Source organism: Balaenoptera acutorostrata, chromosome 2 (assembly GCF_949987535.1).
Source record: "Balaenoptera acutorostrata chromosome 2, mBalAcu1.1, whole genome shotgun sequence".
In the NCBI taxonomy this organism is placed as follows: domain Eukaryota; kingdom Metazoa; phylum Chordata; class Mammalia; order Artiodactyla; family Balaenopteridae; genus Balaenoptera; species Balaenoptera acutorostrata.
In genome coordinates this window covers 55,385,983-55,674,340 of record NC_080065.1, presented here as the reverse complement: position 1 = coordinate 55,674,340, position 288,358 = coordinate 55,385,983, and the positions used below count along the sequence as shown (strand labels likewise).

General features: G+C 36.8%; 7 protein-coding genes and 1 pseudogene across 16 annotated transcripts in view; 4 read left to right on the top strand and 4 right to left on the bottom strand.

Moving 5' to 3' along the window:
- The window catches only part of NLN (neurolysin), a 97,525-nt gene extending 8,807 nt beyond the window's left edge, over positions 1-88,718 (bottom strand). Inside the window, exons 1-12 of one of the 2 annotated variants that reach the window (XM_007176017.2) lie at positions 88,510-88,718; positions 47,139-47,398; positions 43,227-43,375; positions 34,725-34,832; positions 31,794-31,896; positions 31,019-31,179; positions 26,072-26,207; positions 23,676-24,042; positions 15,661-15,862; positions 4,182-4,368; positions 3,511-3,639; positions 1,809-1,945 (exon numbers count right to left, since the gene is read on the bottom strand). In XM_007176017.2, the coding sequence (XP_007176079.2) occupies positions 1,809-1,945; positions 3,511-3,639; positions 4,182-4,368; positions 15,661-15,862; positions 23,676-24,042; positions 26,072-26,207; positions 31,019-31,179; positions 31,794-31,896; positions 34,725-34,832; positions 43,227-43,375; positions 47,139-47,398; positions 88,510-88,550 (1,980 nt within the window). In that variant the 5' untranslated portion in view covers positions 88,551-88,718. The remainder of the gene's footprint in view (positions 1-1,808; positions 1,946-3,510; positions 3,640-4,181; positions 4,369-15,660; positions 15,863-23,675; positions 24,043-26,071; positions 26,208-31,018; positions 31,180-31,793; positions 31,897-34,724; positions 34,833-43,226; positions 43,376-47,138; positions 47,399-88,509) is intronic. The other variant, XM_007176019.2, reaches the window with a different exon arrangement.
- A 108-nt stretch (positions 88,719-88,826) lies between these two features.
- Positions 88,827-136,190, top strand: SGTB (small glutamine rich tetratricopeptide repeat co-chaperone beta). Of its 3 annotated transcripts, none has more exons than XM_007176022.3 (11): positions 88,827-89,022; positions 90,167-90,288; positions 100,252-100,355; positions 103,351-103,420; positions 106,976-107,075; positions 127,983-128,087; positions 132,462-132,588; positions 132,703-132,765; positions 133,458-133,495; positions 134,780-134,863; positions 135,955-136,190. In XM_007176022.3, exons 2-11 carry the CDS (start codon positions 90,189-90,191, stop codon positions 136,064-136,066), a joined length of 903 nt encoding a protein of 300 aa, XP_007176084.1. In that variant the 5' UTR covers positions 88,827-89,022; positions 90,167-90,188; the 3' UTR covers positions 136,067-136,190. The 3 variants fall into 3 exon arrangements, with proteins under 3 accessions (XP_007176084.1, XP_007176083.1, XP_057397027.1); XM_007176021.3 differs by having other exon boundaries at positions 132,462-132,600; XM_057541044.1 differs by lacking the exon at positions 127,983-128,087 and having other exon boundaries at positions 132,462-132,600.
- A 3,120-nt stretch (positions 136,191-139,310) lies between these two features.
- TRAPPC13 (trafficking protein particle complex subunit 13) lies at positions 139,311-173,380 on the bottom strand. Of its 4 annotated transcripts, none has more exons than XM_007176025.3 (13): positions 173,240-173,380; positions 163,120-163,188; positions 162,450-162,549; positions 161,218-161,302; positions 154,722-154,849; positions 151,900-151,972; positions 150,831-150,875; positions 147,916-147,933; positions 145,883-146,016; positions 144,414-144,612; positions 143,242-143,342; positions 140,877-141,027; positions 139,311-140,751 (listed from the first exon to the last, which is right to left on the bottom strand). In XM_007176025.3, the coding sequence occupies exons 1-13, from the start codon at positions 173,283-173,285 to the stop codon at positions 140,644-140,646; spliced, it is 1,257 nt and encodes a 418-aa protein (XP_007176087.1). In that variant the 5' UTR covers positions 173,286-173,380; the 3' UTR covers positions 139,311-140,643. The 4 variants fall into 4 exon arrangements, with proteins under 4 accessions (XP_007176087.1, XP_007176088.1, XP_007176089.1 ...); XM_007176026.2 differs by having other exon boundaries at positions 140,877-141,024; XM_007176027.3 differs by lacking the exon at positions 147,916-147,933.
- SHLD3 (shieldin complex subunit 3) lies at positions 168,657-173,375 on the bottom strand. 2 transcript variants are annotated; one of them, XM_057541046.1, is made up of 2 exons: positions 170,996-171,579; positions 168,657-170,282 (listed from the first exon to the last, which is right to left on the bottom strand). In XM_057541046.1, the coding sequence occupies exon 2, from the start codon at positions 170,161-170,163 to the stop codon at positions 169,408-169,410; it is 756 nt and encodes a 251-aa protein (XP_057397029.1). In that variant the 5' UTR covers positions 170,164-170,282; positions 170,996-171,579; the 3' UTR covers positions 168,657-169,407. The 2 variants fall into 2 exon arrangements, with proteins under 2 accessions (XP_057397029.1, XP_057397028.1); XM_057541045.1 differs by lacking the exon at positions 170,996-171,579 and adding an exon at positions 173,240-173,375 and having other exon boundaries at positions 168,683-170,282.
- Positions 173,381-173,959: 579 nt separating the features above from the next.
- On the top strand, positions 173,960-212,983 carry TRIM23 (tripartite motif containing 23). The gene is made up of 11 exons (XM_007176029.2): positions 173,960-174,116; positions 178,690-178,852; positions 184,447-184,568; positions 193,333-193,611; positions 194,181-194,363; positions 197,003-197,218; positions 201,236-201,370; positions 206,035-206,164; positions 206,657-206,767; positions 208,343-208,467; positions 210,634-212,983. Exons 1-11 carry the CDS (start codon positions 174,036-174,038, stop codon positions 210,811-210,813), a joined length of 1,725 nt encoding a protein of 574 aa, XP_007176091.1. The 5' UTR covers positions 173,960-174,035; the 3' UTR covers positions 210,814-212,983.
- LOC114236932 (F-box only protein 27-like) lies at positions 181,130-182,339 on the top strand (annotated as a pseudogene).
- A 1,326-nt stretch (positions 212,984-214,309) lies between the features above and the next one.
- PPWD1 (peptidylprolyl isomerase domain and WD repeat containing 1) lies at positions 214,310-241,941 on the bottom strand. 2 transcript variants are annotated; one of them, XM_007176030.2, is made up of 11 exons: positions 241,745-241,941; positions 238,480-238,582; positions 236,522-236,622; positions 236,259-236,379; positions 227,435-227,882; positions 223,164-223,354; positions 222,127-222,316; positions 218,832-219,013; positions 217,518-217,599; positions 216,017-216,199; positions 214,315-214,982 (listed from the first exon to the last, which is right to left on the bottom strand). In XM_007176030.2, the coding sequence occupies exons 1-11, from the start codon at positions 241,932-241,934 to the stop codon at positions 214,839-214,841; spliced, it is 1,935 nt and encodes a 644-aa protein (XP_007176092.1). In that variant the 5' UTR covers positions 241,935-241,941; the 3' UTR covers positions 214,315-214,838. The 2 variants fall into 2 exon arrangements, with proteins under 2 accessions (XP_007176093.1, XP_007176092.1); XM_007176031.3 differs by lacking the exons at positions 238,480-238,582; positions 241,745-241,941 and adding an exon at positions 237,051-237,179 and having other exon boundaries at positions 214,310-214,982.
- Positions 241,942-242,055: 114 nt separating this feature from the next.
- On the top strand, positions 242,056-281,431 carry CENPK (centromere protein K). 2 transcript variants are annotated; one of them, XM_057541845.1, is made up of 11 exons: positions 242,056-242,141; positions 246,020-246,074; positions 253,198-253,348; positions 255,053-255,109; positions 258,509-258,581; positions 263,345-263,391; positions 272,047-272,129; positions 272,220-272,318; positions 272,657-272,783; positions 276,702-276,755; positions 281,234-281,431. In XM_057541845.1, exons 3-11 carry the CDS (start codon positions 253,232-253,234, stop codon positions 281,246-281,248), a joined length of 672 nt encoding a protein of 223 aa, XP_057397828.1. In that variant the 5' UTR covers positions 242,056-242,141; positions 246,020-246,074; positions 253,198-253,231; the 3' UTR covers positions 281,249-281,431. The 2 variants fall into 2 exon arrangements, with proteins under 2 accessions (XP_057397828.1, XP_007176094.1); XM_007176032.2 differs by lacking the exon at positions 281,234-281,431 and adding an exon at positions 279,386-280,412.
- Positions 281,432-288,358: the final 6,927 nt, after the last annotated feature.

Below are 288,358 nucleotides of genomic sequence, written 5' to 3'. Positions count from 1 at the left end.
TTTTGGACAGGCATAGACAAGGAAGGCATACGTTTTAGGTGGAAGAAGTACAATGAATAAATTTGTGAAGGAGGAAAGACGCAAGGGAACATACAAATTTGGCTGACACACTGGGAGTTCTGGGAAGTGCAGAGGGATTTGTTTGCAAAGCTAAGGGCTGTGACAAAGAGAGGAATACCAAGAAGCAGAAAGTAAAACAAAAGGTAGATGAGGGCCTTTGGGAGTTGGCTATTGGATCATCAGTGGTAGGTAACTCTGGAGGGAGGGTAACTTTCCAGTTCAGTTGGTGGAGGCAAAAGCCAGGGAACAGAGGTTTGCAGAAACTGTTTCTTACACCAAGAGAGTAGGCTGTGAAAGGAAGAACAACTGAGTAGTAGCACTGAGATTATCAGAGTCAGTGGTAAGTTTTTTTCCTGAGATGGCAAACCAGTAAGTCTTAGAATTATAGACATGTCTCCTGAGATAGGAGGAAAGAAGATAAATATTGAAATACAGAAAGAGAAAGAAAGATGAAGGTACTCACTTTCAATAATCTTAATGTTCTTAGTACAGAGGAGAGAGCATCTGCTGAGAGAGAGAGAGAGGGTGGGGACCCCAATAAGGTAAGTAGAGCAGGGCTGTGGAGTCACACTGGGGGTCCAATGCAGGTTCGACAGCGTGACTCTGCAGTGGGGCATTAAGTGGAGCCGCACGATCTTCCCCAGAAGACTGAATCCCAAGGTCACCATCTCTAAACGAGACGGTAGAGGAATCCAGGGCTGGGCACTGGCTGAAGGTCATGCAGGAGTCAGGGTATTTATGAGAACAAGTTAGTGGTTGATCATTCTAAGTGGGGTGGCCAGGGAATGGAAGGAGACTTACAGGGACCTAACAGCCTGGGTAGGGTGGGACTGAAGATGCAGGGATTGGAAAGGTTAGTCTATAGAATGTAAGTGTCCTGGAGGTGGTGTTTTGGGGGCGAAGGGTGGGGGGAAGGGACGGTGGCCTAAATTACATCAGTGTCTTTCAGTGCATATGTGTAAGGTAGTATGCAATCTAGAAACATAAAGTCTGGAGAACAAGTCAGTTGGTTGAAATAAGCACAGAGAACCTGATTCTGATAACTTGTCCTTCTAATTTCTAAATCAAACAGAGGGGGAAAACACACTGGAAAATCCATCAGCCCTAGAAATAATCTGACAGCTGAGTCTTCAGCAAGAGTGGAGACTGAGGGGCTGTAACTCAGGAAGGTCTGGCTGGCAGCCACCTGGCAGTCAGTTCGCTGTACTCAGAAAGGAACGGCTCAGGTTAATGAAGCAGCTTAAATTACTTAAAGGCATTTAGGTTACAAACCATGTAGTAGGCGGCGCATGCCAATCACAGAAAAAAGGGTGTCTTCCACCGCAAATATATAATGAAAGTGTGTAGAGCGTATCAAAACATAGGCAGACCATTTATATCAGGAGGGAGTTTACCTTTCTTCCCAACCTCCCGTAAAACTAAAGCACTGTATGGCACATGCCAAAACCGGCAGCTGTAACTGCTCAAATGCATAAGCAAAGCTTTGAATTTTAATTATGCAACATGTTGGAATGTTAATAAGCAAGAAAATGCAGTAGGGTTTTTCTTTAACTTATAGGATTAATCACTTACACAAAGCAGCTTAATGATGTATGATGATGTGAGAAGATGCCAGACTTTAAAGTTAAAATTTGTTAGCAGATCTCTTCCTCTAAAAATCTAGGTGTGATAAATATTTTTTTTTACTAGGAGTTAAAGGGGAGGGGGCAACTACAGAAGTAACAAAAGGAGGGAAAAAAATACAATACCTCTGGATTCATTATCCCTTCTTCTTTAAAACAGCTGTAAAACATGTCCATGGAAAATACTTCACTCCAAAGATATCCGTAATATTGGCCATCATATCCCCCCGCCAAATGTCCAAAAGTTGCTGGCATATTTGTGCCTTTAAAGAAAGATACATTTCAATCAATGTGACGGCAAATGTTAAATAGCAGGTTCTCAGCTAGCTAAGGTTTCCCTATGGGGAGTCCGGCTGTGGGAGGAGACAGTGATAGGTCCTCACCTCTAGTACTCCCTGAGTTTATGGGTGCCGTTGGCCAAGATGTTTACAAACTTCTCTCCTATGACAGCTCCACCTCAGAGCTGGTTTCGGCCCTAAGCTCTGGAATGCCTAACAATAGTTTCAGAGGCTTTGTCCACACCTATCAGACAACTCACTCCTTTCTTATCCCTTAGACACATATGTGTCTTACAAATACTCTAATAATATTAAGCCTACTCTTTGTCACACCTATTTATATCTGAAACGTATCAGTATGGCACTTATTTGAGGTTCATAATCACTGAAAAAGAATTCTTTACGTGAAGAGCTAAAAAGGTCTTACCAATTCAATCTACCTCTAGGGCTACTTTACAAAAGGATTTTGTCAAAGTGGCCTGAGGCACAAAGTTGCTGTTCAGTCTACTAGAAACAGATCACAAAAGAAAGCGAGCAGCCTGGATGAACTCAACAGGACTATTCTGACCTTTAATATCGCTATAAAATGTGACTGACTCAATTAAACAACAATTTCTTTGATGGAAAAAACTCACCTTTCCAACTACGTATGCACGTACAGCTACATGTTTGCTTAAAATATACAAATATAAACCTAACAGGGGCTTCCCTGGTGGCGCAGTGGTTGAGAATCTGCCTGCTAATGCAGGGGACACGGGTTCGAGCCCTGGTCTGGGAAGATCCCACATGCCGCGGAGCAGCTGGGCCCGTGAGCCACAATTGCTGAGCCTGCGCGTCTGGAGCCTGTGCCCCGCGACGGGAGGGGCCGCGATAGAGAAAGGCCCGCGCACCGCGATGAAGAGCGGTCCCCGCACCGCGATGAAGAGTGGCCCCCGCTTGCCGCAACTGGAGAAAGCCCTCGCACGAACCGAAGACCCAACACAGCCAAAAATAAATAAATAAATAAATAAATAAGAAAATCCTTAAAAAAAAAAAAAAAAAACGTAACATAGCCTATATCTGAGCATCTCCCACCCACTCACATGAATCTCATTAATAATACCAGGTTAGAAACTGCTAGTCAAACTGCCTTAACTGACCTCAGAAGCAGAATCAGACACAAGGTAGAAGCTTGTGCCTTTCTCTCAAACTGCCCCTTCTGGCAACATCTTACCGAAACCCTAGGGAAGTCACGGTGCATACAGGGAGGGCAGAGCCAGGCGGTGCTGCCAAACGCAGTGGCTTTCTCTGCTCTGGGGTGGAGGCCGACTGCTCACGCCTGATCACACTAAAATGCTGCGAAGCTGGTGCCGCCTCCCCTTCAAGCACATTTGGACAGGATAACTCTGAGGACAGAGTATGCTGACCTGAAAGTCATGGCCTGATTTCAGAAATCAGAAACAAATTATATTAGGCAACCTGCCTGACCAACTCTACCTTGTCTGGCAGTGTTAGGAGTATACCCTGTGCTTCACAGGAAGAGTGAACTTTTAGTGATCGTATTTACGTACCTGGAGTAGCTGCAACGCCTAAAATTTCTGTGCAGTATTTGGCATATTCACTTGCAGCATCCAGCGAAGTGTTGGTATGGAGAGACTGATCAACTTTGCTCAAAACAATCTGGCGTAAGGTCAGGAGACCTGATAACATAAGAACGTTGGACATGTTTTGGAGAAGAGAGAACTATGTGTTCTGACCATAGATCATAGATTTCAAAAACTGATTCCTGTAGTACTCATTGCAAAATGGGAGCAAGACATCTCATTCTATTTAAGATTTTAAAGGAGATGTATTTTTTTTTTCTTGGACGTAATTTCAGGGTTCAGTATTCCAATATACGTAGCAGTCTTCCCTTCTCATATTAACGCTCTGGGGGTACTATCATTACAAAAGACAAAATAAGTTCTACAGAAGAAGATGCAGCAGGCCTCTTGCCTTCTGAGAGGGCCCACACTCAGTCCGTGGAGAGTGTCTCTCTCATGGCCGCTCTCACTTTCTGAGACGACCCCATGCTCTGGTGCCGCTCTTGCCTTTTGAGACGGTCCACATTCTGTCTATGGAATGTGTATCTCTCTAAATAAATCCACTTCTTACCTAAAAAAAAAAAAAAAAAAAAAAAGAAAGATGCCACCAATCCTCCATTAAGCAATTCTAGTTTGTTTTCTAAAATTATAAGTCATACCTGTGTTGACCAGTCTAGAAGCCACAAGTTTTTCAAGCAGATCATCTGTAATAGGGCTTCCATCTTTATAATGTTTTGACAGTCTTCGGAGGGAATCAGCATCCCACACCCAATTTTCAAGCATTTGTGATGGCACCTCTACGAAGTCAGTTTCCACATTTGTTCCACTAAATCGTGCAAAGTCGGTCTAAAAAGTAAACATAAAGGTCTTTTTTAAAAAGCACTGAATGAAAACTACATATTTGATGAATTATAATTAAGACTCACCAAAACTTAAGTCAGAATCAGAGTCAACTGCTTCTTTGAATGCTTAGGATCACCTCAAATTTAAATGAAAATAAAACACAGTAGCCAAGCAGCCTGAAAAATAACCCCCAAATACCCTATATTAAACTAATATTTCATTCTTTTGAATCACAGAACACACTTGAAACAATCATTCAGAAATCATAACTGAAAAAAATCAGTCTAAGTTAAAAGAAGCCTTAAGCTTTGAAAGTAAAAGTATTTTAGAAGAATTTCCCATTAGAATTCCCTGGCAGTCCAGTGGTTAAGACTCTGTGCTTTCACTGCTGAGGGCGCGGGTTAGATCCCTGGTTGGGGAACTAAGATCCCACAAGCCATTCAGCGTGGCCAAAAAAAAAAAACCCAAAAGGAATTTCCCATTAAAAATGAAGAGATCCATAATCTAAGACAATCTCTCCCTAGCTCCCCTTTCTATTTACATATTTTTGTTTACTTAATACATGCCTTTCTGGGGCATTCATCAGTCTATTATTTTTTTTTAAAAATTTATTTATTTATTTATTTGGCTGTGTTGGGTCTTTGCTTCTGTGCGAGGGCTTTCTCTAGTTGTGGCAAGCGGGGGCCACTCTTCATCGCGGTGCGCGGGCCTCTCACTGTCGCGGCCTCTCTCGTTGCGGGGCACAGGCTCCAGACGCGCAGGCTCAGTAGTTGTGGCACACGGGCCTAGTTAGTCCGCGGCATGTGGGATCTTCCCAGACCAGGGCTCGAACCCGTGTCCCCTGCATTGGCAGGCAGATTCTCAACCACTGCGCCACCAGGGAAGCCCCATCAGTCTATTATTTAACTACTCAAGTTTTCACCTAAATCAGTTAAAGAGTTAAATTACAACATTACAGACAGATGCCCTTTTCATGTGTGTGGTGTTTTGTGTTCTAAACTTTATATAAGTGTTTCTAAGACAACCGTGTTGTAGAAAGCCAGAGTTGTACCTCTCAGATTGAGTAGAAGATGTTACCTTAAAACAAGAAGCCCCTTCAGTGGGATTTAGCACTATAATAGTTGGCAAGTGAGGTGAGTTAAATGCAGCTATGAGAAAAGAGAAACAACTGATATACTCAGAAGTTAAAGTACCCACTGTAAAAATAAGGGACTTATTCTGAGGGTGTGGGCTAAGTGTTAAAAAAAAAAGTTTTATTTAAAAAAGGAAAGTTTAGTAAATTGTTGAATCAGATGTTAGAAAGCTCTTGAGCAGAAAGATGGGAATTCACTAGACAGGCTGGTGTTTTTCAACCTTCACACCGTCCAGAGAACTCATGTAAAATTGCCATTGGCAGAGGAATATTTAGCATTTACCCAACTGGGTCAGCAGCAGAATGGGGGTTATTCTGTTATCTTTCCCTGAACCTCTGTCCTGTTTCCCTATTTAGACGCTCCACATCCCAGTCTTCTCTCTCTGACTTCATCATCCCTGGGGCTCTAAATGGAAGGAAGGGAAAGGAAGGGGACTTAACCACTGGAGAAGGCAGCAGATTGGTTGCCAAATTAGCAGCAAATAACCATTCTGTTTTTGGCCCAGGGCAGAGGCACAGATGTCAACGCCACCTCACATTCTGCCTTCCTCTCTTTATGAAAAAAAATGTTTTGCTTGACTTCCTATTATAATTGTGCTGATTCTAGATATGAAGAGCTGCAACTACTGAAGGGCCAAGGGAAACTAAATTCACTAGGCACTGGAATTAGGTAACCTCTGTTTGAGGACAGGTAAATAATTTTTTAATCCCAATAAAAAATTCTTACAGGGAAAGAGTCAAGGGCTCCAGAAAAATGAGTATATTGCCACTTTCTTGTATATAATCTTCTAAAAATAACTACATCTAACATTATAGATGAAATAATTTTATACAATAATTATAATAGCCAACATCTATGGAGACTTTACTATGTCAGGCATTTTGCTAGGCTCTTTGCATGGATTATCTGATTCAAATTCCAAAACAATTGTATAAAGCACTGTAATCTCCATTTATGAGATAAGGAAATTGAGCTATACTGAGATTAATGGTAGAACTAGGATTTTAAACCTGGTGGTCGGACTACAGAACCCCAATTTTAACCACAAGCATTATTATACCGCTCTATCTCAGAGAAAAATCAAAGAAAAAAAGGCTAAATTACAATGTGACAAATTGATGAAATCATCTTAGATCTAGTCTTATATCAAACTTGCCTTTAAGTGAATAGTAAAAGCGAGGTTTCAGTGTGCTTCCTTAAAAATCTGATTTCCTCTATATACTAGAAGATATAGTATCTTCTAGTATCAAAGATCAAACATGAGATTGAGGTGTAAACGCCAGCCTTTGTAACCAACTATCCTGGATTTGGGATTCTGTAATACTAACTGCATAGCTTTCTAAATATTATAGTTGTAAAATAAGTAAATAAAGACAAAATCACACCATCAACTATCACTGTACAATATTTTGAGAAAAATATAAATTTTGTATATCCTGCTTGTGTGAACATTTTTTGGTTAGCGTTTGCTGATGAGAGGGAAAATCAACCCCAAATAACAATAAAATGTATGTGCGTATTTGGTGGTGGCGGTGGTATTTCAGAACCTAAAAAACATGAACAAATGAATAACTCATGAGTTAAAATTAAATTAACACAATTCTGTCACGCAGAGTAGAGAAGAGAGGGCTTATTCTATCTGAAGCCACCCTGTAGTTGGGGAGAGAGCACAGCACATGAATGAACAGATCAACAATGTCTTCTAAAGAACAAAAGGAAATGTTTGCTAGGAGTAAAAGCTAAAAATAACTCTACTGCTTACTAATTTCCCGAAAGTCATGCTGTTTCTCTGTGTGCCCTTTGGGCAATACCATTTAAATATTTTCAAATGAGGAGGACAAAGAACTTACAAAATCCAAAAGCTCAACTTCCAGCAAATAACTGAATTTGAAAGTGCTAAGGAATCCACAGTCAGTCACTGTGTACGTCCACAAAGAAACCACGGGCAAGTCTTAGGATCCAGCAGCCTGATGGGGGCCTGACGTGCAAAACAGCCTGGCTGTGGAATTCCATTACTCATTGATGACCAGCCGGCAAATACCACTCCCCAGTTTTCAACTGTAGGTTCCAAAGAACCCAAGAAGTACTTTATACAGTTTTCAGCACGAATAATTCAATGGTGTTGAATATAGTACCTTATGAGCATTATTGCTGCAGGAAATATTCTGACAATAAAAGCCTAGAAAACAAGGTAAACTAGGTTCCTGTTTGGTTAGAAGTTCTCGAGAGGAAGAAAGTTGTCTAAAACTATGAGACTTTTCTATATTATCTTTTTAAACAGACAGTCGGATGCCTAAAATATACTCCGTTATAGATTTTTACAACAAATGACTTGATGCTACAGAGATTAATCTCTCAATTGATACAACACAGTGAGAGCTGGAGCAAAATTATATAAACTAAAGCTCAAAAAGTTATGCGAGCTTTAAAGACCAAATCCTATATGGGTTATTGTTCTAATTAAGAGACTGGTTGCTTTTAGCATTTACAAAAAGGCAGTTGCTGAAGTCAGTAAGTGTACTGTGCTGAGGAAAAAGAACAGGGCTCAGGAGAGCGGACCTTGGTTGTCTGAGATGATCCCCTATTGATTTCTTAGCAGTCATTCCATGTCCCCTGTCTGATCTGCCCCTAAATCCAGGGATGATGAAGTTTAAGTAACAAGGCATTGGAGAAAAAAAGTGCCACTGTCTCCTAGGCTTTGCTATAAACAGAAGGTTAAAGGTCATACTTTTAACTTCACATATACCTAGCAATCACTGGCAATGAAAATAGTAATAAAGAGAACCTGAATAACACTTTGTTAACTTTTACAACAGCCCTATAGTTCCACAGGTCAGTATTACCACCATCATTTAAGACGTGAAGCAACACATTATCTGCAGAAGATTTTTCTTTTTGACCACGCCACGCAGCTTGTGGGATCTTAGTTCCTCAACCAGGATCGAACCCGGGCCCTAGCAGTGAGAGTGCCGAGTCCTAACCACTGGACTGCCAGGGAACTCCCTGCAGAAGTCTTGAATACTGCACCTTAAATTCACATGCTCACCCCCAAACTGGCTATACGTTCCTGACTACTACTTCTTATACTAAACTACTTCTTTTTAGAGGAAAACAAAAATACTATTCAAACTCAAATGCTAAGAATAACCCTATATGTATGTATACCTAATTAAGAACTGTACCTCCAAAATCCAGCACATGCACAGACAGTTGTAGATGGTCAACTAATCTTTGTGAAATAAGTGAAGCTGTGAGGAGAATGCTTCTGTGTGAAGACCCGACCTTGAACAACTCTGAGAGAGTTCTCTTATTCTCATACTTGACCTCTTAGCTTCCCACCCAACATCACCTCTCTACTCTGTCTTCTTTCAATACTTAATCAGTATATCATTTGTATCATTTTACTTAATAATATTCTGGTTTTAATTTTTTAATTGTTACATTTCATATCCTCACACTTAACTCTAAACATTCAAGATACTGTATCTTTTGAACCCCATTCTACCATATCTAGTATAACAGGTCAGACACAGTAGATAATAACTCTGTTTCTAAGGAGTCAATGAAACATTTCTCTTTTAAACAGATTTTTCTAATTATTTAAAAAAATGCAGAAAATACAGTAATGAAATGAAAAAAAAAGTCTCTAAACAGAAATAAACAACGTGTATGCCATCACATTTGGTTTATGACTTCAGCATTTATTCTATGTACAGGTGTCTATGTGCTTGTGTATGTAAAAACAAACACACAAATATTCAAATAAAAAAAATTGGATCCTGAAAGAAATTGCTCCTAACACTGATGTTGGAAACTGTAATAGTGTGCAGGGTTGGGGGCAGGGAGTAGAGGCTACAAGGTTGTTGATAGGTCTTCAGTGTACTTCAGGACTGAGACCTAAAAGGTCAACGTACACAGAGGGAAATGTGGAACTAGATAAACTCATCATTCCACACAAGTTCACATTGAGATTGATTTAGAGGGAATGCGATTTAAGAAACTTGGGAGAAAGAAGTCCATCCAACAGGAATACACACCTGGGAGCCCGAATTCAGACCACATGACATAATGCTGTCTCCACCACAAGGATGGGGGGATGCAAAGAATGGTTACAGGCAATAAAGTAGAGGGGTGAGGAGCACGGTGGTCAGATCTTGGGTGAACATTTAACCTTTCTAAGTCTCAGTTTTTTTCCACTTGGAAATGGGGGCAATAATAGTATAATAATAGAAGTAGACAGGTAAACCCACTTCAGAGAACACTATAAGGATAAAATTAATTAATGAATGTAAGGCGCTGACTATGAAGCCTGGCACATGGTCAGTCCTCAGTGAATCTTGGCTGCTATCATACTTCTTGGCCTGCCCAGTTTGCCTGACCGAACATGATCCTGGCTCGTCTGACCAAGCCTGTCCTCGGCTTCCTCCAAGTACCTACTCCTTGGTGTTAACGCTGAAGATAAATGGACCCACGTTTCCCTTCGACTAATCTTCCACCTTTGCCAATACGCTAAACTGCTCATTCTGTTGAACTCCCTGGTGTTCCAGTGGTTAGGACTCTGTGCTCTCACTGCCGAGGGCCCGGGTTCAATCCTTGGTCAGGGACCTAAGACCCCTCAAGCTGTGTGGCTCAGACAAAAAAAGAAAAAAAAAAAGATACTTTCAAAAATAAATAAATACATAAATAAAGTGCTCATTCTGCTCCAGCTCCAGGAATCAAACTTCTAAGTAGGCAGTAATCATTAAAACAAAACAAAAATACAAACGTGATGTTTTCCAATCACCTTCCACAGATCTTCACCCAAAACCCATGGCGGGTAAGCATTTGTGAACTCTTTAAAATCTGAAGGGACAGTGCTTTTCCTCATGGCAATCTTTTCCCCCGCCTCAATTGGACCTGTATGCTACTTATTGATTTCAAAAGAGTTGAATTATATATAAGCATAGTTACAAGAACACTTCAAACATGTATGGTACTTTATTCTTTCCCAAGTACCTTTTCACACATTATTTAATCTCATCAGCACTCCAGGGAAGCAGATATGAGAATTGTTGTTGTTTCTTATTTTATGAATAAGAAAAAAGAGATGGCCCAAGGAGGTCAGAAAACGTGCCAAAAGTCACGTAGCCAGGCCTACAAATACACGGGTGATTTTTAATCCAGTGCTCTTTTCATAACACTAGGGTGCCTTCCTAACTGATATAGGCTACATTTATTTAAAACAACATCTAATCCACAATATTTAAAGCAGACAAGATGCTCTACTAGTCTTTAGATGAAATAACAGATTATGTGAAATGTGAAGTTTTTCTTTCACTTTAATAAGGCTTTATTGTGATTCTCATGTGTTGCTTTAAAATAACGATCTCTAACAGTCTAAAACTCATTACTGCTCTTAATGCACAACCAACACAGAGACATCACAATGGAGGCTGTTAAGAAGCATTACTCTTCTTTTCTACAGGAAGTTCAAAAGTCCAGCGATTACTGACGCCCAAACCACAAGAAAGCCATGAAACAGGAACAGATACTAAGGATGCCACCTCCTGACTGCTATCTTCAAAATTATCTACCCTGTAGTGTAAACACAAAAATATGAGTGAAACTCATTCTCTTGAATGATGAGATAGTAGACACCTTGAACTAGTCCATCTACATGTTTGAAAACTGGATGTTCCTGCTGACATATTTAAATATTACTATGACAAGCTCTAGCAAGCTCTTCTGGTCATCAAACTTGCAAACTGCCACAGTGGAGAACTCAAACACTTGGCTGCCATATCTTAAAACCAATCTACTGAATATGTATGGCAAACTTATAAATTCACTATATATTTCTCAGATAAGTCAGAAGTATTACTGAACACAGAAACTATTAAACTCCTTTTTCACTGCCATCTACTTTAGGTCGGTACAAAAGGTTTTGAAATCATTATAAAGCTGCAAATATATGGATCTGCGTCTGTTTTTTTTTTGTTTGTTTGTTTTTGTTGTTTTTTTTTTTTTGTGCGTCTGTTACTTTTAAGACAAAAGCAGTGATCACTGGTTTCAAATACGTTACTTTAAAAGATCTTAAAACGTTACAGGACATTTGAAAGGATTAACAGACAAACAAGAGATTGTTCGAAGATAATGTCATTAGGTGATGACCACGCAAGGGACTGTACTAATACACTATTCATCTGTATGACACATTTCGTGTTCAAGAAGGTTAGGCAAATTCTAAGAACTGAATATAATCTACTGTTTCAAGAAAGAGACATCATTCATCATCAGTATATACACTGATTCATGTATATATTCATATGTATAGTTGTCATATATATATGTTCATATATATAGTTGATTTATATATATGTGTATATATGAAACATACATGTATTTCATTCATCAGTATATATATTGATCAACAGTAAATATGTTATCAGCAGAATATCAGTATATATACTATCATCAGTATATCAGTATACATACTGATTCATATATAGTCATGTGTGTAGTTCAGTCATATATATGTTTGGTCATATATATAATTATATATTCATATATAGTTCATTCATATATATATGTATATACATTTCATTCATGAGTCACAGAGCTTTAAAATGAAATAATACCAAGACAGTTATTTTCCAGTACTAAAATGAGTATTACAAAGAATCAAAATTACTGTAAGAAATGAGAATAACAGAGTTGTAGAGAACTGTATCGTGAATACATGATAAGCATACAATATTAAGGTTATAAGAGGGCTGTGTTTGAACACAAGAACATGCATCAAAAGCATGGAAAACCCTATTTGAGGATCAGTATTATTTTAATAAATGTGATTAAGACACCAAATTACTTCCTCAGAAATCATTAGCTGATAATCAACATCCAAATAAAGGAGGAAACTGCTCTAACCCAGTTTTTAACTTGGAATTCAGTATGGTCTGGGCTTCAGGGGGTCGGTGTGCCTTTGAAATTCCAGGTAGAAATCTGACTGTGTAAGTGTATGTGCATTTTTCTGGAAGAGGTATCTATAGCTTAAATCATATTTTCATAGATTCTCAGATCCAAAGAAGTTAAGATCCACTGTTCTAAAAGCAGACTATTGTTTATCTGTGTACAAATACATAACTAAGATCTTAGATAATCTAAGTAACCTAAGTCTGAAATTAAGAAAAATATTTGACTTTTCCAAATTATTCATAAAATCACTTGAGAAAAATGGAACCTAGACTTATCCTAATTAAAGGAAATGTCAGTCATAGAATGAACACTGATGGAAAATAAATATTTCAGGAACCCTATTGCTGTGAAAATAGACTTTAAAATTACCTAAGAAAGAAAATTTAGGTTATTCTGAAAGCTTTATTTTCCTTGGATTAAACAGAGAGTAGAAATGGCTATATCAGTATATTAGGATTTATTTATCTGAATAGATTCATATCGGAGTCCCCTCTGTTTTTTAAAATAAAACATGGAAACACCAGAATGTAAAGATAAAATGTTCAAAGAACTAAATACTTTTTTTTAACAAAAGTGATAGTAGTATTCTGAAAAAGAGTGGGTACATTTTTGGTTATTACAATGATTAGGGGCTGCTCTGGGCGTGGGATGCTGGATGTCCAGGACTGAACTGTACATGTCAAGACAATAAAAAATTGTTCCCTATTCTGCATGTCATTCATATGTCCTGCTGGACATTCATATAAATGAAAAATCTATAATTAAGTGAGCCTAGAAACTAACTCCATTGCACATATTTTTTTTTTAAACATCTTTATTGAAGTAAAATTGCCTTACAATGGTGTGTTAGCTTCTGCTTTATAACCAAGTGAATCAGTTATACATATACAATATGTTCCCATATCTCTTCCCTCTTGCATCTCCCTCCCTCCCACCCTCCCCATCCCACCCCTCTAGGTGGTCACAAAGCACAGAGCTGATCTCCCTGTGCTATGCGGTTGCTTCCCACTAGCTAGCTATTTTACGTTTGGTAGTGTATATATGTCCATAACACGCTCTCACCCTGTCACATCTCACCCCACCCCCTCCCCATATCCTCAAGTCCATTCTCTAGTAGGTCTGTGTCTTTATTCCTGTCTTGCCACTAGGTTCTTCATGGCCTTTTTTTTTTTTTCCTTAGATTCCGTATATATGTGTTAGCATACTGTATTTGTTTTTCTCTTTCTGACTTACTTCACTCTGTATGACAGACTCTAACTCCATCCACCTCATTACAAATACCTCCATTTCGTTTCTTTTTATGGCTGAGTAATATTCCATTGTATATATGTGCCACATCTTCTTTATCCATTCATCTGTCGATGGACATTTAGGTTGCTTCCATGTCCTGGCTATTGTAAATAGAGCTGCAATGAACATTTTGGTACATGACTCTTTTTGAACTATGGTTTTCTCAGGGTATATGCCCAGTAGTGGGATTGCTGGGTCGTATGGTAGTTCTATTTATTGCACATATTTTTACAAAATTTTTTTGCACACTTAAAGTTTCCAAGACTCTAACTTCTAGAATCAATTGTGTAAATCAAAGTAAGATTACTTTCTATTTGGAAGTGTCCCAAGAGATAGTCACCATTTTGGAAAATCATGTCACTATTGAGGCCTGAATGTTTGTGTCCCACCCCTAAATTCGTATGTTGACACCTAACCCCCAATGTGATGGTAGGAGGTGGGGCCTTTGGGAGATGATGAAGTCACGAAGGTGAAGTCCTATGGATGGGGTTAGTGCCTTATAAAAGAGATCCCAGAGAGCTCCTTTCCACTATGTGACACAGTGAGAGGGTGCTATCTCTGAACCAGAAAGCAGGTCCTCAGCAGACATCAAATCTGCCAGCGCCTTGATCTTGGACTTCAGCTCCCAGAACTGTGAGAAATTTCTGTTATTTTTAAGTCACCCAATCTATGGTATTCTGTTATAGCAATCTGAACTAAGACAACTGACTATACCATTCTTGGACTTTAATGGACAAAACAAACCGCTTACGTATCAGTCTGAAGTTTTTGCTGCAAGATTCAGGGTCATTCACGTATAACCTGAATACTTCATTATGTCTTACTACACAGCCATGCCCAGGCATTACAATTTGAAAAACATAAACAAAATGCTTTCTTTTATGCAGTGAGGACATTGCATAGATTAAAAAAAATTATCTGTATAGAAAAAGACCGCTAGGGAAAAACTAGTTAAATCCAAATAAAGTGTTGAGTTTAGTTAGGAGTACTGTACCAATGCTGTTAGCTTCTTAGTTGTGGCAAATGTACTATAAGATGTTAACAGTAGGGGAAACAGGGTGAGGAGTACTGTCTTTGCAACTTTTCTGTAAACCTAAAACTATTCTGATAAAGAGGTTATTTCTAAAAAGTTCATCTTTAGAGATGCATGGATATTTCAAATTTGGAAAACTGCCCCTCCACTTCTGTAAATATCAGTTTTTTAAACTGTTAGGCTGAACAACTGAACTAGATGTTTTCGTATGTCAACAGTGGTTAAATATTGGCATGTTCATATGGTTCATCCTAGAATAGTGTGGGCCTAGTTTACTGGACTATGTTACAAAGTTTAGAATAAATACACTTTTCATTTTTAAAAATAAAGAGAAATTAGTTGCAATCCGCTGCACACACACATTCTCTTTCTTAGTAAATTCTCCCCATGGTTATACCGTGCTATTTGCGATTTTAATTGAAGGCTAGTAAAGGAAGGTGTTACAAAATATTTATTATTAAAAAAGGAGTACAGAGTCTGGATGAATGAAAACCATTGAACTAAACAAAGCATTAATAAGCAGAAGAGACAGATTACAGCACAGTTTATCTCTGAAGCTTACACCAAATTCCTATGAGGAAAAGATTTAAAAGGAAAAAACACAGTATTTGTAACCCTTCCTTAACGACAGTTTTCGTTTTTTTTTTCATAGGGTGGTATTCAGTGAAGCTCTTTCTTTCATTAGTGGATCAATCTCTGAGTAAAAGTATGTTGTGAAACATAGTCAGAAAAATTTTGTGTTTTTGCAGAAGGCCTATGAAATTTTTGAACATGTTCAGATTCTGAGAAAGCATGTTAAGAAACATGTTTCTGACATCGGTGGAAAAAAAATCTGGAAAAGCAATCAGTAGGTCTACCATAAAAAAAAAAAAAAAAATCACTCACCTGTGCACAAATCTGATGCATGACGTGACCAAATTCATGGAAGTAAGTCCTCACCTCATCGTGTCTCAGGAGAGAGGGACGACCTGCTAGTGGCTGTGAGAAGTTCACCACGAGGGCAGCCACAGATATCATGCGGCTCCCATCAGGCAGGAGGCAGCCGGGCTGGAGACCGAAGCAGGCTGCGTGGTTATACTTTCCTTCCCTAAGGAACCAGAATCACAGTGGGTGAGATACAAACACTCTTCTCTGGCAACAACACTGGCATGGCCTCTCTCAGTCATTTAACCATATTTGATAACAGAAGATGCTTTGAAACATTTAATTCACCTTTTACAAAGTAGGTCGATGTTTTGTTGAAATGAAACAACGAAAACTAGACAAACAAAAACTCCACCATCACTTGATATGAGTTATATTTCCAAGGTTTCTTTTGTTGAAATCTTAATATGAATTAAGAATACACACAAGTAGGGTACAGCTGAATGTCCAATTTATTGTAACAAGCTCCTGCTTTTCGTCTTCAAAGATAGAGTCATTAAACACTAAACAGTGCTGAAGCAAAAGTGAAATAATGGAGTTTGACTTACTAGGTAGTTTTTCCTTAAGGTTAAAATTGATTATAAAAAACTGATAAAAACTAAAATCCAGACAGTAATATTGTCCTTTTATTCAATGAGGGAAGAATCAGTACTCATAATTAAATGAGCTCCTTTTATAAACCAGACAGGCCTTTTTTGAAACAGAATGCTTTTAGTTAGTCTTGGAAAAAGCATAAATTATACTATAAAGTCATCTATTCTAGGACAATGTGATACCAGTGATGGTAGCTCTCAAAAGCTATGGGCCATTAGACTTTATTACAGGGATAGGTTTCCTCCCTTTTTCTTTGCTCATAACATGAACGTACATTCAGGTTCAGTGTGAATTTTTTAGTTTGATGTTTTGATTTGTATATCTTTTTCTGTATTATCTTTTCTTGGTGACTCATAACTGTTTTTTCCTGAAGTTATTCAGGTAAAACAAAAACAAAAACAAACTAGTCTTTTTACTGCTTCCTATTAAGATGTAGAAAGCTGAAAAGGGCATTGCTGCTATTCTTACAACAACATGCTGGACAATTTGCAAATCACAACTTTTCTTGAACCCATCAGAAAGTGAAGGTTGAAAGGCAACCAACCTACAATCTATCTAAGACAGATGCCTCCAAGGAGAAAGAGAAAAGAAGCAAGCACTTTTTTGGTTTTTTGTTTGTTTGTTTTTAACCTGGGGCAGACACTGCAGACACCAGTAAGAAAATTTTTAACAAATTGATAAAGGTTGATGGTGGACCAGCAAAAATAGGGAACCACTAGGAGTTATTAGATAAGGGAAATTTTGCATCCATTTGCAGGGTCTTCTCCTTAGACCTCACTGAGTACACACAAAAAGGACAGGGGCAGGATGAGAGCTCTGAGAAAGAATCAGTGCTGATGCAAGCCTGGTGGAAGGGAGCATTGCCTAGATCCATTTCACCTCTCTCCTAGTGGACACGAGCCTTGAACTTCTCATGGAAAGGCAACAAACCCTGTTGCCCTAAGAGCACTGGTAAAAACCCACTGCCACTGGGGGGATGGTAACAGAAAAAAACACTCTATTCCTGAAGGTAGGGCAGGAAAACATCCTGGGCCCAGACCTACAGCTGAGGGTGGGGCAGTATCACTAAATAGGTCTACTCCTCAGACCCAGGGTAAGACTGAACAACAGAAAAGACCCTCCCCTTTCCAGGCTAATAGGCATCCAGTAATAAACAATAGCAGTCTACTGCAGGGAGAGGAACAAGAGCATGAAAAGAGACCTGCTCTAAGGCACAGCACAAATGAACAACCTCAAACTAAGTGGAACAGACACTGAGGAAAACTCTGGCAAATAAGCTCTCATCCTAAACACATAAAGGAATCTGAAGCTTTGGGTTCACTGAGGTTAACCATAGCAATAACAAGGTCCAAACCCAGCTCAACTACTAAATGGAATGAGTCAAACACTCACATTAAAGGCCTAGCAGAAGTACGTATGTGCCCACTGCCAGGTATAAAAACTATTTACCTTAGTCTTTCCTGTCTAATATAAGTGTCTGACTTAAAAAAAAAATTGTAAGGCACATGGAGATGCAAGGAAAAAAGACACAATGTCAAGAGGCAAAGAGAGCAAGAAAAATAGACTCAGATATGACAAAGATGTTGGAGCTATCAGACAGAGTATTTACAATAACTTAAATGTTAAATGTTAAAGATTCTGGAGGAAAATGCACAGTCAGATGGATAATTTTGGCAGAGAGCTGGAAACTATGAGAATAAAATGAAAATGCTAGAACTAAAAAGCACAGTAATGGGGATGAAGAATGCCTTTGATAGTCTCATTGATAGACTTCCCACAGCCAAGGGAAGAATCACTGAACCAAAGGATAGGCCAATAGAAATTACCCTAAAACACAAAGATTTTTAAAAGGGTGCCCAAAACAAAACAAACAAAAAACAAAACAAAGACTCAAGAGCTGCAGGACAATATCAAATGATCTATTATATATGTAAGTAGAATTTCAAAGGAGAATAGAGAACAGGATAGAAGAAATATTTGAAGAATAGCTGAGAATTTTCCAAAATTAGGGAACTCCCTGGTGGTCCTGCGGTTAGGACTCTGCGCTTTCACTGCCGAGGGCCTGGGTTCAATCCCTGGTTGGGGAACTAAAAGCCTGCAAGCCGTGTGGCATGGGCCAAAAAAACCCCCCAAAAACCAAAAGAATAGCTGAGAATTTTCCAAAATTAACAACACTAAACCACGGATCCAACAAGTTCAAAGAACACCAAGGAAGACAAATACAAAGCAAACAACCAAAAAAAGAAAAAAGAAAAAAAATTATCCCATATGCCTAAGTGTATGGAACTGCTGAAAGAGAGGAACAAAGAGAAAATCTTGAAGGCAGTCAGAGGAAAAGAACACAGTACAGAACACAGTAAGAACACAAAAAAGAACACAGTAAGAATTACAGCCAATCTCTTGTCAGAAACTATGCAAGCCAGAAGACAATGGAATGCCATCTTTAAAGTACTGATAGAAAATACCTGTGAACCCAGAATTCTATAAATAGTAAAAAATATACTTCACAAAAGAAATTAAAGGAAAGACTTTCTCAAAAAAAACTGGTATATATTACCAACAAACTTTAACTACAAGAAATTTTAAAGGAAGTTCTTCAGGCAGAAGGGATGTGACACCACTCTAATCTTGTATCTACAAAGCAATTAGTGCTGAAAATATAATAAATGAAGATATATTACAATCTATTTTGAATTGCTGTGAATAATAGTTGACTAATCAATAATACTAACAATGCACTGGGTGTTAAGCATATGTGAAAATAATATGTAGGCCAACGATAGTACAAATGATAAGAAATAATATAACTTGAAGGTAGACTGTGATTAATTAAAGATATTGATATATACTTTAAACCCTCAGGCAATTTTTTTAATTTAAAAATATTAAAAGGAGATGTAAATAATAAGCCAACGGTAGATAAAAAAATAAATCATAAAAAAACCTATCAACCCAAAAGAAGTCAGAAAAGGGGGGAAAGTATAGATGGGACAAAAAGTAAGATGGTTATACTAAATGTAAGTTTCCTAAGCACGCCAATTAAAACATTATTAGAGTGGATAAAAAAGCAAGCACCAAGTACAGTGTCTGTAAGAAACCCACTCTAAATAAAAAGACAAAGGTAAAAAGTTAAAGGATGGAAAAAGATACACTATGCAAATGCTAATCAAATGAAAGCTGAATGGCTATAGTAATAGCAAACAAACAGAACAAGGAATATTACTAAAGATAATAAGGAACATTATATAACGATAAAGGGGACAGTTCTCTAAGTAGATATAACAATTCTAAATATGTATATAACTAAAAGCAGAGCTTCAAAATATACTAAACAATTCAATATCCTGTGACAAATCATAATAGAAATGAATATAAAAAAGATTGTGTATATATATGTATAACCGAATCACTTTGCTGTACAGCAGAAATTAACACATTGTAAATCAACTATACTTCAATTAAAAAAAATACATGAAGCAAAAACCGATAGAACTGAAAGAAGAAATAGACAAATCACTTAGAGACTTCATTCCTTTCTCAGTAGTTAATTGAACAGGCTGAGAGAATATCAGCTCAGATATAGAAAACCTGAACAACATTATTGGTCATCTTCACCTAACTGACATTTATAGAACCCTCAACCTAACAACAGAAAACAAATACTCAAGTGCACATGGAACATTCACCAAGACTAATTACATGTTGGCTGTAAATCAAAACAATTTAAAAGAATTCAAAGGATATAAAGTACATTCTCCAACAATAACAGAACCAAACTAGAAATAACAGAAGGCTAGCTGGAAAATACCCAAATATTTGGAAAGTAAAAATGTACTTCTATAAATATAGTCAACTTCTCTTTGACAAAAGGGCAAAGGCACAGATAAAGACAATGGAGCACAGACACTTTTTTCAACAAATGATGCTGGACCAACTAGAAGTCCACATGCAAAAAAATGAGTCGAGACACAGACCTTACACCATTCACAAAAAATAACTCAAAAATGTATCACAGACCTAAATGCAAAATGCAAAACTACAAAATTCCTAGAACATAGGAGGAAATCTAGATGACCCTGGGTTTGGCAATGACTTTTTAGATGAAACACCAAAGGCACAATCCATGAAAGAAAAAAAATTAATAAGCTGAATTTCATTAAAATGAAAATTTTCTGCTCTGAGAAAGACACTGTCAAGAAATTGATAAGACAAGCCATAGACTGTGAGGAAATATTTACAAAAGAGACATCTGATAAAAGACTGTTATCCAAAATATACAAAGAACTCTTAAAATTCACCAATAAGAAAACAAACAATCTGATTAAAAAATACACCAAAGACCTTAACAGACACCTCCTCAAAGGAGATACAGAGATGGTAGTTAAGTATATGAAAAGTTGTTCCACATCATATGTCATCAGGGAAATGCAAATTAAAACAACAATGAGATAGATACCACTACACACCTATTAGAGTGACCAAAATCCAGAATACTGACAACACCAAATGCTGACAGGGATGTGGAACAATAGAAACTCTCATTCATCGCTGGTGGGAATGCAAAAATGGTACATGCACTCTGGAAGACAGTTTGGTGGTTTCTTACAAAACTAAACATACTCTTACCATACAATCTAGCAATTGCACTCCTCGGTATTTACCCAAAGGGACTGGAAATTTATGTCCACACAAAAACCTGCACATGTTTATAACAGCTTTATTCATAATTGCCAAAACTTGGAAGCAACCAAAATGTCCTTTAGTAGATGAATGGATAAATAAACTGTGGTATATCCAGACAACAGAATATTATTCAGTGCTAAAAAGAAAAGAAATGAGCTATTAAGTCATGGAAAGACATGGAGGAACTTCAAATGCATAATGCTAAATGAAAGAAGACAATCTGAGAAGGCTACATACTGTATAATTCAATCTGTATGACATTTCAGAAAAGGCAAAACTATGGAGAAAGTAAAAAGACCAGTGGTCGCCAGGGGCTGGGGTGGTGGGGGAAGGGATGAAGAGGCTGAGCACAGGGGATTTTTAGGGCAGTGAAACTACTCTGTATGATACTATAATGGTAGATACACATATGTTTTTTCAAATCCCAAGAAAGTATAACATCAACAGTGAACCCGAATATAATTTGGGTGACAATGATGTGTCAAAGTAGGTTATAACAAATGTACCACTCTGGTGGGGGACGTTGATAAATGGGGGAAACTCTGCATGTGCGGGGCAGGGGATATATGGGAAATCTCTGTACTTTAGGGTCAGTTTTGCTGTGAATCTAAAACTGCTCTAAAAGATAAAGTCTGTTTAAAATAAATAAGTAAAAATAAATAAATAACAACAACAACAGAAAAGAACTGTGTCAGGCTGAGCTAGGAGTGAGCAGGGACATGGGAAGGGAAGGCAGACAGAGGAGGGGAGAGAAGGGAAGAGAACCGACGGACATGTACACCAGAAACCGTGCACTGAATTTGATAACATTTTCAGCCGGTCCAGCCTCTGGATGTTCAATGGGCCCATCAGTGTTTCTGGAATGATTTCATGTAGTTAGACTGAATTGTTTAAACAGGTACACAGATCTATAAATATTATTTTTACCGGGGAAAACAAACTAATCTGCAAGGTGTTTATCCTGTTATATTTTATACATCTTGGTCCATTATGAAACACCATAAGGACTTTCAACCAATTTAAAAATCAGTGCCATTGAGGGGTTTTTATCTTTCTTTTTTAAAAATAAACTTGATTTATTTAATATCAAAGGTTTCCTTACTCTGAGAGTATGTCTTTTTTACGTTGTGTTTATAAAATGATGGTGATTTAAAAAGATGCCCTTATACCTGGCAATCTTATGTTGGAACCATTAGAGGTTTTTTTTTTCCTGTTGTTTTGAGAATCTCAGTGTTTGATGAATAAAAATTGATACGTGATTTAAAAAAAGAAGAAACTGGTCTTTCCTAACCTACTACAAATATCCTGTTTTTGAGTCAAGTAGACAAAGAAAACAAGAAGCAAGCACGTCAGGTGACAGAAAGTGAATATTAACTAGGTCACTACCCTCACAAAACATCACTCTCTGGTCCCCATACCTGAGTGCTGGAAGCAATGGCCAGATCTCTGAGAACAAAAGACACCAGTTATATCTTGGCAAAGAAACAGCAGGATGGGGTAGCCAGACTTGCTATCTTTGGCCATGGAAAGAGAATCCGGGGACAGTTATAGGAGGCTCCAATGCTGAAGGAGTTCCCCTGAAAGAATTCTTGGCCTAAAACTGTATCCTGACACTCTTCAATTAAAAATAGACTTATCCAATTTGACATGGGTTTATTTTTAGATCATATCAGAAGTGAAAGTAAGTCCATAAAGCAGTGGGATCAGACAACTCTGCCTCCTGTCTGGTTGACAATAGTTAACCAGCCTCCTTCCTGAAGTCATGAAAAATCAGGAGGTTACGAACTTGTATGTGCTGCTGATCTAGAGAGATGCTATTGATATAATTTACTCTGGCCTAGTTAGTAAAACTGCAACAGGCTGGCTTTGTTTTAGAAAGCAGCCTACAGAGAAAGTAATCCAAATCCTTTCATGTCTGATGAAACACTGTGGAGTCCATAGTTACTACATGCTACAGAGACAATAATAATAATATTTTTAATTCTTACTACTGATTGAATGCCCAGGCTGGGTGATTAGCATATATAGTCTAACGCACAAAACAAACCTGTAAAGCAAACATCATTCCCATATAATAGAGGTGGATATAGAGACTCATAAAGGTTATGTCACTCAAGCATTCCAACTCAAGTTTGACTGACCGCCAAGATTTTGCTATTCCTTTATACTGTGCTGCCTTTCAGCCAGACTGAAGGGAGTGGACATAGACTTAAGAGTACTGGCAGACAGATCACCTGAATAATAAACATTTTGAGGTCCATTTTAAATTAAGAAATGCAGGGAATTCCCTGGCGGTCCAGTGGTTAGCACTCTGTGCTTCCACTGCCAAGGGCCCAGGTTCGATCCTAGATGATGATGATGATGATAGAAGCTCATATTTATTAAGCACTTGCTGTGTGCTGGGTAGTCTTCTAAAAGCTTTGCATGTAATTAACCATTTTAGTCCTTACAACGACCTTACAAAGCAGGTATGATTGGTATTCCCATTTCATAGGACCCTAATATAGGTAAGGAAACTGAGGCAGAGAAAAATTAAGTAACCTGCCTAGTAAGTGATGGAGCCAGACATTCTGGTTTCAGAGCCCACATTTTTAATCCCTTTACTAGGAATCACATATGAGAATTATGAAAGACAAGAATCTTAATCTGGGTAGGAGCTGAATCCCTAAGGTCCCTTCCAACATGGTGATCCTCAGTACCTTGGATAGAGGTCCAAGTAGAACTGTCCTAATACTTCTCCCGTAGCTTTATCCTTCACAGTGTAAAGTGTAACACTTTTATGCCAAACATGAGCATCTGTCACTTGCTCAAATGAAAGTCCCAACAGCTCCTGGTAGATGTTCAGTAAGCCTTCAGTGACCACTTCAATTGGGAAGTATTCCTTGAGGATCTCTTGGTCTACAGAGTACTTGAGTTCTTCTGTCTGAGTCATGTAGTAATATAGATCCCAGGCATTGATTTTCCCATCGTATTCAAGACCTCTCTCTTCACATTCCTTTTTCTTCAAATTCAAAATAAACTCTCGTTCTGCTTCACCCAAGGGTTTTAATTTCTGGCTTAAATCATCTGTGAGGAGAGGGAAAAGTTGGCAATTCATTGCTCTTGGAAGCAAGCATATTCATACATACCACCAGTATTTTAGCATGGTGCTTCCTCCTTTGTCACACTCAATACAGATACATCAGGAGAAAAGAAGGAAGGAAGGGTGGAAGGAAGGGGAGAGGAAGGGAGGGAGGGAGAGAGGAAAGCAGGCTTTATTATGACAGCACTGCTGTTCTCTTCAGGGTAATTTATTTTATGGCTCTTCACCCTTTTTTTTTTTTTGCACAACCCAAATCAGGCCACAACTTCCTTACAGCATCAACAAAGCTGAAGTTTATCTCAGAGAACTCTGCCTTAAGAATGTTATAATTCAGGGAACGAAGCGATAGTGAAACTAAACTCATGTACGTGATTATTCTTCAATGAGGTTAGGCTCCTCAGAGACCTAGGGAAAACAAATCAGAAGTGACCTGTGGTCAGAATTACTGAAAACTGTTCATTGCCTTTGATAGCCATGGGTTTAGTTAATCACTACCCCATTCCTATGAAGAAGGTCTATTTGGACATGGCAATTCTACTTTTTAGATGCATACTGCAATTTAACACTGTGGTCAGTTTTTGACTATTGCAGTGTATTTGGCTAAAGGAGTATGCTTTTATTATGTATTTATTTTCCACAATTTGCTACATATGTAAGATAAAAAGCTTTGCCTCTGTAAGGGGCATCCCCATGGTGTGAGGTGAAGGCAGCGGCTTGAGGAGTGCTGCGAAACAAAAAGAGGAAAATCAGAGAAGATATAGAGAGATGCAATTCTGATTAGAGAGAAAACTGCTTTTAAAAAATTAAGTTAATGAGGTATTATTAAGGAAAACTTTCAGTATACACAGTCACCACTAAAGGAAACATTCTCACCAAACCTATTAACTCCCCAAGCCAATCTCTTGTATAAAATACATCAGAACAGATGGCAATTACTGGTTCACATCTCTGTTGTTTCCGCTCAGCGGAAAATTCATTGAGGAAAGAACCTTGCCTTAGCCCTTTCTATAGTCCAACCGTGTATCATGCACACTAATACAGGGCAGTTATTTCATAAATGTCTCCTGAATGAATAAATGAATTATATAATAATGAACAGCTACTATTTGTGCAACACCTGCTACATGTCGTATATGATGTCAGCATACACATTAATAATTCAAAGTATGGCCATTGAGAACACAGAGGACTAAATTGCAGGCTGCATGCTGATTCTGACACATTATTAATCATCTCCAACTTAACTAAGCTAATAAAATTATACACTAGTTGTTAAAGGTGAATAAAGTCTGAAAGGGGTCAATGAGAAAGTTAAAAAATAAATCATACTCTGGTAAACTCTGATTAGAGAAGATTAAAACAAAAATTAGTATTTTTGCAATGGTTATGTTATTCAACCATTTTCACTAAAATGAAAGAGAAAACCAGAGTGACTGTTGGAATAGTGACACTGAGATTGAGAGGGGTAAGGGTGATAGAGTGCCACTGACTAAATGTCATGGACATAAGCTCTATGGTTTTAAAAAGATTAATGAAAAAGTGATTTTAAATGAATGTGAAGATAGTTATTAGATAACAGTTTTGATGCATATTATTTTATATTCTTTTATGTATCAACAAGTGGCTTCTGGAATATAAAATACTTTTTGTTTCTATATGCTCTATTTTCATTTATGTCCTATTTGTCAGCTTATTTCATACAACAGGCTAATCCTCTCTCTGTAGGTCCCTAGATATCTTCTTAGAAATTAATATAAAAATCCCCGTCAAGATACAAATAGAATAAAGCAAGGACCATAATAGTAATATAAACAATGAGCAACTCTTAGGGCCAAGCACAGTATCTAACATATAGTAGGTGACCAATACATTTCTCTTGCATGAATGAAAAGCAGAATGTTCTCAAGGGCATATTAAGTTCTGAGGCCTTCTGTCAAGTTGGTACTATGCAGCAAAACAGTCACAGAAAAAGAGAAATGGCAATATACAAGGGATTAAGAAAAGAAGACTAACCTAGAAAGGCTGTTACGTGGCTTGTACTCTTCGCAGTATTCATTTCAAGGACAAAGTCAGCATGTGTGCTATAGCCGAGCAGTTTGGCTACTTTGGCCCGCAGTGGGAGTAGCTGATGCAGGATTATGGTGTTTTCCTGGTAATAGACAACAATAATAAAAACCAAAATAAAGGTTAATAATTAACTGGATCCAAAGCACTAAAAAGAAGAGTTTCTACATTGCTTTCAGGTTGGTAAAACTGTCAAATATTTTTAGACCATCTCAACTTCTAGTAAGTTATTCCATTTCAGTGTTGCAGACTTTTTTCTGGATTCATGATCCAATTTTATTTCTGAAATAATTGACTTTTTAAGTCTCAGGAGATAGCTATGAAGGTCTTAACAAAATTTTAGGCACTGCTAAATTTGAGTAAAAACATATTCTTTTTTTTTTTTAACATCTTTATTGGAGTATAATTGCTTTACAATGGTATGTTAGTTTCTGCTTTATAACAAAGTGAATCAGCTATACATATACATATATCCCCATATCTCTTCCCTCTTGCATCTCCCTCCCTCCCACCCTCCCTATCCCACCCCTCTAGGTGGTCACAAAGCACCGAGCTGATCTCCCTGTGCTATGTGGCTGCTTCCCACTAGCTATCTATTTTACATTTGGTAGTGTATATATGTCCATGACACTCTCTCACTTCGTCCCAGCTTACCCTTCCCCCTCCCCATGTCTTCAAGTCCGTTCTCTAGTAGGTCTGCGTCTTTATTCTCGTCCTGCCCCTAAAAACATATTCTTAAGGACTATACTGATTCCACATTTATCTCGTCAATACTGCACCAAATATTGGTACTTAAAATTTTTCTTTTATTGTGGTAAAATATACATAATACAAAATTTACCACTTTAACTTTGCACCCATAAGTATGGCTATTTTAAAAAAAAGGAAGGACTTCCCTGGTGGCACAGTGGTTAAGAATCCGCCTGCCAATGCAGGGGACACGGGTTCGAGCCCTAGTCTGGGAAGATCCCACGTGCCGCAGAGCAACTAAGCCCATGTGCCACAACTACTGAGCCTGTGCTCTAGAGCCCGCGAGCCACAACTACTGAGCCTGCATGCCTAGAGCCCGTGCTCCACAACAAGAGAAGCCACCGCAATGAGAAGCCCGCACACTGCAGCAAAGAGTAGCCCCCACTTGCCACAAGTAGAGAAAAGCCTGCGCACAGCAACGAAGACCCAATGTAGCCAAAAATAAATAAATATTTTAAAAAATAGAAAAAAGGGAAATAATAAACACTGGTGAGGATGTGGAAAATGTGGAACCTTTATATCTGATGAGAGTGTAAAATGGTACAGCAGCTGTAGAAAACAGTATTATGATTTCTCAAAAAATTAAACATAGAATTACCATATGATCCAGAAATTCCACTCCTGGGTATACATCCCAAAGAAATGGAAGCAGAGACTCAGGTATTTGTATACCCGTGTTCACTGCAGCATTATTCATAATAGCCAAATGGCAGAAGCAACCTAAATGTCCATCAATGGATGAATGGATAAAGAAGATGTGATATATACATACAATGGAATATTATGCAGCTTTAAAAGGGAAAGAAATTTTGACCCATGTGAAATTATGGATAAACCTAGAAGACATTATGCTAAGTGAAATAAGTCCGTCACCAAAGCACAACTACTGTATGGATTCTACTTACATGAGGTTCTTAGATGAGTAAAATTTACAGAGACAGAGAGTAGAATGATGTATGCCAGGGGCTGGGGTGGGGGGGGATGGGGAGTTAGTGTTTAATGGGTACAGAGTTTCAGTTGGGAAAGATGAAAAAGCTCTGGAGATGTATGGTGGTGATGGCTGCACAACGATGTGAATATACTTAACGCCACAGAACTCTATGCTTAAAAATGTTTTACGGATTTTGCTCAAATTATTACAAACATTTTATATATTTTATTTGTATTAAAATGCAAATAATGATATTGCTTTATTGTTTTCTTAACAATAAAGGAAAAAATAATCTCCTAGAGAAAGTAAATAAACGTTGAGGTCAAAGAAGATCTACTATTAAATCATCAAATTATTTATAGACATGCTTCTAAGGAAGATCATACTCTGAGGTCAGACTACCAGGGTTCAAAATTTGGCTCCACCATTTACTAGTTGTCTAATTATTGGCAAGTCCCTTAATCTTCCTAAGCCTCAGTTTTCTCATCTGCAAGATGTAGATAATAAAAGTAGCTACAACATAGGGTGATCATGAAGATTAAGTGAGAATATAAGTAAAATGCATAGAAAAATGCCTGGCACAAGAGCAAACACCATATAATTATGTTATTATTATTTTAAAATGAGAATGGAAACATGGATATGAGAAACACAATACAATTCTCCAAGTTCTAAAGTTAACTAGTTTGAGTTTTTCAAACTAGTCTTGGCCCCCTTCTTCAGTTTCCCTAGACCTTCTCCCTAGACTGCCAATTTTTTCCTAATATCTATTCCCCCATTCTTCCTTTTAGTAACAGAATTCTCTGAGTTTTTGCTGGACACACGGTCACCTGACTACCTTTCCCAGCCTTTCTTAAAGCTAGCTGTGGCCATGTGATACACAATGGGACAACGGAATACGAATGAGGTGATAAGTGAAATTTTTGGGTCATCTCTTTATAGATGCTTGTCTCGCTAGCTGTGAACTGAAGATGAGAACAATGACCTTGGAAGCCATATACTAAGGACAGCAGAGCTGTCTTCCAGCTCTGGACCCCTCACCTCTGTACTGTTAGTTGCAAGAGAAATAAACCTTAAAAAAAAAGTGTACTAAAACATACCTAACACAAAATATACCATTTTCGCCCATTTTTAAGTGTACAATTCAATGGCACCAATTATAATTTACACTGTTGTGCAACCATTACCACTGTTTCCAAGACTTTTCTAACACCCTAAACAGAAACTTGGTAACCATTAAGCAATAATTCCCCAGTCTCCTAGCCCCTGGTATCCACTAATCCTTTCTGAAGAAAAATAATTTTTAGCTTATTTGAGTCACTGGGCTTTTGGTTGACTTTGCACATTTGTTTAACCTGTAGCCTAATACCCACAGAGACTAATAGTAGGAATAGGGTGCTGCTATAACCCAAATGAAAAGTGTACAGGAATGGAAGGTGAGGACACAGATGCTGTCAAGTGGAAAGCTGGTAATCCTCATGATATCATGGATAACATTTGTTAAAACTGCTGCTCGCCATAACTAGGAAGGCAGGCCAGTCACCTACTGGGTCTTAGCTCTAGGGTAATTGCTTGGGAAAACTAATAATGTTGGTGTCTGTTTGTTGGTATTTGTTGCTTTTGGAAAGATTACATGAGAGAGAGCTCAAGTGAGGATTGGTCAGTTTGCAAAGATGGAGGGAAAAGAGTTCTGCTAAGAGAGGTTCTGCCTGTGGCCCCTGATGTGGGGCTTCAGGTGACTGGAAAAGGTAATTGCTCTGTTCTCCGGAGACCAGGAGAAAAGACTGCCACTCAGAGTTACTGAACTGTGAAGATTAGTGCGAGGGTGCTGCCTTCCCCCTCAAGCCTACTGTTTCAGAGGGCCCTGAAGCAGACTCCATTAAATTGAAGAACAGCAGGATGGACACCATACAGGAGCCTGTATATAAGGAAAGATAGGTGGATTTGAGGGCTATGACCAAAAGCGGTTTTTGGGTGTTGTTATTTTAACATGAATCTCATTGGAAGCAAACAGATAAGAAAGCTGTTAAGTTTTTGAGGGAATTTTATTACCAAAGATATCATTAAGCCTGGCTTACAAAAGCAACCCTCAGGCTTCAAAACTGGCATCAGCAGGAATCTATACCAGCAGCTGCCCAGGATATGGTCATGGAAGGTAACGGACAAGAAAGAATTCCCTGCAGGCAAAACCAGGGGCCATGGCATACAATTGTTAAAGGAATTCCTGCTAGAAAGGAGACCCAAGTAAGTCCAAAGGGCTATCCCAGGAACTTCACCAGAGCTCGGAATCCTCACAATTCCTGCCAAATTGTTTCTGAAAATTGGTATGGGCTTGCTTTGTTTCCCATTCTTTCCTTTTCCAAATGGGAGTCTTTAGTGTGGTTTTCTGTTCCTATTCTACCACTGGGTACGTGGTGGAGGTGAGCGGGCCAGACAAGTTTTCTAACCTTTCACACGCGGCCAGATCACGAGAAGGTATAACTGGGGAGGACTGTGTACCACTCACAGATCCTGGTCTTTGAGCTAAAGGCAGTAACTGGTTGGGATCTGACATACGGTGAATGGGTTCTATGTGGGGAAAAAAAGGGTGCTCAAGATTACTAGGATAGCCAGAGAGGCAGACTGTGGTGAAGCTGGCTAGTTGACTCTTAGAATTCATTTCTAATTCTTCCTTTTTTTCCTTTTAGTGATAGAATGCCCTCAGCTGAGCAAATGGCTATCAACTGAAGACTATATTTCCCAGTGTCCCCTGCAGCTAGATACAGTTATATGCTGGAATTTGGGTCAGTGGGATGTGAATAGAGTAGATGGATGTCATTTCCAGGTCTTCTTCTTAAAGATGCTTGCTCTGTGTTTTATTTTCCCTCTTCCCAACAGGCTGGAAAATGGTGACAACTGCCTTAGAAGTCACTTGTTGAGGAGACAGAGGTATCCCGCCAGACCTGGACTGTTGACTTGGAAGAAGAACACAACTTTTAGTTTCTTTAATCCATTCTATTTGTATTAGAACAGCTTAGCCTATGGCCATACCAAGCAGGTTGCCAAAGAACAAGGAAAAAGGTGTCTTGTAAGTCTGAGGATTTAGGAGGCATAACCTTCACACAAATAGAAATTCACACAGAGGAATCAGCCTCTGGTTCAACATTGGTAAACAAAGCAAACCCTTTTCTTAAAATCTTCCATAAAAACAAAAGAAAGACAAACATTTATAGTACCTCTTTGCATCTTGTATTAAAAGCCATTTCCATCTTCCTTCTGGTTTCAGGGATACAACATTTCTTCATGACAGGAAAATAGTGTGGATATTTTAAGGTAATTTTATACTTGTCATCATCTGTCTTTTCCAAACTGTCAATGAAATCATCAGGAAGAGCACCTGCAAAAAAATCATTTTCTCGTACTTCAATTTTTCCACTCATTATTGGTTTATTTAGCATTGGCATGGTGCCTTTAAGAAGCTCTAGGAATTTTGTGGAGTAATTGAAATTCAAGTAAAATCATGACAATCCTTATAATATCGCTTTGACGTTATTGTAATGGGGGTGGCAGTTAGAGGACAGGTGGCCTGGGAGATGGTAATTCAAAATATGAACAGGCTTCAGTGAGCTTGTATAGATGGCGTTTTGATGAAGAACAGGCAAAATTAAGCCAAGAAGAATCCATCACAGAATAAGGAAAGACTAGTTTAAGTTACAATGTAGAGGACATTGTGAGGCAAAAAAAAAATTCAAAGCACTGAAGGCTGTTAAACACTAGCATAAGTTACCAAGAAAGATTATGAAATTTCTTCTGGACTGTCTCTAGAAACAGTATACATTCTTATAGCCTAAAATCTAGACATGGTTTGGTTGTGTTTTTTTGTAGAAGGGGTGGTGGGTTCTGTAGAAGGTACATTTTAAAAAGAATTCTTCTAACTTTGATTTGGCAAACTGTGAGGTGACATTATTTGCCTAAATTACAGATTTAATCTAAAAAACAACAAAACTTTACCAAGTTCAGCCTTGGAAAATTCAAGGAAGGTATCATCCTCATTGAGGTTTTTGTTAAAGTCAATACATAGTTCACTCATTCTTTTCTTCATTGCTTTAATTTCCTGAAACAAAGATACAAATGCAGGACCTTAGCAATAAAATGAAATTTTCATTTTTATTGCCATCAGTCAAGTAAGTTTCACTTTTATATGAAGACTGGGTTCTGTACCCAACTCTCAGGAAGTACTTTCTTAGAGATGTGCTTGATACCATAGTTTTCTGCAGTCTTCTACATTGTGTCCATGAGTATTTGTATGTAATATGTACAAAAAAGCAATCCTGGTGATGTGTTAGAAATTAGGCGTAAATTTGTAAGAACTAAATACATTTAGGAGGTATAGTCAAAGCAGACTCTGGCATATAGCACATACATAGTAAGTAGCTTGCTGAGTGAATGAATGTATCTAGTAGCCTGTTAATAATTAACACTTCGAATCTTTCCAAATTCTAAATTTTAATTTAGTAAATCAGTATTGGGTACTGAAGTAAGCCAAGAGATAAGAACTGAGTGATTACTTCTATGGTTTGTTTGGAAAACAAGATTATGTCTTAGTTTTATAGAGCATTTGTAAATAAAGGCGATTTATGGGCCCTAACATTTACATAAAAAGTACTAGGTGGGAAAAAAAAGTATTAGCTGGGAGATCAAAGGAAGCAACAGAAAGAACACCACAAGAAACCACATGAGATAATTTATTAACCTGTCCCACTCTTCTAAAAGTGCTAGATAATAAAACTTACATAAACCGCACACTTTCTCAAAGTGTGCTTCTGACCAGAAGCATCAACATCACCTGGGAACTTGTTAGAAATGCTCTTTTTTAAATAAATTTATTTATTTATTTATTTTTGGCTGCGTTGGATCTTTGTTGCTGCGTGAGGGCTTTCTCTAGTTGCAGCGAGCGGGGGCTACTCTTCATTGCAGGGCGCTGGCTTCTCATTGTGGTGGCTTCTCCTGTTGCGGAGCATGGGCTCTAGGCATGTGGGCTTCAGTAGTTGTGGCACACGGACTCAGTAGTTGTGGCATGTGGGCTCCAGAGCGCAGGCTCAGTAGTTGTGGCGCACGGGCTTAGTTGCTCCGCAGCATGTGGGATCTTCCTGGACCAGGGCTCGAACCCGTGTCCCCTGCATTGGCAGGCTGATTCTTAACCACTGCACCACCCAAGTCCAGAAATGCCAATTTCGAGACCCATACCAAACCTGCTGAAACACAAACTCTCAGAGGTGGGGCTTTGTATAATCAGAGCTTTAACAAGCCCTCCAGGTAATTCGTATACACAATAAATTTGAGACTTAACACATACTGTGCAGTGTCATTTTTGGACACTCTGGTCGTGTCCCCAGCTCCCTTCCACTTCTCCCCAACTCTACAGCAGCCATGCAATTTAGGCGGGACAGGATCCTATCTGAAGTCCAGGGTGTGACCTCTATACCAGTCAGGTAATCCCATCATCACTGCAGCAGTGACTGGCTCAGGAAACCCAGGCCTGGCATTCCCCTGACTAAAGAAGGATTCAGGATTAGGCATGTGATCCCATCTGGGCCATTAAGACATGAGGGGAGGTCTAATGTGGGCTTCTCTATGTCCTTCTGGATGGTGGGGTTTTTATATTTGCAGCCATTTTAGTAATAAAAGGAAGCCAGCCTTTGGATAACTAACACTGAAGGAGACAGAGTAGAGAAATAGAAAAATCAGGTGGCCAATGACACCACTGAGCATCTGACTCAAACTAACTCCTGAACCCCAACTGCCTCTGGATCTTCCGCTTATACAAGCAAATAAAACTCTTCTATTGTTCGGACTGTTTCAACAGGGTTGACTATTACAATGTTCATGAAGGCAAAGCGAGATCAGTCACACTTCTCCTGTAACTAGGATGAAGAAGATACAAGGTGTCTGAAGGGCATTTTGATGGAGGAAAGGTGCCCATATCTCAGTGGTGCCTTCACATGTATCTACCATGCTGACATCACTTGGTTTGAATTTCTTTCCAACTAGTTTCCAGTTCTACTGGCGAGAAGAATAACCTGGAAATAAATCATGGGTTATATATCCTGTCCAGAAGAATGAGTTAATTCTGCAGCTGAGTTTACTTCTGAAACTGAAAGATCTGAATGGTATTAGACAAAGGAGAAAGTCTGAAAAGCTAATCTCTCTGCCTTTAAGGAGCATATATTACTCACGCGGTATTCCATTCCAAAATGCTGGTTTGAAAACTCTCCATCATAGGGATTTTATTACCAGTGCCCTGTCTCTTTATGAACAAGGGAGTAAGAATACAAATCAACTATTAAGATCTGAACTAGCTACCAGAGAATGTACACTAGAGCAGGGAAAATAAGCCTGGCACACATGAAACAAATAAAACCTTGACAGGATTAAAGAACAATTAAGTTATCAGTTGTTTGTCAGTCATCATGAGGTTAATAGGAGTTGTGGAATTTAAAATCGTTAACTGGGCTTCCCTGGTGGTGCAGTGGTTGAGAATCTGCCTGCCAATGCAGGGGACACGGGTTCGAGCCCTGGTCTGGGAAGATCCCACATGCCGCGGAGCAACTGGGCACGTGAGCCACAACTACTGAGCCTGCGCGTCTGGAGCCTGTGCTCTGCAACGGGAGAGGCCCACGCACCGCGATGAAGAGTGGCCCCCACTCGCCGCAACTGGAGAAAGCCCTCACACAGAAACGAAGACCCAGCACAGCCAAAAATAAATAAATAAATAAATAAAATTAAAAAAAAAAATCATTAACTACTAAATACATTGTAAACTGATTTGTATTATGGGTTATTTCCCATATTACAAACATGTGTTTCCCTATTTCCTGTTTTTTGTTGTATTTTGTTTTATCTATTCTTTTGTTTTCTAATAAGAAAAGGAAACAAACTCACATTTTGTACTCGTTCTGGAAGATGGAGCCCGTTCCTTTTTCCCATTTTCACTGATTTTTCCAAGTATCGTCTGGCTTCAGGCTTTATCTTTCCCAGATCACACGTTTCCTGAAATTAAAGAATGTGACAACCTCTTTGATTTCTGTTACAACGGTGCATGGGTAAATTATAAACTATGAGGCCAACAGCAAAATTTATTCATCATCTCTGGTGGGCTATGAAGTACACAGGTGATTATGAGGCAGGTCTTTTTGAAAACCTATGTTCTTTTATGCTTCAGTGAGCTCCTGCTTATTTAAAACTGAAAAATTAAATAAATAAAAAGCTAACCAGAATTTCCTTGCCTTGCATCAGAATCAGGCGTGCCTGTACCACTTGAAAATGCGATAATAGGGAACATTTGCATAATCTCATAAAACATTCTTTATGACTGAGTAGTCTTTTTCACAAAACATATTTCTTATCACAAATCATCTGGATTTAATTTTCTATCATTTGCTAACCTGGTTCCACTTGAGAGGCAAAAATAGAAATAATGGGCAAATTCTCCAAAAATGGAGAGTAGGACTCTTTTGCCAACATACCAAACAAGGACAGCTGGATAGAACCCCAGCAAAAGGCTTCCAACACTTCAAAAATGCCTTACTGTCATTTGGTAAGAGAGATCAAGGGACCACATCAAGCTGCATGTGGGCAAGTATCTGGGAAAAATGAGTTAGCACGGCACAAAGAGGAGGAGAGCTGGACAGTACATGTGAACCTACATGCAGCAACGCAAAGGACACTCACTCAAAAGGACGGAGGGCCCTGAAGGAGAGTGGAAAATTCCCCCGGCCACAGCAAGATGGTAAACACACCAGATGTTTCTTCAAAACACGTGGCAGAATATACATGGCACAGCTGGGTGGCTGGTTAGTTTGTGGTCCCTGGGAGGAAAGGGGCTCCAGACAGATTCAACAGGTGCAAAGGATTCAGTGTGGTTGAGAGCCAACGAGGGACTTCTGTCTCTAGAGCCTTAGAGCCCTCCCAGCCTCAGAGACCTACTCTGGTTACACTCTCTCCGTGAAAGACTTGTGCTGTTCACCCCAAGCTTTATATTTTCCCACCTAATCAGATCTTTAAAAGGACTGTGCTTAGCTTTAGAGTCTGCATTTTAGACTGCTGGTAAAAGGCTCTTGCTGCAATAGGTCTCGTAATTTTTTATATTTTGTTGCAGCAGGTAAACAGAGAGTTGTATTTTAACTGAGGGTCCTACTTAATACAACAATCTGTATCTCACTTTACCTGCCAATAAATAATTTTGTGTCATAGTACTAAAGCACTTGTTATGCATACATTACTCACAGTTTCCTCTGAGTTTATTCTCAGTGGGGGCAGAGAACAGTTAGACCCCTTTTTCCATAATAACCCCTTCTGTGCCCTTGGAGAATTTCTGAGCACGCTGGCATGAGTGGAGTGGGAACCCTCCCTAGCTGGTATTGGCACATACTGGGATCCTGGCAGCAGGTGCCTGCAATGGCAAGAAACCCAGAATGGCTAGGGAGATAGCTGGGCTGTGGGCTGATTCCCTCAGAGACGGCCAGCAGTTCAAATCACAGTGTTCATATGGATGTGATTAACGTGGGTTGACTGAGGCTGGCTTTAACAGCACCAGGAAGTCTGTACTGAGATATGGGGCATGGCAACAGGAGTCCCTAGACAGGATGATACTACAAGTTGTAAGATTGGGGAGAATCTAGGCAGTAGCTATATGCAGTGGAAGGGAGGAAAAAAAAATCCCTGGTGAGCAGGGCCCGGCAAGGGCTGGGTACACTGTGAGGACCCAAGTGATCAGGTTGAGGTCCAGAGCAGAGGATCTTCCCACCTGGGCAGTGGGCCAAGGCAGAAGCAAGGCACACAGCTGGACAGCAGCGTGGGTTTTTGGGTTCCTGGCATTCACCTGGTCACATGTGGCCCTGAGCTTAGCACAGAGGCTCATCATAAGCCTCACCAGCTGATGTAAGCAGAATTCTTACTCTACTCCAACGCTTGATCAGGATGGGCTCTCATACTCAGTGGGCCTGGACTTGCCATATCTGGGAGTAGCAGGGCTGCTACTTCAGAAAGCCTGAAAGTGTACTCGGCACAGTAAACTCAAAACTCCTGGTCTAAATTAGGTAAAACTACCTATCTCCCCAAATAGGTAATCCAAGTGTAAACAGGTAGAAGGATGTTCTGAGAAAAATCAGCTCTGAATTAGGTCTAATTAAATATGAACAAATTACCTGTACTGAAATATTTGACTTACCAGAAAAATGACACAGAGCAAAAATCTGATTCAATTATATCCAGATACCCTTTGCCAGTCAGACTCTGAGGTCTTGGGAAATCTCCGGAGGGCTCTGGTAGGAGTAAAGCATGTCTAAAATGTGCTTCTAAAGCACATTCCTCTCCCAAAGCTGATCATAATAATATTCTCCCTTATAATCTCCAGGCAAGGTCAGAATTACTGCCCAAGGATTTTCTAAGTGGGAATCAGCCAACACTTCTAGACTGCTCTGCCGCAGTTGCATCTTCCTTCCTGAAAAAGAATTTAATCCCCTTGAATCTGAACCAGGTCTCATGCCTCTTTGGGGGAGTAGGGAGCTAAAGTTCTCTGAAGTAATTTTCAAATTTATATAATCTGACAGCAGGGGATCTTATTTTAAACTCTGTGATGACAAGATTTAGTTTTCCCCATCTTCCTCCTGTAACTAAGAACTTTTATATAAAAGTGTGAGCGCATACACACACACATTCTTACATGTATGCTTATATACTAATTTCACAGACAAGAAAATTGAGATTAAATGATTTCTCCAATATCACACAGCTGTTTAGTGGTAAAAATGGGGGTAGAAATAAATTCTTTTATATTTGCAGTGTCTCTCCCTTTTTTTCTGTTTTTTTTGCTTTGTTTTGTTTTTTCAATCACATTTGCTGTCAGGTTTCTTCCTTTCTTTCTTTTTTTTTTTTTTTTTTTTGCTGTCAGGTTTCTATCCTACTACTGTGAAGAGGACGCTCTTAGGCAGCTGCCTGCACTCTGGACAGGAGGGCTGCAGAAAGGCCTCTTGCTGACTCGAACTCAATACCCTATCATGAGTCTCTGCTTTCGAGTGGGCCACAGGCAGAGTGAGGACACGGAGAGGGGAACCACACTGCATGAAGACACATTTTAACTGAGACCAGCTCTGTTCCATTCAACAACCATTTACTGAGCTCCAATTTACGTCAGGCACTAGGAAAACAAAGATGAATATCCTTGAGGCTCTTTAAGTCACATGAAGGGAAAAAAAGATATATCAGCAAATAATGTTAATATCATGTAGTGAGTGAAAAGAGAGTAAGTATTGTACTTGAGAAGCACAAAAGAGGGACAACTGGCTAATGGGGAAACTAAGGCAAGGTAGTTGATGCTTTATATTGGATCCCTCGGCTTTTAAGAGCCTGACAAAGGTACAAGGTTCAGTAGTATTATGACCAATGACTAGACTTATGCATTTCAAAATCAAGAAGGCATGGTAAGTAGAGGGAATTACCACTGTTATGTTGAATTTTGGACAGAGCTTTTCCTCTTCAAAAAAAATTTTTTTTTTCTCTCTTTTTTTTTTTTAAACCGTAGTTTTAAGGCACTGATTCTTCCACAGCTGGTAGATCACATAATGTTTAAAAGCATCTATACTTAATCCTGTCACCTATTCATTTACACTGTAACATTAATACTTTTCTGTTTAAATTACTAATTGGCTAAGATGAACTGGCAAAGACCAAATTCCACAGCTCTGAAAAAAATATAAATAATATTACAATAGATAATTGTATTTCTCAATTTAGCTTGTATAATTCACTCAATTTCACTAAAGAATCCCTTTCCTGTACTTACTACTCAGTAGGCCACTGGAATAAAATATTATAGGCCTGGATTGTTTCAACATGGAGACATTGTACATTTTTTCTCACCAATGTGGCTTTTTTGATCTTTGCAGGCTTTTTAGCCAATGATTGAGAAGCCTTTGTCAGCACAGGGAAACACCAAGACTTGAGTCCATACTGCTGGCTCTTGATACCTGGACATTTTTTAGCTAAAGGGATGAGGAGATCCTTGTTTTTCACTTCTTTTTTTTTTTCTTCTAGAAAATTAAGAATTAATTTTAGAATTAAGGATACATTAAATGTTATATTTTTATGTAATAATTGAAATCTACAAATGACTATAACTACATATATATGTTTTGAAGACAAATTAAATCCACCCTTAAACTTATGAAATACAATATTAAAACACTGTTGCCTTTATCTATGTAACAGGTAACAACTCTTGAATTTTGTGTTATACATTTTCTTCCAGCATTACCACTTACATATACATTGTTTAGTTTTGCTCCTTTTTGGCCTTTTTATTATCTTTTTATTTTTATTTTTTTTAGTACAAACCTTTTATTTTTAAATGATATCATGTTGTATGCAGTGTTCTGCAATTTCTTTTTTTCTTTCTTTGTTCCTAAGATTCAGCCATGCTGTTGCATGTTGCTGTAGTTTATTTCCTTCACTGCTATAAAACATCCCATTGTAAATCTACTACAATTTATTGTTCCATTTTCCTGTTGATGGAAATCTGAGTTGTTTCAGTGTTTTGCTATTATAGATAATGTTGTTACGAATACATGTCCCATGTCACTGTGCACAAATGCAAACCTATTTCTAGGTAAATGCTGAGATGGGGGTGGGGAGGGTATGCTAAGTTATGGAGAGTTTAAGATCCAACTTCATAATATTAGATTTTTCTCCAAATTAGTTATTACTATTATTTAAAAAATCATTTTACACCTTTACTAGCAGTGCACAAATATTCCCATTGACTCACATCCACACAGATACTTGGCATTGTCAGACTTGTCCATTTTTGCCAATCTGGTGAGTGAAAAATGGTATCTTATTGCAGTCTTTATTTGAACTTCCCTGACTTAATGAGGTTAAACATCTTTTCATATGTTTAATTGCCATTTGTGTTTCATCTGAAATGCCTTTCATGTCATCTGCCCATTTTTCTATTGGGATGTTTGTCTTTTATACTGATTACAGTAGCTCTTTATATATCCTAGGTACTAATGCTTTGCTAGTGTCATATGTTGTAAATTTCTTTTTTGAGTATTTGAGTATTTTTTTTTGTATTAGTGTCTTTTCACTTTATTAATAAAAGTGCTTTATTTTAATGTAGTCATGTTTATCAGCCTTATATTTTATAGTTAGCACTTTTGGTGTCTTGTTTAAGAAATACTTCCCTGGTCAGATGTCATAAAGGTATATTTCTATATAAACTTCCAGAAGCTTTAAAGTTTAACTTTTTAAGACTTTAACCCATTAGGGATTGCTTTTCATTTAGTTGTGAAGAGCAATCCAGTATTTTTTCCCCCACATGGATAACCCAGGTCCTTGCATCAATTACTGAAGGCCTATTTTTTGGATCTGTCACCGTTTCTCACTCTAGTTTGAAGAACATTTACTAAGTGTTTACTGTACTTTGTACCAGGCACTCTGCCAGAGATGCAAAATAGAATCAAATGTGACACCTCCCTCCCTTGAGGGTTTTAATGTAAAGTCTACATGATTTCTGGCAAGCATTTACCAGCCACTTCTATGGCTCCTGGAAAGTTACCATTTCTGAGCCTCAGTTTCTCTACTAATAAAAAGGGATACTTCACAAGATTGGTATAACAGTTAACTTAGATAACTATATTGCTATACAAATGTAAAGTAGTATTACTAGCCACACTTGGGAAGGAGGTAGGAAGACTATAGCACACTGGTTAGTTTCATGCTCTACTATGATTTCATCTATCCATTTAGTCAACAAATTGCTTATTTTAAAGGTTTTGAAACATGACTGCAAATCAGATGATACTTCCTAGACTGTGATGTGGTGGCCCTTGAATCCGGGTAGATCGTAGCGACTAGCCCATCAGTATGGTATTGCAGAAGTGATGCTACATGACTTCTGAGACAGGTCATAAAGTGCAATGCAGCTTCTGTGTAGTTTATTGTAACATCCGCGTTGAAGCCCTCTGTCTCCATGAAAGAAGTCCTACCACCCTGACGCTGTCATGCTGTGAGGAAGTCCAAATTAGCCTACATAAAGACACTACATGGAGGTGCCCTAGGGGGACACGAAGACAGAGATACCTGGTTAGCCTCTACATGCTCCAGCTCCAGCCACCACTGCCTGAAACCACACGCAAGACCCCAAGCCAGAGCTGCCCAACTAATACCTTCCTGAATTCCTGATCCACAGCAACTATGAGAGAAGATAAAATGATTGTTGCTATGTTCAGCCACTAAGTTTTAGAGTTACATATTGTACATCAACAGATAACTAGGATGCTTACTGAGCACAGATTTTGCCATAAAGAACTGTGAAAAGTAATTTCACATTTCTATTCATCAATATTAAGTGAAAAATAACATAAGAGCTAAAATAACATTTTATATCTAATTAAGATAATACATTTGATTATTGCCTACATTGGTGGCATCTTGAGACCTCAATATTATTCAGAGCACCCTTATTTTAGGAGAGCATGCCTGAAATTGATGACTACATAAATTTAAAATCCTATTACCCAGCCTAAGGAAGGCTTCATGTATTTTATCATGGTAGCCCTATTCTATTTACGGTGTTACAGGAAAAATTAAATACAAGATTGAGATATATCTAACTTTGTCCTTTAGGTAAGAATGAGATGAGATTTACCATCTATTAAAGTGTCCAACTCTAGCAGAAAACTGATTCTGATAGTTCTAGATTTTTAAAAATACTGACTAAAAAAATGTAACTATTTGTCAAGGAAGGTATTTAAATTCACCAAATAAGCTCCAATTCATAAACAAACACAACAGTTATTTTTAAAATTATTCTGATGTAGCCTTAACATTCTAAATGCCCCTGAAATTGTTCACACAATAATCCACATGTATGAGAATAAACCCCTGTGGAAAGAGGAAAAATTATGGAACTATATCTGAAACTATTATAAATTAATATAATAAAACACTGAAGTGAACCAGCTCAAGTAAATGAACAAATCTGATAAATGCACTGGTGTTTATGAGGTCACTTACAGTGTGCTAGGCTGCTGTCTCGTCTACTACGCATGCAGCAATTTGTTCCCAAATTTAGTGGGATCAGAGGCCAATATATACAAAATTTAAAAGTATAACAAAGAACTCTAAAGCGACAAACCTCCCATATCTTGATAACATTTGTAAGAATCAGAAACAGTGGAAAAGTAACAAAAACATTAGACTCAATAACATTAAGATTGCAATACCTTTTTGAGGCTAGAAAATCCCAAATGAGAACTTAGAAGTCAGGATGAAAAAAGAATTAATCAAAGGAAATTAGAAATGTGGGGGAAAAGCTCTATAGTACATATATAATATCCAGATAGAAAAGAAATAGATTATTTTGGGATGAAATAAAAATAGGAGACTATAAGGGCCATGATTTGAATTGTACAGAATAACAACTGAAGCTAAAAGTTGAAAAGAGAACAATTTAACTAGCAAAAAATAGTCATAGTTATTTTAATTTATGTTATTTTTATAGTGCCAAAGATGAACAATTATGAACCATCATAGATGAACATAAATTAAGGGTGAAAAATGTTTGTCTGACATGAGAAAATAGGCAGCATGTACGTCTTACATGTCTAAATAAATAAATTCTGGATTACATATTCTACAGTGAGTTACAAATAAAACATTTGAAATAAAACTGCTTTTTATTTCAACCCCTGTCATAACTTGCTAAAAAGAACACAAATTTTGACATTTTGCATATACAACGTGGAAAATTAAACAAAAATGCCTAGGATTGTAAAACACTGGTTGTTTTCCAAACAAATTGCTGAGTGCCATGAAAATAAAAATTCAAAGCAAAGACATGATGAAAATGCTAGGAAGCAAACCACCATCGTTGATGAAAAGACCCGAAATACTCAAGGCAGACCCACTTAGAGCTTTCTTAATACATAATTTCTGTGAGTCCTGAAAAATGTAAGGATGACAGATAGGAATGTCTCTGGCATACAGCATCAACAGTATGTCATCCGTATTATGGCCAAAACCACATGATATTTATAGATAACTCAACTCCATTTGCTTCTAGTTGATCTGATCTAATATAAACCTTGCAAAATTTTGAAAATTCAAAGAGGTTTTTACATCAAACCATTAAGTTCATGATGGCTAAAAAGCCTTAGATTTATGGATGCACACTCTTTTATACTTGGTCTTAAAAATTTTAAGTGAATGTAATTAGTAACTTAACATAAACCTAAGTGATATAACACTATGTTGTGCCCACTATCATAATAATTAGAAACAAAATCTAGGAACATTCAAATACTTTTTATCATTGGTCAAAGGTTTTTACTTCTTTATTGTCAGTTTTTTTTTCCTTTTAAAGGGAATTATAAGACCATTTACCTTTAAATGAACAATTCTCAGAAAGATATCTTCTCTCATGCTCATCTCGATATCAAAACGAGAAAGTCTTTTGTCTGCTTCTGTACTTGCTGCTCGTACTTCTTTGTCAGAGGAGACATGCTGGGGAAAGTCTAGCATGGTTCGTTCCACTGTTAACAGAGGAAAAAACCAAAAGGACTCATTAAGTCAGTATGAAGAAAAATACCTCGTACCTAGATGAACGATTATCCGAATATAAGTTTTTCATTACATACTTTCCATAAAGGCTCCTAGGGCTATCAAGGAACAGCATCTAACACAGGACTTGGCTATTCCTGGGGCATTGTTAGGAACAATAAGGGTGTACACTGAGTACTTACCGAAGGATGTTTAGTGTGCAATTTATTAACTGGGAATGTAGAAAAAAAAAAGATGTAGGCCTTTCTAAAAAAATTTTTATTGGAGTATAGTTGATTTACAATGTTGTGTTAGTTTCAGCTGTACAGCAAAGTGAATCAGTTACACATGTACATATATCCACTCTTTTTTAGCTTCTTTTCCCATATAGGCCATTACAGAGTATTGAGTAGCGTTCCCTGTGCTATACAGTAGGCTCTTATTAGTTATCTATTTTATATATAGTAGGGTGTATATGTCAATCCCAATCTCCCAATTTAAAAGATGTAGTTCTTGGGGACTTCCCTGGTGGTCCAGTGGTTGAGACTCTGTGCTTCTATGGCTGGGGGTATGGGTTCGATCCCTGGTAGGGAACTAAGATCCTGAATGCTGAGCGGTGTGGCCAAAAATAAAGAAAAGAAAAGAAAAGATGTATTGATAGTTCTTATACTGAGGCATTTTATAGTCTGGGAGTCGGGGGTAGGGAACAGTACATGAAAAGATAACAATACAGGACAGAGCAGCTTAGCTGTCAAATGATTGGGACAGAAACTCAAAGGCTGCAATACGGAGGGCTGGGGCATTATGCCATGCCTTGTGGAGAAGGCTGGATCTTAGAGGATGGGCGGGGTGAGAGGAAGAGCTCAGTAGGGGACTGGAGAAGTAGAGACTGAAAGCATGGGGACCAGCAAACAAACAGGATGTTTAAGAAACAAGCAGGCCAATGTAGTGGGATGGGGCTTGTTTAGAAAAGAAGTTCTTAACCTTCATGACAGACTCCTTAGAAAATCTAATCCAAGTCATGGACCCTCCCCCAAATGCAAACATTCATACAAATATAAAAAGCTGCATAGAATTTCAGAATTCTCAGAAATCTCAGTGGACATATTCAGTAAGCAGCTGAATACTGGGGCTATTCTTGTTAAATGATGGTAGTAATGTCATCTGCTCTTATTTTCACATATCAAAGTTGGTTGTTGGGTTTTTCAAACATTTGCATTTTGACTTTAATTAGGCAAAAATCTGATGTCAGTGAAACAATCCATACTACAGCAAAAAAAAAAAAAATCAGTATGGTTTATAACCATAGTTGTGGTTATGCTGTGACAATGAATACATTTTAATTTTACTATCTTTAGCACTTTGAAGGTATTATAAATAGGTAACATTTAAACATGTGATATATGGTAGACAGTAAAGCTATCCTTCACATACCACGGAATTGTCCAGTTAAACAAGCTATCTTATGCATATCAGTCCCCTTAAAACACTGTCACAAAGAAAGCTGTAAAAAAATTGCCACAAATCAATAAATTCATAGTGTCTGTTTTAAAAAAATCAAATTAGATAATTATTATTTTAGGATTTAATATATCATTTTTGTCCCTTGATTAAAGAAAGAATAGAATGCAAGATTTAACATTTAATACATACAGCACTTGTTTAAGTGAGTTAACTAGATAGTCACAACTTCTGTTTACTTTTAAAAATTAGCTCAAAAAGATATTAAGAAGGAATCAAAATTGCTCAAGAACCTAAATGAGCAGAACAAAATGCAGGAGTCTAAAACTGGAAACATATTCTTAAACAAACAATAATATTGAAAACCATTTCCTTCCTTACTTTGCCACAAAGACCTGGAACCAGACTTATGTTCTCACTGCCAAACTATAAACAATGCTGATGCCCGGTACCTGACACTGGACAAATGGGGTTTTAACAGCTACTGCAGGAGGCTGAGAACATACACAGATAAGAGAAAGTTAGTCTTTAAAAATCTATTCCGAAACTCAAACATTTTTATGATTAACCCATAAAGATAAATTTACAGGAGAGGAAGAAAAAATATCACAAAACTAAAGGTATATTTAAAAGATGTATGATTGGGAGAAAAAGCAGAATTTAAGATAATTCTGTTTTAAAGATTTTTTCCCCACCTTTTTTTACATTTGCTAAATGCATAAGCTACTAGGCTGGCACACCGTCTTAGTCATAAGTGACTGAAGAAGTGAGTATGTGAACCAAGGACAAACCACGTACAGGGTGGGAGATGCACACGAAATTGCCTGCTGGGAAAGCTCTGCTGAATGGGGACCGCCTCCATTCCTTTGACTTTAACTACAAGACCAACCAGACTTTTTTTACTAAAGAGTTTAAGCTCAAGGCTTGTAGCAAGATTTAGTGGCTATTAATGAGAGTGAAGCAGTTGGTAGTAAGAGGCAGAAACTGAAACAGAAATGCAGAGGGAAGAGAAAGTAGCCAAGTCCCTATTACGGTGGGACATAGGGTAGGGAACTCTTGGTGGGGAAAAAGAGATGACTAGGTCACTAGGGCTGTGCAGGATTTTGGACAACCTTCCAAATTCCAGAATCCATACAAATGTTTATGATAATTCAGTTCTACAGACAACCGATGTTCTTATGATGCCTGGCTACACAGCCAAGGTTGTTTACCCATAATTATCCTACAAAATATATCCAATTCTTTGAGAAAACGGGCATGAATCTTCACTCCTTACAACTCAAAGGGTTTAATACTTATATTATTAAAATAATATATTTTAAGTGTAGGAAATATGGAAAATAGAGAAAAGCATGAGGAGTAAATGAAAAATCAACTATAAACCTGAAAAAAAAAAGGAATGGCTGCTTCCAAATAACACACTGTTCCCTGAGAAAGATCACTTAAAGTATCAAATTTATCTCAGCTCCATTATCAATTGTTCTGAAAGTCTCCTTTGGATCATTTATCTTTGTGATCATTGTTTTAATCCATATACTGGCATTTAGACAGGTGGGACAGATGGACAATATCTTAAAAAAAATACAAATGTATAAAAATGCACCCATTATATCCCTACTGAAATATTAATGATAAAGAAACTAAATTGAATGTGTTCATTTTTATAATAACTTTAAAGAATTCATGTTTAGCTAAAAGTGATCTATAAATCACAATAAAACTATAAACCTAGTACCAAAAATATTGGCCATTATTAAAATTTGTTTTCTTTCTTTGTCCTTTTAATGTTATTAAATACTTCTCCTAAACATGATTTTAATGGCTACATAATGTTACAGAGGGTGAATGTACCATAATTTATTTAGCTATTCTACTTGTTGACACTTAGGGGTTGTTTCCAAGCTTTTGCTGTGATAGAGTACCTGTTTATACATAAGTTTATACATGATTTTTCCTATATCTGATTATTTCCTTAGATTATGCCTAGATGTGGAATTAATTACGGGGCTAGGGTATGAACTTCTTAAAAGTTTTGATATATATTGCTCTCCAGAAAGCAGTTGTAATGAGAGTGTACATTTTACAGCACCTCTGCCACGTAATAAAATTTTTTAACTCAGGTAATATAAATAATTCTAAGCAATTATGAATCATTAATCATTTAAGCAATTACAAATCATTATGTAAAAATCAATGTCTTGTAAAATTGGAAAATGAATTGCCAAGACAGGAAGCATAAAATGGTTTATGATGCCCACAAAATGCAATATTGATGTGCTTTTGCATCCTACCCACCTATATACTTCACTTCTACATCTGCCAGTGCCTGCAAACAGTTCTTGTAAGTTACTTCCTCAATGTCAAGCATTGCAATAGCATCGTACACCTGTTTGGTCTGTGCAACAAGCTCCTCAGTTCTTGTTTTAATTTGCTCTGGTGAAAGATCCCATCTTAAAACATTTCTGCCAGCTGCAGTATAGGAAGACATTGCCTGAAGAGAAGACATCACTTCTTTTCCTAAAGTCATTCTGAATAAAATCCTGGAACCACCAATTCTACAAAGAATCAGAAAAAAGATAAAAATTAGGCATTTTGTTGGTCCAAAGTCAACACACAAATGTGTACTATCTAAATTTTAAAGTAAAAAGAACTTTTTACTAAAATTGAGCAAATTTCTTTCAGGTGAATACATATGCACAAAACTAAATGCTCTTTACTTTCTTGTTTTCTTGAATAGTTACAGAGTTAATGGAATTTGGACTTTCCAAACACTGAATTGCTTACGTAATTAAATCATATAGAGAAATAAAGTTAGGTGTCAAAGACATAATAATTGTCCTTTATAAATTAAACCAGTAATCTTTCTTACTTAAACATTTTTCCTGTGCTAATATCCACCTACGATGTATGTAGAATCAATATTTTGATATTCAGCAAGGAAACATTTTCAAAATTCTTTCTATATTGAACAACAATTTAAAAAATGTTTTACCAAAATTTCATGTAAATCAACTATGGCAATTTGAATTTAAGACTTAAAAAATAAAATCTGGTATAGCTATGGCATTATCCTGAAAGATAAAGGAATGATACCAATCCTTTATCCACTTAAAACACTGAAACTAAAAACTGATGCTATGTGTGTGTATATATATCTATAATATATAATTCTAGAGCTTATAAATAAAAATATTATAATTAATAGCTAACATTTATTGTGTTTAGGCACTGTACTAATTACTTTCCATTTATTAACTCAGTCCCTACAACAATGCTATGAGACAGATACTGTGGTTATTTCCATTTAGCCAAAGAAGTAACTAAAACACAGAGAAGTTAAGTAACTTGCCCAAGGTCACACAGCTGGCTACATGGTGGGAACTAGGATTAAAAACCAGGTAGTACAGATCCAGAACCCACTCTCTTAACCACAACACTAAACTTAATTCCTATTATCTTACAAGACCCCAAAACAACCATAGGCAGGACAATATTCCCTTTTAACAGATGATGCAGTTGAGACTCAGAGAGGCTAAGTGACTTGTTTAATGTCATTTGTTCAACAAATATTTATGAGCATGCACTGTGTCTGGTCATTGTGAAGGCACGAAGGATAAAAAGGCAAACTGACTGGGACCCTGCTATTTATATCGTGGAGAAGACTAATTGATAAACGGGCAATTGTACTGCATTGAGATGAGTGCCATGATAGGGTAAACAGGGAGAACTCTGAAAGAGCACAGGAGCTTTTCTAGAAAGATTTTCTAGAAGGAACAGTGAGCAAGCCAAGATGTGAACAATGTGCAGAAATTATCCAAAGGTCAAAGGTTGTAAGGAAAGAAAAATCTGAAAAAGTTAAGTAGGGACTAGAGAATGAAGAGCCTTGGGAATCATTTGAGTTCAAACCTACTCTGAAGACAATGACAGAGCCACTGAAGGGTTTTAATCAGGTGAGAGATGAGCAAAGACATGCATTTTAAAGAAATCACTCAAATTATAGTGAGTTGAAATGTTTAGAAGAGAGATCATTCCCAGAGAGAAGCTATAATGGTAACTGGGGCATAATATTATGGTATACCTAACTAGGAAATAGGGGGAATTGGAGTGATTTAGTAGATATTCATTAAGAAGAATCAATATGACTTGGTACTGAATGGATGTCAGGAGGAGGTGAGATACTCAAGGATGACGTCCAGGCTTCTGTCTTGGAATTGGAGGGATGCACAGAGGCTCTGTCGCTAAATCAGGGGACTCAGATGAAGGAGGAGGCTCTCTGGTGGGACAAAGGGAAATTCAGTTTTGGACGTGCCAAGTCTGAAGCGGCTGTAGCACACGTAAGTGGAATTCGTTACTAGTAAATGTAATTGGAGGGGACTTCCCTGGTGGTCCAGTGGTTAAGAATCGGTCTTGCCATGCAGGGGACGCCGGTTCCATCCCTGGTTGGGAAACTAAGATCCCAGATGCTGCAGGGCAACTAAGCCTGCGCGGCGCAACACAGAGCCCGTGTGCTGCAACTAAGACCTGACGCAACCAAAAAATAAATAAATAAATAGATAGATATTAAAAAAAAATGTAATTGTGGAGTTACATGGGTGGTTGAACTAGCCCAAGGGAATTTGCAGAGTGAGAACAGAAGAACAACCGAGCTCTAACTCTAGTTTAACCATTGAAGTAGAAAGAAAACCAAGTAGGTTGGGTTCTAGGAATTGTGAAAAGTAAGCACTGAAAAAGGGAGTGAATAACAGTATGAAATGTTGTACAAATCTCAAGAAAGACGCAAGAGTCTCTGTTGAATTCAGCAACAGGAACGTCATTGATGACTGGCAAGAGCAGTGTTAGTGGGGTGGTAGAAGTGGAAGTCAGGTTGCTATGGTTGAGGGCTATGGAGATGGTAAAGAACTGGAGAGAGTGCACCTCAGCAACTCTCCATAGAGCTGGCTGTGAAAACAAGGAGAGCTAATGCAGTATAAGGGGCTGAAACATACAAGGGTGCATTTTTAACATAGGAGAAGCCAGAATACTGACCCCCTTTAACTGTCTCTCCACAATAACTGATATTGTCTATGTGAAACATACTGGTTGATGGTTACACTCAAGGCTGGCACACTATTTTCCAATGTATTTCCACATTTCTCCTTCAACCAGTTGAGTTATATATTCACCAAGAGTCAAGTTTAATTGCTCCAAAACCTGTTTATGCTTACTATACTCATTTCCTTTTAATTATTTTATTTTATAACAATTTTTTATTGGAGTGTAATTGCTTTACAATGTTGTGTTAGTTTCTGCCGTACAATGAAGTGAATCAGCTATATGTATACACATATCCCCTCCGTCTTGAACCTCCCTCCCCACCCCCATCCCACCCATCTAGGTCATCACAGAGCACTGAGCTGAGCTCCCTGTGCTGTACAGCAGGTTCCCACTAGCTATCTATTTTACACATGGTATATTTATGTCAAACCTAATCTCCCAATTCATCCCACCCTACTCTTCTCCCCGTGTCCACATGTCTGTTCTCTATGTCTGTGTTTCTATTCCTGCCCTGCAAATAGGTTCATCTGTAGCATTTTTCTAGATTCCACATACATGCATTAATATACAAGGTTTGTTCTTCTGACATTTCACTCTGACAAACTCATCTCTACATTCGTAGAGACGTGGATGTATGTCCATCCACATCTCTACGAATGACCCAATTTCGTTCCTTTTTATGGCTAAGTAATATTCCATTATATATATGTACCACATTTTCTTTATCCACTCATCTGTTGATGGACATTTAGGTTGTTTCCATGTCCTGGCTATTGTAAATAGTGCTGCAATTAACATTGGGTACATGTCTCCTTCTGAATTATGGTTTTCTCAGGGTGTATGCCCAGTAGTGGGATTGCTGAGTCATATGGTAGTTCTATTTTTAGTGTTTTAAGGAACCTCTATACTGTTCTCCACAGTGGCTGTATCAATTTACATTCCCACCAACAATGCAAGAGGGTTCCCTTTTCTCCACACCCTCTGCAGCATTTATTTTTTGTAGATTTTTTGATGAGGGCCATTCTGACCAGTGTGAGGTGTAGTTTTGATGTGCATTTCTCTAATAATTAGTGATGTTGAGCAGCTTTTCATGTGCCTCTTGGCCATCTATATGTCTTCTTTCGTGAAATGTCTATTTAGGTCTTCTGCCCATTTTTTGTTTGGGTTGTATTTTTGGTATTGAGCTGCATGAGCTGTTTGTGTATTTTGGAGATTAATCCTTTGTCCGTTGATTAGTTTGCAAATATTTTCTCCCATTCTGAGGGTTCTTTTTGTCTTGTTTATAGTTTCCTTTGCTGTGCAAAAGTCATTAGGTCCCATTTGCTTATTTTTGTTTTTATTTTCATTACTCTAGGAGGTGGTTCATAAAAGATCTTGCAGAGATTTACGTCAAAGAATGTTTTTCCTATGTTTTCCTCTAAGAGCTTTACATTTAGGTCTTGAATCCATTTTGAGTTTATTTTTGTGTATGGTGTTACGGAGTGCTCTAATTTCATTCTTTTACATGTAGTTGTCCAGTTTTCCCACCACCACTTTTTGAAGAGGATTTCTTTTCTCCATTGTATGTTCTTGCCTCCTTTGTTATAGATTAGGTGACCATAGGTGCATGGGTTTATCTCTGGGTTTTCTATCCTGTACCATGGATCTATATTTCTGTTTTTGTACCAGTACCCTACTGTCTTGATTACTGTAGCTTTGTAGTATAGTCTGAAGTCCGGGAGCCTGATTCCTCCAGCTCCATTTTTCTTTCGCAAGATTGCTTTCACTATTAGGGGTATTTTGTATTTCCATACAATTGTAAAATTTTTTGTTTTAATTCTGTGAAAAATGCCATTGGTAGTTTGATAGGGATTGCACTGAACCTGTAGATTGCTTTGGGTAGTATAGTCATTTTCACAATATTGATTCTTCCATCCAGGAACATGGCATATCTCTCCATCTGTCTGTCATCGTTGATTTCTTTCATCAGTGTTTTATAGTTTTCTGAGTACAGGTCTTTTGCCTCTTTAGGTAGGTTTATTCCTACCTAAGGTATTTTATTTATTCCTCCTTAGGTATTTTATTCTTTTTGTTGAAATGGTAAATGGGATTGTTTCCTTAATTTCTCTTTCTGATCTTTTGTTTTTAGTGTATAGGAATGCAAGAGGTTTCTGTTCGTTAATTTTGTATCCTGCAACCTTACCAAATTCATTGGTTAGTAGTTTTCTAGTGGCATCCTTAAAATTTTCTATGTATAGTATCATGTCATCTGCAAACAGTGACAGTTTTACTTTTTCTTTTCCAATTTGTATTCCTTTTATTTCTTTTTCTGCTCTGACTGCCGTGGCTAGGACTTCCAAAACTATGTTGAATAATAGTGGCGAGAATGGACATCCTTGTCTTGATGTTCCTGATCTTAGAGGAAATGCTTTGAGTTTTTCACCATTGAGAATGATGTTTGCTGTGGGTTTGTCATTCATGGCCTTTATTATGCTGAGGTAGGTTCCCTCTATGCCCACTTTCTGGAGAGTCTTTTATCATAAATGGGTGTTGAATTCTGTCAAAAGCTTTTTCTGCATCTGTTGAGATGATCATATGGTGTTTATTCTTTAACTTGTTAATATGGTGTATCACATTGATTGATTTGCGTATGCTGAAGAATCCTTGCATTCCTGGGATAAATCTCACTCAATCATGGTGTATGACCTTTTTAATGTGTTGTTGGATTCTGTTTGCTAGTATTTCGTTGAGGATTTTTGTGTATAAATTCATCAGTGACATTGGTCTGTAATTTTCCTTTTCTGTGATATCTTTGTCTGGTTTTAGTATCAGGGTGATGGTGGCCTCCTTGAACGAGTTTGGGAGTGTTCCTCCCTCTGCAATTTTTTGAACGAGCTTGAGAAAGATAGGTGTTAGCTCCCTCTAAATGTTTAATAGAATTCGCCTGTGAAGCCATCTGGTCCTGGACTTTTGTTTGTTGGAAGATTTTTAATCACAGTTCCAATTCCATTACTTGTGATTGGTCTGTTCATATTTTCTATTTCTTCCTGGTTCAGTCTTGGAAGGTTATACTTTTCTAAGAATTTGTCCATTTCTTCCAGGTTGTCCATTTTATTGGCACAGAGTTGCTTGTAGTAGTCTCTTATGATGCTTTGTATTTCTGTGCTGTCAGTTGTAATTTCTCCTTTTTCATTTCTAAGTTTATTGATTTGAGTCCCCTCCCTTTTTTTCTTGATGAGTCTGGCTAAAGGTTTATCAATTTTGTTTATCTTCTCAAAGAACTAACTATGAGTTTTACTGATCTTTGCTATTGTTTTCTTTGTTTCTATTTCATTTATTTCTGCTCTGATCTTTATGATTTCTTTCCTTCTATTAATTTTTGGTTTTCTTTGTTCTTCTTTTTCTAGTTGCTTTAGATGTAAGTTTAGATTGTTTATTTGAGATTTTTCTTGTTTCCTGCGGTGAGACTGAATTGCTATAAACTTCCCTCTTAGAACTGCTTTTGCTGCATCTCATAGGTTTTGGGTTGTCATGTTTTTTGTTGTCATTTGTCTCTAGGTATTTTTTGATTTCCTCTTTGACTTCTTCAGCGATCTCTTGGTTATTTAGCAGTGCACTGTTTAGCCTCCATGTATTTGTGGTTTTTACAGTTTTTTTCCTGTAATTGATTTCTAATCTCATAGCATTGTGGTCGGAAAAGATGCTTGATACAATTTCAATTTTCTTATATTTTCCGAGGCTTGATTTGTGACCCAAGATGTGGTCTATCCTGGAGAATGTTCTGTGTGCACTTGAGAAGAAAGTGTATTCTGCTTTTGGATGGAATGTCTTATAAATATCAATTAACTCTACCTGGTCTATTGTGTCATTTAAAGCTTGTGTTTCCTTATTTATTTTCTGTCTGAATGATCTGTCCATTGGTGTAAGTGGGGTGTTAAAGTCCCCCACTATTATTGTGTTACTGTTGATTTCCCCTTTTATGGCTGTTAGCATTTGCCTTAGGTATTGAGGTGCTCCTATGTTGGGTGCATAAATATTTACAATTGTTATATCTTCTTCTTGGATTGACCCCTTGATCACTACGTATTATCCTTCCTTATCTCTTGTAACAGTCTTTATTTTAAAGTCTATTTTATCTGATATGAGTATTGCTACTCCAGCTTTCTTGTGATTTCCATTTGCATGGAATATCTTTTTCCATCCTCTCACTTTCAGTCTGTATGTGTCCCTAGGTCTGAAGTGGGTGTCTTGTAGGCAGAATATATACAGGTCTTGCTTTTGTAGCCATTCAGCCAGTTTGCGTCTTTTGGTTGGAGCATTTAATCCATTTACATTCAAGGTGATTACTGATACGTATGTTCCTATTACCATTTTCTTAATTGTTTTGGGTTTGTTTTTGTGGGTCTCTTTCTTCTCTTGTGTTTCCCTCCTAGAGAAGTTCCTTTAGCATTTGTTGTAAAGCTGGTTTAGTGGTGCTGAACTCTCTTAGCTTTTGCTTGTCTGTAAAGCTTTTGATTTCTCCATTGAATCTGAATGAGATCCTTGTGGGGTAGAGTGTAGATTTTTTTCCCCTTTCATCACTTTAAATATATCCTGCCACTCCCTTCTGGCCTACAGAGTTTCTGCTGAAAAATCAGCTGATAACCTTATGGGGATTCCCTTGTATGTTATTTGTTGCTTTTCCCTTGCTGCTTTTAATATTTTTTCTTCGAATTTAATTTTTTTCAGTTTGATTAATATGTGTCCTGATGTGTTTCTCTTAGGGTTTATCCTGTATGGGGCTTTCTGCACTTCCTGGACTTGGGTGGCTATTTCCTTTCCCATGTTAGGGAAGTTTTCAATTATAATCTCTTCAAATATTTTCTCTGACCCTTTCTATTTCTCTTCTTCTTCTGGGACCCCTGTAATTCGAATGTTGGTGCGTTTAATGTTGTACCAGAGGTCTCTGAGACTGTCCTCAATTCTTTTCATTCATTTTTCTTTATTCTGCTCCTTGGCAGTTATTTCCACCATTCTATCTTCTGGCTCACTTATTTGCTCTTCTGCCTCAGTTATTCTGCTATTGACTCCTTCTAGTGTATTTTTCATTTCAGTTATTTTGTTGTTCATCACTGTTTGTTTTTCTTTAGTTCTTCTAGGTCTTTGTTAAACATTTCTTGTATTTTCTTGATTTGTGCCTCCATTCCATTTCCGAGATTTTGGATCATCTTTACTATCATTACTCTGAATTCTTTTTCAGGTAGGTTGCCTATTTTCTCTTCATTTATTTGGTCTTGTAGGTTTTTACCTTGCTCCTTCGTCTGTAACGTATTTTTTTGTTTTCTCATTTTTTTTGATGGGTGGGGCTGTGTTCCTGTCTTACTGGTTGTTTGGCCTGCGACATCCAGCACTGGAGTTTGCAGGCAGTTGGGTAGAGCCGGGTCCTGGTGCCAAGATGAGGGCCTCCGGGAGACCTCACTCTGATTAATATTCCCTGTTGTCTGAGGTTCTCTGGTAGTCTAGCAGTTTGGACTCGGTGCTCCCACCATAGGAGCTCAGGCCTGACCCCTGGCCTGGGAACCAAGAACCTGCAAGCCGTGTGGCATAGTGAAAGAAAAAAAAAAAAAAAAAAAAGGAGCAGTAAAATAACAAAGAATAAAAAATAAAATAAAATTAGAAAAATGAAAAATATATTAGGAAACATAAAAATATAAGTGCAGTAACAACAACAAGATAAAACAGAACAACAGAAAAAAAAATGGGGGAGGGGGAGCAAGCCAAAAGGAACAGAACAACAACAAAGAATAGAGAATAAAATAAAAGTAGAAAACTAAAAAACTTACTAGAAAAAATAAAAATATAAAACAGAACCACAACCTAAAAAGAATAAAAGAAAAGAAAAGAAAAGAAAAGAAAAAAAGGCCAGGGGCTTCCCTGGTGGCGCAGTGGTTAAGAATCCGCCTGCCAATGCAGGGGACGTGGGTTCGAGCCCTGGTCCAGGAGGATCCCAAATGCCACAGAGCAGCTGAGCCCGTGCGCCACGGCGGCTGAGCCTGCGCTCTAGAGCCTGCAAGCCAGAAGTCGTGAGCCTGCATGCCACAACTACTGAAGCCCACGTGCCTGGAGCCCATGCTCCACAGCGGGAGAGGCCACTGCAATGAGAGGCCCCCGCTCGCCACAACTGGAGAGGGCCCGTGCGCAGCAGCGGAGACCCAACACAGCAAAAATAAAATAAATAAGATAAATAAATAAATGTATTAAAAAAAAGAAAGAAAGAAAGAAAGGCCAGAAAAGGCCTTGGCTGTGGGGGGTGGAGCATAGGCAGGGGGCAGGGCTTAGGATGGGCAGGGCCTAGGCTCAGGACCCACGCAGCTGGAGAGAGGTAAGGCCCTGGGTGGAGATGTGGGGGTGGGGCTTAGGCTCAGCACGGCCAGAGGGAGTCTTGGAGGGCAGACGATCAGGCCTGGGACCCGCCTCCCATCCCACCTCCACTTCTCCTCCTCCGTCCACCCCCCCCCACGTCCTACCCAGTCGTTCCGGGGTTCCTCCTACCCCCTTAGGTGTCCATGGTCCCCCACCAGTGCCTGGTAGGTGCCCTAGTTGTGAGGAGACTCGAACTCCACATCCTCCTGGTCTTCCGTCTTGACTCCACCCCTCTATACTCATTTTAACGTAAGTTAAATATTTAACTGATTAAATGCATGCAAAAAGAATGATCTGTTTTTTCAGTAAACTATCTTGGGAATACTTTAAAAAAGATGGTTACTAAAAAGCCAACCAAAAAACTGCTGTTATAGAAAATTGAGAAAAGAATTACAAAGATTCAGAAGGCTTCTGAATTCAGATTACTTATGTGTGTCTGGAGTGTTCTTGCTTCACTTTAAAGAAACTGAAACTGGAAATGAAAATAACGCATTTCTGGTAGAGTTTATTCAAGGACAGTGAGGGATGCCAATCAAGTGATTCACCCTTAACCAAAAGGCCTTGGTCTTACCTCAAAATATTTGAAAATAAATACTCATTTATGTTTTCTTTGAATACATGGCTTGAGCAATTTAACATTTTTTATGATTCTATTTGAAACAAATTTTAAAAATTAATTATTAAATGACATAAGCACTGGGACTTCCCTGGTGGTCCGGTGGTTAAGACTCTGTGCTTCCACGCCTGGGGGCATGTGTTTGATTCCTGGTCAGGGAGCTATGGTCCTGCATCCGCATGCTGCACGGTGCGGCCAAAAAAAAAAAAAAAAAAAGACATATGGAGCAAGGTCTTAATGGAGGTAGGAAGAAATGGCATATATACCATGAGCAGAGCAAAGTGTTTTAGATAGGAAGAGACTACAGTCTCAGTAAAATCAATGAAACAGGTAAAATGGAAGTAGTTAGGTTAGAGTAAAAAAAAAAAGAGAGATGTTTGAATTTAAGAAATCAAAGATTAAGCCTGACAAGAACCAGGATACTTTCTTGGAAGTGGACTGATATAAATGAGTTGAAGAATGCAAAGAACCGACAGCCCAGTACTGGACAGACTGTCTCCGTGAACACTGGCGTCAGCAGCTTGATGGCTGGGCCTGGGAGTAGAAAGGAAGACTGAACCAGGAACCAAATCCTTCAAAGAATGGAGGGGACCAACCAGGTGGGTGGGATAGGACATCATGAGCAGGGTCCCGTGAGCCTTGAAGGTGTTTTTACACCATGGTGAAGAAGTGTTGGTCTGGGAGTATAACGGGAGACATGGTGGGAGTCGGGCAACGAAGAAGATGTGGATCTTTCCTCCTTACTTAGTGGGATGGGGTGTAGAAGAAACCGAGATGGGGAAATTTTCCTCAGAGTTGAGTGGATTTCAGTAAAGGTTAAGAGGAGAAGAGAGGATCCAGAGAATATGAAGAAATGGAGGAGTTTGTTTACTATGGGACAAGGGCTCCGGAAATAACAAAGGAGGAGTCCGAGTACAACCAATAGCTAAATATGTGTTGGCTGTCCAGTCATTCACCTCTCCCCCATCTGATTACATACACATTTTCTTCCCAGTGCCCACGCCTCCCCAGCAAAGTCCATGACCTTTGAAGGTGGCTGCCCCCACCCTCAGAACTCCTGTGAGAGAAAGAGGTCTCATTCCTATTGAATGTAACTGAGCAAGCTGGTGTCCTTGACTGTAGATGGCATCTATCTTATGAAAAAGAGTGGAACCTGACTTATGATGAAATAAACACTGTGACTGGAAGAATAAAGGAAGGAAACCAAATATTTACTGACATCACCGATCCCTTAGATCAACTAATTCTGAAGCCTGACCTAGAGCTAGACTTTCTAGTTATGTGAGCATATTGTTTAAAATCAGTTTGAATGTGGTTTTATGTTATTTGCCTCATACGGGATCCTAACGGAAAAAGGAATGAAAACTGATAAAGGAATGAGCACGGAAAAAACAAGTAAGGAGGTCAGAATATAAGAAATGATGGATGACTGGAGGGTCTCACAGGCTTGGAGGTGACCTAAAATAATAGGGATGTGAAGTTCAGTGTGTTGGCTGAAAATTTCCGAAATAATTATTCCCACAATCTCTCATGGATACACAGAACTGAGGCCTTAAACAAGGAGTCAGCCATGACCATGACTGGCTGGGCTTCCAAGGAAGTTGCAGTACAGGTGAAGGGACTGGTCATGGGATTACTGAGGTAAGGAACAGCAAGAGGGAGACTGATGAATAAAACATAAGACTTCTGCATCTCAATACCCTGTGCTTTTCATCACTCCTCTTAGTACAAACCAATTACTATGAACAAATTTTCATTATTGTTAAACAGCTTTAAAAGAAAATTATGTCAAACATTTCACTGGTAAGATGACCTCCACTGGTTTTCATTTACTTCCTAACATTTATCAACAGCTTGAGTGTTTGGCCATAGCACACCTCAGTTAAACTGATAAAGATGTCAGGAGCAAAAAACAAAACAAAACAAAACAAAACAAAAAGATGTCAGCAGCTCTACCTTGGCTGAACAGCTATATCAATAATCACCCTTGTACAGTTTCTACTGCAACTAATGTAACGCTACCCCTTCCTTAAAGTAGTATTATTCCCTAAATGTGGAAGGGGTAAGAAGAAAGGAACAGAAGTTAGAACTCATGATTTCATGGGTCAACAGAACATATGAAAAATTTTATCTTATACCTTCTTTTCTTGCCTTCTGGGATTTTGTCTTAATTCCTTTCAGGATTTATAATTCTTGTTACCAAAGAAAAGAAATGGAGACAGAAGGATTCCCTTATACTTCTAACTAAAACATTTTGATCTATTGAGAATTTTTCTCCCTGCACTGTCTCCGCTTTTCCTCTTCCACAGTTTTTTTGCTGAGTATCCCTCCTTTTCCCCTTTATTACGATTTCAAGCTCATTCAGTACTTCGGATGCTGGTACACTGATCTCTTCCTCCCCTTCAGTGGCTCTGCAGCCCTGAAGAACTGCACTTGGTGGGAAAACCAGTGCACCTGCAGTCATTCTAGCAACTGTGCTTGTACCCTTGAGAATCTGGTGAGGATTTTTTATTGACTTTTTGCAACTGAGAGCTACAAAATTTGAAAGCAGGCAACACACCATGATCTTGTCTTTCTCTACAGGAGTTATTACGTGCAATTATGTGAACATGAAAATCTAGATTAAATCCGAGATTCCTACTGTCTGATTAAACTCTAGGCTTTTTTTCCCCCTACAAACTCCCAGGCTCTCTATTATTTCAGACCCAACTACACCTTCATTTTCTCCTGTCTTTAAAGCACTTTCAACACACAACGCTGAATTTCTAACCAAGAAATAATACAGAATACCCTAATAGAATTGACAAGAAGATGCATTTGTTAGGGTTCTAGTCTCCTATGTCCAAAAACCAAATAAAGTATTTAGGCAAAGAAAGCAAGTAGCACAGATTTTTTGACTGAGATCACCAGGCTAAAGAATTTCGTTTGGACAAATGAGCATGCTACAGTTACTGTGAGTTAATTATTGTCCGAAAACTTTAGCAAAACATTTTATGGAATGTACTTTCAGAAATGTTCTGATTTGCTGGATTCACTTTCTTTTGAAGCACAGTTTAAAGGCCTCCAAGTCGTCCCATCAAGGCATCTTTGACCATTCCAGTTCATACAGATCTGAGCTTCTATCACCTTTTATCTGTGCCATTCATTTTAGACATTTAAATTACTGTCATCCACCTGTTCAACTGGTTTGTGTATGCCAAATCAGACTAGGACTTGTCCAGCATGATAACCATTGTACATACCTTGTGTCACAACCCTAGCACATTGCTGAGCAAACAGAAGATGCTTTATGTATTTGAAATGAGATGGTATTGACGTGGCTAAAACATTACCGCAACACCATCTCCCTTCATCATCACAAATAAACATCCATACAGGAAACTGTGTTTTATTAGGGCCAGGACTAGAGTGAAACTCCACTACGTAAAATGTCACAACTTCCATTTTCCCAGATTTTACATTTAATCCATGCTCCCATCCTTTCCCTATAGTGTTACTGTGTTGTAGTACACATTTTGCATGGCATTTCCTGAAATTTGCCCCAATTCTTTAAAATACTTGGCAAATATTCCTAGTATTTACTTTGGAACTAATGTTTCTCTACAAGCTATAAAGGCTGCATTTCATCAACCCCTTCGACTGGAATTTCTATACGTTTCTTTTAGTTATTTCTCACCTGGTTGTTTTGTCAGAACCATTTCTTTTTAATCTTGATCCCTACTGGTCACAAAGTTGTCATTTTCAGCCATTGATTTAACTAAATCGCCCCACTCCTTACAACTTACGGGCCACAGCTCAAGTCCAGGCTCCTTTCATCAGAGCACACGGGGCTCCTTAACTTTGGATTTCACCAGTGCCAAAGCCCAGCCATGCACCTCCCCAAGGTTCACCTGTTCTTTTAGGCACTTAGCCTACTTCTACCTTGAAGCCTCCAGCCAAGCAGCACTTTATCCACTACATCTATGCTTTCTAATACAGTAGCCACCTGTGGTTATTTAAATTTAAAGTAAATAAAATTAAAAATTCAGTTCTTCAGTTGCACTAGGCACATTTCAAATGCTCAACAGCCACCATGGCAAGTGGCTCCCATACTGGACAGCACAGATAGAGAACATTATCATCACTGTAGAAAGTTCTAATCAACAGTGCTGCGCTAGATGATCTCACTGCGCAGAATGAGATGTACGCCTGTATCCTCCTATGGTTATCCTTTCTCTTTTCCACTCGCAAAGCAGTTCCCCTGGTGTCTTCTTTGGAGGGAAGAAAGAACAGAGAAAGTGAGGAAGGGAGAACTCATTTACTGAGTAGTTCCTATGTGCCAGGCAGTGTTAAAAACAATTATTTAATCCTAACAACATTCTGAGAAATATGTCTGAGGAAGCACTATTTTTTTTTAAATTTTATTTATTTATTTATTTATTTATGGCTGTGTTGGGTCTTCATTTCTGTGCGAGGGCTTTCTCTAGTTGCGGCAAGTGGGGGCCACTCCTCATCGCGGTGCGCAGGCCTCTCACTATCGCGGCCTCTCTTGTTGCGGAGCACAGGCTCCAGACGCGCAGGCTCAGTAATTGTGGCACACGGGCCTAGTTGCTCCGCGGCATGTGGGATCTTCCCAGACCAGGGCTCGAACCCGTGTCCCCTGCATTGGCAGGCAGATTCTCAACCACTGCGCCACCAGGGAAGCCCAAGGAGGAAGCACTATTTTTAAGAGCATCGGTGTAGAAGAAAAGAGTTTTTAGTTCTTTCTACAAGAAGCAGGGCCAAAAGGTACCGACAATATCATTAAAATATAAAAAACACTTTTCCACAAGATTGTTTAAATTCCACAAATCCTTTATTTTTACAAGTGAGAATCAATCTTAATAAGCTGTGCTTACCAAGATGGAAAATTCTAGTTACAAAATTTTACCTGAAGGTTCTTGGTACTAGTCCCTCAACATATCAAACATATGTGAACTTACTGTTTTCTCTCTGCTGTAAGTGTCCTGTTATGTCTCACATTCCTGCCAATGTCCCAAAGGTTAAAGCATCTCCAACTGGTGAACCCCTCCCAGACTCCCAGTCTCTCTCCTGATACTCAAGTTCCTGTACATCCCCAACCTCTTCAGAGCACGGTCTTTTCCACTGTCTTAACTGAAACCTGGATCCGTGCAGAACCCATCGCCTTCCCCAGGACGTGTGCTCATTCTCTCAAGCTCCTCATGCTACTGGGCCTTGTGACAGGGTGAACTTTCTCCTAGATCCCCAACATAGTTTCCAAATCATTACTGTGCTACAACCGTATTCCTCTGAGGCTGCTGCCTTTCTGCTATACTACTCGCTATTATCAACCAACCTCTTTGCCACTCCCTCACATTTATCAAGATTTGGCTCTACACTCTTTTCCATCTTAAGCTCCAGAATCATCCCGGGAAGACCCTAAGGAGAGATGGATGAGCTATACCACTCCCTTAACTTCAGTTTCTTGACCTACTTCCCTCCAAGAACCTTCATGCTTATTCTTCTTACCACCACTTGGAGATGCTCCTAAGAGATGATAGATTCTGATATTCTACTCTCTGATCACACCCTTCTATCTTTTCAGCCTCCATTTCTCTACTCCTATGGTTCTTATTTTTCTATCTCCTTTAGACCTCAGGTCCTTTGATCCTTCTCTTTCCTCACTCTACTAGGCATCTCCTGTAGCTCCCCTCAGACCTGGGAAATTACTGCGCTTTAGAGGGGCTCACTTTGGCCCTCCTGCATCTGCACTCTGATCAAAAGAGCTGAGAGGAGGTGCCCATGCAGAGCCTCACACCTGCTGACCACACAACCATGCTTTGAGTACCCAAGATCCCAGAATCCCTTGCTCAAATGGCTCCCAGAGCCTATTGGGGTCTCTTCCCTGGGTCAGTCCTCCAGAGGTTGAACTGTACCATTGGTGTGTACATCTCTTGGACTGAGGGGTGGTCATAGGTAGGAGAGGGTGTGGTTGGAGCTTGGACTTACAGGTGGAGATACCCATGCACATGTGAGGCACCTCAAGGTAGAGGAGGGAGCCTGGGTGGTCTTCCAATTGGACTGTTCTCCCACGTTGCACAAATGTCAAAGTGAGCCTCATCTATCAATCCAACATCCTTCACTAAAACCCCAACTGCCCTGCTCCTGGTCCTTCTGCTATATCCACCTTAAAAACCTCTGCCCAGGACCATTTTAACCAGCCACCTTCCCTATTCTTACATCCAGATTTCTGAACAGGGCTATGGATTTTTTTTTTTTAATAAATTTATTTATTTATTTATTTATTTATTTATTTATTTTTGGCTGTGTTGGTTCTTCGTTTCTGTGCGAGGGCTTTCTCCAGTTGTGGCGAGCGGGGGCCACTCTTCATCACGGTGCGTGGGCCTCTCACTGTCGCGGCCTCTCGTTGCGGAGCACCGCTCCAGACGCACAGGCTCAGTAGTTGTGGTGCACGGGCTTAGTTGCTCTGCGGCATGTGGGATTCTCCCGGACCAGGGCTCGAACCTGTGTCCCCTGCATCGGCAGGCAGACTCTCAACCACTGCACCACCAGGGAAGCCCCCAGGGCTATGGATTTTGATGTTATTGTATCATGGTCTCTAATTTGAGCTGAACTCTCAAGGCTTCAGGAAATCCATCCATGAAGGTCTGCCTCCCATTTCCCACACCAATTACTTCAAACCATGACCAGCCTCCCCAAATTTCTCCTCTCACTGTCACTAGCTGACCTTGCTGCCTACATTACTGAGGCCATCAGACAGAAATTCCCTCAACTTCCCACCTACAGACATAGCTACATCTGTATAATCTTCTCCTCTGTACTCCTAACTAGTATAATGGGTACCTTGTTCAAAGCCAATTTCTCACTCTGTGCTTGGGTCCTATCCCATCTCCTCTAGGACATCACTCTGAAATATTATCTCTTTTAGTAGAATCTTAAATGTCTCATTTGTACTGTCTCTTTATACACATATACATGCTTGAGCACTTAGGTTTCTTCATCTAAATAAAACAAAATCTTCCTTGATACTGGGTGCCCCACTAGAAAACACTCTATTTCTCCCCTTTCCTTCATCCCCAAGATTTTTCAGAGTGGTCTAGCCAGCCCTTGCTGTCTTCATGTCTTCATCTCTCTTTGACTCTTCAACCTACTTCAGTCTGTGTCCTGGCCTCATAAAGGATGAAAACTGCTCTCAGCAGGGTCCCCAATGATTTCTAATAAACCCAACTGACATTCTTCAGTACTTACCTATCCTGACTTTTTGTGATATTTGACAGTGTTGCAATTCCTTCTTTTTTTACTCTGTTATGGAATTTTTTCCCCCCTTAGCATCTGTGATAATGATACCTCTTTTCATGCTATGTCTCTGGCTGTATCTTTACAATCTCCATCATCTGCTCTTTTTTTATCCTCTTCCTTACGATTCTTTAGTGATCCTCAGGATTCAGTTCCATGCCCTCTTTTCTTCTCTTTTCATTTTGTACACACTTCCTGGGTATTCTGGTCCACTTGCATGGCTACATATGCCACCTGCAGCTAAAGACTTCCACACCTGTATCTCTAGCCCAAATCTCCTAAGTTTTAGACCCATATAGCTAACCCTATTGGACAGCTCCACTTGGCTGTCAATGGTCACCTCAAACTCAGTATGTCTAAAATTAAAGTGACCATTTCTCTTATTTCCCAGAACCAAACTTGTCTTCCTCCTGTATTCCTTATCCCAGTGAAGATCACCAGTGTGCATTTAGTTGCCCAAGTCAAAAGCCTAGGAGACCTTTCTGGATGCCTTCTGATCTATTTTCCAGATTGCCTGCAGAGTAATCTTCCTGAAAGGTAAGTCTGATCATGGCACCCCTTCAGTGGCATGGTTCAGGATCAAGTTTTGACTTCACTGACTTCAGGATCGAGTTCAAGCTACTTAACATACAAGGCCCTCTGGATCTGCCCCTATTTTGCTGGCTTTCTCAATGCCATCTTTCTGCCCTCAAATCTATGCTCTAGGCATCAATAACTACTTTCACATCTCCCTAAAATTGTTAGGCTTTCTTCAGGCCTTTGCAGCATTTTCCCTCTCCCTGGAACACCTTTCTTCTTCCTTACCTGAGGAACATCACCTCTTTCATGTCTCACTTATCTTTCAAATCTCAGTTCAGACTTCATCTTCTCCAGGAAGGCTTCTTTGACTACCTCCAGCTGTTTCAGAAATTCTTTCTCTCTGCTACTAAACTATCCTACATGTACACTGACCAAAGCACTTATCGCACTGAAGAGTATTCACCTACTTACTCAGCTGTGTCTCCAGTAGACCCTGAGCAGACACTGGGTTTTAGTGAGATTTGTAGACCCTGAACCTAACATAGTTTGTGGTACATGTATATTTTAACTGTGACAAGTTTACCCAAAAAATTCCACTTAGAGTTATTTGTTTAATACTTCTATTATCTACATGTCTAATATACAAGTAGTTCCATCTGAGAGCATTTAACTTCCATGGAGCATTATACAGATCCCTGATCTGCAATGAGGGAATATAGACTGGATAGAATGGCATATATTGGATACTCAAGTATCCTGAATATTGCTAATAATTCTTCTTCTGAATGGACCACTGCATTAGGGAATCAGATTCAGGAGTAGTACTCACCAGTTATTGAGCCTCCCAGTTTGCATACGTATAGCCCCCTAACAAAGCTAAGCATCTGGTATTTGAGCCACTAGTGTTCCAGACAACAGCTTTTTCATTTGCGGACCTTTTAATCTGACTTAGGATCAAACTGTTTTATGAACAGAATGCTCTGGAATTAAATGCCTTAGAATAAGTCAACTTTAACAGCAAACAGAGAATCACATTCTTAGCCAAGACTGTTCCTTTTAATGTTCTTTAGTAGAATTAATGTCCAGAAAGGTCATTCCAGCTTGGTTTCTAAGTTTATAGAAAATGTAATTAAAATATGATAAAACGTATTTATATCTCTACTCATTCCCATCTTCTTTCTCTCAGTTTTAAAGAAAGATGTGTCCCCCAACCTATGGTCTTCAGCTTTGAGTCCTGTAATTTTCTCAGGTACTGACTACACTGCCTTGCCTATCACTAATTCTTCCACATCATTCCACCAAAAGTGCTCTGGCAAATGTCACTTTGCTATTTTCCTAGTCCTTCTTCCACTTTTCTGACCATTTCTTCTCAGTCTCCTTTGCTGGCTTCTTTTCCCATACCTATTCAAAAAAGTTGGGTGTTTCCCATGAGTCCATCTAGATGTCAAGCTGGAACTCCAGACCCACAGATATCTCAAATGCAACATGTTCAAAACTTGGTCTTTCTCATGACTTCCCAATCTCAGTTTACCACTCTTCACCTATGCTCCTAAACTAGAAAGTTGTCACACATATGAATGATGAGTATTATCATCACCCCTAAAATTTATTAACAGTCTATTAACGTGCCAGGCACTATACCAAGAGTTTACATCCATTTTCTTATTTAATCCTCCCAACAAGCCAAGAGGTAGGCATTATTAACACAATTTTACTGGGCAGAGAGAAGTAGCTTGCTCAAGGTCACACAGCAGGTATGGAGCTGGGATTTAAACCGAGGCCTGACTACAGAGCCCACATTCTTAACTACTATGCTATATTCATGTTGCACCTGAATCCTAGAAAAGGAAAACATCAGATGTGTCACCAACTGCACCTCCCTGATCTTCCACCCCGCTTGTAATGGGGAAAGAATAGGTAGGTAGTTAAAGCATATATACTGACATCACTGGTCTGATCTGTTATCTACACCACTCCCTGAAGGATTGCTGCAAGGGCTGTGGAGAAATGCTCCACTTCAGCTTTCATCCAGCTCTGAAAAACAGGCCAGCTAGGCATGCGCACCTCTTAGTCACCCATTTCCAAAGAGTAAAACAACTCAAACTCGGACAACCTGATGGTGACCTTTGCACCCAGGTCTCACTTTTTCCAGAGCCCTTTGATTAACTACTCTTAGGTAAGCGGTAAACCACTTGATAAAGTGTATTCCTAAGAAGTTGCAAATGCTTTCTTAAAGTACTCAGGCAAACAAATAACCTACATTTCTTGTGGATAAGGTTCAGTTGAGGCATTGTAAGAAAACTTTCTATACAACAAATGCTAGTTCTCTATTCCCTGGTGATTTCTCAGATAAAGATATTGACTTGTTACCATCCTCTGTGATTATGCCTACATTGCAGATTATATTCCTCCCCAAAAAGGGCTCATCACAAAGGGCTTTCCCATGAAGTAAATTAGCTGACTCAGTCACTCCTTCAGTAAACACTGAGGTTACAAAGATGAATAAGACACAGTTACTGCCTTCCAGGAGCTTACAGACTTGTGAAGATGAGACACAGAGATGGATTAGAATATCAGGCAGCAAATTTTTTAAAAAATATATATGTATATTTTTTATTTATTTATTTTTGGCTGCGTTGGGTCTTCGTTGCTGTGCGTGGGCTTTCTCTAGTTGCAGCGACTGGGGGCTTCTCACTGCAGTGGCTTCTCTTGTTGCAGAGCACGGGCTCTAGGTGCGCGGGCTTCAGTAGTTGTGGCGGAAGGGCTGAGAAGTTGTGTATCATGGGCTCTAGAGCGCAGGTTCAGTAGTTGTGGTGCACGGGCTTAGTTGTTCCACAGCATGTGGGATCTTCCACGACCAGGGCTCGAACCCATGTCCCCTGCATTGGCAGATGGATTCTTAACCACTGTGCCACCAGGGAAGCCCCAGGCAGCAAATTTTACATGAATAAAGCAATGGGGAATTTAGAAGACAGAGCAAGTAACTCTACGTTGGGGAGGTTCTTATATTTCTCTCACTCTGCACACACACACAACCTTAAAACTTGGTTCTCCTCTTTCTTTTATATTCTTTGTATAAAATACTTTATTATTATTATTATTACTACTACTATTATTAGCTGTCAGTAAACAGCTAACAGAATTGATCTAGAATAGCTTACTTTAATTTTATTTTGACTAGCGTTTGTGGAAGGTCTTCTAAGTATATTCCAGGAAATGTCCCTCACATTAACTACTTTTAAATCCTTAAGTTCAATGTTTTAGTGTCTATATGTCAACCTGATCTATATAATATGAATTGAAAATTTTTTAAATGAATGATACTTCTCCTGAAGAGCGTTTCGGTCTTTTTATGGTGGCGCAGTGGTTGAGAATCCGCCTGCCAATGCAGGGGACACGGGTTCGAGCCCTGGTCTGGGAAGATCCCACATGCCGCGGAGCAACTGGGCCCGTGAACCACAACTACTGAGCCTGCGCGTCTGGAGCCTGTGCTCCGCAACAAGAGAGGCTGCGATAGTGAGAGGCCCGTGCACCGTGATGAAGAGTGGCCCCCGCTTGCTGCAACTGGAGAAAGCCCTCACACAGAAACGAAGACCCAACACAGCCAAAAATAAAAATAAATAAATAAATAATTTTTTAAAAAATTGGTCCTTTATTTAAAAACAAAAAACAAAAAAACTCTGTTAGGAAAAAAGCACACGTTTATTAATTAAGCCCCTACATAGTACTTGGTACCCAGTAAATATCTGTTGAATGAATTAAAATTTCCGTGAATACTGAATGCCAGCCACAGGTTACTTGGAGATACACTAGGAAGGCTGAATGATCTGGTCTCCCAGGTCAGGGGAAGAATGAAGAAGACATTCTCCTTCTCATTCCACTAGAAAGTAAGCTCTTTGAGAATGCAGACCATGTCTTAGTCATCTTTTTACTTGTTGGCAAATGTGGAAGAATGTATCAGCGCATAGCATATATGTTGTACCTGTTGAATCAAGTATAAGAAAGCAATGAAAAATCTAAATTAGCCTGTCTTAGAATGACTAATAGTTTCGGCCCCAGACACTAATAAGGTGATAAAGCAATCAAGAGAAGGTGCTAAGACAATAAAGTTGTTAAAGAAAAGTAATTAAAGTGATATATCAAAGATACTCTGAGTCATGGATAGATTATCTACAGGACATGCTGGTACACTTAGAAAGCAAAGTACTACAATTTGACTGCTCTTGCTTCCACCTGCTGGTATAGGAAAGTAATTTTTAGAGTGGGCAGAAAATGTTTAGCAGCTCTAGAAAGAAACCTTATGAAAAGACTGAACTTTCAAAGTGCTCTTGCCAAAGTTACACAGTACACTGCCCATAAACAGCCATTCACAAAAATGTACACCATGAACTCAGCTACAAACATACTGAGAACAGAGCAGATCTATCCTAAACATGCAGACGTTCCAGTGGCCTTTATTCTGAGTAGCCTCCAGCATCTGATAAAGCCAAAAGCATTACCCATTTTCTTTTATTGTGCCATCCCATTTTGGTATTCACAAATGCAGCATTCAAATTGGATGACTAAAGTGACCAGTGCAACAATAATGGTCCAATCTTGGTCTTACACAGTGAAAACATACTATTTTGGAAACAGTACCACATAAAATCTCAGTTGTGTACAATTTCCTATATCAACGAGGCTTAAAAGTAGAATTAATTATATTATACAAAGGCTCCCTTAGGAATGAATGATTTACTTTCAACTCTTTCTTAAAATGTTAGTGACCCATTTAAAAAAAGGAAAAAAGGCAATTTTATTTTGGATTTTGGAATGTAATGGAAGTAAGTTCTTGTTTCCAAATTTCATTGTAAATAAATGAAAAGGGCCTCTTCAAAGTCATCTTTTCCAAGAAATAGAAATAAAAATTAAAAAATGTTAGAAAGAAACTGCTTAAGGTCTTTTTTTTTTTAACATCTTTATTGGAGTATAATTGCTTTACAATGGTGTGTTAGTTTCTGCTTCATAACATAGTGAATCTGTGTGACACTATGAATGCTTGTAATATTTCTACTCTTAATAAATAGAACTTTTAGGGCTTCCCTGGTGGCGCAGTGGTTAAGAATACGCCTGCCAATGCTCGACCATGGGTTTGAGCCCTGGTGGTCCGGGAAGATCCCACATGCGGCGGAGCAACTAAGCCCGCGAGCCACAACTACTGCAGCCCGCGCGCCTAGAGCCTGTGCTCTGCAACAAGAGAAGCCACCTGGATGAGAAGCCCGCCCACCACAACGAAGAGTAGCCCTCGCTCACCACAACTAGAGAAAGCCAGCGCGCAGCAACAAAGACCCAACACAGCCAAAAATAAAAAAAAATAAAAATAAAAAAATTTATAAAAAAAAATAAATGGAACTTTTACAAAAGGTTCATATCACTAAGTTATAAAGAATGAAGTAGAAAAATCTCAGGTTCTGAAAATAAGAAACAGAAGATAATAGTCTAATTGACTTGTATAGGACAAGTGGTTTAATAATTACAGGTTTTAAATAAAGTTATAATAAATGAACATGCAAAGACTTCTTTTCTTAAATCCTTTAACTGGCTTAAGAAAAGCCACCTGAGGCCACAGAGCATCTAAAATCAAGTACTGTGTCACAAATGAAATCAAGACTTCTTCAATAATTCATTAGTAAAGGGTGTACCTACATACGTGGAAAACCACAACTCAAAAAGACATTCCACTTTTATTTTTCTCTAGGCGGATGAATCAATTGCTTCTGGCACATTTAATTGGTGTTTGGGGCATAATTTTCAGAATTGAAATGCTTAGTAAATTACTCAGGAGGGAGACTTCTCTCCTCAGTACATTATTTAATACTTAGCCTCTTTTTTTTTTTTTTTTTTGGGTCATCTATGCATGGGTATTTTGTTGAGTGAATAATGATGCCTAAATCCTCTTCCTAGGCCTGGATAATAACTAGTTTGCTTTTATTTTTGAAGACTGGTTCAACCACAAATGGGTGTTTATTTTTACAGGTGACAATGGTATTGTGATTATTGTTGAAAAAAAATTTTATCTCTTAGAGCTATTTATATACTGAAATACTTATGATTAAAGTAGTATCAATAAAATGTTGGGCATACGTTTAAAAATAATTGGAGGATGAAGAGGTATATGAAAAGAGATTGGCCATGAGCTAACAATTTTAAAGCTATACTAATTTCATGACTTCTATTTGTGGCTGAAAATTTACGTAATAAAAAGTAAAATTTTAAAGCTATACTAATTTCATGACTTCTATTTGTGGCTGAAAATTTACATAATAAAAAGTAAAATTTTAAATTAAAAATAGCTCTAGTTGCTATTCTAACCTCAGACATGTGGTTTGAAAAACATAATAACTCAACATTAAAACAATACTCATGCTGACAAGCAGATTAAAAGGGATAATAATGGAGCAAACCCTAAGGGAAAACTAGAGCACACGTAAGAAGAAGCTAGAAGAAGCTACAGCACAAAATATATTTGACCAGTAAATGAAGGTTCATAAATTCACAGTTGGAAGGGGCCTAAGAAACCAGCTGGTTCAAATCCTTTAATTTAGGATGAAGCTCAGTGATGTTACGTCAAGTAATTAACTATACTTCACTGCAGATACAGTGAATGTTACATTATAAATGGATTATTAGAGAAGATTCAAAGTGATACTGCTTTCTAGTGTATCTAAAACTTGAGGCTGACAACTTTGGACATAGCTATCAGATGGCTGGCTTGCTACTTCTAGTTAATGAATAAGCTTCTAGTTGCTGTTTGGCCACTGCCACTACCATCAATAAGAACAGTGTCAAACATTTACACAGCAGGCACTGCTTTGCATATACTAACTCATTTATTCCTTTGAACAACACTGTGACAGAGACTCTATTTTATCTCCATTTCTAGAAATGATGAAACTGAGGCACAGAGAGGTCAAATAACTTATCCAAGGTCACACAGCTATAAGTGGTAACTCCGGCAGTCTTGCTCTGGAGTCAATGCTGTTAAATACTAAATCACCAATCACACCATTCACTTTGGCAGTTCTGCCATTCTCTTCAAGTTGCCCACAGTTATTAACCTAACACCTTGTCAGTGCCTGCTACTTTTCTTTACTCTCTCCTGTCCTTGTTGAGACAGACAGAGACATAATCAGAGGGCATGGTCCATGTGGCTCTGTGTTGACCCATGCCATATCCCAATTCTCCTGCTGGTCTGGCCAGCAACCCTTAGAAGCCAACTGTCATTTACTTATGTGAGAAATAAGTAAATCAACAGACTATGTGAGAAAGGAAAATAACAATGACACCTTGTATTTAATTTACTTCGAGATGGTAAAAATGATTTCAAATTCTTTGACTGCCTGTATATCAGAAGGCTATTCTTTAAAGCAGAGAAGAGAGTTTCCTCACCGATAAAAGATAAAAGGCAGGTTTTAAAAACACTTCCTGAGAAGGATGAATAATTACCAACCTGAGGTCCTTGAGGTTTGGAAGTCACACTGAAAGCAAAGAAAAGCACCTACTTGAATATAATACAAAGTCACTTATGCACTTATGAAGTGCTAATTATGTCCATGCACTGTGCTGTTTTTTTTAATGCATTATCTCATTTAATCCTCATTGTACAGATGAAGAAACCGAGGCAGAGAAAGGTTGACAATCATGCCAGAGTCACACAACTAAGTAAGTGGCAGGTCTGGGATGTGAACCAGGCAATCTTATTCCAGAGTCTGAGATCTTAACTATTTACTAAGCTCCTTCTTTCAACCCCCAAAAGTTATATTATTTCGCATAAGCCAAGCTGCTGCTTACCAACAGAACAACAGAGTTTCAGAACTGGAGGGTCTAGACTGAATCTTTCAACAGCAGCCCCACAAGACTTGGTGAGACGAGGGTGGGAGGAGAGAGGGAGTCTAAGATGACCACTTTTGGCTTTGCATGGATGTGAGTGATAGCTAGAGGGTTCAGGAGGAGAAGCAGATTAGAATGTTTCCTTCTTTTTCTTTTTTGGGGAGAGAGTGGGAAGACTGGGGGAAATTGGAGCTTTACAGGCATGCAATTTTAGACATACTGAGTTTATAATGTCAGTAAGATATCCAAGTAGAGAAGTGGAGCATGCATTTGGAGCTCTGGGGAAAGTAAGCACAGAGCTAGCTGCTAAAGATAAAAGATGAATAAGGCTTCAAGGACCCTACTGGCTAGTATGGCAGAAAAACATACTAAAATGAATGTAGCAGATACTTATTGATCTTATGTGTATCAAACACAGATAATAACAATATCATGTAAATGCAATTACAGAATTATATACAAGATGTTACAGTTGGACAGAGAAACAATACACAGACTGGGAAGTCAGAGCAAGCTTCTTGGGGAGGGGGCATCAACAGGAATTATCCAGGGAAGGATGGGGTGCGGTGTGTGAAGAAGCATAAGGGCAAGCCTGGAATAGAGGACAGGATTAGCAAAGGCCCATTTTCAATCACTGGTATAGTGTATTGCAAGAATTACAACCAATTTGGAAGTTAGAAATGGGAATCAGAGGAAGATGAGGCTGGTGAGGTTGATAGGCAAGATTCCATGGGTTTATTTATGTCATGCTGGAGACCTTAAACTTTGTATCGAAGCCCTGAGTGAGAAGGTAAGATCTGTATTTTATTTTATTTTATTTATTTTTTTAATTGAAGTACAGTTAATTTACAATGTTGTGTTAGTTTCTGGTATACAGCAAAGTTATTCAGTTATACATATATATTCTTTTTCATTATGGTTTATTATAGGATATTGAATATAGTTCCCTGTGCTATACAACAGGACCTTGTTGTTTATCCATTCTATATATAAGAGTTTGCATCTGCTAATCCCAAACTCCCAATCCATCCCTCCCCCACCCCCCTCCGCCTTGGCAACTGTAAGCTTGTTCTCTATGTGAGTCTGTTTCTGTTTCGTAGATAAGTTCATTTGTGTCATATTTTAGATTTCACATATAAGTGATATCATAGGGTATTTGTCTTTCTCTTTCTGACTTACTTTTGCTTGGTATGATAATCTCTAGGTCCATCCATGTAGCTGCAAATGGCATTACTTCATTCTTTTTTTTATGGCTGAATAATATTCCACTGCATATATGTACCATATCTTCTTTATCCATTCATCTGTTGATGGACATTTAGGTTGTTTCCATGTCTTGGATATTATAAATAGTGCTGCTGTGAACACAGGTGTGCATGTACAAGATTTGTATTTTAGCTAGGTACTCTAGCAGTTGTGGGAAGTATGAAGGGTCCGTTTTAGGAGGCAAAGGAGGCCAGTTAGGAGGCTTCAGTAATTTAGATGAACAACTAAATTAAAAGTGGTGGTAGGGGGCCTTCCCTGGTGGTCCAGTGGTTAAGACTGCACGCCCAATGCAGGGGGATGGGTTTGATCCCTGATCAGGGAACTAGATCCTGCATGCTGCAACTAAGAGCCTGCATGCTGCAACTAAGAGCCCACATGCCGCAACTAAGATCCCGAAGATCCCGCACACAGCAACGAAGATCCCACGTGCCACAACTAAGACCCGACACAGCCAAATAAATAAATAAATATTTTTTAAAAAAGTGGTAGTGGGAGTGGAAGAGGAAACAATGGGTTCAAGAAATATTCAAGAGGTAAAACTGGCAGGACTTTGTGAAAGACGGGATGTCATAGTTTCCAGTTTGGGCGGGTGGGTGGGTGGGTGGGACTGTAGCAAATGAACACAGCACATTTACCCTTGCAAATAGAAAATGCAAGAGCAAGGTCAGGTTTGGGGAAACACTACTAGGTAAGTTTCGGAAATGTTGATTTTTTTCAGTGCTTATGTGCTTATGACATACGCCAGGGTATGAAACTGTGGTGATCTGGCAGTTGGATATACGAACCTGAAGGCAAGGAGAGGGCTCTGGGTGGGAGACACAGCTGTAGATGTATTCAGATGTACAATTCTTAGAACGGACCAGGGCATCTAAGGACAGCATGTAGATAAGAACACTGGGGAAGTCTGGAAAAGTATGGAAAGGAAAAGTGCATATCAGGTGGGTTGAGGGCAGGTTTCAGACAGCAGGGTGTGTGGGAGAGACTCCAGAATGTATGTCTGCTCAAAGAAAGGAGACAAAAAAAGAGATTTACAGTAGAAGTTAAGAATAGAAACTTGAGAAAAACTAGGGCTTGAGAGGCAAGTGTCAGGAAAAGGAAGCTTGAAAGCAATTTGAGGATTGCTTGTAATAAAGGAAAATTAGGAATTTGATTCTCTGGAAGTCAAGAAATCATGTGTGGCCAACAGTGTAAATGTTACATGGAGACCAAGCAAAGTCAGGACTGAAAAATATCCACTGCATTTGGCAACCAACACCCAAGACTTAAAGTGTCATCTGATTAGTGGCTCTTTCCTCTCTTGTTCTTTGGCAGCCACATCAAGCTGCTAATTCATACTGAAACCGAAAACAACTCAAGGTTCTAAGTTTTTCCCATGTGCTGCTCTTACATCAGCCTGCTCTCAGACAGGTGATGTGTTTAGCTTAAATATAAGACTTCATATTTGATACTATTAAGAATCTCCTCCCGATTAGAATGGTGCTATAGTGAGTTGAGATCCTCTGGAACTTTAATTTTTCACTACTAATTTCATTATTAGGTCATTTATATCCTCCCCCCAGTCACTGATAAAGCATTTGTGACTTTCAATATTCACAAGTATAGACAGTCCTTGAATTACAGTGGCTAGACTTAAGATTTTTGACTTCATGATGCTGTGAAAGCGATACGCATTCAGTAGAAACTATACTTCAAACTCTGAATTTTGATCTTTTCCCAGGCTAGAGATACATGGGACGATACTCTGTCATGATGCTGGGCAGTGGCAGTGGGCCACAGCTTCCAGTCTGCCATGCAATTATGAGGGTAAACAACCAATACGCGTACAACTATTCTGTAACTACACATTTCTGTGTTTTACTTTCAGTACAGTATTCAACAAATTACACGAGACATTCAACACATTATTATAAAATACGCTTTTGCTAATGTAAGCGCTCTGAGAACAGTTAATGTAGGCTAGGCTAAGCTATGATGTTTGGTAGGTAGGTGTATTAAAAGTATTTTGACTTTTCAACTTAAGATGCGTTCATGGCGACATAACCTCACTATAAGTTGAAGAAGATCCCTAGTCAGTTCTTAATTATCCAAGTCCTTAGGGCTTCCCTAGTGGTGCAGTGGTTAAGAATCTGCCTGCCAATGCAGGGGACACGGGTTCGAGCCCTGGTCCGGGAAGATCCCACATGCCGCGGAGCAACTAAGCGCGTGTGCCACAACTACTGAGCCTGCACTCTAGAACCTGCGAGCCACAACTACTGAGCCCGTGTGCTACAACTACTGAAGCCCGCATGCCTAGACCCTGTACTCCGCAACAAGAGAAGCCACTGCAATGAGAAGCCCGCGCACTGCAATGAGAAGCCCGCGCACTGCAACGAAGAGTAGCCTCCACTCGCCGCAGCTAGAGAAAGCCCGCACACAGCAACGAAGACCTAACACAGCCAAAAAAAAAAAAAAAAAATCCAAGTCCTTAGAACTATTTTCTTCTACCTTGAATGGAAGGGAGAAAATTATAAGTTACTATGTACCCACTTGGTATCAAGTACTGTGCTAGATGTTCTCACATACAATGGTTCCTGCACTACTTACAAAAACTGTAAGAGGTAGTAAATGTTATCTCTATTTTCGGGATGAAGAAACTGAAGCTTAGTGAGATTACACAAGCATTTGAAACCAGGTCTGCCTCCAACGCCACGTGGTTTGCAAATTCTTTTTTTTTAAATGTATATTTTTTTAAAGTTTTTTTTGACGTGGACCATTTTTAAAGTCTTTATTGAATTCGTTACAATACTGCTTCTGTTTTATGTTTTGGTTCTTTGGCCCTGAGGCATGTGGGATCTTAGCTCCCCTACCAGGGATCGAACCTGCACCCCCTGCATTGGAAGGTGAAATCTTAACCACTGGACTGCCAGGGAAGTCCCTGCACATTCTCTTTCCCTTTTGTTTCTTTTTTTTTTTGGTGTAAATCTCTACATACTGAGCTTTGTTCTTTTTCCAGCTTTATTGAACTATAATTCCCGTATCACATTGTATAAGTTTAAGGTGTAGCACATTTTCTTTCTTGGAGTCATTTCATTAGTTTTTACCATGTTTGCCTTGGACACTCAACTTACTCAATATGCCTATTTCTAAATTCAGGTAAACAGTCTGAGGGGAAGAGAACTCCCTCCCCTGGTCTTCACACGTCCAAATCCTACCACCCTTCCAGGACCAATTATGACCTTGCCGCTTCCTTTTATCCTGAAAATAATCTCTCCTTCCTCTGAACTCCCATATCAATTTCTCTATTACTCTCTGTGGTACTTATCACCCTCCATCTTGTATTCTAATTATTTATGTATGTGCCTTATCACCCTTACTAGCCGGTACTGCCTTGGCCTTTTAAGAAAGATCAGAATAAGAAATTGCCCATACAAAGTCTACTTATGCATTTACTATGTAAGTATTCTTGAGGCTATTATTCATTGCATTCACTCAACTTCCCCTATATAACCCACATGATAAATTTATCTCACGAACAGTACCAGGAAAAACTCCGTTTCTGATAACTTTTAATGGTATGTTTTCCTTTTGCCTTTACTGCCAGAAAGTTAACAGTTCTGAGCCCAGTTAAAAGAATTAGACTGATTCTAATGTTTAAAAAATTTTTTTGCCTAATATTCTTTTCCCTTTATTAATCTTAAGGTGTATTTTTAAGGTAAGCAATCACAAATTAATTATGGTAAAGAGGGGGAGTACAAAGTAAATTTCAACAAGCAAATATTGGGCTGGCCAAAAAGTTCGTTCGGGATTTTCCTTAACATTACCTGCATTCAGTTAATATTTGTGACATGAGTGAATGAAGATTTGAAAGTTATGTATAGGTTTCAATCAACCACATTCTACTATCTGTCATTTCTGTAACTTTACAATTTTTCAGTGTCATTAAAAACATTTTTAATGAGCTGTTATACACCTTACTGAGTAGCCTTGGGTCCTTTTTGCCATTCTAAGCAAGTTTTCTTGTTTTTATTTCCCTTCAGTTTCTTCTGTGCAGTTATGGGAGTATAGTACTTATAGCACAGGGTCTAGATCTAATAGAACAGAAATGAGATATGTTCCAGTATATGAATCCACCATCATGACTTTTTTGGGTTCTCCTGGGTACTTCTTCCACCAAGTAGGGCAAGCTGCATGTCATTACCTTCCTGGTCTGAACAACAAGTTAAGTATTTTGGCTTTTCTCAGGATTATGCTCTGCTTAATGTCATGTGTTTTTCCAGTGCCAAGTAACTCCCAGGTCATACAAGTCCAAAGAGTCTGGTTTCTCTGCCCTGGGCTGACCCCAGACCCACTCATGAGAAGTTCAACTTCTGTTACTTCTCAGCTTGGTTGCTTCTGACCCAGTACTTCAGAAACTAGCACCTCTTTCAACTTCTTTCATATCCAGGTTGACAATGTAGAATGAGCTTTGCTATTAATATATTAATGTATATTAATATACAGAGTATTCATTAATTAGACTATTAATCTACAGATCCACCAACTGGTCTGTAAGGCACCAAGTCACTATTTGAATGCCCCCAGTGGTGACAAGGGAATATGACAAAGATCATGTCTTTTAACATATGGCTTCTCTTCTGCCTCATACCACCTAGTATATACTCAAAATTCCTATGAGTCTGTTGGTTAGGTTAGCTTCCTACTGTGTATTACTCTACTCTGTAATTTTTTATTACACGACTACATCTAAATTAATACTTAGACATAAATTTCCTCTTGCAACTTTTTTTTTTTGCATAAAGAAATTCACAATGAGCTATTTCATATAGAGTTTGAAACATTTACTTCCTACTAGAAGTTATACTGTCATTGTCAATATAAAAATGCCAAATCTAGGCCTTTCATAAACATGAAAACAGCTCAAACGCATTAGTAAACACAGCAATACATAAAAAACCAAGAGATACCATTTTACAACCTTGGATTGGTAAAAGGTCTGACAACACCAAGAATTGCTAAGGATGGAGGATCAATGGCTACTCATGAAGGATATACAGCGAGAGGGAGTAAATTAGCATCACCACTTTGGAAAAGAATTGGACATCATTTGGTAAAGTTGAGAATGTACATATGTCCTACAAACCCAGCAATTTTTCTTAGGTCTTCCCCTTGCACATATGTATCAGGAGAAAATACAAGAATATTCATAGCAGTATTGCTTGTAATAGCAAATAACTGGGAACAACCCACTGACAAGAAAATGGATAATAAATTTTGGAATGGTCACACAAGGAAAGATCTAACAACCAAAAAAATGAACCACAGCCATGTCAAACTAGTTCCATCGTGTGAAACTAAACCATATATTGCTTAGGGAAACATACATTTGTGATAACATTTTAAAGAAAAGCAAGAGGACAATAAATGCAAATTCAGGACAGTGGTTATCTCTCTGGGATAAGGAGAAGAGATATGGTTGGAGAGGGGCACAGAAGAGCCTTCAAAGATGCCAGAAATATCTTTTTAGATATATATACCTTTTCTCATTCTTTTAACTACATATATATCTATTACTTTTTATGTATAATATTTTATAATAAGTTTTAAGAATGACAAGTATTAGGAAAGGTGGAAAGGTGTGGAAAGGTAGGGGAAGAGAAGCATACTCCGAATAAGATATTAACATGTGTTAATTTAATGCCAGGAGATGAGGATATGAATTCTCTGGCTGAAACGTTGAATAAGAGAAGCCGGGAGAGTTAAGTCATGGTCAGAATGTATAGGGCTTTATAAACCATATGAAAGAGTTTTGATTTTATCCTAAGATTCATGGCAATCAAAAGAAGAATTTTAAACTGAAGTGTGACACATCACACTTGCGTTTCATAAGGATCTCTGTTTTCATAAGGAAAGTATATTAGTAGGAAGCAAAAATTGAGGCTGCGACTGATGATGAAGATTTGGATTACAGCGGTGGTACCTCGAATAGAGAAAAGAGAAAGAATTTGAAGACTTGGGAGTTGACGGAAAAGTTACAGAGAGAAGAAGGCCAGGAACAGCTCCAAGGCTTTTGACTTGGGTAACTGGTGACATTCACTGAGACAGAGGACAATGGCAAAAGAGAGGATTTACAAGGGAATGCTGTATAGTTTAGGATAAGGTGGTGCTGAGATTAAACAATAACATAACAGATGCTCAGTAAATATTTGTAAAATGAAAAAGTGACTGAATATGAGACCTTCAAAAAAGCTGTCCAACTGGTAGTTGGAATCTACTATCATTCATTTTCTTCTCGTTTGCATAAATAATTTGTGTTTCTTTATGTTGTGTCTTGGCAGAAAATTCCTATGAGGATGTGAAAGCTGTATAAATATATAATTTTCAGTGTTAGAATAAGATCTAACAATGTAGCCTTATAGTATATATGTCATGCTTTGTGGCAAGCAGGCGTCAACTGAGAGCTATGACTGTTTCAGTCCCTACAACCCTGTCTACGATGTGAGGTAGAAAAAGAATTTTCTCTTGGTCTTGACAGCAAATAAGATTAGGTATCAAAGATACCAGCTAAGTGTGGCTGAGAAATAAGAGGGTGCCCTTTCGAACACTAAGCAGGAGGTATAGATAATCTCAGAGTAGGTGGAAAAGGACAGGGTCTTCCAAAATAAGCTATGGTAAGTCAGAAACCCATATTTTGTAAGCTGGACTTTCTCTTATACTTACTGCAGTTTCTGTGTTGATTTCCTTTTGTTTCACTTAATAATAAGAAAAAGTCTTTCAAAAAAATGTCAGTCTTCATGATAGAGAAAGGGTTTAACTGTGAAAAATGAAACATAAGAGTACTAGAAGAAATGTAGGTGATTTAAAAAATTTATAATCCTGGGGTAGGAAAGGGCTTTCTAGGCATGACACCAAAGGCAGAAGTCATAAAGGAAAAATGACTGATATGCCTTATTACAGTAAAAATTTAAACTTCTGTAGGGCAAAAAAGCAAAAAGCAATAGCAATCTACCCCAAATTTCAAAGACCAAAAAAGTCTGCAACATCTATGAAGGGCTCTTACAAATTAATAATCTCAATCTGAAAACCCCAAAATACAACTAGGCAATTCACAAATGTAAAAATAATAGCTAATATTTATTGAGCTTTTATGTGCCAATGTGGCAGACTAATCACTAAAATGGCCTCCACCCCTCTATGTATCTATGTCTTCCTATAATTTGAGTTTGCTGTTCCCTCCCATCAAAAGACAGGGTCTATTTCCCCATTTCTTTTTTTTTTTTCCCCCCCATTTCTTGAATCTGGGCTGGCCTTATGACTTGCTTTGGCCAGTCCAGTAAAATGTGGCAGAGCTGACGGCCTTCCAGTTCTAAGCCTAGGCCTCGGGAGGTCTTTTTACAATCCCACGCTCATGGAACCCTGCCCTGCCATGACAGCAAACCACTTAACCTCCTGCACGATGGGAGATAATGTGAAAGAGAGCCAAGTGGCTGCAGCTTTGGCCATCCTAGATCCCCAAACATGTAAGAGAGCTCAGCCAAGATCATCAGAGCTTCCTACACAACCCATGGGTGATTGGAGGTGCAGAATGAGCCCAGTCAAGACCAAAAAAACTGCCCAACAAACATGTAGATTTGTCAGCAAAAATAAACATTTATCATTGTACTCCAACAGAGATTTAGTTTGTTATACGGCGTTACTGTGGCAATAGTAATGGATTTAGCCAGGCAATGCTCTAAGTGCTCTACATTTATTATCTCTCAATCTTAAAAAGGTGATGTGAATTAACAGAAAATATATACATATTGTTCTCTGCCCCTGGTTCCTGGCACAGCACTCCTAAAACCCTTGTAATTTCCTAAGTGATAAGAGCATCTTTTGTTCTAATATTTGGTCTCTGACCCTGGTTCCTGACACAGGGCTCCTGAAACCCTTATAGTTTCCTGGGTGATAGGACTGTCTTTTGTTCTCATGAGGTGAGTCTGGGTGGGCTCCTGGATGAGGGCTGGTCACTAGAAAGACCAAGCTATGATTAAAAGCTTGGAATTTTCAGCCCTACCCCCCATTCTCTTGAGAAGGGAGAAGGACTGAAAATGGAGTTAATGATTGATCATGCCTACCTGATGAAGCTGCCATAAAATCCCTTCAGAGAGCTTCTAGTTCAAAGAACACATCCACACTGGGAGGGTGACACACCCCAACTCCAAGGGGACAGAAGCTCCTGCACTCAGGATCCTCTAAGACCTTGCCCTATGTATCTCTTCATCTGGCTGCTCACCTGTACCCTTATAATATCCTTTAATAAACTGGTAAATGTAAGTAAGTGTTGGGCTTCCCTGGTGGCACAGTGGTTAAGAATCCGCCTGCCAATGCAGGGGACACGGGTTCGAGCCCTGGTCTGGGAAGATCCCACATGCTGCGGAGCAACTAAACCCGTGCGCCACAACTACTGAGCCTGTGCTCTAGAGCCCGCGAGCCACAACTCCTGAGCCCGCACACCACAACTACTGAAGCCCGCATTCCACAGCTACTGAAGCCCGCGTGCCTAGAGCCCGTGCTCCACAACGAGAAGCCACCACAATGAGAAGCCCGCACACCACAACGAAGAGCAGCCCCCACTCGCCACAACCAGAGAAAGCCCACACACAGCAACGAAGACCCAACGCAGCCAAATTTAAATTAATTAATTAAAAAATTCTTTTTAAATGTAAGTAAGTGTTTCCCTGAGCTCTGTGAACTGCTCTAGCAAATTAATCAAACCCATAGAGAAGGTTGCAGGAACCTCAGATTTACAGTTTACAGGACTGTAAATCTCAGGTGACAACAGGGACTTACAACTGCCGTCTGAGTCGGGTGGGGGCAGTCTTGTGGGACTGAGTCCTCAAGCTGTGGGATCTGATGCTATCTCCAGGTAGAAAGTGGCAGATTTGAGTTAAATTACTGGACACCCAGTTGGTGTTGCAGAGAATTGCTTGTTGTGGTGAAACACCTCCAACACATTTGGTGATCAGAAGTGTCAGAAGTGAAGTGTTCTGTGTGAGTAGTAAAGGAGACTCACAGGGGAAGGGAGAACTAGGTTTTCTAGTACAGGTGAGTATAATTTTCCCCTCTCTTGTCTCATCTCCCAGTCTATTTGAGGCACAGGATCACCTTCTCAGGGAGCCCTTTCCTGTCAAATCTATAATGTTGTTCCCACCAATACATACTGGGTAACCCCCTTTGCTGCGTTACTTTTGCTCTTAGCACATTTCCCCATTTAACATACTCTATATTTTCCTTAGCTGTCTCTTCTGCGAAGGTACGGACACAGGGATTTTCGGCTGCTTTATTCAGTGCTGTATCCCTAGACTAGAATACAGTTTGGCACATAATAGATGCTCAATAAATATGTGGTGAGTGAAGAAATCGGCCAATCAATTCCTAATTTATGGATGAGGAAACAGACACAGAGAAGTTAAGTAACTTTGCCTGAGATCACAGTGCTAGTCAGTGGCAGAGCCAGAATACAAATTTAGGCAAACTGGCTCCAGATTACTATAGCCTGTCTAGACTAGTCTAGACTACTGGGCTACATGCCTTCCTAAAGCAGAGCTTGGCATATACATATGTACCCAGTAAACATCAATTTCCTTGGTTCTTCAGATTTTAATCTAGGTGCCTCATGGAAGTTCTGTGCTTTGTCTTAATGAAAGAGGTGACAGAACAACAACAATAATAAAAATAAATCCTCCTTTACAACTTTTAAAAATCCATTTTTATAAACAATCTCAGTCTAGCTTTTGATAATGTACCTAAAACCTTTTCTTTATTAGTTGATTTTTCTTTTTCTAGCACCATTGCTCTAAAAATTGGGGGCATATATCTATTGGATTTGGGGTGAGAATTTCAATTTTATTTAATTACAGTCAGATATATAAATATTGCTAAATTTATGAATGACTGTAATTTAACTTGTCTAAGACTTCCCATATGAATAAATTCTCACATCAGACAACAAACAACTTTTATTATAAGAGAAGTTTCCACTTATCAAATTGGTAAGGATAAAAAATATTAAAATGCTCAGTGTTGGTAAAGGTGTAGGAAACTAACATCGCATATTCTGCTGGTATAAGCATAATTTGGTAGAAACATTTTGGAGGAGAATATGTAGTAAGTACCAAAAGCCTGAAAGATACACATACCGTTTGATGTACAAATTCCATTGCTAAGGACTCATACTATGGAAATAATTAAGGACTTAGGAAAAAACTTGATAGCTAGAATGTTTATCTAAGCACTGTTACTCATAGCATGAAGTTGGAAATAGTTGATATATCCAAAAGTAGAGATTAACTGGATTATCATACATCCCCAAATGGACTACATTATAGGTGTTTACATTATGGAATGATGTTTGTATTACATAAAAACTATAATAGAATAAGTATTATATAATCTCATATTTGTTAAAAAATATGTCTCTACACGGGAAAGATTTTAGAAGCTATTAATAATTGGTTCTTCTGGATGGGTGGATTGTGTATATTTTCTTTTGCTTATCAATATTTTCTAAGTTTTCTACAAGGAACATGCATTGCTCTCATAATTTCACAAACCAAGTTGCTTTTTTTTAATTGAAAGAGTAAACTAGGGCTATTATAGCTATAATTTGGACTAAGTACTGTTAAATCACTTCTCTCATTTTTTTGACCATGCCATCCATCCCTTACTCCATAATGTACATCAGATTTTGCTTGGCTCACATGCTCTGCAATCTGGCCTCTAGGAGGGGAAATTCTTTTGGTTTAATCGTTATGGCAATAAGAGTTGAAAGAAATCTTCGATGTCATTTAATCTAGTCCTTTTCATTTTACAAAATAAGGAATTCAAGAGAAATCCGGGAAATTGGGTGATTTAATTAAGGTCACAAGGTTAGTTGAACAGCAACTACAATTCAATCTCCAGATCCCCAGTCTACTTATTCTCAAGAAATTGGCTAAATACCCCCATCAATGATCCTGGCTGCAAAGCTGGCTTTGGGAAATGGGTATATAGCAACTATAACAACAGGAAAACGCAAGAGAAATCATAAGCCAGTTGAGTAAAAACCTAGTTACTCATATAACACTAAAATGAATTCCCAAGTGTCAAAGGAAATAGGAAAACAATCGGGAGTACATAGAGGGCCTTCCATGTGGTCGGTCAAGTACTGACTCCTTTAGGAAGATACAGATTTTGAAACAGAGATTCTGCGATTAAGTCACTCACAAGAACCATGGGTGGATGACTACTACTACTGTAGAGTATGTTGATTAACTGCAATATATGCCCTTAAGTAACAAAATAGTTAATATATTTATGGTAGATTGCTAGCTTCTAAAAAAGTAATAATTGTACGGCTTTTTACATTTATTTTCTTCCATGCATAAACAAAGAATATGCATAACACATACCAGTGGTTCTCAAAATGTGGTCTGCAATCCTATGGGGAGTGGTTCTTGAGACCATTTCAAGGAGTATGTGAGGTTGAAAGTATTTCATAAAAATACTAAGACATTATTTACCTTTTTCACTTGGTTGACGTCTGCACTGATGGTGAAAAGCAATGGTAGATAAAATTGTTGGCACCTTAGAACAAATCAAGGCAATGGCACTGAACTGTCTTAGTAGTCATTATATTCTTCACTGTCACTCCCTCATGCTAAAAACAATGTGAATTTCACTTTAGAATGTCCTTGATGAGATAGTAAAAATTATTAATTTTATTAAATCTCAACCATTAAATATATGTGTGGCAAAGTAGGCATAAAGTGCACTGGCTGCATACCTGAGTACAATGGTTGTCCAGAGGATTTGGTTGTGCAAATTAAAAGCACTTGTGCAATTGACTGAATTGTGAACTGAAATAGCTGCTTTTCTCATGGAACACCATTTATACTTGAAAAAATGACTGACAGACAAACCATGGTTACTCAGACTTAAGGGTTTCGCAGAAATCCTCTCAAAAAAGGAACATAGTAAGGCTGTCACTTCAAGGAAAACAACTGATAGTATTTGTTACCGATGATAAAATTTCAGCTTTCAAATGAAGATCAGAATTTTGAAAAATTGTATCTGCCACCATGAGCTTGCCAGCTTTCTAGTATTTGAAGACTTTTATGATGGGATGATGATATTAAGGAATATGATTATTTGATAATGTAAAATATGTCAACATTAGGAAGCTATGTATAACACAGTGAGCCACTATTTTCCAAATGAAGTGTTTGATATTACAAAATCATGCATAGATAAGACTCATTCCAAGTGTAAGACAGCCTATGGATTTTAATGTAACAGTAAGAAAAAGTACGTTGATAGTTTCATATTTCACATTGCAACCATTCTTAAAAAAACTACCCCTTGTCAAACTTTGATGTGATATCAAAGAATACCCATGATTATCTAAAAAGTCTATTAAAATTAAAATACTTTTCTTTTTCCAACTATATGACAGGTGGGATTTTCTTCATCTTCTTAAACCAAAACGAACCAGTGCAACAGAATAAACACGGAAGCAGATGTAAGAATCCAGCTACCTTCTATTAAGTCACACATTTGTTTTGCAAAAACACAAAACAATGTCACTCCTAGGATGGTTCTTATTTAAAAATAAATAAATAAATAAAACAAGTGTTGATGAAGATGTGGAAAAACTGGAACTCTTGTGCTTTGCCAATAGAGTGTAAAATGGTACAGCTGCTGTGGAAAACAGTAAGGTGGTTCCTCAAAAATTAAACAAAGAATTATCATGTGATCCAGTAATCCCCCTTCTAGGTACCTATCCCAGAGAATTGAAATTAGAGACTTAAACAGAAATGTGCATGCCAATGATCATAGCAGCATTACTCAAAGTAGCCAAAAGTTGGAAACAACCCAAAGTCCATGGATGAATGGGTGGACAAATAAAATGGGGTATATCCATACAACAGAATACTACTCAGCCTTAAAAAAGAAGGAAATTCTGACACATGCTACAACATGGATGAAGCTTAAAGACATTATGCTAAGTGAAATAAGCCAGTCGCAGAAGAACAGATATTGTAAGATTCCCCTAGTATGAAGTACCTAAAGTAGTCAAATTCAAAGAGACAGAAAGAATAGTGGTTACCAGGTACTGGAAGAGGGGATAATGAGAAGTTTCAGTTTGGGATGATGAAAAAGTTCTGGAGATGGATAGTGGTAATGATTACATAACAATGTGAATGTACTTAATGCCACTGAATTGTGCACTTAAAAATGATTAAAATGGTAAATTTTATGTATATTTTACCACAATTAAAAAAAAAAAAACCCAAAGGAAAAAAATCCACAATATCACTCTTCTCACTGATTTTTTTGGAGATGTTTTGGAAAATAGTTATTTTTTGTTAAAAATGTTATTTATGCATGTAATGAATTTATTACTGTTTTAAAAATAAACTAATAAATACTTAAAAAATCTCCCCGGTTTCATTTCTAATATGGTAAATATGGAAAGATATAACCCACATAAACAGAAGCTCTTAGGTCCTTAGCAATTTTTGAGTGGTAAAGAGGTCCTGAGACCAAAAAGTTTGAGAACTACTGTCATATATGAAATTTATTCTCTCTTCTCACACCTGCGTTAAAGGAAGATATGTATTTCTTCATTTGTTGGTATAGCTTCATTTGAGAGTTATACCACTTGCAGCCTGCAGACTAAAAGGACAGTCTGAAATATGGTCAAAAATCATCACATTAACTCTTTATGATCACTACTGTCCCCAGATGCGCCCAAACTATAAGGACTGAGCAGCCTAAAGCTCCACACAGATGAGTGGCAACGTACAACAGAAAACTGATAAAAAGCTTACAGGCTGATGGCTAGGTTCTAAAGTGGTTTTATAAGGATCTAGCAAGAAAAACACATTTCCCTTTTTCTAGTTGGTTCTTCATTCAGATTTTCAGTTCAAAGCTAGATTTGGGAATGCGGGTGGTAGTGGCATTGTTTCTGAAAACCATTCCATCCAGCGCATCCGTGCAAAGAATTTAATTCTCTCACCATCTTGCTACTGGCCTATGGCACAGGGGTGTGGCGAGGGCGCTAAGGAAGCAGTCTAAAACAGCAGCTGGGGCTGCACCAAACCGTGACCAAGCAATCATTTCCTCCATTTGGGGCCAAGTCAATTAGCCCCGGCCAGAGGCCGAATGTTTTATGCGAAGTAAATAAAAAGGAAATTAGAAAGCATGGACGGAAATAAGCAGCAAAATCATAGCGGCTTCATCTTGTGCGAGTGTTAAACGATGTGTATGCTAACGATGTGCATGAGGGGTAAATGAGAATTGTTATTCGAGTCTACAGCTGCTGGCACTGTTAACGACAGGTCTGCAGTTCTGGATGGGGACGAAAGTCAAATGATTTTCTTATCCCGACCATCTTTCTGCCATTCGTTTTGGGCTGGGCCTGGGACCAGTCTCACTGCTTGCAGCTGAGGCAGTCCCAAACAAAGGGGAATGGACGCCCTCTCAAGGGAGCGGATGAAGGAAAAGTGGCCCCAAGTTCCCGCGCCAGGTGTCCCTCGGGGTAGACCATGCGGACTGTGGGGAGGGAGGGTTCCAGAAGCGTCGGAGGGGTGCTGTCTGGAAAGGCTGGGCGGAGGCGCCTGGCAGTGACGGGGCAGAAGACCCCGCTCTGCCCAAGGTCAAGGTTAACCCGCGCACGGGAGGTACCTGTGGAGGCTTCGCACAGCCGAAAAGCACTGGGCGATCATGGGAGCGCCGAAAGGCGACGGCGGCTGAGGGCGCGCTGTCCTCCGCTTTGGGGGTGAGGGATTCGGGACGCCGGGAAGCCGCGCGGCGGCCTAGCAGAAGAGGCAAGAGCGGCGGCGGCAGCGAGCTCCGCCTGAACCCTCCCACGTGCGGCAGCCCCACGCCGGCGCCCACTTCAGCTCCGCCCCGGCCCCGCCCCGGCCTGCGCCCTGCCCCGCCCCGCGCCCGCTCCGCGTCCCGCCCTGTGCGTCTTGCACCGCCCCGAGGGCGGTTCTGGCGAGGCTCATCAGCCGGGTTGAAGCGCACAGCTGGGTGGGCTCAGAGGTGGCGGCGGTCTGGGAGCCGGGGAAGTTTGGGCCACCGCTCGCAGTGCTGCGCTTCGAAGCCAGGCTCAAGCCCGGAGAACGAGGGGGCGGCGGACCGACTTACGGACGCCCTCGGGCACGCTGCCACCGTCTCGCGTCCTCTTCCCTGGTAAGGGGCTTCTGTATGGGAGGGGTCCGTCTCCCGCCGCCCCAGACCGGGCCTGCACCGCGCACCCGCAGCAAACCCCGTCAGGGCCAAGGCGAGGCCTGGGTACCGAAGGGAGGGAGATGGAGGTCGATGTGCTCTGGGGAGAGGAAGGGGGAGAAGCCCGGAGGAGGTTGCCCTTCTCCATTTCCCCTCTCACCCCCGCTCCCCTCCCCCCCACCCCATTCTCTTTTCACCATTTTGCCCTGGGGCCTTATTTAGTACTTGCAACCCCGTGGCCTATTGGCTGGGGTCGCTTTTAAAATAAGCACACAAATAATAAACGTGCTAGTGGTGGGTACCACACCCTGGCTTTGAATTAGGGAACCTGGGGAGCAGATGGATGATTCGATTTAGTGGAAATAAGCCATTAATGCCTGATGGCCCTGCGCCACCGTTTGGATGCGATAGTATTCCATGTGAATGAACATGACCCAGAGCTTCCAGTTTGTCCACGAGAGCACAGCTACTGCAGAGAGCATTGGCCGGTTTGTAGTATCCATCGACTTAGGCAATGATTTTCTGACATGTCTGTTGATTAAATAGAAATGCCGTTTTTATTAAAAATGACACTCAATGGCTGAACAACCTTTCCCTAATATATTTCCTCATCACATAACTGTCTCCACTTACAAAAGTAGGTGGAGTGTAAATTGTGCATACATTTGAAAAAAATCTCATGAAACAGGGGAAAATACTCAGCGTGGATCAGCTTCTGAGTCAGCAGTATGAAATCTCCCTCAATTTAGTACTAAAGCCTTTTGGGGATTTCTATATCTGTATCTATACCCCTGTCCTTTTCTGGATCTGTACCATATAAACTGTTAAGATACAGTGAACTATTCAGTGAGAATCTAAGCTATGTTGTACATGTTTTGAGAAAGATTTTACTTTTGCAAGTTTTAACATAACCTAATATTACTGGGTGTAAATGAAAATGTCATACATTAGCATATCTATACTTTGTGCTCTCTTGACTCTTTAAAAAGAAAGGAGTGAAGATAGTACAGGCTTTTTACTTTTAATGTAATTTTTGACCCTTGTGATTTATAATCTTCACTGATTCTTTAAAATTACTTATTTCAGTGTTTTCCTTTTTCTTATCAAGGAAAAGTGTTTAAACTTTAAAAATGTCATCCATCAAGCACCTAGTTTATGCAGTTATTCGTTTCTTACGGGAACAAAGTCAGATGGATGCTTATACTTCAGATGAGCAAGAAAGTTTGGAAGGTAGGCACCTGTTCTCTATGTTCATTTGTGTTATAAGTAAAGACTAAAATAGTTATAAGCGTGACTTTATGATCTGTTGTATCAAAATCAGAACATTTTGTTGATTTTTCAAGGAGAGAGACCTTACAATAAGGTTATGGTGTTTTCATTCTCTGAGGCTTGTTTTGTTTTTTTCAATTAACAACAAGAGGACTATTGTTTTTTATTTATTTTAAAAATTATTTTATTTTATTTATTTTTGGCTGCATTGGGTCTTGGTTGCTGCACTTGGGCTTTTGGCGAGTGGGGGCGACTCTTCGTTGCGGTGCGCGGGCTTCTCATTGCGGTGGCTTCTCTTGTTGCAGAGCACGGGCACTGGGGCACGCAGGCTTCAGTAGTTGTGGCTCGCGGGCTCAGTAGTTGTGGCTTGCGGGCTCCAGAGCACAGGCTCAGCAGTTGTGGCGCACGGGCTTAGTTGCTCTGTGGCATATGGGATCTTCCTGGACCAGGGTTTGAACCCGTTTCCCCTGCATTGGCAGGTGGATTCTTTTTTTTTTTTTTTTTTTAAAGATTTATTGATTGATTGATTGATTGATTGCTATGTTGGGTCTTCGTTTCTGTGCTAGGGCTTTCTGTAGTTGCGGCAAGCGGGGGCCACTCTTCATCGCGGTGCACGGGCCTCTCACTATCGTGGCCTCTCTTGTTGCGGAACACAGGCTCCAGACGTGCAGGCTCAGTAGTTGTGGCTCACGGGCCTAGTTGCTCCGTGGCATGTGGGATCTTCCCAGACCAGGGCGCGAACCCGTGTCCCCTGCATTAGCAGGCAGATTCTCAACCACTGCGCCACCAGGGAAGCCCCGGCAGGTGGATTCTTAACCACTGCGCCGCCAGGGAAGCCCAACTATTGTTTATTTATTGAACAACTATTATGTGTCAGAACTATGCTACTCATATTGTAGGGAAATTTTTCTCCACAGTAACTGTTAAGTTAGTTATTATCCGCATTCAACAGATAAGTAAATGAAAGCAGATAAAGTAATATAACACAGCTAATATGTGACAAAGCTGAGATTTAAATCCTGGTTCTTACTTTGAAGATCTTGTTGTCTCTTCCTAATAGGAAAGCATCCAGTTTAGAGTCAATATATGAAAACACCTTAGTCATCATAAAAGCACTATGCAAGTCTAATAATTATATCACTATTAAGCTCTGATAACTTCCTCTTGGGGGACTTGAAATAAGAGGATTTCACCCTTGTCTATGTTAGCTTTAAATATTAGATTCAGTAATCTGTAAAGTTGAGCAGGACTTGGATGATAGCATCACATGTTTCCTTGACACCATCTTTTCTGCTTCATGTTTATGCATTAGAAAATTTAAATTCAGTATAGCCATAACAAGATAGAATTCTGCAGCTGGGCTTGTGGAGGTTCAATGAGCCCAGCTTCCTTGTGGCCTAAAGATTTAATTATTGCAATGAGACAGTACATTTGAGAGAATTTAATAAAAGTACAATTTGAATTGCCCATCTTGAGCTGTTTCTCCTCTAAAGGGGACACATCTATTAATTTCAACAAGTACTTCCCTTGTGAATATGCTTTTAGGAAGTTGGGATGAAAATTGGGCATTTGCTCTAAATCTGCTTGCAATCTGGTGAGATTATCTTTCCAGGTGGCAGTGAAAGGAGCTGCTGACACACAGTTGGAGATTGCAATCAGTCCATTAGGGTCTTTTTGTCCTCCTTTATGGTTAGACTATGTGAAGATAAAGGCGACTGGTTATCTAAGGAAAATGTTGTTTATGGTGCTCTGTAGCAAACAGATAAATGGAATCATTTAATAAAAGATGTTTTTTTCTCATCAAAGGCAGTATAATACTTTTAAGGGCCAGAAAGAAAATTGAGAGTTTTTTAAAAACCAAGATGTTGTGTCCTATTTTTAGGATGGTATTTGGCCAAAACTATGTGCCTTCAGCTGTGTGTTATATGGCAGTCAGAAGTGGTGCCAATTGTTTTTGACCAACCCCTATTTTTGACTCTGTGAGTCTAATTTAATTGAACATGAAATCATGTGGAAATGTCTGCCCACCTTCTAGACATTTAAAAAAGCCCTAGGAGGACTTCCCTGGTGGCGCAGTGGTTAAGAATCTGCCTGCCAGTGCAGGGGACACAGGTTCGACCCCTGGTCCAGGAAGATCCCACATGCCGAGGAGCAGCTAAGCCTGTGCGCCACAACTACTGAGCCTGCGCTCTAGAGCCTGTGAGCCACAACTACTGAGCCCATGTGCCACAACTACTGAAGCCCGCATGCCCTAGTGCCCGTGCTCTGCAACAAGAGAAGCTACCGCAATGAGAAGCCTGTGCACCGCAAGGAAGACTAGCCCCCGCTCGTTGCAACTAGAGAAAGCCTGTGTGCAGCAATGAAGAGCCAACGCAGCCAAAAGTAATAAATAAATAAATAAAATAAAAAAGCCCTAGGAGAGGAGCCTAAGTTCTCATACCAGCTTTACCACTACAGTGAAGCTGAGGTATTGTCAGCTTTGAGCCTTGTCATCAGATTATGTCACTCACTCCTAATTATTGTCATCTGCTGACATCTGCTTCATGTTTTGACTATCGTGGCTCCTGCTCACTGTCTCTCTGGCAGTACTCCTGTCTTAATTCTTGGCAATTGTAATACACTCATACATGATTCTTCCAGTTCTCTCCCACTTGGTTCCTTGACCTTCTCTACTCCAGTGATCTCAACCACTTTCACTTGCTTGGTCATACCCTAGACCAGTGGTTCTCAATTTGGGGCGATTTTGTAGTATCTGGAGATGTTTTGGTTGTTACGACTGGGGGGGCTGGTATTATTGACATCTAGTTGGTAGAGGCCGTGGATGCTGCTAAAGATACTACAAATGCTCAGGACAGTCCCGAACAATAAAGAATTGTCTAGTCCAAAATGTCAGTAGTTGCTGAGGTTGAGAAACTCTTCCCTAGACCTTGTTATTGTTATCCTCCATAATCTCTATCTTAAACATTTCACTTCTGCTGCCTGTCTTTCCAGCTCACTCCCTATAGAATCCCTACCCCAACAATTCTTTGACCTACCAATACCTCCAAGCTGTTGATCCCTTACCTTTTCACACCCCTCTTCTTACCCAGCTTAAATTCCATTGTTGATCATTATAGTCATGCTGGTGTATATGGCTCCCTTTCTTGTAAAACCCAACCTTGTTTGAATCCAGCTCTCCACCTACTCCATGCACATATCCATGTGACTGTGTATAGATGGAATGAAACACCCAGCTTTACTGACTAGTCCCACTTTGAGTTCATGACCATGAGCCTCAAGTGGGCCTTTAATGCTGCCCTCTGTTCCAAGTTCATTCATATTTTTACTCTCTAGATGACCACTTTAACACTTTCTCATGCCTTCTCAAAACCCCAAACCTCCTCCCCCGTACTCACTTTTTGTTGATGACCTTGGTTCTTACTCCATCAAGAAAATTGAAGTAATAAGAAAACAACTTCCACAGACTCTCTCTGCCCCATCTACCCACCTACCAGCATCTATACTCACATACTCTGCCTGTCTGCCTGTCTAACTATTTCCATATACTATGGATTAAATATTTGTGTCCTCCCAAAATTCATATGTTGAAACTTAATGCCCAATGTGATGGTATTAGGAGGTGGGGTCCTCATGACTGGGATTAGTGCCCTTATGAAGGAGACCCCAGAGAGCTCCCTCACTCCTACTACCATGTGAGGACACAGCAAGAAGGTGCCGTCTGTGAACCAGAAAGCAGGTCCTCACCAGATGTTGAGTGCTGGCACCTTGATCTTGCACTTCCCAGTCTCCAGAACTATCAGCCACCCAGTCTATGGTATTCTGTCATAGAAGCCCAGGCTGACTAAGATACCATAGATGAACTATCCATTGTCCTTTCTAACTGAAACTCCTCTACTCACAGACTGGATTCCATCCTGTCTCACCTACTCCAGGCTCTCACTGTAGTTATTTTACCCTCCTTGTCTTACATGAGCAAATTTTCAATCTCTTCTAGATCATTTCCATCAGAATATAAACTTTCTCCCTTCTTAAAAATTCAAAAACAACAATTAATTATTCTTGCCATACTACTACCTACCCCTCCCCCCACTGAAATATTGCCTGCTTTTTTTTGTTTCTCTTTTGCTGGAAAGCTCTTTGAAAGAATTATCTATACTTGCTTTCTGCAATTCCTCTCCTGTCCTTCTTCCTTCCTTCCTTCCTAATATTTATTTATTTATTTATTTTTGGCTGCGTCATGTCTTAGTTGCAGCATGCGGGATCTTTTGTTGCAGTGTGTGGGCTCTTCGTTGTGGCACACGGGCTTTTCTCTAGTTGTGGCATGTGGGCTCCAGAGCTCATGGGCTCTGTAGTTGCGGCACATGGGCTCAGTAGTTGTGGTGCGTAGGCTCAGTTGCCCTGCGGCATGTGGGATCTTAGTTCCCCGACCAGGGATCCAATCCGCATCCCCTGCATTGGAAGGCAGATTCTTAACCACTGGACCACCAAAGGAAGTCCCATCTCCTACTCTTTCTTAAGCACTCCAGATAGGCCTTTGCCTCCATCTCTCCACTCATACTGTTCTCATCAAGGTTATCAGCAATTTCTGTGTTAGGTAGTTCAATGGTCAGTTTTCAGTCTTCATCTGACTTACTAGCTGCCTCTGATAAAGTTGATGATGGTTCCCTCATCCCTCTCCCCCCATATACTTTATTCACTTGGCTTCCAGGATACCTCATACTCTTTTGGTTTTCTTCTAATCTCATTGTTTGCTCTTTCTCTGTTTCCTTTGCTTGTTCCTCTTGTTTTCCCTCACCTGGAATATCCAGGGTCCAGTGCTCGATCTTCTTCTGTTCATTATCTGCACTCACTTTTTTGATGATACAGTTCAGCTTCTTGGCCTTAAATATTCTTTTTTATATGCTGATATCTCTCAAATGTATGCCCTCAGGTCAGACCTTTCTTCTGAACTCCAGACTTCTATATCTAACTGCCTACCACCTATCTCCACTTATATGTCTAACGGGCATCTCAAGTTGAACATTTCCAAAACTGAACTCCTGATCCTCCCACCCAAAATCTGTTCTATTCCACAACTTCCCTAACTCAGTTGATGACAACTCCATCTTTTCAGTTGCTCTGGCCAAAAGTTTTGTTATCATTCTGGACTCTTGTCTTTCTCTTAGACTCTGCATCTAACTGTTCAATAAATCTTGTTGGCTGTGACTTCAAAAGATATCTTGACTTTTTCCTACCTCCACTGATATTACCCCTGGATAGAACTAAGTATTTATTTTACGGTGATGGCCTCTAACTGGTCTCTCTGCTTCTATAATTGCTGCTTCATTGACTTTTCTAAACGCAGCCACCAGTGATCCTTTAAAACAGACTGTGTCAGATTCCATCATTTTTCCACTCAAAATCTTGAGGGGCTTCCTTGGTGGCGCAGTGGTTGAGAATCTGCCTGCCAATGAAGGGGACACGGGTTCGAGCCCTGGTCTGGGAAGATCCCACATGCCGCCAAGCAACTGGGCCCGTGAGCCACAATTACTGAGCCTGCGCGTCTGGAGCCTGTGCTCTGCAACAAGAGAGGCCGTGATAGTGAGAGGCCCGCGCACCGCGATGAAGAGTGGCCCCCGCTCGCCGCAACTAGAGAAAGCCCTCGCACAGAAACGAAGACCCAACACAGCTAAAAATAAATTAATTAATTAAAAAAAAAAATCTTGCAGTGACTCTTCATGTTACTCAGTCATTGTTTAAAGGATCTATATAACTAGGACTTCTGTGATGTGTTGTTCACAGACTCCTCCGCTTTCTCTTTTGACTTGAGTCAAATTAGCTTCCTCACTCTGAATGCACCAAATGCTCTTTCTTAAAGGCTTTTGCTCCAGTTGTTTTATCTGCCTAGAATGTTCTTCCCCCAGATAATGGTAATATCCCCATCTCCTTCAAGTCCTCTTTTCTGAATGAGGCCTTCCCTGAGCATGCCATTAAATCTTCAGCCTGCTTCCCTGCTCTGCTCCCCACGCTCCCATCCTCTTCACCCTGTTCTACTTTGTATAGTTTATTGTTTACAGTCTACGTCTCCATCCCCCACTGCAATGGCAGCCCCAAGCAGTCAGGAATCTCTTCTGTTTTATTCACTGTTATATACAAAGCTCCTAGAAAAGTGCCTGACACATGATAGGTGCTCAATAAATATTTGTTCAATTGAATTGATGAATTGAATCAAGTGATCCTGGGCATCTCACTCACATGGTCTGTTTCTTTCTTTTTTTTTTTTTTTTTAATTCTGGCACTTAGTAGATATATATTCTTTTTTTAAAAAAATTAATTAATTAATTAATTTATGGCTGTGTTGGGTCTTCGTTTCTGTGCGAGGGCTTTCTCCAGTTGCGGCAAGTGGGGGCCACTCTTCATCGCGGTGCGCGGGCCTCTCACTATCACGGCTTCTCTTGTTGCGGAGCACAGGCTCCAGACGCGCAGGCTCAGTAATTGTGGCTCACGGGCCTAGCTGCTCTGTGGCATGTGGGATCTTCCCAGACCAGGGCTCGAACCCGTGTCCCCTGCATTGGCAGGCAGATTCTCAACCACTGCACCACCAGGGAAGCCCCTGGTCTGTTTCTTAATTTCTAAGTCTGTTAGGTGGAGCTCTCTGCCCCCTCCATCTAATAGATTTGTCAAGACAATCAGAATTAGTGATGGCAGGTAATATAGCATATGGAAGCTTTAGTATAAAGTGCTATATAGATGGGATATGGTATTATTGAGAATTCTTCGCTTGTCCTTCTCCTTATCAGTACCAAACAGACTATTATTGTTTGGTGTTAAAGTGGAGCAAAATTGTATATAGAATTTCTTTAGATTTTTATGATTTATTCCTGAGTATAACCTTCTGAAAGGAGGATCACATATAATAATCCCTGTTTCATAAATGAAAATCTTGAGGTAAAAGTAAGGTAAATTATTGCACCCAGGTTATTAGTTTTTTTTTCTGGATTAATAATGATAATAAACGTCCTGAGTTCCAAGGCTGTGGTAGGTTTTTTCACTAAACCATTTATCTCTCTAAATATGTGTTAGTGTTGAACACTAAACATTTTGGCAGCAAGTTTACATATCAAAACAATTGTGTTTACTTAATGTGGAATCTAAAATAGTCAAACGCATAGAAGCACAGAGCAGAATGGTGGTTGCCAGGGGCTGGGGTAAGAGGAAATGGGGAGGTAATGGTCAAAGGGTACAAAGTTTCAGTTATGCAAAATAAATAAGTTCTAGAGACCTACTGTTCAGCACAGTGCCTATAGCTAACTGGATTGTATACTTAAAATCTAGTAAGAGGGTAGATCTTATGTTAAGTGTCCTTAACACGTACACACACACACACACACCCACCAATAAAGGGGACAAGAGGAAATGTTGGGAAGTGATGGGTATGTACATGTCTGTGGCCTTGATGGTGGTGACGGTTTCACGGGTGTATTCTTATCCCCAAGCTTGTTGAGTTGTGTCCATTAAATATGTGCTGCTTCTTACATGTCAGTCATACTTCAGTAAAGTGATTTTAAAACAGACGAACAATTGTGTTTAAAAAAAAACCCCAAACAGCCACCTCCTTTAGTAATACTTGATTGTGTCTAGAATGTGCCAGATCTGTGTTCTAAGGTCAGTGGCAGCAGAGGTAAAGGAGCTGGACTGGATTGCCTCAACAAGTTAGAGTGTAAAAATCCCTCATATTTTTATGTGGCCTTTTCCCCTGTCAGTGTTTAGCTGTGAAGTTCCATACTCTGGTTCCGGTTAAGGCCTCGGTTGGGTTCTAGCCACCTTTCACAAGGCTGTGAATTAATGTTTTGGGGGGAATAAGTGCTCTCGTCTGCAGATTTTATTGTTTCTATTTCCTCTGAAATTAAACTGTTACTTCCACTGTAAACAAAGTCGTAGATTAAATTTACTGAGCATCTATTATTTGCCAGGCTGTGTTAAAGTCAAAAGATAAATAAAATATAGGCCTTATCGTCAAGGAGACAGTCTAATATGGGAGACCGATGTTTTAAGTGCATGTAATGTAGTATGTGTGATAAGTACGATACTAGAAACACGTACCAGCTAGCTACATGGCACAGTAAAGTAAATGACCAATATGATCAGGGAAGAAAGATGCCGATCAAAAATAAATATATACATATACATACATGTATTATTATGAATAATAATTGATTTTTAATTAATTGTCTTCATGGCAATGAGAGCCTATTTTCTTGTGGCCCAGTGTGTTTAGTGCAAGTACAACTGAAGTACAAGAACAACTACTTAGTAAGGATAGAAAGGGAGAGAATGAGGGTTGGGTGAACAGTGCATTATTTTCTTTCTAAAAGACACTTTGACTTTTGGTAGTTGGTAACTCAGTTTGTTATTCAGTCCCTTTCCTAAGGAGAATTGATCTGTGGATAGTGACAGTAATAGTGTTTCTTTTATGATAGAGGTAATTTTCTCAGGATCATAATGTGTCTTTTAAAAGTCATACACAAATGTAATTGGATCTGTAGTAAGTCAGAGTAAGACAGATATATTATCTCTCTTATATGTAGAATCTAAAAAATAAATAATAATAATAATAAAAACCCAAGCTCATAGATACAGAGAACAGATTGGTGGTTGCCAGAGACAGGGAATGGGGAATGGGAGAATGGGTGACCTGTTTTTAATTTTTGTTTTTGGTTTAAACAAACTGAATTAAAAAAAAAAAAAAAGTCCTACACAAATGTAAGTGAATGTATTCCACACTGTCTAGAAGTACACTGGACATTTTGGCTACATCCCCATCTTGTTGAGCCAGAAGAGAATTCTTTTTCAAAGGAGAGGACTCTCAGGATAAGAATCTGCCTCCATTCCCCTCAGTGAGGACTTGTAAAAAGGGCAGGATATGCTTTCTTCACTGTTTTTGCCCTAGTTTAGGCTCCTTGTTTGTTTAGGTCATTGATGTAGGAACCCATAAATGGGTTCCTGGTTTTTTGCTTCCATTTTCTCCCTCAGCTTCCCTCTCTAATTCATTCTCAGCATTCTTACTAGACTTCTAGTTCTAAACACAAATCCAGTTATGTTGTTCTCCTTCACTAAAATCTTTAATGGCTCTCCATTTGCCCATAGCATCAAATCCATGTCCTTTAAAAATATTATTTAAGGTGCCTCGTCATCCAGTGACAGACTTCGTTCTAGCGTAATCGCCCACCATGTCTTTCCACCCAGTCTGTACCCTAGCCATACTGGTTATCTTGCCATACATCAGTGTAGATGAGGCACCTGTCAACATTTAACATGCCGTGTACTTTACTTACTGTGTTTGTCTGCCTCCTTCTATTAAGGGTGAGCTTCATCACGTGGATCGTGATTTTTGTGTTAGGTTAACTGTTGTATCTCTACCACCTTATAACAGCACCTTGAACATAGTAGGTGCTTGGTAAATTTGCATGCCTGAATGAATTTTTAAAAGCCAAACTATTTTAACATAAGTAAGTACACCAGGATGAATATTTAGTGTTTCCTATGTGCCAAAGACTGTTTCTCTTACTATTTTTAATCAGGTTGAGATTTCTGTTTCTCACATTAAAAAAGATAATTTTTAAAGTTTTATTCAAGATACTGGTAATGGGGAATATGTTGTTAATGACCTGCTTTAAGAAGAATATGATGTAATACATATACTAAGAAGTTATATTCTAGGTAACATTTTTCTTTAAGTGAGGAATAAGAAACTAAGTTGTCTTCCCTCAATAGCTGGTCTATAAACAGAAATCTTTATGCAGATGAACCATTTAGTTTTCCATATGTTCTGTGATCAAAATGCTGAATTACCACAGATTGCAGAGTGCAGATTTCTACCAGAAAAAAAGGTTGTTTCTTTTTTTAGGTTGCTAATTTTTTTTCACTATTAAAATTTATTTCAAGTTGCAATTCAATGCTTGGAGACAGTTTTTAAAATCAGCGCAGAAGATACACATCTAGCAGTTTCACAGCCTTTGACAGAAATGTTCACAAATTCCTTCTGTAAGGTAAGCTGTTTTTGTTTTCTCATTAGTATCTCATTATCTAAGTATGACTGCAGTATTATGTTGGATTGTTAATATTTGAGGGGCCAGGCTTCAAGTAACTAACTTCTTCCTGGGTATAAGATAGTTGGTCCACATGGATGATTTGGGCCCTAAAATATAACTTTTAATGTGCTTTAGATTTTCATATTAGTAACTCTTCTCATCCTCTCACCTTCTTTTATATTTAATGATATATCGTAGTTGACTTTTTAAGTCCTTTACAGTATCCGGGTGTTTTTAGATTTCTGACATCTGAATTGATATTCCCTGAAAACATGAAGTACAAGTTAAAAGTAAAAGTCTTAATGTTTAGGAAGAAACCATATAGAAAAGGAATCATCAGGAATTGCATCATCATTTTGAAGCAGATTTTATCAAATTTGGCCATTGATGGGGCTCTTTAAACAGGGAAAGGTTCAGGGTCAGTGTGCAAAACCAAGACTGAAATCCAAGTGTTCTGATCCCTGCTCCCTAGGACTGTTTACATGGTCTCTGGTTTCTGGCCTTTTCAGGAAATATGGACTATAAGATTGAAAAATCTTAAGGCTAGTGAGTTTAGGGCCCCAGGGGGACCGCCCACGTGGTTTTTCATTACATTTTGGTGCCACGTGAACCTCTTTTATTATTCTAACTCTGTATTCAAGCTTCAGTACAGAATGAGGAACTCAGGATAGGAGGTGAAACATGCAGGGTATACTTCAACTTGGCAGGGACATTGCTGAGAATACTGCACAGACTGTTTCTAGAATTTGTTGGGAAGAGGTTCTTAGAGTTGCAATGAAAATGGTAATTTGGCAGTAAACTGCTCCCTCTTTTTATACTTGGAAAAAGGATAATACAGTTATACATTAATTCATCAAACAGATGAATTCTAATTATCTGACAAGATGCAAGGAGATAGTGGAATGTCTCTGTGGTCCTTTTCTTCTCTTTGGTTTTTGTGGTTCTTTCATTGTCTGAGCTTGTGGCATCCTTAGGGAGCCCTATTTCAGAGGCTGGACATGGCTATGGCAGAAGTCGACCTTCTTTACTCCGCGATGCCCGAGAGGCTTGTGTGTGAGACGGCACTTGGATTTGCTCACTCTTTAGCTCCTGTTATCACTGACTAGTACTGAAGAGATCAATACTTTTTTTTTTTCCTCCCAGGAAGCTCAGATTGATTGAATAGAGCTCTTTTTTTTTTCCTTCTATTTCTCTCTGATTGTACTTAATTGTAAAAATTTGTTGCTTACTATTTTAAAAATATAGTTTCTTAAAACAGGCTCCATAGTATATCCACATGGTGTTATTTGTGGTATCAATCCTTTAACACTCCTATTTAACAGCTGCGGCTTCATTACGTATGCGTCTGTTAGCAGAGTATCGCAGGGAAAGTCTAAAACTTGTTTGAAGCAGCATCAAGACTGTTATAATTAAAGAAACTACTGCCTCTCCAATTGTACTTGGTTGTTAAGTTAAACAGTTTATTTTTAGGATACTGCTTTTCCCCCAATTAAGTTTATATACTAAAAGGATTCATTCCTTTTATATAAAGTGGATAACACTTGTCCTCACATCATGGGCTGCTCAAATGTATTGAATGAACATGAGAATTAATTTTCAAAATTGTAAAACTATGGCAATTTCATTAAAATAATTCAAAAAGATTTAGAAGACAGAATGGATTATAATCCATTTTTCCATATGCCATTTTTCTGACCCCCTCAAAAGTCACTTTTTTCACATATAAACTGCCTAGGCTTGTTAGAAGATTTGAAGTAGAAGGAACCCTAAAAGCAAGTACTGTAGGGCAGTAATGCGTCTTTGAACTACACTTACATCCTGAGTGGCTACACAGTCAGTTTTTAGTATTGATCTCTACTTATTAAGTCTCCCATTTTGATTCTATACTTTTTTATACTAATACTTTATGTTTAGAAAAACTGACTGATAAAGATTTTTTAAAAATAAGAACAACTCATATACTTTATAGTGATTTTGTACTTGTGAATACTTGTGTGTAATTAGCACAATGTATTTCAAATGTTAGAGCTATCAAGTTCATTGACGTTTTAGTCAAGACAAAGGTAATGGTGAGTATATTTTAAACATGGTACATAGGTATATTGACTACAAATTATACTTTTTTGAAAATTATAAACATTTATGAACTTCGGAGTCAAGTTTAAAAGCAACACAATTTAAAAAGAATCTTCCAAAAATGGAAAAATACACTGTGCTCCCAGTGCCACTCAAGACATTTCTAAATCTTCATTTAGTTTTCATAAGCACTTTGGTTTGAACCGTATTGAAAAAGAGGTTTGATGTTGATAGTAGGTGCTAAAAACAGGAATCTTATACTGCTTATTATCTTAATGAGGAAATAAATCTATGACCATTGTTTTAAAAAGTTTGGACAATATGGAAGGATATAAAGAAGAGACTGAAAATCCTACTTGCAAATATTCCTACTGTTAACCTTTTGTGTATACCTTTCCAGTCTTTGATTTTCAGCCTGTGTGCATGAGAATGTATGTGCATATATTTAAACAATAAGATGATATTATAAATGCTTTTTTTGGTACCTGTGAATTTGACTTTCTCTTTGGATATTAACGTTATGTTTCAAAATTTTCACTAAACAATCCTTTGAGCATAATTCTATTACTATTCTTTGTATACTGATTCTATTTTTGTTTATGAAGTAGGATTTCTAGATACAGTGAAAGCAAGTAAAAAAAATTGATTCACAGTTGCCCATTTTTTTCTAGAAAAAATTCCATATATTTGTTTTTCTAATAAAAGTATGTGGGGGGACTTTTTCCCTATTTCTTGCTGACAGTGTTATTTAGATGTTAGATTTCATGACATAGATTTACAGATGATATACTAAATAATTATTACTTTAATTTATAGTTCTCTGGGATGACTCTTTATGTAGCTAAATGGAAGTACATTGTATTTTATTTAATTTCAGAATGACATTCTGCCTCTCTCAAACTCAGTGCCTGAAGATGTGGGAAAAGCTGACCAATTAAAAGATGAAGGTGAATATTTCATAGAAAAATTACTTACTTAGTAAAGCTTTCTGAAACTCTAGGGAAAGTGACTCTGTCACCCAATAAGATTCTGGTTTATACTGCCAAGATGGGGTTGTCATAAGTCCTCGTGGCATTTGTGAAACAGAGATGAGCCTGGAAATATAGAATGGCTTGTGAACAATATAGGTATGGCTTGCTTCAAGAGAAGCAGATCTGTTGTGAGTAAAACTTGCAAAACAAGTCACTTAAGGGTTGATTATTTGCAACTGTTTTTGCTGTGTGTACTCTAGGATCCCAAATTCTTTATGCTTAATCAAAGACATGAAAATGATTTTCAGTATTATTTTTAACTTCTGTGTATTTAGCATTTTTGAGTTCTTTGAAATTTAATATATGTATATGGCACTTAAGGATTTATTAACTAGCACATTTGATTACTATGTTATTGAATTTTCTAATAGTGACTATTGGAGCATACTTGATTTTAATAAATATGTCACCATTGAGGATCTGTGTTCAGTTTTTATATCATGTCAGTTTTGTTAAGCTATAGAGGCAAGCCAGGTAAGGCCTACAAGATTTGTACTAAGGAACTGTAGGGCAGAGTCCTGATCTTGACCAGTGAATGAGAGCCAACAAAGACCCTGTCCTATAGGCAGAGAGTTATTAGGGAATGTGCAATATTCTGAAGCTGTACACAAATGGTTCAGAACCATTTTCTGGCCTTTTCTTTAGTTTATACTCTGAAGAAGGCAGTTGAGTTTTTTCTTAAAAAAATTGGTTGGTGTCTAAAAAGGTAGATATGGAAAAGAGTATGCTTTTCCTATTCCTCGGGCATGGTCCTTTCTATTAGGTCTATAAATTACACTCTATCACTGCTTTTAATGGCTGCATAGTGTTCCATGGTACTGTTAGACCATGATTTACTTACCTAGACAGACAATTTTGTAATCCTAAGTAACACTGTCTTAATATCTTTGTCTATATTTATTTTCACTATTGTGTGATTATCTTCTTTGGATTATATTAGAAGGTGCTGTGTTTCCTACAAATAGACTGGTTTCAGTTTTCAATTTTTTATTTCCTCTAAGAAATCTTATCACTACAGTGACTTAAAATTTTAGAATTAGGACTTTCGTAAATTACATGTAAAATAAAGTAACAACCAGATCCTCATTGTCATTTGAATTATAGTATTCCCCAAAGAATTTGCATTTGAACTATCCAGATACAAATGCATTTTTCATATATTATTCTAATTGAAACAATTTAATCTGATGTTTCTTTTTCCTTCTACTTAGACTTTTGTAGTGTGTGAAATCCTCAGTGATGTAATATATGCTGCACTAACATTTTGCTTTTGCAGCTCTCTTGTTTTAGCTCTAGTACTAAATGGCAAATTGAAATTTTATTTTTGTCCCTCATATTTACTCCCTCTGCATGACAGAACACTGGGAGACTGCATTCCCTGTAGAGTTTGTTTTGATATAATGAATGTTAGTAAGTTGAGGGTTGGAAGGGGATGCAGGGTGAGGCTCATTTACTCTGGCAGCATGGGCAGACTGAATTACCTGCTGCTTTCGGCTTTAACCAAAAGCTCTTATTCTTTGTTTTCATTAAGACATGTCACATCTAAGACATGTTACACATAAAGTTAAAGCAACTGTCATACAGATTTTGCTACTCGTGTGAAAACAAATGGCCATGGTAGACTGTCAAGCATAAGGTTATTCCAGGCTGCATGTTATACTTACCTGAGTTAATCAGGGCTTCTGGCCAGCTAGTTCCTTCCTGGAAGGTTGCTTTCAAATATTTTTGTGTGCTTTGCTTCTGAAGAGCTGCAATAAGATCAGACAAAACCAAAAAGGGTTCATTGCTCTAATTCCCTGCCATGTCACAGAAGTAAAGGCATATCTCAAAGGGTTGTCTTGAGGATTAAAGGAGACAGGAGAGTTCTATGTATAAATATAGAGTGCTGTGCAGTGCCTAGTTATATTTATCTTCACAAATATCTGTGTCCTGAGTTTTTGTATATTGAATATTTTCTGACTTGAAGCTTTTTATCATTAATATCGCTATATATATATATTTAGTATCTGTACACTTAGTGTGGTTTACGGGAAAAGACATACACTAGGTTTTACTGCTACCCAAGAAATGCCATCCCAAGACAAAAAGACCCAATGGCAGCAAGAAAATCCACATAACCTGGAGAATTTAAATCTTTTACGTGGAAGAAGCAAATCTATTTAAGTACTGAGGCTAATGTAGTTAATTTCTTGCTCAATCATAAAAGCTATGTAACCTTTTAGCTTCATTTCTTTTTGGGGGTGGAAATCTAAATTAATTTTTTTAGCTTTGAAAAAACAGCTTTATTGAGCTATAATTGACATACCATGCGATTTACTGTAACATGTATGAATTCATTGGTTTCTAGTATGTACACAGAGTTGTGTAGCCATCACCACAATTTTAGAACATTTTATCATACCAAAGAGAAATTATGTAGAAATCACTTTTTATATTCATTTAGCAATCACTCTTTATATTCATTTCTGCTTCTTAATTTGAAGTAACGTTTGTATGATTTTAGGTACTCTTACCTACCTGTCTTTCCTTTAATCTTACTGTTATCTGCAAATTTACACTCTCCTCCCATTAAGTAGCTAATGATCTGTTAAGAAAACAAGGTTAATAGGAGAGCTTCTGGTTCAGAGAAAGCTGGAAGGAATAATAGAGGCTTTTGAGATGTAAACACTTCCTCGTAATCCCAGTGTTTTAAAAATTTCAATTTTGAGCATTGGTTCTTAATAGTGATCGTGACATTTTTTTTCCGTTTAATGGATTACAGAAGATAGCCACAAGAAATCCCTTATTTTGCCGACCAGTCGTTAACGTAGCTAAATTATTGCCAGATGTATCTGCAGAAGCCCTTCCTGAAGATCAGTATGCTGTGGGCTAGCTGTGGTATCTGAAATTCTGTCTTTCTAGAAATTAATCTCCAATAATCTTCTTTAAAAGAGAATCTATCTGTGGAAGGGATAGCACATAAAAATATCTGCCATTGACATTGACATGAGTAGTTTCACTAGCTTACCCTCACCGCATGTTCTGAGGGCTTGCTCATCAGCAGGTGCATGTTTTGACAGGGAAGGAATGGAAGACCAGGTCCAGACTGAGATAGTGATTGTGGAGGGTGGTCCACCTGGAATGGGGTGGGGCAGCTCTAAAAGGAAAGAGAGAGATGAAGATAAGGAAGGTGAGAAGAGATTAGGTTTTGCCAAGAGGTAATCATAATTGTTACACTTACTCACTTATTGAAGTCTGGTTTTATAAGATATTTAAAGATTAATTTTTTAAAGACTCTCCACTGTTAAAAATCATTCAAACACACTGAAAGCTAAGGGGTATCAACTCTATAGTACAATATAAAATTTATTTCCAGTATGAATGAAAAATCATGTTGCTGATCTTCGTATTACTGTAGTTTCTATGATTAAAATTTATCTTACAGACTTTTTTTCTGTATATTGTACTTACTGTACCTATTGGTTATTTTAGGCAATAACCACATGAAAGAAGAAAATTATGCTGCTGCAGTGGATTGTTACACACAGGCGATAGAATTGGATCCAAATAATGCAGTTTATTATTGTAACAGGTAAACTGGCACTGTTGTGGCAGGTTTACAGTTGTTAAACATTTGCATTAATAGCTCTGAAGGAGTTTTTTATAGCTCTGTAAAATTTGTTTTTTTATTTAGAAAATTTTGAAAGCTTGGAAACGTATGAAAGAAGGAAAAAATAAACTCATAAATTTACCACTTAGAGGCAACCACTGTTACTAATAACCTTTTGGCATATGTTGTTTGATGTAAGAGTAATCAATTTCAGATTAATCTTTATTCACTAGGCATATCACAAACACATCCTTATTTTATTGAAATCCTTCATAAACATGATTTAAATGGATACAAATTAGTCTATTATTACCTCTTAATCTTTTTTATATATCTAGCACCTTTCATTGTGGCTGGTAAACAAGCAGTATTATTTTTTAATAAATTGATAGATGTACCTGACTTTGCCTTACTTTGCTTTGTCCTACTGGTGGACATTGAAGGTGTCCTTTTTATTTCAATATTATAAAGCTGCAATGAACATCTTTGTTTCTAAAATTATTTTCTGGACTTAAGATTTTCTAGACTTTGTATCTATCCTTGGAAATGCACTCAGTTGGTCTAACAGTATAAACATTTAAAAATTTGTTGATGCTAATTTCAAAATTGTTCCGGCTTCTTTGAAAATATTTTGAAAATTCTTTTCTTCCGCTAGGATATGTGAATGTATCTGTTTTTACCACATCCTTATCAGCACTAAGTACTTGAATTATTATTTATTATTGTTAATTTAATATTATTCTTATTTTAATAGTGATTTGTAATTTACATTTAATTACTGGTGAGGTTGGACATTTTTCAAATGTTGGCCATTTGTGTGTTTTTTTTTCTCCATAGATTATTTGTACCTGTGCCAGGCCTCAGCCTGTTTGACCTCAGACATTTCTTTCCTTTCCTTTTCTGCCCTTTGTAACAGAGGGTCTGACCCCTTCAGGCTGTATTTCCCAGGCTCCTGTGACACCTGGGTTTTGTCTGTGTTCAGCCGTGGGAGGTACTGGCAGGAGATTGGAGGGCAGAAGGAAGGCAGAAGTTAGGTATTTCTTCCCCTCTTTTTACATCAGGGTGTTTATCCAGCAGGGGCTGCTTCTCCTCCTTGTCTCCAGCTCCCACCCAAGACACCCGCCATGGTCCCAGCTTTTTCCAGGTGACATTGGGTTTTGGGCTCTGCCCTCTGTTCTGTCTTAGGGACGGTAATGGCTTCCTGCTGTTGCTAATCTCTGCATTGATGCACAACCCCCTGTTTGGCATCTCAGCTCTTCCATCAGCTATGTAATGAATTCCCTGCACTAAATTTTTTAAATATTAAAATTCCGATAGAACTTTCTGCAGTGATGGAAATGTCCTGTATCTGCATTGTCCAGTACAGTAGCCACTAACCACTGTGGCTGTTAAGAACTTGAAATGTGGCTAGTGCAATGGAGAAACTAAAATTTTAATGTAAGGTCAATTTAAATTAATTAAATTTAAATAACCATATGTGGCTTGTGGCTGCTGTACTGGACACCATAGCTCTATATTAAAGATAAAATCCCTTTGTCCTAATTGCATAGCTTATTGTTTGCCTTTTAATGTTTTTCATATGTAAAAGTTTTAAATATTTATGTAGACAAATTTGTTTATCTTTTCTTTTGCATTTTATTACAGTGTTTTTAAGCTGAAAGCTCTCTGCATTTACAGACTTGGCAAATAAGTTTTATTTTTTATTTTTTCCTTTACGTTTAAATTTTGTCATGCCAAGTCTATTTTGGTCACTGATATGACTATTTTAATCAATCTGAAGCTTTTTATGACAGATTTATAAAAATTACCTTTTATTATATAGTAAGTTCTTAGATTTGAAAGAGATCTTCAGGTTAATTTGGTCCAATCGTTCATTGAGTTATTTTTTATCATATTTAGGGTATTCATACCCTTATGAGATAGTCCCTTCTCTCCCACCTTTTCTTTTGTGGTTATATCTGTTAGAAAAGTCTTCCTTGACTCTGATTTTGTTTCCATGTAGCTCCTGTAGCTTCTCTCAATTGACTTTATTTTTATTCTTATGGGCAATTACAGAATAAGTGTGATTCTTCCTTTTCATGACAGTACCTTACATTTTGAAGTTTGCTACTGTGTTCATTTAAGTCTTTCCTCCACATTAAATGTTCACAGCTTCTTCCATTGTACCTCACATAGGTCAGTTTTAAATCTTACACTTTTGCTCTGAACTTGTTCCAGGTTACCTGCATCTATTACTCTGTAGTTCCCAGAAGTTAGCACAGCATGTCTGGCGTTGGTCTGACTAGAACAGTCTTGTAGAGTGCTCATTTAACCTACTTCTAGGTAACATAGTTATATATTAGTGTTTTGTAGCATTATCTATTAAATTTATATTTTGCTTTGGTTTTATTAAAGCCTGCCCTTTTTCACACACTCTCTCTAGCCTGCCGCTCAATCGTACATTCATTTGACAGGTTCTTGCCCAACACCTGCTGTGCACCAGTGTTGTCACAGGAGGTAAAGTTGGTTGTTTGGACTCAAATGCAGGATCTTATATTTTATCCCTATGGGATTTTATCTTGTTAGTCTTTTATTTATATGTCCCTTAATCGTTTGGGATAAATTGTAAAGTACTATATTTGCTTTTGCTCCTAGCTTCATGTCAACCACAAACTTGACAAGAGCGCCGTATATGACATTGTATCAGTTACAGAGTCAGCTAGGGGAGCAGTCATGGGGAAGTGGTTAAGAGCAGGGGTTCTGACCCACACTCTTTGGATTCTAATTTCTGGCTCTTCCACTTACATGTATGTGACCTTGAGCAAATTATCCTAACATCTTAGTTTCCCCATTGGTAAAATGTGGATAATAGTATTTATCTCATCGCATTGTTGTAGAGGTCAAATAGTTAATACATATAAAGTGCTAGGACAGCGTCTAGTAAAGAGTATTGTACACAACAGTAGCTATTATCATTATTATTTATGCAATCTGGGGGTTTTGCCTTAATCAGATTATGAAGAGAGATCCAAATTTATCGGGGTCCAAATACATTGTCAATTGTTTTTCTCTGAGTTACCAGTCTGGTGGTAATCCCGGTAAAATAGAAAGGAAATGATGTTAGCCTCATAGGACTTGTTCTGAATTAATCTAATGTTATTTTTCTTCTTTTTTTTTTTATCTCTAACATTTTTTTAGTGAAAATTTAGAAAAATCAAAGAGGTTTACAGTGAATATGCATATATCCACACCAAGATTTTGCCATTAATATTTTAGTATATTTGCTATATCAATATTTATTCATCTATCTGTGCCTATCTTATTTTTGATGCATTTCAAGGTAAATTGCAGCCATCAGTACACTTTCCCCCTAAATATTTTAGTATGCATGTCATTGATACAGTTCAATATATTACATTCTTTTCTTTTGAGGTAAAATTTACATGCAATAAAAAGCACAGATCTTAACTGTATGTTCACTAAGTTTTGACAAATGCGTACACCTATATAACTCACCACCCCTGTCAAGATAGTGAAGATGACCACCAGCCCGGGAAGTTCTGCCTGCCCCTTCAGAGTCAGTTGCCTAAAACACTCTCCAGAGAAAACCACTGTTTTGTTTTGTTTTGTTTTTCCACCATAGATTAGATTTGTCTCTGTTAGAATTTCGCATAAAAGGAATCATACTGTGTATACCCTTGTGTGTGAGACCTTTTTTACTCGACATAATGGTTTTGACATTCAATCCTGTTGTTGCATGGTTCTTTTTTTTAAACTTCAGTATTGGTTGTTTGAACACATTACCGTTTGTTTAGGCATTTTCCTATTCATAGACACCCAGGCTGCCTTTAGTTGTTGTTGTTGTTTTTTGTATTTTGTCCAGAATTTAGAGTTGTTATTTTTGGAAGCATTGGATCCATAAGGAATTTAGTTGGCCATATTGAAAACCTACATTTTCTCTCTTCACACACACACACACACAAATCACTTTGTTAATCTGTTCTAATAATCCAGCTCAGAAAAATAGAAAATCCAAATAATTTGTGGAGAATTAATTTCCCAAGCTCTGCTTTTATGTTTGAATTTTATTCTCTGTAATCAGATGACTAGACATGTTTTCATTTAGCGTATGAAATCTTGAAATAAATACATTTAATACTGCACAGAATGTTATGACCAGGTATAAATGTTATCAGAAAACTGATTATTTATAGAGCTCCATAAGCCATATACTTTTAACTATGAATATGATGAATCTGAGCCTAGATAAATCATTTATTTTTAATGAGATTAGTGTTTGTTAATAGTCGCATGTCCATTAGTACAGTATTAGAAGAGATTCTTGGCAGTACCTGTACTTGCTTTCCATTTAATTATTGTTAAATTGAAATGAATAATTATGCTTCTTTTTTGCCTTTAAATAGTATCTTCTTCCCTGAGGAGTTCAGTAATAGAGTATGCAATTTAATATTAAATAATTAGAAAACTTTATTTGTATATGTATTGCAAATATTAAATAAAGCTTTAGGAATTTTTTTTAGACTCTAGTGGTTATAAATATGTCAATAGCCTGTAGTTTGCCAACTACCCCTTGCCATTTTTCTTAGCCAGCTGACTGCCACGAGTTGGAAGCTCAGAATAGCAGATCTAAATCTTTCTTTTGATATTCATTTTCACAGTTTATTACTAATCAAAATATTGTTCACATATTAAACTTGCTAGGATGAACCAAAGTTTACTTTTTATAGAAGTGACTTTTTAATATGATTAGAAAACAATCATTTGGTATATTTCTTAGGCATGAATCTTTCTTTTCTAGACTTAATCTTCTATTTTGGGCTTTTAGGATCCTAATGATGCTTTAGGCTCAGCTCAGATACCAGGACAACATGAGTCCTTCCTTGAAAACCTATTATTTAGTTTTGCTTTTATTCTATGTTCCTAGCACTTACTATGATATATAACACTTATATAAGTTTATCATATATGTTCTGCCTTATAATTATATGCATACTTGTTTTATTTCTTCAGCTGAAGGGCAGAGATTGCATCTTGTATCTATTCGTATTCCCTGTAATACCTAGCACTGTGCCTCACAAGAGTTCAGCCAATTTTTGGATGCATGGAAGACTATAGAAGAAATATAAGAAATTTCCAGTGATGTTGAAGTGACCAGACACTCAAATTAACACTTGTATACATAAAACAACAAATTATTTATAGGTCTAAAATATTTCCAAGTACTTTATAATATGAAATGATATTTCATATTAAACTCGCTAGTTTTCCATGTCTTCCGTCCCTAAACAGTACAGATCTTCCTCGACTTACGATGTTACATCCTGATAAACTTGAAAATGTCATAAGTCAAAAATGCATTCAATACACCTAACCTACTGACACAGCTTAGCCTAGCCTATCTTAAATATGCTCAGAACACTTACATTAGCCTCACAGTTGGGCAGAATCATCTAACACAAAGCCTATTTTATAATAAAGTGTTGAATGTCTTGTGTAATTTACTGAATACTGTACTGAAAGTGAAAAGCAGAATGGTTGCATGGGTACAGAATGGTTGTAAGTGTGTCATTGTTTACCCTCGTGATCGCATGGTTGACTGGGAGCTGCAGCTCGCTGCCACTGCCCAGCATCACGAGGGAGTATCATGCCACTTATCACTAGCCCTGGAAAAGATCAACGTTCAAAATTTGGAGTACGGTTTCTACTGTATGAGTATTGCTTTTGCACCATCGTAAAGTCAAAAAATTGTAAGTTAAACCACTGTAAGTTAGGGGCCATCTGTATTCTTATAGGTATTTCTTTTTTACAGCCTCATTGCTGAGTACATTACCTTACACAGAATCATCTCCTGTTTCTGGGATGGATAGGTGGTTCAATGACTGAGTCAATAAATGGAATTAAAGATATCGGGAAAGAGAGTGCATGATGGAGAGAGTTTGTCTGGAAGGCCTGTCACGTGATGGGGAATTTGAGTTGTAGGTGGATTTGGTGGACAGGTAGAACTGGGATAAACAGAGGAGAGGGGAAGGCATTTTAGGTTGGAGAGCGTAGTTTAAAAGGCAGAATTAGGAAGCATCAGGGCATTGTACCAAGGAATGCTGGTGACAGCGGGAGCTCTAGAAAGATGGGAACAGAGACCTCATTGTTTTGCATTTTGTTTTCTTCCACCTCCATAAGCAGCATATAGTCATTGGGTTCAGTGGGACTTGACTTTGGTTTGTTGAACTTAGAGTTGAATCTCAGTTCAGCCACTAACTAGCTGTGTGACCTTGGGTAGCCACTAAACCTTTCTGAGCCTCAATTTCCTCACTTGTAAAATAGAGATAATACTAACCGCTTCACAGGGTAGTTGTGAAGAGTAATGATATAGGTGTGTATATATATATATATATATGTCATAGTTCTAGGCTTTCAATATTTGTTTCTTTCAAAAACAATGTAATTCCTAGTTGTAGGAGTAGGCTTTTGCTATAATTTATTTATATGTGATATACAGTATGGGAAATGTTAGGTACCTGTAATTTTTTTTTGCCTTAATTTCCTATAAAAATAGAGCACAAGTTATATTCATGCTCTCGCTCTAACAAGGTAAAGAAAGCGAGGGTGTCTGAAAACATGATGACTCTGACTGTTTTGTTCTGCTGGAGTTTCATTAGTTATGCCCTGATAGCTAGCCAGCAGGGTCAGAGAGAGCAGACCACATTGTTATTCAGTTCAGGCACTGGCGTGTTTGGCTGCATCTCACAGAAGCTTCAAATATAGCCTGATTTCTCTTCCCTTTCCTGGATGCAGATTCAGACGCCTCTCCTCTTTCTTTTGTGAGCTGCACAAATCTGCTTTCATCCCAGCTTGCAGTTTGTGATCTAAAGCTAAAGCTTTCAGTATTGAAACATAGTCATACTCTTTCCTTCTGCCCACTCTTCTTTCTGGGTCTGATTCTCCCTGCTTTATTCCTTGTTTTATTATCAGTATCTGAAGCTAAATATCAGGGAGTCTTCCTCTTTGTTTCCCTTTTCCATATACCTCCCAAATAGCTCATTTGTTCCCTCTTTCACTTCCATCCAGATTCTTAACTTTTGCTAAACTAGTGCAATAGTAACTTCAATTGGCTTCCCGTTTCTACTTGCAGTCTCCACTTCAGTCTTCTGTCAAAGTGATTGTTCTAAAATATGAAATTAATTGTCTAACTCTTGCTTTCTGTTCACTAGTTCCAAATACCGTGATCAGATTTAAGCTCCTCTGGATGATACATCAGATCTTTTATAATATAAGCTCTCTCTTTTCTTTTAACTTTATTATCCTTACTATTCTTCTTACCCCATTCCTCTCCTCTGCTCTCTATGCCCATGTGACGTGAAATTTACTGATTTCCTAAAAATGCCATGTTGGGACATCTCTTCATACTTTTATGTGCTTCTTTCTCTGCAAAGAGTATTTCCTACCTTATCTAATTGGGCAAATTCCTGTCATCCTTCAAGACCCTGTTAGATGTTGCGTCTTTTGGGAAGACTTTCTTAATTTCTTCTCTCTTCAACCTCCCCTTCCCTGCCATGCCCTGTGGAGTGGTGCTGTTCAATATGGTAGCTTCTATCCACATTTGGCTGTTCAAATGTAAATTCATTACAATTAATAAAATAAAAAATTCAGTTCCTCAATTGCAGTAGCATATTTCCAGTGCTCTTTAGTCACATGTGGCTAGGGACTGCTGTATTGGATAGCACAGGTAAAGAACTTGTCTATCACAGAAAGTTCTATTAGACAGCTCTGCATACAGTTAACCATATCTTTCCCTGTGTTGCCTCTTCCTTTGATATCTCCACTGTTGCACTTATCATACTATTTATTTATTTACATGTCTGTTTCCCTATTAGACAGTGAATGTTTGAGGGCAAAGATATAGCCTCTTCATTTCTGTATACTTGATTTTGAGCTGGATTTAGCATATTGCAGGTGTTCAACAAAATTTTGAGTTGAATTGATTCAGTGAATTTTAGAAGGGAGACTTGCCTCTACTTGAAGACTTCTACTGGTGAAACAGTCACATGGCAGCATGTTGCATATATATATTCACAAATAATACATATTTATTATATATAATAATTTTATATGATATATATTTAGGGAAACAAATTTCAACATATTTAAAACCTATTTAAACTTACTGGAAGAGTAATACAATGAACATCCATATATGTTTACCCTAGAGTTAATAGTAGCTAACACTTTGCCATGTTTACTTCCTCTCTCTTGCTCTCTGTCTCTCTACAAGGGTGTGTTTGTGTGTGTGTGTGTGTGTACACACATATAAAATTTTCTTGCTGATCCCAAATACTTTAGTTATATCTCCTAAGACATACCCTGCATAACTACCCTACCATTCACATGTAAGAAAATTAGCATTAGTATTGAAATTTCTCCACTTGTCCCTCAAATACCATCTATAGCTATGTTTTTCGATCTAGAATCCAATCAAGGACCACACGTTGCATTTTGATATATCACTTTAGTCTCTTTTAATCTAGAAAATATTCCTGTCTTTTTTGGTTGTTTAATTTTCATGACATTGATTTTTCCAAAGAGTTAAGGCCAGTGATTTTATAGAATGTGCCATATTCTGGATATGTGTGATGGCTTCCTCATGATTAAATTTAGGTTACATTTTGGCACGAAGCCTACATAAATAATTTGTATACCACTTATTGCATTATATTAGGAGGCCCATAATTTCAAACTGTCCCACTGATGGTGATTCTGAAATTTATATCTTAGGGTGGTGACTACCATATCTTTCTATTACTCCTGTTATAATTAAAAATAATGTATGAGGAGCTTCCCTAAGATGGCTGAGTAGGAAGACCCTGAACTCGCCTCCTCCCATAGGCACACCAAAATTAGAACTGCTTACAGAGCAAATATCTAGGAGGATGACCTGAAGACTAGCAGAAAAGATTTTCCACAACTGAAGATATAAAGAAGGAGCCACACTGAGGAGGGGCAGAGATGTGGTATAGGCAGGATACACAACCTCAGGTTGATGACCCACAAACAAGAAAGATACTGCAACTGCAGAGGTCCTTCTCAAGGAGTGAGGAGTCCAAGCCCCACCTTGTGTTCCTCAGCCTAGAGGTTCTGAACCAGGAAGGTGAGTCCCCAGAAAGTTTGGCTTTGAAAACTACCAGGGCTTACATTTGGGAGAGCTGGAGGGCTGTAGGAAAGAGGAACTCCACTCTTACTGGGCGCATGCAAAATCTAACACCCTCAGGGTCCCAGTGCAGAGGCAGTAGTTTGAAAGGAGCCTGGGTTAGACCCACCTGATGGTCTTAGAGAGCCTCCCAGAGAGGCAGGAGGCAACTGTCTGTCTGGGGACAGAGACACTGGCAGCAGCCATTTTTGGGAGCTTGTTCTACTGTGATGAGACTGGCACTAGGAACTGCCATTTTGGAATCCTCCCTCCAGCCTATTAATGCTGGAGGCTAGCACTGCCTACCAGCATGCCCACAGTAGTCAGCCCACCACAACAGAAGAGTGCCCATGGCCCACATAGAGGGCACTCTTAGATCATATAGCCTGGTGATCAGAAGGGAGCATGGTGTTGGGCCCCATAGCACATCTCCTACGTAAAGCTACTTCTCCAAGATTGGGAGATACAAGTGACCTACCTAATACATAGAAATAAGCAGAGAGAATTAGGCAAAATGAGGAGACAAAGGAATATGTTCCAAACAAAGGAACAAGACAAAACCTCAAAAAAAGAACTAAACAAAGTGGAGATAAGCAATCTACCTGATAAAGAATTCAAAGTATTATCATAAAGATGCTTACTGCACTTGGGAGAAGAATGGATGAACACAGTGAGAATTTCAACAAAGACTTAGAAAATATAAAAGAATGAAACAGAGTTGAATAATAAAATACAATAACTAGAATAAAAAATACATTAGAATCAACAATAGATTAGATGATAAAGAAAAATGGATCAGCAATCTGAAAGACAGAGTAGTGCAAATCACCCAAGCTGAACAGAAAAAGAGAAAAAAATAATTTAAAAAAATGAGGATAGTTTAAGGGACAATCAAGTGTACTAACATTTGCATTAAAGGGGTACAAGAAGGAAAATAGAGAGGGAAGGGGGCAGGTAACTTATTTGAAGAAATAAGTTAGCTGAAAATTCCCCTAACCTGAGGAAGGAAACAGGAAAGAAACAGGTCCAGGAATCACAAAGAGTCCCAAACAACATGAACCCAAAGAAATTCACAGCAAGACACATTATAAATAAAATGGCAGAAAATAAAGGTAAAGGGAGAATCTTAAAAGCAACAAGAGAAGCTACTAGTTACATACAACGGAACTCCCATAAGGTTATGAGCTGCCTTTTCAGCACAAACTTTGCAGGCCAGAAGGGAGTGGCATGATATATTCAAAGTGCTGAAAGAAAAAAAACCTACAACCAAGAATACTTGGCAAGATTATCATTCAGAATTGAAGGAGAGATAAAGAGTTTTACAGACAAGCAAAGATAAAAGAGTTAAGCACTACTAAACTGGCTTTACAAGAAATGTTAAAGGGACTGCTCTAAGTCGAAAAGAAAAAGCCACAACTAGAAATATGAAAATTATGAAAGGAAAAATCTCATTGGTATAGGCAAACACACACTAAAGGTAGTGGATCAACAGTCTATAAAGCTACTATGAATCTTAAAAGACAGAAGTAGTAAAATTATCTATATCTAAAATAATTACTTAAGTGAATCACAAAATAAAAAGATGTAAAATATGACATCCAAAACATCAAATGTTGGAGAGGATTAAAAATGTAGTGCTTTTAGAACGCACTTGAACTTAAGCAATATCAACTTAAAATAGACTACAGTGTACAAAGGTTGTAGGTATATGAACCTTGTGGTAACCACAAACAAAAACCCTATACAGATACAAAAAAATTAAAAGGAATAAAGACACAACACTAAAGAAAGCAATCAAATCACAAGGAAAGAGAATAAGAGAAGAAAAAAGAAACAGAGAGGAACTACAAATACAACTACAAAACAATTAACAAAATGGCAGTAAGTACGTACCTATCAATAATTACTTTAAATGTAAGTGGACTCTATGCTCCAGTCAGAAGACTTAGGGTGGCTGAATAGAGAAAAGAACAAGACCCATGTACATGCTGCCTACAAGAGACTCAATTCACATATAAAAACACACACAGACTGAAAGTGAAGGGATGGCAAAAGGTATTCAATGAAAATGGAAATGAAAAGAAAGTTGGGGTAGTAATACAAATGTGAGACAAAATAGACTTTAATACAAAGGCTGTAACTAGAGACAGGAAAGGACATTACATAATGATAAAGAAATCAACCCAACAAGAAGATATAATTGTGAATATATATGCACCAAACATAGGAGCACCTAAATACATAAAGCAAATATTAACATAAAGGGAGAAATTTTTAGTAATACAATAATAGTAGAGGACTTTAACACCCCACTTACATCAATGGACAGATCATCCAGACAGAAAATAAGGAAACACTGGCATTAAGTGACATATTAGACCAGATAAACTTAAATGATATATATAGAACACTCCATCCAAAAGCAGCAGAATACACATTCTTTTCAAGTGCACATGGAACATTCTCCAGGCTAGGCCACAAAACAAGTCTCACTAAATTTAACAAAATTGAAATCATATCAAGCATCTTTTCTGACCACAGTGCTGTGAGATGAGAAATCAACTGCCAGGAGAAAGCTGCAAAAAACACAAGCTTGTGGAGGCTAAATAATATGCTACTAAACAACCAGTGGGTCACTGAAGAAATAAAAGAGGAAATAAAAAATACCTGACAAATGAAAATTGAAACACACTGATCTAAAAACTATGGGACTCAGCAAAAGCAGTTCTAAGAGGGAAGTTTGTAGTGATACACACCTATCTCAGGAAATTTAAAAAATCTCAAACAATCTAACCTTACACTTAATGGAAATAATAAAGAAGAACAAACAAAATGCAAAGTTAGTAGAAGGAAAGAAGTAATAAAGATATGAGCAGAAATTAATGAAGTAGAGACTTTAAAAAAAAGAAAAAAAATCAATGAAACTAAGAGCTGGTTCTTTGAAAAGATAAACAAAATTAATAAACCTTTATCCAGACTTACCAAGAAAAAAAAGAGAGATGGCCCAAAGAAATAAAATCAGAAATGAAAGAGGAGAAGTTACAACAGACACCACAGAAATACAAAGAATTATAAGATATTATTATGAACAAATATACACCAATGAATTGGACAACCTAGAAGAAATGGATAAATTCCTAGAAATGTACAATCTTCCAAGACTGAACTAGGAAGAAATAGAAAATATGAACAGACCAATTACCAGTAATGGAATTGAATCAGTAATTAAAAAAAAAAAAAAAAAAAAAAACAACTCCCAACAAACAAAAGTCTAGGACCAGGAGATTTTCAGGTGAATTCTACCAAACATTTAAAGAAGAGTTGACAGCTATCCTTCTCAAAAATCTGAAGAGGAAGGAATGCTTCTGAACTTATTTTATGAGGCCAGCATCACCAAAACCTGATACCAAAACCAGACAAAGACACCACAGAAAAAGAAAACTACCTGCCAATATCACTGATGAACATAGATGTAAAAATTCTCAACAAGATATTGGCAATTTGAATTCAGCAAGACATTAAAAGGATCATACACCATGATCAAGTGGAATTTATCCCAGTGATGCAAGGATGGTTCAATGTCTGGAAATCAATCAATGTGATATACCACATAAACAGATTGAAGAATAAAAGTCATATGATCATCTCAATAGATGCAGGAAAAGCTTTTGACAAAATTCAACATCCATTTATGATAAAAAGTTTCAACAAAGTGGCTATAGAGGGAACATACCTCAACACAATTAAGGCCATCTGTAGCAAACCCACAGCCAGCATCATCCACAATGGTGAAAAGCTGAAGTCATTTCTTCTACAATCAGGAACAAGACAAGGATACCCACTCTCACCACTTTTATTCAACATAGTTTTGAAAGTCCTAGCCAGGTCAGTCAGACAAGAAAAAGAAATAATAGGAATCCAAATTGGAAAGGAACAGGTAAAACTGTCACTGTTTACAGATGACATGATACTATATATAGAAAGCCCTCAAGACACCACCAAAAACTATTAGAACTAATAAATGAATTCATTAAAGTTGCAAGATACAAAATTAATATATAGAAGTCTTGCATTTCTATACACTAGAGATGGACTAACAGAGAGATTAAGAAAACAATCCCATGTATAATTGCATAAAAAAGAATAAAATACGTAGGAATAATTCTAACTAAGGAGGTGTAAAAGGCCTGCACTTGGGAAACTATAAGACATTGATGAAAGAAATTGAAGATGACACTAACAGATGGAAAGATATACTGTGCTCATGGATTGGAAGAATTAGTATTGTTAAAATGACCATACTACCCAAAGCGATCTACAGATTCAGTGCAATCCCTATCAAAATACCAATGGCATTTTCTACAGGACTAGAACAAATAATTTTAAAATTCGTATGGAAATAATTTTAAAATTTGTATCCAAAAGACCCTGGATAGCCAAAGCAATCTTGAGAAAAAAGAACAAATCTAGAAGTATCATGCTCCCTGTTTTCAAACTAAACTACAAAGCTAAAGTAATCAAAACAGTATGGTACTGAAACAAAACCAGACACAGATCAATGGAACAGTATAGAGAGCCCAGAAATAAACCCACACTTACATGGTCAATTAATCTACATCGAAGAAGGTAAGAATATACAATGGGGAAGAGACAGCCTCTTTAATAAATTGTATTGGGAAAACTGGACCAGTTTCTCACACTGTATATCAATACAAAAATAAACTCAAAATGAATCAAAGAATTAAACGTAAGGCCTGAAATCATGAAACTCCTGGAAGAAAACATAAGCAGTACACTCTTTGATATTGATCTTAGCATCTGTCTCTTCGAACTAGGGAAACAAAAGCAAAAGTAAGCAAATGGGACTACCTCAAACTAAAAATCCATTGCAGAGCAAAGGATACCATCAACAAAATGAAAAAGCAGCCTACTGAATGGGAGAAGATAATTTGCAAATGATATATCAGATAATGGGTTACTATTCTAACCATACAAAAAAACTCATACAATTCAGCATCATAAAAACAACCCAATTAACAAATGGGCAGAGGACCTGAATAAACATTTTTCTGAAGAAGATATACAGTTGGCCAACAGACACATGAAAAGATGCTCAACATCACTAATCATCAGGTAATTGCAAATCAAAACTACAATGAGGTACCACCTCACACCTGTCAGAATGGCTGTCATCAAAAAGACAGCATATAACAAGTGTTGGTGAGGATGTCTACCAAAGGGAATCCTCGTGCACTGTTAGTGGGAGTGTAATTTGGTACAGCCACTACGGAGAACAGTATGGAGGTTCCTCAAAAAATTAAAACTAGAACTACTGTACAATCCACCAATTTCAGTTCTGGGTATTTACCCAAAGAAAACAAAAACAGTCATTTGAAGAGATATATGTAACCCAGTATTCATTGTAGCATCATATACAATAGTCAAGATATGGGAGCAACCTAAGTGTTCATCAATAGATGAATGGATAAAGAAGATGTTATATATATATGTACACACACACACACAATGGAATATTACTCAGCCATATAAAACCCCAAATCTTGCCATTTGTGACAATGTGGATGGATCTAGAGGGTATCATGCTAAGTGGAATAAGTCAGATAGAGAAAGACAAATATTGTATCTCACTTATATGTGGAATCTAAAAAACAAAACAAAATGAGAACAGCTTCATTGATACAGAGAACAAACGGGTGTTTGCCAGAGGAGAGTGGAGTGGTGGGTTGGGTGAAATAGATGAAGGGGATTAAGAGGTGCAAGCTTCCAATTATAAAATAAATAAGCCAGAGGATGTAATATACAGCATAAGGAATATGGTATACAATATTGTAATAACTTTGTATGGGGAAAGTTGGATACTAGAATTATTGTGATCATTCCGTAATGGATGTAAATGTTCAATCACGGGCTTCCCTGGTGGTGCAGTGGTTGAGAATCTGCCTGCCAATGTAGGGAACACGGGTTCGAGCCCTGGTCTGGGAAGATCCCACATGCTGCGGAGCAGCTGGGCCCGTGAGCCACAACTACTGAGCCTGCACGTCTGGAGCCTGTGCTCCACAACAAGAGAGGCCGCGATAGTGAGAGGCCCGTGCACAGCGATGAAGAGTGGCCCCCGCTCGCCGCAACTAGAGAAAGCCCTTGCACAGAAACGAAGACCCAACACAGCTAAAAATAAATTAAAAATTTATTTTTTAAAAAAATGTTCAATCACTATGTAGTTCACCTGAAACTAACATAAAATTGTACATCAACTGTATTTCAGTTTTAAAAAAGGAAAAAATTATCTATATGGTCAGATCATGTGAATATCCTGTTCCCCAGCAATCTTTTTTTTTTTTTTTTTTAATATTTATTTATTTATGGCTGTGTTGGGTCTTCGTTTTCTGTGCGAGGGCTTTCTCTAGTTGCGGCAAGCGGGGGCCACTCTTCATCGCGGTGCGCGGGCCTCTCACTATCACGGCCTCTCTTGTTGCGGAGCACAGGCTCCAGATGCGCATGCTCAGTAATTGTGGCTCACGGGCCCAGTTGCTCCGCGGCATGTGGGATCCTCCCAGACCAGGGCTCGAACCCGCGTCCCCTGCACCGGCAGGCAGACTCTCAACCACTGTGCCACCCGGGAAGCCCCCCAGCAATCTTTTAATGTTTTTTCGGCTGCACCATGCAGCATACAAGATCTTAGTTCCCCGACCAGACATTGAACCCAGGCCCTGGCAGTGAAAGTGCCAAGTCCTAACCACTGGACCGCCAGAGAATTCCCCACAACAATCTTTTACTCAGTGTTTTATCATCCACTGATGATCTGTCCCTGAATCATTAATACATTGATGGTTACAAAATGGTGATTTTTCTAATTTTATCATTTCCTTTACATAATATTTTCTCACATATTTCTGAAAAGAAGAGTTTTCTTTCCTTTTCACTCTTTTTGGCTTTCCTCCTCCTTTGTCCTCTGAAAGTATTGTATGGACTCATGAATTTTTTAAAATTTACTATTCAGTGTGTTATAATAAATTACCATAATTATTATTTTGACCCTTAAATTATTCTATACAGTAAGTCCTCTACATACGAACGAGTTCCATTCCAAGAGCTTATTCTTAAGTCCAGTTTGTTCATAAGTCCAACAGAGTTAGCCTAGGTACCAACTAACACAATCAGCTATATAGTACTATACTATAAGAGGTTTATAATACTTTTCACACAGATAATACATAAAAAACAAACACACAAAAAACATTTTTAATCTCACAGTACAGTACCTTGAAAAGTACAGTAGTACAGTACAACAGCTGGCATACAGGGGCTGGCATCGAGTGAACAGGCAAGAAGAGTTACTGACTGGAAGAGGGAGAGGAGGTGGGAGATGGTAGAGCTGAAGGATCGTCAGCAATAGGAGATGGAGGGCAAGCTGCAATTTCACTCACGTCTGACGTTGATGGCACAGGTTCTGGTTCCTTGCTGGAATCAATTCTATCTACCTTCTTGAAAAAATGATCCAGTGATGTCTGGGTAGTAGCATTTTTTTTTCTCATCATAGATGGCACAGTAGCACTGGATTGCATTTTGAACAGCTGCTGCCACCTTTGTGTACATGTACTGTTCTACATTTGGGTCTTGTGCCTCAAAAACTAACAGTGCCTCCTCAAATAAAGAAAATCCCCTTGCCATTTCCTGCATCATGAATCTCTTTGGCTCTTCAGTTACTTCTTCCTCTTGTCTCTCTTCATCCTTTCTCTGGGCCTCCAATCCTAGAGCTTCTTAGCAGTACCAGCTACATCACCGCTGCTTTTACGCTTGCCTCCTGACATCCTGGGCTTGAAATAAAGATACTGTACTACAGTACTGTATACAGTACTTTACAGTAAAGTACACAAAAGCAAAATCACTTGTAGAGGATGCACGCACATGACAATGTATGCCAGACACGTGAACTAATTTATGGGATTGGACATGCAAACGCACGTTCACATCTTTGAAAGTTCTCAACTTGAAGGTTCATATGTAGGGAACTTACTGTATTTGTCTAGTGGGAGTCCCTTAAACTGGCTGTGTGCCCTCTTACATACCTTCATTTGTTTTTGAACACTTTCTTGTTCTGTGGGAGAACAGGATATTCCAGATTTGCCTTGTACTTTCTCTGCCCCTAGACCTGGGCTCAGCTATTTCTGCAAGGAGCTCCTGTTCCTTTTAGTGCAGAAACCAAGATCTGATTGCAAGACCTGATCATTGCTACTGAAGTGTTACTGCTTCTAGGTCCTTTTAAAGGACAGAGCTAGGAAATATATTTTTGGAAAAGTCATCACTTTATCCAGATACCCTCAATTCATATCCAGTGTTACAGAGGTTATCCTTACCTTCCCCCATTTTATATTTGTATCTCTCTCTCAAGAGAGCCCTGCTTTCCAACAGCACCAGAGTACTTACTCATTAGCTCTATCCTTCAGTTGATATTACAACACCAGTGTTACACCACAAGCAAGCCTACTAAGGAAACTTAAGGATTTCTTTGCAATTTATTTTTTATTCTTAGACTGCATCTCACTAAGGATATATACTCAGAATACTGTGTTTAAAAGTTACTGGGTTGGCCAAAAAGTTCATTTGGATTTTTCCATTAACAGCTTATGGAAAAACCCAAACGAACTTTTTGGCCAACCCAATACTTGAATTCTTTCTTTTTTTTTTTTTTTTTTATTGAATAATTGATTGATTGATTGATTGCTATGTTGGGTCTTCGTTTCTGTGCTAGGGCCTTCTCTAGTTGTGGCAAGTGGGGGCCACTCTTCATCACGGTGCGCGGGCCTCTCACCATCGCGGCCCCTCTTGTTGCGGAGCGCAGGCTCCAGACGCGCAGGCTCAGCAACTGTGGCTCACGGGCCCAGCCGCTCTGCGGCATGTGGGATCTTCCCAGACCAGGGCTCGAACCCGTGTCCCCTGCATTAGCAGGCAGATTCTCAACCACTGCGCCACCAGGGAAGCCCGAATTCTTTCTTTTTGACATACAGTTAGGATCATTTGTTTCTGGTTTATTCCGTTTGAAGGTTTTCTTTTTCATCCTTTTTGAAGTGTCATTCCCGTTTCTATCCCATTTACCCCGTTCCCACCCATCCTCTAGAGGATGAGAGTGGGGCTTTTAATATAGGTTTGAATTCTGAGTCATGTAAATGTTTTTCATAAAATTAAACTAAAAAGAATGTTAATAAATGATGACTTTGTATGCTTAATAATGTTCTTTGCCTTATGTCTAATATTAGTGTTCCTACACTTGCTTTCTTTTGCTTGGTTTTCAGTTTGTCTCATTGTCTTTTTCTACCCCTTTAACTTCAGCCTGTGTGTGCTTATGTTGTAGGTGATATCTTATGTGTACAGTTTTAGAATCTGATGTTTATCTAGGTAACTTTGTGATTACTTATATATTTGAATTATTTTCTGCTATCTTATATTTTGTCTTCTTCTCCCTCTCCTTCTCTCTTTTTTTTCTTTTGCCTTCTATTGTAGTGATTGTTATTTTTACCTCATTTTTTCTTTCTAATTATTTGGAAGTGATACATTCTGTATCTCTCCTTTTAATGGTCATTTTTAATGGACATTCTTGTCATCCTGTTAGTTTTTTGTTTTTTCTTTTTTATAAATTTATTTTATTTATTTCTATTTTTGGCTGTGTTGTGTCTTTGTTGCTGCACACAGGCATTCTCTAGTTGTGGCGAGTGGGGGCTACCCTTCCTTGCAGTGTGCGGGCTTCTCATTGCGGTGGCTTCTCCTGTTGCAGAGCGCGGGCTCTAGAGCACAGGCTCAGTAGTTGTGGCACACGGGCTTAGATGTTCCGCAGCATGTGGGATCTTCCCGGACCAGGGCTCGAACCCGTGTCCTCTGCATTGGCAGGCAGATTCTTAACCACTATGCCACCAGGGAAGCCCCATCCTGTTAGTTTTGTGTTGAGTATTCAGTCAAATAAACCCATACCACTTTTCCTCATGAACTACCAAAATGGGTTTATTGAATCATCTACTTTCATATTTATATTTTTTAACTCAAGCAAAGAAGACTATGTGTTTATTTTTTTCAAATTTTATAATCTCAGTTTGAGAAGTAGTCTCGGTCATGCAGTATAAACAAAGGTTGACAGAAAACTGGACTCACCACAACCTTTTCTTTATAGTCTGCCAGCCCTCAGCCATCACCCCTGCCCCCGGCCCAGAATCTAAGCACTGTTAAGGCCAGGAATATTATTTTGATTACTGTTCTGTCCATTATGTCTAGAAAAGTATCTATGCATTAGCTCACCCTTAATAGATATATTAGTTGAATGTATAAGGTAGAAATACTTAGTCTGGAGAAGAAGGAATGGGGTAATGGTGGGATGGAGGGTAGGAGACATTACGTAACCTTTTAGTTTGAAGGACTTGCGTGTTGAACAGTAATTCTACTTGTTTAGTATGGCCCTGAGGGTTGAGGTGAACACTACTACAGGGAAACAGAGAGCTGTATACTATCAGGATTGTGTGGAGGGGGGTAAGTAGCTTCATTGTCAAGTCCCAGTTATTTCAGGAGAGTTTTGTTAGAGGTAACCTGGACGGGTTTAAATAGTCCTTAATTGCTCTGAGATTCTATGCTAAGTAGGTGGAATACATTGCCATACTTAATTTACAGTCAGATTTAGGCACACAGGTTAAGTTTCATTTTTCATCTTAGACTTGTAGATGATCTTAACTCTACTAATAAAGTGATCATTTAACAGCACAACACTCTGAGTGGCAATTCACAGCAATCAATCACTCTGTGTGCCTCCCCAGTAATCCCAAATGTTCTGGTGTTTTCAGTTTTCTGTTTGGGCAAATTAGAAAGGCAATAAGCAGGTAGATCAGTTGTAGGGTTCTCATATTTATCTTTTCTATAGCAAAGCAAACTGGGAAAAGCAGACTGCATATTTTCTCTGAATTTTGTTTCTGAGTTTTCATTTGATTACAGAATTATCTTAGTTTGATTTAGATATTTACTGGGAGTGATACACAAATGGGGACAAGTTAAATGTAGTTTTTTTTTTGTTTTGTTTTTTTTTTTTTTTTTAATTTTGTAACTAACAACTTTATTGTATTCTCTTACTGTTTTTGTAAGATTTCCTTGGAGCTTCCAAATATACAATCACATCATCTTTTCCAATTTCCTTGGAGTTTTCAAATATACAATCATCTGCAAATTATAATAATTGTACCCCATTTTATCTCCTTTTTTTCAATGTATTAGCTAGGACCTCAAAAATAGTGTTAAATATTATGTTTAGTTTTAACTTCTAGAACATCCTTGACTTGTTCCTGACTTTAACAAGGATGTTTCTAGTATTTATCCATTCAGCATAATGGTAGACTTCAGGGTTCAGGTAAGAACATCTTATCACGTCAAGGGAGTTTCCTCCTATTCCTGTTTTGTTGGGAGGTTTATTTTCTTAAACCAAAAATAGATATTGAACATTATCAAATAACTTAATGGCATATATACAAATTATTTTATTATTTTCTCATGAGATCTACTGATACAATCAATTATTCTATATTAGAATTCCTAATATTGAATTATTCTTTTTTTTTTTTTTTTTTTCCACACACTAAATGTAGTTTTATTAGCACCTGGAAATCTAAATTAGTGCCTTGAATGCTCCTTATAATAAAAATCTCTTCTTTTTCTCTTAGGGCTGCTGCTCAGAGTAAATTAGGTCACTACACAGATGCAGTAAAGGATTGTGAAAGAGCAATAGCGATTGATTCAAAGTACAGCAAGGCCTATGGGAGAATGGGGTAAGTTTTGGGAGAACGTTCAAAGTAGTACCAAGTAGTATCAGATATGCTGTTCTTAATGGCTTGGTTTTGAATTTCCTGCTTCATATTGTACCCTCTGAACTAAAAAGAAGATAAATATAACATTTAGGTAGGAAATGACTGCAGTTTCTGACTGGGGAGAGAGATGATTAGTGTATGATGAGTGGTTGGTTTTGGAGAAAATCATAACAACCATACTGAATAGACCTACTTCATATTCAAGGCTACAAATCTCAAGTAAGCACTCAGTATTTTGGCAGATAATGCTACTACAGTTCCTTCTGGATTCACCTTAGTACTCTCTGAGTTGACTGTTTCACACCTACTCTTTTCAAATTTCCACTGCACATTCCATGGTGACTCTCAACTTTTTACTCAATTGAAAAATAGAATGTATTTAGAAGAAAAGTGATTCATCTTCTTACTTGCAGATCCACCAGTCTACTTACACTTGTATCTACACAGATTGCCTTTTTTCTGTTAAAATGGAAGGGTTCTTATCTAAGACTACTGCATTCATTCATGCTTGAGATCTCATTCCTTTGTACCTTCTCCAGGACTTTACACTTGTAATCATCTCCTTTATCTTCTACAACACCAGCTTTCCTATCTCTAACAGTGCTAATGACTGCATGTGAAAAGATCATAAAAAATCATCTGTTAGAACCATCTTTTACACAGCTACATCATTCCTTAGTTCCTCTTTCTCTGCAAAGACCCTAATAGTTGTCTGTACTTGCCGTCTCGTCTTCACCGTCTCTTATTCTCTCTTCAGCTCACTCCAGTAGGACATTTGTCTGTATCACTCTGTTGAGAACTCTATTCAAAGTCACCAGTTGTCTATATTTTTCCAAGGTCAGTATTCAGTTCTGTATCCTCACCCTCCCACATCTTTTAGTATTTGGCATGATTAACCTTTTTTTTATTTTTGGCAGTGAGGCTTGAGGGATCTTAGTTCCCCAACCAGGGATTGAACCTGGGCCATGGCAATGAAAACGCCAAGTCCTAATCACTGGACTGCCAGGAAATTCTCTTGATTAGCTTCTTTTTGAAATACTTCATTCTCTAGGCTTCTGTGACACCACACTTTGTGGTTTTCCTTCTATTTCACTGGATGCTCTTTTCCAGTCTCTCTTACTAGTTCTTCGTCCTCTGCCACCTCTAAATAATGGTGTGCTTCAGGGCTCTTTCCTCTGCTGCTGCTGTTCCTCTGTTTATATTCTCTCTTTGATTTCATCCTGTCCCATGCTTTTAAATTCCATCTACAGTCAATACTCTGTATTAATGAATACTGTATTTATGATTCACCTACTTGCTAAAATTTTTTTTGTTATCTCCAAATCTGTACTCAGTATGCTTTGTGGTCATCTACAGAGTGGTGAAAAACTTGAGTCATCTGATGTGCAAGATCTCAGCTGAGGTCAGATAAGGCAATGCTCTACCTTTTTGTTTCAGCTCTCATGCTGTAAAATGAATGTCCTTTTCACAGTCTATTTAGTGCTATATTTTTTGCATTTATGTGCTTTTTGTTGTTGGTTTCTCTGTTTACAGTGGCCTGCAAACATAGGCTGAAGTGTTGTCTATTGTTTTTGCATGCAAGGAGGCTGCAATGTGCCTCACCAAGAAGATACATGTGTTAGATAAGTTTTGTTCAGGCATGAGTTAGTACACTTGGCTGTGAATCAGTGCTATGTATTAAATAAGGTTTCTTTAAACAGAAACATACATAAATCAAGGTTATGTACTGATTGGTTGATGAAAATGTTGTTGACCAGAGGCTCACAGGAACACAATTTTTATTTCCCCTAGAAGCAATTGTTCCATATTTGCTAATTTAGTATTTGCAGTGACCTTTTAGAGCATAATTACTGTGGATAAAGAGAATCAACTGTATATGTTGATGGATCTCTTAAGTTATATGTCTGAACTCCATACTCATATATTCAGCTATTTTTCATCTCCACCTAGATGTTTAATAGGCATTTTAAACTTAACATGTCCCAAACAGAACCCTTGTTCTCTTCTTAAATCTTTCTCACCTCAGTAAATATACTGTCATTCTACCTACCCAGTGTTCCAGTCAAAAGTCTAGGAATCATCCTTCATTCTTATTACACCTGACACATCTAATCTATCAGCAAGTCCTACAAATTCTAGTTTCCACATATAACTTGAATTCAAGTATTGAGTGCTCTCTTGCTTGCAACTGTAGTCCAAATTACCATCTCTTACCTAGGCTGCTGCAATAGCTTCTTAACTGGTCTCCCTGCCTTCACTTCACTCTCCCCAGAGAAGCCAGAGTGAGCTTTCTAAAGCATAAATCAGATCATGTCATTCTGTTGCAACCAGAGTAAAATCCAGACTCCAAACCATGGTCCTGTAATATTCCCTGACGTCATCTCTTCCCACACTTTGTTTTCTGTGCCCTCCTCAACCTTTGTCCTGTTCCTTAAGCATACCAAGCTTGCAACGTTCTCAGGGCCTTGGTGCTTATTGTTGCTTCTATTTAGAATGTCTCTCCTTTAATTTTCATATGACTGCTTTCTTCTCATTGTTCAAGTCCTTTCATTATGGCTGCCTTTGAGCAGCTCCCCTATTCATTCTCTTTAAGATTACTGTTTTTTTATTTGCATGTTTATTGCTTATCCTCCCCTGTAGAATGAAACTTTCTTAAACTCAAGAACTTTTCCTTTTTCACTGAGGAATCTAAAATAGTGCCTGGTACATAGTAGCATTCCAGTAAATATGTATTGACTTAATTAAGTGAGAACTCTGATGAAGTATCTTTCATGGTTGACTGGTAGAAAACTAATTAGGTTCTGAGATTTTTTTCTGTGATTAGGCATTATATTTTATCTAGATCAGAAGTCTGTGAGATAAGTTGGCCAAGAAAGAATTGGAGTAATTTGTTAAAAATAAACTTAGGAAAAAAAACACTCTATACTATCTCTCCATATATACCATTATTGTTTAGTTCTGAAGTGATTTTCCAAAAAATAAATTCTAACTAGGTGGAGGAAAACATTAAATTTAGTAACTAACTCTTTGACCTGTGCTAGGGATAATGTGTTATTGAGGTGTAAAGGTTCCCAATTTAGTTAGTTGTTTAACAATTTAGTTAGTTGTTAACAACTAACATGTCTTATTCAGGAGTAGTTAGCTGATACCCCACAGCCTACTTTTTTTTTTTTTTTTTTAATTTACTTATTTATTTATTTATTTTTGGCTGTGTTGGGTCTTCGTTTCTGTGCGAGGGCTTTCTCTAGTTGTGGTGAGCGGGGGCCACTCTTCATCGCGGTGCACGGGCCTCTCACTATCATGGCCTCTCTTGTTGGGAGCACAGGCTCCAGACGCGCAGGCTCAGCAGTTGTGGCTCACGGGCCCAGTTGCTCCGTGGCATGTGGGATCTTCCCAGACCAGGGCTCGAACCCGTGTCCCCTGCATTGGCAGGCAGATTCTCAACCACTGCACCACCAGGGAAGCCCCACAGCCTACTTTTATTTTTTATTTTTCATGGTAAATTGGTATTTATTGTATCTCAATGTCTCTGCTAAGAAGGAAGAAAGAAAGTGGGACATAGTGAAGGGCAAATCTAGTTCAGAGTTCTTTAAACGGTTTTAGCATCGTGGAGTTATATGACCACAGAATTGTTAGTCAGCTCACATCTTTATGGAGCTTAATCATTCATAAAGCAAAGTACTTCACATATTAGGCTTAAAAATGGAAGGGTATGTAAGGTTCATTTCTAATCATTAAGTTCTTTTTAAAAAAATTATTAAAGTATAGTTGATTTACAGTGTTGTGTTAGTTTCAGGTGTACAACAAAGTGATTCAGTTATATATACATACATATCTATTTTTTTCAGATTCTTTTCCCTTTCTAATCATTAAGTTCTTGATTCATGTAGGACAGCCGAGGTTGTCACCAAGGAGAATGGAGAGAGTCCAGACTTACAGAATCTTGGAATTAGAAGGAAGTGGTACTCCTGTGAGCCATAGTATGGTTGACCCTTGAACAATGTGGGTATTAGGGGTGCCGACCCTCCGCGCTCAAAACTCTGTGTATAACTTACAGTCAACCCTTTGTACCCGCAGTTCCTCCACATCTGTGGTTCCCCTGTATCTGCAGATTTAACCAATCTCAGATCGTGTAGTACTTCTATATTTACTATTGAAAAAACTCCATGTATAAGTGGACCCATGCTGTTCAAGCCCTTGTTGTTCAGGGGTCAACTGTACAATGAATAAATTAAGTGTAATCTGGATTCAAATTGAATACAAGATAGATGTTTGACTACATTTGTGGTGTCCTGATGTTCTTTAATCATATATCTTACACTGTATTCTTTTCAGGCTGGCCCTCACTGCCATGAATAAATTTGAAGAAGCAGTTACAAGTTATCAGAAGGCATTAGATCTTGATCCTGAAAATGATTCCTATAAGTCAAATCTGAAAATAGCAGAACAGAAGTTAAGAGAGGTATCTAGTCCTGTAAGTTACTAATGCCAAATGAGTGAAATATTTTGTCATTCAGAATTTATTGTAATCAAATTGTAGTGTTTAGAGTAATTTTTATATATAATTGTTTTACAGACAGGAACTGGATTGAGTTTTGACATGGCCAGCTTAATAAATAATCCAGCCTTCATTAGTATGGTGAGTATATTTCCTTTTCTGCTTTGCTGGCTCTATTTTCCGTTAGAACTATATAGTTCCAAACTTTTTAGAAACAAGTAAGAGAGCTTTTGTGATGGCGGTGGTAGGAGAGTGGTGATATAAAGCTATGGCTGAGGTTTTAACCTGCCCCTGTACTGCTTTGTGAAAAAGCCATGGGTGGACTTCAGGAAGCCCATGGATTCCCTGGAATTGTAGATGAAAATTTGTGTACATGTGGATACATGCATTTTTCTAGGGAGAGAACCATATTTTTCATCAGATTGGCAAAGGGGTCTGCAAATCTACAAAAGGTTAAAAACCACCCTCTTACATGAAAGTGACCCTAGGAAAGTCTAGTAATCAGACTTCTAATAGGGTTTTGGCTATTGTGGTTTCCTAAGCTCTTTTGGCTTTATTGGTCTGATAGTAGGAAGTAAACTGCTGTCAATATCCTTAGTTTATAGTGTTTGTAATCTCTTTATCCTTGCGATATATTTTTAATACCATTTTTTCCTAGTACCTCCTCTTTTTTACATTCCCACTCACTTTGTATAGCACACTAAAACTCTACAAAGTGTTAGTATATACATGGTTTAGCTTTCACTCCTCTGCTTAAAAAAAAAAAGAAATCCTTGTTAAAGATCCCTAAATATTTACTGCCTTTAACGGGAGATGCCATTTTTCAATTCTAGGCAGCAAGTTTAATGCAGAATCCTCAAGTTCAACAGCTGTAAGTATATAGAAAGAGCATATTACGTTTCTCCCTTCCACTTGCCAGGCTCCTGATTTGAGCACAGTAGCTCCAAAATGATAAAACTGGCACAAATGCCAGTCAGTTGGAACTTAAAGCCACACCCAATTGGCCTAACCTACACAATGTGGGTATATCTACCTGCTTTTCCTTGACGGTATCCTACTTATTAAGAATATATGCCAATTCTTTTTAAGTGCTTTGACTCAGAAAAGAATAATAGACCATCAGTACTAGGGGTTATTTAGGTTTATGAGATTGGGTTTCCACTTGATATGCATAATGATTTCTGGGTTCTTATTGTGAAGGGTAGGCAAAGATGCCAAAAACTGACTGACTGGGGCCTGGGGCTTCCCTGGTGGCGCAGTGGTTGAGAATCTGCCTGCCAATGCAGGGGACACGGGTTCGAGCCCTGGTCTGGGAAGATCCCACATGCCGCGGAGCAACTGGGCCCGTGAGCCACAATTACTGAGCCTGCGCGTCTGGAGCCTGTGCTCCGCAACAAGAGAGGCCGCGATAGTGAGAGGCCCGCGCACCGCGATGAAGAGTGGCCCCCACTTGCCGCAATTAGAGAAAGCCCTCGCACAGAAACGAGGACCCAACACAGCCATAAATAAATAAATTAAAATTAAAAAAAATTAAGAAAACAAAACAAAAAACTGACTGACTCCACACAGAATTGCCTTTTTTAAAAAAAATATTTAGTTTTGGCTGTGTTGGGTCTTCGTTGCTGCGCGCGGGCTTTCTCTAGTTGTGGTGAGCAGGGGCTACTCTTCTTTGCGGTGCACAGGCTTCTCATTGCGGTGGCTTCTCTTGTCGCGGAGCACGGGCTCTAGGCACACGGGCTTCAGTAGTTGCAGCACGCGGGCTCAGTAGTTGCGGCCCGCGGGCCTTAGAGCGTGCGGGCTTCAGTAGTTGTGGCACATGGGCTCAGTAGTTGCAGTGCGTGGGCTCTAGGGTGTGCGGGCTTCAGTAGTTGTGGCTTGTGGGCTCTAGAGCGCAGGATCAGTAGTTGTGGCACACGGGCTTAGATTCTCCCCGGCATGTGGGATCTTCCCAGACCAGGGCTCGAACCAGTGTCTCCTGCATTGGCAGGCAGATTCTTAACCACTGCGCCACCAGGGAAGTCCTGCCTTTTTTAAAAAAATTAACATTCTAAAAATATCAATCAGTGAACCAATTTTTAAAAATACACTAATTTATTCCAGCAAAAAATATATATATATATGCCAATTTGAGTGATATATCTCTTGCCTACTCTAGAATGTCAGGAATGATGACAAATGCTATTGGGGGACCTGCTGCTGGAGTTGGGGGCCTAACTGACCTGTCTAGCCTCATCCAAGCGTAAGTGTTATTTAAAATAGAAATAGTAAAAAAGTATTTTATATTTTACAGTTTGTCTCTAAGGTAAGGGGACCAAGGCTTTCTTTTTAAATTTTTATCTTTTACTGTTAGTATCAGTTACCTCATTAGTTATTAAATTTAAAAGTGGATCATAAATTGAAATTTTCAGACTGAAGGGCAGGAATCCAGAAGATCTGGATCCAAGAAAAACTTTTTCAGGAGACTTGAATAGCTACTCAAGGATATATATGAATGTCAAATATCAACTTAAAGTAGGTATGAATTTAGGTACGTGTACATATTTAAAAATCATATATTGCATATATTAGTGTTCAGACAACTTAGGCAGCTGTTTTATTCAAACTCTGCAGTGCACTTCATTGCTAAAGGAACTCGTTTCATCTTCTCATTACTTGAACACATTACCTCCACCTCCAACCAAGTTGCTTAAACTCTGTGCTTTTTCAATCTGTGTGATGCTGTCACTGGAAATATTATATGAAGCAACAAGTATTATTTTCTGTTTGTGATCACAGCTATGTAAACTCACTTGCAACATGGCATTTTTAGAGTCATCTTTAAGTGGCATGATTATAGTGATACCTAACACTTGCAGTTGGGAGGCACACATTCAGGAATTTGGATTAAATTTCTTTGCCTTTCTAAAAATCAGTTCTGTTGGGTGACTTCATAAGCATCCCCAAATGGGTGTGACACCTGTTATATGAGAGACTAAGACTTGAGTACAAGAACAAATACCCTGCATTATATTTGTGCACATACAATAAAAACATATACTTTTTAGCCCTTTACTTATCTGTGGTTAAGCACTGGGCAGGGGTTGGATTTCACTCCATTCAGGAACTCACTTTTTAGCTTGGGTGTTTCATTTCTCATGAAGAACACTGCACTGTAGTAATACTATATGGAGGCACTGGTAAACTTGCAGATACTAAAGTCATGAATCTAAAACTTGCTTTAATAGAAAAAGTTCCCTTTGGGTAGTACCCACATCTTCTGCAGTTCTTTTTGCATTGGTATTGTGTGATTGGAAATTCCCTAATTCATATGACTTTGCCTCTTTACTACAGGGGACAGCAGTTTGCTCAGCAGATACAGCAGCAGAATCCTGAACTTATAGAGCAACTTAGAAATCACATCCGGAGCAGGTCATTCAGCAGCAGTACTGAAGAACATTCCTGACTTGACCAGGGGCCCTAGCCCAGAATGCAAGTGGCGATGGCTCTGAAGTGTCTGCTGTAGATAGTGGCCAAAACAAAAACAAACCTAAAAAATAAATCTGTCTAGACAATAGGTTTATCACAAACAGACTTGAATATAACATGATTCCTTTGTAAACGAGTGATCATCAGTAGCCTTGTTAAGTGCCAGTATAGCACTTAACTGGGCAGGGTTCCATTTTCATATCTTCATCATATTTGTATACTAGATTTAATAGCAGAGTATATTTATTGAACAGTAAGGCTGTTTACTGGTGAATTCTCTAGCACCAAATTCCTGTAGGCAAACTTTTTGAAAGGGGAGATGACTAAGAGGAAAGGTTTCTCACACTGATTTAGGGGAAGTATACTTGCCACTGAGCAGCATCTCTGGAGAGAAGAAATTCGATACTGGGTTTAGCTTTGATAGTGCAATCAGTAATGAATAGATGATATGATATGGACCAGTACTATCTTTAATGCTGCTTGTTCTGTTGGGTGATGAAATCTTAAGAGTTGGTGGAAAGCAGTATTCAGTGTTGTTTAGAAAAGCAAAAAATAGATGCTGTGAATGTATAGAAAGTGAATGTAGGGTGCTCAGGTTTTTTGCATAGTTCTTAACTAATCTTGCCTGCAGTTTGGTATTGATAACATTAGCATGGCCACTTACGCTAAGTACGTAATAAAATACATTTAGAAACCCTTAATGATACTGGTTAGGTCAGTTGTGTAACTGTTCAGTTTAATTAGCACAATTTCCCCAGTGGTGACCTTACCATGGAAACTCTCAAATATATCTACATTTAAATAAACCAATGGTTTGGCCCTTAAGGATTTTCTAGGTGGCATTTAATTATGTGCCTGTAAACACTGATTTTTTTAAAACTCAGTAATTATTTGATGGGTTACAAAAAACATCTATCACTATCACTGCTTGTTCATGTTAATCCTCTGCTATAATTTGGCTTGGCATGTCGCTTTTATGCTTAACCTTAATTTGATGTAGCTTAAACGTAACAGGGGACTTGAAATATTTTATTGAAATTAGAATACATATTAGTGGAGAGACGTGGCACTAAGTATTAGTGGAATGGCTTTAACTATAGTGATGGATGCGACTGTTATAATTCCAACTGGAATTTCTTTGGTTTGTTATTATGAAATTGGTAAGGTTGGCGGACACATAAATTTCACAAGTGTTGTGAGATAAAACTGAAATAGAAAGTAATATAAAATTAAATCAGTAATACCGATGATGATCAGGGCTTTACTATAACTGTTCTCCTCAAAAGGCTAATTACTTGGTATTCTGAAGTTTAAAAGCCAACTTTCCCTTTTTTCCCTTTGTGAGATTAGAACAGTGGTTCTAATCACTGTTAAGAGTCACCTGGGGATTTGTTAAAAATGCAGATTCAGGGGCACACTTTTCAGTTTTTATTTAGTAGGTCCTGTAATAAGGTCTGGGAATCACCATTTCAAATAGCACACCAAGTGGTTCTGATGTAGGTCCAAAGGACTCTTAATTTAAAGCAACATTAGGTTAGAGATTTCTTTTAGGCCAGCAAAACACCTAACTGCCTGGGTTCAGGCTACAAGGAAGAGCTACATGAACCTACAGTTCTGGTCAGAGCAGAGCGGGACTTAAATCTAAGCTAAGCCTTCTGAATTAAGTCTCCTATATTGCATCTAAATCAACTTAATTTTTCATGAAGTTAAATTCAGATCCTGGTGTTCAAATGTTACACAGAATAAAGTACTAACTAATCATAGGAAAGTGATGACTGTGATGAAAAAAAAAAAAGCAGAGTTGATCCTCAATTAAAAGTTAGTCACTCTTGGGAATTCCCTGGCGGTCCAGTGGTTAAGGCTCGGCACTTTCACTGCTGAGGGCCCAGGTTCAAATCCCTGGTCAGGGTACTAAGATTCCACAATCTGCGCGGCATGGCCAAAAAAACCCCAAAAACACTCTTATCCAGTGTTGAGTAAGAAAAGGTTCCTAGCATAACTATCTTGAGTGCATTAAAAATGCTTTCAGATAAGTAAAATTGGTAAGCCTCTAACTGACTAGGAAAATAGAGAAAATATGAATCAACAGTATCAGAAGTGAAAGAGGGGATATCACTGCTGACCCTGTAGACATTAAAAAGATTATTAGAAAATACTATGACCAACTCTACACCCATGTATTTAACAACTTAGATGAAACAAATTCCTTGTAAGATGCAAACTACCAAAGCTCACTGAAGAAATAAAGATATCCTCCAGAAAAGAAAGATACAGGCCCAGTTTCAATGGTGAATTCTACCAAACACTTAATACCAATTCTACACAATCTCTTCCAGAAAACAGAAGAGGAGACACTTCCCAACTCATTTTATTTCACCATTACTTTGATACCAAAATTGAAGACACTATAAGAAAAAAGTTTAAAACAAATGTTTTGATTTACTAATATCTGTAGTTAAGGTAGCCATTCTTTTTACATGCAGTAATGCGAATTGGTGTATTTCTTCCATTTCATCCTTCTAGTTTGTTTCTTTTCTAATATACCATCCATAACAAATTAAACCTAGATAATCTGTCCACTTACCTGGATTTCCATTCTATTCAAGCCATTTTTGCTTTTTAAGTACTTTCATCACTTTGGAATTACTGCATTGCACGCTATTGCAAGAAGGTTTTGTGTAGCTGTATTGTGTTAGCTACTCTTAAAATGATAAACAATGCTCCAAAAGTTATTTTGCTTGTCTGAAACAAGAGGGCATTAAAGTAAATCTTTATATACATTCTACTTAGGAATAACTGACTTCCATTAACCACTTTTCATTATAGTAGCTGTAGCTGTTATGATGCTATGTAAAATTTACAATGTCCTTTTTACGCAAATGACATTTCCACTTAATGTACCAAATTGTTTAGCTAATTTTTATAACATGGTTTAAACAGATCCTTTCTAAGATGACATTTTCTAAACTTTACTTAAAGAAGGAACATTATGTGTCTAGGTATTGCTTATAAAAGGAGTCTTTGTAATTAAAAGTCAAATTATATAGCAGATTCCAAGTGACCATTATATGTTACTTTAAAAATTTGAAACAGAATGAAACAGAAGGTTCAGTCATGAGAAGATGCTTGAAAAGTTATCGCAGTATCCAGTGCAGTGGCTATAAAGTCTTATTTCATCATTTAATCAATTGTACTCATTTTGGAGGAAACACAGACTTCAATTTTATACTGCTTGCACTTTATTTTGCACAGACATTTCATTGATTACCTCTCCAATTTAAGGGCAAATCTCATTCTGAATATAGCTTTCATTTTGGACCAAACAGTTTGTCATGGCAATAAATAATTATGCATTTAAGAAAAACCAACTTTTGTATTTGACTTTATGCACTCTTTACATGTAAGCAATCATATATACATCCTTGAATTTCAACTTAGCAAAATAAGTTTTTATTTAACAGTATTAGCTTTTGTTTTCAAAATATTGTAACTTTTATTACATTCATGATGTAAAGTTGTTTATAGTCTTAACTTTCTCATTGTTTTGTATATGGCATAAGTAAATTAGTGTGATTACATGCAGAGATAGAAAGTTTTGTAATATTAATACATGATGTAGAGTTCAAAAGTAAATATCAGAAGCTGGAAATCCTTTAAGTATGCCTTATGAAAATAACTGGTTTATTTTTCAATGGGAAAAAAAAAACAGGACTTTTTTGGCTTAGAATTAGGAAATTATCAGACTTCTTAGTTAACAGAGTAATCAACAATTTAAGAAATAAAACCAATTCTGATCTGCTGTTAGTAACTGAAAGTTAGACGTGTGTTTGTATGTACACACAAACACAGATACCAATACGATAATTTTGAAAACAAGTAGAAAAACTCATATTGTGTTAGCAAATACAAGATTACATGAGGACCACCCCGGTTATTTTAAACTTTTTATATTGACTGAGGGAAAAAACGGGGGATAACGGAAATACTTCTAAGTAAAGTATGGTAAGAATTCTAAAGTTTTAAGAAACAACTGTATCTTCTAGATTGAGGTCAGCAAACTATGGCCTGCAGGCCATATCTGGCCAGCTGTCTGTTTTTGTAAACGCTGCTGTGCAATTTTTGCCTAATGGCTGCTCTTGCACTACAACAGCAGAGTTGAGCATTTTCAATAGAAACCACATGGACTGCAAGGTCTAAAATATGTAGTATCTGGCCCTTTACATGAAAAGTTTGCTGACCATTATTCAAGATACCTGCTAGGGACAAATGGCCTCAAATATAGAGCTTTTGGAGAACAAAGTCCAATGGTCATTTAAAATGAAACAAAATAGCATATGTGTGGAAAATACACAAATGTTCATCTAGACTGTAACTCACAAGATAAAATCAGTAGATGGTTCTTTTCAAAACAAATATTTAATATTTTAACTGTTTTACAGGAAAGAAATGTAAATTATACTTATTTTTACTGTTGACTTGATCATTTTACAAAAGTGACAAAAATACAGAAAGTTCTGGGAAACTCAATGACAAGCATAACGTTGGAAATTTTCTTCAGCTTTCCACCTTAATGGCCAAAGATACCACGCAGACTTGTGCGATGTCATCATATTCATATGTTCTCTTTAAGAACGTGTCTGTTAGTCTTAAGCCGGAGACACTCTATTGAGAGAAAAATATAGACCTAAGATTTCATTCATTGGTAATGACCAGAGAAAGAATGGATATAATAAATGACTATGGATTAATAGCCCCCAAGTACCGAAATTACTGAAAAGAGAGCATACTTGCAGTCCCTGTACTGAAGACAGTAGAGTGAGGGCAAGGCAGAGAGAGGAACTTGGATGGAGCTTTCCAAGCTGTCTTCCTGAAATGCCACACCAGTGGATAGAACTGGTATTGCACATTTCCAAAACGAGATCCATCGTCCTTTCACTGCTGGAGGAATCAGAAAAACAAGAATAAATCTTGTTCCTTTCACAAAGAGGTACTGCAATATTTCTTCCACTATTGTGGGTGAATTTCTTTTCTGGGTGTCCAGCAGAAAACCAGCAACAGAAATGAAAAGCTATCATATCATTTTTATTTCACTTAAGGTAGAATCAGGAAAATGAAAGATGGTGTCTTCTGGGATTTACAGTGACACTGAGACTAATCTGCCTGTCTGGATGTAGGCTTTCTGGTTCTGTTATTGAACACTGGCTCCCTGGTGCTGATCTGTTAACAGTTTGCCATTTCTCTGGAAGACTTCCAGACATCTGTGTCTAATCTTGTTGCTATGCATCCTTCCTATTTCTGTAGGGCACTGTACAGGAAAGAAAAAGATAAACTGAGTCTGGTCCAGTGCTTTTTCTATTTAATCTATGTTCCTCTACCATGCAGATAACATAGAAAATGGCAAGATTTATAAGTAAAACTATTCAGATGTTCAATTAACACGAAAAGACTACCTCTGCTTATAATTGATACCACCAGTTCAACTTAAGTTAAAAAAAAAACTTTTAATGGAAGTATGCACATTGTTTTTAAAAACAAAAACAAAACCGAAAGGCTCATAATGAAAATGGTCTGCTACTCTACCACCATTCATGACTTGCTTTCAACTCTTTAAAGCTCTTTTTTGCTCCTTGGAGTTGGCTCCACATTTTAAATACTTATTTAAATTTTAAATTCAAACTTGATTTTTAGACATGTTGATTTAATGATGTTTAGCTTTTATATGTCTCCATCTCCCCCCTGCAAAATCTGAAATGTTCACTGTGTGCCACAGGCCAGTTTAGGTGCAATGCATGAATTTTCTCATTACGTTTCACAAAACTCTGGTAAGTGTATGTTGTGTGTATGTGTCTTTGTGTGTTGGGGGGAGTGGAAATCCCATTTTTAGAGATGAGGAAACTGAAGATCTAAGAAACAAGTGCTTTTTAGAAAATTTACTTGAATCGCCAAAAGGTAAAGTGAATACCCAAATAAACTTCTTTATTTATTACAGCACTTTGTCATTTGGTCAATAACTGGTTTGTTATAACTCAAAAATGCAAAACAAACCAAAAATCCAAAAGCACACCCTATATGCACAGGGTCTTTATCCTGTGTGTGTTGTCTACTGAGCTCCTATGATGTGGCAGGCACTGCATTTATAATGCTGGGTAAGACATGATCCCTTTTCTTGAATTATTCACAGTTCAGTGAGGAAGAGACTAATGATTATAGCAATATATTAATACCACTAAAAAACTATATTACAATTTGCTAGGACAGAGAAAGGGATGATTGCGCACGGGAGGGTCTAGGAAGCTTCACAGGGGAAGTAGGTATTTTTGTAATTCTGAAGGATGAATACTTCTTTCTTATCTCCCTAATATTATAAAGTTATAAGGAATATAGAATTAAAAAGGATTATACATTTGGACTAAGAGGATAGGGATTCATCACTGCAATATTATCAAAATGCCCCAATTAATCATACACACCAAGTAGTAATACAAGCAGTAGAAAAGTGATAGGACAGGGATTTAATCCTAGGTTTTTCTGGCTTCAAAGCCCTGTGCTCTTTGTTTCGCAATAGCTAGATTATACTCTATTATCAAAGCCCTGTTTTCCAATCTATGGTTATCCCCTATATTAAATTCATAACCACTTCTAACTTTCTTAATACTTAAGATACAGGTCAGGTATAAGTATGGCTCAGAAAAATCTATCTCATTACAGTAAATCTATAATGTATTCCATAAGAAACTACTAGTTCATGTTTTACTAATCTGAAGTGTGAAGGAAGTGTAAATGAGGAAAAGAACATGGACTTTGAAGTCAAATACACCCGATTTCAGATTCTGATCCCCATCTTTTCTAGCTCTCTGAGGGTGAATAAGCCACAACCTCTGAATTGGCTTTCTCTTGCAAAGAATGTGAATAATTAATACCTACCTCATAGGTACGGAAACAAAATACAAAAAATGCCTAATACAGTAGGACCTCTAAAATATGTAATATACAGCTACCAGATGAAGAACTTTACAGCATTCAATGTCAACATCAGAGAAGACTATACGGCAAGAGGAAACTTACAAGGAGATAGCATATTTAAAAGATTTTAAAATTCTCTATTAAGTAGGTGAGGAAGAAAGGACATCCATCCACAAATACTGGCATTACCTGCAGTTTGTTATTTTACAAGTAATATGAAAAGGTTCTTCTAGGTTTACAGTATCTGGGATTGCCTCCAAAGACAACCTAACATCTCCATAACCTGGAGCCTAAGAGAAAAAGCAATACAGTTAACATAAATCTATTACAAAGCCTTTCCATTTTAATGAGGGTACCACAGTCATTCTAACTTCTTTTGCTGCTATTGCCTACAGATTAGCACTATAGACCCCGACTGCTTTTGTTATAATTACTCCATGTTACTCCAATTACTCCAAAGTTAAAATGAATCTCACATGTAAATAGTAAAGGAATTTCAGGCGGTCTGATCTTAAAGGGATACTTTCCAAAGATACTGTAGCTTATACATACGTAACTCTTCATAGGTAAAACAGGAAAAGGAAGGTCACTGAAATGATCCAAGAAAATCATGTCTGTTCACAAGACACACTGGCAGGGACAGACAACAGAATCAACATGCCATGGCAGGATGATAGCTAATGGCTATATTTAAAAATAGGCCCAGTGATAATCTCTCTCTCTCTCTTTTTTTTTCAATTTTTACCTCAATCAGTAAAAGAAAAGTAAATTTTAGAATATATCGCAGTAGGTGGTATTCAGTATAAACAGAGGACTCTGTAGTATAGTCTCACTAGCACAAGAAAAAGAAGGCTGGTAGCTATCCATACTCTCGGAGTAGAAATTAGGTAAAATATCCAACCTATGTTTACAAGATAATTTGAGTGGGACTCACCTGAGTTTCAGATGACCCACATTTTAAATATCTTTAAAAAAGGTATGAACTGAGTAGGTAAATGTAGTATAAGTCCAAGAGTTCCAAGACATTGCAAAAAAAGAAAACTTTAATATAGTGGAAGTCAGATAATGGTGAGGACAAATTACCACAGGAGGAAACAATTGATATGCAGTTATTTTAATTTGTTTGGTAAAGTAAAAAACCATGTATAATGCATAAATTAACTTTGAAAATTTCCCATTCATATCAATACCAATTTTCTACCTAGATATCAGTGAAATTATTAGTCTTTTTATTCTCCAGTAATATCAATGTCTTTTATAGTGCTCTGATTTTTTAGTGACAGACCTAGGAAAATTTAAGTTGTTCTAACTATCTGCACACCACACACCAAAACCCCCATCAGTTTTTTTTCTAGACTCACCATTCTTTGAAGTTGGCTGGTCTGTAATCTTCCCCTTTCACCTAGATTTGTTTTCCATACTATATCCAATTTTCCAATTACCGTTACTCCCTTAATGATGCCTGCTTTTTCTGCAAACTCCTTCTTGGGTTTTAGGCAGTACAAGTACTGGCGTGTATCCATTGGCTGCAGATATGCTCTTGACCCAAATGTAGTTACACTGTGGGGTGGAGATAGAGATGGAAAAAATTCTCTAGAACCTTTTAGAAGAAAAACCATAGCTGTGATTGTTCCTTTGGACAGGAACTGAATGATTTACCATCCAAAGATCCAGAATACAACAGGTCGGTGGTTTCAACACAGTGAAAAGGACTTGTACTGAGAGGACTTATTTTTCTTTAATTTTTTTTCAGTTGATATGGAAAATCTTGAGATTCTTTATAATAGAATGAAATATATTACCTGAAGCATTGGACATACATCGATTAACTGAAAAAAAGCAATAGAAATCAGAACCTTAAGTATCCTGTCTCTTCTCTAAAATTATGAAAGCAAATAGTTTAGAATAAAAAGAAACACACCATTCTAACTAATCATTTTTCAAAATTAATTAAAAGATCAGGAAAAGAGTGGAAAATTATTGTTTTCCTCTGTGGGGGTATGAGAGGCTATGAACTTTACTGTAACCCCCCATAATAAGTAAAAGTAAATTTTTCATTCTTGATTATTAAAATCAGGTACTGTCTCCAGCTATTACCTTCTTATCCATATTAATATCAACCCTACATTTATTTATTCTTCTTTTTCTAAATTACCTATAAAGATGTGTATTTCATTTTCATGAAAAATTAAATCATCTATTCCTATGCTCACTCCTTTTGATGTTAAGAGAATACTCCTTAAAACTCACTGCTTACTCTTACCCCTTCTAACTTCTCCATCATTTCTTCCCATGCCTCAGTTTTATCATTTGCAGGATAAGGATGAAATGTTCCATATTTATCTCACTGAATTGTTACAAAAATTTAAAAGAATAAGTGCTTCAAGTACAAATGGCTAGGATCTTATTTTCATGTGAAGGGAGGGCTGAACAGGTGGACCATAGATTTTTAGGGCAGTGAAACTATTTTATATCCTACAGTCAGGATGGCTACGTGTCACCACATTTGTCAAAACCCACAGAATGCACAACACAAAGAGTGAACCCTAACGTAAACTATGGACTTCAGTTAATAAGTATCAGTATTAGTTCATCGATTGTAAAAAATGTGCCACATTAAACAAGATGTAAATAATAGGGGATCCTGTAAGTGGGGAGGAGGGCATGTGGGAATGCTGTGCTTTCTGGTCAATTTTTCTATAAATTTAAAACTTCTCTAATAAAATAATGTCTATCCCTTAAAAAATTTTTTAAACCACCCAAGAGTAACAACGTTAGAAAAGTTCATATCTTTCAAAATAAAAGCAAACACTTCATAATCCATAGTCACCATTCTCCAGCTTGGTTGACTGAATTTAATTCTGCTACATTGTACATTATAGATGGCTCCAATGAAACTTTCTCCATAAACATGGGTGAGGTTGTAATATTCTGAATCTGGGCTTCAAGAAATACTTCATCAGTCTGAAAATATGAAAAAAAAATACACCAAAGTATGCTGGTGTTTAAAGTACTTTACCACAACAACAATATCTGATTTATATTAAGAAAAAACATTAACCACAAATGTGATTAGTTCATGCCTGCAAATCAAAGTTATCATAATTAATGCAAGAAAAGAAATTGTTCTCCTAACATAATTCACAGGGGCAAAGTCAAGTGTTAGTCAACTGGTAAGTTGTCAAACAATGGATGGGGGATAACTATAATATTTTTTGTATTGATATCCAAAAACGCTTAACTGGAATTTCATTTACATATATCCTAAATTTTCTGGTAAATCATTAAAATGTGAAAATGCAATTTAGTATAATGAATATACCTGTGCACCTATCATTTCAGAGATGTGTTAAGATAATTAGGTCTTTGTTATAATATTCCAGCATAATTTATTAATTTCAATTTTCATGTTACTTCAATTTAGATAGTATAGCAAATAACGTATTTTATAATCTTATAAGAATTTAACTTTATAATTAAAGCATTTTTTTAAGTAGTCATTAGTGATTTGTTGGTTCATTGAAAATGTATATTTAGAGCAAAAAAATATGTGAATTATACTTGAAATCTTTAAGTTTTTAAATCAAACAAAAGGTATTTTGTAGTCTTAGTGACTTAGTGAAAACTGGTGCTATATTCAGTCAATGGGTAACTTACATATGTACTTTTACATAATATTTTAAATTCCCTAATTATTTACGTTAAACATTCTTCTTTTTATGCTATTTGGTTATTTTGGGGGGTATATATTGGAGGATAACAGAAAACTTGGCTCATTTTTGATAAAAACCTATACATAAAATGGTATACTAAGGATATTCTAGAATTATTTTCTTCAGAAGTTTCATAGTAATATACAGAAATAAAATAAACTATGACCGAAAATTTTTGGCACTTATGAGCTTTTTTAACACTAAATCCAGGAAAGTAGAAATCATTTGCAAAAATATAATGATGAAGTTATAATTTAATGTATTATTATCTAAAACAAAACAGATTCTTTAGTCCTTGGCACATGTGCTCTAATGAAAATAGAAATACGATTTATCAGTTTAAAAGAAGTACACACTCAAAGGCATTATTCTGTTACTTTTTCTCAAAAAAAAAATATCCCATCGATCCATTGCTTTAAAAAAAATAACCATAGACCCACATTTCAAATTTTAAAATGCAATTTCTGCATAAGTTTAGAAGAGCTTAGATAAAACGAAAGAAAAACAAGCTGCATAATGGAAAATTAAGCTAGTTTGAACAGTTAGCATGAAATAACTTGACATTTAAAAAATTAAGAATTCAGTGCTAAGGCAGTTGATGTTTTTATCATGTATATAATGTGTTATAAGCAAATGCTGCTTATATTAAATAGAAATTTGAAAATATGATTTTAGTCAACATGGGAAAATTTAATTTTCTTCTGTTTACTGTTGTCAAAGGGCCATCTTTACCTGACCCAGACTTAAAACTAAAACCACTGCTCATTTGAAGATGAATTTCAACTACACAGTTTACTCAAAGAACTGAAGTATAGTAGGATATTTTATATTAAGAGGTTGAAAATTCTGAGGCTATTTTAAACAAGGTTAATATGCCTCTTTTTAAAAATACCTACAGGAAACACACTAAAAATAAGAATATAATTGTTTCAATATGACAATTTAATCTTTGATGTATTTTTTCCCATAGAATAAGACGATCAATATAATATAAAAAGTACAAATTATATACATATTTTTGAAGTCACGTAAGTATATTCACAACTAACTTTGTTTTTCCACTATGTTTTGTAAAGAGAGATTAATTAGGCAGAGTCAAAAAGTGGTAAGTAAGAAAAGCATATAAATTTATAATAAAAAATCAAATTACCACAGAACTGAGGTCACTCTAATGGAAAAATAAAAAAGAAAAATTAGAAAAATCAGATTAAATGTTAAAGAAAAAGAATAACTAACTTTAAAATAAAATGCATTTCTGCATTTTTTTTAATTTACTAAACAAGACAGCATTAGTAAAACAAGGAAGTAAACAGAAAGTAACACAAAGAAATATGACAAATCATTCTTCTAAAAAGGTGAAACTGCTAAGGTTAAATGAATAGAGAAGAACACTATAGGTGAATACTTAAACAGGAGCAAATATTCAAGGGCATATCTTGGGGGAGAGAGGTATATCCCATGCCTTTCTAGTTCTATAAATCCTTTACTCACTTTGTAATTCTTCATAGATTACTTAGGTTGGGTATATACTATCTGCCACATTCAGAATAGATATACACTGTATAGCTTCTCTTAAATTTATCTAATAATGGAATCATTTTTTCAAGGAGGATCTTGGGTGATTAGAGTTCCACTGATCACACTTCAGGGAATGCTGGGCTAGACCACTTCAGACAACTGAGAGTTAACAGATTTCACAGTTTGTCTTTTTTTCACATATATATTGCTAAAGCTACTTATTTACCAAGGGCCATCTCAAATGTCAGCTCTTTCATCAAACACATAGCTGGAAATCATTTTTCACCTATGTTCCCAGAGAATAAGTACACTTCATGATCAGGGTGGGTGGGGATGCTTACACTGTATTTATGTCATGTCAGTCTCCTCCACTAGATCTAAGTACCGTGAGGACTGGGAAGATGTTCAGTTTATAATTTATTTCTCTTTAGTACCTGGCATGGAGCTGTCACCAAAGGTTTGACGCCTAGCTTCTAATGTTACCAATTTTTTTTTTAACAAGGCTTTCTTATATTAGAAGACTACAACAAAGTTTCTCACAAAACTTGTTTTCCTTTAGGTGATTCACATAGTATTAGAATTTTTAGAAGCAGCATAAAAAACATGTTTGAGACAAATGTGGGGCTAATAACAGTTGTCGTGTAAGGACTATGGCATAGTGTAATGAACATGAACTACTGATATCAGAGTGGTTAACTAACTCCTACAATTTACCTGAATTTCCTAGATGGAGTCCATAGAATCTGCTTCATGTTACAGGCAGAACAGTATTTGTTTACCTAATAGGTAATACCAAATATCTTAGAGAGATCCTAAATGCTATTTGTTCACTCCTCATTTTTAAAAAAATGTCTATTTTCAAAAGTTCAGAATTTTACTAAAATTTTTTAGCTGAAGTTTGTTAGCAAAGTTTAGATTAAAAATTATGTCTATACTTAATGTTAACTGAAAAAGCAAACAAAATTGTTACTATGATTATAAAAACAAAATATTATATATAAATGAGTAAAAACTGAAAGAGAATATGGGTTAATGAAGAACCAACTACTTTTTAGTGTGGTGGACTTGTGGGTTTTTTCCTTTCTTTTTGGGGAGTATGTTACTTTTATGTTATTTATGGAATAACTAGCAATTTAAAAAACAATTTGCAACTCACTCTGAATATTGCTGTGATAAAACTACTTGACAAGTATCTTAATGTACCACCATACTTCAACAAAGAAAACCTGAAATAGTTTAATATGTGCCTTCCTATATGTGCCTTTAAACGTCTAGTAATCTCCTTGATGAGACTGTATCCTCGCATCAAATACGTATACTCTTCACTACGTACTCTATGTTCCACTTGTATTTCCAACTCTGCTTGGAATGCCTTCACTGCTCTGACATTCTGACGTTTCTAACACCTATTCCTTCTAGACACTGATGCAGTTCTCTTCCTTTTCCATGAAGCTTCTTTAGACTACTCCAGAATCTCATCCCCTGAGTTCCTGTAGCACATCCTTTTGTGTCATGCTCTTTAGTCTCACTATATACTATACCAGCTACTTTTGTTATTTTATGCACTTTTTTCTTTTCTCCTAATAGGTTTTTACTTTAAGGTTAGGTTCCTTATCTTAGATGTCTTAGTATGCCCAGCTGTAGTATAAACTTTATAGTGAATAAAAATTCAGATGCTGATGGTAAAAATATATATCAAATTTGACATGTGACTACAAATTTCTGATCACCTGGTTCTGGAGTAATAGACAAAATTTTCATTTCAAAATACTGCATTTGAATATCTTTGAGTTTATCACTGTGATATGAAACACATGATTTTGGGGGGGTGGTAAAAGGCCCATTAAGAAATCTGCTTTTTCTGGAGATCTAGATACCAGGATAAAGTAGAATTTTGTAAAAGAAATCCAAGCCATAAAACCTTTTCCTTATGGAAAATTCTATTTTATCTCTTTTGTTAGGAAAGAAGATAATCTTCTATTCTAAAAGTTACTTCTTTCTGTATTTTTGCCAAATTTGTTTCTCCCAAGGAGCATTTCAAACCATTCACTAAACTTAGCGGCCTAACTCTGGCTGGCACACTGACTTCCCAGGACAAAGAATTTAATGTACTGAGCTCTACTTAATATTTTTCTATGTGAATATTAAATCTTTTTTGCAGGGTTGGATCTACCACTTCAATTTTTGTAATATCACAACCACATTTATAAAATATTTAACAGATTGCTAATGTTTTTAGACAGTAACAACAACTATTAAATGGAAGCACAGGGCAATCATTTAATGAAAGGGGGTGAAAGCCTCACAAAATTAACGAGAATAAAAATCAAGGCATATTGATTCCATGTCAGTTGAAAACAGCAGACTAAAAGAGATCTGCAGTGAAATTATTCACTTTCAATTGAACTTTATGCTCATTTTCCACAAGTAATTCACAGTCATATCAGCAATTTACTCTGATATGAAAAGAAATGTAATACATGAGAATTCTGATCAAATAAGATCTTAATGTTGAACCTGAAATCCCATTAAGTGCTCAACACTTACCTCTGCATTGTAAAATTTGGTTTTCACATCCAATGGTTTGAGAACCTAGTTGAATAAAGCATATCAATCAAAGGAGATTATTATAATTTGACCATTTATTTTGTTTATCTGTTTTAAATCATAGGGCTTAAAACTGTCAAAGGCATTTTCCAATTTTAATTGTAATAGACTTTTCTAATGGGTATGCAATACTCTTGTAAAAACAAAAACAAAAACAATCCCAAATGCATTTTTAAAAAAGCCACCGTAATTTCTTGACTGGGTAATAGTTACATGAGTTATATGGATTTGTACTTCATAATAGTTGGTTAAACTGAACACATATATTTTTGTGTATTTCTCTCCATATATTTCACAAAGCATGTTTATCAAAATAAGCAATCAAACCTTTTATTTTCTCTTAAAAGGCATGCAAAATCTTAAACAGATGAGTGATAACAAAAGCAATAGAATAAAGCAAAATTTTTCTTCCTATTGCTGGTACTTTTTCTTCCACTTACAAACAGAGGAATGAAAAATATATATAGTATCATATCTAGATCTACATAACCGTATATGGTCATCTCATTTCCCTATCCACACACATACATGTGTTAAAACAGTGGTTTTTAACTATTTTTGATTATGGACTTTGAAAATTGTGTATAAATAAAAAATTCTAACTACAATTTCAGTGACTCATGAAGTCTCTGAAGGAAGCTTGGTCCACTTAGCCCAAGACAATAATCTCTCATTTAAATATTTCTTTAGAAATCTGATATTGTTTACACTTACTTTGTCTGGACTTTACACTCATTTTATCCTTCTTCTAGATTATTTTGTGTTTTGACAAGGAATGAAAACACAACAAATTTTTTTTCTGGATAAAACATTACATTGCCAATGATAATTTCTCTGCTTTTATTTAACTTACTTTAGTCCAACTTTAGATTGCTAGTAATAAGACAAATCCAAAAATATTAAGCTATTTGCTTTATTTGGAGTTTGTTTTTACTGCAGATAAATAGTAGTAATTTCCTAGGGGAAAAAAGGGCATCTAAACACTATTTACCACTGTCATATTCAATACCTGAAATTTGAAGAATTTTCTAAAATACATTTTTTCTCCACCCTGAGTTGTATAACTCACTGCACACACCAAGCTGAAACAGAAAGATGTTTTAATGATTTTGAATCACTTTCAACTTTGTTTTTTAATAGTTAATCTACTACACTTCAATTCTACCAACAAATTTGGAAAATATTTATACCAATGACACGAAAGTGTAGCCAAATGAGCCTAGAGCAGGAAAAAAAGAGTTCCAGTAGATATGGATATAATTCCATGAACAAGAAAGCTCTGATTAGTAAAATAAGATATACCATTTTTAGAGCAGGAAGTCAGAAACTTTTTTCTTCAGAAAGTAAAGCATAAGCCAAAATAAATCACAGGATAACTAAATAGTTGAATGTAAAAAGTTAAGTTCATATAAACTAGAAGAAAATACAAATTTTTTAAAAATTCCAGGATGAAGAAAGACTGTTTAATGTAAATGCAATGGAAAGGAAAAGACTTCTACAAATTTAGAAATTGGATAAATCAAAAACACTAAAACAAAATTTTAAAAAGGACAACAAACTGGGAAAAAATGCTTCTAACAATATGAAGAGAAATTCTTGTAAGCAAAACATTAATATCCCATTCAAAATAGAAGAAAAGGATATACACATAAATTGTAGTACCATAATCGACTAACAAAAATGTGTAAATGTTCAGCCTCACAAGTAGTCAAAGAAACAAATTAAAATAATGAGATAAGATTTTTCCTTATCTTAGGATTTGGCAAAAATTCTTTCCAAGAAATATCAGGGTTGGTGAGAGTTTAGAGAAACTGACTCTCTTTATACTGTTGGTGGTTATGAGAAATTTAGAAAAGAATCCTTCAGGAAAGGAGTCTTAAAAATGCTTATATGCTCCTATAGTAAACCCACTTCAAGCAATCTATTACAGGAAATATTAAGATGCTCACCACTGCATTATTTATAATAGTGAAAGACTGGAAATAATCTGAAGTCCAACATTAGGGTAAACAAATTACAATACACAGTCCAAGTGTGTAAGATAAAGTCATTTTAAAAAGAATGTTTTCAAAGAATACTGACTCAACTGGGTTCATGGTGTATTAAAAAAGATAAAACCATGCGTAATATGATCAAAATTTTATAAAATATTATTTATTACTTATACACATCTGTTTTATATATATATGCACATAAAGGATTGAAATATACCAATATTATAATAGTGGCTATACTAGGTGGTGACATTACAGGTAATTTAATTTCTATTTTATACTTGTACCTAGTACTAAACTAGGTGTTAGGTATTTACAGTTGATCAAAACTCAATACCTGCTCTCCAAGTGCTCACAGTTGGAAGCAGTGTAGCAAGGTACAGGTTATGAAGTCAGATTTAGATTTGAGTTCTATGCCATTATGTGCTAGCTATTAAATTCTCTAAGAGTCTCATTTTCTGTAAAATGGGGATTTTACACATTTAATGTCATTTCAATAAAATCAATTTCAACAAATACTGACCATTGTTCTCGCTAAATCCCGGGGATGCAGCTGACTTTGTGGAACTCATACTTTAATGGGAATGGCAGGCACTCAGTAAGTAATGTCAAGCATAAAAGACATAGAAAAAAATGACAAGTTGTGGATGCTATAAAATAGACAAGAAGGGGGATTTTATCTAGTCTAGGCGGTCAAAAAGTCTCTTTGAGAAAGTCATGATGAATCTGAGATATGACGAAGTAAAAGTAAACTAAACAAAATGACACAGGCATTCCTTTGTAAGGGAAGGATACATTTCAAGTCACAGAGCAGATCAGAGGTAAAAGAAGTCCAATATGGCTGCAGAGTAGAGAGGGAGGGAAGCATGAAGGTGAGAACTAGAGTACGTAGTTGGTAAGGATTAGTTGTGGAGAGCTCTGCAAAACCTATATAGTTAGAATTTCCTAAGGGTAGTAGGAGATCACTGAAGTGTTAAGTGACTTATCCAAGATCACATAATTAAATAAATAATCAAGCTAAAATTTGAACTACAGAAAATCTGACTCAAAGCTCATACCAACCACAGAATATATATTAAAAAGTGCCTGCAACAGAGCTTGTCACCAAAATAAATTAAATAATAGATAATATTACATATTTCTTTAAGACAAAGAAGAGAAGCAAAAATGGTGACGTTAAGTGGAGATGAAGAGAGGCTACTGAGAGACAGTTAACAAGAACTAACAGGACTTTGTGAATCAACTGGATATGGGGGTGGTAAGGCAGATAGAGAAGTCTAAAATTACTTTAGCTGGCTGAAATTTTCATATTTGCCTCTCAGACAAAGAAAAATACAGCATTCACATTCAAATACATACACAGGCCAGGAATACAGAATTTGAGATTTTTTTTCCCTCATACCTTTACTTTGGTTCTCTATTTTTGAACTCTCAGGGTAGAGTATATTTGTACAGCTAAATACAGAACTGAAAAATTGTGAATTTAAAAATAAATGTTATTAACATCAGTTGTTAGCATTTCAAAAGAATAAATGTACTTTTAGAGTGCTACCTGGGTTTTAAAGGTTTGCATGGATTTTTATTTTTAGATAAGATTGTAGATGCAAAAATGAAACTAGAGATAAGTGAAGATAAATTAAGATACTTTTTCCTTTCAAAAATAAACATTTTGTTTAAAGTTTGTTTCTGGCAAGCATGTAAACATGGTACATAAAATTCCTTCTGAAGTAGGTTCTTAGGCTTAATAACAAGTGGAATAAGTGGAAATAAGACAAAAATTTCAAATAAAGGCATATATAAGTAAAAGCCTCTGAGATCTAGTAAAATTAATTCTTACATGTGTGTTCCAATCTCCTTTACTTCATGGTGTATGACATCATCTATACAACAATCAGGTTTAAGTTCAGCCACTGCAGCATTGGAGGCTGAAAGATTTAAACGCTGAGAACTTGTCTGAAGATCAGCCTTGAAAGAGAGAATAAAATCCAAATGAGACTGGTTACCTACAGGGTGTGGATAAGTATAGGTGGAAAGAATAGGGGAACAAGAACAAGGAAGTAGGGATGAAGAGAGAGCAACAAGTCTCTGTGTACATCTTTTTGTATAGCTCTGATGCTTAGGAACAGGGTAATGGTTCACACACACACACCTAAAAATAAATATTGATAAAATCAGCTATAAAGTAGGGGGAATCCAAAATGGAATACAAACAGTACCAAATGAATCTAACTGTATTACAAATGAACACAACCATGCTGGGAGGAGGAAAGGGAAAAAAAGAACCAACTTAAGTTTGGCAGACAAAAGCTAAAAATGAAAAGAATGGCATACAAATGTTTTACTCTAGCTAGCCCATTTGCTGTTTTGCAGGGGTATGGATTAGCAATTCTGAAACTTCTACATGTATACTAGGACTAAACAAAAAATATATATATTATGGATAACAAGAGACAAGTTTCTTACCTTTGGAGAAAAAAAGGTACAAATAAGGAAAGGGAGAAGCCTGCAATGAAACCTTTGGTGCTGGGCTGGAATTTGGGGCATCAGTATGAACATACGGTTTTGAAATTTATATATATACAGATGGATTTTACAGAAACATATATACATGTGTACACATGTGTTAGTATATAACACTAAAAGGTAAAAGGTAAATAATCATTCAAAACAGTATTAGATGTCAGAGACCAGCTGATTTGTAGAACTAGAGATCAGCATTAAAGTCATCAACTAAGAAAGGATCACTTTCTCTCTTGCCCCTACCAAGTTACTTTCTATCATATTCCCTCCCTTATTCCTTTTGAACATTGATCATTTTCTCTAATTCTCTTAAATGGCATCCTCCCTTAATCTCAGCTACTTTCTATCACATTCAATTTTAACTTTCTTTGTAACATTTATTATGATCTATAATTACATTATTTATGATTTTGTTTACCTGTTTTCTTCTGTCTCCCCTACCAAAGATGTAAGGTCTGTTGAGGCAGGAACCTCTTGCCTTCTCTTGTTCACCACTGTAACATGGTGCCTGGCACACAGTAGGCAATTAATAAATGTTTGTTGCATACTGAATGAAGTTATGATAAAACTTCAAGGCAAATGTCAAGAAAAATTCAGAGAAAGCAAAGATCACATTAAGTCATGGGGATTAGGGGAGGTTTTGTCCATAAGGGCGCAGATTTTTTAAAAGCTTTTTTTTTTTTTTTAAATCAGTTAACACGTTTTCTGCAGTTAATTCTAACCTAACATTCTTAATGCAGGCACTTCCAAGCTGGATATTTATTAGTGCTGTCTTTTTTGTTATTATATTCAGTTATTAAACAGTAGTAGCTCACATTTATTGGGCACCTACTATGTGCAAAGGCCTGGTCTAAGCACATTACTCATTTAATGCCCACAACCCTGAAGCAGGTTATTATATTATCCCTATTTTACAGACAAACCAAGGCACATAGAAGGAACAACTCCCCTTAGGTTATACAACTAGTAAGTAATGAAGCTGAAATTCAAAATTCTTTAACAAACATTTTAGAAATTAGAGAAGAGGGGGAAAAGAAAAGAAACAGTCAAACCCATGGGCTTTTTGTCCAATGTGTTTTCCTATGTATCATTTTTTAAACATTAATCATAACTACAGCATGTATTATATATGGCTGAACACTTTTACTTTTCTCTTTTTTCATCTTATAAACACTGCTGCACTTAACATTTATTTCCTAATTACCTATGAGGGCTTTTCCAGGAGCTGGAGATACACCAGTGAACAACAGACCAAAATCCCTGCCCCTAGGGAATTTAAATGTTTGGGGAAAATAATATAGAGTAAAGGAGGAATGGAGCGCTGGCTTGGGGTAGGGGAATACAATTTAAATTACAGGGTCGGCTTCATGCTGCAAATTGGTTTTTGGATGAACAGGATTTAAAAAGGGAGAGAGGAAAGGGGAAATGGAGAATCATTTCAAGTAAGTCAAAAAAAGCAAAACACCTTAAGTGTAAAAAGCTCAAGATCAAGAAAGAGTTCGGTATAATTAAGGAATTCATGTTAAAAAATAAGAAAAAAGCATTTAAAAACATCTAGACTGGGCTTCCCTGGTGGCGCAGTGGTTGAGAATCTGCCTGCTAATGCAGAGGACACGGGTTCGAGCCCTGGTCTGGGAAGATCCCACATGCCGTGGAGCAACTAGGCCCGTGAGCCACAACTGCTGAGCCTGCGCGTCTGGAGCCTGTGCCCTGCAACGGGAGGGGCCGTGATAGTGAGAGGCCCGTGCACCGCGATGAAGAGTGGCCCCCGCTTGCCGCAACTAGAGAAAGCCCTCGCACGAAACGAAGACCCAACACAGCTAAAAATAAATAAATAAATAAATAAATAAATAGAGTAGCTATTAATAATAAAAAAAAAAAATCTAGACTAAACTTCAAGTGAATAGAGGCCTTGTCTCTTTTGTTTCCTGCTATAACCCCAGTATCTAGAATTGTGCCTGGAATATATACTTGTTGAATGAATGAGCAAATGCCTATTACACACCATTGGTTCTCAAAGTATGGTTCCCAGACTAACAGAATCAGCATCACCTGAGAACATGTTAGAAATGTAAATTCTGGGAATTCCCTGGCGGTCCAGTGGTTAGGACTTTGCGCTTCCACTGTCAGGGGCCTGGGTTTGATCCCTGGTTGGGGAACTAAGCTCCCACAAGCCCCGCGGTGTGGCCAAAAAAAAAGGTAAATTCTTGGGCACCATTTCAGATTGATTAAATCAGAAACACTGGAGGTGAGGCTCAGCAATCAGTGTTTTAAAAAGTCCTCCAGATGATTTTAATACCTTCTAAAGTTTGAGAACCAATAGTACAGGGACTTCCCTGGTGGTCTAGTGGTTAAGAATCCATCTTGTAGTGCAGGGGATGCCAGTTTGATCCCTGGTCGGGGAACTAAGATCCCATATGCTGTGGGGTTACTGAGCCTGTGTGCCACACCTACAGAGCCTGTGCACTCTGGAGCCCATACAACGTAACTAGAGAGAAGGCTGCAAGCTGCAACTAAGACCTGATGCAGCCAAAAATAAATAAATAAAATAAAAATAAACAACCAATGGTACAGATCATTAAAGTTATTTTTTTTTAAATAAATTTATTTTTTTATTGGCTGCGTTGGGTCTTTGTTGCTGCGTGTGGGCTTTCTCTAGTTGTGGCGAGCGGGGGCTACTCTTCATTGTGGTGTGCAGGCTACTCATTGCAGTGGCTTCTCTTGTGGTGGAGCACGGGATCTAGGCGCGCGGGCTTCAGTAGTGTGGCACACGGGCTCAGTAGTTGTGGCTTGCGGACTTGGTTGCTCCCCAGCATGTGGGATCTTCCCAGACCAGAGCTCGAACCTGTGTCCCCTGCATTGGCAGGCGGACTTCCAACCACTGCACCACCAGGGAAGTCCCTACTATTTAGTACACTACGCTGTCTTTTGTTTATAGAACACTTCATTTTTTGGTAGCATGCTAAGGTTTCCAGACTTATTGCTGAAAATTATTTTTCAATTAAAAAACAAACAAAAAACCCCCTAGTGGTTTCCAGTTAAACATGATAGATTATATAGCATTTTTATTCTCAAAAACAACACTAAGATGTCAGTACAGGAATTTAAAAAGTACAGATTCATAAGCTCTTTTCCACATTCCAAAATTCCAAGAGCTATAACAAATTAAACTTTTGAGAGCAGAATTCTGAGTAGCTGAAGTAATGGCAGTAGAGTAACTGAATCTCCCGAGTCATCCTCAAATAAATAAATAAAATTTAAAAACTATACAAACTCAGTGTTAGTATAGCTAGAGAGCAGCAAATGTCTAAACTTCAAATTTCTGCAAGCTATTTCTCATGCTCTCGTCATAAGCCTTTGCAAAGAACAAGAGAAGTTCATGAAAAATTGAGCTTAAGAGAGAAAAGGAAGGTAGAGACAGGCCTAAGAATGATGAAAAGTACTGCCAGAAAGACAAAGTCTACCCTAAGTGTCAAAATACTGAGAAAGTGCATGACTGGAAGATGAGAGCACAGCCTACAGGAGACATAACAGTATGTTTAATGGTGAAGAGGCAATTCTGGAAAGATAACAATTCAGGGGAAGAAGAGAGTTAAAAAGGAGAAGAACCTTTTGGAAACTGTCAGTGAAGAGAAAATGAAGCAGGAGGAGAAAATTGAGGATGCTGTCACTTAAAAGAAAGAGAAAAACTGAGGAACACTCAACCCTTTCTTCTTCCACCACCCTCCCAAAAGCCACCCGATAAAGAAACGACACTTTGCTTGCAAGGCTCTAAGAGAGTATTCTTGAACTAAGAATATCAAAGCACCCCAAACTGCATTTCACAGAATGCAAAGCTAGCAACAGTCTTAATCTATACAAAAATATTATTAAAAAAAACACACAATGATAATTTAAACAATTTACTGATCCAAACTGCCACCCAAAACCAATAGTGAAACAGAAGAAAACTGCAACACAATATTCAAAGTGAATTAAATACCCTCATAAAAACATTTGGAGATAATTATAAGGCACCCAAGGAAATATAGATTTGAATGAAAATTTACTAAGGGGAACTAAAGAAAAGCAGGCAAAGAAGAGCCAATTTATATGTAATTGGAGTCTGTAAAATGATAAACAAAATGCTAGTTCTTAGTTAAGAGTAAGAAGACTCTTGGTGGGCACGGTACTGCTCAATAAACATTAGCTATCTCTGTTATTATGCCAAACACCACTGCCTTTATAGAAATTAAAACTGAGCAGAGCCCACAGAAATATAATCACATATTTTATAAGAAATACATTATGGTAATATTTGTTCTTTTTAACATTCACTTAAATTACACACATTTGCTGATTTATTCATCTTAACAAAAATAAATTCAGCATTTACTGAATGCCAACTGTATGACAGGAAAAACGTATACATTCTAGAAGTTCTGAAAGTCAGTCCTTTTCATAATCAAATGCAGAGGTCAGCAAACTTTTTCTTTAAAAGGTCAGATAGCAAATATTTTAGACTTTGCAGGTCATACAGCTTGTTGCAACTACACAATTCTGATGTTGTAGCTTGAAATCTGCCACAGATAATACATAAATGGATGAGTGTGGCTATGTGTCAATAAAATTTTACTTACAGACTGAAATTTGAATTTTATATAATTTTCAAATCACAAAATAAGCTTTTGTTTCTTTTCAATCATTTAAAAATGTAAAACCTTTCTTAGCTCGTTCTTAGCATAGCTTCATACTGTCTTGCAAAAACAGGCAATGGATCAAATTTGGCCTGCACGCTGTAGTTTGCCAACCCCTGATCTAATGAAAGGCAGAAACCCTATCCATAGAGTGACAAACATATGCACATGTATGCAAAAATTTGCATCCAGTTTCTGGAAGTTGGGTCATATACGGAACTTGGAATATTTGCTCTCTGAGATCCTTTTCAATTCTAGTACTTGCTGATCGTTTTTCAATCTCATTCTAACTGGACTTCCCTTTCCCTTCCATAGGCGATGCTCTAGTGACCTAAACTCACCACTTGAAGACAGCTTTGACCACTTCTCAACAACATACGATGAATTTTTCCTTTTTTATGCCCTTTCTTTTTGGGAATAAACTTCCAGTTGTTTAACTGAGCTAGCATATTCTCTCTCTTGATTTCTCAAAACTGCAAGAATATTCTAACTGGCCTATTTCCTACAAACCATCCCATACAATGTTTTCATGACAGTCTTCCAACATAGCCTGAATACCTCTGCTCAAAAGTCTCCACTGACTGCACACTGTCTTAAAATAACCTTAGCCTTCGTCTTGTTTTTAAGATGCTCCACTGTACGGCTACTACATATCTCTACAACCTTACCTACTCTTACTAAGTGAATTCTGTTCGCTGCTACAAGAACACATTACGTATTCCTATGTCTCTGCTTCCGATTACCATGTCCCTTTTTGTCTTTTCTTCTAAATCCTGCCATTCTTTCAAGATCCTCTTGTGCTCCCTCTCCTTCAATAAGCCTTCCTGAATGATGCAATCCCCAGTGATCTTTCCTCCTCTTTCAAATTTTATTATGTTAATCACAAATTATTAACAAAAATTTAAAATGTTATTTACCTTTGGTACATTTTCTCATCCAAGCTATCACAAATTTTGAGGATAAGGAAAAATGATTCTGTGCATAACATATCTTAGAACTTTAGGTGTTCAATTAATAGTTGTTATTAATGACAATTAAAAAGTCCAGTATCAAGCAGGCATTTTAATGAAGTTTCAACACATAAGAAGAGAAATTAAAAAGTTTAAAAAAATTATCCCAAATAAGAATGCCACTTACTTTAACCAATATATCTTTTACAACTTGATTGCTATCATTATGAACGCTGATATAACTGGAAAAGGTCTCTCCCAAAAATATATTCCTGTGAAATAAAATAAATTTTTAGGCAGAAATCCTTTCAATTTTTTTTTTTTTTCCATTCAACTTTTATCATAAATCTTCTATTTGTGCACCACTGAGAATGTCAAATGGAGAAATTACTAAAGGATAGAGATCAGGTGAAATACTATTTCAATATTTCTTTGTTTACACTAGGCTGCTCACTCATTACCTAGTGCAATTAAAAATACAGATTTAATCTATAAAACATGCTATATATCTTGACCCTCAACTACTGCTAAAACTGCCAGCCCTCCTAAAAATAAGTCATTGAAATCAGATCCATGTTAAGAGTCTGAAGATTTGATACTGAGGAGGCTAGAGAAAGGCAGTTTTTGAAATAACTTATGCCCCGAATCTAGAAGAGACCAAGTTACTGATCTCAGCGTATTTTTTACCAATTTATTTTATTTTTCTTTTTCTAAGTCATTCTAATAAAAATAATGACTAGTGGCATTAGTTTATATGTTATATATATAATGCATATAAACATATAAATATATGTAGATATATTTATACAAATATTTTAATATAAATACATTTTTTACATGAATATATTTCTAAGCTTTCAAGACACTAGTCAATGACCACATTCTATAAACCTTTTGAAAAAACCTGAAAAATTCCTTTTGGTCTGAAATTGTCTCAGTTGCAAACAGAATGGAACCAGGGACTTCTACCTCAGTAATAATCTAGAGTAAGAGAATAGCTAAGAGCAAGAGAAGGAATAAAATATTTAGAACTCCTAATGAGCTGACAAGTCCAATAACTTAAGTTGGTAAAGGGCTGTGATGGTGAATAAAAGAGCTGCTTCTGAAAGAAACTGAGATTAAATCAGTTAAAATAAAAGGAATATGTAGGCATTAAAAAATATAATAAGATCTAAAGAAGAAAGTTAAAATTCTACCACCCTAGGAACCACTGTTAATATTTTGGTATGCATCTTACTTTTTTAATTAAAAAAAAAAAAAACAGAATCACATAGCATAATTTTGGTAAAACTTTTTTTTGTTTTCAGCCACATACATGTATCATGAGCATTTTGCCATCCCATAGTTACTTTTTTAAAACATGATTTGTAATGGCTTCAGAGTGTTGTTGTGTTTCTAATGTGAACATATCATTCTTACCCAAAATTCTGTGGTAAAGTCAACATTTCTCCCAACATTAAAATTTCTGCACCATTTACAGTTGAAGGATCATCTCTCATGAGCTGGTTAAAGAGGTCTCCTGTAGAAAGAGAAAAACATCAAATTCTAACACCTACCTTGGAAATAACTTTTATTTATGTGAAGAAACAGCTGGGAGAGATATTTAAAAAAATAATCTCATAACAAAAATTATATTTAAAAAAACCTAATTTCTAATCTTCACTACAACAAATGCATGCCAAAAAAATTCTGTTTCTACAGAAAACGAACACTTCAGGAACAAAGGAAAATGTAGGTCATGAGATATATAGAAAGCTCCAATGATTTTTAAATAAAGGGAATGCTAACATACATTGATGGAACATTTGAGGATAAATGAAATTTTAATAGTGTCATTATGAGGAATGTATTTTTACTAAAACTAAAATAAAAGTCTCTTGTTGTCATGGGATATCAATAGTATTTTGATGTATAGATTATGACTGAGACCTATTACTCAGATGGCCACCATTCACACATACAAAAACAGGCAACAAATAATGCAGTAAAGAGTTAGCATAAGATTGGCAAGGTTAGGCTTATTCCAAGGTAAGGCAATCCAGGTTTCAAATTTTCCCTAGGTGCAAGTAGGATAAAGCATGTGTCATACCAGGTAAGTCTTTCTCTTCACATGTTACTGGAATATTGGTGAATAAAGTAGGCTTAGTCAACCGCATCACTGTGAATTGGGAAAGTAGAAAAAAAAAGAAAGAAAGAAAGAAAGAAAGAAAATATTAATACCATTTTATGCCAGTATTCGCAAGTTGAATGTATGGTATTCATCAATTTTATACTAGTATAAAATATAATCTGAATACTTCCCAAACAATATAATATTAAGTATTTCCTAAGATTATTACACAGCAATGATTTACTAATAAAAATCTTAGTATATAACAAAAAGAATTTTATATATGACAAAAAGAAAGAACAATTTTGCTTTTATTTACAACCTAATGAATTATAAAAATTAAATGCAAATGCAATATGGCTCATTATACAAAAAGTAGAAAATAAAATAATTTCAAAGCTTACAGTATATTACAAGAATAAGGCTTTAAAAAAATCTTGAATGACTTCACTGTAAACAATATCAACAAAATATTAACCAATGTTAGTCTGATAGGGACAAGAATTTAGATGCACCATTCTGAATATGAAACAATAATTTTATGCCAAAAGGATTTTTGTTAACTTTATTCCTTTGTTATAATCACAGGCCACTGAAGTTCAGTAAGTGGCCCTTTAAGTAATAGTAATTCTTTGTAAAAATTATGAAAGTGTCAGTTAATGTGTAGGTTTATAGAATTCCAACCAAAACTAGTATTTGTTCTTAGAACATGACAGAATGTATCTAAAGTTTATCTAGAGAAACAAATAAATAAAAATAAGCTATAGAAATTAATAGGAAACAATGATAAAAAACTGCACATGGGTTTCCCTAGTGGCTCAGTGGTTAAGAATCTGCCTGCCAATGCAGGGGACACGGGTTCGAGCACTGGTCCAGGAAGATCCCACATGCTGCGGAGCAACTAAGTCCATATGCCACAACTACTGAGCCTGTGCTCTAGAGCCCGTGAGCCATGACTACTGAGCCCACGTGCCACAACCAGTGAAGTCCACATGCCTAGAGCCCATGCTCCGCAACAGAGAAGCCACCACAATGAGAAGCCTGTGCACCGCAACAAAGAGTAGCCCCCGCTTGCCACAACTAGAGAAAGCCTGCGCGCAGCAACAAAGACCCAAGGCAGCCAAAAATAAATAAATAAAATAAATTAAAAAAAAAAAACTGGACATAACATGTAGTAAAACATTTAAGTCCATAATCAACTAATTGGCTTATTAATACAAGACCATACTGATATGTTAGATAATTTTAAAAAATTATTAGGATGCAGCAAAAACAAATCAACATTATAAGGTGCTAGGACAACTGGTTCACTATCTGGGAAAAATGAAATTTAGTTTACAAATTCATTTCAAATATCAAGCTGCATATGTATCAAATAGTTGGACAAAAATTAAGCAAGAGAAAACTAGAAAAAGTGAAAATTAAACCTAGTCTAGCGGGGACAGGACATTCTAATTAAAAAATCTTTTTCAATTTTTTGTTAAGATTGACATTTGACCACATGAAAATAAAGACAAAAATATAGAAGTAAAAATCATACAAACTCATAAAACATTTCAGAAAATGAATCCCAGAAGACTGTTTCTTTATAGTCTATTAAGATGTTCATTCAACTCAAAACTCAAATCTTTAAAGACTATTGATCTAAATGGTCAGTGCACAATATGTGGTATTCGTTAACGTATGTAAAAATGTACCACCTAACTACTAATTAACTAGCTATATCATTCATATCAAATTTAGTGCCTTTCTCATTTTGGTCTTATCTTAAATGTCATCTTTCTCAGAAAAGAAGTAACAGGTCACCCTGTTTCTCTCATAGCACCTTGTATTTATCATGAATTATGTTTATTCACTTATAAGTTTATAGCACTCCTATCCAAACTCCTTGAAGTTTAGGCTCTTATGTATCATGTTAAGTTTTGTGGGCTCGGTGCTTGACACAGGTTCTGGCACATAGTATTAACACCTCACCAAAATCTTCAAGTAAGTGGTATTTTTGATGATGTAAAGTTTCAAGAACTGAGGCCATTAAATAATGTTATATTAAATAGATGACCGCAGACTTCATTCTGCTCAAAAATAATTTTCCCTATTATTAATTATAAGCCCAGGGTCATAAACCTGGAATGTCATGCTTTATTAGAAACATCCCATGGGAATTCAAAGTCCGACTCTATTTCAAACAGGACATTAACCAGCTACACATCAATGATGTGGGTGGGGGAGTGAATGGGGAAGCGTTTCAAACGTCTTTCACTCTTACTTTTAACCAGGAAAATATTAAAATTAAGTACAATCTGCAGGGGATAAAAAGGTGTTCTGAAAATGACATACAGGAAACAGTTTTTTTCACAATCTTTCAAGACCCTAAACTCAATTTTAACACCAATTGGTGCTCTCTTTCTCTCTCTCTTTTTTTTTTTTTTCATTTCAGGTGAGACCAAATCTTAACAAATAAAGAGGAAATACACTCTCAAGGGAATCCTGAAACACTTTTTAAAAAGTGTTCTTCACAACACTGTACATCAACTATATACCCCAATAAAAATTTTTTAAAAAAGAAAGTTATACTCAGTTAAGAGTAAAAAGTAAACAAGTTAAAATAAACATAAATTTGGAGTGATCAAAAAAAAAAGTGTTCTTGAATTCACCTAGACGTGTAGCCAGCTTATTTGCTTATTATACGCTCAAACTTCCATTATGTACAAAAGTCCTTTAAAGCTTAGTTTTTACTGATGCTATGGTTTTCTAGGGGATGAGATAGTAGAGGGTGGGTAAAGAACCACCCTCCATTAAAAGGAAAAACATCCCAAGCTGGTATTTAAAGTACCAGTTTTCTTCCTATTTTCAAAGGAGGGTAAAAAATCAGCAAGAGGGGATAGCAGTTGGTAAGAAATACTATCATCCTGTGGAGGCAAAGAAAATTACTACAAAGCACAATTTGTCATACTGCAGATTTTTAAACACAAACTGAGAAAGCCAAGTTTGTAACATAAAACTATCTCATTCCTTTAAAGAAGATGTGGCACATATATACAATGGAATATTACTCAGCCATAAAAAGAAACGAAATTGAATTATTTGTAGTGAGGTGGATGGACCTAGAGTCTGTCATACAGAGTGAAGGAAGTCAGAAAGAGAAAAACAAATACCGTATGCTAACACATACATATGGAATCTAAAAAAAAAAAATGGAGACGCAAGAGGGAGGAGATATGGGGATATATGTATATGTATAGCTGATTCACTTTGTTCTAAAGCAGAAACTAACACACCATTGTAAAGCAATTATACTCCAATAAAGATGTTAAAAACAAACAAAAAACTATCTCATTCCTTGAAGGATGATCCAAAGTATGTCCATATCAAGTATAGATTTAAACCTTAGTATTTCCTGTCTTATAATGAATTAATGAAACTCAAAAATTAAACACAATGTTGGACAAGAGCAAATATCAACAAAAAACAGGGTTTAAAAAAAAACTGGCAGAGAAACTACAATAAAGCACTGGTTATTAAATGGTAATTATGTATCCAGTCTTGAATGTTAAAGCAGGTTCTTGGTCAAAAATTAAAGAGGCAAAAAAGAATATGTGATTTTTAGTCGAGTGACAAATATTCACTACACACAACGCATAGTTAGTGCCATGTGTAGAAACACTCTCAGTGGAACTCACAAAATACAGACATTTGATTTACTTATGAAATTCAGGTTTCATCTAAAATCTTATAAAAAAAACTTTTTAAAGTCTTCAGTAAATTAAAAAAAAGATAGGCTTGAGGTTATAAACTAATGAATTAGGCCAGTTCAACTTACATATACATTTTGCTTGGCCAGAACATTAAAAAAATTATGTCGAATCTTCTTCACTTTCAGAGTCCTTACCACATTCTATAGTCTTACTTTTCTAGTTCCTGAAGGCATTCAAGTTTGTGAACCTTGGAATAATCTGGGGCGTTTTGAGCAGATTAAATCAAAGTGAACCATTATGCAGGAACTCATCTTAGAAATTTTCAAAAAATGGTCTTTAAATTATTTGCTAAGTTGGCAAATAATTTAGTTAAATTCATGTGATGCCCTCCACATCTTTTTTCTTAGAATTTGAGTTAACATTTATTTGAAAGTGGATAGCTCGTCAGGGAAAAATAAAATTATGGCACTGTTGCCACTTTCCTAGAGTAAATGCTTCGGCATTTTACCAAATGCCCTCAGATTCACCTTCCTGCATATGTCTTTGTTTCCCCAATTTATTCATGTCTGTGACTTAGCAGTGGAACCCAGAAATACTGGTGAGCCCTACTATTAGCTAGTGCTAGAATCATCAGTCCTAAGGTTCTTAGGAATACTCTAAGAAGGCTTCAAAGACATGGCAGCGGATTCTAAATTCTTAGCCCTTAATTACTACCTAAGCATTGTCTAGGTAGATAAGTGAATCGCTTCTTCCTTTAAGATCACGGCACTAGTTGCAGTAAAACTCAATCTTCATTTTCCCAGTTCTGATTCACCTTTTCATTGTTTCTCAGAGGGGTAGAAAGCAATTTATACAGAGTAAATTAGAGAAATTTAAATCTGCCACATATGAAGACAAAGAAGCTCTTTTTAATGTGTGATTCTTGAATTTAAAAACTGCTCATAAGAAGCCCATAAGAAAATATTCATAAGAATATTTTCAGTTCTGTGTATAATCATTGCAAAATAATAAAAATGTATCATAAAAGAAATGCTGTGGTCTATATAAGTGACCCTGTCTTATGAGTGCCTAACTTTTAACCCTTGATTAGCAACCTAATGCTAAATAAGACCTGAACAAAAAAAAACCCAAATCCACCATTTATGATTGCCTAATAAGATTAGCCAACTCTTATTTGCAAAGCTCGCTGGTAATAATGAATAACTTCTTGACTTTTCTCCAGCACTCTTGATTGAAAAGTAAGATGACTAATGAACGAAAGAGGAAGTAATTACTGATGAAGTTACCTTGGAAACTCCCTCTACACCTGGTGATTTTTCATTTAAAGACTTTTGGAAGCATTCATGCACATGATGATTATTTTCTACAGAGCTGTCTCATTTGAGACAATAAAAAAGGTATTAAAAGTTAAAAACAAAAGAGTGTTTGGATAGTGTGAAACCTAATTAGAAAAGATAACCTCTTTAGTTAAAAATTGGTAGACTCCTTATGTTTTAAGGAACCTCAGCCAGCTCAGGCTATGAGAAACTCCCCCAGAGGCACATTTACCATGTATTATTGAGCCCCTACCATGCCAGGCACTGTGCTACAAGGCAAATGTGTTTCTGCCTTCCTAATGAGTACAGTCTTACAGGTTTTTTTTCAGGGATATAGTTTAACTACTTAAGAATAGTAACTCTATGTTAGCTCTGTGAGGGCAGGAGCCATGTTTGTCTCCTTCCCTACTTTACTCTAGTACCTAGCTCATGGTACGCATTCAAATTTGTTAAATAAATATACTTTTTAATAAAACTTTTATTATATAATCACTTTGAATATTTTTATAAAATGATGTGTAAACCCCATTTACAACATTTTGCTATGGGAAACCCATGACTCCAAGAACCAGAGCATTAGTAATCAGCAATAACAGTCATTAAGATTGAATTATCTGTATTAAATAAAGAATAACTTGATCTCTTACCCATATTTGATACCTCACTTCAAAAGAGCTTATTGCCTTAAAGATATCATGGTCTTAGACAAATTATACATTTTACACTTTTGTTTCAGAACAACGCATCAACTATTGTCTATTACATATCTTTGGAAATATCGGCAGAATCTGGGCTGGTCTCTCAATTTGAATACCACATTCATGGCACTTGAATACCATTCCCAACAGAACTGGTTTTAGTTTTATTTTTTAAAAAATCATTACACTTTAGGTGAGTAAAGAAAAAATACTGTAAAATTAGATTTTGGGGATTTACCAAAATCCAAACTAGTCACTGTAATTCATAGGAATATCTAATTCAACCATCGGAAAAGTAACAGAACAAAAGGAATAGAACATTTTACCTTTAAATTCAGTAAAAATAATAATTTATCACAATTCATTTAAAAGAAGGCTGCTCAAAGTAAAACGCAGCAAGTTCCTGACTTAAGTGACAAGCCTAGGAATTCACCTGGTATTTATTTCTGGGATACAAACTGTACATATATTACCACACAATTAAAAATTTATTCATCTGTTTCAGTTCCTACTCAGTTCATTCAGAATATTTTTCTTTTTGACAATTAGTGGAATTCATTACATACTAAAAATAACACCATATTTATGCACAAATAAGTTAATCTTCCCAGTAAGAGCTAATCTTCCTTTAAGAAGATTTCCCACATATTCACAGTACATAACATCACAGAACACCCATATCTGGCCTAAATGTCTCTGAATTGTAGCATTACAAGATGGAAGTTCATTGCACCTGATAATTCGATTGAGTTTTGCCCAAATGTCTTCCAGAGTTTGGTTGTTACAAATAGTGTGCTCTATTGTCCATCTTGCTCTATAAAATGAGTGCAAATTTAGTGCCTTTAAACTATCTTGCAATTTTTCAGACAAAGGAAAAATATTTTCAGTACAATTACTGCTGGGACGTGAAACACTCCAAGACCTCTTCTTGTACCGTTTTCCTTTTTCTGATTGTTTATCCAGACTTCCAGAATTAGTCTGTTCATTCAGTGTGTGTGATTGGATTAAGTGCTTCTTTTTTTTCAAATTAGGTTGAAACTCCAGTAGATCTACTGTGCAATCATAACTCTGCAATTTAATATCATGTTCTGAGATGGTTAAGTACTGTCTCACATCTTCAGTTGCCTCTTCAGAAATCACAGGTGGTAATCTTTTAGGTTTGAGTGGAAGTCTGGACCCATCATGCGGAAACCAAGGAATAAATCTTGATAGTGGACGTGTAGGAAAGTCTTGAATTGCTTTCTCTGCAATTTTTGGCAGTTGTGTGGTTTCACTCTCATATGGTCGATAATGTAATATTACTTCTGTAGTCATTCTGCAGTAATCCAGTTACTCTTAATGAAGAGAATATTTCTTAGCTGAGCTCCTCAGAGCTAGAATGCAATTTATAATTACAAGACTCTCTCTCTTTCCAAATCAGAGGGAAACAGGACCTAAAGTGGAAGTATTGCAAAGAATAAGATATGGTAGGGATAGCCTATATACAGATAGGCAGGGAAAAAAGAAAAAAACAAAACCAATTCCAATATGATATTTTACCAAAGTGCTATTGGTAAATGTGAATGTAATCTACAAAACTGGAAATCCTTTCTCTTACCAAAATAAGGGATCTGGATTAGATGCCCTATCATATCCTTTCAGCCTAAAACTGCTAGTAGTCAACATGTTTAACTGAAGAGATATAATGGATTTGGAAGTACTGATATTAATATGTTAGGTAATAATAATCTTAAGACTATAGCAGAAACAAAAGGGAAATTAGTGATTTTTAAAATACTAGATTCAAATGAAGATAATGAACAAAAATGTAATAATACTAAAAAATTTGAGACATGTGAATTGAGGACAATGAACATCACTGTAATTTTTAATCTATTTTGAAGAAAATGGATCATTTTATACTTTAAAATTACATGAATTCTACCAAACAAATATATAGACAGAATACTTAATGATTTTATTTCATTCTCAGTAGTAAATACTGAAAACACGAAAATGGTTTAACTTTGCATTTTAACCATGCTAGAAACTAGTTTCCTGACAAAGTCTCATTTGTATAAATGAGGCACTTAAGCAGTGTCAAAACCTTAGTAGCACGGCTCCTGAATTCCAATTTGGAGGATGAACAAGAAGACTGGAGCCTTACTTTTTTTCCTCTTAGAACACAGATGTCTTCAAGTTGCCCCAAATTAAGTCATCGATAATAAGTTCCAGCATACAGTACACAGGCTCAAGAATGGAGCCTACCAGGATCTGCAAGTTGGGTTTCCTAATCGGGCCCAAAGTTGCCTGAGCCATAATGCAGGCTCTTTCAAATCCTAGCTACCAGAGAAAAAAAACAAGAGGTCAAATCCCTTCTTCCAAAAATCATTAGAGAACTACTTGACGGGGGTTCTCCCATTGCCGGGATGACTGTGAGTGGGGTCTCCTTGGCATGATGTCACAATACTCATTTAACCACTGACTCTGAAAAGTCAAAAGAAGTAACCAATCTCATAATAATTCTTTTCCTTACTGTTAACGTCCACTGACTGACAGATCTGGCAACTCAAATTCATAAAGGACTGTGATCCTTAACGTCCATAATTTTAATATGGATCTAAATATAGATAGCATATTCTTTCAAGAATAATGCTTTTATTTTTTTCTTCCCTTTTCCTTACATTTTCACATTTTAAGACATGCCATTGAGAATTCTTTCATTGTCGTCTGAGCTTACTCAGTGCTGTATTCCAGGGACACTGATGTTGTGAGAGCTCCTTAATATTTTACATACACATGAAAGTAAACTTATATGACAATACAAATTGATATATTTGGCATCCAACATAGGTAAAATTAAAACTTGTGAAAATTCTTGGATAACTAGAACAGTGGGGAAGAATGGGGCCAAAGAGCTTTAAGAAAGCTGAAACTAACACTGAATTTCAAAGCACTTGTCCTCTTAGGTTGCTAAAATACTCTTCTCCAGGAACCTTCTGTTTTGGAAAATAGAAAATACCTGGGAAAGACTACTGTAGCAGCCTAAAAGGACTATGGCAGTTAGCCTCCACATCACTGGAATTTAACTGTATTTAATAGCTTCCAATTTGTATAAAATGATACCTATCAGCTAACAGAACTGCTCTAAATTCCCATCAAACTACTAATGGAATGATATCTGAAAATGCTCTTTCCTGCATTAGCAGGCAACATGGAGTCTTGGAAAGATGAAGGCCTTGTGTTGAAACATTACCTCAATCATTTACTAGCTGTGCGATCTTGAAAAAGTTTAACTTCTGAGAGTTAAGTAATATATATTTCACATACTACATATGAGTCTGAGATAAAGAACATGACAATTTCTCTTCTTTCTTCAGGAATAAGCCATTTCAGTCCAGGCTAAGCTCACAGGTCCTATTGCTATTACATTAGTTAATGTTTTAGTTTCTTAGTTCTACAGTCAGAGACAGTTCTGATAACCCCAACTATCAGTATATGATTTTATGCTACAAATGAAACTGGTGAGCTTCTGGAAGGTTTGATGCTTACAACATAACTAAGGGGATAAGGGTCCCTCAAAATGGATCCCACAAGTTAGGTAAGTGCAATTCACTTGAGTTCACATGTCTATCGAGCATCTTTTCAGCTCAGTCCAAGAAGATACTGGTAACCACAGAGTAGGGCATCCAAGAAATAAGTGCATTTGTGGTAGTAGAAAACAGATGAAATAAAGCTGAAAGCGTTTCAAATAAAAGGTTTCACAAAACAACAGGAATTCCAGAAAAAGAATGCCCTGCTCATTTCCCCTAAATAATGATCCAATTAAATCATCAAACTTTCTCAAAACTGTTTGCTGTGTATGCAAACTGACATGAATTTCCCCCTATACACAATACTTTGACGTAAACAGTTTTAACAAACCTAAATTATATGTTGTAGTACTATGTATTTCTAAATCCTTGGCACAATACTAGACTAATTTCACAGATGAAGCTGAAGCCTGGTAACTTTGTCATTGCCGCATGAAGAGACAAGAGACAGAAGGAAAAACCACTTTAGATACCCGCTGTTAATCATCTCGGTTCACAAGGCTCTCCCCGGGTAGGGTGGGGACGTCAGCATCTGCGGCTAAAATCTGTCTGGTGACTGCAGCAGCATGTAACAGATTAAGTTATTTACCAGGTATCTATTCCATTCTAACGGGGGCTCTCAAACCTAAAAAGCAAAGAGGAGAAATAGTTTCCTTTCGCTCGGCGCCAAGGAACCAAGCAGGAGGGCGAGCATTGACAGCGTTTAAGAAGGACGAGGCCTATATCCCAGAGGCCAGGTCTATGTGTCAAAGGCTTCGAGAACTAGTGAGAGAAAGGGAGAAAACAGATTAAAGGGAGTCGGGTTCGCAAAAGTTTACCTTTCAGGGCCAGCAAGTGCTCCTGTTTGGCGGGATTCACTTCCATTTTGACCGGCACGTTGGACCCACTGCCTACGGAGGCTGAAGAGGGTCAATCAGCTCGGAAGAAGACAGAAAAGCGCACGTTCGGGAAGACAGGGCATCAAACACACTCCCAACAGTTTCTCTCTGCCGGTGGTGCCTTAAATTCTCTTCTTACCACGTCCTTTACGAACCCAACCGCTTTTTTACCAAAGCCATCTCTTGCCTCTTAGAGACCTATACATAAAATACTTCTCTATTTTCCAGTCACAAGCACACACCGCGACTTCAAGAAACCACTCCTCGGTGACAACTCACGGCCTCCCAAATACCTACATTGCAGAGTAAATGATATAGATGTGGCATGCTGGGACTTGTAGTTCAAAAGCCGCAGGGCATGCAGGGACATGTAGTCCCCTCTCGCCCCGTCCGTTTTGCAGTTGGGGAGAAGAGGTCGTTCCTGGAGCGGGAATTTCACCCCAAAACTTTACTTTTGTTTTATCCCTTCTTTTTCCTCTTAATTTTACTCCTTCCATCAATTTCAGACTCCTCAATAATAACAATAAAAAATAACAAAGTACCCACGCACAGGCCTGCGAACCCAAACACCTAGCGGCTGGCGGGAGGATACGAGAAGAGACCGTCCCAGCAGCGCCCCGCGTGGTACTGCGCCTGTGCGCCTCCGGCGAGCGCCGAGGCTTCTGGGTAGGTGGCTCTACCCCGCCCATCAGGTGAAGGCCTTGAGGGCTGTTTCTGCGGCGCCGCTCGTCCTAGGATGGCTGCCCTGGTTGTAAACAAGCCTGGAGCGGGACTAGACAGTGGTCGTCAGGGCAGCCGGGGGACGGCCGTGGTGAAGGTGAGGGACCTTGCGTGCTCTGTTCTCCACCATCGGCCTCCCTTCTGTTTATCCCGGAGATCTGGCGGCAGCACCGCGGCCCTGCCTTTTTTTGGGCGGGATGCGCGGCCTCTGGCCCCTCTCGGCTTTACAAGCCTGTCTCTCGCCTCCGGACCTTTATCCCAGCAGGCCTGAGGTTACCTGGTCTTCTGGTCACGCTAGTCCTCTGCTTGGAGTCGCCAACGGGGACGTTTGTGAAAAGGAGCTAATGGGCCTGGGAGAGTGACCTGGGCTGGTCTTTCCCCAGGCCCTCTGTTTTTAGTTAAGCCCAACAGGCATTAATTAGCTTATTTTTAGGAAATTGAGCCGTTATTATCGCCAGGTACTAAGTTAGGTATTTTAGCTCGTTAATATCTGTTTAGGAGGTAAGTGTTGATTCCAGTCCTAAAGGTGAGGAAACTCAGGTTTCAGTTAACATTGTGTAGCAGAACCAGAGTTGACTGGCTGTAAAGTATGCTTTTCACTATCGCACTACTTCTGTAATCAGACCTCTGTTATTGGTTGACCCGCCTCCTCCTCCTTTGGGAGTACGGTCTGTCAACACCTTTGAGAAGTCTCCAACAGCCCCATTAACGCTGGGGAATATGAATTACCCTGTGCTTGAAGTTTGAAATTCTAACGTGTGTAAATGCTCTAAAGTGGGTTTACTAAAAATTCAGATGAAGTATGTAGAATTCACTTTTCCATAGGTAGATAGATCTGAAAGGGAGAACTGATCTTAAAGGTTTGTAGAATAACCTTCAGGATCATCTGTAGTCTGAGATATTGGCAATTCTTATTCCTGGCTACATATTAGAATCACTGAGGACTTAAAATTAAAAAAAAAAAAAGAAACTACTTAATCCCCCATTTCTGAGTAAGTTGACATCAGTATATATTTTGCAGTCCCAGAGTGATTTTAATGTGCAACTAGGATTCAGAACCACTGGACCAGATATCAGAAGTTCTTTTAAGATCTTGAGTAATAGACACCTATGGTTTTTCACCTAATGTTGGTTTTATGTGACAACAAATGATACATTTCTGCTTACAACTGTATTATCAATCAGTATTGGTGGTTGTTGATTTATCTGACCTTTATATATTAATGAAGTTATTCTGAAGGTACATAGCATATCTGAGATGCAGAGGAGCCCTCTTATTATTCAACTTGTATGGTTGAGATTTTATTTATTGAATTGTGCTTTTTCTATGTAGAGAATACCTGAAGGTTATTTTGTGAATTAACTTCAATTAAGAAGTAATTGGAATGGATATTATTGCTGTTATCTACTTTTGTTACCCTGTTTGCCTTAAAATCTGAAAAATATACCAAAGCCTGATGTAACTCCAGTTTATTATAGCACAGAGTTTGATAAATTAGAGGCTCATTTTGTTAATCTTAATTTTTATGTGTAAATTGTGACTGAGATGTGCAGTAGGATAGTCCTTTTTGGCAAGATCCTCATGCTGTAATTTGTAAGAAATACAGTGGCATAAATTTAAAAAAAATCTCACAGATGAAAGCAAGAAGTGTTCATTGGAAGGTAAAAGTTGAAGTATATAATGGTAATATATATATATGTAAAATGGCTTCTTGCTTAATGAACAAGTAGATGATGACAGGGTTTTTATCGTTACGAAAAACAGACCAAAGTTGGTCCTTACATTCACAAAAGACTAGTGAGCTTTCTTAGTCCTTTGAAAATATGGCCTGGTGTATTAAAATTTGATTTACACGTAATAAGTTTGAAGCCCTCTTTGGCATATTGTGAAGTTTGTAAAATAAAGAGCTTTTTTCCTATCTAGGACTTAATTTCTTATGCTGTTAGCCACAATTCCTATTAATAAATACTGAAGAAAAAATTTCTTACTCTTATTTGCTGAGTTGATGCAAAATAGTCTAATAACTATTTTTGGAATTATGTTTGGTTTACTAATCAGTGGAATTTTACTAGTGCTTTTTGGAAAAAAACCTATGGTCGCAACATGAGTAAGTTCTCTTATCTTGTGTAATGATGGGGTTAGAGATGAATGAAAAAAGTAAAATTTTAATTTGGTTCTTTGGAGTTTATTGTCATATATAAGTTTAATATGGTGTCACTATAGTGAGGACATTTATTTAAAATGTTGCATCTATAATACCTAATTCTGTTGTGAATATCTTTTCTGTATTTAGTTGAATTTGATATTTAAGTGAGGATTTTTTTTCTTTTGTTCTTTTTTTTAAAGTGAGGATATTTAAGTGAAACTTTTTTCCTGCCTTTTTAAAAAATACAGGATAATTTGAAGTGTGTGTATTGTGTGTGTGTGTATGTGTATATATATATATGATTTATGTGTAGCTGTTGCCCAGCTGTTTCCATTCCTCAAAGAGAACTACAATTCGAATATAATGTTTCCTGTGTATCTTGCCAGAAAGATAGTATGCTTGTAAAACAATATATATGAAAATATATGCTCTCTTTATTTCCTTTCCTTTATGCAAAAGTTAAATATTCTATGTCGTTTTTCACTTTGCTTTGTTGATATGGAATCATTCTGTGTTTGTACATAAAAAATTTCCTAACTTTTCCTCCCCAGATTGCGCAGTTTTGCAGTATATGAATGTGCCATAATTTATTTTCCATATATATTTACTTTGTTTCTAATCTTTTGCTAATGCAAAAGGTGCTCTAAGGAATAGCATATAGATCTTTTCACACATGTGATATTTGTAGGATAAACTCCTGGAGGTAGAATTACTAAGCTATTCAAACTTTTGATAGGTATTGCCAAATTGCCTTCCATAGAGGCTATATCAGTCAATAAACATTTCACAGCAACCAGCAGTTTATTTATTCTCCCACACTTTCACTAGCACAAAGTGTTACCAACTTTTAAAAATCTAATCTGAAAAAAAGTATATTGGGATAGCTTCAACTGACTTCAAAATGTTTTGGGTGAGATTGGACACCTTTTCATATAATTAATGAGCTGTTTTCTTTTCCTTTTCTGTGAACTATGTGTTACACTTCAGCTTCTTTTGAACCGTACGGAGATGCAAGCCAGCTATGAATTATCAGTTTATTTACAGTGAAAGATGTTTACATTTCAAGCACTGACTCCAGTTTAATTGTGGAGTTAAGATTAAAATTTTAATGGATTAAGTCTGACTTCCACTCTGGGTTTTCTGTTTTTTACCTTGTATTATGCATTTGTTGGGGGATGGTGGTTGGCTGTTTTAAAAATTTTATTTTGTTGGACTTCATTAATATAAGCATGTAGGTGCTTGGTCTTTGGAATACCCTGTTCCTGAGGGCTTTTTGGTCTAACAGGGAAAGACAGGCTGGAACGCCAATAAAAGTATTAAGGTGTTTTGGATGTTAAGATCGACACTTATCCATGGTACACGGGGGCCCAAAGGATAGTGTGTTCATTTACGAATTTGTTGGTTTATTAATGTAAAAAAAGAATCCACTAGGAAAATGTCTATTTAGCTGTTTCTTCAGCATTAGCATAAAGAAAGAGGCAAAAACAGTTTGTTATGTGCTGTGAACTACAAATTGTTTGATATAGTTTGAGAATAGAGTTTGGAAGGGAAGAGAAGCAATAGGACAGGGGCCAGATTGTAGTAGGTCGTGGATGGTGGGCACCGAGTTCGGGGTACAATCAAACAGTTCAGTGTGGGTATTTTTAAAAAATTAATTAAATTGTGAAACACTTCAGGTATATTAAGAAATAAAAGTACCTTCATTGATATAAATATAGTTTGTTGACTAATTATAAAACAAACTGATGGACCGGGGAATCAGAATATGCCGCTTCTTGTCACCTTTCTTTCTCTCTTTTTAGTTGAAGTATAGTTGATTTTTTTTTTTTTAATTTAAGTATAGTTGATTTGTCACCTTTCTTTTGACTGACTACGTGGCCTTGAGCAAGTCATGTACTTGTAATTGGAACTAGATAAAGAAAATATTTTCTGTTTTCTAACCCAGGGGCATATGTATTAATCGAGAACAAGGAATTGAAATTTAAGTCTAATTGCATTCTTATCTTTACATTGTATAATGTAAATGAATAGTATAAGACACTTGAAAATTACTTATAGTCTTTTCTTAACAAGTTCTTTATAATTTACAAGGTAAGTTTTCATCCTAGCACATATTTCAAATTATTTTTGTCCAAATTAATGATGGTTTTTTGAGGGTTAGGTAATTGCAGAGAAATTGTTTAAGAACCCAACTTCGGTAGAGTTATATATGGTTACAGATTCAGATGTAATGAATCATGTCACAATTTTCAAAAGCTAAAGATGTTAGTGTACAATGTTATCTTGATCCCTAACACTTACCCTTTCAAGGAGATTTCACTATGATATAATTGTGGTAAGATCTGTCAGATGAAAGGATAAAAGGTGATTTAAGATTTTATACCTAGACCGTATTTTTCATGGAGGAATAAAGTAATTTAACAAGATTGATTCATTAAATTAGATCAGGTTTTTCTTTTTAGCCTGAAATATTTATGCTTTTAAAGTCATTTAAAGAGCACATGTGTCCTTTCCAAATATTAGGTGCTGGAGTGTGGAGTTTGTGAAGATGTCTTTTCTTTGCAAGGAGACAAAGTTCCTCGCCTTCTGCTTTGTGGCCACACAGTCTGTCATGACTGTCTCACTCGGCTGCCTCTTCATGGAAGAGCAATCCGTTGCCCTTTTGATCGACAAGTAACAGACCTAGGTAGGAAAAAATATATATAAAATTGTTCACGTAATACAAATATCATAAAAAACAATTTTTTTCTACTTGATTTTAAAAATCATAAAATTCTGGGAATTCCCTGGCGGTCCAGTGGTTAGGACTCTGGGCTTCTACTGCAGGGGCCACGGGTTTGATCCCTAGTTGGGGAGCATGCTGTGGTGCAGCCAAAAAAAAAAAAAAAAAAATTATAAAATTCCAAGGAGGTTTCAGTTTCTATTAAAGCCAGTAGTCTTGAAGCTATAAACTAGCCCACTCTTAGGTACTAATTTTATTTCATCTTCTGAAATTTTTATATTCAGTACTTATAGATCAATAGTTTTAAGACACCTGAGAAAAACATACTAACCTTTTTCATTTGCCTGTAAAGCAGGGTTTACCTTAGACATGAATAGGCCAATAATGAAAATACAGGTAAGTAATTTGAGTTTCAGCATGTTGTTATTTACTGATATCTGAGGCAGAAATGTTTGTAGCTAGTGATAACTACTAACTACTCCTTGTTTTCTGTTAAAATGAATTTAAAGGTCTGGTGGATTTTTTTCAGTTTCCTGCATACTTTTATTTATTTTATTTATTTATTTTAAAAATAAATTTATTTATTTATTTTTGGCTACGTTGGGTCTTCGTTGCTGTGCATGGACTTTCTCTAGTTGAGGTGAGCGGGGGGCTACTCTTCCTTGTGCGTGGGCTTCTCGTGGAGCACAGGCTCTAAGCGCGTGGGCTTCAGTAGTTGGGGCACGTGGGCTCGGTGGTTCTGTCTCGTTAGCTGTGGAGCACAGGCTCAGTAGTTGTGGCACATGGGCTTAGTTGCTCCGTGGCATGTGGGATCTTCCTGGACCAGGGAACGAACCCATGTTCCCTGCATTGGCAGGCGGATTCTTAGCCACTGCACCACCAGGGAAGTCCCCCTACATACTTTTAAAACTTCACTTTATATTTTTCAAAATGAATTAATTACTGTGGGATACCGGATTTGGAAATAACATTTATTAACATTTGAACAGTTACTTTACAACCATAAATTCTGTGTTTATTCTTTTTAATAATTGAATTTCTCCAAAAGTAATAGTTTAAGGTTGTCAGTTTTTTTCAGGTCAGTAGCACTAATTGTTTTAAGACTGTTTTAATGTATTCATACTATATGTCAAGTGGAACACATTTAAAATAATTTAACCACCAAAAAAAGGAAGCAAGAGTACCCAGATTTTTAGACTGAAAAGCTTTAAAATGCTAAGAAGCATGGTTGTAAAATATTTTCTTGTAAGGAAAGAATGGGTTTCTTAAGGTTTTGGTAGTCCTTGATTTAAGTAAGTAGTATGCCCATTTGCCAGAAAACTAATATAGGAAAGTGTTAGCATTAACTTACTGTTAGCCAAGAAATAATAAAGTGGAGGGGGGAGATGTCTATTTTGACATTCTTTTATTTGGCCTTTTATTCTGTAATTTATATATATCATACCATCTTCTTTATATTAAACTATATAGAAGTACTAATATTTTGCACACAGAGGATGGACCCTTCCACCACTTTGAAGGGCACTGTCTTCTCTACATAAATGCCACAGTGTGGGTTGTTATCATCCTCACTGTGATAAACTAGGAATTTATGACAGGTAATGGTTAGTCATATCCTAGGTTGAAATCAGACATGATTGCTATCATATCAACATTAGAAAAAACAAGCAAACCAACAACTCTGCCTCAGGTATAGGTTGTAATTATTATAGGTAATTACTATAGCTTGTAGGTAAGATTTTTGCCGTGATTCCAGCCTACGGAATATGTGTTAATGACCTTTGCTATAGTTTGCTGTCATTGTTTTTTAATCTATTTTTAAATGTATTCTAGAAATAATGTATATATACATTGCAGAAAATTTGAAAACTCTATTAAAAAGTATAAAGAAGAAAAAAAATCATTTTTTGCTTCTAAAGAAGCAAATTACTGTTTTTTTTTCCATTATGGTTTATTACAGGATATTGAATATAGTTCCCTGTGCTATATAGTAGCACCTTGTTTATCCATTCTGTATATAATCGTTTGCATCTGCTAATCCCAAACTCCCAATCTCCCCCCCGCCATGCCCCAACCCCCCAAACTATTGTTAATATGAGAGAATCAGAATTAGAATTCTTCTCTAGTTCAAGAATAGTATCAGAGTCAGAGGGAGGATGGGGCTGGGGCGGGGGGGCAGGGGTCTGGGGCTGGGTATTAGGAAGGGAGGGGCAGGGGAATAAAAAGGGCGGAGGTGGAGAAGGGAGCACGTGAGGCAAGGTGATGGCCCACCAGGGAGGAGCAATGGCTGAGATGCCCACAGTGGCAGCCGGGCCTGGCGAGGAGACCACGCACGTGCACCTCAGCCTCCATGGGCCTGCCCGCCAGAGTCTCCGCTCCGGACCCCGAACCCGAGGAGGCGCTGGGTCTGGGCCAACTGCCCATGGAGCTGCTCGAGATGGTGCTGAGCCACGTGCCCCCACACATGCTGCTCGGGTACTGCCGCTGGGTGTGCCGGTGCTGGCGTGACCTGGTGGACTGCCAGGACGTGAGGCTGAGCATCCTGGCCCGAGACCGTGCTGCCCTGTCACCTGTCCTCCACACCTACCTGCCCCCCGCTGACGACCTCAGGCCCTGCATCCTGGGCTGCTTCTGCAAGCGAGGACCGATAGGACGCAACCTGCTCCGGAACCCCAAGGGCCTAGAAGGCTTCCGGGACTGGATGATGCAGAGCAGTGGAGACGGCTGGGGAGAGGAGGATAACTTGGAGGTCAGGCCTGGGGCCGCTTCCCGGGCCTCCTTCCTGTCTGCCTACAAGGTGGTGTCACAAGAAGGAAATGTTGGACCTGGAGGAGGAGGGTCTGTGGCCAGAACTCCTGTATAGTGGAAAGATTGAGATTTGTGTCTCTGCCAGGTGGACAGACCAACAAGGCACGGCCTGTGTATATGAGCTAACTGTCCAACTTCTAGATGCCAACCAGACCATGCTGCATAATTTCTCTCCTATGCGTGTTTCCATCCGGCAAGGTAGAAACTGTCCGCTTTGAGGTCAACCATGTGTTCTTCAGCTTCAAGATTGGTGTCCGCTTTGTGTCTGTTGAACACTGGGTTTGGGACTTGGGGTTCTGGCCTGAACAAAATGGAATCTATCTGCCCAATGCCAGTGTGATTCCACGGGTACATCCGTTCAAATGAAGGACTGTCCTAGTAAAACAACCTGACCGTGCTTTCCAGGAGCTGGGACCATTAGCTGGGCCATCTCATTAATCAGGCGCTTATAGCTCCTGGCATCCTGGGACCTGCTGGGGCCCATCGAGGGTCCTACTGGGCCCTGTCTTTAGAATCTGGAAGCTACTAGAAGAATGTTCTTCCGTCAGATTTACAGCTGCTGCTGCTGTAAGGCAGCCCCTGGTCTATTGAGTGGAAACCCACAGTGAGCACAGGGAAATGCTGGGTTGGGAGAGGCCCTCACCCTCCCCTCACACCAGGCCCTTGAAACCACCTTTTGTGGTTTCAAGACTGGGACCAGGACTCAGAGCTGAAAGTCAAACTAGCTCCAAAAATGTTTGGAGACAGAGGTTTCTGTCCACCCTGTGAACAATGAAGTGGTCCCCTGAGCCCAACCCTACCCTGAATTGTATGGTGTATAAAATCATTTTGTTGTTTTGAAATTCTTTTCAAACATGGAGAGAATAAATATATTTTATTTATAAAATATCTGCCAATCATAGGTAATAAAGGTATTATTTTGCCAAAAAAAAAAAAAAAGAATAGTATCAGTAGTTGTTTGTCATGGTTATTAATACTGGTCAGCATTACTTATGGTTCTTCTCTTCCGTTCGCACGGTAAAATTACACTTCCCTGCCCTCTTATGATTAGGTAGGAAGAGCTGTGTGATTTCCCTTTAACCAGTGAAATTATGAGTAGAAGTGAAGTGTTAACTTCCAGGTAGAAGCTGTTAAGAATGGATTTATGATGGTTTGCAGTAAATCCTTCTCCCTGCTATAGTGAGGTGGTCCAGGTGGTTGGAGCCGCAGTGGCCTGTGTCCCCTGATTGTGGACAGTAGGGAACAGAGCCTCTCTTGTCTTCACCAGCCCTTGAGCTGCTGCGTGAGCAAAAAGCAAATCTTCGTTGCTTTAAGCCATTGAGATTTTAGAGTTATTTTGACAGTTACAGGAGTATTAAGTGATATACTAGGCAGTAGATAGATACTGCCTAGATACTGCTAGGAGTTTACGTGTATGTGTTTACTATATAATGACAGTATTTGGATATCGTCAAGATAATACTTTTAAATAAAGGACTCAGTATACTTCTTAATCTTTTATGAATAAAGTGGATAGAACTCAGCTTGAGGTAGAATACGTGTGAAAAATTAAAACAGTTGAGAAAGCCCTGTGGGGTGGCAAGGTTGAGGCCCTGCCCTTCCCTTCCCTTCCCTTCCCTTCCCTTCATCTTCCTTTCTTCCTTCCTTTTTTTCTTCCCTCCCTTCCTCCCTTAGAAAAGAGAGGCCAAGAGGAAGGGGAGCCATGTAGCCAATGACCCCATCATCCTTTTATTTATTTGCTTTTTTGTATTAGGTGGCAGCTTTGTGTCACATGGTATTTGTTGTATAGAAGCTCATCATAACAGACAGATATTCCTTCTAATTGCTGAAGGATCCTGCTCTTATTTATAGGCTTAGGAAGAGTTTGTGTGTGTGTTTGCACGTGTGCATGTGTGTATGCACATGCCCATATTGTGTGGGCACACGTGCGTGCACATATGAATGCTTACCTGGCCTTTTATGGTCAGTTCTGGGGAAAAGAAGCATTGGTCCTTATTCAAATGTGCCTAGATTCTTACCTACCTAAAAGGGACTATTGTCATGCCTTAGTGTGAAGCTCTGTGTATTTGTGTGAGAAAGAGCTTATATGTTCATTGACTGCTGTTAGGTTCTAGGTTAGATGAGGGGTGGGGAAAATATTATCTTTAGCTGTTATAGTTTCAGTTTACTTAAGAGACGGACTTATTTTTGGTTAAGTGTATCTTTCATACAGTGGTTTTCAAACATGAGTCATAGCTTATTTGTAGTCATAAAATCAATTTAATTGGTTGTGAATAGGATTTTTTAAAAAGAAATAGAACAAAAACCATCAGAGTGTGTCGCAAACTGTGAGGGTGAATATTGGTGTGTAAATCTTTTGTTTCAGGTGTGTGTGTGTGTGTGTGTGTGTGTTATCCTGGGTTGCAATGTGAAATGTATTTCTTGCTGTAGGTTGCTGTTAAAAATATTTAAAGCACTTGTTTTAGTATATGTAGTAAAAGTCAGTGACAAAATAGGATTTATAAAGTTAAATTATAGAAAAATAATAGAACTTTAAAATATGTTTCTACTTAGAATGCTAAGGAGTTCTGTATTTTAAAGAGAATATTAAGACAACTGTTATAGCATTAACAGAAAATGGAGAAACTTTGAATTTTTAAAATTTAGATATTATTGATTGAACTATGAGACATAGAAATTACTATTGAGATTTGAGGTAAAATAAATAATATTCCATTTTGTTAGATTTAGTTTTTATTTTTATATTCTAGGAGATTCAGGTGTCTGGGGATTGAAAAAAAATTTTGCTTTATTGGAGCTTTTGGAACGACTACAGAATGGGCATATTGGTCAGTATGGAGCTGCAGAAGAAGCCATTGGGATATCTGGAGAGGTATTGATTGAACTTGTTGAAATTTTTGTTATGAGCATGAATTTTTTCTTTTAGTTTAAAATATTTGCTATTAGATGCACAATATTACCTTACTTACCCCAGCAGGTAGGATTCCAGAAACACAACTTTTCATTACATTATAGTTCTGAAGGCAACAAAATCCCCAACCAAACAAAAGTAAAACTGAAATTTGAATTCTTTGAAAATGCTGTACCCAAAGTATGTTTAGTGTATGAACTTGTTTCCTTATCATCATTAATTCTATCTAAGGGTAAAGTGAAAAAGTAAGATTATGGATGAATAAGAAGGATGTGTAAGCTACATTAAAGCAGAGGATGCAAAAGTGAATCATTCAACAGTAAAGCACAGAGAAAGAAAGAGGAACTCCATGAAAGGGGCCTTTTAGTGTAGAGGCAGAATGCCTTAAAGATAGCAGTAGCTCCTGAGGGAATTACTATTAAATATCTTCATGAAAAGTTAAATTGTGCATAGATGTACTCTCTTTATCCAGACAGGTAAGTATCCAGTAAATATTAGAAGACCACTAACACAAATTAAAATACATTTTTTTTTTCCCTTTATAAATCTATTTATTTATTTATTTATCTTTGGTTGTGTTGGGTCTTCATTTCTGTGCGAGGGCTTTCTCCAGCTGTGGCGAGCGGGGGCCACTGTTCATCGCGGTGCGCCGGCCTCTCAATGTCGCGGCCGCTCCCGCCGCGGAGCACAGGCTCCAGACGCGCAGGCTCAGTAGTTGTGGCTCACGGGCCCAGTTGCTCCGCGGCATGTGGGATCCTCCCAGACCAGGGCTCGAACCCGTGTCCTCTGCATTGGCAGGCAGATTCCCAACCACTGCGCCACCAGGGAAGCCCTAAAATACATTTTTAACACTTATAAAATTGTCTGCATAGCTCATACACTGTTCTGATTGTAGGAATAGTTGTAGTAAATAGCAGTTAATAGTTTTGATGATCAACTTTAAAACCACATGTTTAGTATGAAGGAAAACATGTCAGATTGACTTTTTACTTCTCTTTTATTAGATCATGATTTCCTTATATAAAATGAATCAGTGAAATGGATTTCAAACTGAAGCACTGTTTTCTAAAATTTGCAGTTTTTTCCCATGATTTATCTTTTATCTTTATTTTGAAAGCCATTGAGTATTATCCGATGTTGGTCTTGTAAATTATTTATCAGGTCTGGAAAACAGAAGACATGACTTTTAATTTTACACGTATATATTTCTCATAATTGCAAACAAAACTGTTTAACTTTGGGTTCATTTTTTTATTTAGTGTGATATTGAATGACATCATTGATATATTTTCTAGTTTTTATTTCTGCAAAAATTTATACCAAATCTTTCCCTTTCTAATTATGGCCTTTTAACATGCAGAAAAGTTTTCAAAGATTCTTGAATATCTGACATGTAAAATTTACAACTCATAATGCTTTTTACTAATTCATAAAAATTATAAATATTTAAAAAGTTATGTATGACATAGGGTTTTTGTTGTTGTTGTTGTTTCTTAAATCAGTGATTTTCAACCAGGATAGTGCAGTGGACTCACCTGTGGAGCTTTAGAAAAAATACACAACTTCCACTTCATCTCTCCCTATTGAGAAATAAGTGTTTCTCAGGTTGGGGTCTAGGCATCTGTGTTTTTAAAAGCTTCACTTGGTTATCTAAATAGCATTTGTGCTTCTCTTCTCCTATACATCATGCTGACAAGTAATAGTTAAAGCAGTGAGGATGTATTTACTATCAGTTTTTTCAGTCTTAAAAAAAAAAGACTTCTATCCTCTATTGTCAGTTTCTTGCATGTAAAGTGACGGGATTTTGCAGAAGACATCTTTGCACTAACTGTGAATCTATAACAGTGGTTTTATTTTTGACCTCAAATTCATAGCATATATTGATAATCAATTTTGGAAATACCTTCTCACTTACCTATAGAAATGAGTAGCAAATGACCTTTGTACTTAATTACCAGTATATTTTTATGTATGAAGTCTGGTCAGTTAAAAAAAAAGATTATGGGCTTTTTATATTTCAAAATTTGGCATGTTATTTATTTATGGTTGAACAACAGAAATTTATTTATCTTAATCACAGTTCTGGAGGCTGGTAAGTCCAAGATCAAGGTGTTGGCATTCTGAGACCTCTTCTTTTGGCTTGTAGGCCACGGCTACCTCACTGTGTGCTCACCTGGCCTTTCCTCAGGACATGTGCACAGGGAGAGAGGGAGGGAGATCTGTCTCTTCCTCTTCTTATGATGCCACCTACTGGATTAGGGCCACATCCTTATGGCCTTATTTAACCCTAATTACCTCCTAAAGACCCTATCTCCAAATGGCAGTAACACTGGGGGCTAGGGCTTCAATATATGAATTTTGGAAGAACACAGTTCAGTCCGTAGACCTGGGAAAGTCTATTCTAGGAAGGAAATAAAGATGAATGGGAAGGAGGTAAAGGAGACAGTAGAAGAAGAGAGGCATCCTGTGATGCTTACTCAGATTTTTTAGAAGTCTGACATTGAGGTGAGAGTAAAGGATTGAAATAGGATCCTAAAAGTACACAAGGAGCTACTTTTATTAATACTAAAATTACCTATTGGGAAGCAGGTCCTGTGCTCAGTGCTGTAAATGCAGAAAACAGTAAGACAGTGTTCTTGCCTTCATGCAGCTTATACCTAGTTGATGACACAAACAAGTAGATGATTTCATTATCGTGAAAAGTTCCAAGAGATTATCTCAGTAATGGTAAGGCTTGGTTATAGACACTAGCTCGTCTGCTGAAAATAAAGTGGAATGAATTCACTAAAAATTATTTTAAAAGCATTAAAGACCTGATAAGTTAGGAACAAAAAATCAGGCCAAATCTGAAGGGAAAATGGAAATTCACTGAGATACAGGAGCAAAGAATGTGCTTTTGCCCTGAGGGCATTAGCCTATTCAGGAAAATGTCTGGGTTTTTTAATGGCCTTCAGTGGTGAGGAGGCATAAATCAAATACCAAACCCACACCTAGATGAGACATCCAGCAGAAGACATTCACAATAAGCCAGGACACCAGTTGAAACAGACATGCTATTGCACAGAATTAGATTCAGAGTTTGAATCTTTGGATTGTCCAAGTAATACCCATTTTTGCACTCATATTAAGGTGGTCCACTATTGATAATACAATAAAATCATGAAAAAATAAATATGAATCCCTTTCTAGAGTAAACTACCTTCATCCTAGGTCTCAGTTACCTCTCTAAATAATTTTTTTTGTCTTTCCTTGTATTTTCTTTTTTTCTTTTAATTGCGGTATAGTTGTTTTACAATGTTGTGTTTCTGCTGTACAGCGAAGTGGAGTTCCCTGTGCTATACAGCAGGTTCTTATTAGTTAACTATTTTATACATATTAGTGTATATATATCAATCCCAATCTCCCAGTTCATCACACCCCCCACCCCCTGCTTTCCCCCCTTGGTGTCCATACATTTGTTCTCTACATCTTTATCTCAATTTCTGCCCTGCAAACCCATTCATCTGTACCATTTTTCTAGATTCCACATATATGCGTTAGTATACGATATTTGTTTTTCTCTTTCTGACCTTACTTCACCCTATATGACAGTCTCTAGGTCCATCCACGTCTCTACAAATGACCCAATTTTGTTCCTTTTTATGGCTGAATAATCTTGCATTGTATATATATACCACGTCTTCTTTAACCACTCTTCTGTCGATGGGCATTTAGGTTGCTTCCATGACCTGGCTATTGTAAGTAGTGTTGCAATGAACACTGGGGTGCATGTGTCTTTTTTTTTATTATTATTAAATAGGAACTGCCATTTATTTATTTATTTATTTATTTATTTATTTATTTATTTGCTTTGTTGGGTCTTTGCTGCTGTGAGCGGGCCTTCTCTAGTTGTGGTGAGTGGGCTTCTCATTGCGGTGGCCTGTCGTTGTGGAGCATGGGCTCTAGGCGCGTGGGCTTCAGTACTTGTGGTTCGCAGGCTCTAGAGCACAGGCTCAGCAGCTGTAGCGCATGGGCTTAGTTGCTCCGCGGAATGTGGGATCCTCCCAGACCAGGGCTTGAACTTGTGTCCCCTGCTCCGGCAGGCAGATTCTCAACCACCATGCCACCAGGGAAGCCCACATGTATGTTTTTGAATTATGGTTTTCTCTGGGTATATGCCCAGGATTGGGATTGCTGGGTCATATGGTAATTCTATTTTTCGTGTTTTTAAGGAAACTCCATAGTGTTCTCCATAGTGGCTGTATCGATTTACATTCCCACCAGCAGTGCAAGAGGGTTCCCTTTTCTCCACACCCTCTGCGGCATTTGTTGTTTGTAGATTTTCTGATGATGCCCATTCTAACCAGTGTGAGGTGATACCTCACTGTAGTTTTGATTTGCATTTCTCTAATAATTAGTGATGTTGAGCAGCTTTTCATGTGCCTCTTGGCCATCTATATGTCTTCTTTGGAGAAATGACTATTTAGGTCTTCTGCTCATTTTGTGATTGGGTTGTTTGCTTTTTGATATTGAGCTGCATGAGCTGTTTATATATTTTGGAAATTGATCCTTTGTCCATTGATTCGTTTGCAAATATTTCCTCCCATTCTGAGGGTTGTCTTTGGGTCTTGTTTATAGTTTCTTTTGCTGTGCAAAAGCTTTTAAGTTTAAGTCTGCTGATCTTTTTTGACCCACGTCCTAGAGTAATGGAAATAAAAACAAAAATAAGCATGGTGTATCACATGATTGATTTGTGAATACTGAAGAATCCTTGCATCCCTGGGATAAATCTAACTTGGTCATGGTGTATGATCATTTTAATGTATTGTTGGAGTCAGTTTGCTAGTATTTTGTTGAGGATTTTTGCATCTGTATTCATCAGTGATATTGGTCTGTAATTCTCTTTTTTTGTAGTATGTTTGTCTGGTTTTGGTATCAGGGTGATGGTGGCCTCATAGAGTGAGTTTGGGAGTGTTCCTTCCTCAGCAATTTTTTGGAAGAGTTGAGAAGGATGGGTGTTAGCTCTTCCCTTAATGTTTGATAGAATTCACCTGTGAATCCATCTGGTCCTGGACTTTTGTTTGTTGGAAGATTTTTAATCACAGTTTCAATTTCATTACTTGTGATTGGTCTGTTGATATTTTCTATTTCTTCCTGGTTCAGTCTTGGAAGGTTATACCTTTCTAAGAATTTGTCCATTTTTTCCAGGTTGTCCATTTTATTGGCATAGAGTTGCTTGTAGTAGTCTCTTATGATGCTTTGTGTTTCTGCAGTGTCTGTTGTAACGTCTCCTTTTTCATTTCTAATTTTATTGATTTGAGTCCTCTCCCTCTTTTTCTTGATGAGTCCAGGTAAAGGTTTATCAATTTTATTTATTTCTCAAAGAACCAACTTTTAGTTTTATTGATCTTTGCTATTGTTTTCTTTGTTTCTATTTCATTTGTTTCTGCTCAGATGTTTATGATTCTTCAGACTTTGGGGTTTTTTTGTTCTTCTTTTTCTAGTTCCTTTAGGTGTAAGTTTAGATTGTTTATTTGAGATTTTTCTTGTTTCTTGAGATAGGATTGTTTTGCTATAAGCTTCCCTTTTAGAACTGCTTTTGCTGCATCCCATAGGTTTTGGGTCATCATGTTTTTGTTGTCATTTGTCTCTAGGTATTGTTTGATTTCTTCAGTGATCTCTTGGTTATTTTGTAGCGAATTGTTTACCCTCCACATGTTTGTGTTTTTCACATTTTTTTTCCTGTAATTGATTTCTAATCTCATAGCATTGTGGTCGGAAAAGATGCTTGATATGATTTCAAGTTTCTTATATTTACTGAGGCTTGATTTGTGACCCAAGATGTGATCTATCCTGGAGAATGTTCCATGTGCACTTGAGAGGAAAGTGTAATCTGCTTCTTTCAGATGGAATGTCCTATAAATATCAATTAAATCTATCTGGTTTATTTTGTCATTTAAAGCTTGTGTTTCCTTATTAATTTTCTGTCTGGATTGTCTGTCCATTGGTGTAAGTGAGGTGTTAAAGTCCCCCACTATTATTGTGTTACTGTTGATTTCCCCTTTTATAGCTGTTAGCATTTGCCTTATGTATTGAGGTGCTCCTATGTTAGGTGCATGTATATTTATAATTGTTATATCTTCCTTTTAGATTGATCCCTTGATCATTATGTAGTGTCCTTCCTTGTCTCTTGTAACATCCTTTATTTTAAAGTCTATTTTATCTGATATGAGTATTGCTACTCCAGCTTTCTTTTGATTTCCATTTGCATGGACTGTTTTTTCCATCTCCTCACTTTCTGCCTGTATGTGTCCCTAGGTCTGAAGTGGGTCTCTTGTAGACAGCATCTATATGGGTCTTGTTTTTATATCCATTCAGCGAGCCTGTGTCTTTTGGTTAGAGCATTTAATCCATTCACATTTAAGGTAATTATCAATATGTATGTTCCTATTACCATTTTCTTAATTGTTTTGGGTTTGTTTTTGTAGGTCCTTTTCTTCTCTTGTGTTTCCCACTTAGAGAAGTTCCTTTAGCATTTGTTGTAGAGCTGGTTTGGTGGTGCTGAATTCTCTTAGCTTTTGCTTGTCTGTAAAGCTTTTAATTTCTCCATCAAATCTGAATGAAATCCTTACTGGGTAGAGTATTCTTGATTGCAGCTTCTTCCCTTTCATCACTTTAAATATATTGTACCACTCCCTTCTGGTTTGCTGAGTGTCTGCTGATAAATCAGTGGTTAACCTTACGGGGAGTTCCCTTATATGTTATTTTTTTGTTTTTCCCTTGTTGCTTTTAATAATTTTTCTTTGTCTTTAGTTTTTGCCAATTTGATTACTATGTGTCTGGGTGTGTTTTTCCTTGGTTTTAAACTGCCTGGGACTCTTTGCGCTTCCTGGACTTGGGTGGCTATTTCCTCTCCCACGTTAGGGAAGTTTTCAACTATAATCTCTTCAAATATTTTCTCAGGTCCTTCTCTCTCTCTTCTCCTTCTGGAACCCCTATAATGTGAATGTTGGTGCATTTAATGTTGTCCCAGCGGTCTCTTAGGCTGTCTTCATTTCTTTTCATTCTTTTTTCTTTATTCTGTTCTGCAGCTGTGATTTCCACCATTTTCTCTTCCAGGTCACTTATCTGTTCTTCTGCCTCCGTTATTCTGCTGTTGATTCCTTCTAGTGTAGTTTTCATTTCAGTTATTGTATTGTTCATCTCTGTTTGTTTGTTCTTTAATTCTTCTAGGTCTTTGTTAAACATTTCTTGCATCTTCTTGATCCTTGCCTCCATTTTTTTTTTTTCCCAAGGTCCTGGATCTTCTTCACTATCATTATTCTGAATTCTTTTTCTGGAAGGTTGCCTATCTCCACTTCATTTAGTTGTTTTTCTGGGGTTTTATCTGATTCCTTCATCTGCTACATAGCCCTCTGCCTTTTCATCTTGTCTATCTTTCTGTGAATGTGGTTTTTGTTCCACAGCCTGCAGGATTGTAGTTCTTCTTGCTTCTGCTGTCTGCCTTCTGGTGGATGAGGCTATCTAAGAGGCTTGTGCAAGCTTCCTGATGGGAGGGACTGGTGGTGGGTAGAGCTGGGTGTTGCTCTAGTGGCCAGAGCTCAGTAAAACATTAATCTGCTTGTCTGCTGATGGGTGGGGCTGTGTTTCCTCCCTGTTGGTTGTTTGGCCTGAGGCGACCCAGCACTGGAGCCTGCAGGCTCTTTGGTGGGGCTAAGGGCGGATTCTGGGAGGGCTCGTGCCAATGAGTACTTCCCAGAACTTCTGCTGCCAGTGTCCTTGTCCTCAAGGTGAGCCACAGCTGCCCCCTGCCTCTGCAGGAGACCCTCCAACACTAGCAGGTAGGTCTGGTTCAGTCTCCTGTGGGGTCACTGCTCCTTCCCCCTGGGTCCTGGTGCGCAGACTACTTTGTGTGTGCCCTACAAGAGTGGAGCTTCTGTTTCCCCCAGTCCTGTCTACGTCTTGCAGTCAAATCCTGCTGTCCTTCAAAGTCCAGTTCTCTGGGGATTACTCTTCCTATTGCCAGCCCCCTAGGTTGGGAAGCCTGACGTGGGGCTGAGAACCTTCACTCCAGTGGGTGGACTTTTCTCCAGTTTGTGATTTGCTCACCTAGCGGTTATGGGATTTGATTTTATTGTGATTGCTCCCCTCCTACCATCTCATTGCAGTTTCTCCTTTGTCTTTGGTTGTGGGGTATGTTCTCTGGTGAGTGCTAGTGTATTCCTGTCGATGATTGTTCAGCAGTTAGTTGTGATTCCGGTGCTCTCACAGGAGGGAGTGAGCTCATGTCCTTCTACTCCGCCATCTTGAACCAGTCTCTCAAAATTTGGCATGTTATGATGATTGGGGTTCAGTTTAAAAAAATTTTTTATATTGAAGCATAGTTAATTTACAGTGCTCTGTTAGTTTCAAGTGTACAGCAACATGATTCGGTTGCTGTACACCTGAACCATGATACATATATTCATATACATGATACATATATTCTTTTTCAGATTCTTTTCCTTTATAGGTTATTACAAGATATTGAGTATAGTTCCCTGTGCTGTACAGTAGGTCCTTGTTGTTTACCTGTTTTATATATAGTAGTGTGTATTTGTTAATCCCAAACTCCTAATTTATTTCTCCTCCCCCTCCCTTGCTATCTATCCCCTTTGGTAACCATAAGTTTGTTTTCTATGTCTGTGAGTCAGTTTCTGTTTGGTAAAGGGGTTCAGTTGTAATACGTTACTTTTTTGTTTATCAGAGCATCATTCGTTGTGATGAAGATGAAGCTCACGTTGCATCAGTATATTGCACTGTATGTGCAACTCACTTATGCTCAGAGTGTTCCCAAGTTACGCATTCTACAAAGACATTAGCAAAGCACAGGAGAGTGCCTCTAGCTGATAAACCTCATGAGAAAACCATGTGCTCTCAGCATCAGGTGCATGCCATTGAGTTTGTTTGCTTGGAAGATGGCTGTCAAACTAGCCCACTCATGTGCTGTGTCTGCAAAGAATATGGAAAACACCAAGGTCACAAGGTATGAATATAGTTAAACTGGATGACTCTACCTAGTTTACCAGCCCACCATTTATTTTCACTGACTTGGTTTTTTATGCTAAGAGTAGAGATCAAAGAAGAGCTAAATGATGAATGAGTTGAGCTGGGTAGCATGAAAAGAAATGAGAGATTTATTTTCTGAATATTATAACAAAAATTTCAGAGTCCTCATGATTCTTTCTTTATTGACAAATGGCTTTCCAGCATGAAACAAAAGTTCTTTGTGTGCCTGTTTTTGTAATGCACTGGATTATTTTGGTAATAATTATGTCTGTTGAAGAACTAATGCTTGTGGTAAAATTTTAGAGAGGGTTTCTTGGATTCTTGTTTAGCAGTAAATGGACTTCCTAATTTTAAATTATTTCTTTGAAGGGTAAATAGTTTTGGGGTGAAGGCAAAGTAGTATTTCTTATGCTGTGTTTTTTGTAAATGTGTTATAAAAGCCTCTTGTGGCTGATGCTTTTTTATTAATAGGAGCCATTTAAGTAGCATTTTATATCATTAGTCAATACTGTGAGTTCTTTTCTATAATTATGTTGCATCTTATAGCATTCAGTATTGGAACCAGAAGCTAACCAGATCCGAGCATCAATTTTAGATATGGCTCATTGCATACGGACCTTCACTGAGGAAATCTCGGATTATTCCAGAAAATTAGGTGGAATCGTTCAGCACATTGAAGGAGGAGAACAAATAGTGGAAGATGGAATTGGAATGGCCCACACAGAACATGTATGGGTTTTTTTCTTCCTCACCCTTTTCCTTGTCACTCTTTCACCTTGTAGGATTTATTGAGCAATTACATTGTGCCAGTACTGCACTGGTCACTGGAAATAAGTTTTTTAAAAAGTCTTTGTCTTTATGGAAATTTATAATCCATCATGGAAGAGAGCCAGTTTCAAGTGTGGTAACTGTTACTTTGTGGGGGAAGTACAGGATGCCCTGGCAGTGTGCATAAAAACAGCAATAACTTGGGTAAGTCTTAGAAGGCTTTCTAGAAGATGTGGTGTCTAAACTGAGATTTGAAGGAATTTAGTCAGGGAGAAGAGCAGGGTGGGGAGTGAGTTGTTCCAGAGAGGGAAGCATATGTTAAAATACACGGAAGTGAGAATTGGACATATTGTAGAAACTTAACTAAGTTCGCTATGGTTGAATCTTTGAGTATTGGGGTGGGGCGTGGCAAGAAAAGATGTTGGAGAGGTAAGGGCCAAATCCTGCAGCATCTTGTTAGACATGTTAAAGAGTTTGGACTTTATCTTACAGGCAGTGATGAGCTGTTGAAGAATTGGCATAGGAATAACATAATCAGGTTTGCATTAAGAAAGGTTGCTCTTTAATATAAAAAATGAATTGGAGGAGCAACAAGATTGGAAGCAAGGAGGCCTATTGTGAGGTTGCTGAAATTATCTACTTGAGAAATGTTTATGGCCCATAATACTGGAGTAGTGAGAATGGAGAGGAGTACATGGATTTGAGATTTTAAAGAAGTAGAATAGTGATTTACTGATAATATTAGTGATTTAGTGATAATACTGATTGGATAGGTACTTTGCAGGGTCAGGCATAATGCCTAGATTTCTACCTTGCCCAACCTGGTGGATGGTGATATTGTGCTCTAATGGGGGAGGAAGAAGAATTTGGGAGGGGATAATGGGACCAAGGTGATAAGTTTAATTTGCATGTTGAATTTGTTATTTCTGTGAGATAAAAGGAGATACCCTTCAGTAAATTGAAGAGTCAGTGGGTGTTAGGAAGTGTGTCTAACTTTTAAGAAGTTTGGCTGTGAAGAGAAGGAAGGAACTTAGGTGGTAGTGGTAATTGCATTTTAAAATTGAATTATAGAGGAGAAAGGGATATTTTCACATGGGAATATAAAGTACAGGGACAGACACAATGTAGTGTTTTTCTTTTGTAAAGAAACCAAGTTAAGCTAAGTCATTGGGGAATAATGCTAGAACTGCTCTCTGTCAAATATAGTAGCCATTAGCCTCATGTGGCTATTTAAGTCTAAATTATTTAACAGTTCAAGAAAATACAGAATTTACTTCCTCAGTCTCACTAGCTACATTTCAAGTACATTTTACGTGCATGTAGCTGGTGGCTACCATATTAGTCAGCACAGATATAGAATATGTCTATCATCACATAAAATTCTATGGGACATTTTTGTGCTGCGGTGGAAATATTTTATTTATTCCCTCAGCAAATATTTATTGAACACATCCCAAGTGCTAGACACTGTTGAAGTCAAAAATACCTGCTTTTGCAAAGTTTACATTCTAATGTGGGGAGAGAGGCAGTACATAAGTAAAATACAGAAGTATGTCATTAGATACTTTGGAGAAAAATAAGGGAAAGGGGGAGTGCACTTTTATATGGGGTGTTTGAGGACAGGCTCCCTGAGAAGGGGCACTGAGCAAAGACCTAAAGGAGATGAGAAAGGGAACCATGCTAATATTTGGGGGAAGAGCATTCTAGGCAGAGAGAAGAGCAAGTACAGAGGCCCTGAAGTTGGAGTGTGCCTCGTGTGCTTAAGAAACTTTGAGGAGGTTGAGTTAGCTAAATTAGAATGATTGATGGGGAGCATAGCAGGAGTTGAGGTCAGAAAGGTCCTTAAAGGCACTTGCTTTACTTTCTTCCAGGAATGCCCTTGAAGATATTCACATGGTTCCCTCTCTTACCTCCTTCAGGTCTTAGCCCAGATGTCTCTTTCCCAGGGAGTCTGTCGTTGAACATCCCCTATAAAGGACTTTGGCATTTACTCTGAGTGGGAAACCACTGGAGAGTTTTGAGCAAAATAATAATTATCATTCTGACTTAACATTTAAAAAAGGATCAGTCTGGCTTCTGGGTGGAGAATACATTATAGGCGGCAGAGGTAAATCTAGTGAGCCCAATTAGGAGACTATTATAATAATCAGGTGAGAGATGATAATGGCTTCAATCAGGTTGGCAGAGGTGAAGGTGGTGAGGCATGATCAGATTCTAGATATATTTTGAAGTCAGCAGAATTTGTTGAGAAACTAGTTGTGAGATACGAAAGAGAAGTGTTAAGGGTGACTCCAATTTTTTTTAGCTTGAATAACCTGGAAGATGGAGTTGCCATTTATTGAGATGGAGGAAACTAGGTTCAGGGTTGAGAGAGACTGGAGATTAGGTATTCCTTGTTGCTTGAAATGTCATTTAAACAGTTGGATATCCAAAGGCTGTGGTTAAGGGGAAAAATTTAGTGTGGAGATAAACATTTTGGGATTTTTTTTTTTTCATTTTGGGATTTTTAAGGATATAGATTGTATTTAAATTTTCATTATTTCACATATAAAATCTTTGTTAAGGTTACTGTTGTTTAAAACTTACTTTTATTGCCTTAGGTACCAGGTACTGCAGAGAATGCCCGATCATGTGTCCGAGCTTATTTTTCTGATCTACATGAAACTCTGTGTCGTCAAGAAGAAATGGCTCTAAGTGTTGTTGATGCTCATGTTCGAGAAAAACTGATTTGGCTCAGACAGCAGCAGGAAGATATGACTATTTTGTTATCCCAGGTTTCAACAGCCTGTCTCCATTGTGAAAAGACTTTGCAACAGGTATGTGTTTTTTTGTTTTTTTTTTTTAAAGGCTAGTACTCCAATACCAGTAAACGAAGTCAGTTTTTTGTTTTTTTTTTAAACTTTGGGTTTGTTTGTTTGTTTGTTTGTTTATTTATGGCTTTGTTGGGTCTTCATTTCTATGCGAGGGCTTTCTCTAGTTGCGGCAAGTGGGGGCCACTCTTCATCGCAGTGCGCGGGCCTCTCATTATCGCGGCCTCTCTTGTTGCGGAGCACAGGCTCCAGACGCGCAGGCTCAGTTATTGTGGCTCACGGGCCTAGTTGCTCCGCGGCATGTGGGATCCTGCCAGACCAGGGCTCGAACCTGTATCCCCTGCATTGGCAGGTAGACTGTCAACCACTGCGCCACCAGGGAAGCCCCAGGTATGTGGTTTAAACATGATGAGGACATAGTTTAAGAAGGAGGATTTGTAAGCTTAAGTATATCATTACCAGAGGTACACACTAGTCTATTTTATTAATTTAATAAATATTTTTATATTATTACTCTGTGTTACTGTGGGCATTAACATTGTGCTTAGGACATGGTCTCTAACCTCAAATTGCTCCACTCAACCATATCAATGTCCTCTCTTTCATGTGTCTTCCCCACCATAAAACCATAGGTTCTAGAACCTAACTTCTTGTCATTCTTCAGTCATCCCAAGCCCATTAACCCTTCTTTGCCAAGCATATACTATTCTTTCTGCTTGATGGGCTTATGTCTCCCTTTTCTGATATTGGAAATCCTTCTTCAAATGTTTGCTGTTCTTTGAAGCTACTTACCCTTCCTTGCTCTTTTTTGTTTTTGTTTTTGGTGGTGGAGGTGGGGTGCTTCTCTAGCATGTACTCCCTATCTCTGCTCTAATTTATTGGTTCTTAACTTTGATGTCACAGAAAACCCGTGTTTTTTCATGGTTGAGGTATCATAAGCAATTTGTTACCCAGTTTGCAGATAATGTGCTTTTAAAATAGATTTAAGGTTATTCTAACAAAAATGCCAGTCTTATTCATTACTATTTTGGATCTGCCTTCATGAATGTGCAATTTAAGGCTAATTATTGCCCTAGGAATTCCTGATAAGCTTCAGTCACTCTCATCTTTTGATATATTGCTAATGATTGTGTTGATATCAAATCATCATAGAGCTAAACTTTTCACTGTTGTAGAGCTTTTTCTCTTAAATATCTGATTAGACTTAAATGAATGTGGCCAGGCTGTAACCACATCAGTCTAGAGCCCTTTAGTCCTTATCACATTGAACTGTAATAATTGATGTTTATGCCATTTATTAAGTTGTCTTTGAGCTCCAGTCCTATTCTATCCTCTGCTTTGTGATGCTGATACTGGAACTCTGCAAACCACATACCAGCTCTGCCAGCTGCCTCCATGCGATTTTAGGCTCTGCCAGTAGGGGACAGTAGAAGGAAGCTGAAAGGTGGAGGCGGTTTCCTGTGCGTTCCCATTTGCTTGGGGTTCCTGTGAATGACACTGCTCATACTATGAGACCACGTTCCTTAGAGATCTGAATTTCAGCTCCATGGGATCCCTCCTATAAGTTTTTAAGTTTTAATAATTCTAGCATCTCGCCTTTATTTTCCCAGCCCTGAGGGTGGTAACCATTTCCTACAGTTGTTTCCTCCATGATACCTCAGAGTTCTTTTCACCCTTTCAGTTGCCTACTTAATAACTACACCTAGTTAACAGTTCTTCATATTAATTTTTTCTATTCATATGACTGTTGTGGTTTTTATCTCCTGATTTGAACCTAATGATACAATATGCACATTTGTCCTTCTGGATGTACCTATCCAGATACAAAGAATTTAGAGATACAAAGAGCTTAATAAATACTTGTTCAGCTCAAGCTACACAGCAAAATTACAAATGGATCATGTCCTAAATCATACTTAAGTGAATACTTCGAAGTATTTTTATATTTATTTTATTAAAAAGAAAGCTCATAGTTACTGAAATATTTAGAAGTATTTGGAAGTATTTTAGAGTTTCTGAAGCATTTTGTCAAAGTGACTGGTAATTGTTAATGACATGGTATTATTTCACTATGTTAATGCAGATGAAATTGCGGTCTTAGTTTCATTCTTCATATGGACCTATTAGTTTTGTTCTGATTTATGGACACAGAACCCTAATCTCAATCAATATTCTTAAAAGTTCCTGCCACAGAGATAACTGAACAGAGGAATGGATGGAACATCACATATATATTACCAATTTTGAGAACAAAATCATCCCTCCCCTCCAGAAAAAATTGATGCATCATCTAAGTTCAAGGCATAATACTGAATGGTTAGGATTTGTTTATTAGGCAAATATTTGTTGTGTGCCTACTATGTGCCATGTATATTCTAGGTACATGGAATATGTCAGTAAACAAAGCAAGCAAAAAGCCATAATCTTGTGGAATTAGCATCCCAGCAAGAAGGCAGACAATAAGCTATAACCATATCTAATAAGTAAATTATATAGTATGTTAAAAAGTGATCAGAGCTAAGGGAAAAGAAAAAAGTATGAGGGTACAGCAGATTGTATTTTTAAATAGGGTAAGCATCACTGAGAGAAGGTGAGATTTGAGCAAAGACTCAAAGGGGAAGAAGGTGAAGGGAACTAGCTCACACCTTAATGAAGATTTCAGCTGAGGAAATGGTTAGAGCAAAAACCCTAGGTGACATGCCTGGTGTATTTGAGGAACAGCAAAAGAGGGCACTGTGGCTGGAATAGAGTAAGCGATGGAGAGAGTAATAGGAGCTGAAATTAGAGGTAATAGGGAATTATATGTAAGGAGGGCCTTGTGGGCCATTGGAAGGACTTCAGTTTTTTCTGATTGAATTGGGGAAACCATTGTGGGGTTTTGAGCACAAGAATGTTTTGATCTTACTTAAAAGGATCTGGCTGATGTGTAAAAAACAGATTGAAGGAGGGCAAAGATGGAAGGAAGGAGCTCAATGGTTAGAAGACTGTTGTAGAATTCCAAGTGAGAGAGAATAGTGGCTTGGATAGTGGGGGCTAGAAGTACCCAAATTTTGGATATCCAGTAGGATTCGTTGACAAATTATATGTGAGAATAAGGGAGGAGAAGGCAAGAATGACTCAAAGTTTTTGTTCTGGCAATTGGAACAACCAAATTGCTATCACCTAATATGAATATGCAACTGTGAGCAAAAACTGACAACACCGCTTCTCTCATGGAGGTTAAATATTGTTGGGAGATCTCTGTCTTATGAAGAATACATTGGTATATGTATAGAATATCTCTGGAATAATATTTGAGAAACTGAAAAGTGCTTAACTTTGAGGAGAGGGCCTGGGAATCTAAAGTGAGAGGGAGACATCGCAGTTTGACCTTTAGTCTTTTTTTTTTTTTTTAAACCAATACATGTATATCTTAAATTATTTTAAAAAATTTTTATAGGAGTACAATATATATATACAGAAATATGTGCATAAGTGTTCAGCTGGCTGAATTTTCAGTCTGGACATTACTGTGTAACGAGCATCCAGATCAAGTAACAGAACATTACCAACCCCAGAAGCCCCTCCGACTCTCTTCTAGTAACTACGCACCTTTCCTCCTAAGGATAAACCACTATCCTGATTTCTAATATATACCTTGGCCTGTTTTGGTAATTAATAAAAGTGGGAATCATGCAGTACAAACTCTTCATGTCATTTCTTCCCTTACTGTATGTTTGTGAAATTCATATCATCACATGTAATTGTAGTTCATTCTTACCTGAATGATCCTGTAGTTCATTCAACCATTCATTTTGGTTGTGTTGCATTTGTGAATATACCATACTTTATTTATCTACTCTTCTATTGATGGGCTCTTAAATTACTTATTAATGCCTGATTATTGTTAACTTAGTCAAATTTATACATAAGTTAACTTTCAATACTGTAATGTTAAATGAGCTTTTCTTGAGTTTTAGTGATATCTCTTTTTTCTTTGTTTCTTTAAAAAGTTTATAAGAAATACCATCTTCTCTTTTCTAGGATGATTGTAGAGTTGTCTTGGCAAAACAAGAAATTACAAGGTTACTGGAAACATTGCAAAAGCAGCAGCAGCAGTTTACAGAGGTTGCAGATCACATTCAGTTGGATGCCAGCATCCCTGTCACTTTTACAAAGGTAATATATTCTATACTTCGTTTTTAGGTGTGTTTTTGAACAAATCATAATTGTTTTACATTCCATGATAATCAGCTAAGAGACAACTAAGAAATTAATGAACCACAGAATTAGGGAAAAAAAAATGACTGTATCAGTGGAAAATAGAAGGTGGTGTAATGAGTCTCCCTGTATCATCACCTACTTGAACAATTAAAAACTTTTTATTTCATCTACCCTTTCCCCCAGTCTCTTTCTACCTATAGTCTCCCAGGTTATTTTGAAACAAATCCCAACATATTTCATCCTAATATATCATTTCATCTATGTAATATTTTCACGTTTCTAAAACACGGGTTCTGTTCTCTTTTTCAAAACACAACCAAAATACCGTTACCACACCTAAAAAATTGAATAATAAATCTCTAATATTATCCATTATCCAGTTAGTATTCAGATTTCCCAGATTGTTAAAAAAAATTTTTTTAGGTTTGAGACAAAATCCAGCAAGGTGTGTATTTGGCATTTGGTTGATATGTTTTGGTCTCTTTTCAAGTGGATTCCCCCTAATTTAAAAAGGTACGTGTATTCCATTTTGCTCTCTATTTTTAGGGAGTGGCTTTTTTTTTTTAAATTTATTAATTTAATTTATTTATTTTTGGCTGCGTTGGATCTTGGTTACTGTGCACAGGCTTTTTCTAGTTGAGGCGAGCGGGGCTACTCTTTGTTGTGGTGCGCGGGCTTTTCACTGAAGTGGCTTATCTTGTTTCGGAGCACGGGCTCTAGGCGTGTGGGCTTCAGTAGTTGTGGCTCGCGGGCTCTAGAGCACAGGCTCAGTAGTTGTGGTGCCCGGGCTTAGTTGCTCCGCGGCATGTGGGATCTTCCCAGACCAGGGCTCGAACCCATGTCCCCTGCATTGGCAGGAGGATTCCTAACCACTGCGCCACCAGGGAAGTCCTAGGGAGTGCCTTTTAAAACTTTTTTAATCTTGTTTTATAATTATGTGAAACATTCACATGGTCCAGAATCAAATCTACAAAGCAAGGTTCATTCAGAGAAGTCTAACTTATATTCCTGACCCTGCCACCCTTTTCTTCCCTTCTCCATAGAAAACCATTAAGAATTTGTCTTAGTTTTATTCATCATTTTAAAAAAATAGAGAAATATATTTGCATGCACACTCCCCATATTTAAAGGTAGAATACTGTATGCACTTCTCCACCTTGTACTTTTCACTGAAGTGTACATCCTGGAGGTCAGTCCATAGCAGTATATAGTGACATTTTCTGTTCCCTTTTACAGCTGCAAGTTACTTTATTGTGAGGATGTACATTTTTTTATTATGGTGAAAAACACATAATATAAAATTTACCATCTTAACCATTTTTTAAGTGTTTAGTTCAGTATTGTTAAGTGTGTTCACATTGTGTGAAACATTTCCAGAAATTTTTTATCTTGAAAAACTGAAACTATACCTTATAAACAATGACTCCCCTATTCCCCCCTTCTCACTAGCTCCTGGTAGCCACCATTCTACTTTCTATTTCTTTGTATTTGACTACTCTAAATTTATCACACAAGTGGAATCATATAGTATTTGTCTTTTTGTGACTGGCTTATTTCACTTAGCATTATGTCCTTAAAGTTCACCCATGTTGTAGCATGTGACAGAATTTCCTTCTATTTTGTCTAAATAATAATCCATTGTTTGTATATACCACATTTTGTGTATCCATTCATCAATCTATGGATATTTCGGTTACTTCACCTCTTGGCTATTGTGAATAGTGCTGCTATGAACATGGGTGCACAGATATCTCTTTGAGGCTTTGCTTTCAATTCTTTTGGATAAATTCCCAGAAGTGGGACTACTGGATCATATGGTAGTTCTGTTTTTAATTTTCTGAGGAAATGCTATACTGTTTTCCATAGTGGTTGCATCATATTATATAAATCCCACCAAAAGTGCACGAGGGTTCCAATTTCTCCACATTTTCACCAACACTTGTTATTTTCTGTTTGTTCTGGGGTTTTTTTTTGATAGTAAAACAGGATGGCTTACACTAGTAGCCATCCTAATTGGTGTAAGGTGATACCTCATTGTGGTTTTGATTTGCATTTCTCTGATGATAGTGACGTTGAGTATCTTTTTCATATGCCTCTTGGCCAGTTCTTTGGAGAATTTTGTACAAGTCCTTTGCCTGTTTTTCTATTGAGTTATTTGATTTTTTTGTTGTTGAGTTGTAGGAGTTCTTTTTATATTCTGGATATGAATCTATTACCAGATACATGATTTGCAAGTATCTTCTCCCATTCTGTAGTTTGCTTCTTCACTCTATTGATTGTGTCCTTTTATTCACAAAAGTTTTTAAGGTTGATCTAGTCCCATTTGTTTATTTTTGCTCTTGTTGACTGTGCTTTTGATGTCATATCCAGGAAATCATTGCCAAATCCAATGTTATGGAGCCTTTCTTCTGTGTTTTCTTCTAGGAGTTTTATAGCTTTGGTTCTTATGTTTAGGGCTTTAATTCATTTATTTATAATCCAAGTATTTATAATTGTTATATATTCTTTCTTTATTTGCCCTTTTATCATTATATAATGAAATTCTTTGTCTTATAACAGTTTCTGACTTAAAATCTATTTTGTCTGATATTAGGATAGCCACCCCTGCTCTCTTTCGGGTATGATTTGCATCTCTTTCCATCCTTTCACTTTCAGACTATGTATTTCCTTAGCTATGAAGTGAGTCTCTTGTAGATAGCATATTTTTGGATCTTGGTTTTTCACGCATTTAGTCAAACTGTGTCTTTTGAGTGGAGAGTTAAGTCTATTTAAAGTAATATTGATAGATAAATACTGTTGTCATTTTGTTCATTGTTTTCTGCATAACTTGATAGGTTTTTTTTGTTTCACCTTTCCTCTTTCATTGCCTTCTTTTGTGTTTTATTGATTTTTTTATAGTGTCATATTTGATTCCCTTCTCTTTTCCTTTGGTATATATTCTGTGGATTTTTTTTGTGTGTGGTTACCATTGCAATTACATAAAACATCTTAGTTATAACATTCTATTTTAAACTGATAGCAGTTTAACTTCAATTGCATACAAAAACTCTATTCTTTCACAGCTCCATCCCCCTGTACTTTATGTCATTGATGTCACAAATTAAATCTTTATTGTACACCTATTAGCACAGGCTTATAGTTTTTTTTCATTTATTTGTTATATCAATTCTATGAAGAATTAAATTTATGCACCCAAATTATAATACAGGTTACTATTTGTCCATGTAGTTATTGTAACCATTTTAGATTTTCATATGGCTTCATGTTGCTGTCTAGCGTCCTTTCATTTCAACTTGAAGGACTCCTTTAGCATTTCTTATAGAGCAGGTCTAGTGGTAATGACTCCCTCAGATTTTTTTTTTCTGGGAAAGTCTTGATTTTTCCTTCATTTCTGAAGGACAGTTTTGCCAAATATAGCATTCTTGGTTGACAGTTTTTTTCTTTCAGCACTTTGAATGTATCATCCCACTCTTTCTGGCCTGCAGTGTTTCTGCTGAGAAATTTGTTAATCAAATTTATGTGATGAGTCACTTTTCTCTTGCTGCTTTATCCTGTTTTTGACTTTTGACAGTTGGATTATAATGTGTCTCAGTGTGGCTCTCTTTGGACTTATCCGAGTTGGAATTGAGCTTCTAGAATTTTTATGTCCATTTCTTTTTTCAGATTGGGAAGTTTTCAGCCATTGTATCTTCAAGTAAGATCTCTTTGCCCCTTTATTTCTGTATCCTCCTTCTGGGACTCCCATTCCCATATGTCTCTTAGGGTCTTTTCACTTTTCTTCATTCTTTTTTCTTTTTCCTCCTCTAACTCCATTAGTTCAAATTACATGTCTTGTAAAAAAACTAATCCTTTCAAAAATCCTATGTAAGTTTGGTACAATTTTTAATCCCCATTTTACAGATGGGAGAAGTCAGGCAGAGAAGTCATGCAGCTAGCAATATATACAAGTATGTTCACTGCAGCATTATTTGTAATATCAAAAAATCAGAGATGACCTAATATCTCTCAGTTGGTGATTGGTTAAATTGTGGTACATGGAATATAATAAAGCAATTAAAAGAAAAAGGTAGGTCTATATGTTTTGAAATGAAAGGATTCCATAATGTACTATTGAGTGTAAAAAGTAGTTGCAGTGTGTATTTTTTTTTTTTAAGTATATCTGCTTTGTGTATGTCAACCAATGTCCGCATAGGAAGATATCTTGCGGGATATATGTGAAATTGTTAACAGTGGATATTTATGGGAAGTGAGTATCACTTTTCATTTTTAATTAATATATTTAACACAGAATGAAAAATCTTATTTAAAGAAGATTCAGTTGAGTTAGAAAATCTGGGAGAAATAAGTGGGTATGTGTATTCTTTTTAACTTGTATAAAAACAAAGTAAGTAGTAAGTTTTACTAAGCTAAGATTTAGCAAAGCAATGAGGATTGATTTCCTCTTTCTAAAGATCAGAATAAGGGTATTTTAATAGGGGACTATAACTTTGATTTTAATGGATTAAGGAATGAGTAGGAGACACAATAATTAACAAAGGTATTTTATAAATAAAAGTGTAAGTACTAATACTTTTAACTCCATATCAAAATTAAAAGATTAATTTTTAAAAAAATTATAGGACAATAGAGTTCACATTGGACCCAAAATGGAAATTCGAGTTGTTACGTTAGGATTAGATGGTGCTGGAAAAACTACTATTTTGTTTAAATTAAAACAGGATGAGTTCATGCAGCCTATTCCAACAATTGGTAAGTATGAGTATTGCTTTTACCTTAATGGACATTTTACAGACAAACCCTAGCTTACAGCTGAGTTCTTTGGGACTTATTTTATGACAATCTGGTGTGGAGATTGGCTCTAAGACACCAGCATTTCAGAGAAAAAATGCAAGATTCAGTGGCTGTGGGATTGAAATGTGGATGGGGAGGATAGCAAGAAGGAACAGAATACTGGTGGGACAGTGGAAGGAATAAAGGATTGATGACCCTGGCTGAGGATTAGGGTAGTGATGCAGATATGGTACTTGGGTGTCAAGGTCTTAAGGACTCTGGTGGATTAGAGGGCTAACCCTGGTTAAAGGTATACATTTCCCCATGCATGTTTATCACGAGTGGAGTTGGTTGGGGAGCAGTAGATAGTGCTGTATGCAGATAGTTTGTAAGTCACAGTTATAAACAGGGTTGCCTGTGTTTGGTGTGTAAATGTAAGTTCAGTATTAAAGTAAGTTTTTTTAAAAACAGGTTTTAATGTGGAAACTGTAGAATATAAAAATCTAAAGTTCACCATTTGGGATGTAGGTGGAAAACATAAATTAAGACCATTATGGAAACATTATTACCTCAATACCCAAGGTAAGAATGTAAAAATTACATCTTAATTTTTCAAATTTTTAGGATGCCAGTTCAGTTTTCAATTCATTGATTTAGCTAATAAAACTGATTTTAGCATTGTTTAAAAACGTGACTATACCTTTAAATATTGGTAGCAAGCTCCACATTATTAAGAAAATTAAGGTGGATAGACTGGGTTATGTACTCTGGTTTATTTCATGAAAAACCATAGTTTAGCATAAAGGCCAAATTTATCTTATATATGTAGGTAATTAAGGGTACTTTCCTCTTGCTGCTCTTAACAGTTAACGTATATTATTAGTGTTCATATGATTATGATCACTGGCAATATTGTGTTATAGGGTAGAATTTGTGGCATATAGTTCTCTTGCTCTATTCAATTAAATTCAACTCAACAGTTATCCCATTATAATCTCTCAATAGCGCCACTTCTTCATTTCTATTCACAATTAGCTGTTACCTGCAGAAGAAACTACAGTGGTTTGCTTTTGACCAAACTGTGTTATATCACATATATTCCACTTAGCATTTATTCACACTTGGGCCCCATTCTACACTTTGCCTCTTGTACCCCAACATAAAGCTTATTATGTTCATGCTACCTGTTCCATATGTCATCCTATTTTCCACCTAGAAGAAAGACTAGATAATTTTTACTTTGGGATTCTTGATATTAAGTTTAGTATGAGACAGTGATTTAGGGGACAAAATGGAATTTTGAACATGAGGAATGGTTGAAAGTCTGGGATGTTTAGCTACCATAAGGTAGCTGGAAAGATTTCAAAAGAGAATTAATTCAGTAGATATTTATGAAGTTTCTGCTGTGTATTTCGAGTACAATCTGTGGAAAGTGCTGTGCCAGGCACTTAGAGAGAATACTTTGGAGAGATAAAGATGGTGATTTATTTATTTTTTTAATTATTTATTTATTTTATTTATGGCTGTGTTAGGTCTTCGTTTCTGTGTGAGGGCTTTCTCCAGTTGCGCAAGTGGGGACCACTCTTCATCGCGGTGCGCGGGCCTCTCACTGTCGCGGCCTCTCTTGTTGGGGAGCACAGGCTCCAGACGCTCAGGCTCAGTAATTGTGGCTCACGGGCCTAGTTGCTCCGTGGCATGTGGGATCTTCCCAGACCAGGGCTCGAACCCGTGTGCCCTGCATTGGCAGGCAGATTCTCAACCACTGCGCCACCAGGGAAGCCCGGTGATTTATTTTTAAAACACTGTCTTTTGGTAAAGCAAGTAGTAATCAAAGAGATAACATCAGTAGGTAGATCATAAGAGCTACATTTTCATTCATTAAGAGAAAAATATTAAACGATATGCACAACAATCTGTGTTTGGTAGGCAAGCATTGTAAATCCTGTTACAGATGGGGAAACAACAGATGAAAAGTTAGGCGAACTGTTTGAGATTATATCATTAATTATTGCTAGGTGTTCCTATAATAAGCAGCCTTTCTGTGAAAATAATGATGGTAGACTAACCATAATATATTAATGAGAACATTAAAATATTTAGTCCATTTACTGAAATTTAACAAGTGACTAAATGAATATTTTTCTCTTTTTTTGGTAGCTGTTGTATTTGTTGTTGATAGCAGTCATAGAGACAGAGTTAGTGAAGCACACAATGAACTTGCAAAGTTGTTAACAGAAAAAGAACTCCGAGATGCTTTGCTCCTGATTTTTGCTAACAAACAGGTAACACATTTTTATTTCAGAATATTTATTTTAGCATTCCACATTATAAGTAGTTGTTAAGATTTCAAGGGAAATAATTCAGTAGATGCAATTTCTGCTCTGTACTTTGAGTACAATCTATATGGAAGGTGCTGTACTTGGTACCTTGGAGTATACAGAAGGAAATAAAGTAGTTGATGCTCACTAGAAGCTCCTATGTATTTAGGTAAGCATGTTAAGTGTATATTTTTAATACAAAGAAAATTGGTAAGTGACTTCAGTAATATTAACAAAGTGTTAAGGAAAATTGGAGAGTAGTTCTAAAGGTGGTATTTTGTAAGATGTGTAAAAAGTAGGATTTGAATTGAAACTATAAGAGTTGAAATTATGGATACGACTTTGAGTTAATATGTGAAGGAAAGAACACTGCAGGCAGGAAAAAGTATTTTTAGGGAGCATCAAGGAGATCTGTATGTGAGGGGTAGGTAGAGGATGAAGAAATCCTAGAGTAACAGATGAGGTTGTGTGATAAAGGCCTGACAGGGCCAGGCTGAGAAATTTAGGTTATATTCTATGAGTAAAGGAGAACCATTAAAAGTTGGTGATAAGATCATATTAGTGTTTTAGGATTGTAATTTTGGGGGTAGGATGTAGAATTAATCAGGGGCAAGGGAGTAGAGACAGGCAGATGCAGTAAATTGCTGCAGTAATTCAAGTGACAGTTAACAAGATCCTGAATTAAAGGAATGGAAGTGTAGAAGCAGACTGAAGAAACTTTATGGACATAGAATAGTTAGAATTTGGTGACCGAACGGGGAGGATGAAGGACGGGGGGAGTAGCTGAAGATTCTTAGATTTTGGGACTAAGCTTCTGGGAGGATGAGAATGCTTTTCTTTAGTGCAATAGGGGGGCTTAGATGTCATAAGAAGGAAGAGTAGGATGGACAGGGAATTTCCCCTTAATAAAAAAAAAAAGCAAACTATTAAGAGCTGATATACTTCACTTTATTTATGATTAAAGATATGCAAATAAGACAGAGTGAAATACCATTTTCCACCTATCATATTGTTAAAGATGAAAATGTTTGCTAATCCTCAGACTTGCATACGCTGCTGGTGTGGTTATTAAACGGAGACATTTTCTTGGAGGGCAATATGGCAGTACTTTGTCGAAGTTTTAGGTGCATATACCCTTTTACCCTGTAATTCTATCTCTAGTAATGTATTCTGCAGACATATATCCTAAGGTTATCTTAGAGATAATTTTGTAAATGTATGTATGTAAAAATACATATGTTTATATGAATGTGTATGCATATGTAGTAGCACATAAGCACACATCTTCAATCTAAATATTCAGTATAGGACTGGTTAAGAAAATTATGTTGCATCTACAGTGGAATGCAATACAGATGTTAAAAATAATATGGAAAATCTGCTTGTCCTGATAATGGAAAGATATCTTTATTTTCAAGATATGTGTTAAGTAAAAAACAAAAAAAGAGAGTATGTTCCTGTTTATTTGCGTGAGTGTGCGTGGAAGTTTTCTGAAAAATATGAAAGAAACTGTTACTGATGATTGCTTCTGGGAAGAAGGGGTATTCAAGGGTATTTGGAGAGCTTTCTTTAAATTTTTTTATTTTACTGATAGTTGCTTCTGGGACGAAGGGGTATTCAGAGGTATTTGGAGAGGTTTTTGTGTTTTGTTTTTTTTTTTTTTTGGCCGCGCCACGTGGTTTACAGGATCTTAGTGTCCTGACCAGGGATTGAACCCGGGCCCCTGGGAGCGAGAGTGCTGAGTCCTAACCACTGGACCACCAGGGAATTCCGTGGAGAGTTTAATAAACTCTTTACTATATAAACCCTATGTAAAAGCCATTTCTTACAATGTACATGTATTAATTTTTTTTTAATTGATGCCTTATAATGACCTGGGCAGTTTTTTCATTCAGGGGGCACAGCCTTTACTGATTTCATTGCAAGACTTCTTACAGACTATATTATAACCAAAACTCAAATTTTTTCTCATTAATCTCAAAATAATTACTGAAAGTTGAATTTAGGTTTTAACTTTAGTATAGGCTTCTGTTAGAATGGTACCAACAGAACTGTAAATAAATAACAATAATTACAAATACGATAATTTTGATGGACTGATTAAAATTCTGATGTGTGTATATCTTTCAGGATGTTGCTGGAGCTCTGTCAGTAGAAGAAATCACTGAACTTCTTAGTCTCCATAAATTGTGCTGTGGCCGAAGCTGGTATATTCAGGGCTGTGATGCTCGAAGTGGTATGGGACTGTATGAAGGGTTGGACTGGCTCTCACGGCAACTTGTGGCTGCTGGAGTATTGGATGTTGCCTGATTTTAAATGCAGCAGTTGTTTAAAGTTTTGTGGTTGAGTTATTTTGCACATAATATGATGTAAGAAATTATACATCTCAAAGGTAGTTAATTTACGATGTATATATAAAAGGAATTTTAGTTTGGGAATTCAGTACAATATTGCTTTTAAAAAACTGTAGTAAAATTTAAATATCTGATGGACCAGATTAAATTGGATTAAATAGGGACTTACTGGGTATACATTTTTTTTCAACATACATTTGTTATATAAGTTTTTCAGATTATATGTGACCCATATATTGGGAAAGAAGTAGTCACAAAGAGTAGGTGAAGGTTTATTCTTTCAAAGGAAAAAGGATAGCCAACTGAGTGCCTAATGGAACCTCTGTATGAAGCAAGTGAAGCATGGCTTCTTCAACTTGGCTTTTCACTGGATTTTGGCAGTATTTAGTAGCAAAACTGGCAGTGACTTAATGAAATACAATTCAAACTGCATCTTTGGGTAGTAGGATTACTTTAACATTCAGTATAACAGAACACCTTTAATGCTAAGAACTATAAGCTATAGAAAATTAATATTTTATAGTGTTTTATTAAAGCTCTCCTAAAGCCTTTTGTAGAAAACCAGTGAGTTAGAATGAAATGTAATCTAACTAGGCCTGGTGTCGGATTAGTACTACACTGAAGAACAATTAATAATAAAACTGTGAAAGTCAGTTATATTCTAGTTGATCTTCACTTCTGAAAGACCCATTTGCAGGGCTGAACCTGAATGTATTATTTCCCAGGTCAGAGCTCTAAATTTGTCCTTCTGTTTTTCAGTATATTTACAGTACTTAGCATTGTGTCTTTTAAAAATAATATTGCATCTTCAGTGAGAATGACTATAGGTAAAATGTAGTAAGTTACACACAGAAACCAGGGTTGGTTTTACATAAAAGGTAGAGATATAAGTAGAAAACTACCTCTACCACAAGAGAGGTTATTTATGCAGTAGAAAATGCTTATTACAATTACTTTAAAATGTTTTCCCAAAATAAGTGTATTTATGTTAACAATAAAATGTGATCAAGGCTTTTCATGACAAGGCCTTGAAAAGTTGTTTGAGAAACAACATGTCTAAGGAAAAGAAATGTTCAAAAAGTTTACGTCACATTTATTATGCAGTGTTGTGAGTAGAAGTTTAAAAAGTTTGTGCTCTTTACTGTTTTTCATTTTGTAAGGAAACTCCCTTATTATGGCAGTATGATTTATATTTAAACATACCTAGATTGAATTTTATGGTTTTTGTTTTTCTTTTTAAATGCTCTTTATACTTTAGGATGAGGTTAAATCCTAAATCTTATTATTTGAAACGCTATGAGGACATTGATGTCTGACGATAAGATGTGACTCCTGGGTGGCACTGTTTTGGTTCAGTCTCTTCAAATGTACTTTTGTTTAAAAACAACAAAACTTTTAGAAAACAAAGCATTAAAAAAAGTCCGTCAGTATTATGGGCAGTGTGTAAATAAGTAATATTACATCCTTTATTTTTCAAGTAAAAGGTCATGCTGTTACAAGTGTAGTTTGTGCATATAAGTTAATACTTCTGAATTAAATTAACATTTGACTGATTGCAATAATTGTGAAAAATAAAAAAGGTGTTACATTTGCCTGTGAGCCCTTGAACTATTTTCTCTACTAGGTAATTGGAAAAAAAAAAGTCTAACACTAACTTGTAAACTTGCATTTTCCTTGTAAATTAAGTTTATTTTACCAATTTTGCTTAACTTTTAAATTCACATTCCTAGCATATTTCTGAAACAATTTAAAAATTGCATTTAGACTTGATTATAACATAGGTGATAGTACTGTTTGTTACTATTTTTTTAAGAAATACTTTTCTCAGGCTCTTATTACTATTTGTGGTTGTATTCTTTCACTAATTATTAGTTAAGATTGTGCTTGCTAGTTCCCTCTGGGAAATGTCAAACTTCAGAGAGAGGTTTTAAATACGGTCTCTTTGGATTTGCCTCCTGTCACTGAATTTCTGTATCAAGCCTAAATATTATTGTATGGTTTATGTAAAGCAGGTTTTTCAAGTGTATAGTCTTGGTCTGTAATTCTGGAATGCTTTATAATTACCAGAAGCTGTTATTTGCATTACACATATGATCAGTATAGACAGCAATAAAATGTTAAAATCATTTTAAAGAAGTCCTATCATTATTCTAAAAATTCTGTTTCTTGAACCATCTATATAGTTGTATTGCTGGTAACCAATTAAAGTTATATTTGTGCTGTGGTTAAGAGAAAACAAAATGGGATAGGGATTGACTTGTATGACAAATTTGAGATATACTTTATTAAAAATTTAGAAATACCATTCCGCCATTCCGTATTTGCAGTTTGTCACATTTAAGTATTATAACTGTAGTGTTTTTAAAGGAGAGCTAAAATTTTGCATTGAACAAAGTGAAATTATTGCTTTTTAAATTTAAAATTTAACCTTGTTTCATACAAGAACATAGCATTTTAAATAACTGTTTTTAGAAAAAGGCTTGGAAAACTTAGCTATATCCTATGAGCTAATGTTGCTAAAACACTTTATGTGACACTGAGATACTTCTCAATTTGCAAAGTGGTAATAAGGAAGAAGATAGCTGTACTTTTCCCTAAAAGAATAATGAATGAAAAGGACTAATGAATAAGTATCAGATGGTATCTTGCTAATAATTTAAAACATGCTTTAAAAAAGACATCTGGCAGTGTAGGTTTTTAGGTCTACTGATTATGTTAAATTTGTGACATGGAATGGAAAAATTCATTAATCAAATATGATTTTCACTCAAAGCAAAATAATTTTATTTTGGGAAGAATGAGGCATCACTACCACCACTTGGTGGCAGTATTACCAAAAATTTAGGATTAAGCTTTTACGAATGAATTGATAGGTAGATAAGTCTGAACACCTAAAATTATTAGGGAGAAAAGGTAAATGTCATAGTGAAGAGTCATTTTCTGTCCAAAATTTAGTTCTTTTTAAAAGGAGGACACAATATTAATTTAAAGTTAGCACAGTTTGGCATGTTCTTCCATCACAGTTTATGGTACAAAAATGGGTAAAGGAAATAATCCTGCTGATCAGTAGAAGGAAAAATGTAAGCTTAGATATAAAGCATAAGAATGTGAATTCCCTAAACACATCTGCTGAACATGTTCCTCCTATAAGTTCTTAAGAGTCTGTTTGGAAAGTAGAAGCAGTGATTCTGAAGTAATTTATGAGGGTAAGTGAAGAAGAAATGAATTAAGACTTGGACTCATATTGTTTTATTGCTCCAATTTCTACTAATCTCTCCATTGTTAGATAGATATTAACATTTTTACGCAATATATACTTTCTTGATGGTATATTTAGTAAGGTAAGAAAAGATATACTATATAAACCGAAGACAAAAACTGTTTAGCTACATTAGAAAAATGATGTGAAAATAGTAAATGAATCAGTATATAAAACCAAGGACTCAGGTGTTCATTTATTCTGATTTTTATATTTGAAGAATATTTCCTAATTATTAAGGAATTAAAACACTTTTGACCAAAGGCACTTCCTATTTATTTATTGAAGTTTTACTTACCACTACTTACTACTTAACAGTGATCAAAGGACAAAACTATTTGGCATGTAACACAAACCTTGTAAAAGGAAATGTGCTGTCACATGCTGACCCTTTTTTATTGGATCTAAAGAAACATTTGAGGGCAGATTATCTGGCATATTTTTAAAAAGCTGAGGAACAAATGCATACCATTCTCATTGTTTAATATGGTTTTAAGTCTCATGAGAAATTATATATAAGGAGTGCTATTTGCCTGAGTTTTGGTCCATTTCAGTTTATCACCTCTTAGCATGAGAAATACTGCAAGAAAACTCAAAGGCAGAGTTTTTAAAAAATGGCCTTTAATGAAAAATATAAATCTTAAGAGCTTCCTTATGTAAAATAATCCTGTGTTTAATATATGTGTATATTTATTTATAAAGACAATGAGACAAATTTTATTTTACTTGACAGTAATATTTATGATGCTGACATCCTCATAGGGCTTATCTGTTTTGGGATTGACTTTGACGTTGGAGATCCTCTGTACAACTTCCATTCCTTTAGTCACTCGTCCAAACACTGTGTGCTTATTATCAAGCCAAGGCTATGTTGGAGGACAAACAGAAAATCTTGGTGAACTCCAAATTCTTAAATCACACCCTCTGGGTGAGCAAATTAAAGAGAATTTAAACTTCAGCTTCATTTAAAAATATAAAAAGATGTACTTTCACTTAGCAGCTTTTAAGAGTAATTTCCATGTTATATTAAAAAATATAAAAGCATAATCTAATGTTTAATTAAATATCTGCATCTTTCAGACCAAACAGCACTTGAAGATGTTTGCTGAAGGTAAGTCCTTTGCATGGCTTAAAGAATTATGGCTAAGGCTTTAAAAGTTTTCTGCAGGAATCTTACCCTGCACAAGAGGCAGTTTGGAATAGTTTAGGCAGCATGTGCTTTGGCATCAGAGAGAGAGGAGCTCAAACTCTGGCTCTGCTACTTACTTGACGTTTGTCAAGTTAATCAGGTCTCACTGTTTCCTCATCTATTTTTTAAAACTGGGTATAGTGATAGTAGAAGTATTGCGAATATTACATGAGTTCATGTGCCTGGCAGACAATAGTTATAAGTATTTTTCCTTTACTGCTCGGTGCCTAATTCTAAAAAATAAAATGTATAATTTTTATAATTTTGTGGAACTGCATAGGAATAGAGCTAGATATTCTTACACTGTATTTCATCAAATCTACAATGTCATTGATTAAGGGCTGCATTCTGATTTCAGAGACATAAAAATGTGGAAAAAAATGTCTTAAAATTGGGAATTCTTACACTCTAATCCTCTCATTCTAAAGATGAGGAAACAAGTCCAGAGGTAAAATAATTTTTGGATTGTCCAATTAATAGTGGCAAAGTTGACTTAAACTGTAGTGTCCTGAATTACAAAAGTACTGTTTTACAAAGTAAAATCTGATTTGTTAGGTAATTTTACGTTTTCTTCTCTAAATTGTTTTCATTTTTATATCCTGGCATATATAAATAATGTAGAGAATAATAAAGCTCTCTTTTCTACTAAATTCACTCTCTTAGATCAAAACCTATGAATCTTTGGCTTATAGACAATGCTGTTCTACTTACCGTTGGTACTACTGTTATGAAAAACTGGGATCCATTAGTATTCGAGCCAGCATTGGCCATGCTGAGTGTATATGGTCTGTCATGTCGTAATGTTGAATGAAATTCATCTTCAAATTCTCCTCCCCATATGCTTTCTCCTCCCATACCAGTACCTGTTGGATCTCCTGTCTGAATCATGAAGCCCTTAACAGAAAGTAGATAAAATCACATTACACGTGTTACATATATGTATGCTTTGGAGTCTTATGTTTGTCAAGAGTGCTTTGTAGTCAATAAAATCTTAACTTTATTAACAGTCATTCTATAAAGTGATTTTATTAAACTCTTAGTTATACTTTAATTTGGATGATATATTTCCATTGCTTAACTGCTACCTTATTTCAATGATTGAAACAAAAATGTAAAGGTCTTTCCATTTATAGATAGGTACTATCTTGCTCAATAATCTAAAGCCAATTAATAATTTAGATAAGTTTTAGGATCTTACATAATGTGTTAGGTCTTAACATAATTGCCCCGCTCTTCTCTCTTCCCTTTCCCTGAACACTCTGGATTTTCTCGTGAGTCACTTCACTAATTCCTTCAGAACCCTGAAATCTGATTTTTCCTTCTGGCATTTCTCCTGCCATTTCTTTCTTTCTTTTTAAAGTTTTTCTTTAAATTTATTTATTTTTATTTTTGGCTGCCTTGGGTCTTTGTTGCTGCACCCGGGCTTTTTCTCTAGTTGCAGCGAGCGGGGGCTACTCTTCGTTGCAGTTTGTGGGCTTTTCACTGGGTGGCTTCTCCTGTTGTGGAGCACAGGCTCTAGACACGCGGGCTTCAGTAGTTGTGGCACTCGGGCTCAGTAGTTGTGGCTCGTGGGCTCTAGAGTGCAGGCTCAGTAGTTGTGGCACACGGGCTTAGTTGCTCCGCGGCATGTGGGATCTTCCCGGACCAGGGCTTGAACCCATGTCCGCTGCATTGGCAGGCAGATTCTTAACCACTGCGCCACCCGGGAAGTCCTCTCCTGCCATTTCTGACCTGCCAGTAATTAAGAACTACATCACTGCTCCATCCATTTTATGGAATGCTGCTCAACAAAATCCTGGGCTGAGTTCATTCTGCTCATCAGGTATTAATGGTAGTTTTCACAGATAAAGTGGCAACATGGCTCTGCTATTATTTAATCTTATCTTCTAGATCCAGACCTTATCTAGCCTCTAGGAACTGGTTACCTTGGCTGTTGGTCTTATCTCAGCAAGATCCTTTATTCATTATCTGACCCTTTGCTTTAACTGCTTTAATTGCTGCAGTGTTTCTAAAAAGGTAACCATGCTATTATTCTTATCCTTGATTCTAGATCTGATTCATGACCATCCATTCTTCTTTTGACTTCCATAGTCCATTTTTCCTATTCCTAATAAACTGCTAAGTGTGAGAGAACAATATTCCTTAGGTTTTAAACCTCTTGTTATGGAATAACATACTATTCCTTAAATCACATAAAATTTGCATAACTGACCTTAATTATGCGATGAAATGTATGTCCATTATAATAACCATTTCTGCTGTGAACACAGAAGTTTTCCACTGTCTTAGGGCACCTAGTAAGACATATATTAAAAATATGAAAATTAATTGGAGCACCTTAGGACAGTTGTCTTTGTAGTTCAGCTTCCTAATGGTGTTTTCAGAATCTTCTGACAGTTTCAGGACAGTCTTTTTTTCGTAATTTCTTCTGATCTCAGGACAAGCAAGAGTTGACAGGGCATATAAGCAGTAGCCTATTCTTATAGTTTAATATAGTATCTGTAGATCATGACTGCTTATTATATTTGAGTTTGACAGTATTTAGATTCCAAAGTCATTGAGCAGTTTAAAAAAAAACAACCATAGCACCTTAACCCACTGCATATAGTGGGTTAAGTTCCTGGGAAAGGTAATTTTCTTATTAAAAAAATGATATAGTATGGTGATATTTCCTGACCAATGACTAATTCACTGATATGACAGCTACTAAATTTAATAAACTTTAAATGACAAGCACACATTCAGATACATTTTCTAAATAATATTAACTAATCTCATGAGATGATTTAATACAGTACTTTATCATGTAATAGCTCCTAAAGCTGGGAATGGCAGAGACAATCAGGAGAATCTGTACCAAGCACATCAGGGAATAGGCTTAATGGATGCATGGGTTCTGAATGCTTAAAATGAGATGGTCCAGGAGTCTAAAACTGCCTAGTTTTTTGTTCAATGCCATGATATGGTAAAACACTGGACATAAAACATTCATATCCAAAATAACTAAGTACTTTTAAGTCAAGACATTGTAAAAGATGTCATCTTTTGGATCAACAATAGCCAGCCATACTGTATTATATATAGTATTGTATGTTCATTCTGCAAACTTTTCAAACATCAGGAAGGAAAAATAATTATCCTCCCCTTAAAGATGTGCTTTGAGAGGAAAGCCAATTATAACAAGTGACCCACGAAGCCTATAGTTGGAATGTGTAGTTGATGGTAGTGGTAATATATATTTGTTTATCACTTTACAGTTACATGCAGCACTGTCATAGCTACGATATTCTGTCCTTATAATAATAAACCTGTGAAGTATGTATATTGAAGTATGTGTATATATTTATAAAATTTTCCCATTTCCTAGCTTAACAGTTATCAGAAAGCTCAGGAAAGATGCTCTATCTAACATTTCAATTCTTCTAAATTCCTTAAGTCAAAATGACAAGAATTTTAAGTTGCATAGTTTCTTCAAATATACACATTTACACTGGTGTTTATTTACGACAACAAAAACAGTACATACTCAACAGGAAAAAGTTTGATGTGAATGTCTCCCATGCTCGTGTGGATAATGGCACTATCTGACACTCGTTTAGGTCCCTCGGCTTGAGTAGCTGCCATGACTTCTTCTTTAGAAGGTTTCTCATTAAAAACATCTCGGTCAGAATCCGCACTTTTTGTATCTTCTGGTTCTCGTTTAGTAAACTCAAGGAGGAAAATAAAAAGTGAGTAAATGAATTAAATTTTTCATCTGGTTAAAATTTACGAACAAGAAAATTTCATTTCTAATGAAGTATTTGAGGAAACTAAGAATTCACATCAGAATAAATGCTTATTTCGGAATCACTTCCTATCATAGGATGTGTAAGGCAGCTAAATTATTTCTACACTTGTCTAATATGAAAATTCATATGATGAAGATGTATGATTTCAAATGGAATTTAATTTCTTTTTTGGTGGAAATTTTTATGGGTACCCATTTAACAAGATGCAGTTTTATTTGAGGTAGCTCTCTGCTTCTGCCTTCTACTATGTCCTACCTAACCTGCAATCTATTGCTTACTTTTCACTATTTAGACTGCCTGAGTAATTCCAGCTCTGCCACTTAACTAGTTATGTGACTTTGGGGAAGTAAATTGATTACTTTCATTTCCTCATTCATAAATGGGGATAATAATAAAAACTACCTCAAAATGGCACCTGATATGAAGATTAAATGAAGGGATGTAAAGTACTTAGAAAACAATGCCTAACATATAGAAGGCACTATATACATATTAATAATTGTTATTTCTATGAGTAGGACCTTGTGCTGGTAGGATGAGGATTCAAAGATGAATCAGTAATGGATCGTGATCTTTTTTTTTTTTGTCAGAGCCCATCTGATCTATCTAAACCCTGAAGCTTGGAAGAAAGGATTACATTTTGAGTGAAGTTGTAGAAATCTCAGGATCCTCGGGGTCTATGGAGAATTGAGAAAAATCTTTCAGTTGTTGAAATTCTGGACTTCTCAAGGCCTGTTTCTTTTATTTGACTCTCAGTAAGCAGAAATCTTTTCCCCCAAGAAAGTTCTACTGGATGTCAACTAAGTTCCAGGAAGGTAAAGCTAGTGCCCAGGCCCTGTCTTGCCTAATGTCATTCCTTGATCTACTTGGATCAATTCCAAATAAAGGAACAACTAAGCTAGGATGTTACTGCCTTAACATATTATTCTCCAGTTATCAAAGGAATGGCATGTCTGTTGTACTATTATGTGAATTTTAAAAGTTATCTTGATTTAGTTCACATGTGGAACTATTAAAGTTCAAATTCTGTAAAATTTTACTTTTATTTCACGATAGTGGATTTGAAAAAGGGATACGAAATTTGTGTATATGTATAGCATTTTAGTTTTGCTTAAGAATATGTACATCTAATTAAAAAAATTCATGAAAATGTTAGCAGTATAAATACACAGTGAGTGACTTAACATTTTGTTTTTCTATTTCTTCAAAGTTTCCAAGGAACATGTGTGGTTTAATCAACATAAGCATAAACTCTGAGGAAAGATAAAGAAAGAAAATTTGTTAAAGTTTTTAAATAAAGTGGATGGAAAATTAGTATATGTGTTTTTAGTGTATATCAAGAATTATCTTTTATGATTTATTTTTACCTTCAAAACAGTTAAATTACAGGTAAAAACAAGAAAAATTATTTTCCTTTAACATATATTAAGAAATCTTTAACAATGACTTTGAAAGTTATAAGCAAAATTCTCATCTTAAAAGAATATACCCATTTTAGGCTAAAAGCTTGGTTGGAGGAGATAAACTGCTAGCCTACATTTACCAAATGCTGGTAACCTTCATAGCATCACAGCTGCTTCTAATGTGTCAGATGAACGAATGAGTATACTATAATGGGCCAGATACTTTACAAAACTGTGGAGTTTGGTATGTGAAGAAAACGTAGTGCCCTGTAATTATGGATTTTATATTATCTTGAGGAAGAGAGGATAGTGTCAGAGACAACCCCCCACCACCAAAAATCAGCAAATTATTCCAAAGAGTGTGACACATAACACAAGCAGGCACACCTAATCCAGACTTAATGTCAAGAGAAGGCTTCCAGGCTGAGACCTGAAGTATGAGTAGGAACTGGGGAGAGGTGTGTGGCTGGTAGAACGAATAACCTGTGCAAACACCTACAAGTAAAAAGAATACTCAAGTCTTGTAAATGGGATCAAGTTCAGTATGGTCAGTATAGCAAATGAACTAAAAATGAAGAAAGGGCTTCCCTGGTGGCGCAGTGGTTGAGAATCCGCCTGCCAATGCAGGGGACACGGGTTCGAGCCCTGGTCTGGGAAGATCCCACATGCCGCGGAGCAACTAGGCCCGTGAACCACAATTACTGAGCCTGCGCGTCTGGAGCCTGTGCTCCGCAATGAGAGGCCACGATAGAGGCCCGCGCACCGCGATGAAGAGTGGCCCCCACTTGCCACAACTAGAGAAAGCCCTCGCACAGAAATGAAGACCCAACACAGCCATAAATAAATAAATAAAATTAAAATAAAAAAGACCTATGACTTTAAAAAAAAGAACAAAAAAAAAACAAAAAAATAAAAATGAAGAAAGATAAACTAGGAGGGCAGCTAATATAGATAGCTGGGGAGTTATTAAAGGATTTTAGGCAGAGAAATAATCACATTTGGGTCTTAGAAAGTCTCTGACTGTGAAGGATAGAATGCAAGGACAGAAGTCTCTACACTTCAGATTTTTCTGTTTGACTGAACAATTAGAACGGTGCTACTCCTAGATAGCTTAGTAGTTTGATTTTAAGCCCAGTCTTAGTTAACACTGCAAGGTACTTTTAGTTCTACAGAAAAAAAAAATCCCTCAGGAATGTACAATTCCAAGGTAGCATCATTACAATGGAATCAAAAGGTAAAAAAAGATATGTATGTAGAGAAGGAGGTGTGCAAGTTATGTTCAAGAGTAAAAGGTGAAAAATACTAAAACAAGAATTTTTAAAACTCCACAGCAAAAACTATTTTGGGTGCAATCATTACCATAGCCGCTTACTATCATCTTAGACAACACAAATAGTTGTAGAAGCCAGGTTGAAAAATGTTCAAAACAGGATGTAAAACAGTAAATACTTAAAATCAAACCCTAGTTAAAAATTCTACAATATTAATGTTATAAGATAGTATTCTGGTTGTTTAGAAAGTCTGCTATTATTGCCAACATTTTCTTCAGTTGAAAGCACAAGCTAAAAAAATAAAACTCCAACTAAACTGGAAGAAACATTAAAGTCTATCTCCTAGTACTTTCACATACCATATAAAATCTATTCTTTTTGAAAGATGTACAGACTATTGTTGGGTCAGCTTGAATATTCTGAAGAACAGGGTTTTCAGAAGCTTTCATTTCTATAGTAGTTGCAGCACGATGTTTTTTGGCTATTCCCTGGAACAACGCCAATTGCATCACTCTAATATTTTCTTGCTTGCCTAAGATCCGCACACACCTGGAAAATACAACAATATTTTATTCAACAAAATTATCAGGATTAACTCCAATTATAACAACTTTACAGATAAAAGCTAGGAATCAACTATATCCTTTATCTTTGTACAAAATAACTAGTGAAGGGTTTTTAAAAAGTGTTTCTCTACCTCTCCTTCTCCCCCCAAAAAGTTATTTTAAATTGGTAGCTATCTATAATTTTCAGATTAAAACAATAACAATCATTCAGTCATACAGCTTTAACCTATCCCTGTCATTTTAATCTTTCTGCAAGTCTTCAAAGATTTTGTATTGCCAAGAACTACAATATAAATTTGTTTATATGTGAGAATGTATAGCACAAGATTTTTTTCCTTTAAATATACTTTAAGTTCTTTTCATTTACATTCTGTGATAGTATCTGATTAGAGCAATTTTGTTCTGAGACCAAATGGACTGTTTGCACAAAAGGCTTACTGTGGTTTCATACATTTTAACTTCTGATTTTATGTCTAGCAGGATGTAATGCTGAATTCTGTGGTTAAAATATTTGGCAACATTTAACATGAACCAGGCTAATTTAAATCAATAAGCAAAAGGCAGACTGAAACTTGTTAAAAAAAAAAAAAATTAAAACTATGCATATCTTCCTTCGATTTCTTTTACAAACATGAGTGGAAACTTTTTACATAAGATTATAAACAACCAAAAGACCACAGAAAAATCCAGTCAAAACATTTGGTTAAGTTTAGACATTTGGGACTATTCCACTTGTCTTAGAACAAACAAAACTCCCATTGTTTCCCAAAAGGAGGAAATGGTCCCTTAAAAGTACATTTTTACAAAGCATAAATTATATTAAAGCTTACCGGTTTGTTTCTACATTTATAACTTTAATGCCCAGCATTGTTCCATATAGCACAAAGTGTCCAGTTTCATCAAAAACTATATTAATTAATCTTACTGCATCCACCTTCTCCAATTCACGTTCTACAGCCATGCGTCGGCCAAATTCCATGTCTGGTAGCTGTTGCCTCATCTGCTGCAGTTCAGTAAACATCTAGGAAACAAACCATTTATTAACAAAAAATGTTACATGATAAAGGGAAAGAGAATTTAAATAAAAGCAGAGTATACATTAAGAGCCACTAACAGTTTATGTACTTATATATCTTCTTAAGGAGTATTCTAAACACTTGAAGCAGGAAATCAGAAGACGTTAGTAAGTTCAATCATAAAAAATAGTATTTATACTAGTTCTTCTAATGAAAAAAAATAAAAGAGTAAATGTAACTACTGCTTTCTCTGCAGAAACAATATATCTGCTGCATTTTATAAGCCACAGACTAACACTTTCCAATAGAAATATAATGCAAACCACATACATAATTTAAAATTTTTTAGTAGCTACATTAAAGTAAAAATAAACAGATAAAATTAATCTTAATGTTTTATTCAACCCAATATATCTAAAATATTATCAAAAGATTTAAATTTAAGTAACATAAAAAATATAAAAAAGCAAAATAAAGATTAAAACATTAAGCAATATTTTAAAATTGAGATATATTCTTTTTTTCTTATATTAAGTCTTTGAAGTCCAGTGTGTATTTTATACTCAGTCCAGCTCAGTTTGGACCAGCCGCATACCAAGTGTTCAACAGCCATATGTGGTTAGTGGCTATTAAACTGGACAGTGCAGCTACGGACTGTGAAGTCCTTGTACAAGGATCATGGGCCTGCCATATAACAAGCACTCAATTTTTGTTGAATGAATGAACTCTTTTATGATTTCACTAATTTATAACAATTTCATAGTTCAGAAAATGTTTCAAGTTATTTTGGAGCACCATTACAATTAATTATCATTAGGTAAATGTGGTTTAGGATAGACGAATATTTTTATGAGTGCCCTTTATTTTGGACATTTGGTTTACTTTTCTGTAGATATTTAATACACAGCTTTCAAGATGGAGGTCACATCTCAATTACTATGTACTATCACACTACCAGCCTCCCCAAAGATGTGATCTTTACAGTTTTCTAGATATTTAGGGCATCAAACTGCAGAAATCAAAAGTAGCTCTCTATTGCAGATGAAAAGAAGTCAGGCTTATGTCCCATCTACTTTTTTTTATGCTTGCATTAACAAAATACCCAGTTTTTCTAGATATGGAAAGAACAACATACATAACTCCAAAAATGTAAAGGAGGTATGTGTTAGGGAACAACATGAGGCCAAGTTCTTAAAGAATAGCTAAAAAGCTTGGTCATTAGGGTTTCTTGTCTCCAGTCTCTGAGACTGATATATTGCTTTACTCATTTGCCAGAAATAGCCTAGATGCCAGACTACATTTTTGTAGTGTGGGACCCTTGATTATTTTTGCTAGAGAGAAGATTCATTTTCAAGACTTAAAGTCTGTACATGGCCATCTGCCCACATATATGTATTTAATACATTTAATCCAACCTTTTAAGCACATCAGTATCTTTTTTGTTACAGTATTCTAGCTTTAATAGCTGGACCTCTGTAATACACAACTGCATGGCCATATGCAGTGCTCCTGATTAATAAAATACCAAAAGATACAACTTCATACCATCTAATTAAGTTTGTCTATTAAACCAGGACTCTAACTAGTTAGAAGCTCCCTCCCTTAACATGGGACTGTGAGATTCTAGTCATTAACCAGTCATTAGCATTGTAAATAATTTAATTGGCATTTGCCTTTTTTTTTTTTTTTGCAAACTCTCTCATTCTGAATTTCAACTTCTGTCATACACTTTGCTACTGACCTTCTCGTATTACCTTAGTCCTATAATTTCAACATATGTTAAAGACAACAGTGAAGAAATAGTGGATTGAACATCTCAGAGTATATGTGTTAAGAGATTTATATCTGGAGAATAGATTTTAAGTATTTCTCTTCTTAAGGAATCTGGGAAGAGCCGCAAGTTGTAAAGAGTTTTAAAATTATATTTAAGTTGAAACCAATATGTAGTTACCAGCCACCATTAAAGAAGAAAATATCAAAAGGAAAGGTTTCTCCTTCTCCTAAAAGCATAATGGAAAGCTATATTCTCCAATAAGAAAATGAGTGGGCTTCCCTGGTGGCGCAGTGGTTGAGAATCTGCCTGCCAATGCAGGGGACACGGGTTCAAGCCGTGGTCTGGGAAGATCCCACATGCCATGGAGCAACTAGGCCCGTGAGCCACAACTACTGAGCCTGTGCGTCTGGAGCCTGTGCTCCGCAACAAGAGAGGCCGCGATAGTGAGAGGCCCACGCACCGCAATGAAGAGTGGCCCCCGCTTGCTGCAACTAGAGAAAGCCCTCGCACAGAAACGAAGACCCAACACAGCCAAAAATAAATAAATAAATTTAAAGGAAAAAAAAAGAATGTGATCTTTCCATTTAAAAAAAATAAAAAGAAAATGAGTTATGAGGATGATTTGATTAGCAAAAAAATCTTCCCTTTTGTCTGGATTCATATTCCTTCAGGCAGATGATCAACCCAACGTATTACTACTTGCCACCAAACAAGAGTATCACTAATAAGGGTGATAACATTTTTGAAGCGCTTAATTCAGGGAATCTAATGTAAACTGGTGACTACCAAGACTGTAGAATTGACACCGTCATACAGTAAACATTATCACTACAAAGGTTCAATCCACAGCCTTTCAGAGGATTCAACATACCATTAGCAGTTAGAGAACCACATGATGGAAACACGTGATGAGACTCAAATATCCACAAAAAGCAATTACCTTAGCATGGATAAAAACTCTTATTCTACAACTACATGCTCTAATAAATTCTTTTTTTTTTTTTTTCTGTTTCATTGGCCACGCTGCACAGCATGCAGGATCTTAGTTCCCCAACCAGGGATCGAACCCATGCCGCCTGCAGTGGAAGCGTGGTGTCTTAACCACTGGACTGCCAGGGAAGTCCCAATAAATTCTTGTTAGCAGTAATTATGTGTCAAGTATTGTTCTTAATGCTGGAAATACAATCGTAAGCAAAACAGATACAGGACCATAAATCACACACAGTTTAGTTTACTAGGGGTTGATACACATTAATCATATAATAAGACCAAATATTCTAAAAGAAAATAAACAGTGATACAACAACCACATTAAAAAAAAAAAAAAGTTGTCTGAGACTGTAAGAACAGTGGAAAATTACCAGGGAAAATGACTCTTCAAGATTTGAAGGATGAGTTCAATAGGTAATGGGAGGAATGGGGAGAGGGGTCACTCCACACATGAGGGACAGCATATGCAAAGGCCCTGTGGTGGAAGACATAGTCAAGAACTGAAAGAAGGTCTGACTGGCTAGAGTAAGAGGTAGTAGAGGTAGGTTGAAGGCACAATATGGCAGGCCACGATTTGGTCTTGATCCTAAGAACAACAGGTAGTCACTAAGAGAGTCAAAGTATGACAAGATCAGATATGTGCTTTGAAAAGATTCCTTTGGGTGTAGCATGAATAACAGATTAGGAGGAAGCCAGAATAGATGCAGGGAGTAGTCCAGGCAATAGGCCAGGCAAAAGATCATGAGCTAGGGTAGTGACAGCTGTGCTCAAAGAAGTGTATGTAAAGTATATGTAGAAAGTAAAATTAGCAGGACTCATGATGAATTAAATAGAGTGGTAAGGAAAAACAGGTAAAGATGACTCAGGTTCTGGCTTGTGCAAGCAGATGGATATTTGTGCCATTCACGAAGACAGCAAAAATAAATAAATAAAATAAAAGGATATAATAGAAAGCTGGAAAAATAAATTTGGAAGTAGTCATACAGACAGACAGGAGTGTAGAGTGAGGAGAGAAGGGGGCCTAGCATGGGTTTTGAGGATCTCAAAAGAAGGAGCTTGCAAACAAAACAAAACTGAAAAAAAAGACACATAAGTATAAGAAAACTGGCTCAGAATTTATCGTATCATAAACCTAGAGAAGGGAGTTTTGAAGAGCAACAATGCAAGACAGCAGACAGCTGAATAATATCTTTAATGTGCTAAGAGAAAATGATCATCAATCTAAATGTCCATATCCAGAAAAAAAAATCTTTTAAGAAATAGCACAAAATAAAGACATTTTCACAAAAGTAAAATCTGATTAAATTTATATGGCACTTACACTTAGTGATTCATCAAAGACTCTCATGAGTTTTCCAGTTAAAAATCTGAAAATTCTAACTTTTCTATCAGAACCAATAGTAGCTATTTTCTTCCCATCAGGTGAAAAACATATGCTGGTTGGATAAGACTTGCACTTGGCAAATTCATATAAATCTGTGTCAGTTTTATATTCCCAGTTCACATTTTTGGGGAATTTATATTCATGAAGAGGACCGGTCCAGTATTCAATCATTCCAGATTTGTCAGAAGACACTATTGCTTTGTAAACTGGGTTTAGTCGTATCTGAGTAAGAGGTGATATATGGAGTTTGTCAAAAATATGTAGCGGCTGGTTATCTCCTCGACCGTCATAAATGAAAATTTTTCCTGTACTCTTCTCAGAAGCAGCAACTGAAGATATGGCATCCCCTGGGCAATAGATCCACTCACACTGTCCAGGAAAATAGCTAAAATAGTAAAGAATTGAGGGGGAAAAAAAGAGGTCAATACAAGAAGTAAGCATCCTTCCTCATTCTCATCACCAAAAAATGTCCTGGCCAGTGATTTACTTGTTTTGGATTCTTTGCTCAGAAGTAGCAGACAGAGATACAGAATGGGGAAGAATAAGAATACCTACTGATTTTTCTCTTTCTGACTTATCAATGCAATGATAATAACTTCTGAGGATTTATCAAACCACAAGAAGAGAACTGCATACAGTAGATCATTTACAAGGAAACCTGAACAGACGTGGGCCTTAAAATACTCCAGGGCATTGTTTTTTGGATCTTTGTCTATGTCTCCATCTATGTATAACTTACTTTTAAAGGTTAGCATGTAACAGTATACTTCACAAATCCATTCTTGAAATATTTAACATACAAATATTTTAGTCATGACTATGCTCAACAGAAAAACATTCTGATATCACACTCTCATTATCAGTTGCTTGATCTTACAACTATGAGCTTTGAACATGCTACCTGATAAAGTGTAAAAGAACTGGACAGATTTAATCAACATACAAAACTTATATATTCAATTGTGTGTTGTCTCCTTCAAAATAGTCAGTCTGAGAAGTTACACAGTTATTCCAATGATTGAGGTAATGTTCAAAACCTTTTAGGGACTCTTAGAATTCCTATCAAAGCTTAAAAAATATAGGCATACCTTGGAGATATTGCAGGTTTGGTTCCAGACCATTGCAATAAAGTGAAAACTGCAATAAAGCAAGTCACATGGATTTTTTGGTTTCCCAGGGCATATAAAAGTTTATGTTTACACTACCTGTAGCCTATTAAGTGTGCAATTGCACTATGTCTAAAAATATAAATATATATAAATATATGGCTATACGTACCTTAATTAAAAAATATTTTATTGACTCCCTCTTGCGAGAGCACCAGAATCACAACTAACTGCTGAACAATCAATGACAGGAAGACACTGGAACGCATCAAAAAAGATACCCCACATCCAAAGACAAAGGAGAAGCCACAATGAGACGGCAGGAGGGGCGCAATCACAATAAAATCAAATCCCATAACTGCTGGGTGGGTGACTCACAAACTGGAGTACACGTATACCACAGAAGTCCACCCGCTGGAGTGAAGGTTCTGAGGCCCACGTCAGGCTTCCCAACCTGGGGATCCGGTAACAGGAGGAGGAATTCCTGGAGAATCAGACTTTGAAGGCTAGTGGGATGTGATTGCAGGACTTCGACAGGACTGGGGTAAACAGACTCCACTCTTGGAGGGCACACACAAAGTAGTGTGCGCATCGGGACCCAGGGGAAGGAGCAGTGACCCCATAGGAGACTGAACCAGACCTACCTACTAGTGTTGGAGGGTGTCCTGCAGAGGCGGGGGGTAGCTGTGTCTCACCGTGAGGACAAGGATACTGGCAGCAGAAGTTCTGGGAAGTATTCCTTGGCGTGAGCCCTCCCAGAGTCTGCCATTAGCCCCACCAAAGAGCCGGGTAGGCTCCAGTGTTGGGTCGCCTCAGGCCAAAAAACCAACAGGGAGGGAACCCAGCCCCACTCATCAGCAGAAAAAGTGGATTAAAGTTTTGCTGAGCTCTGCCCACCACAGCAACAGCCAGCTCTACCCACCACCACATTCCCTCCCATCAGGAAACTTGCACAAGCCTCTTAGATAGCCTCATCCACCAGAGGGCAGACAGCAGAAGCAAGAAGAACTACAATCCTGCAGCCTGTGGAACAAAAACCACATTCACAGAAAGATAGACAAGATGAAAAGGCAGAGGGCTATGTACCAGATGAAGGAATCAGATAAAACCACAGAAAAACAACTAAACAAAGTGGAGATAGGCAACCTTCCAGAAAAAGAATTCAGAATAATGATAGTGAAGATGATCCAGGACCTCAGAAAAAGAATGGAAGCAAAGATCAAGAAGGTGCAAGAAATGTTTAACAAAGACCTAGAAGAATTAAAGAACAAACAAACAGAGATGAACAATACAATAACTGAAATGAAAAATACACTAGAAGGAATCAATAGCAGAATAACTGAGGCAGAAGAACGGATAAGTGACCTGGAAGACAGAATGGTGGAATTCACTATTGCGGAACAGATTAAAGAAAAAAGAATGAAAAGAAATGAAGACAGCCTGAGAGACCTCTGGGACAACATTAAACGTAACAACATTCGCATTATAGGGGTCCCAGAATGAGAAGAGAGAGAGAAAGGACCCGAGAAAATATTTAAAGAGATTATAGTTGAAAACTTCCCTAACATGGGAAAGGAACTAGCCACCCAAATCCAGGAAGCGCAGAGAGTGCCAGGCAGGATAAACCCAAGGAGAAACATGCCGAGACACACAGTAATCAAATTGGCAAAAATTAAAGACAAAGAAAAATTATTGAAAGTAACAAGGGAAAAACGACAAATAACATACAAGGGAGTTCCCATAACGTTAACAGCTGATTTCTCAGCAGAAACTCTACAAACCAGAAGGGAGTGGCATGATATATTTAAAGTGATGAAAGGGAAGAACCTACAACCAAGATTACTCTACCCAGCAAGGATCTCATTCAGATTCGACGGAGAAATCAAAAGCTAAGAGAATTCAGCACCACCAAACCAGCTCTACAACAAATGCTAAAGGAACTTCTCTAAGCGGGAAACACAAGAGAAGAAAAGGACCTACAAAAACAAACCCATAACAATTAAGAAAACGAGAATAGGAACATACATATCGATAATTACCTTAAACGTGAATGGATTAAATGCTCCAACCAAAAGACACAGGCTCGCTGAATGGATACAAAAACAAGACCCATATATATGCTGTCTACAAGAGACCCACTTTGGACCTAGGGACACATACAGACTGAAAGTGAGGGGATGGAAAAAGATATTCCATGCAAATGGAAATCAAAAGAAAGCTGGAGTAGCAATACTCATATCAGATAAAATAGACTTTAAAAATAATGATTGTTACAAGAGACAAGGAAGGACACTACATAATGATCAAGGGATCAATCCAAGAAGAAGATATCACAATTATAAATATATATGCACCCAACATAGGAGCACCTCAATGCATAAGGCAACTGCTAACAGCTATAAAAGAGGAAATCGACAGTAACACAATAATAGTGGGGGACTTTAACACCTCATTTACACCAATGGACAGATCATCCAAACAGAAAATTAATAAGGAAACACAAGCTTTAAATGACACAGTAGACCAGATAGATTTAATTTATAGGACATTCCATCCAAAAACAGCAGATTACACTTTCTTCTCAATTGCGCACGGAATATTCTCCAGGAGAGATCGCATCTTGGGTCACAAATCAAGCCTCAGTAAATTTAGGAAAATTGAAATCATATCAAGCATCTTTTCTGATCACAACACTATGAGATTAGAAATCAATTACAGGGAAAAAACGTAAAAAACACAAACGCGTGGAGGGTAAACAATACGCTATGAAATATCCAGGAGATAACTAAAGAAATCAAAGAGGAAATCAAAAAATACCTAGAGACAAATGACAACAAAAACACAACAATCCAAAACCTATGGGATGCAGCAAAAGCAGTTCTAAGAGGGAAGTTTATAGCAATACAAGCCTACCTCAAGGAACAAGAAAAATCTCAAATAAACAATCTAACCTTACACCTAAAGGAACTACAGAAAAAAGAACAAACAAAATCCAAAGTTAGTAGGAGGAAAGAAATCATAAAGATCAGAGCAGAAATAAATGAAATAGAAACAAAACAATAGAAAAGATCAATAAAACTAAAATCTGGTGCTTTGAGAAGATAAACAAAATTGATAAACCATTAGCCAGACTCATCAAGAAAAGAGAGGACTCAAATCAATAAAATTAGAAAAGACAAAGGAGAAGTTACAACAGACACCGCAGAAATACAAAGCATCCTAAGAGACTACTATAAGCAACTCTATGCCAATAAAATGGACAACCTGGAAGGAATGGACAAATTCTTTGGAAAGCATAACCTTTCAAGACTGAACCAGGAAGAAATAGAAAATATGAACAGACCAATCACAAGTAATGAAATTGAAACTGTGATTAAAAATCTTCCAACAAACAAAAGTCCAGGACCAGATGGATTCACAGGTGAATTCTATCAAACATTTAGAGAAGAGCTAACACCCATCCTTCTCAAACTCTTCCAAAAAATTGTGAGGAAGGAACGCTCCCAAACTCACTCTAAGAGGCCACCATCACCCTAATACCAAAACCAGACAAAGATACTACAAAAAAAAGAAAATTACAGACCAATATCACTGATGAATACAGATGCAAAAATCCTCAACAAAATACTAGCAAACACAATCTAACAACACATTAAAAGGGTCCTACACCATGATCAAGTGGGATTTACCCCAGGGATGCAAGGATTCTTTAATATACACAAATCAATCAATGTGATACACCATATTAACAAACTGAAGAATAAAAATCATATGATCATCTCAATAGATGCAGAAAAAGCTTTTGACAAAATTCAACACCCATTTATGATAAAAACTCTCCAGAAAGTGGGCATAGAGGGAACCTACCTCAACATAATAAAGGCCATATACAACAAACCCACGGCAAACATCATTCTCAATGGTGAAAAACTGAAAGCATTTCCTCTAAGATCAGGAACAAGGATGTCCACTCTCGCCACTATTATTCAACATAGTTTTGGAAGTCCTAGCCATGGCAATCAGAGAAGAAAAAGAAATAAAAGGAATACAAATTGGAAAAGAAGAAGTAAAACTGTCACTGTTTGCAGATGACATACTATACATAGAGAATCCTAAAGATGCCACCAGAAAACTACTAGAGCTAATCAATGAATTTGGTAAAGTTGCAGGATACAAAATTAATGCACAGAAATCTCTTGCATTCCTATACACCAATGATGAAAAATCTGAAGGAGAAGTTAAGGAAACACTCCCATTTACCAGTGCAAAAAAAAAGAATAAAATACCTAGGAATAAAGCTAGCTAGGGAGACAAAAGACCTGTATGCAGAAAACTATAAGACACTGATGAAAGAAATTAAAGATGATACCAACAGATGGAGAGATACACCATGTCCTTGGATTGGAAGTATCAATATTGTGAAAATGATTATACTACCCAAAGCAATCTACAGATTCAATGCCATCCCTATCAAATTACCAATGGCATTTTTTACAGAACTAGAACAAAAAATCTTAAAATTTGTATGGAGACACAAAAGACCCCGAATAGTCAAAGCAGTCTTGAGGGAACAAAACGGAGCTGGAGGAATCAGACTCCCGGACTTCAGACTATACTACAAAGCTACAGTAATCAAGACAGTATCGTACTGGCACAAAAACAGAAATATAGATCAATGGAAAAGGATAGAAAGCCCAGAGATAAACCCACGCACCTATGGTGAACTAATCTATGACAAAGTAGGCAAGGATATACAGTGGAGAAAAGACAGTGTCTTCAATAAGTGGTGCTGGGAAAACTGGACAGCTACATGTAAAGGAATGAAATTAGAACACTCCCTAGCACCATACACAAAAATAAACTCAAAATGGATTAGACACCTAAATGTAAGACTGGACACTATAAAACTCTTAGAGAGGGGCTTCCCTGGTGGCGCGGTGGTTGAGAATCTGCCTGCTAATGCAGGGGACACGGGTTCGAGCCCTGGTCTGGGAAGATCCCACATGCCGCAGAGCAACTGGGCCCGTGAGCCACAATGACTGAGCCTGCGCGTCTGGAGCCTGTGCTCTGCAACGAGAGAGGCCGCGATGGCGAGAGGCCCGCGCAACGTGATGAAGAGTGGCCCCCACTCGCCGCAGCTAAAGAAATCCCTCGCACAGAAACGAAGACCCAACACAGCCATAAATAAATAAATAAAATTAAAAAAAAAAAAAAACTCTTAGAGGAAAACATAGGAAGAACACTCTTTGACATAAATCACAGCAAGACCTTTTTTGATCCACCTCCTAGAGAAATGGAAATAAAAACAAAAATAAACAAATGGGACCTAATGAAATTTAAAAGCTTTTGCACAGCAAAGGAAACTACAAACAAGGCGAAAAGGCAACCCTCAGAATGGGAGAAAATATTTGCAAGTGAATCAACGGACAAAGGATTAATCTCCAAAATATATAAACAGCTCATGCAGCTCAATATTAAAAAAGCAAACAACCCAATCCAAAAATGGGCAGAAAACCTAAATAGACATTTCTCCAAAGAAGACATACAGATGGCCAAGAAGCACATGAAAAGCTGCTCAACATCACTAATTATTAGAGAAATGCAAATCAAAACGACAATGAGGTATCATCACCTCACACCAGTTAGAATGGGCATCATCAGAAAATCTACAAACAAATGCTGGAGAGGGTGTGGAGAAAAGGGAACCCTCTTGCACTGTTGGTGGGAATGTAAATTGATACAGCCACTATGGAGAACAGTATGGAGGTGCCTTGAAAAACTAAAAAAGAATTACCATATTATCCAGCAATCCCACTACTGGGCATATACCCAGAGAAAACCATAATTCAAAAAGACACATGCACCCCAATGTTCACTGCAGCACTGTTTACAATACCTAGGTCATGGAAGCAACCTAAGCGTCCATCGACAGATGAATGGATAAAGAAGTTGTGGTACATATATACAATGGAATATTACTCAGCCATAAAAAGGAACGAAATTGGGTCATTTGTAGAGATGTGGATGCATCTAGAGACTGTCATACAGAGTGAAGTAAGATAGAAAGAGAAAAACAAATATCGTATATTAACACATATATGTGGAACCTAGAAAAATGGTACAGATGAACCGGTTTGCAGGGCAGAAATTGAGACACAGATGTAGAGAACAAATGTATGGACACCAAGGGGGGAAAGTGGAAGGGGGGTCGGGAGAGGGGGGTGGTGTGATGAAGTGGGAGATTGGGAGTGACATATATACACTGATATGTATAAAATGGATAACTAATAAGAACCTGCTTATAAAAAAATAAATAAAATTCAAAAATTCAAAAAAATATATTTTATTGCTAAAAAAAATGCTAATTGTCATCTGAGCCTTCAGCAAGTCATAATCTTTTTGTAATAGTAACATCAGAGATCACTGACCACCGTAACAAATACAAAAATAATGAAAAAGTTGAAATATTATGAGAATTTCCAAAATGTGAAATGACACAAACTGAGCAAATGCTGCTGGTAAAATGGTGAGTATAGACTTGTTCATGCAGGGTTGCCACAAACTTCTATTTGCCCAAAACCCCACAGTATCTGTGAAGCACAATAAAACAAGATATGCCTGTTGCTCTTTCAATATCCTCAAAGGGGGCAAATGTTCAACATTTATGAATAGATTTGATTTTTTAAAATAGCTAAAGTCTGAGGGAAACAAAGCTGGGGAATAAGACACATGATCAATAGGTATTTCTATTTGTAGTCAAAAAATAAGTTCTGACCACAAATAATGAGACTGATTTCCTTCAGTGTCTCATAAACTGATTTTGAAGGAAATTCCAAAGAATTCCTGCTACATACTGAATTGTGTAGTTCCAACCCCCTACTCCTCCAATTCATATGGTGAAGCCCACATCTCCAAAGTGACTGTATCTGGAGAAAGGGTTTTAAAGAGGTAATTAAGGTTAAATGAGGTCATAAAGGTGAGGCCCTAATCCCACAGGCCTGTGGCCTTCTAAGAAGTGGAAGAGTAAAATATTCCCCACTCTTTCCTGTCTCTAATGAGGACAAAGTGTGAAACCTGGAAGAGAGTCCTCACCAGAAACCACACCCTGCTGGAACCTTGATTTTGGACTTTCCAGCCTCCGAAACTGTGAGAAAATAAATTTCTGTTGCTTAAGCTACCCAGGGTATGGTCTTTTGTTTAATCTCATTACTGTACAGTCTAAACACATAGTTTGGATGTCAGTATACTTCAAAGTTAAAATAACCAACAGCTCCAAAAATGTGCATAAGCCTTATACAAACACAATGACATATTACTGAAATAAGCATAACAAGGAAGTTAATTCTATGCATCAGTAAATTAGACGTGATGGATACTCATTAATTTATTAAGTAGTGTCAAATGGATAAAATGAATCCTTGTTGTGGCACTGTTGGGACATTTCTGCTGTAATTAATGACAAAAAACACAGCAGGAGCTCCCAAACAGCATTGTAACAAGGATTCATAATATTTAATTTTCCCAAGTAAAATCGATAGTCACATTTTTTAATGGAATGGTAATAATTCTGTTTAGAAATACCTATGGAACAGGGAAGTTTAGTTCAAGAATTCTTCCACTAAGTTAAAAAAATATATACTTTAAAAAAGACTCACCCAAGCTTCAGCATATTGATCATGTCAAAGTTCACTACATCAAACACCTTCATTGCTTTATCATCACCCACGGAACAGAACAATGCTCCCTCAGAGCTAATTGCAATACTCTCAATAACTCCTATTTAAATAAATCAAATTAAAACATTCTAGTAAACACCAATGAAATGGACATAATTGAAAGAAAAAATATTTTAAAAGAAACTTTAATCAGTACAGTTTAAAAGAGAGCCAAAGGGAAAAAAAAAAAGTGAAATTCTTACCTAGGTGACTGCGAAAATGTTTAACAAATTCAATCCCCTCTTCTACTTTTTTCCAGAATTTAACATGTCCATCATGACTGGCAGTAATAATAAAGTCTGTCCTGCATATATAAAATTGTAGAAGTTAATTTCTAAAACAGATCTATGAATCACTTAGTACTCCCAAAGCAATCATTCACTGAGAATCTTGGACTCTTAAATAACAGGTTAAAAAAAAAAAAACCTTCCTTTATGCAGACCACTATATCACTATATTAGCGTAGACAGAACATTGCAAAATTTGATGCTCTTTTTTGGATATCATAACAGCTTCTGCTGCACTAATTTTAAATCCAAGAGCTAGGATCAGAATTGAGCTAGAACTTGACATTAAAAAAAAAAAAAAAAAAGAAAAAGACAAATCTCATCAGGAATCACGAGATCTTAGGGTCCTTTAATGCTAGAAATACCCTATAGGCAGTCTTTTCACAGGGAAAATGTACTATCTTTCAGAAGTTGATAAATAATTAAATTCCAACATACTACTTACATATACAGCAAAATTCAATGTAAGTTTGTTTCAGATACTATCCAAGGTATTTTGGTTGTTTAAGTATCAAAATCTTGTACAGTATAGCCTCCTCTGTCAGGTATATAAAAATAGAAACCATTTGTTGAAACCTAGTATATGTCAAGTACTCTACATACATTATCTTAGTTACAACTACCTTTACAGCAACTCTATTAGGGTGAATATTTTTTACCACCTTTTTAAAAATTAGGAAATAGTTTTAAAATGTTAAATGTATTTGCCACAGGTCCATAGCTGGAGAGCAGCATTCAATACTGGGTCTGCCTAACTTCAAAATCTAGGTTTCTATAAAATCTTCAAAAATCTTTCTATTACACCCTGCTGACTTAGGTTAAACAAAGAAACTTGGAGTGATAGAATGCTAGTCCTATATGCTGCTTTATACACTGACAACTTTGGACTAGGAAAAAAGAGTTAATATTCGGTTAAAATTATCCCATAAATGAAATATAAAGATATTTAAATCTTTAACTGTCTCCAAGAGATCAAGAATAGACTGATCCAAAGAGCAACAACTCATCTTCTTCTTTCCATGCTCACTGCCAATATCATCCCAGCCACTATCATATCTCATCTAGGCTTCTGTATTAGCCTCCTAACTGCTCTCTCTGTATCCATTCTTGCTCTATTTGAATCCATTCATCTCACCACAGCCAGAGTGATCTTAAATATATATATATATATATATATATATATATATGCATATATATATATATATGGTGTTACTCTCCCAATCAGGTTCAAATTCCATATAAGAAATAGAAAACCGTCTGGGGTTTAGTCCTTGCCTTTTTCCTCCAGCCTCATCTGCCATTTAACCCCTCTAAATCTGCTTCCTTATCTGTAAAATGTAGATGATACTACCTTATAAGATTGTTAAGATAAATGAAATAATTTATGAAAAAGCCTTGGCACTGTACCTGGACATAATATGCACTCAACAAAGAGCAGAATATTACTATTATTATTATTATCCTTCTACAAATCCCTGTTCAGCTATTTTGAAGGTCCTGTGACATTTCCAGAATGTCTTAGATCTCATCATTTTCCCCATTAGTACTGAAGAGGCCAGCTACCAATTACTCCCATCTTATCTAATAGACTCTTCTTCATGGAAGCTCAGACACTACCTGGACCATCCCCTTTTGGCATTTATCTCCAAAAGACATGTACACAAACCAGGGAATTTTGTCTTAGAGAATGCATTCCTTGTATGATATAGGAAAGACCATGTAGGTCTTTATTTAACATAAACTATTACAAAACCTATGGAATGAAATAGAAATCCTTAATATCATAAAGCTACTTCTACAAATCCATCTCAAAATTGAAGCATTTTAAAAAAGGATAAACTTCTCAGAAAAAAATTAAGATGTGATAGACTTACTTGGTGCACACCACATGGGTGATAACATCTCTATGCATGTAACTGCGCTCATACATGGATGCACTGGGGAGATTATCAAGATAGACTCTTTCAAACTCTAGAACTAAGGAAAAAAAGTAAAGAAAAATATTTTTTAACAACTGGAATGCTATTTTGTATTTTCTTCTAGATTTTAATTTCTCTCAATTCACGTATAATGAAAAAAAAATCCAGTGTCAGTTATGTCAGTTGTAACTTATTATTTCACAGTACTGAATAGCACCATTATTTAGTCAGTCATAACAGGTTCTCAAGTACTATATAGACGTTTAACTGTTCCCAGAACTTAAGAATTGAGTGGTTCTGGCTTAATATAAAGGTTCCATTAAAAACCAAAAATCTTAAGTTTCATGAAAATATCACAACCATATTTCTAACCATGTAGATCCAATTATTAGTGCTTATTTAAATAAGTAATAAGAGGCCAGTGACAATCTAGAATGTCTCAGTTTATCTTGAAGGCAATGATCCTCTTTGAAGTCACTGATACCAGGTTTGAAACAGGTAAACAAGATAAATGCTTAGATTTTTGGAGCTGAGAAAATCCTAGAGAATATCCAGTTGAGTGCTTCTCAAACCTTTCCCAAGGGCAAAACATTTTTAAGAGTGGTAATCTGAGGAAATATTTCATTCTATGAGCTATGAAAAATTTTACTAGTAAAAAATGCCATTATACTTGTAACCAACAAAACAATCCATGATGGCCAAACACGCCTATAAAAAGTTCCTAAATTAAGCATGACTGTTTCACGGTTTTTCGTAACTACTATATAGCAGACTCAAAGTTGTATCCAACAAATTACTTTTCCCTTCATTTTTAGTAACAGAACCCCTGTTTTTATATGGGAATATTGACATCCAGCCACAAGATCTTTCTCACCATCTCTGCAATTAGGTGTGACCAAATGCCAATGAGATAAAAGTGAAAGTGTCGTGTAACAGTCAAGAAGTCTCCTTGAAGAGTTGTGCCCTTCTTCCCTTATTCAGTCCTACAGCTGGGAACTGGGAGATAAGCACTGTTAATTCTAACAAACACTAAGGACAAAGATGAGGTCCATACCCTAGTGACGTTTGGGCAGGAAGTTGGAAAGAACCTAGGTCCCTTTGGAGCCTCCACACCAATCCTAGATTGTCTACTTTAGGACTTTTATCTTTTTAATGTTACTGTCATATTGAATTTTTCTGTAATATGCAGCTAAATTTAATCCTATCTGATGCATATTCCTTTTGTTGTTTGTTAGTTCACTTGTTGAACAGATATTTATTGAAAACAAACTAGGTTCCAAAAGACATGGACATAAAGAAGAATTAACACATAGTTCCTGTCCTTGAGAAACCATCAGTTTAATTAAACGTAATGCCATATCATCATTTATAGTGTCTTTCTGAAAATGTGTACAAAAGTCCAATGTCCAAAGAACATGTTAAAGGGGATGGTTCCATTTCTAGAAAGTTTTAAACCCCTGTCCTTTTAGATAAAATCTTCAATGATATTTTTCTAACATTTCAGACGTTTTTAAATTTCAACTTTTTCTTCAAACTGAATACACTACTGACTGGCTTAAATAGAATAAACATCTAATTGTCTCAACTGTATCAAGTTTATAAGCTTTTTGTCTCCTAATGCTAATATCAGCACTTTGAAATTTTTGGATTTTTCCATTCCCTCCACTCATTTACACAAAAAAAGGACATGAAATCTAGTGCAAGAAAATAATTACGAGCATAAACATTATAATATTCAATCACTCAATACTTATTGAGTATCTGCTATATGCAAAGCACTGTACCAAGCACTGGAGCAAAACAGGCATGTTCTTTGCACTTATATGTTTACAGTCTTAACAGTGAAGAGAAACATTAATCAGACAATCACATGAATAAATATACAATTAAAAATGTAGCAAGTGTAATGAGGAAACAATTGCTATGGAAACACTTAACAGACAGACTTAGTAGTAAAAAAAAAAAAGGTAATGCACTTTAAGGGTGTTAATGTACAATGTTCAAAAAAGTAGCTTCTTCAAAATTCGGATGCATAAAATTTGAAGGCTACCTATAAATTCAGTGTGATAAACATACCTCAGATTTATGATCAATGTGCTTTAGAAACCTAGCCCAGACTGGAGAAGTCACAGGTTTCCCAGAGGAGGTGATAGCTGAGCTGAGTGCTAAAGGTTGAACAATAGTAGGTTAAGTGAAATGGGTGAGGGAAATTATTCCAGGTAGAGACACCATGACAGCCACACAGGCATTCACAGGAGAAAAAGGGCATGCCCAATTCTCAAGTGTTTTAGTATGGCTGGAGCACAGAGTAAGAAGGAACTAAAAGGGTTTGGTAGAGGGAAGTAATGGAAATGTGCTGAGGGAGGTAAGGAGAAATCATATCAAGAAGGACCTTGTATGCTATGTTAGGGAGTTTGGACTTTGTTTTGAAAATAATGAGAAATCACTTAAAATTTTTAAGTAGGGAGAGTAATAAAGATTTGAACTTTCAGAAAGATCACATTTTAATGGTCTTACACGTTTAAGGAAAACATTTCAAAGAACTTGAAAAGTAAGAAAATTTAATATGTCCCTTTCACCACTGCCCCCCCCCGCCCTTTTTTAGACCACCCTTTTTAGTTGATAAAATTTTGTCACTAATCCACGTTAGTGGCAAAATGCTTCAGGCCATGGTATCTCACGAGTATGGTTTGAAAACCACAGACCTTGGTTTTTAGATGAAAGATTTGTGATCCAGGAAACTTATTAACTATGTCAGAAAACTCATCAGTGGAAGAGTCAGGATTGAAATTACCTTTACCTATTCTTTACCACTCTAAATAGGCACCGCCTGCCCCGGCGGCCCAACACACTACACCACTCTTGAACTGACAACCTTAAATAGAACCAGTATTCTTATCCACATCTGCTAAACGGGGTTAAAAATTCCAACCTCATACGTCTGCTGTACGGATTAAACGAGAGGCGCCAAACACGTAAGTACCGACATAAATTAGCTTTAGCATCTATTGTAACAAATCAGAGATTAATTGTGTTAGATATTATCAAAAAGACGCTTTACTCAAACCAAATAACTATTTCGGGAGTAAAGAACGGCCAGAAGTGAGAAGACGACCCTCTGTTCCAAGGGCACAAATCCTCCGTTTTGGGGTCTGGCTTGAACTCTCCTACTCGGGGGACACAGCATTCCAACCTGCCCTGTGCCTATCTCTGTAGCTACCTTTCCTCTTCTTGACCAGCGTTGCCTCTACAGGTAAGGGCCCAACCCAGCGCTCTTCATTTTCTTCTTCGTTCTCTTGGGCCACAGCCACTACCAGCTCTCCCTCGCCAAGTTCCGTTTTTTCAGGTTCCTCCGGGTCCCGGCGCCTTCTCCTTCTCAGCTGTGACTCGCTGCCACCTTCGGCCGCCATGTTGTCCGAATCGTCAGAAAAGGCGCGACACCCACAGCCCTGCTACCAATCCCGAAGCAGCGGCGCGGCCTGTTTGTCAGTGGCCGAGCAAGTTCCGGGATTGGCTGGGAGCAGAACCAATCAGCAATCAGCGCGCGCGGGTCCTCGGCCGTAGAGCCGCGTCTCTCGTAGGCTGACACGACCTGAAGTCCGGGGCTCTGCTTGGTGGTAAGCGATGCGCCGGGGAGAGCGCCATAACGGTTGAAACTTGCCCCGGGATTGGCAACTCCCAGGATATGGAGCTGCAGCCCCAGTGGTGGGACCCTTACCTCCGAGGAACTGAATATCTAACGTCCAGCCAGGCCTTGAGTCCCGTTCTTTTCCGACTCTAGAATCCCATCTGTTAGGACAGAAAGACACAGGGGTGGGGAATTGAAAGAATTGGTTAACTTGCGGGCTTCCCTTCAGGTGCTCCAAACATGTCTTTTTTCCTGAGCTTCTTGTTTCTTTCACACAGTCTCTGAAGAAGGTAGTGAGCGCTTGTTACTGTGGGGCGTGGGGCGTAGGGGGTGGGGAGGGACGGGGCAGAAAACCAGTCACGGCTGATAACCTAAGTGGCCCAGGCAGGACCATTCACCCTTCTGCCTTCATTCTGGTCTAGTTTTCCATCTCTTAATGGCCTTCTGGACTTAAGCTCTCTTCTTTAAAAAAAAAAAAAAAAAAAAAAATTTTTTTATTGTGGTAAAAACACAAAATTTACCATTAAAAAAAATTGAGGTATAATTGGCATATGTTATATTAGTTTTAGGTGTACAGCATAATGATTCAATATTTGTATGTATTGCGAAACGATCACCACAGTTAGTCTGGTTAACATCCATTACTATACATAGTTACAGAATTGTTTTTTTCCCCCGTGGTGAGAAATTTTTAAGTCTCCTCTCTTATCAACTTGCAATTATGCAATACATGTTTTTCATTTTCAGTATTTTTTTTAATAATTTTTTTAAAATTTATTTTTATTTATTTATGGCTGTGTTAGGTCTTCGTTTCTGTGCGAGGGCTTTCTCTAGTTGTGGCAAGCGGGGGCCACTCCTCATCGCGGTGCGCGGGCCTCTCACTATCGCGGCCTCTCCCGTTGCGGAGCACAGGCTCCAGACGCGCAGGCTCAGTAGTTGCGGCTCACGGGCCCAGTTGCTCCACGGCATGTGGGATCTTCCCAGACCAGGGCACGAACCCGTGTCCCCTGCATTGGCAGGCAGATTCTCAACCACTGCGCCACCAGGGAAGCCCTGCAATACATTATTATTAACCGTAGTCACCATGCTGTACACTATATTCTCATGACTTACTTCTTTTACGTTTGTACCTTTCAACCCTCTTCACCCATTCGCCCCCACCCCTGCCATCTTCGGCAACCACCACCAATCTGTTCTCTGTATCTGTGAGCGTGGCTTTTTTGTTTTTATTATTATTTTTAGGTTCCCCATGTAAGTGAGATCATGTGGTATGTCTTTCTCTGTCTGAATTATTTCACCTAGCATAACACCTCCAAGGTCCATCCATATTGTTGCAAGTGACAAGATTTCATTCCTTTTTATGGCTGGATAAAATTTACCTATCCATTTGTTATCTGTCTATATTACATTTTCTTTATTCATCAGTTGATGGACGCTTAGGTTGTCTCCATATCTTGGCTATTGTAAATAATGCTGCAATGAACATGGGACTGCATGTTTCTTTTTGAATTAGTGTTTTTGTTTTCTTTGGATAAACACCCAGAAGTGGAATTGCTGGATCATATGGTAGTTCTATTTTTACCTTTTTGAAGAATCTTCATTAATTTCCCATAGTGGCCACACAATTTACATTTTCACTAGCAGTGAACAGGGGATCCCTTTTTTTCCACATCCTGGCCAACACTTGTTTTTTCTTATCTTTTTGATAATTGCCGTTCTAACAGGTATGAAGTGATATCTCATTGTGGTTTTGATTTGCATTTACTTGATGGTGTTGAGTACCTTTTCACATAACTGTTGGCCATCTGTATGTCTTCTTTGCAACAATGTCTGTTTAGATCTTTTCATTTTTAAATAAGATTGCTTTTTGGTATTGAGTTGTATGAGTTCTTTATGCATTTGGGTAGTAACCTCCTATCAGATATATGATTTGCAAATATTTTCTCACATTCAGTAGGTTGCCTTTTCATTTTCTTAATAGTTTCCTTTGCTGTGCAGAGGCTTTATAGTTTGATACAGTCCTACTTGTTTATTTTTGCTTTTCTTGCCAAACCCCCAAAATCATTACCAAGACCGATGTCAAGGAGCTTACCACTTATGTTTTCTTCTAGGAGTCTTGTGGTTTTAAGTCTTACATTCAAGTCTTTTAACCATTTGGAGTTAATTTTTGTGTATGGTGTAAGATAGTGATCCAGTTTCATTCTGTCCAGTTTTCCCAACACCATTTATTGAGAAGACTGTCCTTTTCCCATCATGTATTCTTGGCTCATTTGTCATAAATTATTTGACCATATATGTGTGGGTTTATTTCAGGGCTCTTTATTCTGTTTTGTTGATCTATGTGTAAAAGTTACAATCTTAATCTCTTCTTTTTTATCCAATAAATGTAACTTGTCAAATGCCCTCCATAAAACACTGCTTCCAAAAGCCTACTGAAAGCCTTCTGGTTGCCTATTTCAAACCAGATAAGTCTCTACTTTTGCTTTGAGGTGGATCCCAGATACAGGGAAGTAACTGCCCATAGGAAATACTTCTTAAAGGTTTTTTTTTTCCTTAAATTTTAAAGGTTCCCATTATTTGACATGTCCTACCTTGCAAGTCTCATTTCTTCTCTGTCTTCTGCTCTAATCAGACCAGTTTCTTTTGTGTCTCACAAATTTTACATGCTCATACTTGCCTCCAATCTTGTTTCTAATGCCTTGAGAGCATCTCCACAGCAAATCTAGCCTTCACCTTTACAGCTTCTCATAATCATTATCATTCTAGGGAGTTAGTACTGTGTACTGAGCACTGTACTAAGCCATTCGTTCTTACAGGTAGATTTCTTTGATCTTCTCTATTGTGAATTCTGAAAGCACTTGCAGTCTTTGTTGTATAATTTACCACATCATAGCACTTCTAACTACCTGAAATCGTATCAGGTATTTAGTTGTCCATTTGTTTATATTGTCTCTCTTCAGTGAAAATGTATGCTCCATGAGGACAGAGACTTTTTCACCTACACAGCTAGAGCCATAGTGTCTGACAAAGGGCACACATTAAGATAATGTGTTGGATAAATGAATACAGGTTAGAATTACATGGGCACTTTCTGTTACTTGATTTCATGTATATTACTCTTTTTCCAATGATAGTATGAGGTTCTTTAATTAGTATTAGGTCTTGGTGTTAGATCTTTTAAGTTTGTATGCCATAGTATCCCTAAATATAGCACTATTGTTCTTTAGTAAATGATTCGAAATTGTAGTACCAACTGGGGATCTCAAAAGATTGACTTGTTCTCTTTACAGAAAGGTAGATTTAAGGGTACAAATTGTGGGGAAAGGATAAATTTAAACCCTTAAGCGATTTTATTTATTTGTATTCTAATGCTACACTGAGCTGCACATTCAGCTAACTTGTTGAATATCTATATACACATACACACACACACAGACTTTCACATTTTGCATACTGATAATGTATTTTATTGGTTAGTATTCTAAAAGCAGGGAAAGTTCAATTTGCACTTAATTTCTAAATTAAGGTATATTTAAAACAAATATTTATATAATGTTAGAATATTTTTAAGCAAAGAAGTCAAAAATTGTTAATGACTGCTTATGGCTTTGTGAACTTAACTATATCTTTTGTGTGTAGCAAGGAAGATGTTTAGTGTAAATAGTTTTGGATATGGCATAAGTTACTTAACCAGCTTTCTACTAGTTGACATTCAGTATTGGCTATTAACATTAATATTAATGTTAATAGCCAATACTGATATAGTTCTTTATATGCTAGGCACAGTTCTAAGAGCTTTACGTATATTAACTCATTTAATTGTCATAACAATCCTATAGAGTAAGTAATATTATCTTCATTTTACAGATAAGGAAACCAAGGCACAGATAGTTTAAGTGACTTGTCCAAGGTCATACAGCTTGTAAGTATTGAAGCCAGAATTTAAACCAAGACAGTCTGATTGAAGAGTTCACTCCCATAAAGTTTTTTTATAGATAATGTTGCAGCAAGCATACCTGTGTAGACTTATGCAAATGTATCTATCTGTAGGATTATTCCTAGGAGTAGAATTTCTGGGTCAAAAGATAAATGCATTTAAAATTTTGATGGATATTGCTAATTATCCTACAAAGGGATTGGTCTACAAACAGTGCATGCCTTTTGTTCTACACTCTTGCCAATATTGTTTTTTATTAATTTTTCCATTATTGCTAGTCTGAATGAAAAATAACTTTTGTTTAATTTGCATTTTTATGACTTATGAGTAAGGATAAGTGCATTTTTCTATATTCAAAAGGTAATTCCGTTTTTTTTTTTTTTTTTTAAAGATTTTATTTATTTATTTATTTTATTGATTAATTGATTGATTGATTGATTGCTATGTTGGGTCTTCGTTTCTGTGCTAGGGCTTTCTCCAGTTGTGGCAAGCGGGGGCCACTCTTCATCACGGTGCGCGGGCCTCTCACTACCGCGGCCTCTCCTGTTGCGGAGCACAGGCTCCAGACGCGCATGCTCAGTAATTGTGGCTCACGGGCCCAGCCGCTCCGCGGCATGTGGGATCTTCCCAGACCAGGGCTCGAACCCGTGTCCCCTGCATTAGCAGGCAGATTCTCAACCACTGCGCCACCAGGGAAGCCCCCGTTTTTTTTTAATTCCCCATTTGTGTTCTTTACTCATTTCTATTAGATTGTTTTTATTGTTTGCCTTTTTATTGCAAATACAATACAGATGTGAAAAACCCCACACAAAATAAATATAAAGTTTATAAATTGTTATAAGATGAACACCTTTATCACCATGCAGATTAAGAAATAAAATTTTGATAATCACTTCGGAAGTCTCTCCATTTGACCCATCCCAATCAGAGCTCCCCATCTCCTTTTACCTCCTCTCTCCCTCCCTCCAAAAGTATTGGGTTGGCCAAAAGATTTGTTAGGTTTTTTCGCTACGATGGCCCTACTAATGCTTAGTTGTCTTTAACTTCATTTGAAACAATTTTGTTAGATTGTATTGTGACAGCTGTCATATCTGCGTGCATTTAAAAAAATACTTAACAAAATTGGTGAATTTTTGTGTAGCCATTTTAATATTGAAGATGGAAGAAAAAAAGCAACATTTTTGCATATCATGCTTTATTATTTCAAGAAAGGTAAAAACGCAACTGAAACACAGAAGAAGATTTGTGCAGTGTATGGAGAAGGTGCTGTGATCGAACATGTCCAAAGTGGTTTGTAAAGTTTCATGCTGGAGATTTCTCGCTGGACGATGTTTCACAGTCGGGTAGACCAGTTGAAGTTGATAGGAATCAAATTGAGACATTGAGAACAATCAACGTCATACCACGCAGGAGACAGATGACCTACTCAAAATATCCAAATCAAGCATTGAAAATAATTTGCACCAGCTTGGTTATGTTAATTGCTTTGATGTTTGGGTTCCACATAAGTTAAGCGAAAAAAACCTTCTTGACCGTATTTCCCCATGCGATTCCCTACTTAAACTTAATGAAAACGTTCTGTTTTTAAAACAAATTGTGACAGGTGATGAAAAGTGGATACTGTACAAAATGTGTAACGGAAGAGATGGTGGGGCAAGTTAAATGAACCACCACCAACCACACCAAAGGCTGGTCTTCATCCAGAGAAGGTGATGTTGTGTATTTGGTTGGATTGGAAGGGAGTCCTCTATTATGAGCTCCTTCCAGAAAACCAAAAAATTAATTCCAGCAAGTACTGCTCCCAATTAGACCAACTGAAAGCAGCACTCGACAAAAAGTGTCCGGAATTAGTCAACAGAAAATGCATAACCTTCCATCAGGATAACACAAGACCGTATGTTTCTTTGATGACCAGGCAAAAACTGTTACAGCTTGGCTGGAAAGTTCAGATTCATCTGCCATATTCACCAGACGTTGCACCTTCAGATTTCCATTTATTTCGGTCTTTACAAAATTCTCTTAATGGGAAAAATTTCAATTCCCTGGAAGACTGTAAAGGCACCTGGAACAGTTCTTTGCTCAAAAAGGTAAAAAGTTTTGGGAAGATGGAATTATGAAGTTGCCTGAAAAATGGCAGAGGGTAGTGGAACAAAAGGGTGAATATGTTGTTCAATAAAGTTCTTGGTAAAAGGGAAAAATGTGTCTTTTATTTTTACTTAAAAACCAAAGGAACTTTTTGGCCAACCCAATAATTAATAGCCTGACTTTATAGTGATCACTTTTTTAGTTTTTTTTTTTTCTTTTATGATTGGTTGTTGGTTTTTTCTTATTAATTTGTGGGCATTCATTATTCATTAAGGAAATTAGGTCTTGGGTGCCAAGTATATTACAAATTTCTTTCTTAAGTTTTTGGGTTTTAAATTTTAACTTTTTAATGATATCTTTGTCCATTCGGAATTTTAAAAATTTTATACAGTGATTTTACTTAGTTTTGTCTAGAAAGGCCTTTCCTAATCCAAGATCTAAAAAATGTTTTCTCCCTGTTCTTTTTTATGGTTTGGATTTTTTGAGGGATGGAGGAGTAGTATAAAGATTGAGACGTATATCTAGGCTTATTTTTCCCCACAAATACTATGCGTTTGTTAAAAAGAATGAGGGAGGTGTGTATGGGCCAAAATATACCTGAAAAAAAAAAGCAGTATATATCATAGGTCTGTAAATGTATGACTCTAGAAAGGCTTTGTATTGTGTTTCATTGTTCAATTGCCTATCTATGTGCTGATTGAACACTATCATAATTAGTATAGTTTTTAAATAAGTTTAACATGTGGTAAGGCAAGTCTTCCCATCTTAATCTTTATGAGGGTCTTGGCTGTTTTTGGTCATTTGCACGTCCATATGAATTAGAATTAGTTTGTCAAGTGCCACAAAAACTTAGAATTTTGAAATAAGATTGAATAGATCAACTTGGGAGGAATTTACATCTTTACAATATGGAGTCCTCCAGTCTATGACATATCTATTTATGTTTTTAAAAACTCTCTGTTGATAATTCATAGATTAAGCAATATAAAATTTAAGTTTCATGTGAAAGAAGTATTTTTGGGGGGTGGGTTATTCTGGTTTGCATTTGGTGTTGTGGGATAGACATCCTCATTGTTTTTTATTGCTCTGTCCACCTCCTTAAAGTTACCCAACATTGAATCTTATGCCATCAGACTGTACCACCAATCATTTCTCCTTGCAGCAGTTATCTAGCAGGATTATGTCAGGCTCCTTCATTCCTTGAAGATTTTTAGCTCCTCTCCTGCAATACTGTTGTAATACTGTCACCCTCTCCAGCAATACTGTCGTAATTCTTGGTGATTTTAATATCCATATAGATGATCTTTCAAATAACCTGGCCTCTCTTTTTCTTGACCTCCTTTTCTCCAGTGGTTATATTCTCCATCTTAGCTACTCACTCCTCTGGTCATACCTGAGAGACTTTGTCACTCTTTCACTTTGTCTCTGTCTTCACCTATGCTGTTAAACTATAGAGGAAAACACACAACCATGTTCTACTTTCACTTTAAATTCATGACTACTAATCTCAAGTGGGCGTTTAATGTTATCTAGTAATCCTACTATTTTACCCTCTTCCACTCTCTTATATATCTATTTTATACATTTTTTTTGTTCTTAAATCTCCAATGCTTTTTCTCCATCTTCATTTATAGCTGATGACTTTAGTTACCATTTCATTAATAAAAGAGAAGCAATCCAAGTAGAACTTGCACAAGCTCCTACCAACACATTTATTCACCTACCTGTCTGTATCTGTGCCCCTAATATTCTGCCTACCTTCCCATTGAAATGGATGAACTGTATGTATATCTATCTTAAGCCAACCCCTCTACTCGTGTATTAGATCTAATTCTTCTCTTTCCTCTTCTTTCTCTTCAACATCAGCAATGTTTGCTTCTCTTACTGTATCATATAAAGATGCTGTATTTCCTCCTAACTTAAAAAAAGAAAAAGAAAAAACTCCACCCCATATCTCACTACAGCTGGTACCTCACTTCTCCTTCCCTTTAGAGAAAAAAATTCTTGAAAATGTTTTATGTACTGGATATGTCCAATTCTTTTTGCCTTCTATTCTCTCTTGAGTCTACTTCAGTGAGGCTTTCACTTCCACCATTCTCCTGAATCTACTGTTATGAAGGTTAACAATGACCTCCATTTTTGTTATTTACTTTAATGAAATTGTGTGACAAGTTACTCCAAAACGTATGTAATAGGAGTGGGGCGGGCGTGCAGCCATTGGGGCACGACTCTTAGCATGGCGGTTAGAGGTCCTGCTCCAGCAATGGTCAGTCTTGCAGTGGTCCTCACGGCAGAGAGTACAGTGCGAGGAGGACTGTGGGCTTCTCCCCAGACCCTCGGGTCTCAGGCTGGTGGGTGAGCTGGGGGGCCCAGGGACAGGCTAAGGGCTGTGTCCCATTGAGCTCCAGAGCCCTCGCCCTGGCCATCCACTGGCCGGGCCCAGGCCTTGAAGCAGCAGTGAACCTCTGCCCTATCCCTACCTCCTCGACCTAATGGTGGTGGCAGTCTCCATGGGTCACGGTCCGAGGAACCTGGGTTGGATGGCCTGAGGAGCCTGAGGGCAGGTTGGGTACTGGGCGCCTTGCTCCCTCAGTGATGATGGCTGGGCAGGGTCTGGGAACCTGGCCCTGAGGGCGCCGCCAGCTGAGATCTGTCTTTTCAGCCAGGCCTGGGCACTGGCGGGAGGACCCAGACTGGGTGCAGGATGGACGCTCCTGGGCAGGATAACTGGCCTGCTCCTGGGCAGGATACACAGGATACACGCCCCCACACAGGGGGGCAGGATAACCCCCTTCTCTTAGCCAGGGCCTGGACCTCGGAGGGTGAAAGTTGAGCCTTGGGACCTTGCCCTCTCTTGTCAGAACAGAGAATAACGTTTGTTTTGTTGGAGGTTTACGGGAACATTGTGACCTGACTGTGACCTGACCTCAAGAACAAAGGACCTGACTTGAAGAAGTTTGCAACAACTAACCACGCCCATCCCTCACCTTTCCTATAAAAGGGCTTTCCTGAAACTTTTCAGGGAGTTCCGGGTTTTTAAGGATAAGCCACCAGTCTCCTTGCATGGCCCCACAATAAACCTTTCTCTGCTCCAAACTCTGACGTTTTGGTATTGTTTGGCCTCACTGTGTGTCGGGCACACAGACTTGCATTCATTAACAGAGATGTAAAACAACCATTTATTGTGCTCAGTGATTCTTGCATCAGGAGTTCAGACAGGACATAGGAGGGACAGCTTGTCTCTGCTCCACAATGTCTGGGTTCATATCTAGAAGACTCAAAGCCTGGGGGCTGAATCATCAGAAAATTTGTTCACACGTGTGTCTGATGGTTGATGCTAGCTTTTGGCTGGGAACCGCCGTTCCTTTCAGTGTGGGCTTCTCCAAGTGGTCCCTTTATTTGTGCTAGTTTGGGCTTCCTTATAGGATGGCTGGGTTGCAAGTGTGAGTATTCTGAGAGAGAGACAGATGTAAGCCTTTTATGACTTAGTCTTGGAAGTCATGTGACATCACTTTCATTGTATTCTATTCATATAAGTAGTCAGAAAGTCATACTCAGGTTCAAGGGGGAGGGTAAAGAGGCTCTGCCTCTAGTTGGGGAGTGACAACCTGAAATATTGCTGACTATTTTTGGAAAATACAGTCCCTTATCCATATTGCCAAGTAAATTGTCAATTCTCTGTTTTTATCTTATTTGACCTATTACTAGTAGTTGATAGTTCATCACTCCTTCCTTGAGCACTGATGTTGGATTTCAGGATATCATACTCTTTTTTTCCTTTTACCTTACGCGTCACTCCTTCTCAGACTATTTAGGTCACTCCTTCTCAGACTATTTCCTCATCTCTTCAGTCTCTCCAGGTCTGGAACTCTTCTCATTTCTATCTGTACACTCTTCCTTTTCTGATCTCACCTAGCCTCATGGCTTTAAATATCTGTATGGGGATGACTCTCAAATTCTAGCTCGAAACTTTCCCATGAACTGCAAACATGTATATCCAGTTGCCTAAATAGCAGCTCCACTAATAGACACCTTAAATTTAGCACGTCCTGAACTGGATTCTTAATTAGCATCACCTCATGCCTTGCTGAATCTGTTTCTTCTATCATCTTCCCCATCTCAGTAACTGGCAACTCCATCTTTCCAATTGCTTAGGCCCAAACTTTTAAAATAATAATTGATTCATCTCTTTCTTTGACACTCTATAAACAGACTGTTAGGAAATCCTTTTGGCTCTATCTTGGAAATATATTTAGAATTGGACATTTTGTACTCTCTCAATATTATCCTGGTCCCCATCTTACTTGGATCATTGCAGTAACTTTCTAACTGGTTTTCCTACTTCTCTCCTTACTGGCTGTAGTTATCCAGAGTTATAATGTTAAAATACAATTCAAATCATGTCATCCCTCTGTTCAAAACCCTCTAATCACTTAACATCCCAGCCTATGTCGTTAAAATGACTTGCAAAGCCCACATGATCTCATCCTTATTATCTCTCTGACTTCATCTTGTATTCTCTGCCTTACTCTGCTCTAATCACAGTGGCTACTTTACTGCTTTAGGACACAGCAGTCATGTTCCTTCCCCAAGGCCTTTGTACTTACTTTCCCTCTGCCTGGAGCCTCTTTCCCTAAATATCCACATGTCTTACTTCCTTCTCTCCTTCATGTTTTTGCTAAGTTGTCAACCTCTCATTGACCTTATATGACCACCTTATGTAAAATTACATTGCCCCTGTCTGAGCACTCCCTGTGTTTCTTCCTTGTCTTGCTTTTCTTCATTGTACTTACAAATTATTTGATATGCAACACTATATTTTTAAAATCTTTTTATTTATAGCTTCTTTATATTTGTTTTAATCTTTTTAGTTTATTCTGTTTTCCTCACCTAGAATGTAAGCTCCATGGTTGGAGGAATTTTTGCCTATTTTCTTCACTGTTACATCATTAGCTCCTAGGTGAGTATCTGACAGGTAATGGGTATTCAACAAATATTATTAAATGAATATTTTTTACTTTAGTTTTTCTTACAAGGCTAAGAAAATCACAAGGCACATGTCAGTGAATCAGCAACATCTAGATCCAGATAGTACTACAGATGTGGAAGATGTTACAGATGCTGAAGAAGAACTTATTAAAAAATGTGAAGAAATGTGGAAAGATATGGAAGAAGTAAGTATCAAGACATAAAAGTGATATCCCAATTACTTACTATAAGATTGAATTCCATTTCAATGACAGACTTAGGAAAGAAATAATTATGCTGGATTCTGAAAGCCATTATATGATAAATAGTTATATATTTTTTAGACCTATAAGCATTCATTTAAGAAACTTTATACTAGGTGAGCTGTAGAAAGAGAAAAAATTATGGCAGTCCCTACCCTGAAGGAGATTATCATCTAATGGAGGCAATAACAAATTATATTAGAAGTGTGGTGGTAAAGTTCAAAGACTATACTTAGGAGGAGTACTAAGCCTAGACTGAAGGGGCCAAAGATAGCTTTCTTAAAGGGGAAATAACTGAGTTCATTTCTAAAGAATAAATAGGAGTTAGCCTGTGAAAGTGGAAGAGGTATACAAAGCAGAAAGAACAAAATATTTAAATGTTGGGAGAGTTTAGAGAACTCTAAGTAGAATAAAAGGATTATAAACATGAAGTGACCTGATGAGATATCTTGATTGAGAAAATAACTGGTGGTTTTGAAGAAGATGGAATGCAGAAGAGTGAGACTATACAAAGAAAGAATATTTAGGAGTCTCTAGTAGTAGTCCTGTAAGAAGTACTGAAGCCTAAGTCTTGTCATTGCAAATAGAAAAATGGATTCAAGAGATGCTAAGAAGTTTGGACCAAAAGGACCTGGAGGTTAATTGTTGTGAAATGGGGAGGGGGAATTACACATAGTTTCAGGTTCCTGGTTTGGGCTATTGAGTGGTTGGTGAGGTTATTTCCCAAGATAGAGAATATAAAGGGGGAGAACACATACTTATGGAGTTTGAGTGAAAATATGAATTAATTTAGAAAATGTTGTGTTTGAAGTATATGTACATTTTCTGAGTTACTGGGGTAGAATCACTTCTGGTGCACTATAGTATGCTGGTAAAAATTTGTTTTACTTAAAATAGTGTAATGTATAATATAGGCCACAAACGTTTTTTTACATCCTATTCTTCCCAGTAAGGTTTCAGATTAAGGCAGGTTAGTGGGGGTTTTTTCTTTTAAAAAAAAATTTTTTTTAACATATATCCTTGCTACTCTGTATCGTCACTGTATTTTCAAGATATTTTGTATTGCTTTTGAAATTTTTTCAATATAGAAATTTGAATTAAAAAAACTGAAAATTTTTTTTGATGGGAAAATACTGCACCTTGAAATAAGCACAAATAAAATTTAAATTGCCCATATTTTTACTCAGATATAATCACTATTAACAATTATGGATTTTTTTTTTAATGGCATAGTAGCAATGTCTCCTAATGGCTTTATTTTCTTATGATCTTAACTATCTTCTTACCTCTTTTGTTATCTTTCTGTAGTGTTTGCCCCCTTGTTCTTTTATTTCCCATTTTTCCATTATCTAGTTTCTAATTCACCCTAGCTATTAATTTTTGTTTTTGTTTTTCTTATGCTCATCTTTTCATTCTGTGTTGAGTTAAGCATCCACTTGTACTTTTGATGTGTTCACGTTGGGTCCTATTTGGCTGCCTTCCTGATCCTCTTGCTTAGGAAGTAAAGAATTTAAACAAACTCTTCTCGTATATCAGATATTTGTATATTGTTTTAGAGGAATATTACATTGGTATAAAAGGACAAGGAAAAGGAATTGTTTGTGGTGTATAGTGTGTGACTTGCTTTTCTTTACTTTTTAAATCAAGTGTCAGAACAAATTATCGCTTGTTGGAACTGAGACACTCACTGATTCAAATGCTCAGGTATGATTCTTTTTGTTTTTCCGAAAAGTAGGTAAGTGGAATTTATTGTTTTAGATAAGAAGTGTGTCATCTATATTTATGCCAAGTATAATAGCTTTGTTAAACCTGTATGCTTAATGATTTGGAAAATTTTCTACTCTTTCTGATTTAAGAGGAGTATTCTAAAAACTTTTTGAACAATCTGTTATAAATAAATTCTTTATTATTTATCTTTTAACAACTACACATACATTCAACTTTGAGTGAATTGCTCATTGTCTGCTATTATGATACCGTGTTAAAAATTAGAACAAAGACTGTCCTACTTTGTGTTAGGTGCAGTAGCCACAGTTATTTTACTGTCTGTGTGGAATCTTAACTGATTTTACCCTAAGCTTAATAAAAGGATTAAAATATTCATTTCAAAATGCAAAGACCTATGGAATTGGTTTAGAGATACACCAGTGGTTCAGTGCAACAGATTAAGAATTTAAAATATGACAAAGATGATAGTTCCAATCTTTGGGAAAGGGATGAATTAGTTAATAAATGATAGTGGTACAACTGTATATCCATCTGGGAGAAAATAAAATTGGACTTCTATCTTTCATTATATAAACATAAATTCTGGATGAATTGCTATGAAAATCTTACAAGAAAAGCTGGGAACTATTTGTGCAATCTAGTTAGAGACCAGGGGGAAATGTCTTGGCTGATAATAGAAATTTACACACAGTAAAAGAAAACTTAGATACATTTGGCCATATAAAAAGTTAAAAATGTTTTAGTGATAAAAATTCTAAGAACAGATTTAAATATACAAATAATTCCAATGAAAGTTCTCCAAAACTAGTGGGAGCATGTCAAAAGACATCGGAACCAATTGAAGGCACTTGGCTGTCCAAATTTAGTATCATGTGAGCATTAAAAGAAATAATGGCTTCAATTGATTATAATGATGTGAAAACATAAAAATCTATGAGCATAATGATACTCAGTAATAAATGGGAATGAGAGAGAAAGAGGAAAAAACTAATTTGTCACTTTTGGAAGTGCCTATTACACCAGATCTTTAAAAATTGGTGATAAAAAATTAAGCCATCTTTTATAAAAAGCTTTTTATCCATCAATAAATAAATAGTGTTCTTTTGTACAGGGTAAAACTGAATATTTTATTTGGAAAAATATTGTACAATAAATAAATAATTATCTGGTTTCCTTGGGAAATGTGGTCCTTATGTTGTAGAAATTGAGACCTACTGAATCAGAGTCACTAGGGATGAAGCCTGTAAGTTTCCTGAATGATTTTCAGGCAGTAAGCCAAACACTTGGTTTTGAGGGAAGTGCTTATGTAGTTGTAGATAATCAGTATCCTGAGATAGTCAATAATAACATTATCTAAAGAATCCACAAAATGTCTTTTCCTATTTTGTTAGAGATCCCTAATATTCCTCCCAGGTTTGATGATTCTCTAGGAACACTCACAGTACTCATAGTCATACTCATGGCCGGGATTTATTGCACTGAAATGATACAGAGTAAAATCAGCAAAGGGAAAAGAAGCATGGGTTGAAGTTCAGAGGAAACCAGGCACAAGCTTTCAGGAGCCTTTCCCGGTGGAGTCACACAAGACGTGCTTAATTACCCCAATGAGTTGTGACAATGAGTGTGAAATGTTGTCTACCAGGGAACCTCATTAGAGACTCAGAGCCCAAAGTTTTTTGTGGGGGGTAGTCACATAGGCACCCCTTGCCTAGCAGTTATCAAAATACCAGACTCTCAGGAGGAAAGCAGGTGTTTAGCATAAATTGTATTTTCTCACACTTTAGGCACAGAGAGCCACTCTTGTGAGTTAGGTTGGTGGGAACCTTCTGAAGCCAGATGCCAGCCAAGGGCCAACCTTCCAAGCAGGCCTTTAAGCATAATTTCAGGCTTGCTTTGTTAACTCTTTTTGTCATATCTGTTAACTTCCAAACTTCAATATTAAAACTCAATCCATTTTCCAAAGCAAGAAGTTAGATATTTAAATGAGAAAATGGCAGGATTTCTCAAATATGTGTGTTTAAATCACTTTAGAAATACTACTGTTATTTTGTTTTTCAGAAAGGGTTTAATTTTATATAAGTATCAGAAATAATTTGGGTGTTTGCTTTAGCTGGGCTTTAAAAGGTAAGAGCTGAGTTTCGTCAGTATAGTATGAGGTTAAATTACAGTTTTTTAATAGGTTCAAAGATAAGTATCAGTAATTTTATATATTTCAATCTAATATGTTCAGGAAAAGTGATATAGATACCTTATCATTATGATAGTTTTGCCTAGTTTAAATAGTACTTTTTAAGTATTTGTTATCCTTTTCTAGTAGTAATAATAATAATTAACATTTATAAATCACTTTATAGTTCACAAAAAACTTTTTTACATTCTTATTTAATTATCTCTAAGAAAATAATGTTAAACTCTTTTTTGGTAAAAATTTTAATACCTGTAAATGCATTTTTATATAATTATATAAATCTTTCAAAGAGACTAGGATTTTCTTCTCTGACTGTTCAACAGCCAGCGTTATGATCCAGAGCAGGGTCTTTGAGCTCCCCACTCTGCATCATAAAAATTTGTTAAAAAAGAGTACTTGGTGTCCTTTTAGTATAAATATTACAGGAATACCTATTGCATTTTTGAAGTGTGAAGTTTTGATCTGTTTGTCTATGTATAAAAATTATATAGAGGAGATAAAAAATGTTCTGAAATTTAAGCATGCGTAAGTTTTAATTTTATGGTCTCATCAGGCAAGAGATTTATCACACAGATTTATAATTATCAAATTTACAATGATTGGAATCACCTAATATTAGAAACATTTATCCTAATTTATTTTTGGCTAAAGGGGTACACAGTTTACAAACTATTGTGTAGTAAAACTGGTTTTTATATGTGATTTGTGGAACCAGTCTCATTTTATAATTGTCTTTATATAAGTATTGATATTTAAACTTATTTTTAACTGCTCAGCTAAACATACTTGCAATTTTTCTGAAAGTGCATAGAAAGGAAAAAAAAAAGCATATTTAAAGCAAATTTGTTTAAAAAATGTTGGCAAGAAATAACATTCTTTTTTTTAAAGAATATTAATTTAGGGAATAAACTTAATGTACTTAGGTTTTTTTAGGTTGAATGGAGAAGTTAGAATTGATCATTTTTAATACTGTATTGCTGGTGTAATGGCAATTTATAAGCCATTTAAAGGAAAATTCTGTTAGGAGTGATAATTTTTTTATAGTTTACATTGCTATTATGTTAACCATTTATGTTAGGAACTTGTGTTAAAGTATTGAGACTGTCTACACTTTCGTCTATGAATAAATATGAATATTCCACAAGAAATGACTTTGTTTTATTCTCTTGTTCTTTTTTTTTTAATAGCTGTCATTATTAATTATGCAAGTGAAATGTTTGACTGCTGAACTCAGTCAATGGCAGAAAGAAACTCCTGAAAGTAAGATTCTTATTTTTAGGCTTATATTTTTGTAAACAAATTAATGGTGAATTAATTTAATGATCACAAGAAGAATTCAAGGTCCTTTACCCTCTTGAAATTGCCTAATTTCCATTGCTATTAGGAAGTCACCTTATTTTTCTTTTTTGACACACATTATTTCATACTTCATTATTATTATAGATGAACATATCTGTCTCACATTAGAATATAGTAATCTTGATTATGGAGATTTTATTACAGCCATCACTGTATCCTCATAGACACCGTTTTATGTGTTCAGTAGAAACTGTAAATTGTTTCTTAATGAATGAAACTTACCTAGTGGAAGAGAGAAATTATTTTAGATACTTACTTACATAAGGGCCACATAGATTTTATGTTGCCTTTTGACTTGTCCAACTGAGGCCAACTATATTTTTGCCTTTGGTTGAGCAATAGAAAATGGCTTAAAGGGGACTTCCCTGCTGGTCCAGCGGTCAAGACGCCACACTCCCAATGCAGGGGTCCCAGGTTCAATCTCTAGTCAGGGAACTAGATCCCGCATGCTGCAACTAAAGATCCTGAATGCCTCATCTAAAGATCCTGCATCCTGCTATGAAGATCCCGCATGCCACAACTAATACCCGCTGCAGCCAAATAAATTAAAAAAAAAAAAAAGCCTTAAAAATCTGTAGTTATAATACCCAACTAGGAGATATTTTTCTGTTATTAAAGCCTACATTCCTTTATGTGGTATGTATGTCTGTATTTGGTCTTATATATGGATTGTACCCTCTTTTTTCATTTACATCTCCCTTCTGCTTTCTCCTGCCCCTCTGTCTTCTTTCTTTTAGGTGCCCCCCCATCCCTTCTTAGTTTACTCTCCATTCTCTATCCCAGTTATTAGGATTCTTTTCTCCTCATTCTCTTCCCAATTTTATCTGCATTCTTGTTTTAAACTACTATATTCATGCCAATGTCCACCATTGTTTTGTGTCTTCACTACCACCTAGTAGTCTTTTTTTTTTTTTTGGCTGCGTTGGGTCTTCGTTGCTGCGCATGAGCTTTCTCTAGTTACAGCGAGTGGGGGCTACTCTTCGTTGCAGTGTGCTGGCTTTTCATTGCGGTGGCTTCTCTTTTTGCCGAGCTTGGGCTCTAGGTGCACAGGCTTCAGTAGTTGCAGCACACAAGCTCAGTAGTTGTGGCGCACGGGCTTAGTTGCTCCGCGGCATGTGGGATCTTCCCGGACCAGAGCTCGAACCCGTGTCCCCTGCATTGGCAGGCGTATTCTTAACCACTGCACCACGAGCGAAGTCCTCACCTTGTAGTTTTTTTAATTTCAGCACATCAGATAGGTATGTATATACAATTTTGATTTTAATTTGCATTCAACTGTTTATCTTATTGCCTCCTCTAGCATTATATTGGGCATCTCAAAGACTGCTCATACTCTGCTATTAAAATGTTGGTGTTCTCCAGTTGACTGTGTTCAGCGATTTTTGCTTCTTACTCTATATGCTATTTCAACATTATATTTTCTGCTCCTGTTTTTATGGGTTATATCTGTATTAATGACTTCTATATTAGTTTGCTAGTGCTGCCATAACAAAGTAGCATGACTGAGTTGCTTAAACAACAGATTTTTTTTTCCTTCACAGTTCTGGAGGCTAGAAGTCCAAGATCAAGGTGTTGGCAGGGTTGGTTTCTTCTGAGGCCTCTCTCCTTGGCTAATAGATTATCATCTTTCTGTGTCTTCACATGGTTACCTGTCTGTGTTCTAATCTCTTTGTACAACAATGCCATTCGTAATGGAGTAAGGCCCAACCTGATGACCTTGTTTTAACTTAATTACCTCTTTAAAGATCCAGCCCCAATATAGTCACATTTTGAGGTACTGGAGATTAGGGCATCAAAATCTGATTTTGGGTGGGGTGGGAGAGGGTAGGGGGTTAGGGAGAGGACACACAATTTCCACAACAACTTTCAAGTCTGTGTATCCAAACCAGACTTCTCTGTAACATCACACTTACATATCTTTCTACCTTCTAGACTTCTTTTCCAAATTATTCTACAGATGCCTCAGATTCATGAACTGATTGCCATTCCCTGACACATTGAATGGAATCTATTTGATCAGCTACAAATTTAAGAGTCCTTTTAGATTCTTCTAGATTTTCCCATTTCACATATAGCTGGTCGTTAAATATTGAGCCCTACTGCCACAGATTTACTTTAGCCCTTTATCACCAATCCACTAGTTTGTTAAAATAGACTTTTTACCTCTTGATCAGGAATTTTTTTATTAATTTTAGAAATTTTCAAACTTAATGAAAAGTTGAAAGTCCAGCTTCATTCTTTTGCATGTGTATTATCTAGTTTTCCCAGCACCATTTGTTGAGAAAACTGTTCTCTCCCCCATTGAACTGTCCTGACAACATTGTCAAAAATCAATTGATGGTGGGGTGGGGGGAGGCAGGGGGGAGAGTGTGATGAGTTGGGAGATTGGGATTGACATATATACACTAATATGTATAAAATGGATAACTAATAAGAACCTGCTGTAAAATAAATAAATAAAATTCAAAAATTCAAAAAAAATCAATTGATCATACAGTGAGGATTTTAAAAAATATTTATTTATTTAATTTATTTTTTTGTCTGTGTCGTGTCTTTGTTGCGGTGTGCAGGCTTCTCTCTAGTTGTGGCCTATGGGTTTTCTCTCTCTAGTTGTGGCACGCGGGCTCCAGGGCACATGGGCTCTGTAGTTGTGGCATGCGGGCTCCAGAGTGTGTGGGCTCTGTAGTTTGAGGCACGTGGGCCCTCTCGTTGAGGCGCTCTAGCTCAGTAGTTGTGGCCTGCTGGCTTAGTTGCCCCGCGGCATGTGGGATCTTCCTGGACCAGGGCTCGAACCTGCATCCCCTGCACTGTAAGGCAGATTCTTTACCACTGGACCACCAGGGAAGTCCCTACAGTGAGGATTTTTATTTCTGGGCTCTCTATTCTATTGGTCTATATCTCTGTCTCTATGCCAGTAGCACACTGTTTTGATTATTGTAGCTTTGTAGTAAGTTTTGAAATTAGGAAGTGTGAGACTTCCAAATTTGTTCTTCTTTTTCAAGATTGTTTTGGCTATTTGCAGTCCCTTGGATTCCATGTGAATTTTAGGATGGATTTTTCTATTTCTACAAAAACATCATTGGGATTTTGATAGAGATTACATTGAATCTGTAGATTGCTTTGGATGTTATTGACATCTTAATAACATTAAGTCTTAACAGTCCTTGAACACAGGATGTTTTTTTCTTTTCATTGGTGTGTCTTTAATTTCTTTCAGCAACATTTTGTAGTTTTCAGCATATAAGTTCTTTGCCTTCTAAATTAAATTTGTTCTTGAGTATTTTATTCTTTTTGATGCTATATATCAAGGAATTTAAAATTTTTATTTTTCTTATTTTCATAATCTTTTACATACAGACCTTGTACTGCCAGCACTGAACACCCTGACCTGTTGGTCAAATACCCACCTTGCTTAAGGTTGCAAATCCCATACACTGCCACACTGGAAAGATTATTAAAATCTTTATATTCTTAGAGCCTGTCATATTGTATCGGTTGAAATGATTGTTTTAACATTGAAGTGCTACTTTTGGCCACACTCACCAAGAGGGAGATTTTTGAACTTTATGTTTTTAGAATCCTTTTCATTGTATAGCCATCCTAGGGCTACCTATAATTAGTTCTAATACAGGGCCTATGAAGTACATAGCTCTTTTCTATTAGAAAACCCTCTAGAATGGCAAATAGCTTAGAAAGTTTTCAGTAGCATATCATTTGAGAATTTTAAATAGCACTTTATTAAGAAAGATAAACTTTTCTTAGTATGAGTTGAACTTTTCTAAGTATAAGGGATTTGATTTTGCTATGTAAATTAATTAAGGAATATTAGTTTATACTCATGAGACTGGCAAAAATTTTAGAAGAGTTTATAGTATCTTTTGCTGTTTTTTGTTCATTGCTTCTAGAAAAATTAAAAAAAAGAATCTAGCATCCTGTTTTAAAATTCAAAATACACATTTCCTTCTATGAAATTCACTTTCTGAGAATCTATCCCACAGGAATGAGAGCACCAATATATAAACACATAAATAAAAGAATGCTTCCTGTGTCGTTGTTTTTTGAGGCTAAAAACTAGACACAAAGTCAATGCTTAATCAGTAGTGAAATCCCTGAACACATTTGGTGTATTTACCCTGCGGAATATTATGCAGTGATTTAAAATTATGAATTAGACTTACACCAGATGAATATACAGGATTTCCATGGGGTTTTTTTTTAGGTGAAAATAAGAATAATGTGTGTGATATTATCTCATTCTTGTAAAACCAGCAATAACAAAATTAATAACACTTGCATGTATATGTACAAATATGTACAAATATGTATATATGTATGCATAGAATCATGTAACCACAGAAATATTTAAGGAACACACTGTAGATTATTAATTTTGTTTTTGATGGATTGGGAAAATAAAATGAGAAAAGAAAAAGACACTGAAAATAAAATGCATAAATATCACATTTGTCTAAAATGATATATAAGTTGGCTATATAAGATGTTAAATTTAAAAATTTCATAAAAACTGTACACATCTCATAAAAAGTTCTGTAATATATAAATGGAAAGGGAAAGGGGTAATCTCAGAAACCACGAAATCAAATTCTTGATTTTTGAGAGTTAACTAAGCATATGTATAATTTTGATTTGTTTTGTTCCTGTAGTGATTCCACTGAATGAAGAAGTTCTGGTAACATTAGGAAAAGAAGAGGTAAGTTACTGAATTTATAGTAATCCAAAATAACTTATAACTAGAAGTGTTTTGGATAAGCTCATGCCATAGCGAGTAAGATGAAACCACTTTAAAACTGTATTAATTATGTTTTATTGAACAGGATATTTTAGATGATTTGAATTTTGAATTAAATATGTAAAACTTACTCTTGTACTTAATTTTTAGTTGATTAAACTCTTCATAATAACAGCAAAAAGGTTAAACATAGCTAAATGATCATACATGTATATCTGTCCTCAAAACTTAACATAAATGTCAATAAAGATTTTTTAAAGTGTCAGTTTATTAGATCAAAGTATAGGAGAGAAGATAGAGGCAAAGAAGAATTTTAAACAAGGTTGTAGAGCATGGAAATAGATAAGTATCTGTGTTCCAAGAGACAGAAGTAACGATGACAAGAGAGATTATCTGCCCTACAGAACTTAAGAGAAAGGCTTTGAATTTGAAGGAACCTCATACTTCAAAATTCAGGGTTCAAGTGTGGAGCTAAAAACAAGGAGATTTTTTTAAAGTAAGAACAGACTACTAGACCTTCTCCCTCTCTCTTTTGCAATCAAGAGGCTAACTTTTACCCACACACCTAAAAACTGGAGGTATATGGTGTGGAGACATTAAACTATTGAGGCTTTGGACTCAGCACACCAAGTTGGGTGTTTAGTAGGGGTGGTGTGAGGTCAAAAGTCAGAAAGTTCAAGTTAACATTTTTATACTGTGTGGTGAAGTACCAGCTTCTTCCCTTAATCTATCTCCAGGGGTCCTACAGTATGGTATAAAAGTAGCTTCAGACTGGAGATAAAATAATCTCTGGAAAATCTAAATGGCCCGAGAAAAAAGGTCTATAAGTATTAATATATGGGGATTCCCAGTGAAAAGCAGGATGGCCATCCATCAAAAAGCCATTTATAAACAAAGTTTGTTTTTGAGCTTTAAATGAGAATACCAACTTTTATTCAACATAGTGTTGGAGGTCCTAGCCACAGCCATCAGACAAGAAAAAGAAATAGAAGGAATCCAAATTAGAAAGGAAGAAGTAAAACTGTCACTGTTTTCAGATGACATGATTCTATACATAGAAAATCCTAAAGACACTACCAGAAAACTACTAGAATTCATCAATGAATTTGGTTAAGTTTCAGGATACAAAATTAATATACAGAAATATGTTGCATTTCTATACGCTAACAATGAACTACCAGAAAGAGAAATTAAGGAAACAATTCCATTTACCATTGCATCAAAAAGAAACCTAGGAATAAAGCCACCTAAGGAGGTAAAAGACCTGTAATCAGAAAACTGTAAGACACTGATGAAAGTAATTGAAGGTGACACAAACAGATGAAAAAGATATACCATGTTCTTAGATTGGAAGAATTAATATTGTTAAAATGGCCATAACTTCCCAAGGCAATCTACAGATTTAGTGCAATCCCTATCAAAATATCAATGGCATTTTTCACAGAACTAGAACAAAAAAAATCTTAAAATTTGTATGGAAACACAAAAGACCCCCAATAGCCAAAACAATCTTGAGAAAGAATGGAGCTGGAGGAATCATGCTCCCTGACTTCAGACTATGCAGCAAAGCTACAGTAATCAAAACAGTCTGGTCCTGGCACAAAAACAGACACATAACTCAATAGAACAGAATAGAGAGCCCAGAAATAAATGCACACACTTACGGTCAATTAATCTACAGCAAAGGAGGCAAGAATTTACAATGGAGAAAAGACAGTCTCTTCAATAAGTGCTGCTGGGAAAACTGGACAGCTACATGTAAAAGAAGGAAATTAGAACATTCGCTAACACCATATACAAAAACTAAAGATGGATTAAAGACATAAGTGTAAGACCAGAAACCATAAATCCCCTAGGAGAAAACTTAGGCAGAACACTCTTTGACATAAATCATAGCAATATTTTTTTAGATTTGTCTTCTCAAACAAAGGAAGTAAAAACAAAAATATACAAATGGGACCTTATTAAACTTAAAAGCTTTTGCACAGCAAAGGAACCATCAACAAAATGAAAAGACAACATACTGAATGGGAGAAAACATTTGCAAATGCTATGACTGATAAGGGGTTAATATCCAACATATATAAACGACTCACAACTCAACATCAAAAAAACAAACAAGCTGGGACTTTCCTGGCAGTCCAGTGGTTAAGACTCCATGCTTCCACTGCAGGGGGCATGTGTTCAATCTCTGGTTAAGGAACTAAGATCCTGCATGCCATGTGGTGTGGCCCCCACAAAACAAAACAAAACAAAAACAAGCCAATTAAAAACTGGGCAGAAGTCCTGAATAGACATTTTTCCAAAGGGGACATTCAGATGACCAATAGGCACGTGAAAAGAGTCTCAGTATCGCTAATCATCAGGGAAATGCAAGTCAAAACCACAATGAGGTAACACCTCACACCTGTCAGAATGACTGTTGTCAAAAAGAACACAAATAACAAGTGTTGGTGAGGATGTGGAGAAAAGGGAACCCTCATACACTGTTGGGAATGTAAATTGGCGCAGCCTCTGTGGAAAACAGTATGGAGTTTTCTCAAAAAACTAAAAATAGAACTGCCATATTACCCATAAATCCCTCTGCTGGGTATATATCAAAAAAAAAAGCCCACTAATTCAAAAAGATACATGCACCTCATTGTTCATAGTAGCATTATTTACAGTTGCCAAGATATGGAAGCAACCTAAGTGTCCATCAACAGATGAATGGATAAGGAAGATGTGGTGTATATATGTAATGGAATACTACTGAAGCATAAAAAAGAATGCAGTTTTGCTGTTTACGGCAACATGGATGGACTTGAAGAGCATTATGCTAAGTGAAAGAAGTCCAGCAGAGAAAGACAAATACTGTATGATATCACTTATATGTGGGATCTAAAAATATACAACAAACTAGTGAATATCACAAAAAAGCAGACTCACAGATACAGAGAACAAACTAGTGGTTACCAGTGGAGAAAGGGCAGCGGGGAGGGGCAATATAGGGGTAGGGAATTAAGAGATATAAACTATTAGGTACAAAATAATCTACAAGGATATATTATACAACAGAGGGAATATAGTCAATATTTTATAATAACTATAAATGAAGTATAACCTTTACAAATAAAACTAAATAAAAAATACAAAAAACTAGTGAATATAACAAAAAAGAAACAGACTCAGAGATATAGACAACAAACTAGCAGTTATCAGTGGGGAGAGGGAAAGGGGAAGGGCAATATAGGGGTAGGGGATTATGAGGTACAAACTGTTATGTATAAAATAAGCTATAAGGGGACTTCCCTGGCAGTCCTGTGGTTAAGACTCTGCACTTCCACTGCAGAGGGACGTGGGTTCGATCCCTGATTGGGGAACTAGGATCCTGCATGCAGTGCGATGCGGTGGGGGGCAGTTGGGGGGAAGCTATAAGGATATATTGTACAACATAGGGAATGTAGCCAATATTTTATAATAATTATAAATGGAATATAATCTTTAAAAATTGTGAATCACTATATTTTACACCTGTAACATACGGTATTGTATGTCAACTATACTTCAATTAAAAGAAAATGTTGAATGGCCAGCCGATGATCATTGACATTTGTGAAATGCCTCCAAATGGAAAGGCGGAAACCCAAAACAATTGATGAAGATGACTCTTAAGAAAATAGAGGCAATTCAGGGAACAAAGAGAATTTAATAAAATAATATCTTCCTAATTTGATTAACTCTATTTTATCAAGTTTTATTTTAAGGCAGCAGTCCCCAACCTTTTTGGCACCAGGGACCAGTTTCATGGAAGACAATTTATCCACAGACCGGGGTTGGGGGTGGGATGGTAATGTGAGCATTGAGGAGCGATGGAGAGTGGCAAAGAAGGAAGCTTTGCTTGCTCACCCACCGCTCACCTCCTGCTGTGCAGTTCCTGTCCGCAGCCCGGGGATTGGGGACCCCTGTTTTAAGGTTTGTGCTCAAATATAAGAAATACTTGTCCAACTTAAGGTCACAAAGACTTTCTTGCCTTTTTTTTTTTTTTTAGAAATTTTAATATTTTAGGTTTCACATTTAGATCTATGATCCATTTTAGAATAACGTTTGCATGTGGAATGAGTTATTGATAAAGGTTCTTTTTTTTATGTAGATACTAATTATTCTAACATAAATTGTTGAAAAAACTATCTTTTTCTTTTGAATTTCCTTTGCATATGTGTTGAAAATTAATTGATCATATATGTGTGGATCTATTTCTAGACTCTCCATTTGTTCTCCATCCTATGTGGTGGATATATCTTTTCCTTTGTTCTGTATTTCTGTCTTTAGGCCAATACTGTGTTGGTTTGTTTAGTGAAGCTTTGTAATGTCTTGAAATTAAGTAGTATGAGTTCTCTAACTTTGTTTTTTACCAAAATTGTTTCATATTTTCATATAAATTAGAGTTGGCTTGTCATTCTATCCCATAAAGAAGCTTACTGGAATTTTGACTGAGATTGCCCTGAATCTATAGTTCAAATTGAGAAGAGACGTATTGAGTCTCAGTCCAGACCCATGAGCACTATATGGTCTCTGCATTTATTTAGGGCTCCGTTTATTTGTTATTTAAAAAATTTATCTCACCAATGTTTTGTAATTCACCATATCAACAGACTAAAAAAGAAAAAAAGCATTTTATCATTTCAATAAATTCAGAAAGAATAAGTGACAAAATTCCATATTAATTCATGATTCAAAAAAAGACTTTATAAATTGTGATAGAAGTGTGCAGGTCTTGAGGGACTTCCCTGTCAGTCCAGTGGTTAAGACTCTGCGCTTCCACTGCAGTGGGCACAGGTTCAATCCCTGGTTGGGGAACTAAGATCCTGCATGCCACAAGGTGCAGGCAAAAAAAAAAGAAAAAAGAAAAAAGATGTGTGCAGGTCTTGTATATGTTTGTCAGATTCATCCCTTTAGTATTTCATAGTTTTGGTGCTATTAAAATGGTATTCTTTTTTAAAATTTCAATTTCCAATTATTTATTGCTGGTACATTCAAATACAATTAATATTTATATGTCGATCTTGTATCTAGTGAACATGATAAACCCCTTTATTCTAGTAGCTTTTTTGTAGATTATGTAGAATTTTCTTTTATATTTAATTAATTAATTAATTAATTAATTTTTAAATTTATTTGGCTGCATGGGGTCTTTAGTTGTGGCAGGCAAACTCTTAGTTGCAGTATGCATGTGGGATCTAGTTCCCTGACCAGGGATCAAATCCAGGACCCCTGCACTGGGAGCACAGAGTCTACACCACTGGAACACCAAGGAAGTCCTCTGTAAGATTTTCTACATAGCTAGTCACGTCATCTGAGATCAAAGGCAGTTTTACTTATCTCTTTCCATCTGGATGCTTTTTATTTCTTTTTCTTGGCTTATTGTACTGTCCTAGAATATTTAGTAATGTATTGAATAAAAGTGGGGAGAATGGACATTTTTGCCTTGTTCCTGATCTTAGTGGATAGCATTCACTCTTTGACCATTAAGTGCGATGTTAGCAGTAGGTTTTTCATAGATGCCATTAATAAAGTTGAGAAAATTACCTTTTATTAGAATTTATGAAGAATTTTTCAAATCATGAATTAATATTGAATTTTGTCACTTATTTCTAAATTCACTGATTTCAACTGTTTAATTAACTTGATTCCTAAGATAAACCCCACATTGCTATAATGTATTAATCTTTTTTATTTATTGATGGATTTAATTTGCTAAAATTTTATTAAGATTTTTGTGTCTATTTTTTTTTAAAGTATTTATTTATTTATTTATGGCTGTGTTGGGTCTTCGTTTCTGTGCGAGGGCTTTCTCTAGTTGTGGCAAGCGGGGGCCACTCTTCATCGTGGTGCATGGGCCTCTCACTATCGCGGCCTCTCGTGTTGCGGAGCACAGGCTCCAGACGCGCAGGCTCAGTAATTGTGGCTCACGGGCCCAGCTGCTCCGCGGCACGTGGGATCTTCCCAGACCAGGGTTCGAACCTGTGTCCCCTGCATTGGCAGGCAGATTCTCAACCACTGCGCCACCAGGGAAGCCCTGTGTCTATGTTTTTGGAGATATTGGTGTGTGGTTTCCTTTTTGGTGACATCTTTTTCAGGCTTTGGTATCAGGGTAATACCAAGCTCATAGAATGATTTCAGAAGTATTCTTTCTTCAAAAGCTTGTATAGAATCAGTATTATTTATTCGTTAAATGTTTCTTAGAATTTATAGGTGAAGTCGTCTGAGGTTAGAATTTTTTTGGTGGGAAAATGTTAAACTAAATATTCAGTTTCTTTATGGCTAGTCAGGTTATCTTTCTCTGAATGAACCTTGGTAGTTTGTGACTTTCAAAGAGTTTGTCTCATCTAGTTTGTCAAATTTATTGACAGAAAATTGTTCATAGCATTCCCCCATTACTATTTTAATGTTTGTAGCAACGCTCCCTCTCTTATTCCTGATGTTGGTAATTTGTGTCCTTTTTTTCTCCTTTAATTAGTCTGGGTAATTTTATTGATCTTCTCAAAGAATTAGCTTTGGGTTTCATTGATTTTTCCCTGTTTTTCTTTTTGTTTTTCTATTTCATTGATTTAAAATTTTTACCATTATTTTTTCTTCAGCTTACTTTTGGTTTTATTTGCTCTTTTTCTAGTTTCTTGTGGTGGAAGCTGAGGTCATTAATTTGAGAGCTTTCTTTTTTCTAATACAGGTTTTTAGTGGTGTAAATTTTCATCTGAGTACTTCTTTTGATTTATTACAGAAAATTTAATCTTTTCATTTTCAGACAGTTCATAGTAATTTCTTATTTTCCTGCTGATTGCATCTTTGGCCCATGAATTATTTAGAAGTGTGTTTTTAGTATCCAAATATTTGCACATTTTTCCAGGTACATTTCTATGGTTGATTATTTTTTTTGAACTTTTAAAAAGTTTTATTGGTGCAGTTATTATAGTGAATTGCAATTTATATACTGAACTATTTCTTTTTTTTTAAGTATGGGCTCTGACACTTTTTATTTGTGAAACCTCAGGCAAGTTACCTAGCTCTTTTTTTTTTTTTTCATACATCTTTATTGGAGTATAATTGCTTCACAATGTTGTGTTTATTAGTTTCTGCCTTACAACAAAGTGAATCATCTGTATGCACACACATATCCCCATATCCCCTCCCTCTTGAGCCTCCCTTCCACCCTCTCTATCCCACCCCTCTAGGTGGTAACAGAGCACCAAGCTGATCTCCCCGTGCTATGCAGCAGCTTCCCACCAGCCATCCATTTTACATTTGGTAGTGTATGTATGTCAGTGCTACTCTCTCACTACATCCCAGCCTCCCCTTCCCTTCTGTGTCCTCAAGTCCGTTCTCAATGTCTGCATCTTTATTCCTGCCCTGCCCCTAGGTTCATCATTTTTCTAGATTCTATATATATGCGTTAGCGTACAGTATTAGTTTTTCTCTTTCTGACTTACTTCACTCTGTATGACAGACTCTAGGTGTATCCACCTCACTACAAATAACTTGATTATTAACTTAATTCCATTATTGGATCATATTTAATGTAATATCATTATGGTTGCATTAAAATGTACATACTTGATTTTTTTCTTTCGTATTTGTCCTACATTTTCTCTGTTCCTATTCTCCTCTCTTCCCACTTTCCTGGATTAATTGTGTATTTTTCAAAATAAATGCATTTTATTTACATTATTAGCTTATTAGGTATATCTCTTCTTTTTTTTTCATGGTTGCTCTAAGGTTTATAATATACAATTTTATATTATTACTGATTTAGATTTATAAGAAGCTAATGGATACCCTTAATATCAGGAGAATGGAACACTAGCTAATGTGTTCTAGAAACAAAAGGATACTAGAAAAAGTTTAGTTTATTGTAATCCCCTGTAGCCACACAGTCTTCTTATATGTTCCTCAGATACCTCATACTTCTGCCTCAGGGCCTTTGTACTTAAAATTCCCTTTGCCTAGAACATTCTTTTGCTAGATGGTGACATGGCTTATCTTTTGCTGTCTTTCTCTGTTGCTAAACTGTTAGTTAACCTGATCAGAAAGGTCTTTCCATGTCATACTACCTACCTAAAAGAGCCATCCCTGCTCCTCATTTCTATACTCTCGTTTTGACCTATTTTTACTTTATGGTATTTATCCCTCTCTGGAGTTACAAGTTTGTTTCTTTGTTTGGATTTGCCTCTTTGTTCTGTTCATCTTTGCATCCCTGACTCCTTCATCAATGCCTGGTGGTCAACAACTGATCAATAAATATTTGTTGAATGAGTGATATTGATTTGTGTCTGTTTTGTATAGTCTCCTTAGAAAAGAGACCTAATCTGCCTGGTTACTGAAAATTCACCATTAAATTGCCTTTCAGTATGAAATTAAAAATTATTGCTCAAAACCCCTTATATTTTTAAATTTAACAATGAAATATTACAAAGAACTTAGTACCTGCTGTATAATTTCCCTTTCAAAGATTTTTTGCTAGGCTTTTTTTTGCTGTTGATTTCTGAATATATACCCTAGTATGTAAATTTCACTCATTCAGAAATATCACTATTTACAGGAGTAAAGACTAACCAATTAATTTTAATTATTTTGTTCTAGTTCCAAAAATTGACACATGATCTTGAATTGGTACTATCTACTATTCAGTCAAAGAATGAAAAGTTAAAGGAAGACTTAGAAAGGTATATTTATAATTACTATTAATCATTGATATATATTGAATTGGCATTAATGTTTTATTTGAATACTGTTTTGTTTTTCCACGTTTAAAGGGAGCAAAAATGGTTGGATGAACAGCAACAGATATTGGAATCTCTTAATGTACTACACAATGATTTGAAACAGCAGGTTGTGACATTTTCTGAATCAAGGTATTATTGATTTTGTGTTCTAGGTTTTCATAATAGGAGAAATTATTTCCTTTTTTATGTTACATGAAATACATAGATGAAAAGAAGGTAAATTTTACCAGAAATTGTGAGTCTTACCCTGACTTTTGCCAATTGTTAAGTTACCTAATCTTTTATGAATAATTTGACTTTTAGTTTTCCTACATGTTAAATAGAGACTATTTATCTCATAAAGCTAGTTATTTTGAGCAATGAAGTTTGAACAAAGTTTTTGATTAATTTTATGAGTAACCAGTTATATATACTTAAGTATTTTATCAGCAAATTAATTCTCTTAAATTTAAAAAAAAATCTTTTAGACTCTTTAATGAGCTGAAAACGAAAATGCGTGATATAAAAGAATATAAGGAGAAACTCTTGGTTACCTTGGGTGAGTTTCTAGAAGACCATTTTCCTCTGCCTGATAGAAATGTTAAAAAGAAAAAGGTAAGTTTTAGAGAAGACATTCATGTAGATATTCACGTATGAAATTGTTTTAGAGAGGTTCAAAGGTAAATTTTCTGATAAATTTTTATGTTTAATATACACTTCAAAGACATACACAAATAGGTACATGCACAGAAATATTCCATCGTCACATTATAATACTTAATGAAGAATTAGAAGCAACCTAGTTATTTAATAAAATAAGATTAAATACATTTTTTTACATTGTATTCATATTGATGGAAAAATGCAGCTTTTAAAAATAATGTATTAAACACTATCAAAGGAGCTTATGAAATCTCACAAATTATTGATTGTTAGATAAAACACAGATGATTAAATTGTGTGAGTCTAATTTGTACCAAAGAATGTAATAGTGCTTATGCCTGGGGCTAAGATTGTAGGTAAGATTTGTTTTTGTTTTCGTTTTCATTGTTTTTCAAATTTTCAATGATAAACATATGTAACTTTTAAAATCAGAAGATACCTGTAGTTAAGGTAAGTTATTGACTATTTTAATAATAGTTATGATGGAATAAACCTTTTTCACAAAAGCAAATAAATATTTCATTGAGTGACAGAAGGTTGGGAACAAGCACTTTAATTCGTTTTTTAAAAATAGTATAGGTATAAATAAATAGAACTTGTGGAAGTGGAATAGGCATTGAAACTGGGACCAGAACAATCTTTCTAAAAATATACATATTTAACAATTTATTTAATCATGTATTTTAAAATATACATATTTTAATCATTTTTCAACATAAAACTTTTGATGCCTCCCTCTGGGATGAAGTCTATAAACTCCTTAGAGGAATGAATTTATATTCTGGACTTTGTCTATCTCTTTAGTCTCCTTTTCAGCCATTCTTTATCCATCTCTTGCATGAGTCCATTCAGCCATAGTACTACAGTTCCAGCAGGTATGCAATGACCTGTCACTTTTTTGTGCCTTATACATTCTATTCCCTCTGGTTACAAAACAGTTCCTATCTGGTGAAAATAGTAAATTCTTTCTTAAAGCAACTCAAACATCATCTTTTGTGTGATGCATTGAATGAAGTTTTGGTGTCGTTTTATTAGCATTTATTACATGATTTTGTAGTAATCATTTATGTCTCTTTCTCTGTTGACCCACCACGCTCTGTGAGCTCCTTGGTTTGTTTAATTCATCTTTGTGTCTGTACTGTCTTGCATACCTATTGTAGTACCTTCTGAGTTCATATTTCTTGAATGACTGTGAGCATACTAGGAAAAGGAGAAAAAAGTTTTGTTTGTTTTCTTATAATCTGTGTTTATTTATTCTTCCCTGTCTTCTTTGTAATTATCAGTAGGCTTTACATTTGTTATGGACAATTTCTCCCATTCTATCCATTGTTATTTACGCCCCTTAGTCATTTCTGAAATTGTTGACGGCCTTCTGTTAATGATTTCAGTAAATTCATGATCCCTTACCTCTGAATGATCATAATCTTAAAATAACTCAATGATTTATTTTCTGATTCCAGTCTCTCTTTTTTTCAACTTTTTTTTTTTAACCTATTAAGGTTCTCCACTAATAGAACCAGAGGTTTGAGACAGTCCTAAACGAAAGCATTGATTACCAGAAGCCACCATGAGTTTAAGTCATATTGGATAAGCTCACTTTTTTTAAATGAAGTATATGAACTGTTGATACATATTACAAACTGATAGGTTACTTTCTCTCTCCCTCTCTCTCTCTCTCTCTCTCTGTCAAGCAATAATAATGGATGTATCAGTGGGCTCAAGCTGCCATAACAAAATACCAAAGAACAGGTGGCTTAAACAAAATAAATTTATATTGTCATAGTTTTGGAGGCCAAAAGTCCAAGATCAAGGTGCCATCAGAGTTTTATTTAAAATAAATAAATTGTGTTATTTATTTTAACTTTGGTAGTTTCATTGCATTTATATTCTGTTCTGATACCATCATTCATGTATACATTTAGTCTTTATTGTACATTATGTTGGATTCAATCCTTATCATGTTTTACCATTCATTTTTGAGTTTTTAAGTTTAATCCATTGTTTGATATGATGGGTTTGTTTGACAAGTAATTTGTTCAAGAAGAATTCCTGGGTGTTTTATTTTTTGAATTCTTAAATGCTGAACATACTTTGCTGTATACTTAAAGGCTTATCTTAGGCAGAGATTTTAAAAGTCACAAGACTTGGTAAGGGGTTTCTCCATTCTTCTCAGATTGAATGTACTGTGGAGAAGTCTGAGGCCAGCCTGTAGATGTCTTGCTCCTTCTGACTATTTGCCTGAAGGATTCTTTATCTCTGAACTTCAGTAACTTAACAGGGATATGTCATATGTCACAATGTTGATCATTCAATATCAGTTTTGCTTTGAAGATGATGTATTGTTTCCAGGGGCAGATTTAGGTCACATTGCATTTCATGGCAATTTTATTTTATAATATTTTACATTGTTTATCATATCCTTATGTTGAAACATTTTTTTTCTTTGTTTTCTTTCATTATATTTTTCTTCTGCATTTTCTTTGATTGTCTCAAACCTTTATATTTTAATCTGTGCCTTGCTGCTTATTTCTTTAATATATTTGTATTTCTATAAAACCTTAGGAGGACTCCATGCTAATCTTTGACTATTGTCAGGAAAGTACTAGATGTCACAATAGTAGGAGACCTTGTAGTTAATTGAATGTCTGAACTCAAAAGCTGCTGATTAGATTTAGTATTATCCTAGAAGATTTCCCTTAGAACCTTATCCTATGGAACATTTTTAACAGTAATTTGGATAAAGAGGTAGAGGACATAGTCATCAAAGTTTACAAATGATATGAAATTGAGAGAGGACTAGATAGTAAATTTGTTGGTTGACAGAATTAGAACTGTGTTTTTTAACTGGCCAAGATAAAATAGGACGGTCCAAATAAAATAGGACGATATTTAGTGGAGGTACTTAGAATATCTTTCTTGAGTTTAAAACATTGAAGAACGAAGGAGACATATCTTAGCTATATACAATGAAGGAAACTTCGGCACTTTAGATGATAGTTTTCTCAGATAGAGGTCATCAGGGCAGAATAGATGTCCAAAAGCTAATGCAATCTTAAACTTATTGAATAGAATTCCAGCTTCTACATGTATGGAAGTGAGTCTTCCATTTCATCTTCGGTTTTCTAATCACAGCTATATCATTGTGGAGACTGGATTTTTAAAAAAAGGTAAATTAGAGCACAACTAGAGAACAACCATGCTATTGAGAGGCTGCAAGTCTATGAGAAATAATTGAAGAAACTCATGATGATTAATATGGAGAAGGCAGGGAGCTCATAATAGCTGTCTTTAGATATTTGAGAACTCTAGGGTGGAATTGGAATGAGATTTATTCTCTGTCATTCCAAGAAAAAAAGAACTAGTGAGTTGAGTTAATATTAGGAACTGTCAAGAACTATAGAAAGATGAACAAACCTCCCTGGGAAGCAAGTTTCCTGTCCCGAAGCTGTATCAATACAGTCTGGAATGTCATTTGTTTGGGATATTTTGATTGGGAAGGTTCAAACATTAGATTTTCATTTATGTGAATATATATAATATGTGTAATATAATTTATCCATTATATATTTATAGATAGATAGATAGATAGATAGGTGGATACTCTGAATTGTATCTTCTAGTAATTGCAAAAGATTTCCCTGTCTTAGAGGTTGTTTCAACTATTTTTATGAACCTTACTGTTCAGTACAGCAGGTTGTTTTCTTTCAGAACTCTTTTTAAATCATCTCATTATAAATGTTTGGTTTTAGTATATCTTGTACTGCTGCAATTGAGGAATATTAATTTTTGAAATTTTGTAATAAATACAGTATAATATTCTGCCATTAGAACTGAAATGTTAATTCTTTGTTATTCACACTTCTCTCAAAGAAAAACATTCAAGAATCAACTGCACAGCTGATAACACTGCATGAAATGTTAGAGGTAAGTGTTTTGTGTAGTTGTTTTGTCTTGAAGATATCTCTTCATTAGTGACTTGTGAACAATTATACATAGGCTTGAAAAAGAAAAAAATGCTGCTTTAGTTCTTAAGGTATACACCAAACTTTATTATATATATTAATTTATCTTAGTATAAAACTAGTTTCTATTTTCTATGTAGTGAGAAAGAATATTATTTTTTAGAAGAAGATGAAACTAAAGTCTTACTCTTAATCGTGTTCCCGATTATTACTTTAAGAAAATTTTTATGATGTTGTTTAGTATCTACACAGTGAAAGCCTATGCTGTTACATTGATGTAATCTTTAGTTGGCCAGTCTGTATTCTATCTAAAATATACAATTGAGTTTAAGGATTCTTTCCACAAAGTTGCAGAACTTCATTCACAGATTTTCCTTAAATAACATCAGCTTCTTTTTTCATAATGTAAGGACTCATTACACCTTTTTCTGCCTGACATTTGCTTTTTATTTTTTTTACAAATATCTTTGACCTTTTAAAAAAAGAAGTTTTTGAACTTCAGCCAAATTACCGACTATATTAAATACTTAAATCTTGATATGATGACCTATTGCAGATTGGGTGGAGAGGAAGGTAGTCTGTGAAGAGCTATTTAACAATTAATGTGGCTTTTTAAAGTCATTGGTAAGTTTAGAATAAAGTGATTTCAGAAAACTTGTTTCACATTGTAATTTTATGCATTGGATGCTAAAGTCTCTATTTATCTAGCTAAATGGTTTTGGTGCCTCAGGATATCTTAATATAGAATATTATTACTTTGAAAAGCAAAATACAATTATTTTTTAGATTGTGACTTGAATCTTTTAACATATTCCTATTTACTCCAGTTTATACCGAAACTACTGTTTCTCGTGGATGACTTGACTTTTTTTTAATAAAAGTTGTATATGTGGCAAATATTGACAGTTGTTAACTGGGAAATACATGTGTAATTTTTGAATAGTGCACTATGGGATACCATGTAAAACTTAGATTTAGAAACTATTTTTGTCTCCAAGGCTTGTATTATCAATAATAAATGTAAACAGAATTTAAACTGCAGTTCAGTGAAGAATAAACCAATATACATGTTCATGTTAAAGTAGAATTTTTAGCATTTAATTATTTCTGGCATCTACTAGAATTTTGATTAATATAATTGAAGTTAGAAATGAAAGGTAAAATTTTAAATTATATTAAAATAAGCAGTTGCTCTAAAATGGGAATAATATTTAATTATTTTATTATCATACCTAAAAGAAATGAGGCCAAGAGCTTTTTTCTCCAGGATGTGGTTCTGAAGTAGCTAAAGTTAGGGAGTTCCCTGGTGGCCTGGTGGTTATGATTCCGAGCTTTCACTGCCACAGCCCACATTCAATCCCTGGTTGAGGAACTGAGATCCCACAAGCCACATGTTGCAGCTAAAAAAAAAAAAAAAGAAATAGCTAAAGTTAATGACAGATGAAATTATTTCAAGAATTGAGATTAAAAAAAAAAAAGAATTGAAATGTTGATATTATTATGAAATGTGATTGAGATGAGAGCTTTATAGTTTTAATTTTATTTCTATGGCACTTTATATTTGTATAAATTGTATTTTTCCTTTTCTGTGTTTCTTAATATAATATATTTAAATTAAAGCTTTGGCTTGGCAATTCAGAGATATGGAGTCTAATCCATGATCTATTACTAATTATGTGCCCCTTGAGGAATCTTTTAACCCTTCTGGATTCTGGTTTTGTAATTTGTGAAGGCACTGTGTGGGAGCTGAGGAGGTAGAGTAATAATTGAAACATATTTAGCATTTTTCAGTATGTTTCATAGAACATTAGTGTTTAAAGAATTTTAAATGTGTGTTTCTTAAAAAAACTTTTTAATGCCAGTGGATCTGGGATATACAGGTAATTCTGAGTGCACGTTGGCAGTCTTTCTCCAGCTTATATAACCATAGAACCCTGTTTCTCCATACTAAGAGCATCCTTAGGGAGACCAATTCCATGGAATGTAGTTCGGGAAATGTTAGTCTTATATAATTTACTGCAGATACTCAAAACGTCCCAATTTGTGGTTGTAACCCCTCAATATCCTTAGTGAAGAAATCAACGATGTTTAAGATAATTTGAAGGAAATAATGATGATAGAATTGTTGTTTCAAAGATTTATCAGATGAATAGGTGTTTTTTTTGGGGAAGAGTAGCATTGGTGATTTCTCTTTCCCCCAAATATTAAGACATTTATGCTGTTTTTGAACTTTGTGAGTATTTAAGTTTTTTATTTTTATTTGTAAGATATGGCTATAACCAATCTTGTAACATAAACAAATTATTAATCCTAAGAGAAGTGGGAGAATTGTAAGTGCCTTTTAACTAGTTTTTAGGAATTTTAAAAGTTAAGGTGCAAAGATTCATTTTAAAGCTATTTCCATTCACTACTATTTGTTTTTTTAAAAAAGAAAATCAACTATTTAAGTTAATACATAGAAATTATGATATAAAAAATTACTCAAAGAGAAAAGACATTAACATTCTTTGGTAAGAAACTTCATTAATGTTTTATTATAGCTGTATCAGTTTTTTTCCAAGTAAGGTATATTTTGAATGATTTTTTTTCTAGATTCTTTTAAATAGATTATTTGATGTTCCACATGACCCATATGTCAAAATTAGTGATTCTTTTTGGCCACCTTATATTGAGCTGCTTCTGCGTAATGGAATTGCCTTGAGACATCCAGAAGATCCAACCCGAATAAGATTAGAAGCCTTCCATCAGTAAAAAGATGGTCTTTTTTTCACACAGTACTTAAAGCATCTTTTCATTCAAGGATAATGGAAACACTGAGAATTACTTGGATAAGGAACATTATTTGCAAATCAAAGCACATAGTCCATCTTCCTTTTGTGCTTAAAATGACTCATGCTGCCATCCACTATTCATTTAAAAATGGTCCTTTCGCAGTCAGTCATTGCTTTGGTATTTTCAACTGGGTGGACAAGAATGCAAGTGAAAAATATCCTAGACTTAATCATTACAAAACTTTAAATATACCTTACTTCTGCAATATTCTTTGGAAAATTCGTTGTTAATTTATGATATTGATAATGTAATATTTTTCTTTTAAAATTTATGACAGTTTCTTTTATGCATTTTGATTTCCATTTGGTGTTTACATCCTTTAAATTTACAAATTGTAATGGAAAGACCATTTAATTTGCAGGAGGTTTAAAAATTGACTTAGTATCTTAATGTAGAAGGAAGCATAATTTAAAAGTATTTAGTAAATCTGTTCCATGTATACTGCCATATTTCTAGATTTGTTAAAAATTGGAATGTTAAAAAAACTAATGGATAAAGGTAGCATGAAAACTATATTTTAATGTGTATTATATTACAAGTGATAATATATATTAAATCATTCTTGATTCTGTTAATTATTACTAACAATACTGTGTTCATGAAATTTCGTTAATCCTCTGTGACTTTTCTGTAAATAAAATTCTCATTTAAAACTCTCTAGCTTTTTTGGGGATGTGGCATGATATTTTAATAAACTAAATAGACTTTTTCATAGGTAGATAAATGATGATATTATAGAACTACATATAAACTAAACTAGAGAATTCCAAATACTTTTTGTATCATTAGTTTTCTAAGACGACTTAGTGTATACTTTTATTTTTGAAAATGCTTTCTACTGCATTATAGTATCCAAGTTTCTTGTTTACCTTAAATACTTCATCTTTTTTAAAGTAGGCAAAAACTATTCCAAGTATACCATGTTCCTTTTATAGAAAATACAAATACTGTTATATTTTAGAAAATGTGTAAGTTCTTTTATGGGAAGATGACATACAAAAGTACCTTCCTAGAATACTCTAGTTGGGAGTCAAAGGATTGAGCAACCTATTATTCCTCAAAGTTACTGGAGAAAGGAAAAATGGTGCTAGCAGTATAAGTCTGACAATAATTCTATCTGACAAGAGCAGATAATACTGTTGTCTCTGAACTTCTCTGTGTTGCAAATTACAGAAAGAAATAGATAAAGGCAATAAACAACTTGATGATTTATTTGGCAAGTCTTGATTTCACATACATCTATTGGTTTGGATCTTTTTACTGTAGCATCTTGTGTAAAGTTTTAAAGAAAACTGTGATGATTGCATCCTACTTTTTAATTTGTTAACCCAGCCTTCTAACATAGCATGATTTTTTGCCCACTTTTCATCTCAATCATAAACAAAGTAAATTATAGCAGAATTAGTCTTGATTTGTACTCCATCTAAGCTTACAGCCCTTGAAGGTTTTTTTTTGTGGTTTTGAGTATGCTGGAGAAAATGTTTCAAGTTCTGAGAACCTATATGTGGGGGCCATCACTACAGATCCCAGGAACATTGAGGGTAATAAAAGAATATTTTGGGGGCTTCCCTGGTGGTGCAGTGGTTAAGAATCTGCCTGCCAATGCAGGGGACACGGGTTTGATCCCTGGCCTGGGAAGATCCCACATGCCATGGAGCAGCTAAGCCCGTGTGCCACAACTACTGAAGCCCGCGCACCTAGAGCCCGTGCTCTGCAACAGGAGAAGCCACTGCAATGAGAAGCCCGCGCACCGCAATGAAGAGTAGCCCCCGCTCGCCACAACTAGAGAAAACCCACGCACAGCAATGCAGCCAAAAATAAATAAATACAATAAATTTTTTAAAAAAAAGAATATTTTGAATAACTCTGTGCCCACAAATGTTATAACTTAGATGAAATGGACCAATTCTGTGAAAGACACAATCTACTAAAACTCACACACGGAAAAATAGCTACTTTGCATAAGCCTATATATTAAAGAAATCGAATCAATAATTAATAAGCTTTCAAAACAGAAGACATCAGGCCCAATTGTTTCACTGGTGAATTTGAGAAGAAAATGATGACAATTCTGTGTTCCAAAAAATAGAAGCTAATTCATTCTATGAGGCCAGCATTATCCTAATACCAAAACCAGACAAAAACATTACATTACCCTAATACCAAAACCGGACAAAGACATTGCAAGAAAGGAAAACTACAAACAGATACCTTTCATGAACATAGGTACAAACATCCTCAACAAAATAATCAAATTCAACAATATAGTACAAAAAATTATGCATAACAGCCAAGTGGTATTTATTCCAAATATCCAAAACTGGTTCAGCATTCAAAGATCAATTAATGAAATCCATCATATCATCAGACTAAAATAGAAAAATCATACGACCATACCAATAGATTACAAAAAAGCTATATGACAAAATGAGATAACACATTCATGATGAAAACTCTCAGCAAGCTAGGAATAGAAAGGAACTTCCTTAGCTTGATAAAGAACATCTACAATCTGATGCATTATTACTTATTCTTTAAAAAAAAAATTCAGAAAACTTAGAGCTAACATACTTAATTGTGGGAAACTAGATGCTTTCTCTCTAAGATCAGGAACAAGGCAAGAATGTCTCCTCTTACCAGTGCTAGTCAGCATTGTACTGGAAGTTCCACCTAATGCAGCGAGACCAAAAACATCCCAAGAACCAACAAAAAATCTCTTGGAACTAAAGACCAATTATAGCAAGGTTGCAGGATACAAAGTTAGCATAGTAAAGTCATTTGTTACCTATATACCTGAAATTCGAAACATTATTACATTAACATCAAAAATATGTACAAGACTTATATGAGGAAACCTACCAAAGTTATAAAAGAAATCAAAGAAGATCTTAATAAATGGAAACATATTCCATGTTTATGGGTAGTGAAACTCCATATTGTTAAAAGTCTCAATTCTTTTCCAAATTGATTTATAGGTCTAATGTAATCCCAATCAAAATCCCAGCAAGTTACTTTATGGAAATCAACAAATTGATTTTAAATTTATATGGAAGGACAAAAGACCCAGAATAGCTGCCAGAATATTGAAGAAGAACAAAGTGGAAGGACTGACAGCAACCTTAAGACTCACTATAAAGCTATAGTAACCAATACTGTGAAATTGGTGAAAAATCAGACAATAGATCACTGGAACAGAATAGAGAGCCCAGAAGTAGACCCATACAAATATGGTCAGCTGATCTTTGACAAAGAGGAAAGGCAAGCAACCCAATGGAGAAATCTTAGTCTTTTTCAACAAATGGTGGTAGAACAACTGTACATGCACTTGGAAAAAAAGAAAGAGAAACTGGTCACTGATAATACTGATATTATACCTTTAACAAAAATTAACTAAAAATGGATCATAGACCTAAATGTAAAATGCACAACTATAAAACTTCTAGAAAATAACATAAGAGAAAATCTAGTCTGACCTTGAGTTTGGTGAAGACTTTTTAGACAAAACACCAAAAGCACAATGCATGAAAGAAAAAATTGATAAGTTGGATTTTATTAAAATTAAAACATTATGCTCTGTTAAAGACACTGGTAGAATGAAAAAAATAAGCCACAGATTGGGAGAAAATGTTTGCAAAACACATATCTGAAAAAGATAACACAGAACTCACCAAAATATACAAAGAACTCTTAAAACTCAACAATGAGACAACAAACATCCCAATTAAAAAGAGGGCAAAATGTCTACACTGACACCTCACCAAACAAGATAAACAGATGGCAAATAAGCAGGTGAAAAGATCTCCACATTGTGTGTCATCAGGGAAATGCAAATTAAACAACAGTGAGATGCCACTACACACCTATCAAAATGACCAAAACTCAGAACATTAACAACATCAAATGCTGAGAAGAATGTGGAGCAACAGGAACTCTCATTGATTGCTGGTGGGAATGCAAAATGATACAGTCACTTTGGAAAAAAAGTATATTCTAAGCATACTCTTACTATACAACCCTTAAATTGTGCTTCTTGGTATTTACCCAAATGAGTTGAAAACTTATGTTCACACAAAATCCTGCACACCAATGTGTATAGCAGCCTTTTTCATAATTGCCAAAAATTGGAAGCAACCCAGATGTTCTTCAATAAGTGAATGGACAAATCATGGGACATCCATACAATGGTTTATTCAGACATGAAAAGAAATGAGCTATCATGCCACGAAAAAACAGAGGAAACATTAATACATATTCCTAAGTGAAAGAAGCCAATCTGAAAAGGCTACATACTATATAATTCCAGCTGTATGATATTCTGGAAAAAAAAGTATGGAGACAGTTAAAAACTCAGTGGTTGCCAGAGGTTGTGGTTTTGGAGGATTTGTAGGGGGGAGGGCAGGGAAGGGTGGGATGAATAGGTGGAGTACAGGGGATTTTTCGGGCAGTGAAACTATTCTTTATGATACTGTAATGGTGGATACATAACATTATGCATTTGTAAAAATCCATAGAACTATACAATACAAAGAATGAATCTTAATGTAAACTATGGACTTTAGTTAATAATAATGTATCAGTATTAGTTCATCAGTTGTAACAAGTGTAACACAAATACAAGATGTTAATGATAGTGGAAACTATAGGCAAGGGGAAAGGGGGTATATGGGAACTAAGGAATTTTGGGAAAGATTTTTCTTACTGATTAAAAAAATTCTCAGCAAGAGATGGCTTCTCTTGTTCTGGTGAATGTTATTGGGTCTGCATGAAACATCTGTAACTCTTTAGCCATTCTGTAATCATTAGGAGAGCTGCCATGGACAAATCTGGCATATTTAGTATGGCAGAATCTCAAAAAAGAACAAATCATAATGTTATTGAACTGGGGAATTAATTGACCCTAGAGCTGCCATACTGGGGAGCATGATTTACAAGATAATAAATTTTCCTTCTGGTTTAATCAACTGAGACAGGTTTTTCATGTTTCTTGAAACTGAAGACATTCTATCTGCTAGCAACATTCCACCAAACCATTAAATGGAACTTTCACTCTCGCTGAAATTAATTTTATGGAACAGTCTGACAAAGACTTTAAAATGTGTATTTTGAGGTTGCTGGAAGAAATAAATTTCTTCCACTTAAAAAGGGCTAGTCATTGTAACACAAAAATAGGAACAAATGAAACAACAGTTGGTTATGAAAAGGAATTAATTATAAATCCCATATCTGATTAAATATAATAATTTAAATACAAATTCTACAAGTAGGATAAACTCTTGACTGGATAAAGGCTGAATTAATGAATTGAAAGATTATTTGAAGAATTCATCCAGAAAAATAAAGAGAAAAAAATTATGAAGAGTGGACAAAAGAGATAGAGAACAAATTGAGGCACTTCACCAACATAGAAGTTCCTGATGAAAAGAATAGCAGGAATGATAGATAAGCAATATTTGAATAGATAATAGCTGAAAATTTTTCTGCAGAGCAACCGAAAGCCTCAGAAAAACATGCACACTGAACACTGTGTAGGATAAACCACACCATCAAACGGTTTAGTGAAGCTGTAAAATATCAAGAAGAAAGAATTTTCAAAGATACTAAAGAGAAAAGATAGTTTACCAAGACAGAAATAGCAATTATATTGTTCACCTGCAAAAATAAATGTTGGTGCTGAGGGAAAAGAAAGACCATCAACCTAAAATTCTGTAACCAGCTAAACTATTATTCAAGAATGAAGACAAAATAAATTTTCTGACAAATAAAAACTAAAAACCTTTCCCACAACATACTCTCCCTGAAAGAACTGTTAGCAGACATACTTCAATAAGAAGAAAAGTTAATCTAGGAGGATGGTGGGGCATAAACAGTCATGAACATGTCAATTTATTTAATGTCAGTTATGAAAGGAAGACATTTAGAAAAAGTGTTTCTGGAAAAGATGTTGCAAAGATATCATACTTCAGAATATCTGGCTATTTAAATTAAAAAATACAACCTATGTTTAAAGGAAAAATCCCTAAAGGGTTACCAAGTTTGTATTAGCCTGTTCATAGTGGGAAAAAATAGCAATTTTTTTACATCATCATATGCATGTATCTTTAGGCATCAGTATTGCGGAAGTAAGGAATAAAAATTTGGTAGGAAGTTAATTTGGGGGAAATATTCAAGGTTTTTTGGAGATGAGATAGGATTTCCCTCTTAATTTTGGCTTATCTTAGGGTATAAAGTGTTTGTTTTGACTGTGGAGCATGATATGCGTTCTTACTGTTAATGGCAGCAGAGCAAAGGGTTGTTTTTGCTTCAGGACCATTGCATACTATAAAGAAACCAATGACTTTTGCTTTTTTGTAAGAAAAAAATGTATAGCAAGTAGACAAAAAATTTCTTTAAGAGAATATAAAGAGCTCTAAACATAAAAGAACAAGAATTAAAATATTAAATATTTAACCAAATATTTAACCAGAATATTAAAATTCGGAATTTCTGTCTATAAAAAAGGAAAACACCTTGAGAGAGAGTTGGAAGGCAACCCATAAAATGGGAGAAATTGTTTACAGTATCTATAACCAACAAAGAACTCTAATCTGAGATATATAAAGAGTGCCCCAAAATCAACAAATAGAAGACATTCATCCCAATTAAAAATTACATTGGCAAAAAGATTTAAGAGACATTTCATAGTAGTGAATAAATATCTTTTTTTTTTTTTGAGAATGAGTATCTTGAAAATGTTTTTAAAAGCAAGGAGAAAGAGCTTCTTAGTTCGTTCTGGCTGCCTTAAGAAAACACCACAAATTGGGTAACTTATAAACAAGACATTTATTTCTCACCGTTCTGGAGGGTGGAAGTCTGAGATCAAGGTGCCAGCATGGTCAGGTGAGGGTCTTCTTCCTGGCTCACAGCCAGTGACTTCTTGCTATGTCCTCATATGGTGGAAGGGCTGAGGGATCTCTGTATGATCTGTTTTACAAGAACACTCATCCCTTTTATGAGGGTTTTACCCTCATGACCTAAGCACCTCCCAAAAGCCCTAGCTCCTAATACCATCACATTGGGCATTAGGATTTCCAGAGGTTGGGAGTGATCAACTGAATTGAATGTTGTTGGGAGATCAAGTAAGCACTACAAAATTGACCACAAGATTTCTCAACATGGATGTCCGAAAAATCATTTAGACTTCACTGAGTTCTCTATTATTTGAAGCCCATAGTACTTACAATATATGTCACTAAATTATGTAACTTATTGCAGTTTGCAGTAACTGCAGTATTGCAGTTAACTTTATTGGGGGAAGGAACCTTGCCTTTTATTTTTATAATTCTTTGCCCTTCACACAATGCTAAAGAGTAGGCAATGGCTATTGGCATATCGTCTTTGCTGTTAGCTCAGTGATATCCTTTCTTTCTTTCTTTCTTTCTTTCTTTCTTTCTTTCTTTCTTTCTTTCTTTCTTTCTTTCTTTCTTTCTTTCTTTCTTTCTTTCTTTCTTTCTTTCTTTCTTTCTTTCTTTCTTTTCTTTCTTTCTTTCTTTCTTTCTTTCTTTCTTTCTTTCTTTCTTTCTTTCTTTCTCTCTCTCCCTCTCTCTCTCTCTCTCTCTCTCTCTCCCCCCCCCTCCCTCCCTCCCTCCCTCTCTCCCTCTCTCTCCCTATCTCTCTCTCTCTCTCTCACTCTCTCCCTCCCTCCCTCCCTCCCTCCCTCCCTCCCTCCCTTCCTTCCTTCCTTTCTTTCTTCATTCATTTTTGGCTGCATTGGGTCTTCATGGCTGTGCGTGCGCTTTCTCTAGTTGTGGCAAGCAGGGGCTACTCCTCGTTGTGGTGCGCATGCTTCTCATTGCAGTGGCTTCTCTTGTTGCAGAGCACGGGATTTAGGAGTGTAGGCTTCAGTAGTTGTGGCACGCAGGCTCAGTAGTTGTGGCTTGCAGGCTCTAGAGCACAGGCTCAGCAGTTGTGGCACACAGGCTTAGTTGCTCTGCGGCATGCGGGATCCCCCCAGATGAGGGCTCAAACCCGTGTCTCCTGCATTGGCAGGAGGATTCCCAACCACTGAGCCACCAGGGAAGCACTAACAGGTGTTAACATTTTATGATAATAATTCAGGTTGTTTTGTTTTTCAAACAAAATTTTATAGATTTAGTTGACTCTCCCTTTGTGCTCCTCCTTAATTGCATCCTCTTCTCTTTCTCTGCCAGGTAACTATGATCAAGATACCATATGTTCTTCCTCTGCATACTTTGGTAAGTTTGAGATATATATTTGGTGTTAAAAATATTTATAATTAAAACTTTATATAAATTATCATATATATACAGCCTATCCCAGTTTGAATCATAGTGTATCCTACTGCAGCATTTCAAATTAATGTTATATAATTTATCCATGTTGACATGTGTGGATTTTGTTCATCATTTAACTGCCAAATAATACTCCGTTGTAGAAATAGATCACAGCTGTTTTTTGTCCCCTATTGATAATCATTTAGGTTGTTTCCATTTATTCACTGCTACACATAGTGTTGCCTTAATTATTAATGGGGATTTTCATGTGCAAGAATCTTGTAAGGTTATATATTTAAAAATGAAATAGCTGGGTCAAAGATGCATATCTTCCTCTGTATTAGATAATGCCAAATTTGTTCTTTGTGGTGTTTGCACTTAATTTGCACTTCCATCAACGCTATATTAGATATCACCTCACACCAGTCAGAATGGCCATCATCAAAAAGTCTAGAAACAATAA

Coding starts and splice junctions, on each gene's coding strand:
- SGTB (XM_007176021.3), top strand. CDS start 90,189: ATGTCATCCATCAAGCACCTAGTTTATGCAGTTATTCGTTTCTTACGG. Junction 100,356..103,350: donor TCACAAATTCCTTCTGTAAG/GTAAGCTGTTTT, acceptor ATTTAATTTCAG/AATGACATTCTGCCTCTCTC. Junction 132,601..132,702: donor TAAGAGAGGTATCTAGTCCT/GTAAGTTACTAA, acceptor ATTGTTTTACAG/ACAGGAACTGGATTGAGTTT.
- SHLD3 (XM_057541045.1), bottom strand. CDS start 170,163: ATGACTACAGAAGTAATATTACATTATCGACCATATGAGAGTGAAACC.
- TRAPPC13 (XM_007176025.3), bottom strand. CDS start 173,285: ATGGAAGTGAATCCCGCCAAACAGGAGCACTTGCTGGCCCTGAAAG. Junction 163,189..173,239: donor GCACTTGCTGGCCCTGAAAG/GTAAACTTTTGC, acceptor CCCAATTCACAG/TGATGCGGTTGACTAAGCCT. Junction 161,303..162,449: donor ACTTTACCACAGAATTTTGG/GTAAGAATGATA, acceptor TTTATTTCACAG/GAATATATTTTTGGGAGAGA.
- TRIM23 (XM_007176029.2), top strand. CDS start 174,036: ATGGCTGCCCTGGTTGTAAACAAGCCTGGAGCGGGACTAGACAGTGGT. Junction 174,117..178,689: donor GGGGGACGGCCGTGGTGAAG/GTGAGGGACCTT, acceptor TCCAAATATTAG/GTGCTGGAGTGTGGAGTTTG. Junction 194,364..197,002: donor GAATGGCCCACACAGAACAT/GTATGGGTTTTT, acceptor TTATTGCCTTAG/GTACCAGGTACTGCAGAGAA.
- PPWD1 (XM_007176030.2), bottom strand. CDS start 241,934: ATGGCGGCCGAAGGTGGCAGCGAGTCACAGCTGAGAAGGAGAAGGCGC. Junction 238,583..241,744: donor GCTGGTCAAGAAGAGGAAAG/GTAGCTACAGAG, acceptor TTTTTTCCTTAG/TTCTAGAGTTTGAAAGAGTC. Junction 216,200..217,517: donor CATTTCATCGCATAATTAAG/GTCAGTTATGCA, acceptor CTTTCTGTTAAG/GGCTTCATGATTCAGACAGG.
- CENPK (XM_007176032.2), top strand. CDS start 253,232: ATGTCAGTGAATCAGCAACATCTAGATCCAGATAGTACTACAGATGTG. Junction 253,349..255,052: donor TGTGGAAAGATATGGAAGAA/GTAAGTATCAAG, acceptor TTTTAAATCAAG/TGTCAGAACAAATTATCGCT. Junction 276,756..279,385: donor CACTGCATGAAATGTTAGAG/GTAAGTGTTTTG, acceptor TTTTTTTTCTAG/ATTCTTTTAAATAGATTATT.